A 288,358-nucleotide genomic window follows, 5' to 3' on the forward strand; every position below is an offset into this window, starting at 1 on the left:
ATGCCTGGATCATTCATGGTACTATCTGACTCTTAGATAGCATATGTGTATCTAGAGAGAGTAGATGGTCACTGGATGAACTAAGTGTTACTTTGAAGAGCATGTAACACCGCACCCGCACGTCCGTTCCAGTGTAGGAAAGGCAAGGAAAAGAAGTTGTAACGTTGTCCAAATACTACCATGAATAGTAGCAGTAGTTTGTATTGCAACTGCAAGCACAGCATATATCCGGTTATTACGGTGGACACTCCCTACCTCCCTTAATAACTTTAGTTTAGTAGTAGTACGTCATTCATGTGTGGGGGTATCACTGTTCACTCAATAATAAGCAAAGCACCTAAAGTCATCCCATATGTCATCAAATACATCCCATGTGAAGTGATAGATAATCAGATAATTTAGCTTCTTCATTTTCCTTTTCTAATACTCATTTGCACTGTAGGGTGAAAGCTAAATTAATTAAGCAGTAGCCCTTTTAACAGAGTATTCTCAGTGCCACCCGTAATAGAAAAGTAAGAGCTTCACCACCTGCATGTACTGGACCGGTACAGTAACGCAAGTCTGTCTCACTCACCATGGTGTGCGTCTGTTTTTCTCGGGTGCAAGTTCACTGCGCTGGCATTATGCCGGCTTGCATAAGATAACGTACCAATTTTCCTAAACAAGAGAGAAGAAGAAGAATAAGAGTGGTGTACTGTCATAGTCGACTGTAATGGAAGTCCATAGTGCTCGTAGAATTTGTTCCTGAAACTCCCACTAATGTTAGAGCAAGGATGAAGAAGTCGGAGGTTACATAGATACTGTCCTCAATAGTTATGTACTGTGCTTTCAATTTGCTACTTGTACTGTGACAACTTTCTGCTCAATCATTTTGTGTTAATCTTAAGGAGCATTGGTTACAGACTATGTCTTTCTTTTTTCATGTAGTTGCTCCTTCCAAATCCAAGACACCATCAAGGAGGAAGGAGCTGGCTCGAATGGCCCGGCAACGGAGGCTGGATGCCACTGTCGCTGAATATCGGCGGCTGGTGGCCCTGGAGGAGGAGGAGACGCAGTCTGGTACAACAACAACGTCCACTGGGACAGCTGCATCCTCCTCCGTGCGGGCTGCCAGGCAGCGCAGTGCTCCAGCGGTACGGAGCCGGGCTACCAAAGCCAAACGCCACCGCCCAGCAGCAAAGAAAGCAGCTGCCCCTCACAGGATTTGCAAGGCACACCGGCGCCGCTTATCCCTCAGACTGTCCTACCTGGAGCAGGAGGTCCATAACTATAAGAACGTGGTGGAGGGCCTCCGCTTCAAACTTGCCACCCTCCGCAAGGAGCATGATGCCCTGGCTGCTAATTCCAACAGCACCCTGCCATAGTGTCCCTTGCCTCTTTTTTAGAGACTTTTGGGGGGGTGGGAATTGGGAGTTGGGATTTTTGGGGACTTTTGAAGGACAATCGTTGGGGTTAGGGAGGGTCTTGCGGGAGATTCTTTTGTTAGGGCTATAAAAATATACTTTTTGAAACTTTATCTGACCATACCTGTTTTTTACTGCTTTTGAGTCTGGTGGGTGGGGGTTTAACAGTAAGTTTGTTTTCCTGAATAGTCCTAGGACTTTAGTAGTACTACCGTCAATCCAATCTCTCGTCTCTCCTAATACTCCATTATACTACCTCCAACCAAACGCCTATATTACCTGTAATTTCTGGTTGCAAGTAGGGCTAGGCCCAGGGCTGGCTCCACGGGAAACAGCAAATAAGGTTGGCAATCCTGGGCGGATAAAATTTCCTCATAGCGGTGGTACTAGTGGTGTGACACAGTGGCAGTTGCATGCCTATGAAAAAAAAGAAAATGAAATCTGGTTTGTCCTCCTGAGCAATACAACGGTACAATAGAGAATATAGCAGGTGACAGAAGTACACTAGAACAGTGCCACATTGTAGCCTAACAAATGTTAAAGTATAACTAATTCGGTTGAAGTTTTTTGACATTAGCCATGGGTCTTTGTCAAGCAGAGTAAGAATATATCCTCGGATTTCTTCACCAGCCTGTTGCTATCACCTTATCCTCCCCAGCAAGTGTGTGGATTTATTGCTGTAATTTAGTCACACATCAATCAAAACCACACAGCCCGGGGGAAGAGGGTTAGGGTTTGAGAAATGGATGGGTACGGGGGTTTTTGGGAAAGGTTTTGGGAGACAAGAAAAAATAGCACAGCATGGACAAACAATTGAACATAAACAAATCTTTGGGTACAAACCTATCCATCAATCTTTGAAAGTGCATGCACTACTGCATGCATGTCAGTGAAAAGTAAGTAGTACTTTCGACAACTGTGGAAGAAAGAATGCGACAGTACAGGGAGTGTGTGGAAATATTGATAACTATATTCAACATAAGGTCTCTGTAGCCAGATACCTGAGAGCCTTGCTGGTCACTATAAATCCATTCACAACACTCAATGGGGTTGGTCTGGAAGGTATAGTAGATAGAAAAGGAGAAATTGCTTTTTTTTTAGGTGTCCCCTCACTCACCAGGGTTGCCCCTTGGTGACATGCTTCATCATTGGGGCCATCCCAGTCCTCTACGGGCTGGGGCGTGCTGCGACTTGCGAATTACGTAGGAGCACTTACAAATGACTATGTGTGGTGCAGATGTGATAGTGGAGTGGACTAAGTGATGTGTTAAGGGATCAATTTAGAAGCAGAGAGAGATCCAAGAAATGCAGTCACAGTCAGAGAAAAACACTAAGGATACTGTATCTGTATGTTGTTGTAGTTGTCCTGTTGAATTTGGTAAGTAAGTTGCATTCAGAAAAAAATTCCTCTCATTAGCGGCACTCCTCCATTGCAGCTGACGCTTCGTCCATCAATGTTGGTGACCAGAAGACACCCTGTCCACTGCCTGCCTGATGCTGAATTGTGGGTCGCTAATGTGAAGCCTGACTCCATCCTTTTTTCCCCATTGCAGAGACTGAAACCCGGCCTGTAATTATTCAACAAAAAACAGGAAGTGATATAATATTACAACACCACTGATAAATAAATATAAGGTATGTAGGCTGTGGAGTGCAAAAAGTCACACTTTGATTTTCCTAGTAGACAGTACAATATTTTTGAAAGTGCGTACTCTGTCTGAGTCACCTTTTGAAGGATAAATAAGTAGGGGCAAATTAATGTAGCGGATCTTTCCCCTCAAGCTAGGTGTACTGTAAACTGTGTTTTAGAACAAAATTAGATCTTCCCAGCAGTGCTCCCACGGTCCCAGACCCTTACTAAAGCCAGTCGCAAAAATGTAGAAGACCCCCAATCAAATCTCAAAAAACGAGGCCTAGCAGAAAACTGGTGACAAAACGTACTTTGAAAGTAAAAGTAGGCCCAAGTACCCCCTTACCCACCGTGGATTGCATTCCAACCACTTGCAAGCAACCAAGCAAAAGTATCCATAGCCAGCATCGCTCCAAGACTCGAAAACCCCCCCACCCAAACACATGCAATAGAAATACTGCTAACCCTAACGAACCCTAAGTTAAGAATAGTGGCAAAGGCTTCCTTTAACTATGCCAAATCCCCCCTTTCCCACCATGGATTTTCTTCAAATGACTTGCAACCAAAATTACACATTCTCACGAGTGCTCTAAGACCCCAGAACTCAGTTGCAAAAATCTAGAACACCCCGAAACACATGCAATCCTGCTGCTAGGGATAACCCTAACGAACCCTAAGTTACAAAAAGTGCCAAAAGGCTTTTCCGCGAGGATTTTGTCCCAACCACTTCTACCCGGTATTAGACATTCCCAGGAATGCCCCAAGACCCGCCGCCAACCCACCCGCCAAGAAGCATAACACCCCCAAACAGGCCAAAAGCAAAATCTCATACTTGCAATATTTCTCGGCCTTCGGTCCAAACGCGCTGCGTAGCTAGGCCATAAGTCGGGGTTGCCACCACGGATTTCCTGAAAAGCAAATGCAATCAAGATTAGAGTGTCCCCAGCAGTGCTCCCAGACCACGAAACTCACCCACAAACAGACGGAACCCCCCCTAAAAGCACCTCAAAGGCAAGCAAGTCATCAAAAACACAAAAAAAATTCTGCCTGGGATTTGGTCCAAACCACTTTTATCCGGTATTACAGCTTCCCAGCCATGGCCCCAGAGCCGTCAACCCAGGAGAAAACGAGTAGAAGACCCCCAAACAGCCAAAGAGCAAAAGTACAAAAATGGGGACTTTGTCAGTTTTTCCCAAATTTCCCAAATCACTCCGCGCGCGCTCTGCAGCTAGGCCCTAACTCTCCTCTGCCACCATGGATTTGCTTCAAACCTCTTGCAAAGTAAAGTATATATACCCAGCAGTGCGCCCAGACCCCGAAACCCACCCACAAACACCAGGAAGCCCCCCAAACAGCCGCCGAAAACGCTACATTGAGCAAAATGTCAGAAATAGCCCAAACAAAAATCGGCCTGGATTTTGTCCCAACCACTTCTACCCGGTATTAGACCTTCCCAGGAATGCCCCAAGACCCGCCAACCCACCCGCCAAGAAGCATAACACCCCCAAACAGGCCAAAAGCAAAATCTCATACTTGCAATATTTCTCGGCCTTCGGTCCAAACGCGCTGCGTAGCTAGGCCATAAGTCGGGGTTGCCACCACGGATTTCCTGAAAAGCAAATGCAATCAAGATTAGAGTGTCCCAGAAGTGCTCCCAGACCCCGAAACCCACCCACAAACACCAGGAAGCCCCCCAAACAGGCCCCCGAAAACGCTACATTGAGCAAAATGTCAGAAATAGCCCCAAAAAAATCGGCCTGGATTTTGTCCCAACCACTTCTACCCGGTATTAGACCTTCCCAGGAATGCCCCAAGACCCGCCAACCCACCCGCCAAGAAGCATAACACCCCCAAACAGGCCAAAAGCAAAATCTCATACTTGCAATATTTCTCGGCCTTCGGTCCAAACGCGCTGCGTAGCTAGGCCATAAGTCGGGGTTGCCACCACGGATTTCCTGAAAAGCAAATGCAATCAAGATTAGAGTGTCCCAGCAGTGCTCCCAGACCCCGAAACCCACCCACAAACACCAGGAAGCCCCCCAAACAGGCCCCCGAAAACGCTACATTGAGCAAAATGTCAGAAATAGCCCCAAAAAAATCGGCCTGGATTTTGTCCCAACCACTTCTACCCGGTATTAGACCTTCCCAGGAATGCCCCAAGACCCGCCAACCCACCCGCCAAGAAGCATAACACCCCCAAACAGGCCAAAAGCAAAATCTCATACTTGCAATATTTCTCGGCCTTCGGTCCAAACGCGCTGCGTAGCTAGGCCATAAGTCGGGGTTGCCACCACGGATTTCCTGAAAAGCAAATGCAATCAAGTTTAGAGTGTCCCAGCAGTGCTCCCAGACCCCGAAACCCACCCACAAACACCAGGAAGCCCCCCAAACAGGCCCCCGAAAACGCTACATTGAGCAAAATGTCAGAAATAGCCCCAAAAAAATCGGCCTGGATTTTGTCCCAACCACTTCTACCCGGTATTAGACCTTCCCAGGAATGCCCCAAGACCCGCCAACCCACCCGCCAAGAAGCATAACACCCCCAAACAGGCCAAAAGCAAAATCTCATACTTGCAATATTTCTCGGCCTTCGGTCCAAACGCGCTGCGTAGCTAGGCCATAAGTCGGGGTTGCCACCACGGATTTCCTGAAAAGCAAATGCAATCAAGATTAGAGTGTCCCAGCAGTGCTCCCAGACCCCGAAACCCACCCACAAACACCAGGAAGCCCCCCAAACAGGCCCCCGAAAACGCTACATTGAGCAAAATGTCAGAAATAGCCCCAAAAAAATCGGCCTGGATTTTGAGCCAACCACTTCTACCCGGTATTAGACCTTCCCAGGAATGCCCCAAGACCCGCCAACCCACCCGCCAAGAATCATAACACCCCCAAACAGGCCAAAAGCAAAATCTCATACTTGCAATATTTCTCGGCCTTCGGTCCAAACGCGCTGCGTAGCTAGGCCATAAGTCGGGGTTGCCACAACGGATTTCCTGAAAAGCAAATGCAATCAAGATTAGAGTGTCCCAGCAGTGCTCCCAGACCCCGAAACCCACCCACAAACACCAGGAAGCCCCCCAAACAGGCCCCCGAAAACGCTACATTGAGCAAAATGTCAGAAATAGCCCCAAAATAATCGGCCTGGATTTTGTCCCAACCACTTCTACCCGGTAGTAGACCTTCCCAGGAATGCCCCAAGACCCGCCAACCCACCCGCCAAGAAGCATAACACCCCCAAACAGGCCAAAAGCAAAATCTCATACTTGCAATATTTCTCGGCCTTCTGTCCAAACGCGCTGCGTAGCTAGGCCATAAGTTGGGGTTGCCACCACGGATTTCCTGAAAAGCAAATGCAATCAAGATTAGAGTGTCCCAGCAGTGCTCCCAGACCCCGAAACCCACCCACAAACACCAGGAAGCCCCCCAAACAGGCCCCCGAAAACGCTACATTGAGCAAAATGTCAGAAATAGCCCCAAAAAAATCGGCCTGGATTTTGTCCCAACCACTTCTACCCGGTATTAGACCTTCCCAGGAATGCCCCAAGACCCGCCAACCCACCCGCCAAGAAGCATAACACCCCCAAACAGGCCAAAAGCAAAATCTCATACTTGCAATATTTCTCGGCCTTCGGTCCAAACGCGCTGCGTAGCTAGGCCATAAGTCGGGGTTGCCACCACGGATTTCCTGAAAAGCAAATGCAATCAAGATTAGAGTGTCCCAGCAGTGCTCCCAGACCCCGAAACCCACCCACAAACACCAGGAAGCCCCCCAAACAGGCCCCCGAAAACACTACATTGAGCAAAATGTCAGAAATAGCCCCAAAAAAATCGGCCTGGATTTTGTCCCAACCACTTCTACCCGGTAGTAGACCTTCCCAGGAATGCCCCAAGACCCGCCAACCCACCCGCCAAGAAGCATAACACCCCCAAACAGGCCAAAAGCAAAATCTCATACTTGCAATATTTCTCGGCCTTCTGTCCAAACGCGCTGCGTAGCTAGGCCATAAGTCGGGGTTGCCACCACGGATTTCCTGAAAAGCAAATGCAATCAAGATTAGAGTGTCCCAGCAGTGCTCCCAGACCCTGAAACCCACCCACAAACACCAGGAAGCCCCCCAAACAGGCCCCCGAAAACGCTACATTGAGCAAAATGTCAGAAATAGCCCCAAAAAAATCGGCCTGGATTTTGTCCCAACCACTTCTACCCAGTATTAGACCTTCCCAGGAATGCCCCAAGACCCGCCAACCCACCCGCCAAGAAGCATAACACCCCCAAACAGGCCAAAAGCAAAATCTCATACTTGCAATATTTCTCGGCCTTCTGTCCAAACGCGCTGCGTAGCTAGGCCATAAGTCGGGGTTGCCACCACGGATTTCCTGAAAAGCAAATGCAATCAAGATTAGAGTGTCCCAGCAGTGCTCCCAGACCCCGAAACCCACCCACAAACACCAGGAAGCCCCCCAAACAGGCCCCCGAAAACGCTACATTGAGCAAAATGTCAGAAATAGCCCCAAAAAAATCGGCCTGGATTTTGTCCCAACCACTTCTACCCGGTATTAGACCTTCCCAGGAATGCCCCAAGACCCGCCAACCCACCCGCCAAGAAGCATAACACCCCCAAACAGGCCAAAAGCAAAATCTCATACTTGCAATATTTCTCGGCCTTCGGTCCAAACGCGCTGCGTAGCTAGGCCATAAGTCGGGGTTGCCACCACGGATTTCCTGAAAAGCAAATGCAATCAAGATTAGAGTGTCCCAGCAGTGCTCCCAGACCCCGAAACCCACCCACAAACACCAGGAAGCCCCCCAAACAGGCCCCCGAAAACACTACATTGAGCAAAATGTCAGAAATAGCCCCAAAAAAATCGGCCTGGATTTTGTCCCAACCACTTCTACCCGGTAGTAGACCTTCCCAGGAATGCCCCAAGACCCGCCAACCCACCCGCCAAGAAGCATAACACCTCCAAACAGGCCAAAAGCAAAATCTCATACTTGCAATATTTCTCGGCCTTCTGTCCAAACGCGCTGCGTAGCTAGGCCATAAGTCGGGGTTGCCACCATGGATTTCCTGAAAAGCAAATGCAATCAAGATTAGAGTGTCCCAGCAGTGCTCCCAGACCCTGAAACCCACCCACAAACACCAGGAAGCCCCCCAAACAGGCCCCCGAAAACGCTACATTGAGCAAAATGTCAGAAATAGCCCCAAAAAAATCGGCCTGGATTTTGTCCCAACCACTTCTACCCAGTATTAGACCTTCCCAGGAATGCCCCAAGACCCGCCAACCCACCCGCCAAGAAGCATAACACCCCCAAACAGGCCAAAAGCAAAATCTCATACTTGCAATATTTCTCGGCCTTCGGTCCAAACGCGCTGCGTGGCTAGGCCATAAGTCGGGGTTGCCACCACGGATTTCCTGAAAAGCAAATGCAATCAAGATTAGAGTGTCCCAGCAGTGCTCCCAGACCACGAAACTCACCCACAAACAGACGGAACCCCCCCTAAGAGCACCTCAAAGGCAAGCAAGTCATCAAAAACACACAAAAATTTCCGCCTGGGATTTGGTCCAAACCACTTTTATCCGGTATTACAGCTTCCCAACAATGGTCCCAGAGCCGTCAACTCACCTGCAAAGAGGTACAACAACACCCCCACAAGTGCTGAGTCTTTCTTCATTGGGCATAAACCAGCCCTCTGGTTTGATGGAAATAGGAGTCTGGAGGAGGAGGATAGAGGAGCATGTTCTTCTGAACTTGTGAACCTGAGGAATGCAGACTGCGGCAACTTCAAATGAATTAGCAAACCAGTGAAGACAGTTCTGCTGATGGGCTTGTTTTTGTGATTATCTGATTAAAGTTTGAAATATATTAACTGAGCACAACAAAGAAAGACAGACACACAGGAATAAAAGTGAATAAGGGCGAAAAAGAAAGTTATTGATTCGTTGTCTCATTTTCAGGGCTCGGTATCACGGTCCAGGAATGAGAATAAGGCTTCGTCATCATACTCTGCGAATTCAGGCAGGGTGAGCTCAGTGTCACCTGACAGAGTAGAAATTCCCTCATCTATGTTGCTGGCCACCTCCTCTTCATCCGGCACGCTTTCTCGTACTCTGATATCTGGTGGTTTGAGGTGCTGATTCATCTTGCTCATTGTTAACCTCTCCACATTTTTGGGCGAGAGGCGGCTCGGTTTGGGAGTTACAATGCCACCAGCAGCACTGAAAACCCGTTCAGAAGACACGCTTGCGAGTGGGCAAGACAAGTAGTTTAAAGCCAGGTTGGTGAGCTGTGGCCACAATTCTTTTTTCCCATGCCAATACGCCAATGGGTCAGAATTAACATAGATCTCTGTTGAGTCATTCAGATAGTCCTTCAACATCGAATCAAGGTCCTCATCCAAGGTTCCTCCGCTTTGCTTAGCTCTTGCTGTGCCTCTGACCTTTTGAGAACCAAACCCACGCAGAGCTAGCCAATCCTCTTCAGCCTCCAATGTTTCTGTTGTGTCTGGTGCAGATGATCCGGTTGCCGGTGTCTTTAACGGCTGAGAGGTCACTTATGCCACAGCCACAGGTGCAGAAGTGGATTGTTTTGACTGGGGATGGCCTGCTGATGTACTGCCATTTCCTTCAATTTCCAGCCGTTCTCTTTCAAACCTCTTGGCTGACAAGGCTAGCCAATGTTTGTACTTTGGAACATGTTCATCATCAAAAGGAAAGAATGCTTGGCCTGCCAGCGCCTTTTTGTAGCGTGGAACCAGAATAGTAGCACAAATGTAATGCTCTTCTGAGTGGATCTTTTTAAGACGTTCATCACCTTGTAGGAGCTCTAATAATTTCTCAGCCAGAAGAAAAGAGTCTTGGTTTTTTACATCTTTTTCAAACACAGAACACACCTCCTTCAGTTGGTCCTCCAGCATGTACAACAATGGGATAGCTTTTCCCAAATTACAGTCCTCCTTGCTGACTGCACGCGTGAAGAACTCAAAAGGACGAAGCATGCGTGTCAGGCTTTGAACTATGTTCCATTGTGCCGCACCCATCCTCAGCTCCTCTGTACCCTCTGTAAGGAAATATTGATCGAGTTCCGTATACTGCTCATACAGACGCTCAAGCATGTAGAAGGTTGAGTTCCAACGTGTTACCCCCTCCTGGATGAGTGCTTTCACTGGCATTTTACGTTGATATAGCAGGCTCCTCAGCTGCTTCCGGGCCTTAAAAGAATGGCTGAAATGCTTGCACATTTTTCGGCAGGTGTCCAATACGCTGTACGCTGCACTGCCTTTATTACCCAAGAATTTTTGGACAACCAGGTTTATACAGTGCGCCAAACATGGCACTCTGAAATAGTTACCGTCCCTCATGGCCTTAACTATATTGGCGCCATTGTCCGTGGAAACATAACCAACCTGGCGTTTTAGTGGGGACAGCCAGTTAAGGACCTTTGTGTTAAAGACATCCAAAATGTTTTCTGCTGTGTGACGTTTCTCCAAACCAAACATGGCTAGTGTTGCATGTTTCCGAGCAGCTTTAAAAACAATGTCCGTGTCAACACCTGTGTTTAGCTTTGCTTTAGCCCCTGAAAAAGAGACCCAGTGTGCAGTGATGCACATGTAATCAGCGCCTGCGCCACTGGTCCACATGTCTGTTGTCATATGTATAGTGTGAACAGCACTCTTCTGCAAAGCTGCCCCAATCACCTTCAGAACATCTTCATGTAGTGCTGGAACCGCAACTTGGGCAAAATAGAACCGGCTAGGAACCTTCCATTTAGGGCAGAGCGCTGCCACTAATTCTAGAAAACCAACCCCTTCTACAAAAGAAAAAGGGAGAAGGTCCAGAGCTAGCATTTTAGCCAGCTTAGTGTTATACAGACGCGTCAGTGGGTGGTTGCGTTCATATTGCGCTTCTGTAAACAACATCTTTTTAATGTTGCCCTGGACCAAGGATTTACGGGATGATGATGATATCTTCGACCCAGTTACGCTCGCTGATGAACTTTTCCGCATTGATGTCTCACTCTCTCCCACACTCTTAGTGTGCCTCACATGGGGTGTGCTGCTGACAGGGGTACTGGGTGTAAGTGAAGTGTTTGAATCGTCTTCTTCCTCCTCGTCATCATCAGATGAAAAATCAACGTTTTCATTACGTGCAATTCCGGCTTCCTTGACCGCCTCTAGGTGTGGAAACCATTGGACAGGGTGCGCTCTCCTAAGATGACCTCTCTGGCCTCCGGTACCATAGTTAGAACCAAGCTTACCACGACTAACTCGAAGCTTACAAATGCTACAAATGGCTACGTTTTCCATTTTTGGGCAAACACTAAAGAAGTCCCAAACTGGAGACTTGAAATGTCTTTGGGGGCCGGAGGAGGCGGCGATACTGGTGGTGGTGGTCCTGCTGCTAATGCCAGATGAAGTGGAGGATGTGGATTGCCGAACTTCAGTACGTTTTGCACTTTCACCACCACGAATTGAGGTCGAGGTGGGTACCTTCTTGCGAGGAAGAAACATGGAAGCGGTAGGTGTTGGTGTACTAGTTAACTCCAAATCTAATGATTGTTGTGTTTCCATTTCCATTACCTCCTCGTCGACCTCATCATCACGCTCAGCAGCTTCTCGGGTAGGGTCAAAATGTCTCTTTGCTGCATGCCCGCTGGGGCTGCAGTGACCTTTGTGATGACTGGCTCGTCGTCATCGTGAGAGGCTTCATCACCAGCAGTATCTGTCACTTCTTGTTGAGCCTCATCACACTCCACAGCTATGAGTTTTTCGACGACCTTCCTTTTACGCTTAGGTACCTTTGTCAGATCATGGTGTGCCTCACTCTCAGACCGCAGTGGTGGTTCCCAAGCTTGATCCGTATCATCAGAAGGAGGTGGGCTTGAAGAAGATGTAGACACCCCCCTTGATCTTTTCCTTGCTAGGGATGTGGAAGACAATGAATGATCATCAGGAGGAGTGGCTTCCAATGATACCTCGGCTTCATTGTCTATTTCCTGATGTGCCCCTACTTCGGGAGGAACAACTATTGTGGGCACTTGTGACCCTCCATGCACCTCTGCTTGTGCATCTCCTTTTGCTGCCTCTCCTTCCACATGTACTTGGGCGTGTACTTGCACATGGTGTTGTTGTTGCGGCTGTGGTTGTTCAACACTTGTCAGATGAGTTACAACAACCTGTGTTGATTCAGGGACATTGCTGCTACTTTCTTGCGATGAGCCAACATCACTGGTCGATGGTGATTGGAGAAGTACACTGACTGCCTCTGAAGCACTCAAGGGCTTTGACTTAAGTTGGCGTGGTGGTGGAGGCACTGAACCCAATGGAGCAGGGGTGCTGCTCCCAGCTTGGTCCCCAGCAGATCCTGCTGCTGCTGCAGGCGTACTTTTTTTTTTGCTCCCAAAAAACGTGGCGGTTGGCACACCAGCCTCCTTGGTAACTTGCTTCTTCTGCTCCTTACTAGCAACTTTCTTGCTAGAGGAGCTACGGAGAACTTTTTTTAGGGCCATCTTCTTCAGAGCAGGTCAGACAGCAGGCCGCAGTTGCACGAATTGTAGAGTTGTCTGAGGCCAGACGTGACGTCGCTTGACGTTATGCTGCACACACACACCGCTGCAGGACTTCTTCCTGGCACTGGTGGTTCTCTTGAGTCTTGTGCACCTAAAAACAATCGAAGACAGAGGAACATCAGTTCAGTTATACACCACAAAAAAATCGGAAAAAAAACAGAAAAATCAGCACAATCCCATTCCATCCATGCCCTCCATGATGTTTAAGTTCAAGACACCCCACAGAAAGACTAGGCCCATGCTAGACTCAAATACCCCTGGTGAAAAGGCCACAAGTACAGCCCCAAAAAACGAAAATCACTGAAAAATCAGCACGCTCCCAATCCATCCATGCCCTCCATGATGTTTAAATTCAAGACAACCTACAGAAAGACTAGGCCCATGCTAGACTCAAATACCCCTGGTGAAAAGGCCACAAGTACAGCCCCAAAAAACGAAAATCACTGAAAAATCAGCACAATCCCAATCCATCCATGCCCTCCATGATGTTTAAATTCAAGACAACCCACAGAAAGACTAGGCCCATGCTAGACTCAAATACCTCTGGTGAAAAGGCCACAAGTACAGCCCCAAAAAACGAAAATCACTGAAAAATCAGCACAATCCCAATCCATCCATGCCCTCCATGATGTTTAAATTCAAGACAACCCACAGAAAGACTAGGCCCATGCAAGACTCACTACCCCTAGGCATAAAGGTTGAAAAGTAGGCAAAATGGTTGCAGGCCTAACAACAAAGCCTGCATTCAAAATGGCCACTTGCCTCCCAGCACATGGCCAGTGCCTGTAGCAGCACTCAAAATGGCCACCAGCCACATGGCCTGTCCCTCCCCATGAACACCCCCAAAAATCGAAAAACACTGCAAAATCAGCACAATCCCATTCCATCCATGCCCTCCATGATGTTTAAGTTCAAGACAGCCCACAGAAAGACTAGGCCCATGCTAGACTCAAATACCCCTGGTGAAAAGGCCACAAGTACAGCCCCAAAAAACGAAAATCACTGAAAAATCAGCACAATCCCATTCCATCCATGCCCTCCATGATGTTTAAGTTCAAGACAGCCCACAGAAAGACTAGGCCCATGCTAGACTCAAATACCCCTGGTGAAAAGGCCACAAGTACAGCCCCAAAAAACGAAAATCACTGAAAAATCAGCACAATCCCAATCCATCAATGCCCTCCATGATGTTTAAATTCAAGACAACCCACAGAAAGACTAGGCCCATGCAAGACTCACTACCCCTGGGCATAAAGGTTGAAAAGTAGGCAAAATGGTTGCAGGCCTAACAACAAAGCCTGCATTCAAAATGGCCACTTGCCTCCCAGCACATGGCCAGTGCCTGTAGCAGCACTCAAAATGGCCACCAGCCACATGGCCTGTCCCTCCCCATGAACACCCCCAAAAATCGAAAAACACTGCAAAATCAGCACAATCCCATTCCATCCATGCCCTCCATGATGTTTAAGTTCAAGACAGCCCACAGAAAGACTAGGCCCATGCTAGACTCAAATACCCCTGGTGAAAAGGCCACAAGTACAGCCCCAAAAAACGAAAATCACTGAAAAATCAGCACAATCCCATTCCATCCATGCCCTCCATGATGTTTAAGTTCAAGACAGCCCACAGAAAGACTAGGCCCATGCTAGACTCAAATACCCCTGGTGAAAAGGCCACAAGTACAGCCCCAAAAAACGAAAACCACTGAAAAATCAGCACAATCCCATTCCATCCATGCCCTCCATGATGTTTAAGTTCAAGACAGCCCACAGAAAGACTAGGCCCATGCTAGACTCAAATACCCCTGGTGAAAAGGCCACAAGTACAGCCCCAAAAAACGATAATCACTGAAAAATCAGCACAATCCCAATCCATCCATGCCCTCCATGATGTTTAAGTTCAAGACAACCCACAGAAAGACTCAGTCCACCCACCACTGAGTACCCCTGGGCAAAAGGCCCCAAAACAGCCCAAAAATCGAAAATTCCAAACTTTTAGTTGCAGCAACTGTAATGCCCCAAACAAACTTACTTGTAAAATTTCTAATCCAACAGTGATCCAAAGAAAGTCAAAAAGGCCTCAAATCCAAATATCCAGCAGCATCCACAAAAAGTAATCCTTCCAGCTCCAGATCCAAATGAAAAGTGACCAGGAGATGGACAAAGCACTGGGAGGAGCCTGCTGGACAAGAACAGGAAGTTGAAGACTGTGGGGCACTTCCTTCCTCCCACCCCCTCCCCCCCTCCCCAAAATGGACTCCTCGCTAAAAAAGTGCAGGCAAATGTCAACCTAAGGAGTTATTCAGATAAAAATCATCATTTCAAGAAGGTTTATGCTGCTTGCTGGTGGATTTCTTGTGCAGAATTGCAAATTTTATATTTTCGCTTGTGCGAGATTGTTGCTGCTCGCCGCATCTCAAATCTCGCAATTGCGAAGTACCGCGAGACGTGATCTCGCCGTACTCGCGTTGACAAACTCTCGCTGTGCAAGTTGGCAAGCCGCAATGACGTAATCGCGCTCGCCAAATTCCCGCGGGATCACACAGCAAGATCCAAAATGGCGCAGCACTCGCAAAATATCGAGAAAAACAACTCGGCAAACGATAATAAACGCCGCGCGCCGCAAAAATTGTATCACCAACGACGCGAGCCGCAAAAAAAATCCGCTGCGTGCGAATTTGCGGATTTTGCGGGAAATTCGCAAATCTCGCGGATTGCGAATTTCCCAAAAATCCACAAAATCTGCGAGCGTAACGGATTTTCCGCCCATGCTTAACATTTAGAACAACATTACATTTGTGCCACTATTCTGGATCCACTGTACAAAAAGGCACTGGCCAGCAATACATTCATTCCTTTTTCTGAAGTGGATGTTTCCAAGTACAAACATTGGCTAGCTCTGTCAGCCACTCGGTTTGAAAAAGAGCGGCAGGAAATTGAAGGAACCACCACAAGTACTACTGAAGCAGCAGGCCATCCGGCGTCAAGGTCCTCTTTTGTGGCCGAAGGCAGTCACTTTCCCTCAGAGCCGTTACCGACACCAGCAACCGTATCATCACCTGCACCAGGCCCAGCCATAATATTGTCGGAAGCAGATTGGATAACTCATCAAAGGTTTGCTCGTTCCAGTGTTGATGCAAGGCAACAGATTGTACGCAAAGTGGAGTACCCCTGGAGGACCTTGAGTGGATGGTGCAGGCCTATCAGGATGACCCAACAGAGGTCTTCTTCGATCAGAACCCATTGGTGTATTGGTATGGGAAAAGGCCTCAATGGCCACTGATCACCAAGCTGGCTATAAATTATTTGGCTTGCCCACTCGCAAGTGTGTCTTCTGAACGTGTTTTCAGTGCTGCTGGTGCCATTGTAACTTCAAAAAGGACCCGCCTCTCGCCCAAAAATGTGGAGAGGTTAACAATGATCAAGATGAATCAGCACTTCATAGCACCAGATTACAAAATACGTGAATCCACGAAGGAAGAAGAGGACACCGACTCAGGTGACGGAAGTTCTTCTCTGTTAGCTGACCTACTGCCGGTTCAATTCACAGAGTTTGAGGACGAGCTCTACTTCCCTGACACCTAGGCTGGAAATACTTACTTTTCTTTCCCGTCCTTATTCACTTTTATTTCTGTGTGTCTTTCTTTGTTTTGCAACTTTTAGCACAACAAAACTTTAATCACAACAAATCCATCAGTTGCACTGTCTTCGTCCTATTTCCATATTGAAGGTGCCGCTGTCTGCATTCCTGAAGTTCATAAGTTCACAACTCAGTCATGCTCTTCTATCCTCCTCCTCCAGACTCCCCCTATCCATTTCCCTCAAGGCATATGGCCGGATTATGCAGAATCAAGAAACTGTTGCTTCATAGACGAGTCCCCTCAAAAGAAGTGGGACTGGAATTACTGTTTATGCTGACTGTTACTTCTGAAATTGACATGAGAGGCTGCCCTGTGGTCCTTAACTTAAGTATAAGATACTGACAAAAAGTGGAACAGGTAATGAATGATGAGATGGCATGCAGTGGACAACACTGGCTGTCTGGCTCTGATGAAAGCAATTGCTGTCTGTTTGTTGTGCATGAAATGAAACCTATGTGTTATTATTTAATCTTTTACACACTAAATGTAACTCAAGTCTACACTGTTTACCTTGTTTAATACAAATTGTACTTCTACTGTAGGGGCCACTAGGTTGCATTTTTTAATTTGGGAAATGTCCTTGGACTCACTGTGTGTAGACTGTTACTGCATGAACAACATTGAGTTTGCCAACACCATGATGATGATGAGTCATAATGACCAGAGTTACATAATATCTTTACAGTCACTCACTGGGATGGATGGATTATCATCGTCGATGTACGGAAGAACTATGGCCATTTCATGAGTGGCAAACAGGTAAACAAGTCAACAACAACCACAGCAGAACTACATGTCTGTCTAGTCGTGGTATGGAGTGGTCCACCCAGTGTAGTGTTATGTCAGAGTCCAGACAGCGGTTCATGTAAAATTGCGGCTATGTGGCTAGCTGTATAAAATTAGATCTGCTTTGTCTGTCTGTGTCAAAGAGGTATGCTACATGGAAGTTGGTTCACTCAGTAGTGCCTGCCTTGACCGTTTGCATGGCCCTGGCGTGCTGTGTGCTAATTATATTCTGGAAACAGAGGCTCAGAGTAGGCACTTTAGAAATGATGCATGTATGGAATACTGTCGCCTCTGAAAGTGAAAGTGTTATTTTTGCACTACACACCGTACCTTATATTTTTCCTCTGGGGTGTTTTAATATCCCTTTCTGTTTTTCCATCGACAATTTCAGGCCGGCAATTACCCTGTGCGATGGGAAAAACATTAACTCAGGCTTACCATAGCAATCCGAAATTCTGAATCCGCCAGGCAGGCAGTGGACAGTGTGGTCACCCAGATTGATCGACGGAGGGCCCGATGGAATGGAGGAGTACCGCGAATAAGAGGCATGGCTGGATGCATGCAACTTCCCAATTTGACCAGGACAACTACAACATACAGTTACAGTATCCATTTTACTAGTCCTTATCTTTTAAATAATGTTATTGTTGTGAACTTCTATGAATGCGACTCTTTGCGTTTGCTCTCTGCTTCAAATTCATCCCTACAGCTATTTGATAAGTTTCTTTGCTATTTTTAAAACTAATGTAATGTACTACTAAGTGTTTATTCTCTCTGAGGGCAGAAAAAGCAAGTGAAATTACGTAATTACTGCAGCCCTGTACTGTCTAATTGTTTGGTACTAGTTAGTAAGTTGTAGTATAAGTACTACTTTTCAGTAACCTAACCATCCATTTAGCAAACAACTTCATGCATGCACTTCCTTTATGTCCCTTAAAAGATTTATGGATATGTTTGTATCCAAAGATTTGTTTTTCTTCATTTGTTGTTTTTTTTTATCTCTCCCAAAAACTTTCCCAAAAAACCCCATTCCCGTCCATTTTTCAAACCCTAACCCTCTTCCCCCGGGCTGTGTGGTTTTTATTGAGGTGTGACTAAATGACACCAATAATTCCACATGCTTGCTGGGGAGGATAAGGTCAAAAGCAACAGAAAATCAATATCAAGGCAGGTCAAGGAATCCGAGGATAAATTCTTATTCTGCTTGACACACACTCATGAGTATTTGAAAATCAATTCAGAATTTCATGTCCGCCATCGAGTGGATTCATCAACAACAACATCCTCCTACACGTGACGAAAGCTTACGCTGCTGTGTCCTTCAGTACTTGTTTTTGTAGTAGCCATAATCCACACAACTAGTAGTTAACTTTTGATTGAATAATTTAGCATTGCTTAGGCTACAATTTATGGCACTGTTCTTGTGTACTGTACTATCGTACTGTTCTAATGCTCCTCTCAGGCCACTCAATGTCTCATTTCCTTTTTTGTCATATGCTGCTACTGCCAGTGTGTACCACTACTACTACCACCACAACGATGCCATTTCATACGTCCAGGATTCCATAGCCAACCTTAATCGCCATTTGCCATGCAGCCAGCCCTGTGCCTAGCCCTATTCTCAAACACGAATCACAGGTAAGATAAGCATTTTGGGGGAGGAAGAATAATGGAGTAGGAGGAGAGGAGAGACTGACTGTAGTACTAGTAAAGTAGTAGGACAATTGAATTCACTAACTGTCAGTGGCACTTTTGTACTAATTTGGGTGATTACTTAGATAATCTGAATCAACCATCCAGTTAAGTTTCAGGAAAACAAACGTACAGTTAAACCCCCCTGCCTCCCCCACAAAACAGTAAAAACGTGTATGCTATGTTTAATTGGAAAATAAATAATTATTTCGACCCTAAATAAAAATAAACTATCCCACAAGACCAGACCCACCCCCTCCTTAACCCCAACCAATGTCCATGAAATGATGAAATGTCCCCAAAAGTTAAAAAAACCCAATGCCCAATTCCCCCCCCCCAAAAGTCTTTAAAAAAGTGGCAAGAGACAGTCACTCTCTACTTTGGCCGGCGGTGCCTGTGGACAGGTGGTCATGCAGGACTATCTGGAGGGCCTTCAGCAGGACTTTCTGCCTCTCAACCTCCTGCTCAAGGTAGGCCATTGCAGGGTTAGGCGGTGCACACGCGCCTTGCAGGTACTGTGGGGGGCAGCTGTTGGTTTCGTGCTCGGCGGCGGCGGGTGGCTGCCGGACCACGGCGCCATAGCGGTGGAGGAGGATGCAGCTATTGTTGTCGACTGAGAGTCATCCATCTCCTCCTGAGCCACCAGACGTCGATATTCGGAGACAATTGCCTCCAGCTTCCGTCGCCTGGCCCCGATAGCCAACTCCTTCCTTGATAGTTTAGAAGGAGTATCTATATGAAGAAAGAAAAAATACTGTAACCAATACTCTTTAAGATTAACACAAAATAATTCAACAGAAAGTTGTGTCACAGTAGCACTAGCAACTTGCAACCACAGTACACAACATTTGTGACATGTATCTAATTAACCTCCCACTTTGTCGACCTCTGCTCTATCATTAGTGGGCGTTTCAGGAATTCTACTTGCACTATGGACTCACTACATTAGACAGTACACCAGTCTTCTTCTTCTCTCTTGTTTAGCGAAATTAGTATGTAAACTTGTGGAAACCGGCATTATGCCAGCGCAGTCAGCTTGCACCCAAGAAAAACAGACTCAAGCCATGATGACGCAGACTAGTGTTACTGTTACTAGTACATGCAGGTGGGGAAGCTCTTACTTTTCTATTACGGGTGGCACTGGCCATACTCTGTTACAAGGGCTACTGCTCAATTAATTTAACTTTCACCCTGCCCTGCCCCTGACTACTACAAAAGGAAAATGAAGAAGATAATATGATCGTCTATCCCTTCACATGATATTTGCTTACATAAGGGATGACTTTAGGTGCTTTGTTTTTATTGATTGAGTGAACACCGATAGGACAAACATGAATGACAGAGTTGAAAAAAAATGATTAACATAGGTAGTGAGTGGTCCCCGTGATTGCCGGAGGAAGGCACTTGTGACTTGACTTGATAATGTGAACTATACAATATAGATACACAATATATGCTGTGCTTGCAAACTACTGTTAGTCAAGGAAGTATTCTGAAAAATTACAACTTCTACTTTCCTCAGCTTTGCTACTCTGGCACGGACGCGCGGTGTTACATGCTCTTCAAACAAACACTCTTCATCCAGTGACCGTCTACTCTGTCTACTCTGCATACACCTATGCTATCTATGAGAAGATACCATCCAGGCATCCACCCATTCAAAGTAAATGTCAATCATTCTTCTTAATGTCTCAACTGGAAAAAACCTTACTTTTTCTCACCGAAAAACACCCTTTTTATTTTATTTTGTACACCGCCACCCATGCATCCGTGCTTGACTTACTTTTGAATTTGACCCAAAGGATATATTGCACACACATACAGTTTCTGTTTCACCCACCCAGGCAGTCTTCTTTTCTTTTTCCTTCCACCCAGCCTTGCTTCAACCGGGCATGCATCAGATTCCTACCAGCCACCTCTGCCTGCATTCAAAAACATGTATCATTCTTTACCAATCATTAATTTAACTCGCTCGTCCTTCCTTACACCCTTCTTTCCCTTTTCGTTCAACCCATCCATCAAGTTCATCTCTGATCTGACTTGGCTTCTCGATAAAACTTTCACAGCTGAGTTGAAGTCAAATTTAGAGGAGGCCATTGGTTACTCGTCAACTCCCGTCGCTAATGCTATTGCTAATGCAAAGTCAAGGGTGACTGTCTTCTACCTGGTTGAAAAAAACTTAGTTCTAAATTTGTAAGTCTTCTTAACAGTAAAGTGTACTTGTACTGTACAACATATACACTCCTGCAGCGAGCCTACTCTGCAATCTCAACAAGTAAGGAATATAATAGCTTACCACTGCCCGCCACTGTCGAGGCATCCCCCACAGCAGTTCGTGCTGGCACTGGTGGCACCGCATCTGCCCCTAGAATGACCACCTCCGCGCTGGCCCCGGCACTGGTGGTGGGCTCTGCCGATGGTGTTCCTCCTAGAAAATACATTTCATATTTTTAGATGCCATATACACCACTCCCTATTTTGTCTAGGAATGAAAAAATGTTTTACTACATACACAACTTTAATTATTTGTGACTCTCTAGTCTAAACTCAAAATTCCACTTTCGGAAGGGGAGGGAGTTTTTATTTATGCTTAGCCATAACATGCTACACTTTTTGGCACAACTGATGAATGCTTTCTTTTTAACATACACCATTTTTCCCATAACAGACAGAAGCTTCCCTTCTACGAACAAGAGCAATATGTTACTCATCATCATCACCACCAGTACTTTCATTTCCAACCAGGTGAGGGGTCTCCGACAATTAATGTGTAAAATCAGCCACTGTTCAGTTTTCAAGAGTTCATCGTTTCACTTCTATGAAGTGGATTTGAATAAATGTTTTTGTATAATGCACAATTGAAAATTGATATACAGAGTACACTCAGAGCTAGTTGCTTTAATTTTAATAAAGCTTTTAAACTTACATAGACTTTGTGGTTTTTGGTCATGAGTGAGTGAGTGAAAGGGTTTGCAATTTGCAAGCATGATTCCGTGACTCTGTGAGGTCGGGACTCTGACTCCGTAGTCTTATGTTCTGGGTTGTATAATCATTGGGGATCATCGCTGCATTCGGGAGATAAATAATGACTCTGACATACTAGCTAGTCAGTAAGGAGATTGGGGGTTCAACTTCTGTTATGACTGAGGTATGTGGAAAGTCTAACTGCGCCTATTATCACCAATGCCCTATTTCTTGTCCATAGTTCTGTATGTGCAGAATAGTCCCTGCAACAGTAGTAGTATGTCCTCCTATCCAATCAAAAAGTAAACTAGTATCTTATTCTTGGTGGCCATTGACATTTTATTGTTGGGAATTGTCAAAGCATAAACATTAAGAAGACTTCAATAGATATTAAGGACAACCCAGAGGACTGCACTCAGTGCCTAGAGCTATTGCTGAATAGGAGTTTTGTTTAACACCTTTTGCCAACTGTGAAAGCTTAGCTAGCTACACAGACAGACTAATAATAATAAATAGTAGCAGCACAGAGAGTCATAGCAGGATAAGAATTTAGAAACAGTCTGCAAGAAGATCAAAGACGATTTAGGAAAAAAATAGAATTATGACGAACGTTTGGAATAAATAGGTGCTGTAAAAGTTAGGGAAGTATAATTATTAATAGTAACAGGAAAACATACTGGGGGCAGCAGAAGAGCCCTTGGCGGTCCCATCCTGGCCTTCCTGCTCCGCCGGCACCGCCACCGCCACCTCTGTCCTCTTGCCCCTGGGACGTGCTGATGTACATGAAAGAAAGACACAAACAGGGATGATTGTTGTCAACGAAATCAAACATTTCAAAAAAATCAATAACAAATTACTTCAGGGAAATAAACAACAATTGTACTAAATTTATTGACCTATCTGATGTGGTCTACTAGGATATTAGTATTGTTGGTTCTGCGGACTGTCTACTTGGAAAGATATGTAACTCACTAAACCAACTACAAAAAGGTTCTACTAGGACTGGCAGCACTCAGCAGCAAGCGAAGTGACAGACACAGTCCGTCATGATTGCAGACCACTAAAAAATGTCCTACTAAATAACAAGTCATAATATACTCAACCTATCAATCCACCACCACTATCTCTTCTTAGTGGCAGGAGTACAAAGGAAGGACTGGACTTGAGTCTCTAGTCTCTCTAGCATTACACAGTTCTGTAAAGTACACTCATACATAATCACTCAGGCCAAATGAGCACAAAATTGAAAACAAGTAAGCATAGTAGCACCGCCATTGAGCAGGTGAGCACCTGCAATCACAGAAGCTTTTGAAACATAATTTACCTGCAATGTAATCAGCAGCATTCTTGCTCTTCGGAAAAAACATATATTGGCAATATAACACAGAGCAGAAGAAAACAAATTAGTTATTAAATAGCTACTGGTAGTCATCAAGCCCAGGGATCTCGACGCCAAGCAGGTCGAGCAGGTCTTGTTCCTGGTCTAGTATGTCGGACCACCAGTGCATCACCTGGTTGTAGGTGGCCCGGCACACCATACCCCATAGCTGGTGATGCTCCCGGAGGCCGTACCCGGTACCGGGCCTGCCGCCTGCTGCGATGGTCTTGGGGAGGTGGCGCTGCACAAAGAAGACCAGTGCGGCCACCTCCACCGCGCTGAAGATCTCCCTTGGACTTACAGGCGTCCCTCTTAAACGCCCGCAAGGGAGCCGGCTGCGGGATGCGGGACTCTTCCCCTTGGACTTGCCGGCTCCCTTTGCCATGGTCCTGGGTTATAGAAAGGAAAAATAGGAAAGAATAGGGGAAAAAAGTAAAGAAAAGAAAAGAGAGAGCTAAAAAAAATAGTTATTAAAGTAACAAAAAGTGGAAAAAAACACAAAAAATAGAGAGATAGATAATGAGTAAAAAAGATTTTAAAAAAGTTCAAACAAACAAAGGATTACAAAGATTGCAACAGGATAGAAAAGGCATGCCCAGAACCATAGCAATGAATGAAAAACAAGATGGCCGCGCCCATTGCAACCACGTGGGTACATATGCGCCACATGGGTAACTTTGCGGTAGCCACAGTGAAAAAAAAATCCTGCGAACTCCCAAAAATAAAAAAATCTGCAATCTCACGAAAGTTCACGGATTTTGCGGACCGCGAGTACGCTTTCGCGCGAAATTGCGTACCGCGAATTCGCAAACCTCGCCCATAGGCTAACTGTGGCTCAAAATTCGAAGCTGGCTTCATTAGAAGAAACTGAGTTGTTAGTGTACCAATAGCAGAATTATGGGACACACTATTTTGGATGTACGCCCAAAAGGTGGATTTTAATATTTTTTGAGAAGCCAGTGTCAGTTGAGCGGGTTCGTCCCAAAAGTGCTTCAGCCCTAGTTTACAAAATGAACAGAAAACATGCTTGAGCCACTGGAGACTCGTACTTTGATCAAACCTTAGAATTTCTTCTAGGCTACCTTTATAGTGGGAAAGTTCTGTTGTGAGCCACAGTCGCACCTAAAACAATAATGGTCTTAGTATGGCTTAGTGATCTATACGTTTAACCCCTTCGATGCGTCGGACGCGCTGGAGCCATCCGACGCATCAGTGCTCATGTGAGTGGGACGGCTCTCGTGCGTCCGACACCATGGCACTGGGAATCCCTCTGGTGCGGGCACCAGAGGGATTTCCTTTACCCCCAAGAGCCTCGGTAGCTGGGTCTCCGAAAGCCCCCCCTCCTGATTTCCCGCGCTGACGTCATTTCTGTGAAACCGAAACTGAAATGAGCCAAGAGGCTCATTTCAGTTTGCCTTTCTACTTGCTCAGGGGGCTATCTCAGTCACCTGATCATGTAGAAAGTCAGGAGAGGTATAAGTGGAAAGGGGAGAATCGCTAGTGATCCCTGCTTGCAGAAAGCCCACTAGGCACTGACTTTTTTTCGGAATGTGTCTACCGGTGGATTTTGGGTCCTGGCGCAGTTGGCACCTAGGGAAACATAGCAAACCTATAGATTTTTGAAAACTAGACACTGAGGGGAATCCAGGATGGGGTGACTCGTGTGGCTCCCACTCGGTTCTGTTACCCAGAATCCCATGCAAACCTAAAAATTTGTCAACAAAAAAACTTTTTCCTCACATTTCTGTGGTGGAAAGTTCTGGAATTTGTGTGGATCCACAAAATTCCACTCACCCCTCATTTTCCAAAAGTCCTCCGAGAAAAATGGTACCTCACTTGTGTGGGTAGGCCTAGTGCCCATGACAGGATACTGCACACAAAGCAACATGGACATATCACATTTTACAGTGAAAGCTGACACTATTTTTCAAAGTGCCTAGCTGTAGATTTTGAACCCTAACTCTGCTGGCACCTAGGAAAACTTAGCAAACCTATACATTTTTAATAACTAGACACCCAGGAGTTTGCAGGGGATTCTGGATAGGGAAACGAAGGGGGATCCACACAAGCCATACCTCATTGGACTCCTCAGGGTGTCTAGTTTTTAGAAATGTGTGATTTAGGTAGGTTTATCTAGATGGCGGCGAGATCGGGCCAAAGAACCAGGTGCCCCCCCCCCAAAACCAGGTAGTTTTGTTATAGGTAATTTTGAAGTATCCACAGTATGATTTGGGATATTTTCTGTCACACAAGTGAGGTACCATTTTTATCGGGAGACCTGGGAGAACGGTGGGTCGTAGGAAATTGGTGTCAACCTGGTGATCCTTCAACTTTCCCATACAGGAATGTGGGAATTTTTTTTTTTATTTCAACAAAATTTGAGGTTTACAGGGGATTCTGGGTAGGGAAATGATGTGGGATCCACACAAGCCATACCTTGCTGGACTCCCCTGTTTTCAGACAGAAATGTGTGGGTATGGTAGGTCACCATTGCATGATTCTCGGATTGGTGCACCCGCAGCTACTGAATTTAAAAGAGTAATGTAAGGGCCCCAAACAGCTTTGCATGCCTCAGTAAGTCTCCTGGTATCTTATCTGGGCTGGTGCTTTCCCTGGTTTTACTGCATCAATTACTGCCAGAGTATCTTCCAAACTAAAGTACAGGGGGGCTATGCTAGGGATGATTACATGATCTTGCAGGTTGTGTGTTATTTCAGTTGTGGATATGGAATAAAGGCGGGAAAAGTGATTGACCCAGGTGCTGGCATCTAAAAAGAGGTCTTTACTATATCTTTCCGTTTTATTGCCTTTGGCTATCACCGGCATGATCTTTAATTTTTGTTGCACTAATCAATTTTGTCCAGATATTATCATCCTTTTTTTCTTAGTTTGTACAAGTAATCTTTTATAATTAATCCTTTTCTTCCTTAAGGCCACAACATTTTGATTTTTGTTGCCAATACAAGTTATTTTTTTGCCTCGCAACACTCCTTGTGGTACCAACTAAATTGCTGGTATCAGTTTTCCCCCCTCTGCGTTCTTAAGGGATCCTACTCAAAATGGGTTTTAATGCATCTACCAAAGCATGATGTATAGTCAGTATTGTGAACTCTGCAGCAGGTAGATCAATGTATGGAGAAAGACATCTGCAAAGGTGTCATAAATCTGCGTCATAGTTTTATTATTTCCCACTATAGATGGCCATTTTAAGGCTCTATGGTTGTAACTTACTAAGAGTTCATCCACGATAGGGTTAGAGTCTCCATTGCTCCAAGAAGTCGGTTGAAAAGGGTGAGCTGCTAATGTCAAATGTAGGGGGTAATGATCACTATCTGTTCTGGCACCAACTACCAAGTCATGTACATTTGGCCAAAAGCCCATGGATGGCAATATGTAGTCAATGCTCCTCTTACAATTATCTCTTTTAAATGCAGCAGCATTTGGACTATCAGAAGGTAATCGACCGTTGCAAGCTCTGAGTCCATGCCCTGACACCAATCTTGTAAGTTGGGCAACTGCAACTGAGCAGGGTACTGCCGGACTACTTTCAGGAAAAGGGATGTTATTTGCCATATCTTCCTCTTCAAAAATGTTTTCAAGTCCAACAACTGGTTCGAATTTTAGATTAAAGTCATCAACCCACAATTACCATTGCCCTCGGGTCAATGGAACCTAAAAACTGATCTAACTGGGCAATCACCAAAGATTTCTTGCTTTTTGGGCTAGGTCTACTGTAGATATTTATTAAGTATATTTCAGTTTTGTCCCATGTACAAATCTTAACACCATCTATATCCTGTGATGTAAAATCCAGTTGGGTTATATCAATACAAAGGGTGATTTTTACCCATATAACCAGGCAATCCGAGGGGGTAGCATTTACACTATATGTTTTGAAACTGACCTTGTGGGGAGTTTCTAAAGCCCAAGTTTCTTGTATAAGACATATATCGCTTTGTTCAATGTATTCCTGCTATTCAGCATCACTTAGCTTCCTTTTCAACCCTGCTATGTTCCATGATGTAAGTCGTATTTCTAGTTGCCAATTTTCCCTTGTTCCCTGATTAAGTACAGTTTCCATCCCAGTCCGAGTTCCCTGACTACATAGTGTTTATTGACAGAATCGGGGGGCACATTGTGTTATTATATAATGACAGGTATAACTCAAATGCAACCACTTGTTCACAGGGTCCGGTCACCAATGGTTCATCTAAGATCTCTTGGGGCATTGCTGTGTCCTGTTCATTTATTAGACATAGCCGATCCGGATCACCAATCTTCAGCTGGAGACCTGCTACACTCCAGCTCGAGATACTTACATCTATGCCAGGCTTGGTTTTAATTATGGCTAACTGATCATCTAGCATATCAATGGAGGGGGTATACAGGAGGGGGTACAGGAACCTGAAAATTATCAAGGGAATATAATTCATGTTCTGGTAAGGATGGTTGTCAATCCTTGGTGTCTAAGTCTGATAAGACCTGAAACCTGTTGGATAGAGGGGTAGGGGTACAATTGTTTCCATTAAATCTAGATGGTGGTTTGTAAATGTACCCCAGAGGAAGGACACAGCTACTGGAGCTTTGGATAAATGCTTGCTCACAGAGTCTTAATAGGCAACGAACCATCTGTGACCTATGAAAATTAAACACTACGCAGTCGCCATCAATGCTCTTTGGGGATTGACCAACCCACCCAACTCTACGGACCATGAGGATCTCTTTCATATCAGATGGGTGGAATCTTTTGTTTTTTATTAACTAGGCCTGGGCCGCAAAATACGTTCCGTTCCCGGAATTTGCGGAATTTGGGTAATTTTGTGTTCCACGGAGAACGCGAAATTGCCCAAAATTCTGCATTCCGCAACTTTGTGAAATTTTTTGCTTGTTTGTGTTCTCAAAATGCGTGTTTGCTAGATATTTCCCACCAAGCACACTAACAGGAATTGTGAACAGTAAAAAAGGGTCGCGAACAAGAAATTCTGCGTGTTTGCGGAATTTATGCGTGTTCGCAGAAATTTTTTACCATTTTGCGAAGATTTGCGTAACGCGATTACGCAAATTATGCCCACCCCAATTATTAACCAATCCACAATCTTATTACTAACCCTGGGCGTAGTTTGCATAGTAGCACTACACGTAGTTTCAAGTAGTATACTTTAAACTTTGCATAGTACAGAACTTTGCGTAATACTCAAATTGCATAGTGAGTAGCTGATGGCACTGTGTACTTGTCTGCACTGTACAATAATTGCAAATGGCATCTTGCGCAATTCAAGTTATGATGAATTAAGTATCTCTATTTTTATATACTAAAGAGCATATAGCACTTTCACAAAAGTGAAACTGAAAATTTAGCAAGCAGTAAGAAAGGTGATGATTTTGGCATCCTCCCAAACCTAGGGAGGGATCCAAGCAGATGCCTTGAAACCAATAAGCACATCTTATTGAACGATTCGGTGGTGGTCCCATCCTCTTAGGACCAACACAAGCACAGTTATTGGCAAAAAAAGTTAACAATTCCAACCAAAGGCCCTGCAAAGCATAATGGGACAAGATTAGCAGTGGGCAGTGAATATTATAGTATCCAATATCAAAATAATTCTACAATGAGCTGCAGTTCAACTAGTCATTACTAGATGTCCTTCACAAGTCAAATGCAAATGCATTAAAAATATTCTTACATGAAGGTGCAGTTCCACTAGTCGTTACTAGATGTCCCTCACGAGTCAAATGCAAAGCTTCATGAAAGGGTCTTTCAATGCTTTTGTATTTGACTCGTGAGGGACATCATCACCTAATATATTTATTCAAAAAGTTCACTTTTGTGAATTAGTTATATGCTTTTTAGCATGTAAAATTGCTTTTTCAAAGCATCTGTGGATGTTGTTCATTTAGCTGCTACGCTACGGGAACTACGTATGCTACATTAGCGTAGGGTAGTACTATGCCCAGGGTTACTTATTACATAGGTCAGTACAAGACTCCTTCTGATCCCCTTTAAAGGCAGGGACACCATTCAAACAATTGTTCCTTGAGCCATCTATGGTGCTCCTATTCGGCTTTCCTGATGTAGTGCCTGAGAGTGGGCATTCGGGATACATGCTATGTGAATCCATGCGCTTTGTATTAAGACCCCAGGACACTTCCTGTGTATTTCCCTCCCCTATGCTAGGTTTCAGTATAGGGTGTTCTTTTGCCTGACATCTTGTACTACAAGAATTAACAATTAAATTAGCATCTTTTGATGTTGATGGACCTCCCCCAATGGCATCAGAGTGTAAAATTACATTACTGCTACTTAAATTGTCCATGACAATGTTCACCCTTTCTAACTTTTCCCAAAGAACGGTAAAGTTCTTATCGATTAGTTCTTTGATGTGGGCTAGCTCAGTTCCCAAATTAGTCTCCACAACGGCAGCAAAGACAGCTTCCCCGATACTCTCATGTCTAGGTTAAGAAGAAAGCAGACCCATGTCAGTCTGTGTGCTAACAGTGTTGGTCGATGGTGCTGCAGGATAAGTTACATGATCGGCGAGTTGAGATCCTTTCGTGCTCTTGGTTTTTTGAGTGCCAACACCCCGCTTTCATTTAACCAGTGGATCTTTCATTTTATTCTTATCCGGTGGTTTGGAGAACCGTGTTCTAGTAGCTATGCCTGACACATTTGGAACAGTTTTTGGAGGTAGGTCCAAAGTTGGCAAGGGGGAGGTCAGGGGCACCTTTTGGGGCATAGTGGGCAGGCACGTTTGTGGGGAGTCCCCCGGGTTGGAGATACCTAATGATGAGCGTCTCTGTAGTATTGATGGATCTAAGAGAAGTCGCTGCTCTGTCATTTTGATCTCATGGGTCAACAACGATTCTGCCCTAACAATAAATGCATCTAAGGTGCCCGCTACTCCTTTGTGCTTGCTCATGTTGGAACTGCGAGTCTTGTATAGTTCAGTAGCTTCCACACAATATTACGATGCCACACAAGTACTAATATCAGGAATAAAAGTGTGTGCAACAGTACCTGTAGCCTGGAAAATGCAGTCAAGAACCGATGACCAATTATCAGGAGGGTGGCCCAGCCCAGCCCAGCCTCTTCCAGGCACTGACGGGTGCAAACAGCCTGGCACAGGAGTTCCTGGTGCCTTTTGTTGGTGTTTCCTGGAGTTTAGGGGTGTGGTAGCATTGGCGGTAGAGTCGCAGTGCCACAGGGGAGGCTGGGAGGTGTAGTCTCTCTTCCTTCCGGCACCCAAACCAGCAGACTCCAGACCCGGCAAGTTGACTCCAAACTGTGGTGACCAGCGGCAGGGCGCTTCGAGCTTTCGCTGGAGCTCTTGGTCAAGATGACTCAATTTAGCTAATTTTTAGAAACAATACTCCCCACTTTCCAGGGGGACAAGGCATATCAGGCTAGAGGCCTGGTGGTGACAGGACTCTCACGTTTCCTCTCCCTTTTCAATGAGAAGCTTCTCTTTTGCAGTTGCAGTTTTTCTTTAAGCAGATAATAACAGCGGCAGCAGCGTAACTCTCGGCTTACCGCTGACTGCATTCAGCTGTCATGTTTCAGTAGCAAAAACCCGCTGTGTTCATGCCAGCTATCCGGCAGCCAAGCTCCCAGCTCACTGCGTTTGACTTTCCCCTTCTGCGGCGTTTCCTTGAAGTGGGGAGAGAGTTGTGACCGCACTCCGTCCCCTGCCTCTCCTGACTGTCAGCGCTGTGGGGTTGCGAGTTGTGACCCGGCCTCTCCTCTGGCCGAAACGCCACTCTGAGTTTCTGGTTCATCAGGCAGCCCACCCCAGTAGCATATGGAACACTGCTCTTTCCCTGAGGCCTCCCACACTCCGTCCTCTGCCTCCCCGACTCCTGTCAGCAGCATGCGAAACCACGACACGAAAACCTTCCGTCCTCTCCTCTCCTGCAGTAACAGGTGTCACCAGGGACAGGGGAATGGCGGCCGGACCAAGCTGTGCGTGCGCTTTCCCAGGCGGCCCAGACTCACTGGCCCCCACTCCACCGCAATTCAGTCTCTCCCCAACACACAAAAACACTTACAGCTGAGATCACAGCAAGCCTTCGAAACCTGACGACTTCCTATCAGATTGTGTTTTTTAATGTCCCCTTTGATAGGTGTGTAAGCTCAAAAGCAGTAGAAAGACACAAGAAAATGTAATCCCAGAAACAGAAACGTTCCTAAAAATATTTCTTAATGTACATGACTTTTGTGAACCAAAACATGTCAGTCCTTAAGTTTGTATTTACCCTTTCTAGAAATTAGGAAAATGAAATACAAAACTGACTGTATGCCGAGCAACAGCCTGCCACTACAAAAATTATGCTACATTCTAGTACAGTGCCACAAAGTTCTACAAAGCCCCCCTCTAACACATCATGTGTGCACCATTCTGTTAGGACTAACGCTCTATGATTTTGCATTTGTGGACTGGAGGAAAAGACTAGATCTAACAAGGGCAAAGGAAAAATTGCAGTTCCCTGCAGTTCTCAGAATGTAAAGTCAGGGGAATTGTAAGAACAGTACTCACCGTGAGGGTCTCAAGGCGCTTGGGGGTGGTATGCAGCTCCGCTCAATCGAATAGCCAGGTCTTGAGTGTCTTCCTGAAGATGTTTAGGGAGGGGGCACGTCTAATGTTGATTGGGAACTCGTTCTAGGTCTTGGCCGTGATGTAGGAGAAGGCTCTTCCACCTGTTCTGGCTCTGCGGATGTGTGGGGTTTCGGTGAGGGTGTGGTCGGTGGTTTGGAGGTTTCTCTTTGGTACGTGGAAGGAGATTCTCTTGTGGAGGTATTGGGGTCCGGTTTTCTGGTGGCATTTGTAGGTGTGGGTGAGTATCTTGAAAGTGACTCTCTTCTCGACGGGAGCCAGTGGAGGTTAAGCAGGTGTTGGGTGATGTGTTCGTACAGAGGGATGCCTAGGATGAGTCTGGCTGCGGTGTTCTGTATGGTCTGGAGTTTGTGGAGCAGGGACTCCTTGATCCCGGTGCAGAGGGCATTTCCGAAGTCCAGCCTGCTCGTTATGAGTGCTTGGGTGACGGTCTTCCTTGATTCGGGGGGATCCATTTGAAGGTCTATCGGAGGATGCAGAGAGTGTTGAAGCAGCTGGAGGCGATGGCGTTGACCTGCCGTGTCATGGAGAGGGAGGAGTTGAGTATGATGGCAAGGTTTCAGGCTTGCTTCGTGGGCGTGGGAGTACTGCCCAGGGCAGTGGGCAACCAGGTGTTGTCCCATGCAGAGGGAGAGGGTCCAAGGACGAGGACCTCAGTATTCTCCTAGTTGAGCTTCAGGCAGCTGCTGCTTATCCAGAATGCACCGTCTTTCATTCCTTACTGGAAGTAGAGTCTGGTGGTAATGGGCTCCTTGGTGAGAGAAAGGATGAGCTGGGTGTCATCGGCGTAGGATACTATGCTGGGTCCGTGCTGTCTGACGATGGTGGTGAGGGGGGACATGTAGATGTTGAAGAGAGGGGGGCTGAGCGATGATCTTTGGGGTACTCTGCAGTTGTTTTCTGTGGCTTCAGAGAGGAAGGGTGGCAGTCAGATCCTTTGGGTTCAGCCGGCAAGGAAGGAGTGGATCCAAACAGGGGCCGTTTCCTGTATGCCGGCGTCGTGGAGTCTGGCAGTGAGTGTACAGTGGGAGACGATGTTGAACGCTGCAGAGAGGTCAAGTAGGATCAGGGCTGCAGTGTGTCATTGGTTGAGGAGGGTGCGGATGTCATCTATGGCGGCGAGTAGAGTGGTCTCGGTGCTGTGGTTGTTGTTTCGAAATCCGGATAGGGAGGGGTTGAGGATGGAGTTTTCTTCAATGAGTTTTGTTAGCTGGGCATTGACGATCTTATCGGCGACTTTGGCCGTGAAAGGAAAGACGGAGCTGGGTCAGTAATTCTTGAGGTCTGTGGGGTCGGCTGAGGGCTTCTTGAGCAGAGGTCTGACTTCTATGATTTTACAGTAATTGGAAAAGGGTCTTGAAGGAGACAATGGGCATTGAAATGGTTGAAGAGGCCCTTGATTTGCGAAAGCATTGAAATTATTACATTAAGCTGCAGTTCACTAGTCGTTACTAGATGTCCTTCACAAGTCAAATGCAAAAGCATTGAAACCCTGAGCTGAGATCTAATACTATAAATTCTACAAAGAGCTGAACAGCAGCTTCATGAAAGGGTTTCAATGCTTTTGTATTTGACTCATGAGGGACATCTAGTAACGACTAGTGGAACTGCAGCTTGATTCAATGCTTTTGCATTTGACTCGGGAGGTACACCTTTTAACGACGAGTTGAACTGCAGCTCTTTGTAGAATTATTTTGATATTGGATACTATAAGTTTACACTGCCCACTGCTAATCTCATCCCATAATGCTTTGCAGGGCCTTTGGTTGGGATTGTATTTTTGCCCATAATAACTGTGCTTGGGGTGGTCCTTAGAGAATGGGACCACCACTGAATGCGTTCAGCATGATATGCTCTTTGTGTTCAAGGCATCTGCTTGGTCCTCCCCCTAGGTTAGAAGGGACCCCAAAATCATCACCTCTCTCATTGCCTGATATTTTTCAATTTCAAAGTTCACTTTTGTGAATTGTTTATATGATTTTTAGCCTGTAAAGTTGTTTTATCAAAGTATTTGTGGGTGCAGTTTAGGATTTTTGAGAGTTCTTTGCCAGGATTACAAAACATATATAGATCAAATGGCCACCTATTCTCCATAGCCAAAGTTGTGATAGCCAAAGTTCTCATAAACCAGCATTTATCCCCTGCTTAAGCAATTACTAGGGGCACCAGACAATGGTGCCCTTCATCACCCCTTCTCTTCCAGACCTCTGGCATCCAAACTGAGACAACATCACCAAGACAAGGCACTGTAATATTCACCAGATTCTAGTGTCTCTCTATGTGGACGATATTACCTTATATATTAGGGACCCACAGCAAAATCTGAATCCGGTCCTCAGGGAGTTTATAGTGTTCGGGAGGCTGTCTGGAGTCTATGGGCCTGATTCACAGACCTAATTTAAGACAAAATCCTAAACTTACTACTTTTGGTATTCACAGAAGTAAGGATTTTGTCTTAAGTTTGTCTTAAGACAAACTTAAGACAGACTTAAGACAGACTTAAGTTAGGATTTTGTCTTAAGCCTGTCTTAAGTCTGTCTTAAGTCTGTCTCAAGTCTGTCTTAAGTTTGTCTTAAGACAAAATCCTAACTTCTGTTAATACCAAAAGTAGTAAGTTTAGGATTTTGTCTTAAGCTAATTCTGTGAATCGGGCCCTATATTAATTGGGGGAAATCTCATATATTCCCTTTGGCATTCGCATTGCAAGTGATAGGGGGGAGCTGATGTGCCCTAACTATGGCACCGCGCTAGATCGCATCAATGGCTGTGTAACACGTTGGATATCCTTGCCACTCTCGCTGGCAGGCAGAGCACCTTTAATTAAGATGGTAATACTTCCTCAACTGTTGTATCTTTTTATGAATATTCCGTATCACCTGGGAGGATACTTTTTCAAAATTCTCTGGTCCGAATTGATCCGTTTGGTGTGGGGGGCAAACAGCTGAGCTTACAGTGGAGAATACGTACTATACCGTACTCCCAAGGAGGATTCGACATCCCCAATTTCGAGCTATATTTTATGAGTGCACAAGCTCATTATGCCTACTATTGGATCCACCCCGCGGTATATGCCACAGGTAATGGCAGAACACTGGCTAGCCAAACCTATACCTATTGATGGTAGGATTTGCGCTGTACCTATTCCCAGGGATAGAAATCCAACCACTGTTACATGTACCATAAACATCTGGAATCACATATGCAACTTGCTGCAAAGTCCTATGCTCAATTCACCGCTGCACCCACTTACTTATCATCCCAGCATGCCCCTACTACAGGAAGGAAAATGCTACTTACCTGTATTCATCTATTCTTGGCATGTAGAGCTGCAGAGTTCCACACTGTGCATAGATCGCCACCTAGTGTTGGGCCCGGATGTTTGCAGTTTGTTTTTGTCCTGAAAAGTTCTTTTGAAGTCACGAGATAGGTGACTCCTCCTTAGGACCACATTGCGCATGGGCAACGGCTCCATCCCCAGATTGTTTTTCGCCATTAGGGAAATGATGGAGCTTTGTAAGAAAAAATAGGATGTCCATGTTAGCTGAGTCTAATTAAGATAATACTGGAACAGACAAGGGTAGCAGGGGAGGCGGGTGGGCGTGTGTAACTCTGCAGCTCTACATGCCAAGAACAGATGCATACTGGTAAGTAGCATTTTCTGTTTAAAGCATATGAGCTGCAGATTACACACTGTGCATAGATTATATAGCAGTACCCACTCTTAGCGGAGACCACCCCTATCTGTTGCAGTAGTTTGAAATAATGTTTTGAGAACAGCCTGGCCCACAATAGCTTGTTGTTTGGTTTGCACATCTACACAATAGTGTTTTGTGAATGTGTGTGGTGTAGACCATGTAGCTGCTCTGCAGATGTCATCTTAGGGAATGTTCCCTAAAAATGCCATTGAAGCCCCTATCTTTCTTGTAGAATGGGCTTTAGAAGGAACAGATAACGTACGTTTAGCTTTGTGGTAGCAAATCTGTATGCATTTGACAATACATCTAGCTAACCCAGATTTGGAAATGGGGTTGCCTTTGTGTGGTGGTGAGAAAGACACAAAGAGTTGTTTGGTCTTACGAAAAGGTTGTGTTCTTTCAATGTAGTATAGCAATGCTCTTTTGACATCTAAGATATGAAGAGCTCTTTCTGCTACTGTTTGTGGCTGCGAGAAGAAAACTGGCAGTTCCACAGATTGATTGAGATGGAAGGGAGATATGACTTTGGGAAGGAATTTTGGATTGGTACAAAGAACAACCTTATTGTGGTGCATTTCCAAAAAGGGTTCTTGAATGGTTAGGGCTTGTAATTCACTAACTCTTTGAAATGAAGTAATAGCCACTAGAAACGCAACCTTCCATGTTAAGAACTGTAGTTCACATTTATGTAATGGTTCGAAGGGAGGTCCCATTAGTCGCGTAAGAACAATGTTTAAATTCCACACTGGTGAGGGTGGTACCCTAGGAGGAATTATTCTTTTTAAGCCTTCCATGAAAGCTTTAATGGCAGGCACTCTGAACAGAGATAGATGCTGCCTGTTTTGAAGATATGCTGCTATGGCAGCAAGATGCAGTCTAATAGAAGTGTAGGCTAAGTTACATCTTTGGAGGTGTAGTAAGTATCCTATGATGTTTTGAATTGACACGTCTAGAGGATTAATATTGTTATTGCGACAATATATTACAAAACGTTTCCACTTAGCTGCATAGCATGCTCTAGTGGTTGGGCGTCTAGCTTCTTTTATAAAATTCATGCAGTCTGGAGGAAGGTTAAGATATCTGAACTCTAGGACTTCAGGAGTCCGATCGCAAGGTTGAGTTGAGCTGGATCCGGGTTCCTGATCTCTCCACTGTTCTGTGTTAAAAGGTGTGTCGATAGGTATAGTTTTTGGTGTGGTACTAATGACAGTTGTAGCAGTGTGGTGTACCACGGTTTTCTGGCCCACGTTGGAGCAACTAGGAAGAGGGTTAAAGAATGCTGCTGTAGTTTGCCTACTACTAGTGGCATGAGTGGTAGAGGTGGAAAAGCGTACGCAAATATTGCGGACCAGTTCATCCATATCGCATTGCCTTTGGGCAGTGGTTGTGGATATCTGGCGGCGAAGCTTGGGCATTTGGTATTTTCGTGGGTGGCAAAGAGGTCTATCTGAGGTTGTCCCCACATCTGAAAGAATGGTTGAAGAATTCGTGGATTAAGTTCCCACTTGTGGATCTGTTGTGTCCGACGACTTAACAGATCTGCTATGGTATTTTGTACTCCTGGAACATGCTGGGCTAGTAGGAATATGTTTTGAGGTATAGCCCACCGCCATATGTTCTGTGCTAGTTGAGAGAGTTGCAGGTAGTGTGTTCCGCCCTATTTTGTATGTAATACATGGCTGTCATGTTATCCGTGTGGACTAACACAACTTTGTTTGAAATTTGCTTTTGAAAAGCTCTTAGTGCTGGGAATATGGCTAGTAACTCAAGGTGATTGATATGGAGTAACTTTTGTTGTGGCGTCCACCTGCCCTGCATGATGTGTTGCAGTAGGTGGACTCCCCAGCTGGAGAGCGATGCATCCGCTGTCAAGACTATCTGAGGAACTGGCTCTAGGAACGGTTGCCCTTTGGAAAGGTTTTTGGTGTTCCACCACTGTAGAGAGCGATGAGTCTGACCGTCTACCTACACTAGGTCTGTTAATTGGCCTTGAGCCTGGTTCCATTGACGTGATAAGCACTCTTGGAGAGGACGCATTTGTAGTCTTGCATGGGGCACTATAAAGATGCAAGTGGCCATCATCCCTATGAGCTGCATGAACACTCGTGCTGGCAGGAAGTGTTGTGGCTGAAACTTTGTGATAAGAGCTTGCATGCTGGTTATCCTTACTGAAGTGGGATAAGCTAGTGCGTTGGAGGTATTTATTGTGGCACCGAGGTACTGTTGTACTTTGGATGGTTGCAGATGGGACTTGGTGTGGTTTATTTTGAACCCCAAGTTGTGAAGCAGTTGGATAGTGGCGTGCGTGTCCTCCACACACTGATTGTATGAGCTGGCTTTTATGAGCCAGTGGTCGAGGTACGGGAAAACGTGGATGTGCTGTCTTCGTAAGTGTGTTGCCACTACTGCTAGGCACTTGGGGAATACTCTTGGTGCTGTTGTGACTCCGAATGGGAGTACTTTGAATTGATAGTGATGCCCGTGTATCACAAATCTGAGATACTTCCTTTGAGCTTTGTGAATGGGAATGTGGAAGTATGCGTCTTTGAGTTCTAGCCAGGAAGTCGTCTTGTAACAAGAGAGGAAGGACTTGCTGGAGTGTGACCATGTGAAAATGGTCTGACTGTATGTATATGTTTAGAGGTATGAGGTCGAGAATGGGCCTTAGAGAACCATCTTTTTTGGGATAAGAAAGTACAGGGAGCAGACCTCCTTTTTTTGTTGGTGCAGAGGAATTGGTTCTATTGCACTTTTTTCTAGCATATACATCACTTCTTGCTTTAGCAGTGATAGATGCTCTTGTGATATTGGATGCTGTTTGGGTGGTATGCTTGGGGGGGTAGATGTTAGTTCTAGACAGTAACCTGATTGAATAATTTGTCGCACCCACCTGTCTGATGTGATGTTGACCCAGGCAGGAAGGAATTGTTGTAGTCTTCCTCCCACAGGAGTGGAATGGTGGGGGGGGGAGTGGAGGAAAGTCATTGGTCAGGGGTGGAGGCAGAGCGGGAGTTGTTGGTTTTGCCTCTGCCTTTGTTATTGTTACCCCTATAACCCCCTCTTTGGTAGCCCGTAGTGAAAGTAGATTGGCTAGGTGCTTTATAGGACGTGAAGGAACTGTCGGAGGAGTAGCCTCTTGCGTTCCCTCTATATGATGAGCGACAAAAAGAACGTCTGGGAGCCTGTGATTGCAGCGCTACCATAGATTTAGCTGTGTCGGTATCTTTCTTAATTTTTTCTAAAGATATATCTACATTAGGACCAAATAGGTGTTGCTCATCAAATGGCTGATTGAGGATGGAATTTTGCACTTCGGGTTTAAACCCTGAAATACGTGGCCAGGCTTGCCTATGGAGAAGGACGCTGGTGTTAATTGCCCTTGAGGCAGTCTCTGCAGCATCTAGGGCACAACGAATGGAAGTGTTGGTGAGGTTTTTACCTTCCTGTATGAGTTCATTGGCCCTGTTTTTGTATTTATCAGGGAAATGCTGCATGATGGATTCTGGCTCATCATAGTGCGCCCTGTCATATCTCGCCAATAGTGCTTGAGTATTGGCAATGCGCCACATGTTAGCTGCTTGTGAAGCTGTACACTTACCAGAGGCGTCAAGGAGTTTACATCCCTTATCTGGTGGTGGTGCTTCACCTGATGTTTGTGAATTAGCACGTTTACGTGCATTATATACTACTAAGGAATCTAGTGGTGCTGAGCCTCTAATGTAAACTGGATCAGGAGGGCAGCTTTGTATTTCTTCTCAATGCGAGGGTTGAGGACTCGAGCCCTGACAGGATCTTTAAACACCTCTGTTGCGTGCTTAATGATTCCTTTAAGCATTGGTAAAAAGGCGGTGGACCTTTGTGTATTATCAAAAGTGTCCAACAAGAAATCTTCCTCCACAGCATCTGTGTGCAAATCAACCCCATGGCATTGTGCTGCTCTCCGGACTAATAGGTTAAAACCTATAGTGTCTTCTGGTGGGTAGGGCCAGGAGGGATACACATCGTATTGCGTAAGGAACATCAGGGGTGTTATAATCGTCCCATGGGTAAGGTGACTGGGGGGGACTATCTGTCCCTGCTGGGTTGTGAGCACCCCCACCCGTGTGATCAGAGTCTGTATCTGCTATATCATCTGGGTCAGTGGATGGTGCAGGTGAATGATGTAGTGGAGGAGTTTTAGGAAGTGGTATTTTCTGTGGAGGAGGTGGAGAAGGGACTCTTAATGGAGAAGTTGCAATGTCTCTCTTCTTCTTAGGAGGAGGAGGAGGAGGAGGAGTGGCAGGCTTCTCCCATGGTCTCTTCTTAGAGCTTAGTTAGTTGGCCAGTCTTAGGATCCCTTACAAGAGTCTTTTGAGTGGAATCTGGTGTAAAAAGTTCTTCTGAGGGAGATAGATCTCTCGGTGTCGAAGGTTTCGGTTCCGAGGGCTTTTTCGGCTCCGACTCAGCAGCTGATTTAGGGTCTTTCAGCTTGGAGCCGTGACCTTTTGGAATGTCTTTAACTGGAACGTGTTTTACCGGTTACAGTTGTTTTTTCGGTTCTGAAGGATGTGGGTCAGAACCTTTAGGCAGTTTTTTGCACAGCTCCGAGTGTGGTTTCGACGTCTATGAGCCGGTGCAGTCTTTGGCGTCGGGTGCTTGGGTGTGGGAGCAGCCGGCGTGGATGAGAAAGATGGCTCCTTTATCGGTGTCGGTATAGGATGGACGTCGGGAATAGGCTGACTCGAGCCCGAGCCGTCTTGAGGCTTAATAGGCTTCTTTGCCGAGCCCGAAGGCAGGGCATGTGAAGCAGTCTCTCGGTGTGCAACCGGTGACCAAAGCCTTTTTTGAGGGTGTCGAGGAAGGGTTGGGGTCGACGTTCTTACTTACGACCCTTTGCGCTGGAGTGATGTCTTCGACGTCTGAGTCTTCGGCATCAGAGGAGCTGGCACCTTCTTCGGCCTGCTGGCCGGCATGTCAACTCCCTCTTCGAAGATGTCGTCCGGGATTGGAGCTGACGAGCTAGCCATTGTTCTTTGAGCTCGTCAGTTCCAAATCGTCTTCTTGGAGCGAAAAGAGGCACAAGCGGAACAGTCTCTGGCCTCGTGCTCCGGTGAGAGGCAAAGATTGCACTCCTCATATAGATTGGTGTGGGGGAAACTTAGATCCACATTGAGGACACTTCTTGAATGACGTCCTTTCCATGAGCAAGAGAGGGAGGCCTTTGTCGACGACTGGAATCGAAGACTTCGAGGTGGTGAAGGATCGCGCCGTTGGGGAACGCCATCGAAACAATACCGTCGAAATGGTGAGGATTGCGTGCCGAAAGAAACCGATTCCAGACTGGAGTGCAGGAAACACATCCGAGCCCAGTGGCAGAAAAAAACAATCTGGGGATGGAGCCTATGCCCATGTGCAATTTGGTCCAAAGGAGGAGTCACCTATCTCGTGACTTCCAAAGAACTTTTCAGGACAAAAACAAACTGCAAACATCCTGGCCCAACACTAGGTGGCGATCCATGCACAGTGTGTAATCTGCAGCTCATATGCCTCAAACACAGTGTTCCACAAGTTTAAGGAATGGACCAACATCACCACATGGGGGGATCTTTATAATAATGGACGCTTTTGAACGTCTGAACAGACATTTCAGGGACTCCAGCCATCTCCCTTAAATATTTTCTTATATATAAGACTTAGACGGGGTATCCGCTCGGTCACTCCAGAGTTCCCCCAGGAACCCCCTGCTCTCGCTCCCTTACAGTTGATGTTAAAGGCTACTTCCCCAGAGCACCTAGCTTCCACCACGTACCAAACAATACACACACAAACAGTGATGCCTCCGAGCCTGTCACACGCATATTAGAAGTTGGAACTTGGCTATGAATTGTCGGATGATCATTGGGAATACTGCTGCTCCCAAACTGAGCAAATTTCTGCCAGCAGCAGACTTCACATAATACATTTTAAATTTCTTCACTGGCTGTATTATACCCCAGTTAAGATGCATAAATACAAACTGAAGGACTCTGATGGTTGTGATAGGTGCAAAGCCCCAGGGGCTGATATTCTCCACCTAGCGTGGGACTGCCCGGAGGTACATGAATACTGGGATCATGTATTTGAAGCCATAGCATTGATGACAACACCAAATATTGAGCGCACCCCACTCTTAGCCCTATTGGGTTATACCAAGCTAATCCCTGCAGTGCACCGCAGATATATTGCTATTGCACTCCTGATGGCTAAGAGACGCGTTGCCTGCCGCTGGGGTAGAGGTCGTGTACCTAAGTTCAAGGACTGGCTTACTGGTCTGGTTTTATGTCAAGAGCAATTATCTGTTTATGCTGAGCTACTCCCATGCACTTCACAGCCCAGAGACATTTGGGGACCCCCTACAAGCTACCTCATCACACACCCCCGAGATGTCCCGGTCGGTACCCCTGTGGCGAGTACGCCTTAAAGCTGTCCCACTCCAGTAGGGTAGCTGAGCTTCAGAGGTGAGAGTCTAGTACTGCCTGGGACATAACAGGTGTATTTGTAAACAGGTGTATTTGTAAAGCGCACGATTACCCGAAGGTGTCCTGGTGCTGAATAACAGATGTTTATTGTTACCCTACTCAATAGAGACCCATCCCACTTTGTACTACATCCTCTACACAGCAATATTCCCTCATAGTACCCTCATCCCAAGATATGCACAGGGGGACGTGATATAGTAAATACATGATTAGTGGTACGAAAAGAGCCACTGGCAGTGAGCCAACATTGGTATAGGAGATAAACTATTGAATTATTAGATGTACAAAGAGTTGCCAGCTGGAGCTAAAGTGGATGTATAACTTTTTCATGTTGTGTCATAACAACCGAAAATTAGAAATGTGGCTTTTTTGGATGTGTACTATGCCTAATATCAAATACCTTTATTATTGATGTACTGTTCTACTAAAAATCAATAAAATACATTTTTTAAAAAAGAAAAAAGGAATCTAAACTAGAGAAGGGAACACTATTACCTTTTTCAAGTTTGTCTTCTCCGGTGTCAGCACGACACGCTTCCAGACTAGAAACCGTCCTTAGGAAGAAAGGAGACTACAACTCCCATGAGCCCCTAATGTGATCAGACATTCGATGTAGGGGCGAAGTCAGATATTTAATGAACAATCCCCCTCTACCACAATGTTGGAAATTTGTAATCCTGCTTAGGTTCTCGATAGACCTCTTCGCTTCGTTCCTGGTTGGGTAAGGGTGCCTGCACACCACTCGCTATTCCAGGATTTCTGTTTGTAGTGTATGGTTTTGTTTGGCACTTGTTCTCTCCATTGGCGAGCTTCTTTCGTGACAGCTCATGAGGAGAGAAAGTTGTGATACCTCTGCGGTTTTGACAGACTATCCCCAGAGTAATTTGAGCTTCTCCTCTGTTGGGGGGTTCATCCCTTGTGAGCACATGCAGAGAGAGAAAACCTTCAGGCACATGCATCAAGGTAGGATTTTGCGAGTCCTTAATTGCGATAGTTAAGGAATCGCAATTAAGGACTAACAAAAGGCTATGCATGTAGGAATCGCTCTAAAAATAGCGATTCCTACACATTCCTTATTTGCGACTCGCAAATTGCGAGTCGTAAATAAGGAATGGCTTCCCATTTATTCCTAGGGGCCCACAGGCCCATAGGAATAAATGGGAAATTGCATGAGCAATTTGCGAGTACCAATAGGTCATCGCAAATTGCGCATGCAATTTCAGGGTGCAAGGGTGTCAAAAAGACACCCTGTTGCACCCCTGAAATTGATTTGTGCACATATGTTTTAGTAACAATTGTGGCAGAAATTTGAAGCAGTTTTGGAAGATTTTGGGTCCATAGAATAGACATGGAACACCCACCTTGAGTTCCCCAAAGATTGGATATGATTTATTTATATTTGTTTTGTTGGAAGTACAGACTCCTCATTCATACAACTTGTATGTGCTTATTTTGGTTGTTCCTGGCTCACCAGTTCTATTTCTATTATCCTTAACAAGGGGTGAATGGACACTGTTTGTTGGAATTCTCTAATTCTTCCCCCTGTGATGCTTTATGGATAAAAACAAGGGTAGGTTGCGATATGTGGAAAAGTAATACAAATGAAACACACTGTTGTATGGGGAAGTATTAATACATGTATGTATTTTTTGTTTGTTTTCAATACAGATGGGTGATCAGGATTATTCAAGATAATAGTTCCACGGAATACATGTGGAACATAAATTACCTTTCAAATTTTTTTTTACAGGTATGAATGGTTAGAGTTGTGTGGTAAAATGTATTTCATTTGAAAGATACCAATTGATGAACAAGAATGGTATATTAACACGTTGTTACCAGTGTCTTTGCAGATCTCTCTCCTTGCAGTTCCCTTCCTATCCTTCTCTCACTTGATCATCCCACTGATCTGTGCTACTACAGTTATTGAGACTTGGGCTATCAAAAGGTGGACCCTTCTGAGCATCAAACCAATTCTGAGGATGGACCAACTTGACACCTTTCGACCTCCGGTTTTGCTGTACAGAAAGAAAATGCATTTTTGATGTAGTTATTTTAAAAAATGAATACAAAGGGGAAATTTGTATCTTACTAAATAGCTACACTGAAACCTTTTGTAAAATATGTCTATATACTTGTTTTACACTTTAATAAAAATACACTATGTATTTGCAGTCTGTCCTTGGCAATGGCAGTCATAGAATCATACAGGCACTACCTGCGCAATCATAAAGGACGTACTTTCTCCATCACTCGGTAAACGCACCTCCTGGCATAGTACTAGTTGAGGGATGAAGTCTCCTTGGCTATTGAGGGTATTTGGCAGCCAAGTATCCCTCTTGTTACCTCCAGCAAGTTCCACACAGTCAGTTTGTTAAGAGGTCTTCAGAGGCCACACACCCTTTCTGCAACACTCTGCAAACATGTCTCCTGGCATACTTCTGTTTGGTGAATAAAATTGTCTTGGATGCTAAAGGACTTTGGGGACCAAGATGCCCTCCTGGTACTTTCTATAAGTCCCAATCAGCGGGTTTTCTGACCGCTGGACATGGACAGTGGCCCTGCTCCCTTTCCACACCTTTCTGCAAAGACCAGTATATAAACAAACATGGAAATTCACAGAAAAAAATGAAAGGTTACAGGTAAGTAATTGTTAGGCTGATATTTTACTCATACGAAACCAGAGAAATTCAAGTTATAGTTATTTGAACTAACTATAACTCACAACCCCCCCCCTCAACGCACTGCTTATGACTTCACATAATACATCGCTCATGATATGGTCAGTGACATCACTCATGACATCACTGATGATATCTTGTATGACATCATTGATGACATCACTGATGACATGATCCACAAAATTTCTGGCACAGCCACTCGCACCCCATGTAACTATTTATATAACCACTCCAACTTTCACACTACTATTCTCGAAATCAGTGACACACCCATACCAGTACTTACATACTCATAGTTCTACACACACATCCACTCACTCACCCATTCAGCCACTCATATACCCACTCACTCACCTATACAGCCACTGACAAATCCACATATACACCCATACAGCCACTCACACACTGTCAGACACTCATAGAGCTAATCACATACCTACTCACCCCCTATAGACTGAATCACACTGCCACATACTCACCTACCCAGTTATGCATATACCAACTCAATTATTCATGGAGATATCAACACATACTTACTCTCCTATGCAGTCAATGACACAAGTACAGACTCACATGTACAGCCACTCTCACAATCACTCACTCACACATACAGTCACTTATATACTCCAACACTCACATATACCGCCTTTCACATATGCAGTTACTCACCCAAATACCACTGAGACATCCATTCACTCACTGACACAGCCATGCGCACACTCACTCACCCATACAGCCCCTCTCAGAAACACTCAAGAACCAATACAGCCAGTGAGTTGCCCACTCATTCATCCATGCAGTGAGTCACACACCCCCTCACTCACTCACACAGACACTCAGGCCCCATTCAGGTACTCAGACAACCAATCCATAACCCATATAGGCATGTACCTACTCACCAACCCATGTACCCACTTATAAATCAACTGACAGACTGATACAGACATTCACACAGATTATTCACTCACCCAAACATTCAATGAGACAAGTATAATCACTCACTTCTACAGTCAGTCAAGCACCCACTAAATCATCCATACAGATACTAATACACACATTCATTCATCAATACACCTTGGCGTATATATATTTAACACTCATAAACCTTTTGGAAACACTCACAGTCACCGGATGAAGTAATCAGTGATGTCATGAGTGATGCCATTTGAAATGTCATCAGTGATGTCACTGACCATGTCATGAGTGATGTAATATGTGAGGTAATAAACAGTGCATTGTAGGGGTGTGAGTTATAGTTAGCTCAGCTAACTAATACCTTCTAAATTTCTCTGGTGTTGTAAAAGTCCTAACTATAACATCCCTGTAACCTTTGTTTTTTTCTGTGAATTTCTAAGGTTTTTTAAATGCTAATTCCTAACTATAACGTCCCGGAAACGTGTTTTTTTCAGTGAATTCATATATATATCTACATACAAATATAAATCTATATATTATATATATATATAATATTTATTAGCTCCTATTGACATAACATTTTACAAACTATACACAAATGTCACACATTCATGCTGCATGTTCTTATAATGCTAGTGGAAATGATGCAATATTTATAATGTCTAATGTACCCGAGCTGTCCGTCATAAGGATTTTGCAAGTCACAGGGGAGTTTCATGACGAAACAGAGGAGCGCGGTCAAAGTACTAATGCCTTTTTAAGGACATGAAATTATTTGCTAAATCATTCTAATCTACCAATTTGAAGGAGCATGATTTATAAGATTATTTCGTCCTGGAGATGGCTGGCCCTCCAAGACTTTTAACTGCTCTGCTAGTTTCTGCATATGGCCTCTCCTCGCTCTGTAAAACTTGTCTCACTATCCTCTTGGCGTGTGTGCATTGCCTCTCATTGTTGCACTGACCCTCTGTGTGCTGCCTTTCCTTGATTGATTTGATAGATTTGATTTTATGACCCCCAGGTTTCTGACCTTAGAGACTGGTACAGGGCAATCGCCTAGGTCGACCGGCCACCACTTTGGGGACCAGAAAGGGGTATTATTGCCCAGTATAAGAACCTCAGTCTTATAACTGTTCAATTTGAGGCAACTCTTCCGAATCCACGAGTTAATCTGCAACATACAGATATTGAAATGCTCAGCAGTCTCCTCAAAATTTTCTTATACCGAGATCACCAGCTGTGTATCATCGGCATATGATATAACCGAGATGCCGCATTGTCTGATAATTTCTGCCAGCGGGGTCACATAAATGTTAAAAAGAGTGGGACTCAGAGATGAGCCCTGAGGCACCCAGCATGGCAGCTCAAAAGATTTGGAGATTCTGCCATCCATTTCTATCGAAAATGTTCTATTGGTTAGAAATGATGTCAGTAATTTAATCGCACAGTCTTGAAAACCCAGTTCCACAAGTCTGTCGATCAAAATTTGGTGATTGACCGTGTCGAAGGCCGCCGATAGATCTAATAGGATCAAGACAGCCTTCTTTCCCTCATCCAGAGATTTCCTTAGTTCTTCTACTGCCATCACCAAGGCCGTCTCAGTTCCATGGCCTTCCCTGAACCCATACTGGGAATCATCCTGTAGTTCGCCATCTGTGATAAAGGACATCATCTGCCTGTTAATCAACTTTTCCAACACCTTGGCGCAGAAAGCAATCCTAGATATTGGCCTGTAGCTTTTAGGTTCTGTTGGATCCATGTTGGCCTTCTTTAATAGTGGCTGAACCAAAGCCTTTTCCCATGAGTCTGGGAAAACACCTGACTGAATTATTTCTTGGAAAACTGGTCTAAGTTGTTCACTAATTAGTTCTGGACATAAATGAAAAATTCTTGGAGGGCATGGATCCGATGGAGCCCCTGCCTTTGTTGTCTTAACTACTTGGACAATATGTTCATCTGTTGTTGGGAGAAAAGAGAAAGTTGGAACATTTGCTGAGGAGTGGAAGCCCGGCGTTTTTATTTCCACCGGTTTATTTATGCTATCCCTGAAGGTTTTATACACTTCCTCCACTTTTTTGGTAAAAAAGACTCCAAGTATATTGCAGAATTCAGGGTTTTCTATTTTTTGCAGGTTCTCTGGAAGTTTGGCAAATTTTTTCACTGTTTTAAAAAGCTCCTTCCTGGAGTTTTTAGATTCTAGGATTTTTTGGGTAAAATAGTTACTTTTCTCCTTAACAATCATTTTTTTATAATCAGATAAACTAGTAGCATAATCTCTTTTCCTTGCCTCTGTGTAGTCAGTTCTCCAAAGTCTTTCAAATCTTCTGCATACTTTTTTCTGTTCTCTGAGTTTATCCGTGAACCATGGCTCGGATGGCTTTTTCCTTTTTGATCGTAGCCTCTTTTTAGGGACAGTTAGGTCAACCGCTGCTTTGATCCAGGAATTTACCTTATTGACCATATTGTTAACACCTAGGTCTCGCTTTGGTTTAGTGGTTTCTAGCCGAGTCTGAAAGTTCGTGGAATTAATTTTGCTCCAATCCTGATAAGTGACTATGCCATGAGCAATTTGCGGTGTTATTAGTTGCTGGGTGTCCTGTATAATAAATAAAATGGCTTTGTGATCTGACCAAGTCACTGGGGTGATTCCCAGCACTTCTATCCTATTGTTAGATGTAAATATTCCATCTAATATATGTCCTGCCTTGTGAGTTCCTTGTTTAACCAACTGTCTCAAGGAAAAGCTGGCCATTCCATCGATAAGTGTGGAAATGTTGTTATCATCTATCTTTTCCAGATGGTAATTAAAATCACCTAAGACTGTATATTCTGAACTGTTTACACTATCCTCTAAAAACGGACTGATATTTTCCAACAACGGGACTTGGGCTTTTGGCGGGCGATATAAAAGAAGCCCTTTAAAAGTATAATTTTTGTTAAATTTTATCTGGTAAGGTAGAGTTTCACAGTCCGGTGAACTGTTGCTCATACCTCCCGTTATTCTCAATCCTTCTCTTGCGATAATAGCAAGTCCCCCTCCCTTCTTGTTCTTTCTGTCAACTCTAATCATTCTATAGTGGGTGGGGAGTGCAAGATGGAGGTCCGGGTCAGAGGCTGAGTCCACCCAGGTCTCCGTTATAAAGGCAATATCTACTTGATAAGTCTCTATCAACTCTGCTAACTTAACGCCATGCTTCACCAAAGAACGAGTGTTAATTAGTACTGCTTTAACCCCGGCGTCCGCCTTCCTATGCAACTTAATCTTTTTATTATGGGTATTTTGGTTGCTCGGTAGCTCATAGCTAAACCGTATGTTGCATTTAACACAGGTTTTGGGTTTATTCGGTAAATCTAGGGCTGTATGGCAACAAATTTCTGACCTTTCTTTTACCAATAGTAGTTCCTCTCGAGTATAGATTCTCGCGTTCAGAGCCGTTGTTGAAAAATGGCCAGGGGTTTGGGCGCTAGACGGGGAACCGGCATGGACGGGCTTGCCTTAAGCGCGCCTTTGGCACGGTCGTGGCGCGTCTGCTGCGCATTCGCGCTATTGCCATTTTTATCCCCCTGTCTGAAAGACTAGCCCGCTCACCTGACTCCACCCAATATGGCAGTGCCGTGACTCCGAGCGGCCCCTGGGACTAGAGAAGCCCTTCAAGGCGTCGCCTCCACTTTCCTCCCAGTAAGTGCAATTTGGCAATTTGTTACAAGTTTAAAAACATTCTAAAATGTAAACGACTTGAAAGTAAAATTCGTTAGTACCTGTATTTACAAAAACGGTCTCTCCGGGCTTCCGCCTCAGGAGGACTATACGGCTCTAACCTGCCTCCTTATCTAGAGCCACTTTGTGCAGCCTCGCTTCTGACTACAGGCTAGTTTGCTTTTATGAAAGGTTCTACCCTCTGATAGTTAAAGCACCAAGGGGGAAAAGGAGGGAGTGTAACACAAGCAGTTAATGCACGGTGATGCCACTACTCAATTTTAATGAGTTTACACAAGACAGTATTTTCTTATAGATTAAGTTATTGATTTATTTTTTCATATGTTTTGTTAACAGAAATTATTCGCTTTATATGGAGCAGTCTGGAATATGATGTGTTCTTTCAGGGGTCCTGACTGAACGCATGCTTAATGTTGTAGTTTTTTTTAACATCAGTTTTAGGTAAAGAAAAATGTGCAATTTAGCACTTAGATCATATTGAACATGAACATCTATAAAAGTAATGGCCCGATTTAGTGTTTGGCAGAGAGGGTACTTCATAGCAAAGACAACAGACTACTCTCTTCATCAGACTGAAGCTCTGCCCAACTGATTTACAGATGGGAGGAACTTCAGTATTTAGACGGAGGAGAGTCCTCTGTTCTCATCACCAGCAGAGGAATTCAATTTAGAGTTTGCGGACATAAGTTCAGATTTGATTTTTACAAATCACCTCCCGAAATGTGCGGTTTGCGAAATTTAATCTTTTCAGTCAGTCAGTCAAGAGGTCTTTATTCGATTTGCATCATAAAAGACAAAATACATAAAAAACAGTTCATACGATTTACATATAAGATAATAAATACATTACATTTTAAAACCATGTTAAAAAAGTATTACATTTAGACAATGATGTACAAAGGACCCCTGACTACATAAGGGTAATCTTTTCAATGACCACCAATCCATGGGAGAAAATTTCATTTGTGAAACAGTCATAGTTTTTTTTATTTGCAACATCAAAATTCCACTTTGGGATTTAGTTTTTGAAGACAAAAAAAAAATGAAAGTCTGCAGTGTGGTGTTGTCGTGTTGAGGGAGCTACACAGCACAGTGTCAAAGCATTTACAGGACCAACTGTGAGGGCGGCTCCTGTAAATGCAGGCAATGGATAGAAGGAGGAAGGTTGAGAATTGATGACTGGATGGAAATATTTTAGAGGGAATGAGTAAATGAGGGATTGATTGAATGTTGCATACTATGTTACTGTTAGGAAATTCTTGGCTGAAAAGTGGTTATTATAGTAAGAAGGGATGTTGTGATCTTCTTCAGCACAGAGAGCACACTCCTTATTATGGGTCCCAGAGGTAGCATGCAGATACACCCTTGGATCTGAGGAGTTGATTTTGGCTGAAGGTGAGAGGTGTGGTACAATCCAGGAGGTCTTGTTATGTTTCAAAATAATCTTGGCTGCATTTGTAGGTGAAAGAAGGAGTATAGAAGGAAACACCAAATTCAAATGGGGTCAAGTAGACTGCTCTTGCAGTGTGGCAGGGGTTCACTCCCAGTCACAAGCCTGCCTGCAGCCCTCAGGCATAATGCATGTAGGAGATCTAGGGCCAGATGTATCACAGGATTGTGCTGCCCTTCCGTTACACAGGGTGTCGCAAAGGCAACTCAGTTCTTAAGTCAGATTTACCAAGTCACACAAGGCCACCTTCTTAGGGGTGGGCGTCACTCGCAGAGTTTTACTTGGTGGAATTTCGCAGAGTTACATAAAAACTCTGCAAGACCACCCCTAAACATAGAAAAATACCACTTTAATCATACATTATTTAGTGCTGTACCATCAGATTACCAGTTGATGGCACTGCAGGTCTGCATTAGACTATGATGCATTAAACAGTTGGCAGAAGTCCCAACCCATTGATGTCCAGGCCTGTTTGTAAGAACAAGACTGGTGAAAAAAGTGAACAATATGCATATACCTGCAACATTTTTATATGCATCAACACTTCAGTTCCTATCCCGATCATTCCAAAACGTCAGGTTTAAGTTATAAAACAGAGAGACGCTGAACAAAGAAGCCCACCACACGCTGTTCTAGGAGAAGAGCTACCTTCAATGTGAACTCTGGCAGAAAGCAAACGGTATCTGCTCCCTCTGATGCCGGAGTGCACAGTGAAAGGGCTGCTTGGCAGTCAAAACCAGGCATCAATCCAAGTGCTCAATCCATTGCATTAAAACGAAACTATTGTTGCCGCAATCCCACCCAGACTGGACCTAAAAATACCTGGAAGATGACATGCTGTATATACACAGAAAGATAGCCACTGGTTTACCTACCACGAGCAGGGCCAAATGTCGCAAGGGTAAAAGGTGCTTTGACGGTACCTGTTCAAGGGCCCATAGAAAATGATTGTTGGCACTCAAACAAGTCCCAAGGGATGAGACTGAGGTCAGGATTTGTAGGAGGGCCTACAGGTCCGCTGCCCAATAGAGGAAGAAGCTGATTAGGGGACAGGCCTGGGAGGCTCGTGGACAAGCACGCATACTGTCAGATAGTACAAGATTTTGGGCTGTGGTTAATAGCCCCTTTTTTTCTGATACAGCTAATTTTAGTACAGACTGTGCCATAGCTGCAGAGCAGTGGGTTCAGCATTTTGAAGGAATGTTCAGTGGTGATGACTTAGAAGGGGCTGAGATACAATGGGATTCCGGCTCAGCTAGCACACCACTTCACTTCAGTACAACCGAGGTTCACAAAGCTATCCAGGCAACATCTGGGGGGAAAGCCCCAGGCTCAGATGGGGTCCCTTCGGACCTGTATAAGGCCGTCTCTGTGGTCCAGGCGAGGATATTGGCACAGGTTTTTAATGCAGCTCGTACGTGTGGTTTTTGTCCTTCCTGGACCAAGACTATTATTATTCCTGTTTTGAAAAAGGGCTCAATCTATCGACCTATTTCGCTTTCAGACTCCGCTGCTAAAACTCATGGGGAAAGGGATTTTTGATCAACTATCATTGTGGCTTGATAATTTTAATGTTATTTCTGACCTAGAGTATGGTTTTAGGCAAAGCAAAGGGACACGCGATCAATGCATTAACCTGCACCTGGTGGTCAGGAAATACACAACTGCCAAGAAGGGTACATTGCATATGGCTATTATGGACCTAACTTCGGCATTCGACTGTGTCAATAGATCCAAACTGTAGCTTACTCTCTGGGATTAGTGTCTGTACACAGATCTCGTGGCCTTCTTACACGCCATCCTTAATAACACTTCTGCGGCGGTGAGATTTAACAAGGATGGTGGCGTGACGGACTCTTGGGAGGTCAGGAGAGGGGTGCATTTTGGCTGCCCGACTATTCATGCTTTACATCAATAAGCTAGGGGACCACTTCCTATCTAGCTGTAAAGACATTCCGAGATCTGGTTCTAAAATGATCCCTGCACTCCTGTACGCAGACGATGCAGTGTTGTTCACCCGAACTGCTGTAGACCTCCATATGTTTTTATAGATTTTATGGGCTCACTCGATCTAGCCACTAACTTTTCGGAATACCACACCACTATGATAGGTACCAGAAGGCTGGTAGGTGCAAGTTCTTTTGCAGGGGGGCGGAACTAACAAAGGTGTCAACCTTCCCTTATCTGGGGGTGTTGTTCGACGACCGAGGGACCTGGGCTGTGCTTGGCAAGAGCAGCAGGGGCTACTATGGACTTTGCAAAAAGGCTGGGGTCAAAGCCCATTCCTGCCCTGCTCAAGTTGTATAGAGAAAAATCTACCCCTATGTCCACGTACGTGTGTGATGTATGGGGATACAAAGATGTGAGGGACATTCAGGGGGCAGAAAACAAATACATGCGTAGACTTCTTGCCGTACCCCCCCCACCAACCCCCACCACTCCAGCTTTTATTTTCGATGAGGAGCTTGGATTGGGGTACATTTCTGACCTTATTGCTGTAGCCCCCCTGCTGCGTTGGTTGAGAATTTGGTCCAGTCCCACTACTACCATAAACCAACTTGTCGCAGCGGACTGTATTGAACACGAGGGGGCCCTGTGTATCCCCTGTTTAAAGTATATTATTGAGCAAATTAAATGGCTAGGCTGCCAACGACCTGTACTCCAATCCCAGACCTTTAGGCTCAGCAGATATCAGGGATATGAAACATCAGTTTTTGGCCAAGTGGCAGGGGCTGAGGGAGGGTAAGGAATCAGCCAAACCTACTGTGGGAAGGTCTGCAACACTGAGCCAGACACCACTGGTACAGCATCACTTGTCACTGATTATTAATGTGCACCATCGCTTTTTGCTAACCAGATTCCGATTGAATCTGGTACCTTAGTTATTAGCCTTTCCTAAAGGCTACACGAAACTTGGTGCATTAAAGCCATGTCCTTGTGACAACTTCTCTGAACAGGATACCCCACAAATTTATCATTTTCTGCGATGATTTTATGACCCCCTGCGCAAATACTTCATACTTCGGCTGCTCAGATTTGGCCAATTTGTTCAAGTAAGGCCCGCATTACTATACTTACAAATACTTTCCTCTTCCATGGTCTGTTTTAGGTTTGTGAGCTTTTAACAGGGACCTTACGACTTAGAAAGAGGTTGTCTATGCAGTAGCTAGGGTGCATCGGTCCAATGTGTTTTGGGTATCCTATGTCCCATTCCGTGCCCATCACTGTAATTATCCAGCCCGTTTACCAAGCTAAGGTTGCAATTTTGCACTTCACCTGTTGAATTTAACTTTTATCATGGCACTCGGTGTTGGTTCTTTATAATGAGTTCATATTTTCTTTTGTATGTATAACTAGTCCTACCTATATTCACCTGTGAGATTTGGATTTTTAAATGCACATGCATAATCTTTTTAAGCTACTGTAATTTTCTTAAATGCTTTAAATGTCTGCTTTTGTGGGTTTTAGTGGCTGAATAAAGTATCTTTTACCTGACCTGACCTACTGTATATAGTTTAGGGCAGCCGTCCTCCTTCTTCAGGCGTTGTGTGCAACCAATTATAAACCTTCCGATTATAAAAGGGCATGGGACATTTCTTTGCAAACTATGTGATCTTAAAGCATAATGTGGGTTTTAGTAATGACTGGGCTGTGCGCCTGCCCATATCCCTGCATGTCCACCACGGTCCACTGTAGTGGTTTCATTGGGTGCACACCCATACACAGTGAAACCAGGCCTGATGTCTCAGGTCAGAGTTTGCAGACAAAGGATTCAGACATGGTAGTTCCACACCTGGGAACACTGGGCTATTCAGAATTGCAAGTGGTGGAATTCCATCTGCACTTGCATGAGGGTCCCAGTTTGTTATTTTCTTGCTCACGCAAAGTGAAAAACTTCAGCCACAAAAAGCTGTCAATAGCTGTAGATTTTGACATGACTTCTGTGTCAAGTGATCGATTGCTTTCCAAGGCGTTTTTCGTAGGTGCCTTCTTCGCCTGCATCTACGGGGACATCACTTGAATATCAATCATATGCTAACTGAAGCAATGCATTATTGACATTGAGGGCTGTGTAGTTGTTGGAACCACTTGTTACTGCCTTACAGCCACTAGAGGGCAGCCAAGTATAATGTACATTTTGTACTATGGCTTGTCACTTCAGCAATGATTCAAGGCCAGATGTAGGAGCCCTAATACCGGTCGGTAACGGCCGAATTCGGCCGTTACCGACCGGTATTAGGGTTTTCTAATGTAGGGGGCCCATTTTTTACCGATTCGGTATTTTTACCGAATCGGTAAATTTACTGATTCGGTAAAATACAGAATCGGTATATTTACCGATTCGGTGAATCCAGATGTAGCTAGCACTTCAAAGAGTGCCACAGGCCCTTTAGGAGTCGGCATTTACCACCCAATCCTATTGGGTGGTAAAATACCGAATTCCAGAGTACATGCACATCTGTGCATGTACACCTATGCCATGTGACACACAGACATGCCCTTAGGGCATGTATGTGTGCCACATGGCACACAAGCCTGCAATTGGGGTGCTACAGGGTGTCAAAGTGACACCCTGTCCCCCTTGCAGGATTCGGTATTTACCGATTCAGTAAATACCGAAACGGTATTTCCCATTGATTCCTATGGGCTTCAAGCCCCATAGGAATCAAGGGGAAATACTGATTCGGTATTTACCGAATCTGTAAATACAGAATCTCACAGAATCGGTAATTGTAAAAGAAAAATTACCTACATCTGCCTACTTCCAATTTACCTACTCTTAAATACCGAATCTGTATGATTCGGTATTTAAGAGTAGGTAAATCGGAATTACCTACATCGGGCCCCTAGTGAGCACCCGTAAACTTAGCGGAGCTTTTGCTGAACTCCACGCTCCAAATTGAGTGGCGAAGTGGCAAAACTCTGCAAACTCTACTGGTGGAGGGGAGTTTTCCGCCGACCCCTGCACCTCACACGAGCCTCCATTGTTTGGAAAAGCCGGAGTAAAGCAAGGCAGGACAAGCTGCTGCCTTGCATTATTCTGCCCTGGGAAGGCATATCTTGGGTGGAGTGTGCGTGTTCCCACATATCCACCCTTGTATTTTGGTGCAGTCCCAGGTTTACTACGACTGAAAAACTTGGAAATGTGTCAAATTCGTAATGTTTCCCTGATAGAGGCACAACGAGGAGAATGTTTTTATTTCTCCTTGTTCTTTCTTCTATCTGAGGAAAATGCCTTTAAGGATTGTTTTTGTGCAGGAAGGTTTGCCTCCAGGCTCTGGATCTTCAGCTGGCAGGCTGCGCTCTCAAGGATGTCAGTGAAAGTGATGGGACGGCTGCAAGCGGAACAACAGTCGTATTTTGGAGCATCAGAGTCTAAGGAAGGCTCTGGTCATCCATGCCTCAATCAAGGCCAGGAGGCTACTAGAGCTTGAGGTTGGCTGTGTGTGCTGATGACATGGAGTTAGAGCAGTGGGGAGTTGAGGTAGGAGTGTAAGAGGTTTCTAGTTGCTTGAACACATTTGGCATCCAACACTGAAGGTTACACCCACCTCTATGTGCTCTGTCCAGCCTGTTTGTTGACCAATGCCTTTCTAGAATAGACCTCTCAGTATTGTGATTTATCCTTGGGACAAAATAAAGAGCCTGTGTTTGTTTTTACATTGATATCCAGCTCATTCTTCTGTTTTGCATGTGAGGCCAGTATGTGATCTAAGACGCAGTTTTGAACTCCACTTGCTGAATGAGTTCAACAGGCTGACCTTACTTTGGCAACAGATGGACTACTGTCTTCTGGGAAACATCCTTTACAACGTGGTGTTTACACCGCGCGACCTTTACGACACAGCCATTACAACGCAAGTCATTACTACGACTTGCACTGGATGGTGCTCTTGCTTAAGGAATAGTTTGATTTTCTATGCCAACACCTTCCCTACTGTTACGTGGGCTGGAGTTGGAATAGAAAATTTAATTAATCCTCAATCCAGCGCCCTCCAACGCAAGTCGTTGTAACGACTTGCGTTGTGAAAATCGCGTGGTAAAGTACCACGATCAAAATGATTGCGTTGTACTGACGTACATCCGTGTCTTTCCCACACTGTCACTGGTGGTTCAACTTGGACAGGATAGCTAGTGGAAGTGTCTGTAAGGAAACCTCAAATAGAAGCAGAGGAACTCATACGTTTCACTTTTCATCATCCCACTCTCCATTTCTGGCTCCCTGAACCCCCAAATACACCTAGAAGACAAAGTCATGGCTCTTCCTAGTCCGGCTGAACCCAGTGAAAGGGGGATGCCAGATGCTATTAAGAAGAAAGCATTCCTAACTTGCCCCGGGGGGCAGTGTAATGGCACCTTCTTTTTTTTAGCTTTTCTTTGAACATCTCATAGTAGAGCCTGAAAACTTTGCCAATAAAAAGAGGCTCATGGTTAGAAGAACAAAGATCAGAAGTGCATTGATCCAGAAGGGCATTGGTTCACATGGATCTTCTTTCTGGACATCCTGCCAGATGTCAATCAGTTGTTTTGGACTGATGCCATGGACGACCAGTGCCTCCTTGAAGGCACATCTGCTGTACCACCAGCGTTGCATGCCTTGGACGCAGAAGCGGAAGTCATGCCGGTACGTCACACCGGCTGCCAAGCCCAAGAAGCCAAAGTAGACGTCATCCAACGGAAAGACGGGCATCCAAGTGGAGGCGCGATGTAAGGCAGGGATGAAGGTCCTTGGTATGATGTACCCACCACCAGATGGGAACATTGGGTATTTGCCACTGGGGTACATAGCCTCCTTGATTTTGTACTTTCCGGATCGTTCAGTGTCGGATCCCTTGTGGATGTAGCCGTGGACTGCTGCGGAGACATTCACTGTCTCCTTCAAGAATTTCACCAAGGCGGGGGGGTTCACATACTCATCGTCATCACCTGCCAAGAAGAAGAGAAAAGTGAGGCTGTTGTATGATGAAAGTTACGTTTTTTTATTCTACATTTGCACCTGAACTGTTGATCTCCTGTGACCAACTGTTGTAGAGGACTCTGAACCAGGACTCAGAATTCCCATGAGAAATCTTCGAGGCAATACTTCCATTAATGTATTTATTTACACGTTGTATGAACAGTATTAAAATACAGCTTCACCTATTAATAAGTATTCCGGAAAAAAAATAATGTAAATATGTACCAGAAGATACTCTTACTTATGGATTTTCCTTTTGTCTTGCATTGTTTATTCATAATGCAGAAATAAAGGGTTCTTTCAAACATCGTATCCTGGTCCTTATAACATCATCCTTCACTTTTTATACTAAAGGTAAGTCTAGTCAAGCAAACCCTAATATCGTCTAAAATCTTAAATTAAATAAAATTTATGATGGCTTTGAAGTAGCTAGAACATAGTACTACAGAGAAGCCCTATAATTAGCATTATAAAAATAGGTTATTAAGGAAGTGACATTCATAGAAAATTAACAGCCCGAGATTTTAATTAGATATAATAACAACACCAGTAACCTACTGACCACCCCTTTTTTTCTTCTCATTCTTGTTTCTGCTTCAAACTCATAAAAACCTTTTTCTCATGCACAAATAAATTGTAAGTTAGAATGTATAGGTCTATTATCAGACTCTGTAGAACTGTTTGGTTCATCATTTAACAGATACGATGTCAAATTATAGCGGTGCATCATGTTAAACTATTAGACATCTGGCAAGAGTTTGGAATACAATTATGATGTATTAAACCAACTGTACTATGTAAATATAAGGATAGCATGTCTAAACATTATCTGTTCAATTTTAGAAAAATGCTGACATTGTCCTGATGAAGACACGTTGTACATGTCGAAACGCGTAGACGAAAATCAGCTTCTTCTTCAAATTCTGGGAAGAAACAATGTTCCAAGATTCCCTGAATTCTGTATATCAATTTGAATGAAAAATTCCCTTTTTTAATACTTTTTATCACAAGAAAAATGTACTAATGCATTTCTTAGCAATTAAAATTAAATCATTTTTGATATCATAGTTCGTTGTGTTTCCTATCTGTATTATTCTTTGCCAGATATTATATCTTGCCTGGGTTTTTACTCTTGCTTTAAATTGCTTTACCCTGACCCAGGAAGTCCATCCTTTTCAGGGGGTCCTTGTTTGTTTCCACAAAGTAGAGGACTCTGAACCAGGACTCAGAATTCCCATGAGAAATCTTCCAGGCAATACTTCCATTAATGTATTTATTTACACATAAGAGCTTTAACAGAGGGTGGAGACATTAACCATGGTGGTGCGGTGAAGAGGAGATTGACAATCGACAACATTTAAGTATTTTGCAAAAGAACGTATTTAAACTAAAACACTGAAACAGATTATTGTGTCATCTTCCCACACATTTTCAGGGTGACAACCAGCAGGCAACCTTCCAATTGGTTATTGTACCAATTCACTATCCGTTCAACCCAGCATCATGTCCTCAATACATATGTACTGTCTTAGTTAGAGTCCTGAATTAATGGACAACACCATGTCATTCCCATGGACATAGGATGCTGAGACTGTACCACCCTACTCCATGGAAGATACCACTAGTAAAAGGTTTCTGGTGCATAAAATGTTATAAAACATTCAAATACAGCAATGGCATTTACAGATGGGGCTCTATACAATTGGCTTGGCTGGGAACATATGGCCAGGGTTAATACTGCACCTCCCACTGGTGACAACATTATTACAGAACTGGGTTCACCTCAGTAGTAAGTCTGGGTGGTGAACTCAGCTCCGCTCACGGAGTTTGCAGAGGTTTTTTCCTCACTTGCATTCGTCAATGTCAATTTGGCAAACGCAAGCGAGGAAAATCCACCTCCTGCCGAGATTTTTCCTCATTAGCGATCATCATCATCAAGCTGGCGAGCGGGAACATGGAAAATCAACCTCCAATTAAGATTTCTCAAAGCGGGCTGGTCAGATTTCTCATTGCGAGAGGTTGCGTATACTAGCTACCGCTCAAGTTGAGAAACTGTCGGTTCCCGTTGAGAAAGCCAGGCTCGAGTAAAAATCCTCTTGAGAGGCAGCATGACCCTAATGCTCTGCTCAATAAAATATTTATTAAATCTTTTTTTTTTAAAAGAGAGGCAGAAAGAAAGCAACTCCCACTTGCACTGTGCGTGGTGCCATTTCCGATGATTGCACAGTGCGGACAAACACCTAGCACTGAAAATCACAGCGAACGACATTTATCTAATGCACTCCGCCACTTGCGGAGCTCTGCATAGCGCGTCATTGTTTTTTTGCACTTCGCAGTGTTTCGCGTAGCGTAACTCCGTGAACTCCGCACAGCCTTACTCACTAGCTCAGGGCAGTTAAATTGAGTTTCCAGGAAGAATTCCCCAATTCTGCTAAGAAGTATTCCTTTTTCCCTGCCAGGGAATAGACCCTCCTGCAAGCTCACTGAATAGCTGAATACCATAGTTCAAGGCCCTGAATGTCAGCAGGTAGGGAGGTCTGTCAATCAAGCGTTAATGTAGAAATTCAAATACTACAAACACATTATTAAGACACGAATAAGATTGTCATTGTAATGATATGTGAGTGCCATGACTTTAAAAAGAAATACAAAGATTGTTCACTAAAAGGTCCAACACCTTCTACCCACATTGGGCCTATCCAGGTGCTGCTATGCTTTGCAGCACAATCTAAGCATGCATATCAAACAAGGGTATATGGAGAACTTGGGTTTTGTCATTGTTTTTTTTATTTGTTTTATTTATTAATTTTACATCGTTAATCAACAAAAATGCAATACAATCTCCACATCCACACTGAACGTTATAGGAATACAGGGAGGAGACAGAAACAACCCTGGATGGGGGGCAGGAAACAGGGGTCCCAAGAATATGTGTGCAACGATTGCGCAGGTGAATCATACCTCAGGTGTGCCCTGTCGGAACATTTAGGTGCCCCTGGTAGTCTCCTGGATGGTAGCAGGGTCGCTACTCTGGATTTCCAGTCCAGGAGTGCAAGTGAAGCCCAACCTGAGGACAAGGGAGGACTGGTCTAGAGACAGAGTCCAGGATAGAACCCAGAATTCTAGACTGCACTAGTGACCCTTGAAGCATAGAGTTCAGTGTATAGCTATTTCTCTTGTTACACATAGAAACAATAACATTGTAAACCATCAAAGACAACATCAAAGGAAAATGGCGAAGGCAGTCACCCACCTTCCAGGTATTTCAGTCCAAAGTAGTCAGCCATGGAGGAGCCTGGCCGCGGAGGCTCCTCCCACTCCCACTGGCCACTCTCAACTCGGGGCATAAGCCCTACGCAATCCGCACCGTCCCCACAGACGCGGTGGGCATCCTGATCGAGAGGTCCAGTTCTCATGGCAAGTTCTCTGTAGGCAAAGGAAAGAGGGGTGATAGTTGTTGATGGGCGGCGAGGAGAGGGGAGTATGAGCAGGGAAACAAGACAGCAAGAAGGAAAATGCCATGCCACGGAGTCGCAAGGGATCCATGACCATCCCTGTGGCGAGGACGTCAGTGGCAGTAACCCACTTTACAGTAGGTAGGTACTCCATCTCTTGAGCTGAAATAGGAAACTCTCTCCACACTCGCTCATAAACGTCTAGCTTGCCGTTAAGTTTATCGGTGAACCGTTCATGAAGAGCCACTTTGTCGAGTTCTAGGCGCCATTGGGAATGGGTGGGACAGGAGGGCTTGCGCCAATGATACAGGATACCAAGTTTGGCCACCGTCAAAGCAGTGGCTAGCCACCGGTGGTTGCGAATATTCGCATCAGTGGCATCTGTAATATCATGGGGAAGGGTCAAGTGAGCAGAAGAGTGCACGATATGTGGGTGTAATCTCTGTGGGTGCGCCCATGTACCACTGTCCAGAATGTTAGGATAGATCAACAGCGCCGCAGGTACCCTCAAGAAGCATCCCTCTCACAGTCCAGTGCGGGGGAGGGCATCAAAAGACAGTGATGGCCCTGCTGGATGTCTAAACGGGCCTCCGTGTCTCAGGGCAGTCCATGTGTAGGCGGACCCACATCAGTCTTTCCCAGCACTGGGGCCGTCTTTCGCCGAGCACCTCGGGTCAGTTCAGGTGCCACTGGACCCAGGGCCGGCGCTAGGCATGGGCAGTGTGGGCAGCTCCAGGGTCTCGCGCTCAGCTGAAAAAAAAAGGTTGCCCGCTTCACTGTGAAAGAACACACTTTCACAGTTAGCCCAAGCATGGTGGCATTCCTGGGGGTGGGAGGGGAGGAGAAAATAAAATGGGGCTGGCACAGCAGTCGGGCCAGCAATTATGTTGGCTCAGTGTCAGGGACGAGGCAGAGCCTCTATTAAGTACTGCCATTCAAGGCGCCCTTTCTGCATTTTGTTGCTAGGTGACAGAAGGCCCCTATGTTTCCAGGACCAGCCAGACACAGGTAAGGAGAGGTGGGTGAGGGGAGGAGGGAGCAACCAGATCAACTGGCTTTTGCAATCTTTGTATCACACATAGCAAAGATTGCTTTGATGTGAATGCGCATTTAAAATGTATGTAGAACTGCCAGTTCTAGAGCAGTGTTGTGCAAAATGCCTCATACTGCTTCAAGGCCCGGGGGGCCTTTCCTGGGCCTCGAAGCGCTGGAGCCAGCTGTAACGTCTAGGTGTGGGGGCCCCCTTCCCTGGGCCTAGTAGCCATTACTCCTTCTTTCCTCTCCTTTGATTTATTTGTTCCTCAGTGAAATTGACCAAAAAAGAAAAACACTTTGCTGGAAATGTCTTTTTGGGACATTTTTCCATTACAAAATGCAGCCTTGGAACGGAGAGAAATAAAAGTTTCAAAATGTGAAAAATAATGAAATAAAGCAAGACAGAGTGGGTCGCAAAGTGGTCTGATTGATTTTATTCACACCCAAAACACATTAGCGCTACTTTACAGAGTTTGCCAGTAAAGCGCTACTTTTATTTTCTCTCCTTTCTTTGAACAACATTGTTTTCCCAGGGTGGGGTACTGGACCATTCCTGGAGGTACTGCAATACCTGGTTGATTCGCACACCGCGGCTCTGTGTTCACAGATGTGGTCTTTTTAAACCATACTGCTTATGTTTTGTAAGGATATAAGTAATGGACATTGAAATGCGTTGCTTCTGAGCCCTGTAGTCATGTCCCTAACTTTTCAGGCAAAAGCACTCACTGATTTCTGAATAATAAGTGCAAAAACTAACGCTACATTTCACCTGTTACTTAATCTTGCATTCCCTATGAGTGCTTGCGTTTTCTGGGATGTTGTTACTTTTTTTTTAGGCCGCATATTACTCTTAATTAATCGTAATTTTGAATCGTGTCTCATCTAGGTGTTTATAGCGAGGAACAATTGGGTTGTAGTTGAAGGCAGTGCAAGTTTCTCTCAGTGGGGCAATATGGTATTCATGGGGGAGAGGATGTGGCACTATCGTCAGCGCTGACGAATACGGGACTGGGGAACCAGGTTCAGCTGTCGTGACCAGTCCACCATACCACTCTCCAGAGGAAGCACATTCCTGTGCTCGACCTTAGAAGGCCCTGCTAGACCATAGAAGCCCTGGTCTTTTAGCACCAGCAGGTGGACCATAGCGGAGGCAAGTGTGGGTTAACCTTGAAGGCCTGTCCACCACAATCCATACTGAAGTTCACCTCCAGTCTTGCGGGCAGGCCTAAGAAACAGCACACCCTAGAGCAGCAGTGAACCTGCCACTGAGGTCACAGGACCCTTGAGAAGGGCTGACTCTACGGCAGTGCGACCGGTGGAATCGCACCGGCCGCTGACTTTGGGTGGGGGAGTGATGTTTGCAAGTATATTATGTTTTTTAAAGCACTTGCTGCCTCCTTCCTGGCCTCCAGCAATTTTTGGCAACAATGAAAGTGTCATGGTAACTCCATTGTATAATGTTCTTCTTAGAGAGTGATGGAGTTTTGTCAAGTGGAAGCTTTGACTCCTGAAAAGTAAGGGCAAAGAGTTAATGTGCTTGCTGCAAAGAACATGTACCGCTAGGACCTGCCTGACCTGACCGCACGCTGCACTTTGTTTCTGGGGCTCTGTCTCCCACCAGGCACGCCGCACAAGGCTTCACGCCAGGAGGCGCCATCGGGAAGCAGACGCGCCCGGAGGCGCATAAAAACAGCCCAGGACTCCTGCAGCGCGCAACACGTGCGGCTGTGCTCGGGCCGCACCCAGGTGTTGTCCGGGCCAAGGGCGGGCCGGTCTACGCCCGGAGGAAGCAGGACTGGGCTCCCTCTCTAACATCTAATTAGTGGGACAGCGGATTGAGGCTTCACAGACAGCAGGTACTGTGGTGTTTATGGTTCTAAGCCCCTATTGATTATTGTAATTCCTGTTGTGTAGGATCTTTAGCACTCGAAATTTTTACTTCATTATGAGCGCACGTAAGGGAGTAGTGGGGACTTTGGATGGCTTTATTATCAGGGCAGAATCAATGCTCAGTCATGAGATTGAGTTGACGGAACGACGACTGTCATTAGACCCTCTTACCTTGCAGAGACGCTTATCACCAGGTACCTCTACCTTGGATGGTGCATTACAAACCTGCCTGACCACCTGCCTGGCCAGGAACCCACAGTTTGTCACAAAGTTCGTGTCAGCACCCTTATATACCTAATTTGGATATACCCATTGTGGCTACTTTAGACAGACCAAGTACAGCCACAAGGGCCAGGTCTTCTAAACCCCATAGTGAAGAAAAGAAGAGAGCGACACTGGAAAAGAGAAAGAGGGGTGTGGGTACTCAGAAATAAATATTTTAAAAAGGGTCCCAAGCGGTGCAGCCGGAGGCAGTACAAACGACCGAGACTGGTATCGCGCCCCCATTACTAACACTGAGTCTCCCCGGAGATGCTACTCCCAATATCGCTGCAGATGCTGCCCTGGACTCTGTTTTCGCACGGTTTAAGGATTTGTTAGATAGGAACTTCACCTCCCTCTGGGATCGTTTAGATCATTTGGAAACTGTGATGAATAATACAAGTGGTCAGAGGGAGTGCTCTCAGAATGTTGATATTGAAGTGGGGTGCTGCCTATTGGCCCAGATGTTGGCTCAGGATCCGATTCTTTGATCCCATTACCAGCTCCGCCTATAGGTGTTCCATCTGGCAATTCATGTGTAACATGCTTAACTTGTAGCAAAGTTAAGGATCTTTTTGTACTTAAGCCTAATGAAGCACCGGGAAATCAGCACCACACTACTAACAAATGGAATATATCCGGGGCCCCTCAGAATTCGCCCTCTACTAGTTTGCCTGACCCAGCTATTAGCTTATCTAGAGAGAACTCTAAATCAGGTAACGGCACTTCAAATTTTATGAGAAAGGGTCACCATGATTCTAATGTGGAGGTCTTGGGATTACCGCTAGAGGCTTGTTGAAAGAACAGAGGGAAACTTGGCTTCAACTATGAAATAAATGTGTGGATTGGCTGTCTAAATATTGGAGGTTTAAGGTATCAGACATGTATAACATCATTATGGTTAGATGAGTTGGGTGGGTGGGGATGTCACCAAAGAATATCGAGGGGGACTGCATATGTATGTATGTATGTATGTGTGTTCTTATATAGCGCTCGACTTACCCTAGGGCATCTCGGCGCTTGCCTTGGGAACCCATCCTGGCTTTTCCCTGTGAGATAACCCGTAATGATTAACTTTCGCAGTCCACCCATGGTCAGATCACTTTTGAGGGCCCAGGAACATTTTATTTTAATTCCACACTTTTTTGCACATTGGCGTTGGTCTATTTTTATAAGGAAGTTCCTCGGGTCCCTGACAAATAATGCTCCCTACCCAACCCTGCATAACAGGTTCTCACCTTTGTCTGACTTAGATAGACAGGACTGACTAACGCCACAGGAGTAGATCCCCCAATGAACGCAAATGTGTACCCCCTGAGCTAATGCGCCATGCTCTGCTTCATAAAGTTGATCTACAGATTAATACAGATGTGTGCTCTTTGGAACCTATAGATCATGCACTGTCTGATGAAGCTAGTCCCCTTATGGATATAGAGGTGAATTGATCTGTGTTACCTAACAAGCTAATTAATGATTGTAACCTGAAATTACTAAATTGGTATGTTGCAGGTTTAGAGTCTAAAGTACTTTTACCAGAGTGACTAGATTTAGTACAGGAGCAGGATATCCTTATGTTTCAGGAGACATGGGCCACGAAAGACCTATATATGGATTGGTTTGACTGTCACAATACACTTGCCCTTACTTCAAAGTTTGGCCACCCATCTGGTGGCCTTTCATTCTGGGTGAATACTGTGGCTGGAGGTACTATAAAGGTGTAAGATATCAAAGATGATAAATTTGAAGGGGTAATATATAAAAGGGGTATATACATATGTTTAATTAATTTTTATAGCAATGATTTTTATTCTGTACTTAACATAAATTTTATCAATTTGTTTAATTTTATTGCATCCGTACAGCTTGGTAACACTGTGGGTATTTGTCTGGGGGGTGATTTTAATTCTAAAATACCCAGTGATCTTAGGCTACCCATAAGGACTAGTAATAAGGTACATCGATGTAATAGGGGTTCTGAACTCCGTGGCCACTTGTACAAACATAACCTGTTAAATGTGATGGAAATTGCTGAAGTAAATTACAATGGTGACTACCCGTAACCAACATTTAGTGGAAGGGGTAGCGCCACCACTATTGAATATATTTTTATTTTTCCGACTCTCGAGGACTTTTTAATTAAAGCTATGGTTGTCCCTGCCATTCATGGCGACCACAATCCAATTATGATAGAACTAAGAATCGCCCCAAAACCAAACTATAATAATGAATGTGGTGCAAGGAAATTGACACTCTCTACCGATAACTTAAGATTTAATTGGCAAGGAGGTAATTATACGGATCTTTTCTCCAAGATGATTAGGGACTATCCAAGTCTCATCGATTCATGTCTGTCGTTACAGGATCCTAATCTGGTGGTAGTTGGAGATTTTGCAAAATTATGTGAGGGGATTAAATCCATATTATCGAAACCAATGTCGAGAGTGGAATTCAGGTCAAGGTGGTTTATTGGTGAATGCCCACCAATTAATAGACAGCTGCGCGTGGCATTATCAAAACCCCCAAGAGACTTTTCCTTGGCTAAATCCTTAAGGAAAAAGTATGAGGAAGCCATCTCACGGAGAAAAGAAGAGCTTATGAAGGAGCGTTGGGATGCCCTAGCAGAGGCCGCCCTTTTAAATAATGGGAAAACTTTCTGGGCCGCAGCTAAAAATATGAGATTTGTCTCTCAACCAGTATCTTATATAAGCTGCAATGTAACAAGCGAGGAGTGGGAAGCCCACTTCCCGATGATGTACTCACTGCCATCACAGAGCGAAGCATTTTTAGAGCTTGAAGATCTCCTGCGATTGCAATATCTTTGCAGGAAGTTGAAGATGCTGTTAACCAAAGTTTGAGTAATAAACCTCCAGGTCTCGATGGGATCCCTATTTATCTGATTAAATATAAACCTGAGTTCTGGGCCCCCTTTTATTAAATGATTTTATTAACCTAATTATTACCCCTCTCCCAAGTACCTGGTCGACAACCATTATTGTGCCAGTTTTTAAACAGGGTGATCGATCTCAACCTAACTGTTATAGGCCAATCTCCCTAATAGACAACAAAATGAAAATTCTAGGGAGGATTTTGTATAACAGAATAAGGACATGGGCCGAGGATGACTGTATTTTACAATTATTCCAACTGGGATTTCGAAGTAAAGTGGGGACTATCGAACAATGTTTGACTCCCAATTTAATCATCGAGAAATATACTGTAGTCCAGCAAACCCCTGTATATTTGGCTTTTATGGATCTTACCTCGCCCTTTGATTTTGTTAATAGGTCCCGTTTATGGTCCATCCTTTTATAATACGGCTTAGATGAGGTTTTAGTCCATTTTTTAGCATACTTGAATAGGGACCTGCGAGCTCGTGTAAGAATCAATAAAAGTGGGGAAGTTTCAGGGGACATTAGAATTGACAGAGGTGTAAGGCAGAGGTGTGTTTTGGCCCCCCTGCTCTTTACTTTATATATTAACAACATGCATAAATCTCTTATCATACTTTCTAGGGATGTCCCCAAAATTAACGGCAAATTAGTACCCACCTTATTGTATGCTGATGATGCTGTTTTAATGGGATGAACACCGAATGCTCTATGAATTTTAGTATGGGTATTTTGTGGATTTTATAGGTAGTCTAGATCTGTGTACACATTTTTTTAAAATCATTTATTATGTCTTGTGGGCTAAAAAAGCATCTTTTAAACTCTATTACTATACATGATCAAAACCTTTATTGCACCAGCACTTCTCCCTACCTTGGGCTTGTTTTCTCCGCCAATGGTTCATGGCTACACCATGTGGCACAAATGCAGGAACAAGTTTCCGAAAGTTATTAATTCAATTAGTAGTTTACCACAGCCTAAAAAGACAGGGATAATACGAGCACTCTTGAATATTTATAAAACACAGTGCATTTCACTTTCAACTGCGACATATGGCGCGAAAATATGGAGACACACAAAGTGCAATAGTATTAAACTTGAAGAAAATAGATTTTGTAAGAAAGAACTGGGAGCCCCGATTTCCACCTCTCAGTATATTTGCCACGCTGAACTAAAATTACACTATGTTAACACCTTGACTGCTATAGTAATTCCCGCTCGGTGCTGAAGTCTTCAGATCCCCATTGTTCATGACGAGCTGAGCTCGTCATGAGCGTCGAAGGAGTTAAAGACTACATAAAGGCACGACCTGTTCTTTTTTGGCTTGCGATCTGGAAGAACCCTGCAACGTCACTGACCAGAGAGATTATTAGAGACTGCCTGATGTGTGATGAGGGAAAAGAAATACCATGGCTTGCTGTAGTAAGGGATAGCTTGAGCAGTATCAACCATGCACAGATTTTTACAAACCTGGAAGAATCTGTTGGCATGAATAAAAAAGTGATTCGGGTTTATATGATCACCCCAGAAAATTAAGATTCATAAGGGAGCTTCAGAAAAAGTCCATAGAAAGTTATCTGCCCATTGTGGACGAATCAAATACCACATCTAGTTAGCTCTTAAAGCCAATTGGACGTTGGAAGAGAGGATTATTGTTTAAGGGCTGGCACAGTTACATTTTTACTGTGTTTTCTTTTGGGGTACATTGCTAATCTGGATCAATTACCTTGCCCATGTGATGATAGGAGTGGGCAGACAACACTCCACTTTTTATTTGTTTGCAAATTTTATAGCCCATATACTAATCAATTTTTGATTCGATTTTTTAAGAGTCCTCGAACTCTACACCTAGAGGAAGCTTACTTAACAATTCGTAAGTTAGAAGATGATGAGCTAACTGCTCATGTAGGCACCTTTTTAAAATTGTCGGTGCATACTTGAAATTCAATGTGCACCCTATGATGTTCTGTTTTTTCTGTATTACTAGTAGATGTTGTGGTTAGGCTCAATATGAATTTGATGGAATCTGCTTTTATATAGTTAATTGGCTCATAATATTTAATTGATTTATGAGATCTTTTATAAATATTTGTTTCTTTGCTAAACTAATTGTCATGTATGATTTTGTTTTTATTGGGTCTATGTTAATGGATTGTTACATTCCACTTTTATTATGATATGATCTGTGCTTTTATGGATATTTTTTATCCGAAAAAAGATTTGAACTGAATTGAGAACATGTACCATGCAGATAACAAAGTGCACATAATGTAACTAGGTCAGTGGGTTACTGCTTTTGTCAGTGAGATCCTTTTGTTACTTGCAGTTTATAGGTCAAAAATCTTAACAACAAAGAACAGTGAGCTATTAACTGTCATCTTAGAGCTGCATGCAAACTGCAAGGTATACATTAAAGCATTATGGTTATTTCCCCAGTCTTTGATTATCCTAATGTTGCAAAAAAGGGATAATTTTGATAGAAACCAATTCTGGTTATTAAAGAGAACCCCAACCATGATTCCCGGACCGGACCTCACCGGACCGGTCACCACCTCCTCTGATACTGAACAGTATCCCCTCTCTAGGCTACACTCCACCAATCTCTTCTAGGCCTCGTTAGTGGCCGTCCCCAGATGGGCGGGCCCTCACCAGGAAAAGGAAGATCCAAGAAAGAAGGCCTAACTGGGACATGGCAGCCCGCTCCATCCGCAGCCCAGAAGGGGTGAGGAAGGGCACTGGAGTGCCCACCAACAGTATCTGAGGGGTCTCAGAATCACCCCCGATCCGGACCGCAGCCGCCTGGTCTCAGCATGCAATGTTCGGGCCCCAGATCCAAGCGGCGCTGGTGATCTCTAGCAGGATGTAGGCATCTTGCTCGTCACGTAGCTCCACCTCCCCGTTTCGTGTCATTGTTAATGTTCCTACATATATGGGTCAGGATTGCAGGATCTGTTCCTTATGTGCATCACTGTCAGTCTTAAAAATCCAGTGCCTGTGGCTCCTGAATGAATCTACAGGTTATCCACAGTTGGAAGCACACGGTTGAGCTCCAGATGCATAGCTGAGGTATTAGCAGCAAACAGCGTACTAAGCAGGGCCGGACTGGCCGTAGCGGGCACCGGGCAATCCCCCGGTGCGCTGCACGGGTGGGGGCCGTTTTTGGGTCCCTGGGGGCCGTTTTTGTTACAGGGCCATTTTTTCAGCATAGCTGCATAATCGTCCCTGTAACAAAATCGGCCAAAAGCCGGCCTCGGCAAAGAGCTTGGCCGCACCCCCATCCCCCGGGGGTGGGGGTGCGGGGCCGGCCGAGCACTTTGTCAGGGCCGGTTTTGGTTCCCAGTCCGGCCCTGGTGCTAAGTTCAGAGGTCATTGGCCTCAGGGAATGTCAATGGCACTCTCTGGAGATGGGGCAGTCTGGGCACAACACTAAAGGTAATCAGTTCATAAGGCAGGCATGAGGGAGTGATGCAACCTTTGCTCTTGGGCAGAATGTTTCAAGGTTCCCTCACTTCCTTGGTCCACCTCTGTTACTCTTTCGGACACAGAGTGATGGTCTGCTGGAGCTGCCACTTGAGGGGTCTCCTCACATGCAGTGTCCAGGTGGGACATCAATTCACCAAAAGGCCTGTGGTAGTGGAACACGACACTTGACTTTTATTTTAATTCAAACACACATGCTAGTACATACACACACTGGGGCAGAATTACAAGCCCCTTATGCCACTTTTGCTTCACTTTTAACATGGGAAAAGTGACGCAAAAGTGGCGCAAGGGGCTTGTAAATCTGCCCCTCTGTCTCTTACATAAAGACACTCTCACCAATAAGCACGCACATAACATATATTTAAAAGCATGTTTTCCTTACCTCCGGTGCTATAGATAATCATATCCCAGCGAATTGTATTCTATATATTCAATTGTACTAATTGTGAATAATATAGTATTATTCACTATTAGTGTGATACAAAAAATTGATAGAAACCAAACTGAAGTCCATAAGCACAAGCTTCCCAGCTCTGATTTTTCCACATCTGAGGCCAAGTGTGGCAAAAGCAGTGCCAGAGATCGCAAGGGACAAGCCAGGGGTTGCAACTGTGACCCCTGGCAACTCCGAAATTACATCCATGGTGTCCAGGGTTAATGTCAAGGCTCCCACCCTTCCTTGATTCACCTCTGTTACTCTGTCGGACACAGAGTGAGGGTCTGCAGGCGCTGGCAGTCGAGGGTCCCCCTCACATGCACTGTCCAGGGTAAATATTATTGCGGGAGGTAACAAGGCTTTCACGCTTCCTTGGTTCACCACAGAACTAACTTAAGACAAAATCCTAAACTTACTTCTTTTGGTATTCACAGAAGTTCGGATTTTGTCATAAGACAGACTTAAGACGGTTATAAGTTAGGATTCCGTCGTAAGTCTGTCTTAAATCTGTCTTAAGACAAAATCCTACCTTCTGTGAATACCAAAAGTAGTAAGTTTAGGAATTTGTCTGAAGTTAGTTCTGTGAATCGCGCCCTGGTAGTCTGCCAGAGCTGGTACTCCAGGGATCACCCTGCTCGCAGTGTCCCAATGTAATGGTAATAGTTATTTTGTAGAGTTTCTTGGCACTATATACTGCTTAGATAAGAAGAACAGTGCCTGTCATGGTGAAAATTAGGTGCTGTATTAAGCATTTAAAAGAAAGGTCTTGAATTTTTAAAGAAAACAGATAATGATGGCTGGTCTCTTAAGTACAAGGTCAGAGCGTTCCAGAATTTACCAGGGACAACGGAAAAGGTCTGTCTGGCTGTGGGACCTTGTAAGAGAATTTGTGTTCCTGGGGGAGAAGCCTAAAAGACCTATACAGAATGAGTTATTTTACAAGAAGTACTGTCCTTATTTGTGAAAATAGCTTTGTGTACAATACAATTTATAGCATTTTCAATGAGGTGTGCTGTTTCCAGTGGGGGAAGTTCCTTTAGTGTAGCGTCATAGGCCAGTTTCACAAAGGTAAACTTACACTTTTGTGTACTTTGCAACTTTTTGGTATTTACAAACTGCGATGTGAAGTTTTACCACCCGCATTCCCTAAACATATGTGCAGAGTTATCCGCACCATGAGAGTCCGTAGTGGGTGTGGAGAACTCCACACACATAAGTATAGGGAGTGTGGCATTGTAAAACTCTGAAAGCGCTGTCCTCACGACGTGAGGGGCATCTACAACTTGCACTTGAGAAGAATAAGTAATTAAATGAATCATTTCTTGGTAAAATGTTCTCCATAAACTTTATTGAGCTTATTAATTGTTCTTTGGTGATATCATTCGTTATTCATTCATAACGGTAATTCTCATTGTGGTTAAATTTCACATATGCCCAATGCATTTCGGGCAATGTGCCCTTCGTCAGGGTACATTTCAACACTGCGTAAACATGCTGTTCAGCGATGTACTAAATACAGTGGAGATAGCCGTGCTGAAAATAGAAGTAGCTTGGACGGCCATTCCCCGTAAATGAGAATTACCGTTATGAATGAATAACGAATGATATCACCAAAGAACAATTAGTAAACTCAATAAAGTTAATTGAGAAAAGTTTACCAAGAAGTGATTAATTTATTTACTTATTCTTCTAAAGTGCAACTTGGAGACGCCCCTCATGACGTAAGGACAGAGCTTTTGAACTTTATCTTATCCTCATACTCAGGAGGATTAACCAATTTGTACCACCTACCTTCTTTAGATTGATATACTACTTACACCCAGGAGTGCATTTATCTAGCCAACTGTTGATTGTAAAACTCTGCACATAGTTTGTGAATATCGAAATATAGTAAATTTACACAAAAAGGTGTACGTTTACCTTTGTGAATCAGGCACATAGTGTCTCACACAGATCCAGTGACGGTGGACCATCGTTCTGTGGTGCAGTAGAATTTTTAAGCTATATGATGACAGAGAAACGTTATTCAGACAAAATCTAAGGGTACTACAATCTAGAAGAAAAATATGCTTTATTGGGTACCTTACTTTTACAATATTATTCTTTTGGTAAGGTAAAGTATGCCAGCTTGGGGGCGATTAAGTGCTTTGTCACTCTGACGGATGGGAGTCCATCCACCTGAGTCTAAATCAAGTCAGAAATTACAAATCTTGTCCATGTGAAGGCCTGAAAAGTATTCAACTGACAAGAGGACTTCAATGGGTGGAAAATTACAATTTCCCGCTTGGAGTTTTTCCCACCAGAACCAACATGTTATCCGACTACAAGAGGACTTCATCAGGCACAGTCTGCAGCCTTGTCCGGCTGAAGGATTTTTCCTTACATTTCAGTGGAAAAGTCAGAGGGGAAAGTCTTTGACAAGGATGACCTGCTTAATGTATCTGACCTCTGCATCATCACAGTTAGCCTGAAATTTGCGCCTAGTTCCAGGTCAGCCATGAACAATGTCATCTAATTGGTGTTTTTTCTTAGCACTTTGTGACATAAATGTTTATAAACTAATTTCCCGGTTGCCCTTTTTGGAATTTTTATATTTTTGTGCCATTTTTATAATTATATTCTTCTCTATTTTTTAAATTGGTTGTGTTGTTCATTGTGCTATTGTTTTTTTTAACAATGGTGGTACTTCATTATCATTTACACACTTTTAATTAAGTTAAGCCTTTCTCCTCTGTGCCAAGGCTGCAAGGGATGAGGAATGAGCCCAGATTAATTTCTTGAATTTGCGTGTTGGACCTGACAAGAGTTTGGATGTATTACTTGGACGGAATTACGTTCTACTCAACTAATACTCAATGTTCTTACACATTGTAACAACAGAGCTGCATTTAGTTAGGGCTCACGGTAGGTGTAATGGCAACACCAATTATAGCTTACAACTCTGCATCCCTTAACATGAGCATGATGGTGAAACATTGCTATCTTCTAGTGGTTGCTTTTGTGCAAAGTGAAGTGTGAGACTTTGTATTTCAAGTGCCTGCTTCCCATAATAGCAGAATAGGCACCACAAGCCATTACCAAATCACACAGATCTATTCCATGCATTCCATTCCCAACATTTTGTGATAAATAACAAAAGATGTAACCAGAACGCCCATATTTACGGTTTTCAGATCAGATCAGACAAAGTTTTATTTGGCCAAAAGGCCATAAAAGTCAATAAAAACATATATAATTTAAAATTCTTAAATTGGTATACATTTAATATAATTTGCAATTAGCTAAAAATTCACTATCAAATGCGAACTGAGTCCCATACTAAACCATAAAATGAATTGGCTAATGTTGTCTAAAACAAAGTCATTAAAACACTAAAATACTACATCAACAGAGAAACACCAGCATCAGATGTTTTGGGTAATATGTACAATCATAGTGAAATCAATTCATATTAGTTCTTAGTTCTAGAGTCTTCCTAATAAAATTCACTATGGCATAGCAAATTTTAGAGGTACAAAGTTTCTGCAGGAAGATAAAGCCTTCTTTATGAGTTCTCAGTTTAGACTTCTTTAAAAAAATACTGCCTAAAAAGAATATATAGAGGGCAAAACAATATAAAGTGGCGTGTGCTTTTGCGGATACTTGATCGCAACTACACGGAGGTAAAACATGTGTCTGGAAAACACTGTAGAGGGGAAGCAACCTTAAAATATATCATGCACAGCCTGAAGAGAGTAAGGTAACTTAGGTGGATGGGATTCACCACCCAGACACAATAGGGTTCCAAGTGATCTGTGGTCTAGATCTCAAAATATCTTTCAGAGAAACCAAAGAGTGCGCTTTCCATAATCTTATGTCCGAACAGTAGTTAAGAAACTGTGTTTTAACACATCCTTACTTTTAGTGGTAATTTGAAGAGGATTATCAAACATCTCTTTCATTCCAATGGCATCAAATGTTTGTTTCAAATATGTAACCCATGGAATACTTGCAACCCGTCTAGAGAAAGACAATCCAGGATACAGGATCTAACCAAATGAGCCTCTGGATTAATCCATAATAAAAGCGGGGCAAGGCCCAACTTTATCTTTTAGGTCCCCAAGATCTACTTCTTCATGGCAAACTGAAGTGGCAACCCCCAGAGGGGTCATCAGTAATCTACAAAGAAAACTATTTTCTGCCGTTGGTAAATAGTCGAGTATGTATAAATCCCATTGGCATGCCCCATATGACCCAGCTGAAATGCATTTGGGGCCTGAATACGACTTTGGGGGATGCGGCGCCGGGTCCGCCACACCTCCGCACCGTCACAGCTGTGGTTAGTGTGCCCATCAGACTAGAAGTTTCCTTCTGTCTGACAGGCTTTGCTTGTAATGTTCCCATGGCGTGTGCCCTGAAAATTAGCATTGCAATGGAAATGCCAGAAACAACTCCTGCATGACATGGACCATAAAATCCATGCGTTCCTGGCACGCAGGAGCTGGTGTGCATGCACACGGGGGCACATGTTGTCCCCCTCTGTGTGCATCCACAGGGTGTGAGGCAACAGGAGACCATGTAGGGCCCCCTTTGATTCCTCTCCGCCACAGTTTTCATGGCGGTGGAACAGTCATGAAAACCGTGATAAAGAGGAAGCTTGTAATATGCTTGGCGGGACCACGGTGGTCCCGCCAAACATATTACTGCATCCTGACCACTGCAACATCGCCAGGCAACGGCAGTTCCCTGGCAGCTGTGGTGGGTCTGTGGCGATCAGACCCCCCTATATCATAATAAGGTGGTCTAGAGACCGCCATCGCCGTGCCCGCATGAGTCTGGCGGTCCACGGACTGTCAGACTTATAATCAAGATCTTGGTCTCATACAAGGTTAAACATTTTTTAATGGTCTTCTGACCTACCCTGTGCAAAAATAAAAAAAGTGGCTCAATGCTTTTCTTGAATTGTTGCACCCTGTTGATCAGAATGGATTTCCATTTGAAAGAGGAGATAAATTGGATCCCTAGATAGCTAAACTCTTTCATTTTCTCCAGTGTTGAATTCGCCATTAAAAAAGTTTTGGATTTTGTTTTACGGGGCTCACAAGTCATATTAAAAGATTTGAAATGATCAACCTTAAGGTCCAAATTTTCCATATACGAAAAAAAAATCCAATAATGTTTGAGACCATTTGCTGTCCACGTTATTAGCACTGCATCGTCCGCATAAAGTAGGAGGGGATTGGTTGTTTATCTATTTGAGGGATGTCCTTCCCAACTTCTCCTAGGTATTTAAACATTCCATTTATGTATAATAGAAACAGAAAAGGGGCAAGGTTCCATTCCTGACAAACTTTACGTGTAGATTTAATGTGAGAAGTTGTCAACCCTTGATGTAGGCATTTAATGGGAGAATGCAATTCTGATTCCACCCCCATCTTCTACATGAGTGACCAGAGCTTTGAACGATTCACCATATCAAAGGTGCAGAATAAATCAATAAATGCCTAGTGAAGAGACCCTTCCTTTGTCATTACATATTTTTCTGCTAACAAATAAATGTTTAGGCACTGGTCAATAGTTGCCAGACCTGCTCTGAAACTATATTGTACATTGGCCAACATTTTGTTCTCCTTAGCCCAAGATTCCAAACGTTCCAAGAGTACTCGACCCAAAATGTTCACACTAGAGTCTATCTGTAATATCGGTCTTTAGCACGTCGGTGCGCGCCAATTCCCCTTTTTTAAAATGGAATGATTATAGCTTTTCTCCATGACTTGGGTAATTGGCCTGTAACTACACTCCTAAATACATTTGTTAGAAGAGGTGCCCAGAATTTTGGTTTAGATTTAAAAATATCTACTGGTACACTGTCTGGCCCAGTGCCTTCCCCTTGCACATTTTCCAATTGCTACTAAAACCTCATTCCTCTTTATAAGTAAAGGAAAAACCTGAGTGGGATCAACCTGCCGGGGGAGTTCTGATGCCTGAGTTAAATATGATGGTACACTAGGATTTGGTTGAAACATATCTTCAAAGTGGGCCAACCATACGTTGCTGGACCTAGAGATTCAGTTGTTGTGGCTTCTTGATCTTAGAAGAAAGGGCGATTCATAATCTCGCAACATAGCAAATTATCTTTCAGATTAGCTGACATAAGAGGATCCTCCCAAGGTTTAGCCTCGATTTCCTTTCTTCCTTTCCGCTATCGTAGTTTTATAATAATGCCTCGCTGCTTTGATATCGGTAGGTTGTCTGGGCCGCTTTTTTAAAGAGCACTTCAGCTGTTTGTGGGTCTGGCTACATGCTGAGTTAAACCATCTACATGAGGGCTTATCATTTTTAGATTTATCAGAAATAATTTTATTTCTGAAATGGCTCTACATAAGGTACTAAAGGCTTCCAAAATCAAATAATCATTTACATTATCTCTAGGGCATTAGTTTTATGATGTCTCCATCTGTACTTATCCACATTTATTTTTCTTCATCTTATTTATTTACTGCTTTATGAAAACAATCAGCTGTAAATAATATTGGGAAAGTTTTAGAATTTTCTTTAGTGTAACTGTGATGGCCACCACCTTTTTCCTCCGGATAACAAGCAGTGCTGCTTCTGACGTGTAAAGCCTCACTTTCATGTATGGCATTAGAAATTTATAAAATCTCAAGCAGCCTGCTCAGCTATGAAAGTTTATATTTTTGTATAATTTTGAAGGTTGAATGTGTACTTTCCCAAGCTTGCATCTGCACCAGCACAAGCTCTCCTTATTTCAGTTTTGCCACATGAACCCTGTGTATGAAACATATGAATTTATCCCGTGCACTTGTGCGTGTTAGCATTTACACTCACTGGGTTCCAGAGGGTTGCCCATTTCTTGGATTCATTGATTGTTTTCCTTTTCTTAATAAACATTTTCAGACTTTGTGTAGGTCTGTTAGCAGATTTCACTGACAAAGTATTTCCAAACATTTTGACAGAAATATATATTCACTTTGATGACCCCCTAGAACAGCACTACAGGTGTCCATAAATAATGCTACACCCATGCAAAAGCATGAGTACTGTTGTACAAACATGCTCACTCCCACTATGAAAGCTTCCTTGGAAAATATTACCCAATGCTCTAATGCCTTGTGCTTCAGAGTCACTAGAAAGAAACCTAGGCTTTTTCCAATTCTTCAAATAAATACAGATAGGGAAAAATACTATTGTTCACCTGCATTTTAGTGTAAAAATGGAAAACTCTGAGCCTTAGATATAACACATCTCCTCAAACTTTACAAAGCAAATTAAACTAATTTAATTGTAAATTATAAATTTCAGACACACATACAAATAACCTCATACTTATAATACACAAGAATCAATACAAAATCTTGAACCTTTTCCCACAAATTCTTCAATACTTCACCGCACCTCACTGTCCATCAAATAAAACTAATCCCACACTTTTGGAAATTCTTCACTTTGCTAGTAACAGTCTTTCTGATCATTCAACATGATTTCTTAAAACACATGTCCACTCTCTACGTACCGATTACTCCTGTCTCCTTCTTGACATTCATCATTTCATTCCCTAGCTTCAAATACATATATTTATCAAACAAAAAATCATTCCTTGGCCCCTCTCTCTCCCCTCCAGTACCTTCCATCTTACCTGTGATAGCTTTCAATCTTACATCTAATGTTACAGCCATCACCCGTGCCAGGCACACTATGGCAAAGAGTAAGTTAGGCAACTGTCCTTAAGCTGTAGTGTGACTAAAGGGCCAATCGCTGTGTGTTGACCTCTCTCCTTGCCCAATAGTTAGGGTGGTGCCTGGCATCTACCATCTTCGCTAAGTGTGGAAGGTAATCAATCAATCAATCAATAAAAACTTTATTTCGGTTTAGTTTGCAAACCATAAAAGTACAATATGCAGCAATCCAAGTTCATTTAAAAAAAAATTCGAAAAAGAGAAAAAAGCCATTGTCAGTTTACAATTGTACAGAAAATACAGTAAAATGTAAAAATACTGAAGAAAGGTTCATTACAAATCCAAGCATTTTCTATACTTTATAATTGATTTCAGAAATTCCAGTACAAAAAGAATACTATCGCTAGGTGATAATTGTAAATACATCATAGCAGGTCTGATCTGATAAAAGTTGAGTTTCTTTAAAAGAGGTACCAGATAGCGCTTACGGGGAAATTCCTAAAATGTATATAAAAACGTAAAATGCAGAAAGTCCTACGGAGACTTTCCGTTGCAGCCGCAGGGAGCTGCTTCTTTGTTAAAACTAATTCTTTGTGGTCTAACAAGCAAATAGTAAAATTGATTCATGCAAAATCTAGTTAATAAAAATTTCTCGTAGGAGGTCAGTGAGCCCATTAAATAAGGTTCAGTGAGTGGGGTTGTTTTTAACATAACATACGTTCTGACACTCGATTTCTGAACCTCTGTGGCTTCCCTTGTTGTTCTCCTTTCCATGAGGAATGCTGTTTTAATTGTCTCCACATCCTTCTTGGAAATACAATCAGGGGTTTCAAATAGCTCGACCCACCCTGGGCTTAGAAAACTCATCTTTAAATATTTCAGCCAGGGTATAGCCAATGAATTATCCATGGAGAGACAATATTTTAAAATCATATGCGCCAAGGGAATATCAGGATTTAACCATAATTTCAGCCAACAGGACAGTGGGCGCAGTGAGAAAATATCACTGACATACTGGACCCCTAGTTCTTCATGAACAGCTAGATTGGACGCACCTTGTGGGAGACACAGTAGACGTTTTAAAAACTTATTCTCCACTATCTGGAGTTGCTCTCCCCTAATATACCCCCAAATTTCGCTACCAAATGTTGCTATAGCCACAGATTTAGCATTATATAATTGCAACATTGCACCAGTAGGCTTATTCCCCAATTTAGATGCGAAATTAAAAATTGAAGTGTTCACCCATGCAACATCCCCTTTCTTTTTTTAGAACATGCTGGCCCCAGTTTAATTTGTTATCAAAAAGGACTCTGAGATAGGAGAATGTGCTGGATATGGGAATTATTGCACCGCCCACATTAAATTGGAAGTTCTGTCTTGGCGGTTTGCCTACTTGCATGATATAAGATTTTGAGTTATTTATTGTTAAGTCGCTATCTGTCATAAAGGACTCAAAAGCAGTTAAAAGAGCTTGTAGGCCTTTTTCGGTCCTTGATACGAGGACCTCATCGTCCGCGTATAATAGGACCGGAATACCCCGACGTCCAACTCTGGGGCAGTCAGCCCCCACCTCCTGTAAAATGCTATCTAGATCATTGATATACAAATTTAACAAAAAGGGAGCCAAAATGAATCCTTGACAGACTCCCCTTTTAATATTAAAATCCTTAGTCACACTCAGATCCTGAGAAAATCTTACATTTGCTCTGGTGTATCTATGTACGTCTTCTAGGAAGTTCACAATGCCAGCATCAACCCCCTTTGCCCTCATGGACCGCCACAGCTTCTGCCTGTTTACACAGTCAAAAGCTGAGGACAGGTCCATGAAGGCAAGATGATTGGTCCCCTTACATGCCCCGGTATATTTTCTTAATATTAAGAAAAGGTTCAGGCATTGAGTAGTCGTAGAGCGTCCCCTACAGAAACCGTACTGGGAAACAGACATGATGTTATTGTCTTCAACCCAAGTAATGAGTCTCTGCAGGAGAACCCTTCCCATAACTTTCACCATAGAGTCTAAGAGTGATATGGGTCTATAGCAGTACCGACTGCTTTTATCCCCTTTTTTAAAAGCAGGTACAATAGTGGAGACCCCCCAGGACTGTGGGCATCCACTATTAACCACTGCATTAAAAACAGATTCAAGAATAGGAGCCCAGAAGGCGGGATCAGACTTATATAAGTCTGGAGGGATTCCATCTGGTCCTGGAGCTTTACCCGCTGTTAGACCAAGAATACCTTCAATTACCTCCCCTTTGCCAATTTAAATTTTATTGCCGTTTGGGACAGATCTCAAACTATCATCCTCTTCCAGGGGGCAGTCATACATATGCTCAAAATGAGCCTCCCAACCCTCCTTAGCTATATGACATTCAAGACCATCACCTGACTCCTGGACAAGGAATGTTTTTTTTTTAATATACCCCAGAACTTGGAGCTATTCTTGAGGGTTTCAGGATCTAATAACTCATTCCATGCCTCATTACTTAGGGTCTGCTTACGTTTAGCTAATGCTTGTTTGTAATCCCTACGGCAAACTATTACATCTGCTTGCACTCTGGGGTTAGAGGCGAAGGCTACCCTTAGACTACGTGCAGTTTTTGAGCAGTGCTCATCGAACCATTTAGGGCCCACGTTAGACTGTTTCTTAACTGGTGCGGATAACAATTCTGTGACCCTATCGGAAATAATCTGGAAAGCTGCTAACACCTTAGAGTGTTGTTGCACCTCCTGTAGGCAGATGCTAATTTCTGCTGCACACACAGATTTAATATCATTGTAAAACAACTCCGGGGTGACTTGAGTCCATCTGAGTCTGCGCTTCCCATCTGTTGTACTTATTAGTCCCTGGTTAATGTTTAGTCCTCTCTTTGTGACCCAGGGACCTGTTAAATGCAGTGAAAGGGGATTATGATCACTGAATTCGTTCTCCTCAATTAAAAAGGAGTCCACAAACGGCTGCATGGGAGACGAAATCAGCATGAAATCAATAAATGTCCCCTTCCCGTGACCATTAAAAGTGGTTCGCTCAAATATAGTGTAAGGGTCCGTCAGAGCCATAGTGGGTGTCAAATCAAAATCGTTAATTAGATAATTAAGTAACTCCCCCTCGATCGAGTGCTCAAAATGAAATCCATGGATTCTAGAGCAGCTCAAGTCAGAGAGACATGCGGATAGGAGATTGCCACAAGGATGTATATTAAAATCACCCATAACCATGAGATTGTGTAGGCTATGACTCATAGACTTATTTATAAAAACATTCAGAGCAACTAAATAACTATGATCAGATCCAGAAGTAACTGAATTATAAAAATTTACCAGACCTGCCGTACAGTTAAAGCAAGGATACCCGGGTTAGACGTATTAACTCTACGTACTTTACATGCCAGGGCTACAGAAATATAAATAACCAAACTCCCCTTAGCTCTTCCCCTGGTAGAAACGGCTGCTGGAACAAAATGTGCAGTATATCCTTCCAAATGTAGATTGCATTCAGCCAACCAGGTTTCTTGCAGACAGATTATCAGAAATCGCTTAATATAAGCAATCCAGTTAGGGTTCTCTAACTTCACAGCTAAACCTGCAATGTTCCAGGAGATAAGATTGTTTAAACTTCCCCTAACTGTTTCAGCCATTACAGCACCTGTGACGTCCACCCTCCTGCTACCCAAGTCATCGGACTCTTCATGTCAATCGCAGAATTCCAGGCCAGACAGGATTTCAAACCTGTTATGAACCGGAAGTCTGTGTCCGCTAGTGATTGAGTTGCTATGTGTATTTTGAAATAACTGAGGGGGAGCATAATCGGGGAAGGCTCTCACCCTGGTCCAGTCTCCTATCCACCAGTTTTCCTCCCGATTAGATCTTCCCGGGTTCCTCCATGGTAAAGGCCTATAGAAGAACCCTAACGGTAGTAATTTAATGTCAGTGCTCCACAACAACTGTGGACAGGGGCCTCTTGATAATAAACGGCCCGCATTATGTGGGTTGTCAAAGTTGATAATAATGCAGTCCCCACTCCCTGTCTTCTTAGAGCTACCAATCCAATTAACCCTGCGTACCATTATTATGTTGTTATTAATGTTCACTCCCTCAGGGGTATTTTGGTCAAGCCAGAACACCGTCTTATTAAGTAGTTGCTCATAACTTTCAGTTTCACCTGATGGAAGGGCAGGGACATGGTTCAAAATAACCACATATGGGGTGGCCTCTGGCGGGAGATCGATAACCACGGGTCTTCGAGTCACACTGGAACCCTCAACTGACCTCTGAGCTAAGTCTGGTAAAGGAGAATTCCTCCTGGTGGCTACAGGTCCCACAAGGGCGGTTTGTCTCTAGGAATTTCTGACGGTTTACTAGCATCCCTTGTGACAGCTGGCCCTATACTAATTGGTGCTGGATCAGCCACTTTGGCATTAAGGCCAATTGTTCTATCCGGCATAGTTAAAGATCGTGAGTTGGTGTTCTGCACGTCTGTTGTACCAGCAGGGTTCAAGAAATTAACCAGTGAAGACTCCAATGACTGTAACCTGGATTCTACCCCACACAATTTTGATACAATTGGTTCCAGCAAGATTTTTACCATGCCCTCCAGTTTCCCCCAGAAATCTCCCTCACCAAGCCCAGTATTCATTGTATCTCCAATACCCTGGACAATATTAAATGGGTCTCTGCGGTCCCCATTTCCCACATCATATATGTCCACTGTTACTGTCCCTTTGTTTCCTAGACCTGTGTGTCCCTGTTTGGGTGCCTTGCTTTTTTTTGGGATAACACTGGGTTTCTTAGGGTGAGTAGAAGCCAACTTTTGCTTCTATGTTCTCCCCCGTGATCTTATACTTACCCGGACTAGGTATTGATTCTGAAGTCCCAGAAAGCGTACTATCGTTCAGTTGGGGCATGACAATCACTATCTGGGGGGCCTATCTTGACCCGGGGGAGGGGTAGTTTGGTTCTGGGTATGTGGGAGGGTTGGAGTGGCAGATAACCTGCTGTAAGTGGGGTCCAGGGATATCCTCCGTTCAGTCAATATGATCTCTTTATTAATGGCAGATTCTGCCCTGGTCAGATATGCATCTATTGTCCCAACCATCCCAGGGGCGCCACCAGCTTTCCGTCTTGCCATTTAGAAACCACTATAGGTTACAGCTAAAGCCCAGTACTCACTGGTTAATAATAATATACACAACTAATCACAAGAAGAGTAAAAATCATCTATTCAGAACTTCACATCAATACATATTGGAATTAACTATACCAAAATTGTACCTTGATATAAATGGATGCAAAACTAACAGTAAAAGAAACAAGAAGTGTAGCCCTTATTGAGATGACTATATGATCTTTACCAGTATAGTGTTAACTTGCACTTCATACAATAAGTCATCAAGGATTGTTCAGTGCTATATGGAAGAGCCACGGATGCCAAGTTCCAAGTGCGACTGTGTAGGAAGCCCCTTTGTGATGTACAATGTTCGCAGTACATATAGTTACTCACATATAGGCAGGTTCCTGGCCACAATACTGGGATTTAGGGAAATGGCCCGCCCGGCCTCCTCTGACCCCTGATGGCCACAGATGGCCCGCCCTTTGCCCAGGCTTCTCCCGGGATGCTCCCGCGCCGCGGAAGTTATGGTGGTTTAAATAGCTTCTAGGCGGTGGGCGGAACACAATCCCGCATGCAGGTGTGGGGGGCCAGGGACTCCTGGGACCGGGAGTCCTTCTGTTGGTTAACGTCGTCGCTCAGCAGCCCCCAGTGACCTTCGCTTTCGAAAATCGCCACACAGCCCCTAGTCTCCTCCGCGGTGATTTCCAGCACAAACTGCCACAAGACGCTGCGGCAACCGCGGAGTGGGTGCGACAAGGTGATTTATGGCATCTAAGCGGTGGGCGGAACACAATCCCGCGTGTAGGTGTGGGCAGCCAGGGACTCCTGGGACTGGGAGTCCGTCTGTTGGTTAACGTCGTCGCTCAGCAGCCCCCAGTGACCTTCGCTTTCAAAAATCGCCACAGAGCCCCTAGTCTCCTCCGCGGTGATGTCCAGCACAAACTGCCACAAGACGCTGCGGCAACCGCAGAGCGGGTGCGGTGAGGTGATTTATGGCGTCTAGGCAGTGGGCAGAACACAATCCCGCGTGCAGGTGTGGGCGTCCAGGGACTCCTGGGACTGGGAGTCCTTCTGTTGGTTAACGTCGTCGCTCGACAGCCCCCAGTGACCTTCGCTTTCAAAAATCGCCACACAGCCCCTAGTCTCCTCCACGGTGATGTCCAGCACAAACTGCCACAAGACGCTGCGGCACGAAGGTATATTTATCATCAAAATCTCTGACCTCCTGATCAGGGTAACTGCTCTCCCCGCAGCAGCTCTATCATTGCTCTGCTACTCCCAGGAACTCTCTAGTTCCAGGTAGGCGTTCGAGGCCCTCCTCCACCCACAGGCTCCTGCCCGTGCCTCATTCCTGGTGGTCCAGTGGAAAAACCTTGCTCTTCTGTATGTCAACTCTGCCAGCCTTCTGGAGTTTTTTGCCTTTGTCTATCTTTGCATCGTTTGTGCCTTTCTTCTGCTTTTTTCTCTTTGTGCCTTTTTCGTGTCTCTCTGTTTCTTTGTGCCTTTTTTGTGCCTCGCTGTCCCTTTGTGCCTTTATTGTGCCTTTTTGTCTCATCTTGTACCTCTTTCTCACTGTTTGCCGTCTACCGTTTCGCTCCCTACCCCGCTGCTGCTGCTCCTGTGGCCCCTCTCCCTCCATGTTCCTACTCCTGCCTCCCAGCTGTTCTCCCTCCCCGACCCCTACTTAATGGCGGCCGCACGCATGGGGCATGCCAAAGGCATGCCAAAGGCAAGCCCGTCCGCGACCTGAACGCGACCAGCACCAGGGACCCTGGAGCTCCAAACTCCCTCCACTACCGCTCAGCAGCCCTCCATGCACTCAACCCCGGAAGAAACAACATCTGCCAGCTGCCGATGCCGAACATCACTGCTGCTGCACCTTCACCCACCTCCCCGCCCCTCAGCTACCCCCAACCCTCCGGACATTGATGTGCCCAAACCCCTGAGATGCATCCTCCCCAACTTATGCTCCCTACACAGACACAAAGTAGAAATCTGAGACCTTCTCAACACCTTCACGCCCAACACCGCCTTTTTCACAGAGACCTGGACCAACGCCAGCTCCGCATCTGACATCGCAACCGCCATCAGCGATGGATACAAGATCCAAAGGAAAGACCGTCCCAACCTGCCTGGAGGATGGCCTCGCCATAGTACACAAAACTCTCTCTAACTCACAACTGCCAACTCAAACGACTCCTTGCCCCCCATGGAACACCTCCACTTCCAGATCCAGATCAACTCCAGAACGACTCTAGGCAGAACTCTTGCCTACAGACCTCCCCGGACCCCACACCCAATCCACTAAAACCATAGCAGACGACATTACACCCCACGCCCTTGCCTCCATGGACTATGCACTACTCAGAGACCTGAACTTCCACCATGACAACCTCAGCAACCCCAACTCCACCGCCCTCCTGGACAACCTCACCAAAATCTGACTGAAGCAGCTCATTACCACCCCCACCAACAAGGTTGGACATGCCCTCCACCCCTTCTTCGCAGGAGGAAACAACTTTCACTTCAGTCACACCATGCAGCCCCTCAGGACAGACCACCACTGCATCCACTTCTCTTTCTCAAAACCCACTGCACACAAGTATACACCTCGCCCCGTGCAGAAACTGGAGCAAATCACCGAAGAGCACTTCAACTCTGCCCTCATTTGCACTCCTCCACCTTCACGACCTGCGCCAACTCTACAGTCAACAAACTCAACAGATGGATCACCAACAACGCTAACACACTCGCCCCCCTCCAGAACTCTGACAGACAACGCACCACAAAAGTGACCTGGTTCACCACGGACCTCAGAGAATCCAAGCACACATGCCAACACCTCTAGAAATCATGGAGGAACAGCAAAACCTCGGAAGCACGCACAGCCTACAGGACCACCGTGACAGAACACCACCAACTCATCAAATCGACAAAGAGGAATTTAATCCAGGACAGAATCCTCTCCAACTCCTGACAACTCCAAGGACCACTTCAGCATCATACAAGAATTCACCACACCCCCCAGCGAAACCTCTGACGTCCCTCCCTCCCAGGACCTCTGCAACAAACTTGGTTCCTTCTTCCATCACAAGATCAGGACTCTCTACAACAACTTTTACTAACAGAACCAAGGCACCAACACAACACCGGCCTCCAGCAACGCAGCCCAGATGACCATCACCGCTTGGATCCCTGTCACCACAGAAGCCACCGCAAAGACCATGAGGAGCATACACACCGGAACTCCTACTGACCTCTGCCTGCCTCACATCTTCCACAGGGTGCCTCCGCCATAGCACCAGAACTACGACGTACAATCAACCGCACCCTCGAAACAGGCACATTCCCCGATGACTGGAAACACGCAGAAGTTAAACCCCTCCAAGAGAAGCCCTCCGCAGACCTGACGGACCTCAAGAACTACAGACCCATCTCTCTCCTCCCCTTCGCTGCCAAAGTCACTGAGAAGATTGTCAACATCTAGCTCACAAACTTCATAGAATCCAACTCGATCCTTGACACCACTCAATCCGGATTCCGCAGCAACCACAGCATCGAGACCACCCTCCTAGCCGCCACCGATGACATCGCACTCTCCCCGACCAAGGCCACATAGCAGCCCTCATTCTACTAGACCTCTCAGCAGAATTCAACACTGTCTCCCTCCGCACTCTAGCTGCCAGACTCTATGACGTCGGTATACAGGGAACTGCCCTAGACTGGATCCGCTCCTTCCTCGCCTGCCGAACTCAAAGAGTCAGACTCCCGCCTTTCCTCTCTAAACCCACAGAGATCAGATGCGGAGTACCCCAAGGAATCTCCCTCAGCCCCACGCTCCTCAGTATCTACATGGCCCAACTCGCAACCATCATCAGAAAACATGGACACAGCATAGTATCCTACACCAATGACAATCAGCTCATCCTCTCCCTCACCAAGGAACCCAACATCAACAGACACAGTTTCCAGGAAGGACTAAAGGACGTCACACTCTGAATGAGCAGCAGCTGCCTGAAGCTCAACTTGTAGAAAATGGAAGTCCTCATCCTCTGATCCACCCCCTCCGCGTGGGATGACAACTGGTGGCCCCTGCCCTCTGCAACCCTCCCACACCCACGAACCTCAACATCATACTCGGCTCCTCCCTCACCAGGAACCGACAGATCAACACCATAGCGTCCATGGGCTTCAACACCGTTCGCATACTAAGCAAGACCTTCAAATGGATCCCCCCGAGTCCAGAAAGACCATCACCCAAGCACTCAATATCAGTAGACTTGACTACGGGAATGCCCTCTATGCTGGAATCAACACATTTCTACTCCACAAACTCCAGACCGTCCAGAACACCGCAGCCAGACTCGTCCTCAGCATCCCACAAGACCACATCACCCAGCACCTCCTAGGTCTTCACTGGTCCCCGTCGAAAAGAGAGTCACTTTCAAGTGGCTCACACACGCCTACAAAGCCCTCTACAACACCGGAATCTAATACCTCAACTAAAGAATCTCCTTATATGCCCCCAAGAGGAACCTCAGCTCCGCCGACCTCACCCTGGCTGTAATTCCACACATCTGCTGAGCCAGAACAGGACGAAGATCCTTCTCCTACATTGCGGCCAAGACCTGGAACAAACTCCCTCTCAGCATCAGACAAACCCCCACATTGCAAGCATTCAGGAAGCGCCTCAAGACCTGGCTCTTCGGATGAGCAGAAGCTGCCCGGAATTCATCCCCAGGGCCTTAAGACCCTCATAGTTGAGTAGTACACTTCACAAATCCCTGATTGATTAGTTGATTGAACACAGCTCAACCTAAAGGTGAAGGTGGGTGTCTCTGTTTGCACTTGCAACAGATATGTTGGAGCCACATGTACGTAGCTTTTATAAGCTCACAATATAAATTGGAGGTAACCCATTCACAAACAGGAAGGGGACCCCTGGGGGCCACTTCCCCTTTGCGAATGCATACGAAAATGTTTTTAAGGCCATGCAGTGGTCCCATGGACCACTGTCCACTCTCAAAAAGTGAAAGTGATGAAATGATTCATTTTTCTTTCTGAAAAACATCCCATTTTCCTTTAAGGAAAATGGGCTGCATTAAAAAAAAATATTGATTATCTAAAAGCAAACACAGACATAGTGGTCTTCTGTCACCAGCGGACCATCATCCCGGTGTTTTTTATCAATTCCCAAAAGACCTTCCTCATTAATATTAATGAGATAGGTCAATTGTTACCCCACTGGGAATCGCTAACAGTATGAAAGACACTGTTGTACATAGCTGTGTGTGATTTCCTAACAGCAAATCACAAACATTCGCTATTAGGAACTCACAAACAGAAATGTATGTACACGTGGCCCCTAGTGAACACTGTCATGCTGGACAAGAGTGGGTTTGTGTTTATTTACCCCCGCCTTGACCAAATTCAGGGGATTATGCAAGTAATTTTTTCATGCTCAAGTGCAAGCACGCCATACCCAATCCACCTTGGTCAAAAGAGGGGGCACTTTGTCGTCCCCCTGCATTTGAGTAGGGAAGCAGTAGAATTTCTCCTGTGCCTAATGTTCCTAAAGATGGAGAAAATCTTGGGGTTTGGTTCCATTTAAACACACCTGCCTAAGGAGTGTATGCTCCCTATGGCTTATCTAAGGGTGAAGGTAAGTTATTTTTTACTTTGCTTGCTTTACCCAAGGGCAAGGGGTACCTAGTGCCCTTCACTTCACCCTTGCCAAAGAATGAAGGAGATCTTTGGTCAATGGTGGTGGGTGTATTTGTTTTCCACCCCACCTTGCCTAAAAGTAGGTGCACTTTGTCCCTTCACACACCTGTCTGTGCCAAGTATGTGGCTGCCATTTCTATTTCACTTGCACCCACCCCCACCCTGCCCAAGGGGTAGATGGTTTTGTTTTTTGGCCTACAGACAATATTCACAAACTCCCTGGCCTTGAGTTTTTAATTTAGGTACTGCCTCCTCAAGTCAAACTCTAATTCTCCCACCCACATGCACCAGATTTATACTTTCACCACTTTGAAAGTCTATGATTAGGAGTTTCTGTCTTTGAAAAGATTTTTTTGCAGTCTATGTTTTGAACTGCTACCATAATAGGTGGGGGAGATACTAGGGTTTCACGAGTCCTAGTGTAGAAATCCTGCCTTTTTCCCTATCTCCAAGCTGTGAGGCACATGTTGGGATCAGCCAGCCATTCTTGCCACTCATATCTAACACTGGCAGTCAGGGGCACCAATTTAGAGACAGTGGGGTGATCCCACATAGGCACAAGGCACCCTCTCTCCCCTTCCCATGGGCCCATTAGTAATCCACGACTGTGACGTCTAACGGGAAACTTGAAGAATGCAAACCGGAGGGCATCATTTGCAGTATGGCAGCCACAACTGTAGTCTTAAATATTGATTAGTGAACAATGAGTTACCAGAATATTGTAGCCAAAATATCAAGATTCAAAGTATTGAGAAGTTCAGAATATATAGTAAAGAATACATTTACTAGGTTTAATTCCACACCTACATACCTTGACAATATGTATATCATCAAGAAACTTACCCCCACATGCATCAACCTATTTAGGAAGTGCAAATGGTGCGAATCGGTAAATTCGGCCGTTTGCGCTTCCTAAATACGTTTTTGGGATGCATGAAACAATTTTTCAAAATTCGTTTTTTTTTGCATTTCCTAAAAATGCGAATGCATTTAAGGAATCGCATTTGTGCGATTCCTTAAATGCAATGCATCAATTAAAAAAAAAAAGCGAATTTTGAAATAGGAAGTGCAAATTAACATGAGGTTGACCCTCGTGTTAATTTGCGAAATTGTTTAAAAAAGCACAAAAATGCATTTTGAAAAGTGTCATGTTACAGACACACATGTCCTTAGGACATGTGTGTGTGAAACCTGCACTTTAAAATACATTTCAGGGGTGCAGGGGGGGTCCTTTGGACCCCCCTCTGCACCCTTGCAATGCATCAACAAATTGCGATTTCCTAACAAAAAAAATGCCAATTTTGAAATAAGAAGTGCAAATTAAGTAATTAACACGAGGTTGACCCTCGTGTTAATTTGCGAAATTGTTTAAAAAAGCACAAAAATGCATTTTGAAAAGTGTCATGTTACAGACACACATGTCCTTAGGACATGTGTGTGTGAAACATGCACTTTAAAATACATTTCAGGGGTGCAGGGGGGGTCCTTTGGACCCCCCTCTGCACCCTTGCAATGCATCAACAAATTGCGATTTCCTAACAAAAAAAATGCCAATTTTGAAATAAGAAGTGCAAATTAAGTAATTAACACGAGGTTGACCCTCGTGTTAATTTGCGAAATTGTTTAAAAAAGCACAAAAATGCATTTTGAAAAGTGTCATGTTACAGACACACATGTCCTTAGGACATGTGTGCGTGAAACATGCACTTTAAAATACATTTCAGCAGGGGGGGGTCCTTTGGACCACCTCTGCACCCTTGCAATGCATCAATAAATTGGGATTTCCTAACAAAAAAAATGCAAAACGGCATTGATTCCTATGGGCCTCTAGGCCCATAGGAATCAATGTAATGCCATTCCTTAATTGCGATTCGCAATTAAGAAATCGCAAATTCCGAAATTTAAGAAATCCTAAAAAAAATTAGGATTTCTTGATGCATAGGATCTTGCAATTCCTAAATAGCGATTCCTTAATGTTCGCTATTTAGGAAATGCAAAATCCTAGATTGATGCATGTGGCCGGAAGAGCCTGATTATGATCTTGGCGGACAAGATCACTCCGTCACAAACATGACGGATATCTCTTCCCCAGTAATAAAATTCCATTATATCCTAAGGAACTTGCAATCAGGCCCATAGATCTGAAGTTGGATATGGCTGAGTAAGTCTAGTACACCTCTGCTTACTTAGACATAGTGACTTTACTACTATCTTCTTATAGCTCATTATTCTGTACCTCCACTGCTGCAATTTAGGCTAAGAGTGAATATCTGGTCTTGAGGCTAATACTGAAACAGTGGCACATGGGCTTCTGTACTTATCTAAGGAGTGAGTGTAGACAGTTAGTACAGGTCATTCATTTGCTGATGACCATCAGTGAGCCAAGAGAGGTCCTGGGAACTCTCTTCCAATGTAACAACCTCACTAATACTCCACGTCCAATTCACAAACATCATCAGACGTACCTTTGAAGATAAAATCCGCCTCCTTGCAGTTGTAGTGCAGCCACTCTATGAAGCATCGCTCCTTCAGCGACAAGTTGTGATGGCTTTCGGCAAAGTCCCACAGAAGGATGTCCATATGTGCTGCATTCTCCTCGGTCACCTGCTGCATCTGTGTCCGATCCGGGGACTGTGCCATAAGAAAGACATGCTTGACCACAAAGTCAGAGAGCTGCTCATCTTTGGCCCAAGTTTGGCGCAGAGCAACTCGCCTTGGGAACGCTTCTGGGTGGGATTTGGTGGCCAGCAGGAGGAGAGACTTATTCTCTGCCACCCGGCAAAAGTTCAGCCTTTCCTGCTTCAGTCGGCACTGGTGATGCTGCATGTAAGGGAATTCTGATTGGTGCTCATGCAGGTTGAGATGGTAGACAAACATCCCATCAGACATTTCCAGGGTGGAATGACTGGTAAGATCTTGAGACTCAGGTACGATGAAAAAATCTGTTTTCCCTGTGGACCAGGCTCTGCCTTCCTGCATAGTGTACAGCAGAGCACAGAGCAGTAGAGAGATGCACACCATCAGGAAAATATTGCATCCTTTCAGGGTCCCCCTCAGCAGCCTCATATCCCTTCCTTATTCTCCTGGGAAGAAGGAAATGAAGATGATGACATATATACATATGGACATATTGGCGACAGATCTTTATTAAAGGCCATTTCCTTTCCTGCTACATAAGAATGCACATTCTGTTTGCAATTTATATCTTGCACTAGGGTTAAACTGCCCCCTTCACCAGGCCAGGGGTTTTATCCTGGACTGTGTGCAACCATTTTCAGAAATTGCTTCCAACATTCCTGCTGGAACCAGATTCAGTGCAATCGCAGTGCTCTCATTAAAGGACACCACATTGCAACCATTGTGTATTATTTAGTGCACTATGAGTGTGAGTGCGCATAGCTGTTACTTCACCTACGTTATGGTACAAACTTGTGAAAAGCAAAACTCATCCGGTCCCAATACAGACCAGATTTCCAGGCACAAGGGGGCAAATTTACAATAACTGGCGCATCCCTGCCTATCAGCAGGGATGCTCCACTTATTTTGCGTGACGGTTGAAACCCCTTGCGCCACCATGGATCCGTGACGTATCTGACGTTGTAAAGGTGACGCAGTGCTGGAGTTGTGTCGCAAGCACGACTCAACTCCAGCATGGCTAAGGGGTGCCCTATATTTGCTGTGCTGTGACGCCATCGCCATTCCCCAAGGATACAAGATCTCCAGAAAGGACCGCCCCACCTGCCCCGGAGGAGGTATCGCCATCGTCCACAAATCCACCCTCCACCTGAGCACACTCCCCGACGAGCCCACAGACCTGATGGAACACCTTATATATACACTGACTACCTTTACATGTATATATATGTCATGACTAAGCAATACAGATGTTAGTGATCAAGGCGGGAGCAAGCCGCCGAAACGCGTCTGAGCAGAAACTGAACTTGAAATAAATCGTTTGAACTGAGATTCACGGAGTCAGCGCCTTCTTTGACTGGAAGTTTGGTGTGGTAAAGAATATATATATATATATATATATATATATATTTAAATATATATATATATATATATATATATATATATATATATATATATATATATATATATATATATATATATATATATATATATATATATATATATATATATATATATATATACTCATGTGATCAAATCCCCCGTCCCCATGAGGGACGAAACGCGTAATGGCTGTTGCTGTGCTGATTCTGGAACCTTAATAAAAGTTCAGCTGACGAAGCCATGGAGGTCTGTGCTCTTTTCTTGCCATATATATATGTATATATATCCAAGTACCCAACGTACAAGGAGCACTTGAGCGCCAATAAATGTGTAAATGTAAATGTGTTGTATTTGTATAGCGCAAACAGTAACCCGTAAGCATCCCGGCGCTTGTACTCCTACCACAAGGGAACCCCTCCTGGCTTTTCCTTGTGAGGTGTCCACTCCTGGGCATCCCATGGTGAAACCAGGCATCCCTTGTGTATCGCAGGCAGTTGTGGAGACTAAGCAAGCTATTGCCCAGAGTTGCAGCGTGGGGCCCATGCTTAGATTCGGCACTGAGGCGAGAATATCCGGTCAGAGGAATTTAAGCCCGATCCCGCCGAGGCGGGAATCGAACCCTGGTCCCTGGCCAGCACTTCGCATCAAGGTCTGCCGCTCATTGAGCCACACTCCAGTTGGTTACTAGCTATGTGAAAGTCTATATTAGTTATTGATTAGTTAACTGAGTATTTGTATGGGAGAGTGAATGTGTGTGTGGTTCGGTGGGGGTGGTGTGACTGCCCAAAGATGTGTGAATAGTTGATTCACTAGATATATGAAGTTAAAACTACATGTTCTAACAGTTGTTTGGGTGAGTGAATTTCTTTATGGGTGTGGTGATGAGCAAATATATTTCTCAATGGTACATGTCCAATAAACTAGAAAAATAAAAGGCAGTGTATGTGTCAGTTGTTGTATATAAATAAGTATACATAAGACTCAATGATTGTGTGAGTGTCTGTATGGATAACTTTATACTTGTAATAATGATTTTATAATTCACTAAGTATGACTTACTATCTAAATGAATAGATGAAGTTGTGTTAGTATAAGTGTGTAGCTAAGTAAATATGTAAGTATGATCCATTGTTTGCATAAGTGAGTAGGATGACTTCATATGTGAATAGGATGTGTGCTGGTGTGTAATGTCGATTTAGGTGTATAAGTATTTTTGATAGTGTTCTATTGTTCATTGTCAGCATGTATGAGTGAATCTACAGGTAAGTGATTAGATGTGTGTATACATCTATGAATCACTGAGTGGGTTTTTAGTTACTTGTATTGCTGTGACAATGGATTCAAATATGATACTCTGTATTTTACAAAGAGTGATGAAAGATTTTACTAGTGTATGAAAAGGTGTATGTGATTGTCACGTGGATGATGTCATCAGTGATGTTATCAGTGATGTCATTTGAGATGTCATCAGTGATGTCACTGACCATGCCATGAATGATGTAATATGTGACATCATCAGCAGTGGATTGCGGGTGCGCGAAATATAGTTAGTACAACTAACTATATAGGAGCAATTTCAATGGTTTTGTATGAGTGAAATGTCCAGCTAACTATAACACCCCTAAAACTTATAGTTTTTTTAGTGAATTTTAAAGGTTTTTTAAATGCTAATTCCTAACTATATAAGGCCTGAAACCTATGTTTTTTTTCAGTGAATTTCAAAGGTTTTTTAAATGCTAATTCCTAACTATATAAGGCCTGAAACCTATGGTTTTTTCAGTGAATTTGCAAGGTTTTTTAAATACTAATTCCTAACTATATAAGACCTGAAACCTATGTTTTGTTCAGTGAATTTCAAAGGTTTTTTTTAATGCTAATTTCTAACTATATAAGACCTGAAAGCCCACCAGGAATCTCCAGTATGCTCCAGGGGACTGCATTGCAGAGAGGTGTAATGAAGCCACGCCCCTTTTTACACCTCTCTGCAACGCAGCCCCCGTGCATGTTTAAAGAGGGGGGACTAATTCCCCCTGCATACTGGGGGCCCCTGGGGGCCAACTAGCCCACCTGGAACCTCCAGTATGCGCCAGAGGTATGCATTTCAGAGGTGTAATGAGGCTATGCCCCTTGTTACACCTCTCTGCAGCGCAGCCCCCTGCTGCGTTTGCAGAGGGGGAATTAATTCCCCTTACATACTGGGGTCCCAGGGGGCCAACTAGCCCACCAGGAGCCTCCAGTATGCGCCAGGGGGCTGCATTGCAGAGAGGTGTAATGAGGCCACACCCTTTTTTACACCTCTGTGCAACGCAGCCCCCGTGCATGTTTGAAGAGGGGGAACTAATTCCCCTTGCATACTAGGGGTCCCTGGGGGACAACTAGCCCACCTGGAACCTCCAGTATGCGCCAGGGGGCTGCATTGCACAGAGGTGTAATGAGGCTATGCCCCTTTTTACACCTCTCTGGAACGCAGGCCACTGGCACGTTTGCAGAGGGGGGACTAATTCCCCTTGCATACTGGGGGTCCCTGGGTCATATCTGCCCAAACGCCGATATTCCGAACGATTGAAAATGACTTTTCTTGAGAAACATTTGGATTTGGATTATCATGTCCTATTCTTTGGAAGTTTTGAAAGACTGACTTTGAGGATGCTATAAATTACTCGTCTGCCCGAATTGTGTGGGTAAAATAGATACCTAGTCACTTTGAATAAGAATGTACTTACGTCTCATCTAACATTTGGAAGAAATATCTAGTTATATGACAACAGGATACCAACATAACTTGAAGGAAATAAGAACGCCCTGAAGAAGTTCTGTTGTACAGAATGAAACGTGTCGGCTGGTTGTGGTACATAAGCTTAAGGAAAATAAAAGCATTTGAATATACTCCAAGATTCAGCGCTTCAATAAGGACTCTAAGTGATATGATTTGATTGGACTTATTGTGCAAGTGGTGCTGTGCCAAACTTTGGAATATTCTCCACTATTCTCTACTACTTACTCTCTACCACTCCACTACTCTCTAATACTCACTCTCTACTACTCATTCTCTACTACTCACTCCCTACTACTCACTATCTACTACTCCCTACTACTCACTCTCTACTACTCTCTACTCTCTACTACTCACTCTCTACTACTCTCTCTCTACTACTCACTCTTTACTATTCACTCTTTACTACTCACTCTCTACTACTCTCTACTACTCACTCTCTACTTCTTACTCTCTACTACTCTACTACTCACTCTCTACTACTCACTCTACTACTCACTCTCTACTACTCTCTACTACTCACTCTCTACTACTCTCTCTCTACTACTCACTATACTACTCACTCTCTACTACTCTCTACTATTCTCTCTCCCTGCTACTCACTCTCTACTACTCACTCTCTACTACTCACTCTCTATTACTCACTCTCTACTACTCTCTACTACTCACTCTTTACTACTCTCTACTACTCACTCTCTACTGCTCTCTACTACTCACTCTACTACTTACTCTCTACTACTCTCTACCACTCACTCTCTACTATTCACTCTACTACTCTCTACTACTCACTCTCTGCTACTCTCTCTACTGTTCTGTACTACTCTCTACTACTCACTCTCTACTCTCTATTACTCACTCTCTACTCTCTTCCTCTCTACCTCTCTCTACTTCTCTCTCTACTAGTTTCTACCTCGCTACCTCTACCTCTCTACCTCTACCTCTCTACCTCTACACCTCCACCTCTCTCTACACGCACACATATACACATATATACACATATATATGCATATGCATATATATATATATATGTATGTGTATATATATATATACATACATATACAAACATATATAATCTGCATATCTATATAAATACAAATATAAATGGATGCATACATATACATATATGCATACATATGCATGTTATTTACATGAAAGTTTTAAAAACACTAATAAAAGCAAAGCAAAAAAGCCACCTCATTACAAACAGAATGGCTTTAACTTAAAAGAGGACGAGATCTATTGCATTTTCAATGCTTGTTTACTTTGGTTCCATCAAGAAGGCATTCAGACGTGTCACACATTTGCCATAAATTCTGAATGTTAGCACTCTAGTTGATCATTAGATCACTGTAGTAAAGCTACTGCTCACCAGGGAAGTCTGCTGCTGGTATTCAAAGTGCATGTTTCAGTCTGCATGTCAGAATTTTTTTAATGAAATAGAAGAGGATTTGAGAAGTCACTCAAAATGTGCCCTAATTTTTCTTTTTGAAGCACTAATCATACTTTCTATGGCAAAATGAACCCCCTTCATTTTGTTCCTTTTTAAATTAAATGTTTTCAGACTTACCACTTCATTCCAAACAAGATGGCTTCTGGTGTGCCATACTTTTGTCATAAATAAGACTGTTAGAGCTCTAGTTGTTCTTTAGAACACTCTGGGAAATTCTGTCATTGGGCTACACTTGGGCTACATCTGGGTGATATTTGGGCTACATTTGGGCTCTTTTGTCTCTGGTGGCCATCTTGGGAGACTGCATGTCAGAATGTTTTAATGAAATTGAAGAGGATTTGAGAAGTCACTCAAAATGTGCCCTAATTTTTCTTTCTGCAGCACTAATCATACTTTCTATGGCAAAATATACCCCCTCATTTTGTTCCTTTTTAAATTAAATGTTTTAAGAGTTACCACTTTATTCCATTCAAGATGGCTTGCCATACCTTTGTAATAAGTAGGACTGTTAGCGCTCTAGTTGTTCTTTCAAACACTCTGGGACATTCTGTCATTGGGCTATACTTGGGCTACATCTTGGTGATATTTATGCTACATTTGGGCTCTTTTGTCTCTGGTGGCCATCTTGGGAGACTGCATGTTAGAATTTTTTTATGAAATAGAAGAGGATTTGAGAAGTCACTCAAAATGTGCCCTCATTTTTCTTTCTGCTGCACTAATCATACTTTCTATGGCAAAAAGGACCCCCTCATTTTGTTCCTTTTTAAATTAAATGTTTTAAGAGTTACCACTTTATTCCAATCAAGATGGCTTCAGGTGTGCCATACCTTTGTAATAAGTAGGACTGTTAGCACTCTAGTTGTTCTTTAGAACACTCTGGGACATTCTGTCATTGGGCTATACTTGGGCTACATCTGGTGATATTTGGGCTACATTTGGGCTCTTTTGTCTCTGGTGGCCATCTTGGGAGACTGCATGTCAGAATTTTTTTATGAAATTGAAGAGGATTTGAGAAGTCACTCAAAATGTGCCCTAATTTTTCTTTCTGCAGCACTAATCATACTTTCTATGGCAAAATATACCCCCTCATTTTGTTCCTTTTTAAATTAAATGTTTTAAGAGTTACCACTTTATTCCAATCAAGATGGCTTCAGGTGTGCCATACCTTTGTAATAAGTAGGACTGTTAGTGCTCTAGTTGTTCTTTAGAACACTCTAGGAGGCTGCAGTAGAACACAAAGGAATCAACTGACAGTCTTTGTCCTTGTTGGATGTACATGTTTTACTGAGAATGTCAGACTTCATTCTCACATGACTGAGAAAGATAATGTGAATTTACAGAACATATGCTTTCAGTTTAGCTTTTAGATCCCCTTCCTAACCACTGTGGGAAAAGCATGAGATAATAGTTTTCTTTCAAACATGATTCATGATATCCCAGAAGAAGGCTTTTTCACATGGTAAAATCACCTTAGAACACACCACAATTCCTAAAATGAGTATGGTACCATCAACAAATGATTTATAATGTAACTAAAGTCCTCAAACCCTCTATTAACTACAATGTTTTTTAATGAGGTGCTATCATGTATATTGGTCCCAAGATGGCTGCCAACACTTCTTGGATGAAGTGCTGACAGCCAATCAGATTTCACCATGAAATGTGTGGTTAGGCTCCGCCCAGATATATATGTGTTTTTGAAGTTAATTTTCATAAAAACTACTGGAACAATTTTCACCAAATATAGCAAAGGCACTTCTGCGTACCAGTCCCTACAATTTTGCCAAGTTTGGTGTAATTCCGTTCAGCAGTTCAGGCTGTAGACTTGTCAGAACGTCCTATGGAAATTAACATGGGGAAAACATGTTTTGGGGCCCCCCTTTTTTCTCAGCCCCCACTTCACGAATCCCCCCGAAACTTTCAGGGAAGGAGCGCAGCAGAGATGGCCAAAATTTTGGAAAATTACACACAAATTCCTCAACCGGCGCTAAAGTTATTCCCAATAGAATGTTGCAGATTTCCTATGGTAGCCAAATCGAACTATATATACCTACTGGCCATCGCCAGTAGGTAATATATATATATATATATATATATATATATATATATATATATATATATATATATATATATATATATATATATATATATATATATATATATATATATATATATATATATATATATATATATATATATATATATATATATATATATATATATATTGCAATAATGTATGTAAAATATTACACTAAAAGATTATAATTTAATTAGAAATAGTTTTAATAAGTAATGTAAATTAAATATATATATGTGTTCTTTAAGACATCTAAAAATAATAATTACACAACTTTTGCAAAACATTAAATTAAATATATTATTAACTTAAAAGTAAAAATTAACAAACATATATATATATATATATAACCAAAAATAAACGCAACCATATATATATATATATATATATATATATATATATATATATATATATATATATATATATATATATATATATATATATATATATATATATATATATATATATATAGGCAGATACATAAATCCATATATATTAGACCAGTGGAGGCAGAGAGGGGCCCCTCCATCTTAACATCAAATCAGTGATTCTCCATAAGAATACAGCCCGCACTCCAGGTTGTCACCAATGAGATTTAGTCATGATGTGTTTCAGAGCAACTCTCGTCTTTATCAAATAATAATATTAAGCTTACACGTAGAAATATATAAAGGACTTCTGCAATAATAATAACAAAAAGACTTGCATGTCCACATACCTAGTCTGTTTTTCACAGAATTCATTTGCTCCTCATAAACATAAAAGGCGAACTGTTAATATTTCAAGCTTGTTGGAGAAATATGAAGGACATCACCACATAAATAATTAACCCTCAATAAAAAAAGGTTTTTCAAATCCAAGTAAACATAATCCAATTCATCACTTGGCACACATCAACTGAAGATCAATTAAGGAAATCTAAAATAAACTCAAAAGGAATACCAACAATCATATCCCAACAGGGTTATATGTTAATTTTATACACATGAATTGGCCATATAGGGCCTTATTACACCTTATTACGCCAAGGAAGAGCTCAGCTGGAGACCGCCAACGCCGTGGACACTCCACCTGCCAGATTCAGAGTAGAATCCTTGGTGGGCGGGTAGTGCTGTGGTAGTAGTGGCAAATGAAAGCCCGTGGAACACCAGACTTGTAAACGGCCCGTAAGTAAAGTGTTGGGACATTTATATACTCCAACTCTCACATATACTGCATTTTACATATGTAGTTACTTGGACATATTCCACTGAGACATCCATTCACTCGCCAACACACCCATACACACACTCACCCACCCATACAGCTGTTTCCACATGCACTCTTGAACCCATACACCCAATGAATCAACCACTCACACATCTATGCACAGAGTCACATACCTCTTACCTACACACACACACTCAGTCTCCCATACAAATACTCAAGCAACCAATCAATAACCCATATAGACACTCATGTAGCTACTGACCAACCCATGCAGCAGCTTACACAACAACATACAGACTGATACAGACATTCACATAGTTTAGTCACTAATCCATGTATTCAGTAAGTCACATTTAATCACTTATGCACGCACATACTAAATCCTCCATCCAGACACGTATACACCCACTCATTCTTCAATACACCTTGGCATATATATAAAAGATATTTAAACTTTACAGAAACACACAGTCACTGGATGATGTCATCAGTGATGTCATTTGAGATGTCATCAGTGATGTCATCAGTGATGTCACTGACTATGTCATGAATGATATATTATGTGACATCATCAACAGTGCATTGTTGGGGCACGAGTTATAGTTAGCTGAACTAACTATAACGGCCGAATTTCCACGGTTTTGTACAAGTGAAATGTCCAACTTACTATAACGTCCCCAAAACTTATGTTTTTTCAGTGAATATATATATATATATATATATATATATATATATATATATATATATGTGCGCAGATCACTGTGAAACGCTGAGGAAGAGGAGGACGGCAGCCCAGGGACGCCGCAGACAAGGTAAGTGTTTATTATTTTACATTTAATGTATATTTATTTAATTCTTACTGGGGGGGGTGGAGGAGGGGCTGGTCAACTCTGCTCCACCGTGGAGTCTGCAGAGATTTTCCTACTCCACGTTCGAGGAGTAGGCAAATCTCTGAGTACTCCGCGGGCAGGGCGGAGTTCCCCAACCACAGTTATTACTCACACAGCTACTCACTCACTCATACAGTCAATCACATAGCCATTTACTCATACAGTTACACACACACTTACATATTCATACAGATACTAACATACTCACTCACCTATACAGTCACTGACACAAGCATACACTTAACCATACAGCCACTCTGACATTCAGTCACTCAACTAGTCACTCACATACCCCATCACTCACCTATACTACCTTACATATTCCCAGTTACTCACCCATATACCACTGACACATCCATTCACTCAACGATATAGCCATACAAATACTCACTCTCCCATACAGCTCCACACATACACATTCATTAAGCCATACAGCCACTGATTCGCCCACGTGCTCATCCATACAGGCAGTCATACACCCTCTCACCCACCACACAAACACTAATAAACCCATATAGGGACTCAGACGAGCAATCATTCACCCATACAGCCACTTACATACCCACTCACCAACCCATAAACACACTTAGACACCAACTGACAGACAGATATACTTGTTTACACAACCAGTCACTCACCTACACATTCACTGAGATACCTAATCACTCACTTATACAGTCAGACATGCACCCACTAATTCACCAATACACCTTAGTATATATATTTAACACTCATAAACTTTTTTAAACCAGTCACTGGATGATGTCATCACTTGTGTCATCAGTGATGTCATTTGGATGTCATCAGTGATGTCACTGACCATGTCATGAGTGATGTAATATGTGAGGTCATAAGCAGTGCATTGCTGGGGCGTGAGTTGTAGTTAACTCAGGTAATTATAACAGCTGAATTTCTCTGGTTTTGTATGAGTAAAATCTGACCCTAACTATAAGGTTCCAGTAACCTTTGTTTTTTAGTGAATTTCTAAGGTTTTTGCAATTCTTTTTGCTAACTATAACGTCCTTGTAACCTTTGTTGTATTCAGTGAATTTCTATGTTTTTTTACTGCTAATTCCTAACTATAAAGTTACCTGTAACCTCTCTACCACTCAGCAAATGCTGGTGCACTACTGTTTGGGGGATGACGTCCCCTCGGCTCTTGAGGGTCCTTGGGGGCCAACTATTCCTCCTGTTACCTCCAGTAAGGCCCACACAACTGGATTGCTGAGTGTTAATGGTAATGCATGATAACGGCTGCGTTGTAATGACAATGTGTGGTAATGGTTGCATTGTAATGGCTGTTTCCTAGTAATGTTAGGTACAGAACTGGGTTAAGCCAGGTCTCAGTGAGGAAGGGGACGTCGGGTGTGAGGGTTGAGATGAGGTCCCAAATCTTGGCAGTGTCTTTGCATAATGAGCCTATGGTAAAGAGGGGGCATGTGTGTTGGTGTTTTTGTTCAGATGGTGTGAATATTTTTTTCAGGGTGGGGCTGATGTGTGTGCTGTGGCAGGTGAAGTGGCAGTGGGTGCAGATGATAAGGTCCTACCATGGCGTGTTGGTTGGAGTGGTGGCAGTGTTTGTTGCAGTGACCAGGGTCAAGGATGTAGAGCTCAGGGTGAGAGGGCCAAGAGACGTGTCGCTGGGAAAGGTCTTGGTGCAGACGGGTGCAGACGTACTTGATTTTAGTGCCCCAACGCACGTGTCCAATGTGTGTTTGCACAGTGGCCTGCATTAAGTAGTTCCAGGGATGGACCGGGCTTCTGTTGGCGGGAGGAACGGTGAGTGGGTAAAAAACAGGTGGGAAAATCCGGGTGGGAAAACCCGGGCAGTGGTGGTGCCACTGGTTCAGGCTGAAACAAGGAGAAACTAGAGGCTATGGGCAGGTGGCAGGCTGGGTGTCCCAGGGCCTACTCATGCAGTCACGCTGTGGCCTGCATTAAGTAGGTTGTGGTGTAGGTGGGGCTTTTTTGGCGGGAAGAACGATGAGGGTGAGATATACTAAACAAATTCATACATATACGATATTTTGTTTAATACACAGGCAAAATATACACGAAAAATATGTTTTTTATTTTAATGGGAAAGCAGGAGTGCTTATTTTGAAGTCATCAGTTGTCCATACTACTGGTTTTTGCACTACAGATTCTCCCATTAATCTAGCTAAGGATATCAAATTCATTTTTAATTTCCAATTTCTTTTTAAAAAAAGAATTTCTCTTTTTTTATTTATATGTAGTTTATATAATCTGCTAATGTTATTTAATTTAGTAAACAGTCCTGTAGTCCCTGAGTAGGTGTCTCGCACCCCCCGGGGTACACGAACCCTTGGGTAAGAACCACTGTTCTAAACTGAGAAAGCTGGTCTGGCTGAAAGTGATTTGGGTGTTATGCAGCCAATTGGGAGCTCCTGGCGACTACAATTTTCATTGAAATTTGCATTATTTAGACATTTACAAAAGCTCTTTCCTTGCACGTGGTGCACGTGAAAAGTAAACCTATGAAAATTGTAGATTGCTGTGTATATGCCTAATCCTAAACTGACAGATTTTCTGTGTCAGAAAGTCTGCAGGTTTGGGATCAAGGTTAAAGTGCAAATTATTTTAACTTTTTATGTCATTTTTGTTTCTTTTCTGTATATAAAAGGCAATGTCTGTAGCAGAGCTATCAAGTTTCTCAGACCTCTATGCCTAAGTAGAAATTAAATAACCTGAGTAGTTATTCTAATCCAGTTTTTAGGTCTACTCCGATACAGCGCATGAACCATTTCTTGCAAAATCTTTCAGTAATATTTGTTCATTACAAAAAAAGGCAATAAAAGGGTGTAGAACCCACCCATTACTTACATTTGTTTGGCTTCACCATCATTCTCATTTCTTTGCTTCTCACGTGTCTCTGTTTCATTTTTTCTTTAGGCCCGATTCACAGAATGAACTTAAGACTAAATCCTAAATTTACTACTATTTTGGTATTCAAAGAATGCACTTACTACTTTCGGCATCCACAGAATGAATTTACTACTTTTGGTATTCACAGAAGTTAGGATTTTGTCTTGACAGACTTAAGACAGACTTAAGACAGACTTAAGACAAACTTAAGACAGATTTAAGACAGATTTAAGACAAAATCCTAACAAGTCTGTCTTAAGTCTGTCTTAAGTTTGTCTTCAGTCTGTCTTAAGTTTGTCTTTAGTCTGTCTTAAGGTTGTCTTAAGACAAATTTAAGACAAAATCCTAACTTCTGTGAATACCAAAAGTAGTAAGTTCATTCTGTGAATGCCAAAAGTAGTAAGTGAATTCTGTGAATACCAAAATAGTAGTAAGTTTAGGATTGAGTCTTAAATTCATCCTGTGAATCGGGCCCTTTGTGGGTTTTTTTTTCTTTCCGTGGACCATGGACCAAGTACCTCTTCTGTGTTAAGTGTTCTTCCACTCTCGCTTTTGGAAGAACATTTTTTTTACTTTAGGTATCGCACTCCATATGGCTGAGATACCCGCCACCCCCTCTCAACACAAATTCCCAAGGATGGGAAACCGGAAACAATTCTGAAGTTTTTGGAAGTCGGGAGGGAGTGACCCTCCCGGCCGTATTTATTAAAATATGAAACAAAATTAAAACAAAATTAACAGTTTCATATTATGTACAATTTCATAACCACCTTGCGATGTTTGGCTAACCTTAACATATTCTCTAATACAAAGGTCCTCCTAGCCGAACTAACATCCTACAAAACATTTACTTGAAATTTTGAAATTGTACATCCTAACGTTTAAGGGCCAACGGCAAGGTCGTAACCGGTGTCAAGATCCCTAACCCAGAAATATCCCCCTCACTTGTGAGGGGCGGCACAGAGGCGTACCTCAAGTGCAACTTACCAATTTCCCTTGACTTGACGGGGGCCCCAATAAAAATCGACGCCACTTAAAGGTCGTACGAGGACTCGTGTGAGGTATCTAGAAGGTAGCGTAGACCCCCCCCCAAACCCCACACAACTTACCACATCTGCCGTCGCAGACGTCCTGGCCCCGGGAAATTCACCAGGAGGGGGCTGTAACCCCTCCTACCCAGGAAGGGGTCTTGACCGCCTTTCCTTTCCTTTCGGCGACCCATCCTTAGAAGGGACCGCCTCCCCGTTGAGGGGCCAATGGCCACCTCCCCCGCGCGCTCCCATCCGTAATGGGTGACGCCCACTCATAGGGATCTTCCAATTAGTGCTCACCGATCATGACCTTACCGCCCGACCAAAATAAATACGACAATGCTAACTAAATTACAAATGACTAATTCTAAAAGACAGTAGCAACAACAACTTTATTAAATGCATGCTTACTCAGGGACACTAAAGCAGAATTACTTCATTTGCAAAAAAAATAATACCAATCGACCATTCTTTATTGCATACTCAAAGTCATCACGATAATACGACAACCTGTAAACGAAAAATTCCGAATTAACATCAAACTTTATCCAAAACCAATCGTTGTCTTCAGGGGCTGGTGGGTGGGTCAAAATTGGCTCTTCGTTCCGTCTCGAGCTCACGTGCAGCGAGGAGGTGCAGCTTCAGAGCACAGGAACAAGAGGATGCCTTCTGGTCTTACTTCTCCTTTTATCCGTCTTCAGGGCGGGCGTAAACCCGCCCCTGCCTGCCCAAGGGCGTGGCCAGCCGCGTTCGTGTCTAGGCCAACCCACTCTAGGGCGGGAAAAAGGCGCGCCCCGGCTACGCCGCTTCGGGCATACCAGCCGAGACTCGCCTCCCGCCCAAGATGGCTTCCCGGGGGGATCGTGGTACTCTGCCATACGTTCGGGGGGACCGAATGGTCGCCCCTTTCCATATGGCTGAGATACCCGCCACCCCCTCTCAACACAAATCCCCAAGGATGGGAAACCGGAAACAATTCTGAAGTTTTTGGAAGTCGGGAGGGAGTGACCCTCCCGGCCGTATTTATTAAAATATGAAACAAAATTAAAACAAAATTAACAGTTTCATATTATGTACAATTTCATAACCACCTTGCGATGTTTGGCTAACCTTAACATATTCTCTAATACAAAGGTCCTCCTAGCCGAACTAACATCCTACAAAACATTTACTTGAAATTTTGAAATTGTACATCCTAACGTTAAAGGGCCAACGGCAAGGTCGTAACCGGTGTCAAGATCCCTAACCCAGAAATATCCCCCTCACTTGTGAGGGGCGGCACAGAGGCGTACCTCAAGTGCAACTTACCAATTTCCCTTGACTTGACGGGGGCCCCAATAAAAATCGACGCCACTTAAAGGTCGTACGAGGACTCGTGTGAGGTATCTAGAAGGTAGCGTAGACCCCCCCCCAAACCCCACACAACTTACCACATCTGCCGTCGCAGACGTCCTGGCCCCGGGAAATTCACCAGGAGGGGGCTGTAACCCCTCCTACCCAGGAAGGGGTCTTGACCGCCTTTCCTTTCCTTTCGGCGACCCATCCTTAGAAGGGACCGCCTCCCCGTTGAGGGGCCAATGGCCACCTCCCCCGCGCGCTCCCATCCGTAATGGGTGACGCCCACTCATAGGGATCTTCCAATTAGTGCTCACCGATCATGACCTTACCGCCACAGGACCGGATAGTTGACCGGCTATCCGGACCCCCCACAACACTCCTACCTAAAGGTCATGCTTTAACGTTTTTAACCAAGCTATGAAGTCTCCTATGAGTAACTCATTCCCCACCCGAGACAGATGCACACCATCACTCAAATACATACTGTCCCCATTAATACAATCATGCGAAATAGAATGCAGTGTACTGGAACGGAACAACCTACTCACTTTGTTATTAATTTTCCTTACAGAATGATTCAAAGCTGAAACAGAAAACGCCCCCCGCCACACTTTCCGTGGGATCATATGGGACCACGCAATCGTGCAACCTGGAACCCTCCTTGCTAACCAACTCACAGTGGAAAGCATTGCCTCAAGGAGAAGTCGTCTACCAGTGGTGACCAAATCATTGCCCCCAAGATGTACTATGACTACAGACGGCGGTGACCTCATCCGCCCTAGCAAACCCTCGAAAAACGATTGAAACTGGTCAATACAGAGACCGCCCCTTCCGTAGAAGGACACACTGTACCCGTATTCCCCAGCCACGTGAATCATGTCACCTGTCTTGAATACGTCCGCGGCACGCCTCACGTATGAGTGGCCCACGACCCACACCTCCCTTTTCACAGCCGGTGATGTCTGACCGCTGGCCCGGTGTTGGGTCGACTGCATAGTCCGCCCCGCCTCGTAGGCTTGCGTAACTGAAAACCAAACAAACAAGAAGCATGAGTACATCATTACAGCTTCACAACATGTGCAAACGCACATACCTCTTATAACAATTGGAGGACCAACGCCCCACCCGTTTAACTTGTTCCACATTCAGACCCCTGGCTGTAGCCTCTGTAGCAGCCCCTATCCGAAAGGAATGGGTCCCAAACTCGCCCGGGTTCAAGCCCGCAGCTGTAATCGACATTGCAAGCACCCGCTGAAACTGAAACCTTGTCAGTGGGGTGGCGTCAGCGTGTCTCAACAAGGTCCCCCCCCCATGATGCCACCCTTCGTGTTAAATAATCCTCTAAACACTTTACCGGGCACATGGAGGACCCGGGAATCCTGCGTATGATTATGCAGTCACCCATCCCACTCTGATCGGTCTTGGACCTCACAAACGAGACAGTCATTGTCTCCCCTCTGATCTGTACGTGTTCTGCGCACAGCCCTCCCGTCACATCCTGCTTGTTCCTCGCCACTAATTCGCTTACCCGCATAGCCCCATGAAATGCCAGCGTAAAAGCGGCCCGGAATAACACTGTCTCAAACTGAGATGAACAAGTTGCAGGGAGTCTGGATAATAACTGGGCCAACCTATCCAAACCTATCGGGCGCCTTTCGTCTACTCTGCGACCCTCAAGGCGTTGCCACCCACGTAGCGCTTTTTGTACAACGAAAGACGCTGTCGGGTCCTGGATCCCATGAGCCCTAGCAACAAAGGAAATGGCCGCCCGATGCCTCTGGGCCGTGGCCACCGATTTCCCAGCCAGATGTAAAGACATCAGAAAGTTCACTACCCATTCCTCCTGACCCCAAAGCTCCTCTCTAGCAGTCCCCAAGAAGGCAAAATAGGACCGGAACGCCCCTTCATATGCCTTCCTCGTCCTGGGTGCTAAACTCTCTCCCACGAGGTTACGAAGTTCGGGGCACCGAGAGACCAGAGAGCTTCGGGAAAGGGTGCCGGCTCCGGGTCCGCTGTGGGAAGAAAACCCCAGAAGGCCTGCATACGAAAACGAGAAAGGGCATCAGCCGCCTGGTTCATTACCCCAGGGACATGTCTTGCTTTGAATAGCACATTCAATTGCATACACAGTAATACGATTTCCTTGAGCAGCCTCAAAATCCATTTGCATCGTGCTGCCTGACTATTGATACACTCAACCACGGTCATATTGTCAGACCAGAATACCACAGAGTGATCTCTGAACCCTTCAGGCCATGTTCTCAGGGCCACCAAAATGGGGAAAAGTTCCAGGAATGCAATGTTACTTGTCAATCCACTGTCATGCCACCATGCCGGCCACCTTTGTGCAGACCAACGAGTGCCAAAAATGGCACCAAAACCTATGCTCCCAGCCGAATCTGTCCACAGCCCCAGCTCTTCAGAGGACACGGCCGGTTTGCTCCAGACGACTCGACCATTGAAATCCGCCAGAAATGCCAACCAAATGCGCATGTCCTGGCGGACCTCTGCCGAGAGCCTTGTGCGATGATGGCCCTCTTTCAGGCCGACCATGGCTTGAGCGATCGAGCGGGAAAAGGGGCGGGCCATTGGTATAACTCTCAGGGCAAAATTCAACTGTCCCACTAACTGCTGTAATTGATGCAGCTTAACCTTAGATTCACTTATACACATTTGCAGGGATGACCTGAACCTTAACACTTTGTCCCCTGGTAAACGGAAACAACCTTCTCCGGAGTCCAACTCGATCCCCAGAAACTCGAGGCAAGTCGAAGGACTGACAGTCTTACCTGGTGCCAATGGCACACCAAACTGATTCATTAAGACACAAAATGCAGACAAAGCCTGCCCACATTCCGGATCCCCGGCTGCCCCCAAGAACAAAAAATCATCGAGATAATGCATCACATGTTGGAAACCCGTCTTCTTTGTGAAGACCCATTGTAGGAAACTACTGAATTTCTCGAAATAGGCACAAGATATAGAGCACCCCATCGGCATACACCTATCCATGTAATAAAGACCCTGAAACATGAAACCTAGGAGACGCTGATCGTCTAGGTGTACCGGGAGCAACCGGAACGCTGACTCGATATCAGATTTTGCCATCAGCGCACCGGGCCCCAGGCGATTCAAAATGGCTACGGCCTCATCGAAGGATGCGTACCGCACCGAACACACTTCCGGGTCTATCGCTTCGTTTACGGAAGCACCACGTGGGGCTGATAAATTATGTATCAGCCGAAACTCCCCCGGGTCCTTCTTGGGGACCACCCCTAAAGGAGAACAAACAAAGTTAGCCACCGGGGGTACACTAAACGGACCGGCGACTCGACCTCGAGTAACCTCCTTCCGGATCTTTTCCTGTACCACGGTCGTATGCTGCAAGACCGATATCTGATTTTTACATTTCTCCATTCCTTGAAAGTCCCCCACTGGGATGCGGAAACCATATGCAAAACCGTTTCGTAACACCCCAGCGGAAGTACGATCCGGGTATTCACTGAGCCAGGGAATCATTGCCAAGGTATCAATCGGGGTAGGTAAAGGCGCCCCTCGGACTATGTTAGACCTGTTTGGCGCTTCCTCTACCCCCGTTATCACCCGTTTTGGCTCTGCACGTGGACTCAGGATGGGATGATTGCCCACACCCACTACATTCGTGTTTAAATTTGCACGACCCCTGGGGCCTAGTACATTTACCTCTGTTAAAGTTCCAACAGACCCCCCTTTTACCTGTATTGCCGGTAGGCCTCGAGTGACTGTCGGTACCCGTACCTGATCGAAAGGGCGTCCCCGCATATTGGCGGGAGGGTTCGCCCACGCTACTCCCTACCAATGGCAATTTCAACATACCAGTATCCTCCATTTTGGACCAGGACACAGAATCATAACAATCCCAAGTTAAATTCTTATTGTGTTCTTTTGCCTTTCTGAACAGATTATCATAGCAGAACCAATGATTACCCTCGTGTGATACAGAGTACCCCATGATCCGTGACTGATAAATCGGCAATTCGGGTAGCAATTCGGGCCTTCGTTCCCCCAAGATCGATGTAAATATCCCCCACGCTTTGCCCCAATTGCCAATGTTTTCATTTACCTTAAAGGCGGCCATCTTTGCGCGCCAAACACTCGGATGCATGAGGTCTTTCTGGCCCTTAACATGCTCCATCTCATAATGATCAGTAAGCAACGAGAAGATGTTTACATACTCCCCTGCCCATATCTTTTCCTTAATAGCTACAGGGACATGCTGACCCAACTTTTCCCTTCGAGAGGGTGCTGACTCATCCCTCGCAATCGGCAATGGCCGCTTACCTGAACCGGACACTGTCTCTGCGACCGAACCAGTCCCCTGTGACTTCTCTACTGCCGCAGCCGGCGTGGATACCTTCGCTGCTTCCCGAGTTTCACGCAGTTGCTTCATCAAGACCTGCGCGTCGGCAGCCGTGGCGCCCTCGCTACCTTTACCCAACCACGCTGCTAATTGTGCTGCCAGTTCGGGCGGCATATCTTCCCCGGACACCGGAGTGACCACTACGGGAATCGGGTTCCCTTCTTCCGGCATGGGGGTGGGTGCTTCGAGCGGGGTACTGGGACCCACAATGTCTCCCCCAGTTGCTCCCCTCCTGGGCCTCTTGCCTTTTCCTCCCGGGGCTGCTCCCGCCAAAGGACGTTTCGGCCCCCCTTCCTCGTTTTTATCCATTCGCCTCTTTAGGTCGGTCATCTCTTTCATGAGAACGCGCAGCATCTGGTCGGTAGTCATTCGCTTTCCCGCCTTCTTCGGCATTCTCCGACAGAGTATCTGAAAAACAAACAAGAACGATTACAACGCTCAAAATTGGCTCTTCGTTCCGTCTCGAGCTCACGTGCAGCGAGGAGGTGCAGCTTCAGAGCACAGGAACAAGAGGATGCCTTCTGGTCTTACTTCTCCTTTTATCCGTCTTCAGGGCGGGCGTAAACCCGCCCCTGCCTGCCCAAGGGCGTGGCCAGCCGCGTTCGTGTCTAGGCCAACCCACTCTAGGGCGGGAAAAAGGCGCGCCCCGGCTACGCCGCTTCGGGCATACCAGCCGAGACTCGCCTCCCGCCCAAGATGGCTTCCCGGGGGGATCGTGGTACTCTGCCATACGTTCGGGGGGACCGAATGGTCGCCCCTTTCCATAAGAGTGCATGTGTTTGCAATTTGTCACAACTTGTCGCTGCATGGCCTGTCCCTCTGCTCCCTCCTTTCTTTTTTTTTTTGCCAGTGCCTGTTTTCTTTGCATTCTTGACTTGTAGGCTTGACTTTCTAGTATGATAAACAGGACTACATTGGGAATGATAAACGCAAGAGCTCTGCTTTACGCCTGCTGAAATGTGGGGGTAACTGGGGGACTTTCGAAGTAAAGTTGAGCCCTTATTCCAAGAAATGGAAAGCCATTTGGAATGTTTGTGGTCACCCAACAAGGCAGCGTGGGATTGGTAACGGGGGCATTCGGGCAATGCCCGAGGGGCCGGGATCCGAGTTCCAGCTGAGGGCTGCTTTTGAGCAGCCTGGGGGCCGATTCGGACGGTGTCTCTGTTGTTCGACTATACCTCCAGCGGTGTCTAAGTAGCCTTTCTGGAGGGAGATTGGCACTCATTGCCTCCCGTATAGCAGCAACAGGTAGAGGTGTCACCCCTTTTCTCTCGCTGGGCCTCCCATTAATGTAGGCATATTGAGCGGGGCAGGGGCCTGAGCAGAAGTGGCCTCACTTATTTTCAGGTGTGTTTCACTAGTGTAAACTGATGCGTGTATATATTTTTTTAAACCCCCCTCCGCGCTCCCCCCTCTCCCTTTTATATAAAATTACGCTGAAGCAGTGATCTGAAGGAAGGCATTATGAAAATGTGGGACGATTTTTAATCCCAATCCAACCCTGCAACAAGGTAATACTGGGAGCGTTCGCTGCATATCTAAACACACACCCCATGCAAACATGTTCCCCGCCCTCCCAAATACAGCGAGGAAAAAATCCACCGCACTCATTGGTTTTACGCAATCAGAAGGGTGATTAAGGGTCTAAAAAAGTATCGAATCTTGAATTAGGAAGGTTGTGCGTTTGTATAATTTCCCTTCTCCAAGTGTTTGATTTTATTGTAAAGAAAAACTTTAAAAACATTTTTTTGCACGTCTGCATGAACACGAAGGAAAGTAGCAGAATATTATTTGGCACGTTATTCTGAGGTGTGTGTGTCCGTAAGTTATTTGTATGTTGCTTCCAAAAACGATACCTAATATTACTACCAATTTTTGATCTTTTAGAGCACTTAAATAACAAGGCTTTCTATATAAACACAGACGGACTAGTTCTGCGGACTTCGGAAGAATGAAAGACTGAATCGGCCCCAGAGAGTATTTAAACACTCCCTTGGAGTTCAACACACAGCCCTCCTCGCAGCCGCTTTAACCCTCCGAGCTGTCTTCCGTTCTTCGATCGGTTACAAATCCTACCCATGTGTGTCATCAGCCCCCTAAACGTAGCCTCCTCTGAGACGGACATTCTTTGCCGATTAAAAGGTGCGCGCCTTTAAATCACGAAACTGCGGACATCTTCAGAGATACATGAATACAGACAAGACAGGTTATGCTGTGATTTTAGTCTACGTTTTATGTTAGAATAAATTGTATTTTAAGTTATGAAGTATCAGGGGTATTTGCATGTAGAGTTCAGGAGGGTCTACTCACAGCTCGCGCCTCTGCCGGATCCGGGGTTCAGGAGCCGAGAAGCCGGAAGTGAGAAAGGAGAGACCGAGCCAGCACTGGGCACCCTCAGATACCATCTTAGAGTTTATGAGGCTTACAAGGACCAAGGAACAGGACGGTGTGTTAGAGGAGTCGCCATGGCAACAGCCCTGATCTGATGCTCAAAGCCAAATAACCCCTATCAGCTGACCCTGAAATTAGCAGGTGCGGGAACCGAGTGACAGTCAAGGTGAGGGCTTGTGTAGCGCTCGGGTTTCCAAGCACCGTCTCAGCGGGGGAGGAGGCGTGCCACGAACGGACACACTGGCGTTATGATGAGAGAGGACAAACTGCTGAGAAATGCAGATATTGTTTATGAACGGGAGACGCCCGTCAGGGGGAAAGAAGCAGCGTCCATTCAATTTATTTATTTTATTTTATTTCATGCATTTTTATAAAGCGCGGACATTACCCGAAGGTGTCAGAGCACTGTACAATAGAACCAGTTACGTTACAAGAGAGAAATGTTACAAAAAGGGAACATACAAAAATAGCAGGCCACAGAATCAAAACACCGCAGGCAAAAGGAACACAATATCAGACACAGCAAGCAAAGAATGTACAGACAAAAATATAAATTAAATATAACAAATATACAATGAATAAAGAACTTCCTGGTGGGGTCTGAGAAGGAGGGAATTAGTTCTGAAAGTGTCTTTGGAATAGAAGAGATTTGAGGTCCGCTTTGAAGATCTAGATGGAGGTGGTGGCACGGAGCGAAGGAGGAAGCGAGTTCAAGATTCTCACCGCATTACCGCAAATCTGTTTCAGAAGGAAATAAACCACCCCTTACCCAAAAGAGCATTCTTACCTGCTTTACTACTCCTGACAAAGAAAATTTGTTCAGCATTATCAATAGTATCCACTCAGGATCCCCTAAGGATGTGTGCCCTTTAGCTAAATGTAAAGACATCATGAACAATGTCCTTATTGATCAAATTAGACACTTGATCACCCTGTCCTCCCAAGAATGCCATGTTCCTGAGGCTTGGAAGACAGCACAAGTTATCCCTCTCAAAAAAAAAAAAAACCTAATATTCCGGTGACCCAATATCAAAATCTTAGACCCATCTCCCTCTTGCCGCAATGCGCTAAAATTATAGAAAAAATTGTCAACAAACAACTAATGGCTTTTTTAGAAGAAGGAAACATACTTCATTCCACACAATCAGGTTTCAGACGTGGATACTCCACGGAGTCTGCGGTTCTTTACTCCACAGAGTGTATTCGCAAGATGGTAGATGAGGGGGAGACAGCTGCACTTGTCATGCTAGACTTAAGTGCAGCTTTCGATACTGTGCTACATGACACTCTGCTGGCCCGACTCTCGGACATTGGAGTGAGGGATCATGCTCTTGCCTGGTTTAAATCTTTCCTCTCCAAAAGATAATTCCAGATATATTGCCCACCCTTCCAGTCATCCTCTCGCGACGTCAGCTATGGGGTTCCACAGGGCTCGAGCTTGAGCCCTACCTTGTTCAACATCTATATGGAACCCCTGGCTCGAGTCGTAGAGAACTTTGGGGTGGGCATTGTCAGCTATGCTGACGACACCCAGCTCATGTTCAAGCTCACTCCAGATAGCGAGAAATTTGCCATCAATTTCTCTAGCTGCATGGCTGCGGTCGCCACCTGGATGGATAATAACTGCCTCCGTTTAAATGGTGACAAAACGGAGGTACTAGTGGTAGGGAACAAAACCTCAATATGGTCCCAGGCTTGGTGGCCTACTACAATGGGTGAGTGCCCCCACCCAGTCGAAAAAGTCAAAAACCTAGGGGTCATGATTGACTCGGATTTGTCGGGAAAATCACAAGTCAATAAAACAATAGGCAAATGTATGGGCACGTTAAAAATCCTGAGAAAAACTATCGATCTTATTCCCATTGAAGCAAGGAAAACTCTGGTGCACGCACTAATAACACCTCACCTGGATTACGGAAACGTTCTCCTATTAGGTGTGAACCAAAAACTACTACACCAGCTTCAATGCATTCAAAATGCTGCCGCCCGCATGGTACTGGGTTTACCAAAAAGAACATCTTCCATAGCGGCCTTGTCTAAGCTGCATTGGCTCCCAGTGAGAGAAAGAATCAGATTCAAGAGTCTTTGCTATGCCCATAAAATTGCACACAACAAAGGTCCTACCTATTTAAGAAATCTTCTCACTATCCATCGTCCTACCAGAAACCTCAGATCCTCGGGTATGTCACAATTTAAACTTCCCTGGATCTATAGAGCAAAACTGGGTGGCCGCTCCTTTCGATTCCTTGGAGCAAAACACTGGAATGCCCTCCCAGTTCATCTGAGAATGGAGCCGTCAGAAACCCTTTTTAGAGCTAAACTAAAAACCCATCTCTTCCCCCATTAATACTTTTCTGTACTCTGTTCCGGTAGGCCGTAGGGTGTTTTGTCAGCAATTAGCGCGGGGATACACAGTTGTGCAGCCATGCGCTTTATAAAACGCTTTATTATTATTGTTATTATTATTATTATTACCTGAGAACGATTGAGCCATCAATTTTTCCCTTTTTGAAGGAGGGGGTTCAAGCAGGAACTTTTCGGCATTCCGAGAAGGTCGCATTCCGAGAATGTCTTGAGCCTCCAGACAATTTCAGTTTGTTTGCCAGATAGCGAGGGGAGGAAGAGTGCAAAGCTTTGTGGGTGATGCACGCCGTTTTGTAAATAGCTCCAGCCTCGATGGGAAGCCATCGGAGAGAAGACAGGATAGGAGTGATGTGGTCACTCGTTTGGACCCTGAAATGAAGCCCTGGAGGGGACCACACCCGATATTCCTTATGTGGGGGGGTCTGCAGTTCCCGTACTCCTCTATGCGGACGATGCAGTGCTTCTAGCCCGCACAGGGGTGGGGTTACAGAGGCTCCTCAATGCATTTGGTCACTTTATGTCCTCGCTAGACCTGCTGGTCAATAACAAAAAATCTCATATTATGCTGGCAGGGAAGCGTCCAAGGCCAAAAAAGTTGAAATCTTTTAGTTGTTGTGGAGAGGGGATCTCGAGAGTACAAGTGTTCACTTACCTGGGAGTGATATTTGAAGAGAAGGGTTCATGGTCCCCACAGGTGGATGCGAAATCCCTAGCTGTTACCAGATCCACCTCTGCACTTTTGAGTTTCGCCAAGCGTCTTGGGTCTCGACCGATGGAGGCATTATTGAAGGTCTACAAAACCAAATGCCTATCTATAGCCTCCTACGGAGCCCCATTGTGGGGCCACGCAAACTGTGGCAAACTACAAACAGCAGAAAATCATTTCCTCAGGTCCTTGTTGGGTGTTCCACAATCCACACCTGTCCTTTCAATACATACCGAACTAGGGCTGGGTTATCTTACTGACTCGCTCCAACTAGCGCCCCTCATGTGTTGGACCAAAACGTGGCTGAACAAGGACATTGCTCTGAATCACAAAATCCTCGGGGATTGCATGACCTTGGACAACGCCTCAAAAATTCCATGGTTAGAATACATAAAGGGGGAGATGGGCAGACTCGGCAGACCAAACCTATACAGCCACCCTAACACTATACTCAAGGGAGATTTGAAATGGATCAAAGAAAACTTCATGAGGAGGGCAGTTCAAACACGGGAGGAGAAAGAACTAACAAAACCAAGAGTCAGAGCTAACTTCCTACTCCTGACTTCGCCCCAAATTGAACCTTATTTAAAAATCGTGAGCAGACCTTACCATCGTCACCTGCTTATCAGATTTAGGTTCAATTTAATCCAATATTCCCTGGGCGATCTTCCCGTGTGGGGTGTTCCTGATGAATCTACCCCGTGAAGCTGTGATAATTTCTCTGACCAAACCCTCATGCATTTCATCATGTTTTGTAGTCACTACAGAGCGAGTAGGTTGAGGTTCTTGGCACCCATTTTAAGAGATGCAGGTTTTGTCCAGGTACGGCCTGCTCTACTTTACCTTCAGTTATTAGGCAGCACCAGGACAATTCTCGGGGTTGCTAGCTTCCTGGTCGCCGCTATGCGTACTAGCCAGTCAGAATTACAGCGGTGACGCAGAGCTGGAGTGGTACCGGGCCACTGAAGTGCAGCGCCTCTCATTTGAAGTGCCAGAATTAGGAGGAGTTTTCCTGGGGTGTACGCTTTAGGTAACTTGTTTTCTGTCTTCTGGTGTCAGACCCAGTGCTTTAAATGGGCCGGTACTCACTGGTACTAAGTGTCGGCACTTCTACATTTTCTGCCCTTGAGTACCGTAACTTCTCAGGGTCCAAAGAGAGTACCGGTACTCATGGAGTAGCAAGCCAAGCTCAGTGGAATTTGTCTTGTACAAAAAGAAGCCGGACAGACCTGATGAGTCAGTGTTTCCGTGAAGTACTCTAATAATCGAGTGCTAATCTGCCCTCATGTGCTAGCTGCGGGGGGCCCCTATGCACTTATTCAAAGCTGGCAGGCAGTTTGGGAGGGCCCGAGTCACACTCATGCTCTGTGCAGTCAAGCACTGTTGGTGCGGGAGCAGGGCCTGCTAATAGGCATCTTGTCACTGTGGGAAATCTAAGAGAATGCTTCCTGCTGGCATAGCTTAGTGCAGCTGCACTTGTCTGAAGTCAGATTGAGGAGGAAGGTGGTGGAAGTAAAACTGTAGCACAGCTGGTGGGAGTAAAGGTTAGTAATATGGGCAGAAGCCAGGGATGGAGTGGCAAAGCAGAAATTCGGCCGATGGGCCATGTCTGAGTGTCACCTGTGGGCTGGTTTCATGGAGGACAACCACCCACAATATCCTATGGGCCACCCAGCCCCCACTATGGAATGTGTAGGCGGGCTGCAGCACAACACGTTGTGCTTAGAGGTGGGGACGAGTGAGAGGCCAGTTTTGTGGCTGTAGTTTTGGGCCATCCGGGTTCCGGCGGCAGGGTAGTTCACAAAACAAGTGTTCACTGAACTTGGGACAAACATTGGTGTCCACACGACCACCGGACTCCGTTGCAATCTTCCATAGACAGCAACTTTGGGTACCTACCTGAATATATGGTATGTAGATTTTCCACTTATCATGATGTGTAGATAGTTGTTTTGGTCCTGATGAAGTGCCTTGATCCTCCTGACGTATAGAGCACGAAACATGTTGATCGATAGAGAGTAGAGCATACACAGCTAGAAACCTGTGCTAAAAAAGAGACGGGTTTTAGTGGGCAGGAAGCATTGGAGCTCAAGCACTATTGACGTTACTATCAGTGATACATATACAGTATTAGGAATGGTGTTGACAGGGAGGGAAGACCCTCAAACCCCTCAATCCGTGTGGAGCAAGCCACACAATCACAAATAAACTACAGTCCTGCGCACTCAAAACAGAAAAACACAATGTGTAAGTAAAATGTTCTGGAGATGAAGAAACCATCCAACGTCGGAGTATATTCTGTAGTATTTGTTCTCCCTTTTAATAGGTCATCAAGTATAGGTCGACACGTATTTCATTGTAGAAAAAGGCAATGTTCTACAACTCCTCAGGGCTTAGTGGCTGAATCCAAAGTAAGGTAGGCCCAATTCCGGTGATAATTCCAACCTGGAAGGGTAACCGAATTCTTGGTGATCAAAGGTAGGTAGAGGTCAAGTAAAAGCCTGTTGGCAATATCATCTAAAGTATAAAGATGCCAGTTCCAAAAAGAGTCCTCTGTAAATGTAAAAGCATATCTTGTCCTGCACCTATGATGTAGTGTAGCAAGGTGTCAGGAATGGAAAACCGGCTTGGTCCCGGTGAAGCACGAGTACGTGCGTCTAAAGGCTAGAATCGTAGTTCCGCTCTCTCTATCTGGCGTCCTAACCCGGAACGATCCTCCTGATGTATAGAGCACGAAACATGTTGACCGATAGAGAGTAGAGCATACACAGCTAGAAACCTGACATCAAGTTCACTGCCACTCTTCCTGTTTTTACTCAGGCAGTTTACCTTCTCGAATAAATTACTGTTAGGACTAACTGACCTGTTTTAATCCACTTACCCCACATCTACACACACTAGGCCCTTTACCCCTAGTGCACCCAATGGCAGGAACAAAAGATCCCCGCCAAAGATCCCCGCCTGTACAGGGTGCCCGTCAAGTATTGCAGTGCCGACCTATCGAGAGGCAGGCTCATATGAAGAACCATGACACCTAGCTTGCTAGGTGTGTGAGAGCCCTAGTTCCGACAAGGGAAATCCCCCCCTGTTTCTAATTCAGGTGGGACGACCATTCATTGGTGTGTCTCCCACCTACAGCTCCATGTTCATTCACTCGGCCTCTGAAGAACTTCATTCCCTTTTTGTTCACTGTAGCTTTGGGCCACCTTCACAATAGCCCAGACCTCACTAGCAGTCCTATTCTGCATTCCATTCCGTCAGGCCAGGTTTTTCTCTACCTTTTGGGCTGTTCCCACGTCAGCCCTAAGGGGCTAGCCCAGTGCAGAAGCAATTTGTTTCGGCTGACCTCTCTGCCAGGCCATCGTATTCAGGCCATGGTGGGTGTGAGAGGGTGCAAAGGCTCAAAGTCCTCGCTGGGAGGCCAGGTGAGGTGGTGTCGCCATTGGGACATTTTAAGCTTGATCCCAATTTCAATTATTAGGTTACCTGCACATGTTTCGACTTTCAAACTCCAATGAAAGTACTTGTCGAAAAAATCTGGGCTTTATCTGATAACATTTTTGACTCATCATAAGTTAGCACAGAGGGTTCATGTGCTTGCGGCAAAACCCATGTAAAATGTTGATCACAGATTTGTATTTTTTGTACATAGGCAAGTGGGTTACTAGTTTTGCACACCAATCAAAGATCAATCAAATTAAATGTGTGCCTCTGTCCGGATTCCCTAGCACTGCTCGTAGCCCCGCCCCCATAGTCCCCCTCTGCCCAAGCCCCACCCACTAGTCCACATCTCAATATGGTGAGTACCTGCACTTTTCCCATTTAAAGCACTGGTCGGACTGATAACAAGGAGATGCTCTGGACTTGCTTTTCTGGAGGTGATTTGATTGATACGGTTGTTTCCTTGTTGATTATACACGCGGACTGATCATGGCTAACAATTTTGGCTCAAAATAATGTATATGTCATCAGTGGTTTCCCCGTCCTCAATAGCTGCATGAATCTTGTTGTTTTTTCCCTTGATTTGATGCCACACTTGTTTTCAATTTTGAACGCACTTAAAACGCTGGACAGTTAAGAGTTGACTTGAATACTTCTTAACTATCATGGGTGTCTTTGAACCCTGATTTGTGTTTTTCTTTGTTTTTTTGTTTTATCTTTTGCTACTACAAGCGACTGTATTTCTTCTACTAAGGTCTCATTCATGAGCCTTTCCTTTCTTGCTTGGCCAGGTGAGCTGCCAACATTTATACATCTAATTGAGATTTCATTTTTGAGCTACTTTCTCTTTAATCCTATCTAAACAATTCTGACTCTCTTTCAGGTTGCTACATCTGTCCTGAGGAAGACCATGCCATATCTTTCTTTTAGAGTAGAAAACGTCAACTTATCTATCTCATTCACATTTTCATTGATGAAAGGACTTTTTTCTTATAGGAAACTATGATTTGATGGAATGTGCTATTTCCGCATACTGTAATCCTGTCTTGTTGATTGAGAATAATTTGTTTTAGCGCCCTGAATATATTTATGCACCTTTTTTCACCTTATTTAATCTGCACTGCGCTGTCACATGTAGCACCTTTTCCCTTCTTTGAATTGTCAAATGACGAATATGATTAATCCATTCATTAAAATTAAATTATTTATAATTTCTTGATGGCAGGTATTCTTTTTAATACTTGCCTATTTATTTAGTTTTCTTGAATGATTGCCTTTGGAACATCTGTTGTATTAATGACTTTCATACCCTAGCTTTATTGGATTACCGAGTTTCCCCCATTGTGGTTTTTGACCCCCAAGACCTTAGGTAGTGCACCATCGCTCAGAAGTAAATTTCCTTTCACGGGCTGGGCTATCATGGACCAAGCAGGAGGGGTAATATCCACTGTCGTCTCTTCTGAGGTTTCTAATGGTTCATCTGATTCCACCCCAATTTTGTCGACCGTCCTCATTGGGTTGTATGTCGTTACAACGCATTCCGTTGCAACGCATGCCTTTATCAGGCATGCGTTACAACGGAATGCTTTTTCCACGCATAACCTTTACCACGAATATTCCTTTACCACACATAGATTTACAACGATTTTCGTTGTCAATTTATGCATGGTAAGGGCATACTCTTGGTAAAGGTTATACCCCTCCCCTATACCTTTACATTACCCCTCAGCCCCCACTCCTTATAATTACCCCTGCCCTTAACCCTTATTCTTTTTTTTCCCTCTTACCTTTTCATGTCGTCCCCTCTCCATCTTCCTTGGTGACGTCACTGACGTCGTACGTCGTAAAGAGGAAGCGGACGTTTCTTTCCGTTTCCTCTTAAACTACGCTGATTGCCTCAGTTTCTTAACATCAGGTGCGTTTTTTGGGGAGGAGACCCTCCCCAGCTCCCCTTTTCAATCCCACACTTTTTTTTGTCTTGGGGGGAGACCCCCAAGCCCCCTTTTTCTTTTTTTAGCATTTACCACACATGCTTTTACTACGTATCTCGTAGTAAAGGTATGCGTGGTAAAGTCTGTCGTTGTAACCTCGCATGTGTTGTAATGCATGTGTGGTAAGTGTTTTCGTGGAAACGGCCACGTTGTAGAGGCCGTCTCCCCCTCATCGTTACTACCTTGATATTATCATTATAAGCATTGGCATTGCCATTACCCAACTTATCGATACCCACTTCCTCAGTCATCTCAATTCTTGGGTTTCTTACTTTAAAGTGCTTCATAACAAAGTCCCACAGGGGTGAAGGCAACCCTACTGTCAAACTGACCAAATTCTGCTTCCGTTTCTGATTCTTTCCTCTTGACCACTAGAGGCTAGGTAGTAGGGGTTGCTTCATTTACCCACATGGCTGCTGGCAGTTTTCCCGTCCTGTGCTGGAAATTGCCATTTTAGTGGCACCATGACGAGCTCAGCTCGTCATCAGCACACGACACCCGTGGGTGATGACGAGCTGAGCTCGTCATCAGCATCGAAAGGGTTAATGAGTTTGCTAAGAGCTTCAGTTAAAGCTCCTGAACATTTTGGGTAGATCAAGGAGTAGATCTGGGAGTGGGAGAAGCAGTCAACTCCCCCTTCGTGGACAACCCATAGACCACACAGGGTCGAGCCGCATGTAGTGTCGGGCATGCAGGAAGTACCCAGAAGATCCAAAGTCACCATTTCAGCAGGAGTTAAAAGGTCCTCTGTGCCATCCTCGGGGACTGCAGGGGCATTAAAACTAACAACAGCCTCAGCCATTTCTCTGTGAAAGCCCAGACTTATTGGGTCCCCCGATGTCGAGAGCCTCTGATGGACCTGGAATGACGTCCTCGGGTGAATCCAGGAAGGAGTGCTGGGGAAGTACTGAGTGAGGTTAAATAAAAGCTCCTACTACAACTGAATCTTTAGGTGCATATATCTCAGCACTGAGTCCTTTAACATTATCAACCCCAACCACCCCACCTTTCAATCCTGATAAACGTTCGGACACGGTAATGTTTGGTATCATGCTCAGTTGTGAAAGTCGAGCTAGTGACTAAAACAGCAGAAGAACTGAGGAATTCGAAGTAGTTGGAATAATTGCGATGCTGCATGGTGCCGAGCTGCAGATGGTAACAACCAATTACAATTGTGCTCAGTCATTTGCGGTGCTGTGCAAGAAAAGGCCCTGCCAAAGCTCAAAACCAAAGAGTTCACTGGGTCACCGAGCCACACGTTATACTCTCCACACTCAGACCTCCACCGTGGACCACTCTCGGGTGCAATTAGAGTGCTATAGAAGTGCCATCAAGCGCTTCTGTGCCTCTCCTCCCCTCCTGGTGGTGCTGAAGATGGGAAATGCCCATGACAGTTGAATTTTTGGCTTATTGATTTGTTTCAGGCAAAATCAGACGGGAAGAGAGCAGGGGACCACTCAAGCACAAGCCATACTAGCCTCTAGGTAGGCCGCTTCCATGCACCGAGAAGCCTCACTCTGCATGTGCCTAGTGAGCCCCCCACTTTCAGCCCGCTCTCTCAGACTCCGGTGGCTCTATTACTTAGGTGCTCAGGAGCTCAAGACCCCCCTACACGCAGGATGAAACTTACCAACTGGAAGATCTGCCGAAGTACACACTCACTGTGCCTCTGCCAACCCAACTGCCTCCTGCACCCCGGTATCAATCGAGGAGTTTGGGAGTCAGATGCCTTCAATAAGCGGACAGTAACAGCCAGCAAGTGGAGGTAGCGGTGTTGGTGGGCGGTAAGTGGAGGGTGCTTTTTTTTCCTTCCCCTGCAGTGCTTTACCAGCATGGCCCACTGGGCTTACTAGAAGAGTCTCGGAAGGGGACTAAAATACTGTGACTGTTCACACTCTGAAGACTCCTTAACACCGGTGCATGAACAGCATTTGACTGCCAGGGGCCAAATTATGGATGCAGCACATTTTCCTGGATTGCGCTGGGCGCATCTTTCAAAAGGTGCGCCCAGCGCAATCCAAGAAAATGCACAGTATTATGGTGAATGCACTGCCCTGGGGGCAGTCGCGAACTTGCGCTGCCCGGGGGCAGCGCATTCATGTGAAAAATTGAGCCGCTGCTTTAAAGCCGCTCTGTGTTTTCACAGTGCAGGTGGCAACCTGCCTACACTTTAAAACGGGATTACAGATCGCCTTGCAGGTGGGTGCAGTCAACAACGGCACCCACCTGCAAGGGGATGTCTAGGGGGTCCTTGGGACCCCCTTTCCCCCTGCCAGAGGTCTGCAATCAGGGGGCACACTGACAATGCACCACCTTTTAGGTTCTGCACAGTCAGTGTGCATCCTGAGAGCTTCTTTGCCTCTGTGTCCACGTCTGTAATACAGCCCAGGTGCAGAGGCAAAGGGATTCCCTCATTTGCACGGTGCCGCGCACCCATGCCTATGATGGAATGCTCTCTGGCCATATTATAGAAGTACCCCTGAGGTGCTACGGGCATTTGCGCCCACTTTGTGCGCCCCCAGGGCATTTTGGTATTGCAGAAGGGGCCGCAGATACTTGTGCGTCCCAATCTTTAATACAGATAGCGCTGGTGCACATATAGCGCTAGCACTTCCTCAAGAGGGTGTTACCTCATTTCCACATGGCCCCATGCAAATGAGGAGATCCCTCTGCCTCTGCACCGCAGCAGAAGGATGTGTCCTATGGGTTCCATGATGGTAGAAGACAAGTAGAGGTGAATTTCGGCCTTATATACCTCCCTTTCTGTTGTCTCAAATGTGGTGGTAGGACTTCCATGGTCATGCTGGCTGTAAAGCAACTCGAAATTGAGCGAGCGGTTTCACTGGCGGTCCAAGACTCCCTCCGCCTCAAAAGCCGATTCCGCAGCCACTGCGGTCGGAGTTGGCTGACGGTGTCGGAGTTTCAGCAACGGTCTTAACAAAGCCAATCTGCCCAACTCAAAATACGGCCGTAAGACCGCCAAGCTAGCTGCGGTTGGGCGGCCAGTATGGCAGACCAGGGACCACTAAATTTATAATAAGGCCCTAAAACAATGTTGTACAAAACCTTTAAACACCCTAAATTCCTCTACCCTCAAAACTCATTAAAAATATTTAAAAAATAAGTTAGTCATTCTGGTGAACAGCAGCACCTAACTGCGACTTGGTTCCTGGATATATGACCCAAAATAACACAAATAGACTACAAAATAGAAGGTTAGCAGTAAAAAAAGATGGCTGTCAAATGAAACTAATAAAAAGACTATCTCTGCTTAGAAATGACAGGGAAATGTGATAAGAATGTTTAATGTTAAAAAAGTAATACATTTTATAAAATGTTAAACTTGTCAAACAATGTTGTAAAAATGTATAACAATTGTAAAATATAAATTAAATAATACTATAAAATGTATACAAATATTTAATATTTACTAGTAAAGAAATGTGAAAATAATGTGAAAACAATTAACAAGTTAATAAATGTATAACAAAATTAATACATTTTTTAAAATGTTAAACTTGTTATAAAATGTAAAATAGCAATAAATTATTGTAAACTATAAATTAAATAATAGTATAAATATTTACAATTATTTAATATATAATGAGAAATTGTAATAAATGTATAAAAATTGTAAGCAATAAAAAATAACAATTGTAAATGTACATTATACAACTATGTTAAATATGATATACTTCTGTTTTTTACAGTAAAAAACTTAACAAATATTTTTTACTTCATTTTATAATTACATTTATATTTTCTTTAAAAATGTATTTGTTAAAATGTAAAAGTGTATAACACATTGAAATCAAAAAAAAATTACATTTAAATATGCGTGACATCTTCTTATTACACTTAATTAAAAAAAATAATAATATAAACTACAAGGGTAGCATTTACTATTCCCACTCACACGTAAACCAACTTGGGGAAAGTGTTGGATACTAAAGGGGTGACATTTACTATTTCCACTCCAATCTAAACCAACTTGGGGAAAGTGTTGTACTCTAAGGGGCCGATTTCAATCTGGCTCGGGAATCACTCCGACCGAGCCGGATCCGGGGTGTTTTCCGACCGACCCATATCAGCAGTATGATTGAGCGAGTACGATGCGACCGTATGCTGTCGTACTCGTTTCGGTCGGACTCCCATTGAAGTCAATGGGAGCCGGTCGTACAACACGAACATGGGCTCCCATTGACTGAATGGGTACGTTCCGTACAAGTACACCCTCTACAGTGGGTACGCGTCAGTGCCATCCGCACTGTACATGCCTGTGTTGGGGAGACCCATTGGTCTCCTCCTGTGTCTGAGCCGTAAGGCTGCGGGTAACAGGGGGTCCGATTTGGACCCCTAAAGTCCAGCTCCCGGAGCTATTGCGAGCCGGAAGCTCCAACTCTATCCGGCTGTCCCAATCGAGCATCGTACTGGCTCGGTCGGAATTCACCTCCATTGCGCGCCACGGTTAGCTTACGGCCAGGTCATACGGAGCAGTTCGGACCCGGAAACGGTTCAGATGGAGATTTTGCGCTTGTTCGCATCGTACTTCGTCATCCGGACCCCTGTACGAACCGCACGGAAATTCAGCCTCCGAATCCGACCCGCTAATCCCGAACCCAATTCGGAGCCCTTCCGACCGAGATCGGAATCGGCCTCCAAAAGGGTAACATTACTATTCCCACTCCAATGTCTTGCAACTGCCACATTACAACCCTGATGGATGTGCGCCCTGGGACCACTGACTCTGCCAAGGAACCGCCGTTCCCTGGTGGTGGCACGGCGGTCCAGAGGTATCTATATGCTTGGCAGGACCTTGGCGGTCCTGCCAAGCATATAACAACTTTCATCACCACCACTGATTTCATAGAGGTCTTTCCTCCATGAAAACAGTGGAGGTGAGGAAAGAAAGGGGAGTACCTGCAGGGCCACCTGGTGCCTCACACCTTCTGGATGCACACAGAGGGGCACAACATGTGCCCCCCTGTGTGCATCTACAGAAGTTCCAGCATGGCAATGACTTTTAAGTCCATGCCGTGCTGGAACTTCCTTTAATGTTCCCATTGTGGTGCCTATTTTACAGGCACTGCCAAAGGAATGGCATAGGAAATGCGCGCCAACAACTAAAAAAGTAATTATAAGGCAGGCGGTCCTCACGCGTCTTTGGCGCAGCTGCGCTGGCGGAAAGCTGGTGCAACTGCTCTAATGTTGTAATTGGCCCTAAAGGGGTGACATTTACTTTTCCCACACCAATCTCAACCAACTTGAGGAAAGTATTGAACACTAAAGGGGAGACATTTACTATTCCCACTTCAAACTAAACCAACTTGGCAAAAGCGTTGGATACTTCAGGGGTGACATTTATTATTCTCACTCCAATCTAAACCAACTTGAAGAAGGTATTGGACACTAAAGGGGTGAAATTTACTGCTCCAATTCTAATCTAAACCAACTTGGAGAAAGTGTTGCACACTAAAGAGGGGACACTTGCTACTGCCACTCCAATCTAAACCAACTTGGGGAAAATGTTAGACCCTAAAGGGGTGACATTTACTATTCCCACTCCAATCTAAATTAATCAGAAGAAAGTGGTGGACACTAAAGGGGTGATATTTACTTTTCCCAATCCAAACTATACAGACTTGGGAAAAGTGTTGGACAATAAAGGGGTAACATTTACTATTCCCACTCCAATCTATACTAATTTGAGAAAAGACACTGGACACTAAAATGTTCAAATATTATAAATTCAAGTCACATTACCACTTATGCACCTAAAATATTATTAATTAAAATTAAAAAATATCAAATTTCTTGTAGACATTCTAAAATTACAGTAAATAAAATATATCTATCTATATAAATATATATATATTTATAAATAAATAATTTATATATATATATATATATATATATATATATATATATATATATAAATATATATATATATATATAAATATAAATAAATAATAATATAAATATTTTGTAAAAAGAAAATATGCTGAAAAAAATGTTTTTCAAATGATTTATTAATAAATTCTATTAAAATATATAACATTTGATATAACATTTTTATATTTTATTATATAATTATTATAATGAATATATTTTAATATTCAAACAAATACATTTACAAATCTTTAAAATTACTAAATTTAGAATTTTAATTTCATGACATTTTTTTAAACTCCCCACCCTTATCTCCTAATAACCCAAAATCCTGTTGCTAAAAAAATTCAATAATCATTTAAAAATGAATACATTTAAAAATAAATACTTTTAAACAGTTAAACACATAACAAAAATATAAACACATATAATAAAAGATATTAAACACATTACATACTAATTAACACAAAAAACAATATTTTAAACAATGATATTTCCTACATTGATATTTTTCACAACAATATTAAAAGCAATACTAAAAGCAATATTTTTACCTTTGATTTTCCTGTCCACGATATATTTGAAATTCTGAAATTCTTGACTCAAAAATCATGTATCTCGAATATTTTTTTATGATGATACTTTGTCCAAACACCATGGAAGGAATATGACTCAAGCATGTGCAGAAATACGGAATTTTGTACATGCTCATTGCAACATATTTTCTCTTGACAGTGAAGTGGAGTGGAATGGGAGATAAAGTGCTGCATGGAGATTTAGAGCCAAATGATGGGTTCGGCGCTCTCACTGCTGTACCGCTGCCGTCCCAAGAGGACCACCGAGACGGCAGTCTCCCACCTGCCATATTACAAAGCATTCAGCTTGAACCACCAACTGTGTTGTCAGGGAGGTTCCCATCTGTGGTGCGGTGAACTGCAATGCAGTGGCGGCTCCTCCGCTAAAGTGGAGTAGAGTCCCCCCACTGCCAGAAAGCAGCAAAAGAAAGGAAAACAATTAAATGATAATAATGGAATGTTGTTATCATTTTATTTTGTCCTCCTGCTGTGGCAGTGCGTGAGGAGGCAGGGCGGAGCTGCAGGGGAGGAGTGATAGAACACTCCTGTGCGCAATGACTGTTTGGCCGACCCTCTCTGCAGCCCAAAACAGTCATGCGCACTTTCCCCCTTCTCCGTGCAGGCTGCACTATGATCCTTTGTTACTCTACTGCAGCACAACAAGACAGAGATCAAACGTTTTTGTTGAGATAAGGCACTCCTATTTTGCCCATTCCTTTTAGCACTCGCCAATCACTTTTCTTGCACATTTTTCCCACATTCCTTTGTGTCTTTTTTATATTGTCACTCACTTATATTTAGAGTTATGTCACATAAAAAAAATCCACGTGCCTGAGTTGTCAGTCATGGAGGATGCTATCATGAGAGTAGAGCCATAATTCTTTGGAGCCCAGCTCCAACATGGTACTCTCCGTAGAAAAAGGGAAAAAGGGCCAAGGATAGTTGACAGAGTGAATGCTGTAGGTACCACCCTGCCACACAGGAGGAAATTAGGAAGAGGTGGGATGACCTGAGGGGGAAGGTGCGTTCCCTGGCCTCAAAGCAGCACCTGGATGCCCTGTAGACTGGTGGTCCTCCCAGCACACCAGTACATATTTTTTCCTGGGAGGAGATGGTCTTGGCCATTCTACATCCTGAAGGCTCGACATGAATATCTTGGGGGTGGCACCTGGTAAGTAAAACCTCACTAACTGTCACAATACCACAATGTCCTGCTGGCTCTCAATTCAGATGTGGCCATTGTGTTGTGCACCTAGTTGTCTAATATGCAATCCTCAAAGTATCAGAGATGTTGGTTTTCCTGTGTCAATGTGTTTTGTTGCATATACGATCTCATGTATCAATCTACCTTACATGACATATGTTGGAAGGTGTTTGTAAGAGTATTACTATAAAAATATCATCCCAGGACCCATGATATGTATCAATATGTACATGTATGGCCCAGCCCAACTGCATTTTGGCAACAGATATGTAAGACTATCCATTTTGCAAGTGTTGTGGAATAGTGATTGAAATGGCTACAACTTCCATAGTGCCTTGTTTCTGTAGCAGAGAACTAGGTCTGGGCATGAAAATCGGCTCTGCTCACGGACTTTGCAGGGTTTCAACTGATGTCCATTACTCATGGAGTTAACCATTGGTCAAGGGATGTGAAGCAGAGATTGAAATGACTAACACTACCATGGGGCCCTGTTTCTGAAACAGAAAATAAGATGCTAAAGTGATTTTACCCATTCTCACTAGTCTGACATATTACAACTGATGTTCATTCCTCTTGGACTGAGCAATCTACATACAATGCTCTACTCAGAAACATTTCTGCCTACTTAGCTGTATGTTGTCCTGGTCTCCGCAACTGAAACTATGGATGGCGTGAATGACAACATACCAAGTACGTAGCTCAAATATTTGTAAGGCATGAAGGTAATTCAGCTGATTAGAAGTGGCAGGTGACCTATTGTCTCTGCACTGCTCACATGATGACTAATACGAAGTAAACAACAACGTTTTATAATCTCCTTTTTGGACACAACTAGGACTTGGAATGGCCAAATGGACATGTTACCTCTCCACTGTGTTGGCTTAAATGGGCAATTTCATGTTCATTCCCCAATCCAAAATGCTACATCTCAGGACATCTAATGAGCTGCATAATTCAATTACATGTATTGAATGTCTTCAAATGTCTTGTTAACAAGTTCAATAACACGGAAATGTACACACAATACTAATCTCTACCAATTTTTTTTCCCTAGGACTCTACTAACTGTGTCATGAAACATTTGGATGTAGATGTGCTCGATTTGAAAACAGGTCCATCTGGCACAGCACCTGGGTAGAGCTGGGACAGTGAAGATACTACTAATCCATCCCCGGATGAATTCCTCTTTGATGACAACTTTCCTGGAGATTTGGACGTGGATGACTGTGCTGGTCTATCTGGTCCACCTGGGCAGATGGCAAGTCAGTCTCACTGTGCCTACACCAACACCTCCCACCCCAGCTGCAACACCTTAGCCAAACTCTGTCCCCCAACCTGTGTACCTAGCAGTTGCTACCATCATGTGCCCCCCAGCCCTTCATCGGAGGTTACAATCACCAGCCCAGGAATAGAGGCTTCATGACCTGTAGGACAGTGGTTCCCAAACTTTTTCCAACTACGGCTCCCTTGACCTATTGGCTATTGACCGCGGCTCCCCATTATGTTACTTTTTTTGGTGGGTGGGGGAATGTAAGCCCTGCCTCTGCAGTACTTTCATTTTATTCCCAGAAAATCATTAGCATGAAGCTGATGAAGGTGTTATAATCATAGATGTAACAAAATAAAAGTATAACAGTCGTTTAATAAAAATAAACTTGGTGTGTTTAACTCAGAAAGAATACTCTTCAGCACTGTGGTTTGTATGTGGAATATTTTTTTAAATCTTTGTTTTTAAAAATGTAGCACTAGCATTCGGTGCTCTCCTACAAATCATTTTAGTAAGGGGCCACTTTTGATATATATACGAATGCTGCTCCTCGAACCTTATTAGCCGTGTGTCCACATTAGTAAAGTTTTGGTGTTCTACATACATTTATCATTTCTCTCATGTCACTTCTTGTGTCAAGTATGTTCATTAGTTCTCACTTTTAATGCGTCTTACAATTTGAGAACTCTGCAACTGTTGATTTGGTATTGCAAAATGTGACGGATTGGATCTATAAACCCCCCCAAGGGTTAAAGTAGACAGAGTGACAAGGAGCGGTGTGTTTAGTGAAAGAACTAAGGCTACAGTTATGCAGTTTACATAAGCAGCAGCTCTTGAGATTGTGAATATACACAGGAAGCACAGGACTGCTGTTAAACTAAAACCTTAACTACAGACTTCAGAGGTTGGGGAGAAACACGATTGATTTCAAAGTTTTTCGGAGAACAATCAAAAAGCATTCACTTCTGCCAACTTCCAGGTTTCAAGAATGGAGGTTGCGGTTGCTGGAGAATGACAAGTGGAAGTACAGAGGCATCTGTACAGTGCTTAAGTCCCAATCTTTGTACGAGTTGGTGATGGTAAAACAAATCATACAAGCAACATAAAAAAAATATAACGAAGCAAGACAGTTTTCCCAAAACAGCGCTACTTTAATAGTTTTAAACTCACCTGTGAGCATGTGGTGGCTGCAAGCTTGAAGACAGTCTTTTCGACCAGGTCAGCAGCAGGTAGAGGCTGATCAGGAATTACATCAGAACCCAAGCAAGATAGCTTACAAGCTACAACTAGAGACTTAAAAGGATCTGCAACCTGTTTAGCTTCACCGTAAGTACAGCTTGGGAGGCAGGTACCACTGCAACTCCCTCCTTGAATCTCCACTGGAGTGCCTCAGTCCATGTCTATTTAATTCTAGGTACGAGCCAGGTAGTTGAGAATTGTTACTGAGTGATCTCCATACAGGAGATAAGTGGGACTAGTAAGAAGACCCACTATATATGACCTTGGCTGCTCGTTAAAGTGTGCGTTAGTATATGCAAGAACAATTAGAAATGTGCGTGTCCTTAAAGTGAAGAAATGTCAGGAACTCTGACAAAGCAAAGAGCAAATAATTTCTAGTTGCTGCAATTTTTGAAGGTTTTCAGGAAGCACTTGGAGGCCAAGTTTCGAGTGAACTCCTGCTGAGGATATTGTCACGCTTGAATCACTTTTAACCACAGACCAGGATGCAATCCAACCTGTAAATTAATTCGCAAAGCAGCAGAGTTTCCAAATGCACACGTAGCTTTCTTTTAGCTAATGATGTCATGAGTCATTCATGAAGAGGAGACAACTAAAAATAATAAGATATTTCCCCATCAATTTCATAAGTTTGTAACTTCAATAAACACCCTTAATTGTCAGTTACATGTTATATGATTTAAACAGCCTTCACTTTGGGCGTGTGTTTATATTTCCTCATCGCTCGTAGTTTGTGTAAAAACTGCATCAAAATCTGACATACAGGAGCAGTTAATGTGTTATTTTGCATGTCGCACTGCCATCTAGCGGTACAAGAGGGAGTTTCATCTACCTTTAACAAAACATTTTACAAAGCGAGCTTACAAAATGCAAATACGTGCACAAGCCGGGATATTGACGTATTGTGTCCCGGCGCCCCTGGCTATTTTTAGGAATGCACCAGGGCACAGTGACGGACAGATCATAGCTGCCAAGGTTACAGATTGCCATGTGTGACATTTTCATAACTTCAGTAAAATTATGAGTGACATTTCAACAACTATGAGTGACACTTTCTCATGAGCTAAAATCATCCAATGAAGATGAGGGAAACTTCTAAATATCAGAAATTACAGCCATTTGAGCAGCCAGAAACTCCAAGAAGTTCTTGAAACTGCTGCAGAGCACCAGAAATGGAAGGGCGCTAACTCTAGTGCTCCCTCCTGTTACATGACTGTACTGTAAGGAATTGGTAAGGCCTCTGGCTCCCCCTTCCTAATGATGCAGCAGTTGGAGCATGGTCATGCATCATCACTTCAGGGCCTCTCTCTCATGTGGTGGGAGTTGACCCACCAGCTTAAACAGGATGAGAGAGGCCAGGAAGGCTGAACCGAAAGCGAACCTGCCTGGCTGGCCATCTGCGTTGTGCTGGTGGGGGCCGTTAGGGCCTTTCCTCCTCCCTTTACATGATCATGCGGCCAGGCTATTGCTTAGAAACTTGACCCCAAGGCCTCTCTTATGTGGTGTCTGAGACCGTCCATGCCCCAGGATGTGTGAGCAGAGGAGCCTGAATAAAGTCAAAACAGGTGTCAGTCAGTGTGTTGCTGGGTGAGCTGGCGGAAAAACAACACTGACTAGTACACACGTTTGCCCGGCCGGCTTGCCTCTGCCTGAAAAATCTGTAGAGAACATGATGAGAGGACTGAGGTGCCTCTGATAATGACGCGCGAGTCGTGACGAACCCCGCCCCCACAGGATGAGAGAGAGCAGAGAGCCCTGGCCTGGCAAAACATGCATCACCACCCGAAAGTCACTGAAGAGCTGATCGTAAACCCTCTCATTTTATATACATGATTACTTACGCCATTTTATAAATTGAGTACAATGTAAAATATTGTTGTGACCACGTAACGACGAACTCTCAAGTAAACATTCAATTAGTTAGATTTACCTGATAGTGATTTAGCAACAGACTCACTGACAATGTCGCATTGAATTATAATGTTGTCCATAACAGCTTAAGTAAATTAATTTACATAACAGACTAGTGGGTCATCGTCATTGCTTCTAAGTGAGACGGTGCCCAATGAAAACCTCAAGTAACCGGATGACGAGACAGAGGAGCCCTGCCTGCGGATTACTGTCTGAAATGAAAGAAGATTTTACAGAAACCTTAGAAGGATGACGAGTAAGAGCAGCCCTGCCTGCAGGTTTTACTGTGAAATAAAATAATGAAGCATCGGATGATCTTGCAGTGCGAGTGCGTGCTGTGTGACAGTCTCAAGGTAACAACACTACTAAAGTCAGTGACAGGCTGCCTGACTAGAAAGTAGTACTTACTGTGAATTTCTGTAGTCTTTGCCCAGTCTGGCACGCACTGTCTTTCTGAGCGCCGGGTCCGACGGATGCAGCTGAGACTGGGCCGCACGGGGTCGTGGCCGCACTGCATACAGTCTACCCGCAGGCAGCACCTGATGCCGCGCGGCCGGGCCATGATCTTTGATGCTGAGAGAGTGTGAGTCAAGTCATTAGATCGATGCTGTGCCGTCCCGCCGTGGCCCGGGTAATACGCAGGTAGCTGAGCACATTCTCTCAGTTGAGAGGGACCACCAGCAAAACACCAGTTGAATTCTTTGCCATGATGCAGCAGTCTCCTCGCAGCGCCCGATCGATGCCTCTGATGCCGGCCAGCCATGATGATGAGACAGACAGTGCTGCAGGTCGATGCTGCACTCCCCATCCCGCCGTGGTGGTCCGGCAGCGCCGGCCGGGTCATATACCATGCACTCTGCACAGCGTGGAATCTCACAAGTTAACTAAAGTCCGCGTGGAGTCCCCGGCTGCTGCTTCTAAAGACAGGTTTTCCTTCCGTCAAGGACGTGAGGTCATTGATTCCCCTCACTGAGCTGGCGCCACAGTTAACGGAACGACTGAGAGGGCAGGCCCGCTCGGGAATTTTGTTTCAATTATGCAGATAGAGTGAAACATTGTAGCACTGTCAGTGAGCGTCGCGATTGCATCTTCGCGATTGTCTTCTGCTGGCAAGTCTGCGGAGAGCTGAGCAGCAGGCACACAGGTGTCAGAGGCAACAGCGCGCCCACTAGCACCCTGGCATTACGTTGCCAGTTTCAGGCGGCGCTGTCAGCAGAGGAGTCCAGTCAGTGGAAATGCGTGACAATGCATTTCAGTGCGGTGATGCGGAACACCACACTGAAATGCGTTAGTGTCACGTCATTTGCGTGATACTTGGCAGAACTGACAGATTGGAAACCACTGCTGTAGGAGAAGGCACCCTGGGTCAAGGGCATAGGCTTTTGGGGGTAGTGGTCGTGGGAGGGATACTATGGGCCTGCTGAGTGAGCCCAATGGGGCCACTCATACCCAGGCCACCAATGACCTAGTCTTGGGAGTCTATCATGACTATCACCAACATTAATATACAGACACATGGCTGTTAATCATTTTCTGATCACAGGATCATTCCAATCCAGTGTTGCTGCAACTGGTGGAATATCACAAACAAATGACAGAGATGTGCTACAAGCACTTTGGCCTACAATGAGGAGACGCATCAACAACTACATACAGTTCATACACAATGAGAATGTAGCCAATGTGAAGGGAGACAAGCATGATTAGGCCCCACAACAATATGTTGTTGGAGCACAGGAATGCACACATTTTGCATTAGGACCACCACATGACAAAGAATAAGTCCAATGGATTCCTTATTACTTCCATCCTGTCGAGGTGCAAGCTACTTTGCTCTATCGAACTCCCAATCAATAAAACAGAAACCTCATATACTTTTGGTAACATAACAAGTATCTGTGGGCCATATGTATCAAGCAAAATTACATTTGCAAATGCCGAAATTCGCAGAATTTCGGCGTTTGCGAATGCAATTTTGAAGTTGGTGGAAATTTGCGATTTCTTTGAAAAATGCACTTTTTTGCATTTTTCAAAGTGCAATGAGAAGCACATACATGCCCTTTTGACACCCCTGCACCCTTGAAATTGCATTCTCAAATTGCGATTAGCTTGAGAATGTCTTCCCGAGTGGGGAGGCATTCCTTAATTGTGAATCATAATTTGCAATTCGCAATTAAGGAATATGTTGAATTCGCAAACTTTATTGCAAATCCTACATACATAGCATTTTGAGTTTCTCAAATAGCGATTCACAAAATATTACTATTTGAGAATCGCAAAATGACTTTTTGATACATATGGCCCTCTGTCTTTACATGCTAAAATGCATATAGTCATTTCACAAAAGTGAAAATGAAAATTTAGCAAGCAGTGAGAGAGGTGATGATTTTGGGATCCTCCCTAATCTAGGGAGAGAACCAAGCAGATGCCTTGAAAACAACAAGCACATCTTGCTTAACAATTCAGTGGTGGTCCCATCCTCTCAGGACCACCCCAAGCACAGTTATGGGCAAAAATACAATCCCAACCAAAGGCCCTGCAAAGCATTATGGGACGAGATTAGCAGCGGGCAGTGAATATTATAGTATCCAATATCAAAATAATTCTACAAAGAGCTGCACTTCAACTAGTCATTACTAGGTGTCCCTCACGAGTCAAATGCAAAAGCATTGAAATGTTTACTTCAAGCTGCAGTTCCACTAGTCGTTACTAGGTGTCCCTCATGAGTCAAATGCAAAAGCATAGCCTGACATCGTAATAGGGCTCTGTGTCTCACGTGATGGTAGTCCTAAGATATGTGGCATGGCACACAGTGCACCTTTTAGGCAGTGACTGGACAACACTTCCCATTGGTAAATTGGAATGCTACAGTAACATGAGTGTGTAAACATCACAGGTGCCATCAGCATTAGGGCCTATGGGTTGCCCAGCATACCTTTCCCTGTTTGTATTTCATTGACAACACAAATGCAAGATGCATCACTGACTGGTAACATGCATCAGGGAGTGGGATGTAGACATGTAGAGACCATGTGTGAGTGTCTACACTCAGTCTTACAAGGCAGTTTCTGTTTGCTATATCAATGGTGCTGTGATGTGCCATAACATTAGGACTATAGTGGTCCCACCTCTTCATGTCATATATATTCATTAACACACAACAACCTTCAAATGTGTATTGGCTTGTGAGAATGCAGGCTGAGAGTGATGTTGTCACTCATGCCATGTGCATTTAGAGTATCCATCTCCCAAAACTTTGGTCCTCAATGTCTCCAGTATACTTTTCTATGCTACATGTGATATGTAGCTACACTACTTCAGTACAGCTTTTTAGACTTTTCTGGAAGTGGACATATGATGATGTTTCAAGTCAAAAGTGGCATCAGTGTGGAATGAGTATTTCCATCTTACATGATTTCTGCTACAGCACATATTGCTGCTACATTGCACTTTAATTTGACATTCATGTTTCATGATGTTTAAGGTAAATTAACATTTGGTGAATTCTGGGCCTTGTGTGAACTGGGTTTAGATGTATATTTAGTAGCCATCCTAGTGCATGACATCAATTTACTATGGTAAACCACAAGGGCCAAAGTATACAAGGTGATCAGCTATCCTAGTATGAACATTAGGCTGTAGTGTAGACAAGTACATTAATGGCATTGGAGCTGTCTAGGGTTATGCTATCACTGTGACCAACTGTTTCAATGTAATGTGGCATGCATACATGTGATTTCATGCTAATGTTAAAGCCTATGTAGTAAACCATGCAGCTGGTGTCATCTATGCACTTTAGAAATGTTTTGTGTTGATCTCTGATAGTCAGGTGTGGTAGCACAGTTGCAATAAACCAATTTTGTGCAATGTCTGGTCTACAGAGATCTTTTCGGGCTCCGTCCTCCTCCTTCAGCAAAGTCTCCCATCCCCCAACCTTGTGTTTCTCCCTCCACCCCTTACCACTATAAATACCCTACTCCCAAACCTATCCAAATCACACACAAACATTTGCACACATTCAGAACCAAGAGGGCACATCCACACATAATCAAAAACCTCAAAAACACAAGCATGCATCCAAACAGACAGATACCACACCACAATCCAGGCACCCCTACCCCAACACAGTCACAGTCAACACTGACAACACCACACCCGCATACTCATGCCACTCCCCCATCACATCTCTACACAGCACAGGAGACACCCCACATGCATGCACACACCACCCCATCACCACTACCACACCAAGCACAGATACCCTCATACCCACATGCACCCTCACAATCCCATCACATCCATACAGACGCCACAGACATCCACACCAACATTCACCACCACATCAGCAGTATCACTACACACCCAGCACTTCCACTGCACCAACATCCACAGACACACCACTCACACTATACACACCTAAGAAACTCAGACAGAAAAAATGATGTGCTAAACATACACCAGAGAATCAAGACACACCCCTACTTGCAGCACATACACCTGAAACACATACAACTGCACCCACAACAGTCCCAACCACATCATACACTGACTCTCCCTATACCTTCAAGACCCCACTCTCTGACAATGCCTCTCCCAAATTCCCCACTAAGCATCCAACCTGTCATCTGGCCCTCTGTCCTCCCAAACCACCTAACACCCTTTCCATCAAGGTGCCAACCCTTGGAACACCCAAGACCACCCCTTCCACCTCGAAATCCATCCCATGTCTACACCCATCAATCCCTTTCACTTCCCAGGGTCCATCCTCAAAGCGTTGGCCTTTCGACTCCCAACCCCCTCCTAAAGATCAGTCCAACCCTTCCAAACTCCCACCTTCCAAACCCAAAGTCCCCACTTCCAAAACCAAACGCCCCCCTCCCAAGTAACATCTTCAAGGTGACTACAAGGCCCAAAGGATTCCCCTCTGTGAGGAGGTTCCCTGGCAGTGTCATGAAGGGCAAGTTTAGGTTTACTCCATTTGGTTATACTTGAGATACAACACATTGTTGATTGGTTCGCAAACACATTCGACCTGCTGTAACTTTTCGAACTATTTGATGTTTTGGTTACTTTGGGATGTGTGACTACATTCGTGTTGGTTTTACCCTGATGATACTTTTGAAGTGGTTAGTATGATCTGACCATGAACCAGTGCTGGAGTTACACAGAAAAGGGGGAAATGTTCAATGGATGGACATGAGGCATGAATTCCAATTGGGGCAGATATTGCATTGAGAGATATTTATTATGGTAAGTATTTCAGCCTGGCTTGCCCAATATCTATATCATTTAGCCTGCACGTCTCTCAATCATGTAGGTTGGATATGTGTTTGATGTGTGCAAGTCAGTTATTTGTTTGTCCACACATGGAGGGTGTTAAATTGTCATACCTTTTTAGAAATGTTTATGGACATGTGTCCATTTTCTTGTGTGTACCTTACACCTACCTTATCTAAATATGATACAAATGCTGTTACTGCTGTGTTTGCTTTCATGACTTGCACTTGCACATTTCCCACATATGCATGGCACTTTGGTATGCTATTGATTGTCCCTGGTATACTTCAATCCACAGGTCCTGTGAACATAGAGGTTTTGAGTCATGCGCATAGTGGACTGTGGCCCAGGGCCCCAGCCTTTCAGAGGTCCCCCTGCTATAGGCAAATCTATTCTGCAGAGTCTTACATTGTGACCTTTGAACACTTCTCAAACTGATCATTTGGAATACCATTTACCTGACATTACCTTTAATGTGGGTGATGCGTGAGAGTCCATTACAGAGATTTAGCAGAGAAGGTTTTTTTCAGTTTCAGGACACATCTATAAAGATGTATCTTTGATAACACAACAGGACCTAGCATGTGAGTGATTTAAGGGTGTCACATAGATTATTAGCTGTGATATTTATGAGGAGGTGCTATTGTGTTACGCAAAGTAATGCACACATCAGTATCTCTGAATATTAGATGTAAACACATGTCAAATTTAGTAGCGTGTGCCTGTGCAGTGTCAATGACCTAACCAAAGAGGGCATCATAGAGCTGTAATTGGAGCATACATTCAGAACTATTCCGAATAGGGGCCCTCAAAATATGTTTGTCGCAGGGCTCCCAAACCCTTTGACATGTCCATAGCAGGGCATCGATTTGCTGAAGAGTCAATGGAAATGGGTAAGAGTGTAGCTTACCATCAGTTGCATCCACTATGATGTCATCAATGCATATGTAGGACCACCTCCATGGCGGCACAGGATGTGTGAAGCTGAGTACAGGTAAGTTTCAGCCTAATATCTGTCCCTTTCCGCCAGCTCAGGTTTGGAAGTTGGACCACCACAGTCACGTTGGTGGAAAGGCTCATTGTGATTGGGCTGGAGGTTACACTGGCGGTCTGCCCTCTGACAGATGCATTGGCCTATACTACCGTGATCAAGATTTCCAGGCAGTGGCGGTACGGCAGCGGTCTTTTGTCTGTGAAACTGCATGCATCGTAATATGGCGGGTGGTGCAACAACTGGTCAGAGGAGAATTCAACACCGTTAATATGGTGCTACCTTGACCGCCAAACCCGTAATCAGGTCCTAAGTTAGGTCGGCATAGTGGAAATTGCTCTGAGATTCCTGCTGCATCATTGTTTTTTTGTGATCTTGGTTTTTGTCATAGAGCAGAATGGGGAAAGCGTTCGAAGAAAAGAAAGCGTGTTGTGTCTTATTCATCGTCAGACTCCTCTTCATCTTCCCCTGTGAAGAGAAGGAGTTCCAGAAAAGGAGATGATAACAGGTTAAGAAACTCATAATAGAAACCTTTTGGGGAAATTAGGCTAGTCAAGAATCTGATGCCTGATAAACCTTCTGCTGGTTGCTCTGATGTTTCTTCTGATTCTTAGGTTGAGGCAAATATGTCAGAGGAACAGAGGGGCATATATAATACTAAGGACATATTGTTGGACATTTTGACAAATGTTAAACTTAATATGGGGTTTCAGCAGGAGGAGTTGGCACATTCATCTCCTAGTAATGTCCTTCAGCTGTTTTTCAGCTCTTCCCAGATTGACCTTCATATTCATCCGGATATTATGGAAGTGTTAAAGACGGAGTGGAAAGACCCAGATAAAATAATACTCCCACTTTTTTTGGCTAAGCTATATCCGCTTACTCACATGCAAGAACCATTGTGGATAATATCTATATAGTCTTTTGTGGTACGTTTGGTAAGCAGAACATCTGTAATAGAGGATTTATTAGAACATTGGAATGTTGGGAGCTCCATTGAAAACAATGGAGTGCTCTGGGCTTATAATGGCTGGTATAAGCCTGGAGCTCCAACATTCCAATGTTTCTTTGTTCACAGCTCTGGCTGTGAACAGAGGCTTCAGGGAGCCTGAGGGGATTCCAATCCCCTCGCGCTCCCTGAAGGCTTTGTTTTTTTTTTTTAGAACATTCTGTTCTCTAGTGACAGAATGTTCTAATAGCCTTATAGCCCTTCGTACATGGGCTATACCGCTATTAAAGTCCCTCTCCATTGTTAAAGGACCTTGCCTTCGGCTCGGGGCCTTTAACGCTGACAGGGCCTTTAATAACCGGTATAGCCGTCTACGGCGAGCTATAAGGCTATAATCATTAACTATCAGTCAGATAAAAGTGTGATTTTGATTCGAAGAACGTTTATTCTAGTACCCATTTGTCATTGTGTGCTGGCATTTATTTACAGCCTCTCATTTCTGATTTCAAAGACTTAAAAAAGGATATGGAGGATTATGTGTTGTAGTAGAGGGCATAGAGAAACACATTGAGTTCATGTCTGTCATTGTTTTTTATTCTGTCAGAGCATCTGCTTTGGCTGGGGATGCGGCCAAATGGCATTTGGTTTTAAAAGATTAGCTCACTGGTTTGGCTCAGATGTCTTCTGCATTAGGAATGCCCATTGAAGGTTCCGGTCTTTTTGGTGTTGATTTTAAGGACAAATTGCATAAACTGTTTAAGAAAAAAAGCATACCTCTTCTTTCAAATATGTGTCCGCAACCTTTTCCTCTCAAAAGTAGTTTTCCTTTGGGAGCCCTCTTTCTGGCAGAATCATCAGAACAAGGAAAGTTCAAATCTAAGAGTGGAAGTGACAAAAGACCTAAGCCACGGAGCAAGCAAAAGTCCTGACAATCTGGGAGATTGTTGGGAGTTTGTAGTTGGAGAAAAAATTCACCACATTCTGCTGGCCTGGGAGGCTTCTACTTCAGACTTGTGTTTTTTTTTCAGATTGTGAAAGAGGGCTATAAAAAAGAGTTTCTACCCCCCACCCCAAAAGGACTCAGGGGTACAGCCTACTCTATGGCCATCAAGCAACCAAAGATAGGCACTGAGTTAACCCACTCTTACTCACTCTCTGTCATGCTAATCTGATTGATCCCTATGCTCATGTCACCATGAATAAAGAAACAGACTACGGGGATCGAGGTGGGTAAGTGGTGGCAAAATCAGTAGCCTCAGTGCAAGAGATACAGGTACTTTTTTATTTTTTTTAAAACAAATAAAAGGCAGACACCACTTGCTGTGCCCATCAGATCAGCTGTGAAGACTCAATGGATCATTCAATGAATATATTGCCTTCAATTACATTTTCCCATCCCATCGTGCTGGAGTCCAAGAATCCCTGTTAACCGCTTTGAATAGCATCCTCTGTATGCAAGCATTTCTGATCAAAGTACTGAAGTCTGACAGTATCTCTGTCCTTCTTTGAGAACTCAACTCATTCATTATACTAGCCATCATAATTTTTATATTGGTTAATTATATATTTTAAGTACTGTTGTTTAAAAAAAAAACAGTAATTCATAAAATCCAATATTTTAATACAATTCATTTTAGGATTGTATTTACTATTTCATGTATTGTTTTAAAACATTTATTGTAGTTTTTATTTATGTTTTGTTTTAATATTCTGTGGCATATATGTTAATGTTTTTGTTTTTATGTGTTTTTGCAAGGTTGGTAATTATTGGGAACAATTTTTCTAAATTTATTTTTGACTTTTCCAGATATGTTTTGTAAAATTAATTTGTGTTTTAAATGTTGTACCATTTAGTTTTTATGTTTTCAGTTAAAGTGTTATGTTTTCATTTGGTTATAGATTGTGATTTATTTATTGTAATATTTTAAACAATAGGTTTTGTATTTGATAAAAATTATTTAATGTATATTTCATAAAGTTTATGTACTGCGACAAATATGGCTCAGATCAGAGTTGGAATAGTAAATCTACCCTGCTCAAAGTCCAACCCTTTCCCCCATGTGGCTTATATTGGAGTGTGAATACTCAGGGACGTATAATGAGTATGGCGGTCCTTAGGACTGCCATACTCAAGGTGGCAGTCTGACCACAGCCATCACTGCAGGTCCACCTGAAGTATTCTGAGTATACTGGTCTGACCAACAGAAGACCGCTGTCTCCTCAGGGATCAAGGATCCCATAGCGCTGGCAGTCTGCAACTGACCTCAATTTGCTGGTGGTGCCAATGAAGGCACTGCAAGCATATTACGAGTTGGGATTCTACTGTCCATTTCATGGTGGTAAGTCTGTCATGAAAACAGTGGCATAGAGGCCCTAACAGTGCCCCCTGCCACTTCTAGGCCTGGAGGTACATGTGGGGGGTCCACATGTTGTGCCCCCATGGAATTGCACCCGGGTTCTAAAATGTATTTTAATTTGGAGTCAGAATATTTAATTTACCCATGTAAACTATTGTTAGGACCGAAGGTTTTTTTAAGCATTATTTGTGTAGATTGGTTGTTTGTAGTGTTTTTAGGTGAAAGTAGCTTTTATATACAAATGTAATATGTGCAATGATTTACTTTTCTTTAAGTTTTAGGCTCTCAAGTGAAAATTCAAGATAGGCACTCAATTATTTTAGGGTAACGTTTATTTATTATTGCACTCATATGAGCAACATAACAAGTTGGATGTTTCTTATTTTTTTAGACATATTATATTTTTTGTATTTTAACATGAATTGCTATACATATTTTAAACATAATAGCTGTGCATATAGATTTTTTATTGACAGACATTTTTATACATATTTTTTATATTTTTATTACATTATTTAAACACATATATGGAACATTTTATATTACCTACACATTTTTACATACATATATTTTTTAACATGTGGTTCAAAAAGATAGTAAATGGTTTCTTTATACATAAAATTTATTGTAAACATTGTATATTCAGAAACATTTTTATATGTCAAAAAGTATTATGAAGAATTGTATTTTTTTATGTATTGTTCCTTTCAATTTAAGTTTACATTTGGTAACATATTTTTCTAATGTTTAAAGTGTTTTTCTTGAATAAAATAAACTATTAAGAAAATATATTTTACATTGTGCTTTCTTCTCAGTTGGGTTAGAGGGTGTTTTATATTTATTTATCAACCTTTTTTCCACTTATTCATTTTGTAGTCTATCCTTGTTACTTTGGGCTGTTCCGCGTTCCATTGTGGTTCTTTGTTCCTGTTTTCTGGCTAAGCTAAGATGAATTTGTATTGCCCTTTGGAGGTTTAGTGCGTGGCGGTATATGTTTTGAGTTAGTTTATTTAGTGTAGCTCAGCCTTTGTTACTGTCAAAAATGTGTTATTGCTGTGGTAGTCAAGTGCAGTAGGTCTCAGTATATTGTAGTTATAGGTGGATTGTCTTTGTAAGTTATGCATTGATTGTGAGTGTTTTTTAAAACTGTATTTTGATGTTTATGGGAGGTATGTGTTGTGTGAGTGGGTGTTCTGTGCTTCTTTTACAGATTTCTTGTTTGGGTTGTTGTAGATATTGATTTCGTTGTATGCTTTTTTCCAGTGAAATACTTTTGGTTATATTTCAACACATATTTGATTTGGATTCCTTGATTTTTCAGGTTTCTTGGAGCATTTTTTTCAAATCTTACTATTTTGGATCTTGGATAGTCTCCATGGATTTGTATTACTCCTTTGTAATTTTATTTTTGTCTTGATATTTATGTCATTGTATGGAGAGATTTTTTATTTTTATTCACCAATTATTTTTGCCCTTTTGATAATTATTGAGTTTCATCATTTCAGAAACAAAACGTATTAATATTTTTTATAGGGTGGTATATCTTATGGCAGTTTTTGAAATGTATGTAAGTTATTATTAATTATTCTTTTATGGTCTGTATATTTTAAATTGAATTTGGTATTATGTGTTCTGCTGCTTAAAGTTGATATTTGTGATATTTAATATCCCTTTATCCATTTTTATTTGTCTTTTTTTAACGATTCAACCGTATTAAACTGTTTGACTGTTTATTTATTTATTTGAATTAAATAGTAAAATATAATATTAGGTAAATAATTTGTGTAGTTGTTCATAGGTTTGCTTAAGTTTGCTTTTGGTGCAGTGTTTTAGTGGGTTCTTTAGTTTAGAGTAAGGTTCTGGCAAAAGAAGCCTAGGTACCAGAGGCCTTGATTGTTCACAACTAGTTAGACTTTGCCTTAGTAATGTGCCTTTGTTTGGTTTGCTTTGAGACTTTAGGTTTTATTTGGGTTAGGGACTTTTCCATTCTTAGTCTCGGATAGCTTTGTTCCTTTATTTAAATGTCTGAAAATTGTTATAGTGCGGGGTTGCTTCCTCCTATAGTTTCTTGGAAATAATTGTGCCATCCTTCCAGTGCACTGTTGGCTTTTGCCTGTTGTGCCATGGTACTGTCACAGATGTTTCAGCATGCCAACCCAAGTATTTTCAAAGTAGCCCATAAGGGGATTTACTTTTGGTTCATGTATTTGATAGTATGGCGATTCTGTTAATAGATTTTAATGTTTTTCTACTTCAGTTACAGGTAGGTATGCTAAGGCACTGAGCTTCTTATTTTAATGACTTCATTTGGCATACAATTCAGAATCACTCAGCGGTAAGGGATTAGCACGAAGTCGCACAAGTTAATTATTCTAAACACTTTGTAAAGTTTCAACTTGAGAACAGGCATTACAACCCTGGTGCTCCACCGCCCTCGGGCCACCTTGCAATGAAATAAACAATTAAACTCAAGAGGAACGCTCAACAATCTCTGAAAACCAATTTTGCCAATATTTGGAATCTTTTCAATAACCAGTCCATAGGCAGAACATTGTTATTCCAAAATAAAATGTTCTTCTTTTATTCAACAAAATCACAGATCTTTTCAACATTCTTGTTCAACAAGTCATTTTCTTCTTTTACTTTAAAGGTCACAGTTCATTTCCACATATATATTTTAGACCAGCACATTCACAAATTCAAATCAGCTGACACGTTTCGTCCTATGCGGACATCATCAGGGCTCCAAGATTTGATATCTAATACTGTGTTCTTAATCCACTGTAGCATTACTTTCAGTATTCTTATGATGCCAATAGGTTCATTCTAAGTTGGGTGTACAGACATCGGTAGACCTAATATTTATTAAACTTAGTCCCAGTCCATGCTCTACTTTTCACTTCTGAGGTCGCTTTTTATCTCCATTCCTATACATATTATTATTATAGTACTTCCTCCTCCTCCGGCCTGGCCCGATAATTCCTTCCATGGTCCAAAGGACTTGAGCAAGAACTTGTTGAAAAGAACTGTGATTTTGTTGAATAAAAGAAGAAGAACATTTATTTTGGAATAACAATTTTCTGCCTATGTACTGGTTATTGAAAATATTCCAAATATTGGCAACATTTGTTTTCAGAGATTGTTGGGCGTTCCTCTTGAGTGTAATTGTTGACTTAATTTGGCATTTGTGGAGAATTCTAAACTTAATCCTGAATTTTGCTGGTGTCTCTAGATACTTTGATTAAACTATTAGTAACAAGTGGAGAAGTGTGGCTCACTGGTTAGAGTAGGCAGACCTGGAAGCAGAGGTCAGCCCGGGACCAGGGTTCAATTCCTGGCTCGGCGGGGTCTTGAGTCCTAAAATGTCCATGTACTTGACAATTCTCGCTCCGGTGCCTAATCGATTCACGGGTTCACACTCTGCGACTCTGGGCAATAGCTTGCTTAATCTCCACAACGGCCCCTCGCGGCGGGTTGCCTGGCTTTCACCTTGCGGATACCCTGCTGGGGTTATCTCACAGGGGAATACCAGGACGGGTTCCCTAAGCAAGCGCTTAGAAACCGCTCGGTGATTTGCGCTATATAAATTCCTGTACATTTACATTTTACATTTACAACCTTGAATGGCTGTTTCTGTGTATATTTTGAAAATGGTGGAACTCATTGTTTGCTCAAAGTCAATAAGCATTTTTGGTGGATTGTTATTGTTGGTTTGGAATTTTATTTTATTTAATAGTTCATAGTATATTGCACTTGGTTTATAAGGTAAAAGTGCATAGACTAAGGGGATATTGGTGTTTTGGTATTCTTCTTGGATTGTGTAGATGTACATGAATGTTGAAAAGGGAAATACGGGCATGTACATATATCGGTTGTTTTAACAGTCTTTCTCTACTTCAACTATTTGCATTGCTGTCACAAATTTTATTTGAGTTGCGATGTCTATGAGAAAACGCTATGTGTCACCCTTTTACAAAAATCAATTAAAGGGATGAAATAGTATGGGTGACACTAGAGACGCATATTTTGGAGTACTAGAGGTTTTGTCTCAAACTTGCTCGAATCCCATACTGTTTATTTGCATTGATTGATTTTATTCATGCCTCTGTAACCATGATATGAAAATTCATTTTAGCAATATGTATTTGTAAACTTTTATGGTTTTCTTGAAACAGAATAAAGATATTTTGACTTGACTTGGCATGAATGGTGAAAGGGCTGAATTTGAAAGTACAGTCCAACATCTACGTGCTGCTCTGAGTTCGTTTTAGTAGGTTATTGTTAGTATCATGCATAATTATTCTCCTCTCGCTGTTAAACAATTATCATTTGCGTAGGTGTAGGTTATGTTTTCGGGAATATCTATGTCCTCAAATCTTTTTGGAGCTGCAGGTGTTTCTTTGTGTAAGTATAGACAAATTCTTTGAAAGATGACATACCAACAGGTGACTCTATGTCATGTAGACCTGCCTCCAAAACACCTGTCTTCGCAGCTCAAACACAATATCTATGATATCAGATAGACCACAGATAACTGATGGAACACAGTGAGAAAAGTGGTAACGGAGCCTTGAACACAAGAAGTCAGAAACAATGAAGGTGCAACAGCCATTCTTAGGTCAGAAGTGGTGGGAGAAGCAGAAGTACTAATAATCCCACAGTTATTCCAAATCAGTGTGGACTGCATGTAGCATCAGAGACAGCTCCAGCTGTCATTTTGATTCTTTGCCACCTAAGTCCCAACTCCCGTAGGCCTTACCTTCTGAAACACGGAATGGCATAAGTGGTGGTGGGGGGCCAAACTCACTCGCTGGTATTGTGACTCATGTGGAAGATTTACAATATAAAAACATATATAGCCTTTCAGGGCCTTATCTTTGCCACAGTTGAATTAGGTCTTCACTGTCCAAATTGTGAAATATAAGAGTTAGATCCTGAGTCTGATCCTGAAGTTTTGTGAGTGATAGCTTTTATATGGAAGTCTAAGAAATTCATGTAACATGTTACTTTCCCACTCTACGCCTTCTAAGTAGATACATTACATACAGTTGAGAATCTGCTTGGAAGGGCAGGGTGGAAAAACAGAATAAAGTGTAGAAAGGTGCTAAAAACAGCATCAATAGCAGTAGGTGCTGGCTTGATTTGCACACTTGAGAGTAATGAAATATTTCATATATGTTCCTCTCTGTAACTAATGTATGTAAGTACAGTGCTGCTAAATCTACCATTTGGACCTTTTTGTTTCTAAATTATGACATGGAAACCAAGGACCTGTTTCACAAACTGAATGTTGTGGTACGTACATTTGTACGCCAGTAGTACTACTTACATGCTGCAAAGTTTCAAACATACAGATTGAAACCTCTCTTATCTTTTCTGTATGAAGATCTGTGCTCTAGAGGTGGAGTTTCTCACACAAACAAGTATAGCATTTTGTACTAAATGTGAGAGGGCCAGGGTGAGGGGTTATAAAATGGGGAATAATTGCTTCACAATGGGTGTGGCTACGTGAAAATTAAAGAGGGAGTTAGGAAGGACTAATACAAAACAAACTCTCACAAAAGTGTAAGACCATTGCAGTTCATATAGAAAACTTGTAAATTTACTACAGAGATAATAGTATCAAAACAGTCTTAAATGCACTCTACGCCAAACGTGGAGTAAGTCAAGAACTACACATGGCTAGCCACTGGTACTGCAACACCCTTGCATAGAAAACAAAACAATAAAAAATTAACTAATATTCATGAATTCAGTTCATATATTTAGATTATTTTATTAGATAGTATTCATTTAATTCAAGGAGCTAATGTGCCGTAATGTTTTATATGAATTAATTTATATATATATATATATATTTTACAATAAAATATGTTTGAAATAAATCACCTTTACTGAATTTCCCAACACTTTCCAATAAGATTATCTCCACCCCAGTGGTGGAGATCTGCACCAACGTGTTATAACTTTACATTCATAAATTCATTCATAGGAGACATGTAAGTTTAGAGCTAAATCTGTACTAAAGAAATGATGAGTGGCAAAAAAAGTGGAGTTACCCTCAGGTGAAGGAAAATAGCTACACATGAGTAGATGTACAAATGTAAATTTACCTTTGCGGATCATGTCCTACATATCTGGAATTGCCAAAATTGTGTATTTCCTCAGGCATAGTAGGACCCTCACAGGAATGACCTGTAGGTCTTTGTTCTGTGGGAAAACCCAGCAGGCACTAACTGCTCTGTTGGTATTTTTGCCTTGAAGGATTAGCTGCAATTTAAGAGCCATCCCCAAAACTACAAAAAGTAGCCACAGAAATAAAATTCCCCCATTTATCCTGAATTGTATATAGTGAGCAAGTCAAGCGGGCATACCTAACCTTTCCCATAGGAAATTGGAGTATTCTCATTATTGGGAGAACTATGAAAAAGATGGAGCAAAATGGTATATTTTACAACACAAAAGTCAAATAATTCAGCAAAAGAGTTACAGTTTGCAAGGTTTTTTGAATGAACACATGACGTAATCAAGAACTGATGTGCTGCCTACTACGGCTGACCTTCCCGAAAGTGTAGGCAGACAGTGCATTGGGAGGGCCCTTCGGGACAAAAGAAGACACAATTATGAATTTACCTAAAAATTGTTTAAAAGCAAATATTTTTAAAGACATTTTGAGTGATCTAGGTATGCAATTTGGCGTTTTCAAGGTGTATGTACCATCTTCTTTCAAATCAACGTTCCACCGCTTTCAATTTCTCATTTTACTCTTTCTATCTTGACTTTTTGTCAAAAACCATGACTCAAAATAAACTTGGAGGATGAAATGTGGCAAAACAATAATGCTGTACATAAATGTGATATAGATTAAGAAATGTCTCCATGTAAATAATGAGTTAGCAATCATAGCAGGAAGAGTCCTATACTGGCAAAGAAATAGCATCAGCAAATAATGCCCTAAACCAAACATGATTTATCACCTCAATATCGGTAACTGGACATAATATCGACTACATAATATCGAATGGACAAAATATCGAAGGAAAAATATCGACATTAACTAAATATCGACTATAGGAATATCGTTGGACAAAATATCGACTGAAAAAATGACAAAAAAATATCGTTTACAAAAATATTGACTCAAAAATATCGACCAGACAAAATATCGATAAATAGTCAAAGTAAAAAATATCGAGAATATGTAGAAAAAATGTTAATTTTTATTTTTATTTTATAAAAATATAAATAGTAGTTAATGTTTAGGAGCGGGTTGTGGGTTTATAGGGGAATAGGGTGGGAAGTAATTTAATAATAATTAATTAATTAATATTATTAAGCATTTAGCATATTATTTTAATAAATTAATTGGTAATTAATTAATAATAATTAGTTAATTATTTTATTATTTTTTTGCATATTTTTTAAATTAATTAATTGGTAATTAATTAATTTAATTTAGTTAATTACATTAATTGGATTAATTTAATTATAATCTATAAATTTATGTTAATTTTAATTAATTAATTGGAAATAAACAATATTAATTAATCAATTCTATTAATTATAGCTAATGTGCTAATATATTTACTTTTTGTTATTGTTATTTATTATTTAATTGTTAATTAAATATTAATCTTTAATGTTGTGTAAATTAGTATTTATAGTGTTCAGGGTCAGTTTTAAAATCTTTGTTAAAGGGCTATTTTTTTGGGTTCTGGGTCAGTTTTCAGTTTGTGGGTAAAGGGGTATTTAGAGGGTTCAGGGTCAGATTTCAGTTCTTGGGTGAAGGGGTATTTTTTGGGTTGAGGGTCAGTTTTCAGTTTGTGGGTTAAGGGTTTTTTTAAAGGTTCAGGGTCAGTTTTCAGTTCTTGGGTAAAGGTCTATTTTTTGGAATCAGGGTCAGTTTTCAGTTTGTGGGTAAAGGGGTATTTAGAGGGTTCAGGGTCAGTTTGCAGTTCTTGGGTGAAGGGGTATTGTTTGGGTTGAGGGTCAGTTTTCAGTTTGTGGGTTAAGGGGTGTTTTTAAAGGTTCAGGGTCAGTTTTCAGTTTGTGGGTTAAGGGGTTTGTTAAAGATTCAGGGTCAGTTTTCAGTTCTTGGGTGAAGGGGTATTGTTTGGGTTAAGGGTCAGTTTTCAGTTTGTGGGTTAAGGGGTGTTTTTAAAGGTTCAGGGTCAGTTTTCAGTTTGTGGGTTAAGGGTTTTTTTTTAAGATTCAGGGTCAGTTTTCAGTTCTTGGGTGAAGGGGTATTGTTTGGGTTGAGGGTCAGTTTTCAGTTTGTGGGTTAAGGGGTGTTTTTAAAGGTTCAGGGTCAGTTTTCAGTTTGTGGGTTAAGTAGTTTTTTAAAGATTCAGGGTCAGTTTTCAGTTCTGGGGTAAAGGTGTATTTTTTGGGGTCAGGGTCAGTTTTCAGTTTGTGGGTAAAGGGGTATTTATAGGGTTCAGGGTCAGTTTTCAGTTTGTGGGTAAAGGGGTATTTATAGGGTTCAGGGTCAATTTTCAGTTCTTGGGTAAAGGTGTATTTTTGGGATCAGGGTCAGTTTTCAGTTTGTGGGTAAAGGGGTATTTTTGGGGTTCAGGGTCAGTTTTCAGTTCTTGGGTAAAGGGGTATTTTTTGGGTTGAGGGTCAGTTTTCAGTTTGTGGGTAAAGGGGTATTTGTAGGGTTCAGGGTCAGTTTTCAGTTTGTGGATAAAGGGGTATTTGTAGGGTTCTGGGTCAGTTTTGGGTTTTTGGGTGAAGGGGTATTTTTAGTGTTCAGGGACAGTTTTGGGTTTTTGGCGTACAGGTGTACAGGGTAAAATAAAAAACTTATACATTAAAGCTATTACAGGAAAATACAAAAAAATATAACATTACATTATTAAGTTTTACATTTATCTAAAAAATATATGTATTAGCACCTTCCCAGAAAGTAGCTAGAGTGGAGTTGGAATAGTAATTATTAATTGGTTAGTGTCCTGCACCATCACTGATATTAGCTACACTGGAGTTGGATTAGTAAATAATCATTGGTCAGTGTCCACCACATTTCCTGATATTAGCTTGACTGGAGTAGGAATAGTAAATAATTATTGGTCAGTGTCCTGCACCTTCTATGATATTAGCTTGACTGGAGTAGCAATAGGACATATTAAATTGGTCAGTGTGCAGCACATTTGCATAAATTTTTTCATTACTGTCTTATAATATTAAAAAATAATGCTACATGGATGTTTTCAAAAAACTTTATTAACCATTTTTGAAATTTTTATTGTGTACTACAATACAATCACAAACAAAAATAACATAACATTATTTTGACTTTTAGTATTCGCAGAATAACACATTAACATTTATATACATGTTGTCAATAATAAAAAATAATTTGTTTACAACAATATTTCAGTAAATATAAAATATTCCCATCATTCACTTAGAGTTACAAGTATTTATATTGAAATAAATAAAAAAAAATGTTTATAAATTTCTTCCATTAATATTTAATAATGTTAATATTAAATATTAATATTATTAAATATATATAAAACATTTATAATTTTAACAAGTAACATGACTATTATTACATTTGTTAGAAGAAATTGAAATACAAAATAAAATATTTGTTGATATATATTTCAGACAATGTTGTTTTTAAATTAAACATAGAAATCTATTATGTTGTAAACTTTATAACTGTATAGGGAAACAATATGTTTAATTATAGTATCTGGTATTGCCAAAATATTATTTAAGCTATTATATACTTTTGTTATAGTTAGAAATTATTACAAATCATTTTGTAATAATTAATAAAAATAATAACAAATGTATTTATTATTATTAATATTAATTATTTAACATAATCATTCTTTTATTATTTTCAGAAAAACATACATTCACAGATAAAAAATATACATTTTTTCTGGGCATTGTTTATATATTAAATGGTTATAATTTTGATATTAATAACAATAAATAAGTTGTATTATTTATTATTATTAATTATTACCATAAACATTTATAATGTTTACTTAAAAATAAACACAAACTTATTCATATAAATGTACACAATAACAAAATATTTACGTCTTTTATTCAAAGTCTTACATATTTTTTTTTATATTATTAATATATAATAATTATTATATATTAATTTATATTAAATATATTTATTTTTCTTAAATAAGTTAAATTATAATGAGTATAGTGTATTAATTTGTAAAATTATAAATGTGTATGTATTATATTTTTTACTATAACATTGTATTGTCTATGATACTTTTACACAAATGGTTTAAGGGGACTACTTTTTAACTGCGTAAGGTTATTGCGCTCCATTCTGGACTGGAGAAGCTCGCGGTTGGGAGTTGCTTCGCGTGGAGAGAGGTAAGGTTATTTTTACATACAAATTATAAGTAAGTGGTCATGTTTGAGGGTATAATTGAACTTTGTAGTGTTTTTTGGTGTATGTATTAATTGTTTAAGTAGCGTTTTGGTGAAATGTCTTCGTTATAGATGCGTCGGGAATGTTTTAGTTCTAGTGTTATTTTAAGTGTTCGGAAATGTCTTCTTACATCGTTAATGTTAATTGTGAGTGTATTTACAAATGTTATGGGCTATTTGTGGGTGGGTTTCGTTATGTCTGTTATTTTACAGGTTCCGGTTCCTCGCATGAAAACTACATGGAAGGAAGCGTGTTTTTTTCCCGAGAAACTAATGTTTGACTTATTATGGTTATATTTTGACATTTATCTCCTATTTTTCGTGCTTGCCAGGAGCGGTTTTTACACTTTTTCAACCTTTTTCGGGTTTTTGGAGGGTTTCGAATTGGATTGATACATTGATATGCGTGACCGTTTTTTAAAAGTTGTGTGTATATCACTTTAAATACTAAAGTGTCCACACTACTGTTTTCGGGATTTCCTGGAGCGTTTCTTTAAGTTTTTAACTTTATTTTCGGGTTTTTGAGGGTTTTCCATATTGGAATTGTCCTATATTGGATTGGATTGTATGGATTGCATTTTGCTTGATTGCGTCTTTCTCATCTACAAAAATTGTAGGTATTTAATTTACAATTTTTATTGGGTGGGAAATGTCGATTTTTAATGTCATGTGTATGTGTGATGAAATTATAAACATTGCATATTTGTTACGAAATATTTTTCCTAATTTTGATAAGTTTGTCAAACAAATATGTATTATTTATAATTGATGACAAATGTTTATGAAATGTAATTTTACCATTATTGTAAGAAGACATTAGTATATTTAGTTGACATTTTTATAGTAGACTTTTAGCTATTATTGACAGGTATTCTAATCCTCTAGTTGTAGGGTATAGTGTGACTTGACTTTGAAGTAGTTGGAACATTTGTTTAGTTTGTTTAGTGAGTTTTGGACCTATTTGGGACACTGATTGTTCCATTCTTAGTTCCTGATAGCTTTGTTCTTTTTTCAAAGCTTCTAGAAGGTTATGGAATGTGGGTTTGCCTCTGCTTGTAGTTGCTTGGAAAGCATTATGCCACCCTTCTACACTGTTGTTTGTTTTAGCCTCTTGGTTTAAAGTACTAAGATAAACATTCCACCAAGGGATTTGGAATTTGGGTTGGCGTCGATGTCCAGATCTGTGCAACCTTCCCACCCAAGTATCTTCGAAATAGTCCAGTAATGGGGTTAGTTTATTTTCATTCCTCTTGTAATATGTGCTGTCAATTAATAAATTGTAGTGTTCCGCTACATCTGTAACAGGGACGTAGGCCAGGGCTATCAATTTTTTTACTTGATAGGCAAAGGTGCTATATGTAGAGTATAGTATACTTAAAGTAGATTTTTGGAGATGCCTCCATATGCTCTGATTAAAATGATAATAGCAACCCTGGATTGCTGTGTGGGGAAATGTTCTCAAAATGCTATTAATCATAGCTAATTCGAAATCAATAATAATTTTTTCAGGAAAATAATTATTGATTTCCGTTTTGAGAACATTTAATATTTCTGTATAAGTGTTTTGCTGTTTGTTGGGTAGCAAACAGTAAATGAAAGGTATGTTAGAGTTATGGTATAAACCGTGGATGGAATACAGTTGATAAAAAGGTTATGGGCATAGTTTAAATGTTCCATCCATCATCCATTGGGGACACTGTTGGATTTTTCTTAAATTACTTGCAGTTGCAAACATAATGATTCTGTTTGTACTGCTTTCATTGTCAAAAAGGATACATTTGTCTTTATTGTGTGTGATGGCCATTTCTGGTGAAATAATAATTTCCTCAAAAGTAGTTGGGTTGGGTTGGGTTGTGCTAGTGAGTCTTTTAGTGCGTGCAATTGTGCGTTTCAGGGAGTCAATAGAGGGTAGTTGACCTGAAGCATGGGCTGGGACTTTTACCAGTTCTTCTTTAAGGATTTGTGTTGTTGGTTTATCACTTTGTGTGCTAGCACTTTTAATACTTTCTAAAGCATCTCTTATTTCAATTTCTGTGACATTTGGGGGATGATTGTGTTCCCTGGTAAATAGCACATTAGTTTCCTCAGTAGTAGCCCTCCCATAACATTTGTTGGAGTAATATTTGGTACACTTCCCAAAAACTTTTCTACCACTTTGTCTTTCCTGATTATACACATAACCCATGTAACATAATAGTAATTTATTTTTCTGTGACATGACAAATTCTGCACCTTCAGTCATGTTTGATTTACTTGTTCTAGGAAAGAGTAGAAAGAAACAAAATCAAAACACATATTTTTCCTTTTGTGGTGCTAACATCATTAATGATGTATTTATACTTACAGTTAATCAAAGTAGTAGTCACAAATGCAGAAATGTATTTTGAAGGATGTTCTTGTATGTATGTCTTTATTTACTGTTGGTATGAAAATATAGAAATGCCACGTTAATGTTTACACATAACAAATGTTTTTCCTACAAAAAAAGCAGTTGTCATTTTTGCTTACTTGTACATTTGATGTAAACATTACATATACTTACTTGTTTAAATAGTAGACTTGTAGTAATTGGTGGAGTACATCAAGGTAGTACAGTTCAGATCTGTAGAGAAGATAGAAGAAATAAATGAAAATTATTATAATTAATATTTTGAACCATTGGGAAATGGGAAATATTTAAAAGTATACTAACTTCTAAATAAGTCGTTTTCTTTGCTGTAGGCAGAATAGCTGTATGATGTATTCAGAATATCTGTAGAGGAAATATAAAATATATAACATGTTGTTAAGAACATAGTTTGTGTTATTTTCGGCAGTTTTAGACAAATGACAAGTATACTTACATTTTTTACAAGGGTAGTCTTGTCTTTTGGTATAGTTTGTGTTGGATGTTTTTATAGGATCTGTAGAATAGATGTATGATGTATTCAGAATATCTGTAGAGGAAATTCAAAATATATAACATGGTGTTAAGAATATAGTTAGCGTTTTTTTGGGCAGTTTTAGACACATTACAAGTATACTTACATTTTTTACAAGGGTACTCTTGTCTTTTGGTATAGTTGATGTTGGATGTTTTATATGATCTATAGGGAAGATGTAAAATGCAAGATATGTTGCTTAGAAATTTGCAATTATAAAATTGGGTGTTTAATAACAAAAACATCTATACTTACATGTTTAATTAGTGTAGTTTTATCCTTTTTGTGTAGAAATAGGAACATCTCAGTATATCTGTAAATATAATGTTTAAAATAAATAAATACTCTTGTAAATTAGTGTTTAAAAACAGCAGTTGGTGTATAACAGAGCATTAATATATACTTACAATCTGATTTTCCACGTGAAGAAATATGACCATGTAATAGGAATTGTTTTGGAGTAGTTTCTATCAGAAATGTAGGAAGAGATTAAAATAAAATAAGTGTAAGAGTTAGGAGATGTAAGGAAAATAGTACACTTCTAATTTAGATTTCTAAATAATGCAGTGTTACTTACTTGAATAATTAGCTAGTGAGCTGGATCTTTAAAGATGTTTATTCAGGAACAAAATCTTCAGAGTGTTGGCATCTACTTTCCATAAAGTTAGCAGCAACAAATGGTAGAATGCATGTATCCCTTTTATAGTATATGTATTTTGTGTGCTTTGATTTGATTGGTTGTAGGATGTAAGGAAGCATTGTATAGGCTAGTTTGAATTTTTTTTAGTTAATTGGTGTGTTTGTTGATGTGAGAATGGTGGTATGTGGTGATTGCCGCATTAAAGCAGGTTAGTTGTTAAATGAAATAGATTTTTAAGTGAAAATAAGTAATGAATAAGTTTGTTAAATGCAAAGAATATTTAGAAAATGATATAATGCATGTAATAGAATGTATAGCAAATGTTGATTAATAGGAATTTTATATAAGTAACAGGTATTATATGTAAAATGTATTTTGTATAGAGCAATGACTTTTATTGATGATTAATATGGTATTTTAGACATGAAAGTGTACAAAAATGAACTCGATATTTTTTTTTAACGATATTTTGGTAGTCTATATTTTTTTAGTCGATATTTTTGTAGTGTTAGGGCTAATTTCATGTACAACGATATATTTGGAGTCGATATTTATGGAAGCGATATTTATGTACTCGATATAGTAAATACTCGATATTTTTGACTCGATATTTTTGTAATTTGTGTAATAAGTATAGAAAGTCGATATTTTTGTCGTCGATAATTTGTCAACAATATTTTAGTAAGTCGATAATGTGACCGTCGATAATATTTCAGTGATCCCTCAATATCATCATTTGGGGGCTGATTATGATGCGGTGTGTAAAGGCTCTGACATACAGTGGGAGTCTTTACAGCCTCATCGTAATGGGCAGTTCGGTTTCCTTCCCAACTGCCTCATTACGATGGAGGCGGTAGGAAAGGAGACCGGCCAGTCATTCCGACTGGCTTCCGATGGGCTCGGAGAGCCCGCCCGCCAGTCGGAATGTGGCCTGTAATCTGAAGGGAGGCTCTTTCCGCCCTTGAAATTTCGATGCATGCTTTCTGACATGGTTTCTAGCCAGTCTGTTTGCGAAGGAAACCATGTCGGAAAGCGTGTTAGGGTGACCCAGCAGGGCCCCCTTTGGTGCATGGCCTAAAGTTGGAGGCCAACCCTGCACCTTGTGGCAGGCACCTTGAGGTGCCTGCCATGGGGTGCAGGGATGAACAACACCTCCCATTTTACTATAGAGCATACATGACGGCCGGTTTAGAGCCGGAATGCATGCTGCGATAGTAAAATATAGGAATGTGACCAAACAGAGTTCAGTCGCATCCTAATGGGGCGGTCAGGACCAAAGAACCGGATGTCGGTGTCGGGCGAAAGTGATTTCGCCCAACATCATAATGATCCCCTAAATGTACTGTGGAAATGCAATTATTTTGTCGCAAAAGATCCTTGATACACTCCCTTAAAAACACACACAGTTTATTCCAAAAGACACTTATTTTCATTTCTGTAAATAAACTTAATTCCCTCAGACAAAATCTTCTATATTTTAAATAATGTTCCATCACTCAAATACCACCTTTACATTGTCATCAAGTGGTCATACATACTACTGCCCCTCATGAACAGAATCTTCTTTACATGTACTGCAAACTCATGCCAAGGTATGCATAACATGCTGAAAGTAGTCACTAATGGCCTCATTCATTCTGCCCCCTCAAATCTAATGATACTGGGGTTTCCAATAGCTTTGGGCGTGGCATTAATATTTACTACAGAACTCTGAGTTTACCGGTGCATTGGCCATCAGGATGTGAGCAGTCTAGGGCTTTCGAAGAGTGTGACCCAGGTCTGTGAGCTTGTGGCCTCGACTGTTGAAGACTAAGGGTGGGAGAAACTGGCAGAATTTGACTTCGTAGAATTCCACGGTGTTGCATGAAAATTCAAAAATATTCAGAAGAGGTTTGTCAATGGTTGAAAATATGCAGCATGTGCTACTTAGTGATGGTAGCGTGAGCAGCCCTAAAAATCAGCGCCAAACCTCGATCACCAGCTCGCATTTTCTGGAGCCTCACAGGAGAAAAATGTTGCCATGCACCGATTGCCAAAATTCAGCCATAATTTCACATTAAAGAAAAACCTGGTGTGACCAAAATTCCACCAATCCTGAGGGCAGAACAAAACATTCCTCCCACCCCTATCAAGGACCAGGTAGCCTGAAGCTGTCAGGGGGTGGTCAGACTGTGGTTGACCAAGACACACGCAGTATAGGTAATTAGTTGCATAGCGGATGGGGGAACTGGCCTTCCAGTCACCCTCACCTTTATTTATACACTAGCAGCCCGTCCCGACGTTGTCCGGGTATGAATTGCTGCCGGCCAGTAGTATATTGTTTCATAGGATTTCGTTTTGATAGCATTTCTTATCTGTGACAGGCCTGTGAAACGCTCCGATTCACAGTGCACTGCTGATGCACTTAAGAGTGCGCGTTCAGTAGTGTGCGAACTCGAGTTTCCCTACTTGATTTTTCCTTGCAATATTATATAGCGCGAACTCGACAACGTGGCATGAGCACAATTTACATTACAGAAGAACACATTCATTTGTGGTAGGCACGGGGAGACAACCTGGAATCACAGGATGTTGAGCTGTTGCCGAGATTCGAACGTAGCTCCCCAGCTCTAAAGCTCGCAATTCTAGAACTTGTGGTGGGAGGTGTGTCTAAAAGTGTATTTTGGTGCTTGCTATCAATGAGAGAGACCTGTGCATTTTTCAAATGGATGGTGAAAAAATATGAGTATGTTGCTGGAGAATTGGGCTGCCGTGACACCAATTTACTTACCGGTGGGGTAAACACCCATTATTCCGCAACTTTCTTTCTGCATACCATCACTCCGCATACTTTCATTACAAAAGTACCATGACTCCGCAATGCCATTATAACGCATGGCATTACATTTTATATGCTTTTACCATGCATACATTTACAAAAAAATGTGTTGTAAATGCATGAATGGTAAAAGCATGTTTTTTTTTAATGTTTGGATACGGTAAGTATGGGTATAGGGGTATATGTTTTGGGGTACTGAGGTATATGTTTTGGGCTGTTTGGGTATTTTAAGGGTTCAGATATCGTTTTGGGTTATGGGGTACAAGGGTAGTTTTAGGATTTAGGGATAGGTATGTGTTTTCGGTACAGGGGTATTTTTAGGGTTCAGGGCTAGGTTTGGGTTTTGGGGTATAGGGGTATTTTTAGGGGTCAGGGGTAGGTTTGCGTTTTGGGGTACAGGTGTATTTTAAGGGTTCAGGGCTAGGTTTGGGTTTTGGGGTGCAGGGGTATTTTTAGGGTTCAGGGCTAGGTTTGGGTTTTGGGGTACAGGGGTTTTTTAGGGTTCAGGGGTAGGTTTTTGGTTTTGGGGTACAGGGTTATTTTTAGGGTTCAGGGCTAGTTTTGGGTTTTGGGGTACAGGGGTATTTTTAGGGTTCAGGGGTAGGTTTGGGTTTTGGGGTACAGGGGTATTTTAAGGGTTATGGGCTAGGTATGGGGTTTGGGGTACAGGGGTATTTTAGGGTTCAGGGGTAGGTTTTGGTTTTGGGGTACAGTGGTATTTTTAGGGTTGAGGGCTAGATTTGGGGTACAGGGGTATTTTTAGGGTTCAGGGGTAGGTTTGGGTTTTGAAGTACAGGGGTATTTATAGGGTTCAGGGCTAGGTTTGGGTTTTGGGGTACAGGGGTTTCTTAGCATTTAGGTATAGGTTTGCGTTTTGGGGTACAGTGTATATTTATAGGGTTAAGATGGGTTAGTGTCTAAGGGTGTTGGGGTATTTTAAGGAGTAAGGGTGGGTTATGATTATGGGGTGCAGGGGTATTCTAAGGTAGCAGGGTGGACACCCGGAGCTGGAATGTACAGAACCTGGGAAGAAAAAACAATGAAATATTGGGCACAACGCTCGCTTTTTTTTCCGCAATCCCGCGCCCCGCACACGCCCCAGCACACACCCACAGTACACGATATGAAACATGGCATGAAGGGCGGAACGTACCACATGCCCCCAGCGTTTGTCACGCCCCCAGCACATCCCCACAGCACAACGCAGACACGCCCACAAGGTACTACTTTGCTGGCACGGTTTTTTTACCTTTTAAATGTATATGGTGGGCGTCTGCATAGCATATGTCCTTCTGCTGCAACTGCCCTTTCCAACGCGGTATTGGGTGTTGTGATTGGTGCTGTGGTTCCTGAGATTACCCGCCTCAAAAGTTTGGGCTCTCTCTTTATTATATTAGTATGGATAGATACAATTGATTTCACAAGCACAGCGCAAGCGTTATGCAGGAATAAACTAAAATGTGCAGACAATTTATAGCGCCACAGTCTCATAAACTTGGGCTTCTGGTCACAGTGGTGTCTGCAACTCTCGCCAGGGGGTGTGTAAAAACACCTGTTGCAATCTCACTGTAATGCTGACAAACCTTAACATGTGCAGACAATTTATAATGTCACAATTCCCGTAAACTGGGGCCTCTGGTCGCAGTGATGCTGGTGTCTTCACGCACTGATTAAACGCCTCATTGATCACTGTAAAGCAGCGCTTTGGCAGAGACCTAATAAAACCTCAGCACCCAAATTGTTTGCGATGTAGAATTCAATTTTTTATAAATGTGATGTTATAACAGGAGAGACATTTACTGTGAGTGGTGTTAAAGTGGAAACAGCAACAAATATGAAATGACTTGACCCGATGAATATCACGAACCACTGATTCTCTCTCCCTCCCACCCTCCCTCCCCCGCCTGCCACGTCCATGTTCTGTTATCAGGTGTTTTTATCAAATATCTCTGCCTCTTGTGAGTCTCCGTAGCTCCGGGGGGAGGAGGGTTAATCCGGGACTCAGTCCCTGTATTCCTGCACACTTTTACCGATTCCCAGTAACCACAGGCCTGTTTTATTTATTTTTCTGAGTTGTCGAGGGGCCTTCTTTTTGCCTGTTTATTCATTTATTTGTAGCCCGTCCCGACGTTGTCCGGGAGCAAAAGGCTGCTTCTGGGCCCCCGGCCACCCCGACGTAAAGGCTGCTTCAGGGCCCCCTGCAATACTGACACCCGTCACAAATTGTCTGCTCCTTTCCGCTCTCCAGGAAGTCCCTTACCTCTCTTTGGTGCTCCTCCCGCCGAACGCCGTCTTTACTTTTCCTCCCCACGGCTGTACTCCTCGCGCTCCTGATGATGTCAGCACGTTTGTGCACACGGCCGGCGCTACTTCCAAGGGACTATTTTTTTAGTAAGGTATATTTTTTAAAGAACGTATATTTTTGGGGGTTATATAGCCTATGTCACTCTGCAGACCCTGCCAATTCCAATGATGTATTGGGTGTTTGGATTGGCGCTGTGGTTCCCGAGTTTACCCGCCTCAAAGGTTCCCAGTTCTTACTTTATAATAGTAGTATAGATTTCAGTATACATCAAAAGAGAGCTACACCCTCCTGTCAATCAATGTCAAATAGCCCCATTGATATAATAGTAGATTAAGACCCAGTGCTGAACTGAAAGCAGTCCATGCCAGGATAGAAATGGTGTCACAGCAAACAAATGATGGACGGAAGGCTGACAATGCAAACATTCTCCCCCAGTCAAAAGATCTGGGTAAAATCCATTGTTCTTTTGCCCACTGCGCCACCTCCATTTGGACCCAGCCAAACAATGCAAATCAGTCTTGACCCTGTGCCTCATGGGAACAGTCCAGACCGAACTGCCAGGCCAGGTCCTCCCTGGACCGGAAACAATCATCCTGGGACCGGTTTCAGGGTATGTCACCCTTCTTCAGCCAGGCTAGCTTGAATCCAGTAGCAGAGCGAGCAAGGGACCCACATCTGGGCATACCCATCCCACTTAGGGCAAAAAGTGTTACAGCAAACAAATGATGGACGGAATGCTGACAATGCAAAAATTCTCCCCCAGTCAAAAGATCTGGGTAGAATCCATTGTTCTTTTGCCCACTCTGCCACCCCAGTTTGGACCCAGTCATATGCAAATCAGTCTTGACCCTGTGCCTCATGGGAACAGTCCAGCCCGAACTGCCAGGCAAGGTCCTCCATGGACTGGAAACAAGCATCCTGGAACTAGTTTCAGGATATATCACCCTTCTTCCGTCCATTGTCAGCATTCCGTCCATCATTTGTTTGCTGTAACAGGATAGAAATGGTGGCTCAGAGTCAATGGTGAAATAGAACTAGTTCAATGGGCATGACAGCTTTGCTCTGCTCACAATAAAGTGTCATTCTAAGTGTCACGCATATGGCATTGAGATGTCACACATCATCACACCAAAGACAGAGGAAATATCACTTAGAAACACAATAAACCTGGCAGATATGAGGGAACCGGAACTAAGACAAAGACTTACAAACAGTTAAGGTTAAAATAGATGGAATCAGAAGCATAAACAGCGAGGAACATGTTTTTTCCTGGGAGGGGGGTGGTCGGGGTTGCCCCTGTTGACACAACTTCCTTCTCACCTGCATTTGTGTCACAAGTTTCACCTGCCAGACCTTGGTTCCTCCAGTACCTGTCATATCGCCTGCTCTCTGCCAGTTACTTGCTTGTATTTGGCAGTGAGTTCCCAGAGTGCTTTGCTTGTTTCGTCAGTGAAGTAAATACTGATGGTCAATGGGTTGTAGAACTCTTTGCCCAAATTATATGAATCAATGAATGCTCCGCTCACTTAACTCAACCCTGAGGCAAAATCCTTCTAGGCGCTTTCTTTGTGGGACAATTTCAGGAAACCCAGTGCCTAACCTGTCATTTTTTGATTTTGTAAAATTCAAATTAATACGTTTTACTACCACCCAGCACAGGATTGCTCAGCTTATCCACCTCGGCAGGCTGAAAGTCAGCGCCTACCCTGCCAAGATATGATATAACTGGTAGGCTGCACACGGTGTTTAGGAGTAACCACTATACTAACTAACCCAGTACAAGCTGCCATTGGCAAGATAGCTCTAGTGGCTCGGTGCATGTTGCAGACCTCTATTTTTCACTTGCAGGTCACAGCATTGAATCCAGCTAGTCCGTCCTTGCTTTTCATTATTCCAAGATTAGTAATTTAGGGCCAGATGTAGGTGGCCAAATACCGAGCGCTAACACTGAAATTCGCAGAATTTCAGCATTTGCGATCGGTAGTTGGCTGCGAGCAATGTAGGTGAGTTTAAACCTACTAGCAAAATAAAGAATCGCAAAATTGCAATACCTTATTTTGCTCCTGCATTTAAGGAATCGGTAATTGTGATTCCTTAAATGCAATGTAAGTAGCACAAAAGAAAGTGCACTTTAGCCTTAAGGAATCGCTTATTACCACCAACTTCAAGTTGGTGGTAATTACCGATTTCCTTTAAAAAAGCACTTTTTTGCTTTTTTTAAAGTGCCATGTGGCACACATTCATGCCCTTATGTGTAATCAAAGACTGGGGAAAACCATATTGCTCTAATTTATACCTTGCAGTTTGCAAATATGCATGCAGCTCTTAGAGGATAGTAAATTGCTCACTGTTCTATATTAGGATTTTGACTTATAAACTGCAAGTAACAAAAGGATCTCACTGACCAAGGCAGTAACCCACTGACCTATTTATAGTATGTGCACTTTGTGACCTGCATGGTACATGTTCTTTGCAGCAGGCACATTAACCCCCTGCACTACCTTTCAACCAGTAAAACTTCCACTTGACAAAATTCCATCTCTCTCTAGGAAGAACATTAATCACTGGCAATATTGTGACATTTTTATTGTTGCCAAATATTGCTGGAGGGCAGGAAGAAGCCAGCAAGTGCTTTTAGAAACATAATATACTTGCAAACATGACGCCTCCACCGCACCGCCCTAGAGCAGCCCTGCTCAAGGGTCCTGTGACCTCAGTAACAGAGTTGCTCTCGCTCTAGGTTGCTTCATAGGCCTGCCCGCAAGACAGGAGGTGAACTTCAGCATGGATTGTTGTGGACAGGCCTTCAAGGTTAACCCACACTTGCCACTGCTAGGGTCCACCTTCTGGTGCTAAGACGCCTGGGCTTCTATGGTCTTATGGGGCCTTTTAAGGTCTAACACTAGAATGTGCTCTCTCAGGAGAGTAGTCTGGTGGACTGGTCAAGAAAGCTGAACCTGGTTCCCCAGTTCCAAATTTGGCAGCTCTGACCGTAGTGCCACATCCTCTCCCCCACTGAACACCATACTGCCCCACTGAGAGAAACTCGTACTGCCTTCAGCTACAACCCAATTGAGCTCGTTATAAACACCTGGATGCAACTCAAGTCAAATTATGCACTAGACAAGAGTTCTATGCAGCGTAAAAAAAAATGTTTTTAAAAGCTAACAACACTTAACCTGTTAACCGCGGCGGTAATTCCGCGGTGGTGGAGGCGTTTCCATGCGCGGGTGTGGCCTGGGGAGGTAGTGCTGCCGTCGGCCAATGGCCGATGGCAGCAATTAAAGGGTTAAGGAAATGCAAGATTAAGTAAAGCAGGTGAAATGTAACATGAGTTACCTTAACGCTTTTACACTCATTCAGAAATCAGTGAGTGCTTTTGCATGAAAAGTTAAGGACATGACTACATGGCCTAGAAGGGACCTGTTAAATGTCCATTGCTTATATCCTTACAAAACATATAAAGTATGGTTTAAAAAGACCACAACCCTGAACACAGAGCCACGGTGCACAATTTGTTTTCCCATCCACCTATCACGCATGTAATGCACAGTACCTCCAGGAGTGGTGCACTTCCCCACCCAGGGAAAGACGAGAAAACAAAATAGGCGCTTTACTGGCAAACTCTGTAAAAGGGCGCTAATGTGTTTGGGTCTAAATAAAAATCAATCTTGCCACCTTGCGACCGCTCTATATTTCTTTCCTTTTGGAATATAAAAATGTACGAAAAAAACGACATTTCCAGATAAAGTGTTTTTCGTTTTTGGATACATTTCACGGTGGAACAAACAAACGAAAGGAGAGGAAAGAGGGAGTAATGATCATTTCTTGAAGCTATGGTTTTCAGTACCTGAGGAGGAGCGAGATAGAAAGGGAGGAAGAGTAAGAAAGAGGTGGTGGGGGCAGCTGCCAGTGGCAAAGCAGAAGTGGACTCTGTCCTTGTCTTCTCTGGGCAAGAAGGAAAAGACAGCGTCATTTTTCTTCTCTGCCCACCCTGCCCGTCCCGGAACGGCCACAAACGCAGAGCCTTATCTCTAGGCCTTGCATATTTCTGCCGTCCTGAGACACGTTTACAATTTTAACACCTTGGCTGCGGCTGGACATTCCGATCGCGGGCGTGGTCATGACGGCTCCCAGCCGTCATCAGCACTCGCCAACCGCGACTCATGACGGCTTCGAGCCGGCATGAGCACCGAAGGGGTTAAAAAGTAGCGGAACGGAATCAATGAAATTCAAGAAGTAGGGGCACGCCGTGCCCTGCCGATCCCGCACACTTCTTCCACTGTGTGTAGTGCGAATGCAGCATGTGGCAGGTCAGGCAAACTTTGCCCGTGAGTGAGACTGGGCTAAATGTATGTTATGTGTAGTGGATAAGTAGAGCACAGGGGTCTACCACCGGAGAGGCCTCTAGGCGCTGTAGGACCGTTAACTATCCGCCGGGGAGGGCTACTGGCGGACAGAAAGCTCTTAGGAGCGGGCCTGGGGGCAGGCCTTGTTCTGATGCTGTGAGTGGGATTGATAGAGCCTTGCACGGTTTTGCTGCCTGTTCAGGGAATGCACGACTTTTTGATAGCTCCTCTTGTGTGGCATGGAGCCTGGAACACCAGTCTGTAAGCAGGTGGGAGCTCGCTAAGGGGGAGAGGATGTGGCCTAACGGCTAGAGCGGTCTACCTCGAAGCTGAGGAGCCTGGTACTAGTCTCGGCAGGGACGCTCACCATCCTGTGACTCTGGGGACATCGGTTAATCTCTCCGTGCCTAACAAAGTTACGCAATCGCCTGTAACGCAGCTGGTGCTCATGCAAAGCGCTCTGATCCCTTTGGGTCGAGTTTGCGCTATATAAAACTCCCCCTCAAAAAACTGCGGGGCAGATTTACAAGCCCCCTGCGCCTCTTTAACGCCGCTGTTGTGTCACTTTTGTGACGCAGCGGCGGCGCAAAGCCAGCACCATGCTGTGGGGTATTTACAACGTGACGCATCTGGGAGCTCCGTCACGTTGTAAAGCCCTGCGCCACATGTTTGCGTTCCAGCGCGGGGGGGGGGGCGTTCCGGCGCAGGAACGCCTCCTAAAAGTGGCTCAGTGAAATCTACAAGATTTTACTCAGTCATTTTTAAGGCCATGCTGCGTCAAAACCCTGCGCCTGCTTGAAGCAGGCGTAAGGATTGACGCAGCATGTTAGGGATAGGGCACCCGAGCCTTGCTGGAGCTGCATCGCGCTTGCGACGCAACTCCAGCAATACGCCGCCTTTTTGACGGGGGATGCGACACGCATCTGCCCATCGGTGCGCCACGGTGCGCCACATTGTAAATGCGGCGCATCAGTGATGGCGCACGGGAGAGCAGATGCGTCGCAACTCTTCTGGCGCATACCGGCTGATGAGCAGAGATGCGCCAGAAGTCGTAAATCTGCCCCTGCGATTTTAGTGATCAGACATTGCAGAAGGCTAGACAAGTTGTACACAAAGCTCTCTCAGCTTTGCTGGTTGTCTGAAGGTCAACAATAGCTTCCCAGGGTGCACCCACTCCTTTTAGGACCCCGGATCTAAAAAAAAGACCCTTCCGTGGCACGATGCACTTCAGGCGGCCAGATCAGGACTGGTAACTCTCCAAACTCAGTCGAACGCCTCTTCCTTGTTGCATTCGCCATGGATATGAAAATGATTCCTTTGCATATATTACTTCCCTTCTGGCTCCATCACGTGGCCTGGTTACTGTTCCTGCTTCATGTGGAGAGCCCGTTCTCGTGGTCAGCTCCATCTTCCGGTCTTCAGCCCCGGGGGTCCCCTTCCTTCCACTCGCTGGCTGCTTCTTCTGCCCGGGTGAATCTCCTGGTGGTTCCCCCCCCCCCCCCCCCCTTCCCTTCGCTCGTTCAGGGGTCGCGCCACTGCCTGTTACTTGTCACTCCTTGTGAATTCACTTCCCAGGTACCTGCACCTTTTCTTACTCCCCACTTGTACGTTTTTTTATTTTTGGGTTTTCTCCTATGTTTCCTTGGTTAATATAAGTGTGTTACTATTAACCCCATGTACCATATATTTGTTTAGCTGTTGTCCTACTTTTCTGCTGGAACGCTTGTTCCTCTGTTGCAAATCACTCTAACGCCCTCGGGCCACATCCGTGCCACATAAAACCAGAGGAGGATACTGCAATACAAAAAAAATAAAAAAAGAGAGTAGGAAGAAGGCAGGTGACTTGGAGCCCTACCTTTCAGGTGTGGGATGGTGGACGTCCGTGGGCTGCTCGTCCGCGGCTCCTTCCTCAGACATGGCTCCCATAGACCGCAATGACCTGTATTATTATCACCTGAGAGCTCAGCCCCACACACGAGTGATAAAATCACGAGTCTACATGACATCGAATGTGGAGCGTTGCTGCCCTCTACCGGCCACTGCGATGAAGCTCCATTGGGGTACTAATAGCCGACACCAAAGTCACCTCACCTTATGCCTAAAAAGAAGAGTGTCAAGACCGGCAGACAGCACTAATGTTCCCACGTGAGGCGGCTGCACCTCACAGGTTTCTCCTGATCCAACTCAGAATACTCCACCGATCATATATTACTGGGATCATTTTAGCCAAAATAGGGTCCAAACCTGATGACGGATATGTAAAAGGCTGTGGTCAACACACTGCCATACTCTATGGAATGCATACTACCATACTCTATGGAATGCATACTACCATACTCTATGGAATACACACTACCATACTCTATGGAATGCACACTACCATACTCTATGGAATGCACACTTGCACACTACCATACTCTATGGAATGCACACTACCATACTCTATGGAATGCACACTACCATACTCTATGGAATGCATACTACCATACTCTATGGAATACATACTACCATACTCTATGGAATACACACTACCATACTCTATGGAATGCATACTACCATACTCTATGGAATGCATACTACCATACTCTATGGAATGCATACTACCATACTCTATGGAATGCATACTACCATACTCTATGGAATGCATACTACCATACTCTATGGAATGCATACTACCATACTCTATGGAATGCACACTACCATACTCTATGGAATGCATACTACCATACTCTATGGAATACATACTACCATACTCTATGGAATACATACTACCATACTCTATGGAATTGCCCCAAGATATGCCCACTTTGGGAGGGAGCCTAAATTCACATGTTTAATGCCCTGGGAAAAGAAATAACACTAAGTCCACGACTCGGGCTACTGAACATTTGGGAGGCCACTGACTTAACGGAGATCGAACAACAGTTCACAACACTGGGGTACACGCTGGTGGAGAGGGAAGTGGCTAGGGGATGGGGGGATAGGAACCCACCTCGTGTTACTCTATGGGTCAGGGAAATGGACAGATGCATGTTGGCAGAGACAGAGGTCTATAAGGCGAGGGGCTGCCCAAAGAAATGGGACAGGAAATGGTCACATTGGAACAAATACAGAGGAGACCTGTGTATATCACCCACAGTTGAAATGGAGATGCATAGGCAAGATAGACTGATAGGAGATGCTCCCTGAATAACCTTGAATGATGTTGAACTGGAATTTCTAATGGTAACATGCAATATTTTGTTCAATCATGTAAGGTACTTCTGATTTTCAATCAATAAACAAAGTTAAAAAAAAAGATGAGTGTCTGTCAGGCCGAGCAAAGGTCAGCCTGACAGACACTCTTTATTTTCAGGTCACGCAGCCAGGAGGTAGACAGGCGCTAAATATGCAGGCTCCTGGCTGCGTGAGCTGGATTTTTACAGGTTGAAGATGTCACATCTCCTCAGTCTCTTCAGACTAGAAAAGCACCTGGGTGCCCTCTCCCTCATGATGAGGGGGGCAAGGGGGAGGGGGAGCACTCATTGCCAGGGACATGGGCGCTTCAGTTCTAAGCCATGCAGTGCCATGGGCCAAGTGCCAATCACTGGAGAGGTGTGGTGCAGCGGCCAGGGCAACTGACTTCGGAGCTCAGCTATCACCATGTCACTCTGGGCAATAGCTCACTTAATTTCCATGATGACCCCCAGTGCCTTGAGAGGGTGAGTAGTTTGTGCTTTATAAATACAGGTTTACACCTAGTCACAGAGTGGGGTGAGGTCAGCAACTCTCACAAAGCCCATGCCACTCGGTGACGAGTAGCGACTGCTGCCTCCCATAATTGGCTGACCTGTCAGCCAATGAGGGAAGGCTGCAGTTCCACCCCCCCTGGGACCTCTGAGGCAGAGCTGCGCAGGTAAGTATGATTTTTTTTAATGTTTGGTGCGTGTGTGTATGAATAGTTGGGCGTGATTGCTGTGAATGGATGTGTGTGTGTGCCCATGGGTGAATGTATGGGTGCGAGCCAGTGTTTACGTTTGCGTTTGTGTCCCGTCTGCCCCCCCACTTGCTAAAATTGCCGTCTGCCACTGCCCATGCTGCAGCATCCTTTCAAAATGGCAGAGCTCTCTTCAGTGGACAGGGGAATGTGGAATATGACGCCCCAGCAGTGGAGATGAAGGGGAAATGAACAGATTTTCAGAGGATCATTTTTTGAGCAAGGTGAGGAAGAGATATATGTAAAATATAGAATAAGCAAACCTGCCTTATTTAATCTGATTAATGGACTAGATCCATGATTGAAAAGAAAAGCTCAGCGTGGTCAATCTTGTGCAGGTTCTGTGCTCGCGAATCTAGCTAGCGTCGGACAGGTACCATGGCATAGTACCTGTGCTGGTGGGTTATCCCAAAGGGCACTCTTTAAGGCCTTTCCTAGATACATGAGCATAGATCATTCCAGAAACCCAGGTGGAGCTACAAGAACCCATAGTGGCATTTTATCCGGTAGCACAACCACTGCAAGTAATACCCTATATTGATCAAGCGTGCATAACAATATGCTAGCAAGAGCTACATATCACCTGACCGGGAACCGAAGAAATCAGCATTCGTTAACCCCTTCGATGCTGATGACGGAACGGTTCCGTCATCAGCGTCGGTTGAGCTGTGCTGATGACGGAACCGTTCTGTCATGACTCCGCCCGCGCAAGGCGGAGTCAGCATGGGCGGGGAATTCGCGCCGCACGGATGCGGTTAAACCTGGATGTGGTATGTGCCTCTGAGTGCAGAATGAGTGACTTGTAGCAAGCTACCCTGGCAGGACCTTGGAAATGGGTAGCTCTTAGGTAAATACCAAGGGGCTTATTTACAAGGCACTTGCGCCACTTTTGCGTCATATTTAACATGGGAAAAGTGATGTATGTGTGGCGTAAGGGGCTTGTAAATATGCTCCCAAGTTTATGCACCTTCACATTACCACGTGTGTGACCTTCACAAAGATGCTCGTAATTATATCATCAGTTGTAGGTGACAGTGCGTATGCAATCCATCCCTGGAACTTGGCAGAATGCCTGCTGCGGCAGTCAGCAAAGGGCAGAAGGTACCACATGGCAGGCAGAAAGGCCCTATGTTTGGTAAGAGTACACCAATCTGTGTACTCCACACGATGCGCACTACTAATGGACCCTATAGGTTCCTACAAATACAGCCTTAAGATTTTCAAAGGTTGGAACCAATAAAGCACCTTTTTATCTTCCTGTTTTTTATTTTATTTAAACCTAAATTAAAGTGTTTACATAACTTTGCTTTGACATTATCTTTGCACACGTGTATGTATAATCAATGTTACATCACATTGTACATATAAACAGTGTTATGTGTTGAATGCAACTAAGCTTTGGGCTATTCTCCCTTCTTCAGGGGAGCTGTGAATATTAATACAGCAATCATGTTATTTTATATACCATTATATTTAACCCGTTAAGCACGCGCAAACATTCCGCCCCAGTGCGGACGTTCGATTGCGCTAACGGGATTCGGACGTCCAACGGTCGTGCGCAGCACTAGCGAGGTAGTGCAAGCGACGACCGTTGGACGTTCGAAGCACTGAACGGGTTAAACAGCACTCATTTAAGGAACAACAAGCAATACTGCCATGATTCTGTGTCTTAAAAATAACAGCAAAGGACATTTAGAGTCATACATATGTGACACTGCCAACTGCTGCACCACACAGTACCGGAAGACCCCCAGCATTCATCCCACATGCTGAGATGCATTTATTTTCCCTTCATGTGCTGTGACTTCCCATGATTTTTATTTATTTGGATTTAAACAAAAATAAATAGTAAACGTTAGCAAATCCTGTCGGTCTGGCTTTTTATTAGGGGTTGTGCTTGGAAAGAAGCCACCACACTCACATGAAGACAAGCTCATAAGCAAGCATCACCTTGGGCTAGAGTAACTAGGGTGACCGACTGGCATGGGTGCAAATTCAGGACGGTAAGTGTAAAACTTCAGGACGAAAGATCAGTTTTACAGACACATCAGAGGAAGTTGTGCAATAGTATAAAAGTAAGTAAATAGACAGCCACTTAAGTACAAGTCAAAACACGTTTATATTAGGTTGAGACAATCGTGCACTTCATGGTTTTTTGGTATGCGCGCAGCTTTGAGCAACTGTGCAGGTTTTTTTTTGTTGTAATTCATATGATAATGATCTATTTATATTTTATTTACTGCACTGGGTTGTCCAGTCCGATATTTTGTTTACAACTCATGGGCCTGAGCAGGCATGTTTGGTGAGAGAAGTGGTCAGGGAGATCTGCTCGGATAGTCTTTGTTACTAGCATCTCATATCGGAGTGCCATTGTGAGATGTAAAGCGGCACGCATAGCCGAACTAAAGGGTGGAATGCTGTGATGAATCCACTACAGGGGACGCTTTATGGGTGTTTCAGCAAGTGGAACTTAAAATATGGAATCTGACTTTGCTTATGGGGGCTTCGGAGAGAGTTGCACTAGCTGACAAAGTCACAAATGTGCTTTTCCCTGCAGCTTTCTTAAAGAAGGCGCTGTCGATACACTATTACATCGTTTATTTTTGACGCCTTGCCTTCTGCTACAAACAGAATATACTTCTCAAGCACAGCTCATGGCACTATGAGGCTCTCCCTAAAACCTTACACCTAAAAAAAAAACATACAAACATTTATAATTATTAGTGTAGCATTCAAGTAGCAGTTGGGTGTCACTCAAAATGTCATATGCATGATGTATAGATCCCACACATAAGTACACAGCAAATACAGAATAGCAACACATAGGCAAGGGAGTAGCCAGAAAATGTAAATACCTCCCACTTTGAACTAAAGCTCTTTTGGCACCAAGAAATGAAAGTAAGTCAACACAACCCTCCACAGAGGAGCTCTCTTGTTGAAGGATCTATCCATCCATTGTTCCATCAAACTCCTGATATCCACCATTTAAAATGTACATTCTGTCATCTATTACTTCTTTCATCCATCATTCAGTCTTTCACCATTCATTCTGTCCTTCCATCTGTGTGCCCATCCATTTCGAAACCTTTTCAACCATTTGCAAACCTATCCATCATCTATCATTCCATCCATCATTTCACTCATCCATCCCTCCATCTACCCTTTCACTCATCCATCCATAATCCATCCAATCCATCCTTTCACTCATCCATCTACTTTTCCACCCATCCATCCATTCACTCATCCATCCAGCCATTTTCCCTTTCACCCAAGCCATCCTTTCACTCGTCAATCCACTCTTCCATCCATCCACTCACTCATCCATCCAACCATTTACCCTTTCACCCATCCAGCCATCCTTTCACTTACTCATCATCACCCAGTCACCATCATCGTCATCTATCCACCCATTCAACTTCTCACTCATCCATCCATCCTTTCTTCCATCTCTCCACCCTCCCTTTCACCCATCAGGGGGCTGAGACTTCTCGCAGGGAGCTTTGCTGCTCCCTGCAATAGCCATAATTAGGGACAAAAGGCGTCCGTAAAAGGGACTCTCATGGACAATGGACGTGAGGTCCAAATTACGGACGGTCCGTGAAATTTACAGATGGTTGGTCACGGTAAGAGTACCCCGCAAGCTGGAAGTGGGGAACCTTTGCTGGAGGGCAGCATTGGCAGAGGTGAGCTGCACCCTCACAGAAGAGTTTTATGAAAAGGAGTCAAAATATGAAGCATGTGTTGTAAGTGCAGACCTGCCAACTCACAGAGTGCTACCGTGTGGCAGACGATATCAGCTCCCATCACACAATCTCCCGGTGAGGAGTCATAATCACACGGTGGCACAGTAAATAGTGGTTTTCCAGCTCGTTTTCTGAGGTTTTGAACTGCCGATGTCCATTAAGGGTTGTGAAAACACCCCAGGAAATCGGCACCAGCTTCGGAAAGCATTTTTCTTTTGGGGGGGATTGTTGGGGTTCGGTGGGGTTCAAAAGGTAGGTACTTCTCGCATGAGTTCCTGCCCCCTTCAACGCCTCCTCCTTCAGTGAGTTTGTTCTTTAACCCCTTGAACGCTCATGGCGAGCTCAGCTCGTCATGAGCTACAGTACTCCGGTGCTCATGACGAGCACAGCTCGTCATGACCGTTGGAACGCTCGCATGCTGGGCTGATTCCCCTGCTGTGCCAACGTTCTACACAAACGGTTGTGGTCATGACGAGCTCAGCTCGTCATGAGCACACGGCCACCATGGCTCATTACGAGCTGAACTCGTCATGAGCACCGGGGAGCTGTGCGCCCGCCCTCCCCCCAGCACAGCGGGGGAATGAGCCCCGCATGCAAGGGGTTAAGTTCTCAGGTATGTAAGTGGTGAATCTGAATGGCAGACAATCCACATACTACACATAAATACTTGTGACAAAGGAACAGCCTTTTCATTGCATCTTTAAGCATGAAAACAAAGTATATTTACAAATAAGTTATCAATAATCAAAGTTAACAAACAAAAACGTGCAAGGATCATCGCACTGTGAGCGTACGACAGCCAATAGCATCAAGGACCTCCCTAACAAGAACATAAATATAAAATTAAAAATGTCATAATGGCAGCAAAGTAAATACATCAAAGACCATGCACAGGCTCTCGTGTTTTAGCTGCACCATAGCAAAAGCACTAATTTAACCCTATCAGTGAAACATAACGCGGTCACAGAGGGCTCAGGCCAGCCTCAGATGCCCTAGGACACCAGGTAATATTTAACTAAGCCACACTGTGGGAGGCTCAATCCTCACCGCATACAGGGCACAGCTATGACACAAGAGATGCACTCATAAACTTTCCTCGTTGTTTGCTTAATGTTAATGAATAAAGAGTTGGCACAAGCTGCGTGCTGGCCGGGGTGGTCCCTTCCCTGTGCTTAGGGAAGTATTGCTCTCCAATAAAACTGATATATTTAGAAACAGTAAGGTGGGGCTTTCATCAGGACAGAGTTCACTCGCAGGTATGTCTGGAGGTGCATTCACCCCCTCATTGGCCACAGACATGGAAGACTAGGGTGGGAGGGCATTATAGAAGGGACTTACTAGAGCAATGATCTGAGTTTGGATGAGTTTCTATCCCTGGCAAGGGGGTAGAGGTGCTGGCCAGTACAGATGGTTCCACCAGGATTGCTGCTGTTTGCTGCACCCCTGCCTTGTTTCCCTATCATGTTCAGAGATAGGGGTGTGGGGGTGTTCTGAGCATTTCAGGCACATCACATGTACCTGGCAAAGTCTGCCAGCATTTCCAAGGCTGTCTTACATACAGATAATTCTATCAAACATGGAGGCCGGCAATTCGCCCTAGATGGGGGCGGGAGGGGGATGTGGTAGGGGCTGCCCTGACCCTAAGGTCAGGAAAGATAGGTGGGCACAGGCAGCCTTCATTTCCCAGTAGGAGGCAGGAAACAGTGGAGTAGACAGAGGACTTGGGAATGAGAGGAAGGAAACAGTGGAGCAAACAGAGGACTTTGGAATGAGAGGCAGGAAACAGTGGATTAGACAGAGGACTTGGGAATGAGAGGAAGGAAACAGTGGAGTAGACAGAGGACTTGGGAATGAGAGGAAGGAAACAGTGGAGCAAACAGAGGACTTGGGAATGAGAGGAAGGAAACAGTGGAGTAGACAGAGGACTTGGGAATGAGAGGAAGGAAACAGTGGAGTAGACAGAGGACTTGGGAATGAGAGGCAGGAAACAGTGGAGTAGACAGAGGACTTGGGAATGAGAGGCAGGAAACAGTGGAGCAAACAGAGGACTTGGGAATGAGAGGAAGGAAACAGTGGAGCAAACAGAGGACTTGGGAATGAGAGGCTGGAAACAGTGGAGCAGACAGAGGACTTGGGAATGAGAGGAAGGAAACAGTGGAGCAAACAGAGGACTTGGGAATGAGAGGAAGGAAACAGTGGAGCAGACAGAGGACTTGGGAATGAGAGGAAGGAAACAGTGGAGTAGACAGAGGACTTGGGAATGAGAGGAAGGAAACAGTGGAGTAGACAGAGGACTTGGGAATGAGAGGAAGGAAACAGTGGAGTAGACAGAGGACTTGGGAATGAGAGGAAGGAAACAGTGGAGTAGACAGAAGACTTGGGAATGAGAGGCAGGAAACAGTGGATTAGACAGAGGACTTGGGAATGAGAGGAAGGAAACAGTGGATTAGACAGAGGACTTGGGAATGAGAGGAAGGAAACAGTGGAGTAGACAGAGGACTTGGGAATGAGAGGAAGGAAACAGTGGAGCAAACAGAGGACTTTGGAATGAGAGGCAGGAAACAGTGGAGCAAACAGAGGACTTGGGAATGAGAGGCAGGAAACAGTGGAGCAAACAGAGGACTTGGGAATGAGAGGCAGGAAACAGTGGTGGAAACAGAGGACTTGGGAATGAGAGGCAGGAAACAGTGGAGCAAACAGAGGACTTGGGAATGAGAGGCAGGAAACAGTGGTGCAAACAGAGAACTTCGGAGTGGGAGGTAGGAAACAGTGGTGGAAACAGAGGACTTGGAAGCGGGAGGCAGGAAACAGTAGTGCAAACAGAGAACTTCGGAGTGGGAGGCAGGAAACAGTGGTGGAAACAGAGAACTTTGGAGTGGTAGGCAGGAAACAGTGGTGGAAACAGAGGACTTGGAAGCGGGAGGCAGGAAACAGTAGTGCAAACAGAGAACTTTGGAGTGGGAGGCAGGAAACAGTGGTGGAAACAGAGGACTTGGAAGCGGGAGGCAGGAAACAGTAGTGCAAACAGAGAACTTCGGAGTGGGAGGCAGGAAACAGTGGTGGAAACAGAGTACTTGGAAGCGGGAGGCAGGAAACAGTGGAGCAAACAGAGGACTTGGAAGCGGGAGGCAGGAAACAGTGGTGCAAACAGAGAACTTGGGAGTGGGAAGCAGGAAACAGTGGAACAGCCCGGGGACCTGGGAGTGGGAGATAGGAAACAGTGGTGCAAACAGAGTACATGGGATTGGAGGCAGGAAACAGTGGTGCAGGCAGAGGACTTGGGAGTGGGAGGCAGGAAACAGTGGTGCAAACAGAAGACTCGGGAGTGGAGGCAGGAAACAGTGGTGCAGGCAGAGGACTTGGGAGTGGGAGTCAGGAAACTATGGTGCAAACAGAGGACATGGGATTGGAGGTAGGAAACAGTGGTGAAAACAGAGCACATGGGATTGGAGGCAGGAAACAGTGGAACAGACAGAGGAGTGGGAGTCAGGAATCAGTGGTGCAAACAGATGACTTGGGAGTGAAGGCAGGAAACAGTGGAACAGACAGAGGACTCGGGAGTGGGAGGCAGAAACAGTTGTGCAAACAGAGTACATGGGATTGGAGGCAGGAAACAGTGGTGCAGGCAGAGGAGTGGGAGGTAGGAAACAGTGGTGCAGACAAAGAACTTGGGAGTGTGAGGCAAGAAACAGTAGATCAGACAAAGGACTTGGGAGTGGGAGGCAGGAAATAGTTGTGCAAACAGAATACATGGGATTGGAGGCAGGAAACAGTGGAACAGACAGAGGAGTGGGAGTCAGGAATCAGTGGTGCAAACAGAAGACTTGGGAGTGCAGGCAGGAAACAGTGGAACATACAGAGGACTTGGGAGTGCAGGCAGGAAACAGTGGAACAGACAAAGGACTCGGGAGTGGGAGGCATGAAACAGTGGTGCAGACAAAGGACTTGGGAGTGGGAGGCAGGAAACAGTGGTGCAAGCAGAGTACATGGGATTGGAGGCGGGAAACAGTGGAACAGACAGAGGAGTAGGAGTCAGGAATCAGTGGTGCAAACAGAGGACTTGGGAGTGGGAGGCAGGAAACAGTGAAACAGACAGAGGATTTGCCAGTCGTTGGCAGGAAACTGTGGTGCAAACAGAGGACTTGGAAGTGCAGGCAGGGAACAGTGTAACAGACAGAGGACTTGGGAGTGGAAGGCAGAAAGTGTGGTGCAAACAGAGTACATGGGATTGGTGGTAGGAAACAGTGGTGCAGGCAGAGGAGTGGGAGGCAGGAAAAACAGTGGTGCAAACAGAGGACTTGGGAGTGGAAGGCAAGAAACAGTGGATCAGACAGAGGACTTGGGAGTAGGAGTCAGGAATCAGTGGTGCAAACAGAGGACCTGGGAGTGCAGGCAGGAAACAGTGGTGCAAACAGAGAACATTGGAAGTGGTTGGCGAGAAACAGTGGATCAGACAGAGATCTTGGGAGTGGGAGGCAGGAAACAGTGGTGCAAACAGAGGGTTTCGGAGTGGAGGCAGGAGACAGTGGAACAGACAGAGGAGTTGGAGGCAGGAAACAGTGGTGCAAACAGAGGACTTGGGAGTGGGAGGCAAGAAACAGTGGTGCAAACAGAGGACTTGGGAGTAGGAGGTATGAAACAGTGATGCAAACAGAGGACTTGGGAGTGCAGGCAGGAAACAGTGGAACATACAGAGGACTTGGGAGTGCAGGCAGGAAACAGTGGAACAGACAAAGGACTCGGGAGTGGGAGGCAGAAACAGTTGTGCAAACAGAGTACATGGGATTGGAGGCAGGAAACAGTGGTGCAGGCATGGGAGTGGGAGGTAGGAAACAGTGGTGCAGACAAAGGACTTGGGAGTGGGAGGCATGAAACAGTGGTGCAGACAAAGGACTTGGGAGTGGGAGGCAGGAAACAGTGGTGCAAGCAGAGTACATGGGATTGGAGGCGGGAAACAGTGGAACAGACAGAGGAGTAGGAGTCAGGAATCAGTGGTGCAAACAGAAGACTTGGGAGTGCAGGCAGGAAACAGTGGAACATACAGAGGACTTGGGAGTGCAGGCAGGAAACAGTGGAACAGACAAAGGACTCGGGAGTGGGAGGCAGAAACAGTTGTGCAAACAGAGTACATGGGATTGGAGGCAGGAAACAGTGGTGCAGGCATGGGAGTGGGAGGTAGGAAACAGTGGTGCAGACAAAGGACTTGGGAGTGGGAGGCATGAAACAGTGGTGCAGACAAAGGACTTGGGAGTGGGAGGCAGGAAACAGTGGTGCAAGCAGAGTACATGGGATTGGAGGCGGGAAACAGTGGAACAGACAGAGGAGTGGGAGTCAGGAATCAGTGGTGCAAACAGAAGACTTGGGAGTGCAGGCAGGAAACAGTGGAACATACAGAGGACTTGGGAGTGCAGGCAGGAAACAGTGGAACAGACAAAGGACTCGGGAGTGGGAGGCAGAAACAGTTGTGCAAACAGAGTACATGGGATTGGAGGCAGGAAACAGTGGTGCAGGCATGGGAGTGGGAGGTAGGAAACAGTGGTGCAGACAAAGGACTTGGGAGTGGGAGGCATGAAACAGTGGTGCAGACAAAGGACTTGGGAGTGGGAGGCAGGAAACAGTGGTGCAAGCAGAGTACATGGGATTGGAGGCGGGAAACAGTGGAACAGACAGAGGAGTGGGAGTCAGGAATCAGTGGTGCAAACAGAAGACTTGGGAGTGCAGGCAGGAAACAGTGGAACATACAGAGGACTTGGGAGTGCAGGCAGGAAACAGTGGAACAGACAAAGGACTCGGGAGTGGGAGGCAGAAACAGTTGTGCAAACAGAGTACATGGGATTGGAGGCAGGAAACAGTGGTGCAGGCATGGGAGTGGGAGGTAGGAAACAGTGGTGCAGACAAAGGACTTGGGAGTGGGAGGCATGAAACAGTGGTGCAGACAAAGGACTTGGGAGTGGGAGGCAGGAAACAGTGGTGCAAGCAGAGTACATGGGATTGGAGGCGGGAAACAGTGGAACAGACAGAGGAGTAGGAGTCAGGAATCAGTGGTGCAAACAGAGGACTTGGGAGTGGGAGGCAGGAAACAGTGAAACAGACAGAGGATTTGCCAGTCGTTGGCAGGAAACTGTGGTGCAAACAGAGGACTTGGAAGTGCAGGCAGGGAACAGTGTAACAGACAGAGGACTTGGGAGTGGAAGGCAGAAAGTGTGGTGCAAACAGAGTACATGGGATTGGTGGTAGGAAACAGTGGTGCAGGCAGAGGAGTGGGAGGCAGGAAAAACAGTGGTGCAAACAGAGGACTTGGGAGTGGAAGGCAAGAAACAGTGGATCAGACAGAGGACTTGGGAGTAGGAGTCAGGAATCAGTGGTGCAAACAGAGGACCTGGGAGTGCAGGCAGGAAACAGTGGTGCAAACAGAGAACATTGGAAGTGGTTGGCGAGAAACAGTGGATCAGACAGAGATCTTGGGAGTGGGAGGCAGGAAACAGTGGTGCAAACAGAGGGTTTCGGAGTGGAGGCAGGAGACAGTGGAACAGACAGAGGAGTTGGAGGCAGGAAACAGTGGTGCAAACAGAGGACTTGGGAGTGGGAGGCAAGAAACAGTGGTGCAAACAGAGGACTTGGGAGTAGGAGGTATGAAACAGTGATGCAAACAGAGGACTTGGGAGTGGAGGCAGGAAACAGTGGAACAGACAGAAGAGTGGAAGGCAGGAAACAGAGGAACAGACAGAGGAGTGGGAGGAAGGAAACAGTGGTGCAAATAGACGACTAGGGAGTGGGAGGCAGGAAACAGTGGTGCAAACAGAAGACTTGGGAGTAGGAGGTATGAAACAGTGATGCAAACAGAGGACTTGGGAGTGGAGGCAGGAAACAGTGGAACAGACAGAGGAGTGGCAGGCAGGAAACAGTGGTGCAATCAGGACATGGGACTGGAGGCAGGAAACAGTGGAACAGACAGAGGAGTGGCAGGCAGGAAACAGTTGTTCAAACAGAGGACATGGGACTGGAGGCAAGAAACAGCGGAACAGACAGAAGAGTGGCAGGCAGGAAACAGTGGTGCAAACAGAGGACATGGGATTGGAGACAGGAAACAGTGGTGCAAACAGAGTACATGGGATTGGAGGCAGGAAACAGTGGTGCAAACAGGACATGGTACTGGAGGCAGGAAACAGTGGAACAGACAGAGGAGTGGCAGGCAGGAAACAGTGGTGCAAACAGGACATGGGACTGGAGGCAGGAAACAGTGGAACAGACAAAGGAGTGGCAGGCAGGAAACAGTGGTGCAAACAGAGGACATGGGATTGGAGACAGGAAACAGTGGTGCAAACAGAGTACATGGCATTGGAGGCAGGAAACAGTAGTGCAAACAGAGGTCTTGGGAGTGGACGCAGGAAACAGTGGAACAGACAGAGGAGTGGGAGGCAGGAAACAGTGGATCAGACAGAGGACTTGGGCGTCGGGGGCAGGACTTCCCTCATTGAATTAGGAAGGAAGAATACGTGTAATGAAGTAATCAAGACCTCTAATGAAGTAATCTACGCATTGCAGAGAGTCACAGGATCTTTTAGCTGGGACAAAGAATAAAGGAAGCACCAAATCATGTTGTTTGTTTCTGTTCTTTTTATCGTAAGATTTCCTCTGTTTAATAGTTCACTACCAGAGGTGATTTGTATGCTACAGTCCATGTTTGGAAATGTCAGTGCAATTTCTTAATTGTGCTATAATGGCTTAGTAAATTGATTACAAAGGTAATAAAGGTGTGTTAAAAAGATCATTTACTGATATGAACTGGTACACTGAGTTGTATTTTCATTATACACAAGGAACACCACTGATAGGCATAGGAGTTGTGTGAAATCCATAGACATATCAAATACACACTTTGCTTCAATGAGTGCAACAAAAAGGACTGGTACATACATCCCAGTGCAGGGGTCAGGAGGAGGCCACAGCACCTGCCCAGGTCCACCCACAGCTCCTCCCACCCACAACCTAGGCTTAGAATCCTGGAGCAGGGAAATAGTCCCTAGTGCTGAGTTGCAAGATACACAACCTTTTGGGGAAGAGGCACTGAAATTAGTTTTGTAATTGTGATCTCTTGTACAGTGCTCTGTTGCTACGTTTGTGCTATACAATTCACATACAAATGTATCATCTTTATGGACATGCTATATGAAAAGACAATGCTGTACTCACAGTTACTGCCCTAATACACCTCAGGATTTGCAGTGCTGCGTGCAGCTGCTCGAAGATGCCAATTTTGGAGGTAAGTAGGTAGAGATCAGTACATAGGCATGGCACACCGGTCTCCAAAAAGCAATCCAAAAGGAGGGTTGAGAACAATGATTCTTCAGGAGATTGGAAGTCGAAAGTAAAAAGTCATTGTGTGCCTTGTAAACCCAACTGTATAGTGAGCCGACATCAGGATGTTTGCTCTGTGGGTGTGTCCCAATAGACTCACAGCCGGTTGGAACCGGTTCAAGCCGTGGCCACCACATGAGGTTTATGGCACCTTGGACCAGTGTACAAAGAACGATCACAATTGGAAACACTCCAATTCAGAGTTTGTGACTGCAAAAATGTTTTTAAAAATCTGCTAATCCCATTTTATCAGTCGGTAACCATTCACCGAGTCCTAAAATGGGATTGTAGATTCCATACCAATTTGGAGCATGTTGTAGGAATCTTTTCCAAATTCTGAATCGTTATGACATGCATCAATGATTTGCAACCGGAATCCGGTCTCATAACATTGCAACTTTACTGACTCCTGAGTTGAGATAGTAAGCATTAGCAACAGGGAAGGGGTCACCTTGTGTTCTGACCGCCTTTTTCGGCCCTTCCTTGAAGGAAGGTGATTGGAGGTGACTTAAGTCTACTATCGTCCTAATGGAGGGATTAGAACCGTAAATAGAGCCTATTCACAAGGCGTGTTGATATAATTCTGTACCCTTTTCCTTAGATCAGGGCTTATAAACTTATGTTAGGGGATAGATTCATTAGTATTAGTGATAATCCGTCCTTTTGTAAGAGTGTTAGTATATCTTCCATGGAGTTATGCTTATTTCGGGCCTTGTAGGCCCCAAACGGGAGAGACTCCATCTTTCTTTCTGCCCCGGCAGCTTGAGATGCTTCTAGGTCAAGTGTAATGTTTTAGTTACAAAGTGTTGTTCGCTTGGAGAGAACCGGCTCAGGCTGGCCCTTATCGAAAGACTGTATTTTTCTCCATTCCGAAGACATAACATCAGGCCGGCCGGCTGAGAACGTGTCCTTGGTACGGGGAGGTACAAGAATTTGGTGGGCGGCACGTTACTGGCCGTAACTTTCCATGAAGGGACAAGCTTCCATATTAGCGAAGGCATGAGGTAGTGAATCAGTCAGTCTGCAGGCGGCAGCTAGTCGTTAGCATCAATGCCATTAATTATTCCAGTTCAAAGACAATGGTCTCAGACAATTATTTCTAATCAACCAATGATTACCTTCACTTAGTCATGGGGCATGTCCAATAACTCAGCCCAAGTACATTCAATGATAATACCATCAAATCAGAAAGAGCAACAGCACTAATTATAAATAAAGGGCAATTTTAATTCATTGCAATCGTGGCTATCTCCGTGTACAGCAGGAGAAATTTGGTTGCCCAAACTAGATTATGTGCAAGAAACAGAATATAGTGTGTTAAGATAGAAAAGTATAAAAAGAGCATAGACTAAAGAAAATTTTAAATTTAAATACACGAACAATAAATTTACACAGTGAACAATTTACAAATGGCCTGGCGTGTGATATTTTCAAAATAATTTCTTATGGAGACAATGCTTCCAACTTTAAATTGCGCACAAAAGAGTCTAACAACATCCAGGACAATGATTCTATGGCGTCGACGTTTCGACTCGTCTTTGAGGCCTTATGGAGAGTTAAACCTTGGCCAGCGAGTCTTCATCAGGACTAATAGTGTGGGCAGCCAGAGGAGTAGCAAGGCCCTAATCAGTGTAGGTGGCAGGGAGGAGTTGTATATTTCAATCTCACACCCAAGAGTAGGGGGTTACTGCCTTATTCACAAGGTGAGTCTAGGTAGTAAATTAGGTCCAATCCTGCAGGCAATTAATTCTCTGCTTCCTCAATATTCATAGGGAATTCATCAGGTCCCATTCCAACTTCCAAAGGCCCCTTCAATCGGCCAACATGAGGATAAAAATGGGAAATGGGAATATTGTGCAAGCGTCCGTCGGTACACGCTGCTGGTCGAATATCAGTTGAGTAGTCTGTCCCAGCTCGGCGTTTAGTTCCGAGTGAGCCTGTCGTCCGTCATGACTTGACGGACGCCAGGCTCACTCGGAACTAAACGCCGAGCTGGGACAGACTACTCAACTGATATTCGACCAGCAGCGTGTACCGACGGACGCTTGCACAATATTCCCATTTCCCATTTTTATCCTCATGTTGGCCGATTGAAGGGGCCTTTGGAAGTTGGAATGGGACCTGATGAATTCCCTATGAATATTGAGGAAGCAGAGAATTAATTGCCTGCAGGATTGGACCTAATTTACTACCTAGACTCACCTTGTGAATAAGGCAGTAACCCCCTACTCTTGGGTGTGAGATTGAAATATACAACTCCTCCCTGCCACCTACACTGATTAGGGCCTTGCTACTCCTCTGGCTGCCCACACTATTAGTCCTGATGAAGACTCGCTGGCCAAGGTTTAACTCTCCATAAGGCCTCAAAGACGAGTCGAAACGTCGACGCCATAGAATCATTGTCCTGGATGTTGTTAGACTCTTTTGTGCGCAATTTAAAGTTGGAAGCATTGTCTCCATAAGAAATTATTTTGAAAATATCACACGCCAGGCCATTTGTAAATTGTTCACTGTGTAAATTTATTGTTCGTGTATTTAAATTTAAAATTTTCTTTAGTCTATGCTCTTTTTATACTTTTCTATCTTAACACACTATATTCTGTTTCTTGCACATAATCTAGTTTGGGCAACCAAATTTCTCCTGCTGTACACGGAGATAGCCACGATTGCAATGAATTAAAATTGCCCTTTATTTATAATTAGTGCTGTTGCTCTTTCTGATTTGATGGTATTATCATTGAATGTACTTGGGCTGAGTTATTGGACATGCCCCATGACTAAGTGAAGGTAATCATTGGTTGATTAGAAATAATTGTCTGAGACCATTGTCTTTGAACTGCATTTACTACCCGGGTCTCTTTGACACTCTGGGTTACCCCATTGTATTAATGATTAATTATTCCAGGGCAGACAGTCGCCATTTTGAAGTCCGAGAAAGACCGGGAAGCTGATACTCTCTTAGAAAGATTGAAGTTATTTTAGTTGGAGCAGCTGGCGAACTCTGACATTAAGATCAGAGCATACAAAGTGAAGCAGTTGGTTGAGGGAACGAATACCAGAGTGGCAGAAACTGAGTTATAAGATCGAAGCCGAGAAGTGAAGATGGTCTGTGATTGAGAGGAGAGAGGAGTAGTGCAGAACAGCCAGAGAGAAAGCAGCTGATGAGAGAAAGGTTCCAGTGACTTGGAGGGAAGCGGAGGAGACAGAGCATAGCGGTGCAGACGTGTATCCGTGACTGCAGAGGTGTGACCCTAAGACGAGCCAAGGCACAAACGAGAAGGGAACCCAGATGACTGCTGAGTCCAGACTTCATATTAATAAGGTGACGTCGACCCTTTCTTATTAGCGTGCACACATTCTAACCTTTCATTTTCCTTTGCATGCTATATGTTATAGTATAGTGTTATATTGTTATATTGTTATTGTGATAAATAAAGTACCCCAGTTCTTAGTGAACCGGCATGTGCCTCTTGTTCTTGTATAATAAAGGTAACCTGTTCTTCTAGTCAGGTGCTGTCTCCCGAACGGACGCAACCCCCGATCAGGTAAATGGTAACTGAATAATGAGGGAGAGAGGAGCCCTTGAAATGGAGAATAAGTCGTACATCATATAATTTGGCCATCATTGTGTGATCTATAATATTGTAGTATTGTACCTCTAGTAAATAGCGAGAGATTCCCCGACATGAGGAGCTAACGGTATTCATAGGAAAGTGATCGTCGTTGTGAGGCGGCGTTAATGAGAGCATCAGGGGGGACACTGATGTGTATACCCACAAGATTGTGGCTTGTACGGAGATAAAAGAGAGTACCAGGGGGGATACTGGTATTTATACCCACAAGATTGTGGCTTGAGCGAGCACTGGTTGTGACCAGTGTGTAATGGTACATAATCAGAACTGCCTTAGGGTAGAATAGTCTGGGCCTGAGTTGCCGTGAGACTATATGGTAAGAGTGTGGTATTGTAGAAAACTTAGGCATGTATATTGCTAATTCCCCATCCTTGGGTAGGAGACATAGATACCTGTTGTTAATAGGTCCTAAGGAGGGAGGTGATTACGTTCCGGCTGGGTTGGTGGTGCTCTGGTGAGCTGATTCTATCTGGTCCGAGAATCCGGTCGTTACACCTTGGGACCCTTTTTCCTTTGCAAATGTTAAATAAAAAATAGGTGGGGAGTACGCAGATAAGCAGGGGACCACTGCCAACTCTCAAAGAAACTTTTAAAAAGGAAAGCTTTAAAAAAATACAGTTATTTCCTTATTGAAAAACTAGGCTGCATTAAAAAAAAGTGTATTTTAATAAAAGGCAATCACAGACGTGGTGGTCTACTGATGCTAGGCGGTCACCATCCCTGTGATGGCCACCAATAAGAGCGAGTCACAATTCATCATTAGCCTCACTACTTGATGTAGTGGGTCGGATTGTGACATACTTTGAATGGTAATTGTATGAACTGTCCTATTCCTACATAGGTCGGTTCAAAAGATTCTTGACTGGCCACAAAAATATTGGTCGCAGATTACAACCAGATTTTTGCAACCTGTAAAATCTGGCATTGAGTTCCAGGAATAATATTTGTTAATAACTATCAGCCTGATTCATGTACATGCCGTTTTGCGTGTCCCTATTAGCGAATAATAGCGACTCGCAATTGAGGAAACGCAAAACGGCATTCATGTACTTTTCGGGGAAAAAATAGCGACTCGCACGCGGGCGCTAAACCCGTTAGCGACCTACAAAAATCGCAGAATAATCGCAATTTCCGGCCACCAGCGATTGGGATTGCGACACGCAATCCCGATCGCACGGGATTGCGACTCGCAATCCCGTGCGATCGGGATTGCGAGTCGCATTCGCGCGGGATCCGGAAATACGGGAAGACGCATTCCGAGCACCGTGATGACATCACAACCAGGAAGCAGCCAAATCCCACCCCCAAACACCACAGTGACGCTACCATACGAGTGAAGACGACGGAAAGCTGACGCTAAACCTCCGTAATCGACTCTCGACCCGGGGCAAATAGCGACCGCCATGTCGGACGAACCTGAACCTCAGCCTGGCCCCAGCAACAGCGCTGGCCGCAAGCGCAAACTCAAGTTCTCCGAGCAGGAGCTGGAGAACCTGATAGAGGGGGTGGTGGCCAAACACGACCAGCTCTTTGGTGCCAACTCCAAGAGGGTCCCAGAACAGGAGAAGCGGAGGATCTGGGTGGGGATTGCCTCCAGCGTAAACTCTGTGGGCGTTGCGGACAGGTCGTTGGCGGAGCTTAAAAAGCGCTGGTACGACCTCCGAGGGCGTGCAAAGGAGAAGTTGGCGGCGCGGCTCGGTGAGACATCAGGCACTGGAGGTGGTGGACCGACTGTCCCACCCAACACCCCACTGGAGGACCAGGTAGAGGACACCTTGGAGAGGGAGGCGTGTGTTGGCGTGACCACTCTGGACTCCTCCCGCCCCACACAAGACACCCAAGGTAAGTGGCATGCGACTGCGACCCTGTCCCCTATGACCGTCCCTGACCAAATAGGCTCACTCATTGGCCCTTAATCATGCCTATGTCGTGCATCAGGAAATGCCCTGAGGCATTGTGGAAGACGTAGTATGTCCACAATGTAGTAGTACCACAATGCGGCCAGAAAGGCTCCTAAGTGCGCACATCCACAGCCATCCAGGGAATGTCACCCAGCATGCATGTAACATCTGCACGTCTGACAGTCACATGCACCTAATGAGTATCCACTTACCCTCACAGGTGCGGATGACAGCAGTGACAGCGAGAGGCTGGTGATCAACGAGGAGGCCCAGGAGGAGGAATCCCTACCCGCTACTCAGCCACCAGCCCCTGCCGCAGCGCCAACAGCAGCAGCCAGGCCCCCCACCTTACCTGCTGCCAAATCTGCTGGACCACCGGCTGCCAAGGCCAGGCGCCCCACCAATGTGCCACCAGTGCCTGCCGCACCTGCTACACCAGCTGCAACAACACCTGCAGCTGGTCCTACATGATCTGGGCCAGCCACATCCGCCACACAGCGGCGGCACAGCAGGAGGGGCAATGGGCATCGCTATGCCTGCATGAGCGTGGAGCGGCGAATGCCCCGTCTACACCACCGCCAGTCGCAGCAGCAAGGAGCCATCCACCTCCAGCTGCAGAAGATCGGCCGCAATGTGGCGGGAGTCGGCGAGCGGGTGGACCGCATGACGGCGGCCATGGACCGCATGACGGCGGCAATGGAGGCCAATACTGCAGCGCTGGGGAAGCAGCGCAGTGTTGCACGCAGGCGCCACCACCAGCTGGTGAGCCAGCTGTCGACCTATAGTCGATCAAATTATGTGGCAGCAAATGCCACCACCCAGCTGTCGCGACGCTCAATGACCCAGCAGCACCAACTGGTCCAGTGCTGCGAGGAGATCACCCGGGTGCTGGAGCACTTGACCACCGCCGTGATCCCACTGCTTGCACCTGTCCTACCGGCCATCGTAGGGGGAGATGATGCGAGTGAGGCTGCCTCCAGCGTGAGCAGCAACTCTGCCACGCAGGCCCCCCCACCTAGGCGCAGCACCAGGGCTACGCCTGGTCCAGCTGCCCAGGATGAGGAAGAGCCTCAGAGGCGCCTGGGAAATGTGCGCCGCAAGCACCAATGACATTGTGTCAGGGACACAGGCCCAGGCTGATGGTAAGCCTGCCATGTACCTTTCAAAGCAGTATGCTGGAATACTGGATTTTGTAAATAGTTTGTACCATGAGCCTTTTTTCTTGTGATTGAAACAAATACATTTATTTTGCAGCAGACATTTGCCTTGTGTAATCATTACATTCTGCATGCTATTGTGATATGTGGGGTGGGGGAAGGGGGTGGGCTAGAAACTGTTCACTGTGATGTGGTTGCGACGTCTGTGGCCTTCAGCTGGGTTCTCGCCGCGTGCATGGTGCGCATGTGCTGGTGGCCGGTCGTCCCCCTCAGATTCACTGCCTGAGATGTCAACTGGTATCCGGCGCTTGGTTGCGATGTTATGGAGCATTGCACAGACAGCCACAATGCGGCAGCACACTGCAGGACTGTAATACATGGCCCCACCTGTCTTGTGCAGTATACGGAACCTGCTCTTGAGCAGGCCAAATGTCCTTTCAATACAGTTCCTTGTCCGGATGTGCGCAACATTGTATCGCCGTTGCTGAGGTGTGGCAGGGTTGAGGTAAGGGGTCAGGAGGTATTCCCGTAGGGCGTAGCCACTGTCACCTGAATGAGAGGAGCAGATGTTGATTGCCTGTGCAGCGCAGTTACTTCATAGCAATGTGGCATTGTCGACAAAGTGTACTTACCAAGTAGGTGTCCTTCCCCAAACTCTCCCCTGATCAGTCGTGTGTGGAGTCCGCTGTGCCTGAAGATGAAGGAGTCATGGGTACTCCCTGGGTACTGGGCCGCAATGTCAGTGATGATGGTCTTGGCATTGCAGACCATCTGTATGTTGAGGGAGTGGTAGCACTTCCTGTTGCGGTACATATACTCCGTGCCAGCTGGTGGGCAGATGGCGACGTGGGTACAGTCTATGCAGCCGAGGACATGGGGAAAATGGGCAACATTATAAAATTGTAGTTTGGTGAGGTCCAATTCCTGTTGGCTCGTGGGGAATGTGATGTGCCGGTGGAGCTGGCTGAGCATGGCGTCAACAAAAGTGTGGAGGCAGCGTGACATGGTGGGCTGGGATATCCCCCCAGCAGCGGCTGCTATGCCCTGGAAACTGCCGGAGGCCAGGAGGTGCAGGCTGCACAATACCTGCACATGTGTGGGCACAGAATTGTTTCGCCTTGTTGGGTGCTGCATGATGGGGTGGAGTTCTTGTATCAGCCAGGTGATCATTTCCCCATTCAGCCTGTATTTTGCATAAATCTGTTCTCTGGTTTGGCCCAGCAAGGTGACCCGCTGCCGGTAAATCCTTGCCTGCCTCATCCGTCTCCTCCGTGCTGCTCGCTGTAGCCTTCGCCGCCTCACCACCATGTACATCCCAGGCATTGTGGAACGCCTAATGCTGCTGCTGAATGTCCTTATGTGTGATTGGTCATGCCTGGACCTGTTGGTGATTGGCTAACAGTTTTTCAAATTTGGCTTCATCATGGCTTTTATGGTTACCACCTGCTTTGAGTTGTCCTTAAATTGCGCCGCGCAAAAGTGCGATTTTGCGCTTTTTCGCAAATGTATTTCTTTCATGAATGCCGATTGCGACAATATTGCGGTTCGCTAATCATTTCGCAGATTCCGTGGTTGGTCGCTATTTCCGTGTCGCTAATGCTCGCCTTCCCGGAGTCTGCGACTATTACTGCGTAATCGCTATTCCAATCGCTATTATTTTTTAGCGATTTCGCTATTTCGTACTGGAATGCCGATTCCGTGTTTTGCTACCGCAATAGCGTTTTCGCAGCCATTGCGGGCGCTATTTCGCTCCATGAATCGGGCGGTATGTGCTTTATTTCATGTGGTTAAACTGTACCATTAGTAACCTACTATAGATTAGGATTCCTTTTTGTTTCTCTTCCAGTCTCATGAACATTTCACTGCATTTGATGCATTTGATGGTACAAAGGAGCAGGAGGGTGCAAAAGGAGAATGGTACGACCTGTGATTGGTGGCTACCGCTCAGGGAAAGTCACTGATTGGCAGTTAAAGAGTAGGTTCAGGATTATCCAAGTGCACTCTTCAAGGATTGGTGGTGAGCTGCAGAGGAACCACTCCTGCCTGCGAAGCACAGTAGGGTAGATTGAGGGTGGGTTGCAGGTATTGAGGGTTCTGGCAGTCCTTGATGGTTTCGTGAGGATGTGCCTCTCTTACAGGGAGATTCTGATGGGGCATGCTCTCCCTGTCACAAACAGGACACTGCTGGAGTGCTACCTTCCATTCTCACTCATGAGGGACACGCTAAGCTACCACAGGTCTGAAGGCCGCTTTCTCCCCTGGTCTGAGTTTTATATGCTGAAGGACCACCAAACAATCTGCTCCTGTCTCTGACTCCGCTGCTAGACGGAGTCTCAACGGGGTGGTGGAGAGCATGCAACATGTTGCATGGCAATAATATTGCTGCACAATGACCTACCTCTACATCGACCGGTAAATATATAGTTACTATTTATAATTCTACTTCAGTGATGTCATTTGAGAGGCCATCAGTGATGTCACTGACCATGTCATGAGTGATATCATACGTGAGGTCGGAAGCAGTGAATTGCAGGAGCGTAAGTTATAGTTAGCTTAGGTAACTATAACTGCTACATTTCTATGGTTATGTGTGTAAACTCTGTACCTAACTATAATGTCCCTGCAAACTTTGTTTTTTTCTGTGGATTCCTAGGGTTTTTGAATTCTATTTCTTAGCTAAACATCCCTGTAACCTTTCTTTTTTAGTAAATTTCACTGTTTTTTTTAAATATAAATTGTGCTACAATTTCACCTATAAGTTCAATTTAGTAATATAAATTTTTATAAGTTTATAAACACATTTTATTAACACATTTATTATTATATAATTCAATACAAATCAATATACCATAACTTATTACACTTTTTACAAATGAAAAAAACAAAGCAGCCGAATACAATACGGCCCGCAATAGGCCAGTCGGTTTCCTTTCCAACCGCCTCATTACGATGGAGGTGCTCGGAAAGTAAACCGACCCGTCATTATGGCTGGCTTCTGAAGGGCTATGAGAGCGCGTCCGCCAGTCAGAAGCCTGCCTGTAATCTCAAGCGTGGGTCTTTCCGCCCTTGAGATTACGATCATGGTTTTTGACATGGTTGCCATACAGGTCTGTCCAACGTGGAAACCATGTTGGAAGGCATGTTAGGGGGCACCCAGCAGGGCCCCCTTTGGTATACGACTTCCGGTTGGAGGCAGAGTGCCTGCCACAGGGCGCAGGGATGAACTGCTTCCCATTTCACTATGGGAGCACACATTACAGCCGGTTTACGGCTGTAATGTATACTCCCATAGTGACATATAGGAATACGACTGTTGGGCGGTCGGTAACCACCAACCGGGTGTCAGTCGGTCACATGACCGATTCGATGTCGGGCAGAAGAGATTCGACCCGCCATTGTAATGAGCCCCAAAGTCTTTCTCTGTTTTCCATTCATTTTATTCATCTGCAGATCTGCTGCAATGCCACCACAATCCGACCACCCATCGGCATTAAAAACCATACCCTTAATGAGTTATTTCAGTTTCACATCTCTCTGCAGACAGTTTCTGTAGCACAGCTCCATCATATTTTTGTCTTTCCTTCAAAAGAAAAGAGTTTTAAAGTTAATATCTCTCCTGCTGTAGAAAGAAGAGCGCGAAAAGAGCAGGACGAAGAAGTAAAAGACTTACCACCTCCAAAAAATGTCTCTGACGTTAAGAAATATTTCTCCATCCCTTCCGGAGAAAAGAAAGTTCTCACAAAAATTGTCCAAAGCAAACTATGCAGCAATAAGCTGTCAAGAGCTACTCTGAAGAAGCGTTCACTGTACACTTTGTCTGTTTCAAAACTCCTGAAAACCATACATACACGGTCATATCAGAGGATGATAAGATAGAGTGAAGGTGGTGCATCATCATCAGAAGTTGGACCATCTGTGAAACCCTTACTACCTGACCAGTTGCTTACCATCACTGCTGTTTCACCAAAACTGCAAGACATGGTCACTCATTGTGCCGCGCACCATATGCCAGTTGAACTAAATATATAATCTGTTGTCCAATTTATGGATTCTGTCAAGAAGCTTAATTCTCAGTATTTGTTTTCGCTCCATCCTTCCATTTTCCATTACTCTTTAAACACAAGTAAGGATCTAAAAAGCACATATATAAATCGTTTAACTTCAAATTTCTTACTATTAGGTTACATACTATAAGCAAGTGAGTAGCTAAATACGTTTATGTCAATGTGTATGAGGCTGTGCAAGTGTCAGAGTATGGGTGTATAAATGGGTATATGAGCGGCTGACAGGTGGGTGACAGGGTGTGTGCGTGGTTTAGTTTATATGTAACTGAGTGTATTAATGCCTCTGAGGGTGTGTCTCTGGATGTGTAAGTAGCTGTGTTGGTTTGTGACTGGGTGTGTTAGTGAATGTATGGGTGTGTAAATGGGTATGTAAGTGACTGTATGGATTGGTAACTAGCTGTGTTGGTGAGTGGTTGGGTGTGTAGTGCAAGAGGCTGTATTAGTGGTGGATGCATCAGGGCTGTGTGGATGTATGTGTAGGTGCCTCTGTCACTGTCTGACCGGGTGTGTGAGTGGCTGTATTGTTATATAAATAGGTATGTGAGTGGCTGTATTCTGACTTAGGAGCTGGGGATCCAGGTTCGAGACTTGGCGTTGGCTCAACATCCTGTGATTTTGGGCAAATCGCTTGATTTCCCTGTGCCTACGAACAGTGGCTATAGACTCTCACAGGTGATTAGCCGAGCTACACAAATCTGAGTATTATTATTATTATTGGGGAGTGACTATCTGTATAACTGGATATATGGGTTTGTAAGTGCATGTGTAACTGGCAGTCTGAGTGCTTGGTACATGAGTGGGTGTATAGGTGTGTGAGTGGGTATGACAGTGCCTGTATGGGGGGTTGTAAATGACTATGTAAGTGGATGTACAGTTGGGTATGTGAACGGTTCTATCAGGGCGTGATTGTTATTATCAGTCACTGTCTGGCTATATGAGTGGCGGGTACATAAGTGCTTTTGTGGGAGTGTAACTGGGTGTGTAAGTGCCGGCCTGACTGTATGCAAAATGTTTCCTTCAAATCACATACTACAAGCATTATTAACAGATTAATTCATACTGGCTTAATAAAATATCGATATTTTCAGTATTGCAATTCTTATTCCTCCTTTACTGCTCACTATATTTTTAGTTAATATTCTTATTTAGGCTCCCTTCTATTTGGCTTCTATTGTAGTGTCTAGAAGCGACCCATTTTCTTTCAGTTTATATACACTCACACTTTTTTAAAATATACTTTTTAATACTACACCCTAATTAACATACCTGTAAAATCTCTTTACTGTTGTCCGAATTTGAGTGCAATATCTGTTAAAATCTGTTTTCCACTGCAAATCTCAAGCCAGAACTACGGCAATCCTTCACGCTCAGAAAAAAAGGAGCTACAATGGCTATCCTTCTCCATGTGCTCTTACTCATCCTCTGGTACTTAGTAAATAACAGACTTCTTTTCATCTTTTATTTCTAAATGGTTAATTTATTGAATTTATTTCTAAATGGTTAATTTATTTCTTTTATTTCTGCTAAATGGTCACTTAATTTTAAGCCTTTCTATGTTTCCTGAAAAGAAGTTTGATTTTGTAGCTTTTTTGGCAGATCTGCGGATTCACCGCAGCGCTCAGCAAGCCCCCCATGTAAATCCGCAGGGGATCAGTGGATCCACAAAGAAGCCCCCAAAATCATTCAACAATCTGATATTAATGCTTTTCCTTTATGTTTCATTTTGTAAAATATTGTTAATTACAAGACATACAGTCCCCACTGAGCAATTTATATACATCAGTCTGCTTTTCAAATTCAAACTGCAGCCTCTTTTGTTCCCTTCCCCCACAATCTTTTACCACCATTTCCAAAGTAACCATGTTTCCAGTAGTCTCTGTCTCTAAACAGCATACAAGCTTCACGTGATTTGTAGCAGGTGTGGTTAACGTGGCTACGATGGTTAAGATGGCAGACGTGTGAGTAGCCAGTTCCGCAATGGCTCAGTAATCATCCTGTTACAGGCAGCTTGCTGGTGTGGCTATAACTGGACCTGGAGGGCCCAACTACTGAGCTTGAGCTCCGCGGCCGGTGTTGGTGAGGAGAGGGCTGCAGGGACGAATTCAACATGAGTGCATGTGGGACCCCTCAGACGCCACTCCGCTGCTCCTGTTGCTGCCTGGGCTCTCCTGGAGGGAGGGTGGGACTCGCTGGGGATCAGGGGCTGTAGTGGACACACAGATGGCCCCGATAATGACATTGGACGAAGATTCCTCCACTCCCCTGTGGCCATCGGTGTATAATTCTACATGGACCGGGGCGACGGAGGCCGGGTGGGGACTGCAGAGATCACCAGAGATCACCACAAATGACAGGGGCCTGCAGCAGCTTCCACGGAGATCGAGTACCAGAGGTGGGCCCAAGAGCCAGAGCAGTGAGTGAAACGGGACTGTTGATCCGGAGACACTGCGACTCATACAGTCCTGAAGTGTGAGTGCTGCGGCAGTGTAGGAGGTCAGGGCCAACATCGAGACCTGGTGTAGGGGCCAGTTGTGACACCGGAGGGACATGTGCTCAGAATGCCCGGTATCAGTTCTGCGGGCCCTGCCTCCTTGTTGGCTGAAGATGGCGTGAAGGGCTGAGGGCCTAAGCAGAGGCCTAGAGAGCTGCCGGACTATGCATTGGGAGGTGGTCATATGCAAGAAATGCACAAGGCCCCCTGGGACGCCGTTTGGCCTAAACGATGAGGTGCGACTGGCATCTGGCCTATGCACATGGTGATACCCTCCTCCTGCATATGATAGAAATACCTGGGCAGCAGGGGCCCGAGAGGGGGCCCTGGTAATACTTTCCAGCCCAAGCAAGTGGCTTGGGCTTCATATACGGAGGAACAGTAGGGAGTCGTGGCCAGGTTGGACAGGCCTTGGGCCCAGAGAGGTGTAGCTGAGGCCTACTGAATGCAAGGCCTGATTGAGTGGAAGGCATCAGGGGAAGAGGTCACTCCTTTGCAGAGAGGAAGCACTTGAGAGGGGAGGCCCCTGTTGATGGACCTGATTCATCTCTAGAACACGGAGGCCTTTTGCTCAGGCTTCGGTTGACTCCCCTACTGGAACTGGTTTTGGGGAAAATCCTGAGAGCTAACAGGCACACCAGAAGGACTGTGGCTCGGGAGCCCCTCTCGGTGGTGAAGCTCACTTGCCTGGCCCTGAGTTCTGGAGGGGCCGGGAAATGCAGCTGGGTAGGCGAGACTGCAACGCCTGAGAGAGGGCCAATAAAGCTATTGGCACTTGGAGCAGAAAGACATTTGACTGCCTGATTGGAATCCTCTCAGGCCTGCTGGCCCAGAAGGGAGAACAGCAGGGAGGTCGAGGCCTGGAGAGGGGCCTGGGGTGTTGAGCTTTCTGACAACCTGTAGGTGTCTCTTGACAAGCTGCCAGTGTGCACCGGGTCTCCCTCTGCCTGCGCAGAGGGCCTAGGAGTGACAAAGAATGCCATTTCTGAATCAGTAACAGGACTGCTCCTGGAGTCGCTTGGGTTCCGCCACTTTTATACACATTCGGACTACCTGATATTTGACCCCTATAGAGGGACTGTCAAGAGACGAGGGATCCTTCACCAGCCCCCTCGGGGTCCAAAGAGGAAGAGAGTGGTACCGTAGACATCTCAATCCACACCCACTTAGACAAAGTGTTGGCTGCCATAGCGGACATGAAGGCCATGCTTCAGCAAAATATGGGCGCAGTGTCCATTGGCCTGGGATTATTGCAAGCAGAACACCGCAAACTCATGGATCGAGTGAAAGTTATGCAACATCGATGGCGAACTCAAACCAGACCAACAGGCAATATCCCACAAAATTGATGAATTTGCAGCTAGGGTGACTTCCCTGGAATGGCAAGCCAAAGATGTAGAAGGCCTCTACTGCCACAATAATATCAGGGTGGTTGGAATATCTGAGGGGGCAGAAGGAACGGACATGGTAACATTCCTGGAGGGTCTAGCTCCACGTCAAGGTTGACCCGGGCCAGATCACACAGTTCTTAGCCATAAAGAGAGCACATCAGATGCCAGCATGCCCTTTGGCACTGGGGTGGCCCCTGCGCTCAGGGATGGCCCGACTCCTCCATTATAGGGACCAGGACATTATCCTCCAAAAAGTCTGCATCAATGGTCCATTTTTGATGGAATACAGTGAAGTATTAGTGTTCTGTGATTTTTCTGCTAAGGTACAGGCACAACGAGCAACATTCCTGGAAGCAAAAAAGACCATCTGTGAAGAAGGTATTCAGTACTCATTAATGTTCCCTGCTAAGCTCCAAATTATCCTTGATGGCAGCACCCACCTCTGCTACACTCCAAATGCTATGTGGTTCTGGCTGGAAGCTTATAAAGTGGGGACACCGCTCCCACAATCCAAAGCTGGGCCCGGTAATACAAGCCTGTCTTCTAGGAAGCGATTCAGACAGTCGATTAGGAAGGCATCCATGAAGAAAGCTTCATCTTCCCAGGTGGAACGAGAATGGAAGGCAGCATTAAAAGCTGTGGCAGAGATTATATAGGCTCGGACATATTTTGAGATTATAAATCAGTAGTCTCTGTCACAAGTAACATGATACTACCATTTGTAAACCAAAGATTGGTGGATGAGTTGATCTTTTGAATTGTCAGGGTGCCTGGGCCAACCCTGATGTGCGCAAAAGTCTCTGAACTCTACTCGATCTCTCTGCTGGGCGATCTGCCTACGCCTTTGAAGTTCTAGTTAATAACAGTCTGTGGGGACAACGTAACAGGCAATCATGAACCTGGAACATATAGTTAGACTGGGAACTCCGATCTACACCACCTGGCAATAACACTGGGAGCTAGGCTGGTGTGGCATATGAAAACTTAGCCCTACTTTGTCCCCATTGAACTGATCTTCCCTACTAGGTAAATAGAGGAGGATTTCTTTTCACGATGTTTCCTTGTTACAGATTTGGGTGGTTAGCTGTTAAGACACTGCCTTTGGGAGGGGAAGTTTGTAGTTGGGGGGTTTATATGTTCGTCCGGAGGGCCACGTATAGCTCTCTTACTCATAAGGGACAGTCAGAGTGGATATGGGAGTACTGGGAGGCGGTGCACATGACTTGCTTAAATGTCAAATGCGAGAAAACTACATAGTGAGGTAAAGTTATTGCCCTGGAATGTGAGGGAGATAGGATCCTCAGCCAAGCGACATAATATTCACCGATACTTTTGCCGTAGGTGAGCCCACATAGTGATGTTGCGGGAGACCCATAATACAGCAAAGGAGGGAATCCACTTGCGACATAGATGGCGAGGCCGATTATATGCAACCTCTTATTCTACTTTTTTCCAAGGGAGCATTGTTGTGGATTCGAACGGGAACCAGTTTTAAGGCCACTTATTCTATCATTGGCCAGGAAGGCCATCATGTTTTGGTGAAGGGCAGGTAGCTAGGCAGGGCGGTCACACTGGGAAGTATTTGTGCCCCAAACCAAGATCAGGTTCTGTTCCTTCGGACACTGTCCACACCCTTATCTAATGTTATAGCAGAGCATCTACTTTTGGGGGGTGATTTTAACTGTGTGACAGATGTAAGATTAGATAGATCCACACCTTGATTGCATGGAACACTGGTATCCAAGACCTCACAGGGTTTTAGGGATTAGATTCAACATTGGGGACTCACAGATATTTAGAGAGTGCTACATGTGCTAACAAGGGACTATTCTAATTACTCCCACCTCTATGGCCTACACACAAGTTTAGACATGTTTGTTTGCTCGGCCTGCCTGAGTCCAACTGTGACCCATACAGAATATCTGGGGCACACATTATCAATCATAGCCCACTGCTTTGACATTCTGTCCCATAGCCGAACCCACAGTGACCCCTACTTGGCGTCTTAACCCTGCCTTCCTAGAAGATATGTGGTTTAGGGACTCTCTAAAGATAACCATCTCTGAATATTTCCAATTCAATAAGGGCATGGCTGGCACCCCACTGGTCGAGTGAGGCACCTTTAAAGTGGTGGTGAGGGGCCATTGTATGGGGCAGTCTGTCAGGGTGAGAAGAGAACTAAACGGAACTCTCCATACTAGAGAACAGACTACACAATCTGGGTAATAGGCTGGGTTCTGTGACTCCCACTCAGCCCTAGTTTACAGAAGCAAGAGATAAATACAATGATGCTCTGGAACATCTAAAGTGCCTAGACCTACAAGACTATCAGGCGAGAGTACATGAGGAGGGAGGCAGAATTGGGCAGACTCCTGATGTGGCTGGTGCATTCAGAGACTAAAGGTATGCCCATCACTCAGAGCTTAACAGAAGACAGGACTATATTGCATTTGCCCAAGGTTATCAATACAACCTTCTCTACATACACTATGAAACACTTTATGAGAGCCAGGAGGTGCAATCACCAGAGTGCCTGGAGGCATTGCTGACACCTCTGCTGCTGTGGACTCTTGACCCGTGTCATGCAGGAAGGGTTGGGTGAGCTGTGACAGTACAGGAAATCTGATTGGCCATCAAGGAGATGGCAACTGGAAAGACCCCAGGCCTGGACGGATTACCCACAGAGTTTTATTCTGCTTCACATAAACCCTGGCCCATAGGTTATCTGTGCTATATGCGGAATTACTGCATATAGGATCACTGCCGGACTCATCTAAGGACACAATTGCAGTCCCTCTTCAAAAATCTCAGGCAGCACATCCATCTGACTTTCTGTCCCTCTCTATGTTGAAAATGGATTTTAAGATTCTCTGTAACATACAAGCTATGAGATTGCTTCCGTTTATGCAGAGCCTCATACACGATGACCAGAAAGGATTCATAATGACTAGGTCCACCTCTGCTAACCTCCACCAACTTTATCATATTCTCCATCATTGTATTGTATTGTATTGTATTTATTATTTGTAACGCGCAACTGTCACCCTACGGGTATCCTGGCGCCCAAACAGGAAGTTGTCAGATGGTACAACAATACACTAGCTGTCTTGACATATACAACACCCGCCGGAGCTATTAAATAGAATCAAGGGGATTAGACTTTGGCGAACAGCCATGTTTTCAGTCTCTTTCTGAAACCCAGTAGGGTGTCGATTTGTCCAATGTTCTGGGGAAGCTCGTTCCACAGCCTGGAAGCGGAGATGCAGAAAGCTCTGCCTCCCATCCTCGATCTCTGATCCTGGTAATAGCTGCCAGACCCTGGCTAGAAGAGCGCAGGGATCTGGAAGGACTATACCAGGAGAGCCTTTCCTGTAGAGGGATAGGTCCCGTGTTGTGCAGGGCTCTGTACACAATACATGGGGACTTAAAAGCAACTCTACTCCCGATTGGCACCAATGTAGATCTCTTAGCGCCAACGTAGTGGAGGAACTGCGAGGTCTTTTAAGTGCCAGCTTGGCCGCTCTAGACTGGACCCTCTGGAGCCCATGTAGGATGTATAAGGGGGCGCCTAGATATAGAGAGTTACAGTAGTCCAGTCTGGCCAGGATCACACTCCTAACTACTAGCGGTCTAGACTCATCAGGCAGAAGGGGCAGAATCTGTCTGAGCGCTTTCAACAGTCCAAAGCAGACACTGATGGTTTTATTGGTCTGAGAGGTCATTTGGAGATCCGCATCAAACAGTACCCCTAGATTGCGCCCGGTCTTAACTGGGATACAAGGCTCAGCTCCCAGCGCAAGCCTGATCTCATGGGAAGGTTGTTGACTCAGTTTAGCTGACGAACAGTAGACAACCTCTGTCTTCCCCTCATTAAATTGAAGGGAGTTTATTGTCAGCCACCTGGAGACCCTGCTCATGCATTTCTGAAAGGTCTCCATGGTCACTGCCTGTCTTCCTTCTAAGGAGAACACCAGTTGTGTATCATCGGCGTAGTTTATCACATCTATACCGAAGGATTTAATCATGAGTATCAGGGGCTGCAGATAAAGATTAAAAAGAATAGGGCTGATCGAGGAGCCCTGAGGTACTCCGTGACTGACCAGGGACTTGGGAGATGAAAAGGGTGCTAGGGTCACCACCTGTTGTCTACCTGTCAGGTAGAATTGTATCCACCTCAGGGCCTTGCATCATCATCATCATCATCATCATCATCATCATCATCATCATCATCATCATCATATTGGCCTCCACCCAGATGCTTTAGTAATGTCAGTTGATCTGAAGACGGCATTTGGTTCTCTGTGATGGAACTTTCTGCATGCTGTCATGAAGCAGATGGGCATGGGTGAGGGATGTCTTCAATGGGTACATCTGTTATACACCCGCCCCACGGCACGGGTCCAAACGGGTGGTGTAATTTCGGCCTCTTATGGCATTCACCGGGGCACTAGGCTGGGATTCTCACTATCCCCGCTTTTATTTGCTTAGGCCATGGAGCCATTGGCAGAAGTCTTTCGGGCAGAAGGGTGCAGGTCACTGTTTGCTTCCAGAGGGAAAAGAATATATTATATCTTTATATGCAGATGACTTATTGTATTTATGTGATGGATACCTGGTGGTGGCTAACGCTCTGACACTCCTGGAGGAGTTCTCGGTATTAGAGGGCCTCAGAATAAACAAATCAAAGACTCATATTTTCCCTGCGATACCTGGGTGGCATTAACCAGCTAATTTACCAACTGGGCTCGCCTGGTCTCCCCAGTCCTTCAAATGTTTGGATATACAGGTATTTCATTACCTTTGATGATCTTCAGGATCGCAACTTGGAACCAGTGTTGAGATCTCTCAAGGCTAGCCTACAATTCTGGCACTCCCTAAAGTTTACAGTAATGGCTCACATCGCCTTGTCCAAGATGATTATGCTCCCCAGACTCTTGTATTTCTCGGTGAATCTCCCCGTTGTGATGCCCCGCACTTGGCTCAGGGGCTTGAACACCCTACTCCAAGAATTAATTTGGGATGGGGGAGTCTCTCCGGTGGTGTTTCAGAGGGCCCCGGAATATGTGGGATTGGGAGCCCCCAATTTAGAGTTATACTATCTGGCCAGTCAGCTCCACTGGTTAGCACAATGGTTGGATGGTAGTAGTCTTGAGACTTATCGGCTTAATGAACAATCATGGGATGTTGTCGGTGAAGCTCCTCCGTCCAAAGGGGATTCCTGTAGCAGGTAGCGCTGATATGTTGTTGGAGGTGCCTCAGGCGTATGTCCAGAACCCCTCTCTATGCACCGAACCGACTCTTGGTAGGGCTCCCACATGGTGAAACCTTCTCCTTGTTCATGAGAGGTCAATTGTCCGAGTGGACAACAGCAGGCATCATCATGGTGTGTGACTGTTTTCAACAAGGAGCGCTCATCCTGGTGAATTATTTCCTATCTCAGTATGATCTGCCCCCTGGTCAGTTATTGAATTATCATGCACAGGTGAGAACGCTTGGGGATTTATGGCCTGGAGGCAGACAAGAGCCAGAGACTCATGGCGTTCTCTAGGCACTGGTGACCCTAGGGGTGGCCCGCCACCTTGGGAAATGGCTTTACAGAGTGCAACTAGAGATGATTATGAAGCCTTTAGATCAGACTTGAGAATGGTGGGGAGCACTTTTGAGTACGGAATTAATGGATATGGAACGGAGTAGATTATTGGGGAGCCCAAAGCGTGTCTCTAGGAACACCAAATTCAAACTCCTCCAACTCAATGATTTACACTTGTCTCGTCTGACCCCAAACAGACTGCAAGTTATGTACAGGGATGATGAAAGGTATTGTCCTAGATGTGGGGAACTGGACGCAGCGTTTGCACATATGGCATGGGGATGCCTGAGGCTCCAAGTCTTTTGGACTACGGAGGTAACCATGATTAACATAGTATTGGCTTGCACGCTCCATTGTACGGCAGAGGTTTGCCGCTTGGGTCTGTTTCCAGACCCAAGGCTAATAAAGTAGGTTCCAGGTTTATGGACCTTGCCTTAGTCCTGGCACAGCAACGTGTAGGGTTGAAATGGATGGCTGAGATGAGCCCTGCAGTGGAGGCTTGGGAACAAGATGTTGAAGTATGGTCCAGAGCAGAAGAGAGGGCATTGATGAGAGATGGCGCTCGAGGGGTATGCCTTCACCTGTTGGCAGGGCTATGGCCAGAGGTGTGACAAGCCTGGGATAGTAGGGAAGATGGCGATACTAGTGAAAGCAGTAATGGGACACAACGAGATGAGCAGGCTGTGGTATCCCCTGAGACACACCACTAACTTAATGAGCCGCATATTATAGGAGAATATAGCTAAATACAGAGCCCCTAATTCCCCCCCACGCTACTTAAAGTGCATACATTTGGAAGTTATGGAATCACCCCCTCTAGAAAATTAGGGATACAAATAATGTCCCTTAAATCTAGACCCTCTGGACGACTGTTGTTTCCTTATAGTAGTTGTTTGCTTTGCGTAGCTTGTTCCATGCTTAACTAATATGTCTGTAGTAAGGCTGCCACTATAACTCCCCGAGGGTCCTTATCAGTGTAGATCTGTAGGGAATGTTATTGTATGATGGTGGCATATGGCAAATTGGACAGTGTCAAACAATGTTATCACATACCACTGTAAATCTAGTGAATACTGAGTTGAGACATACATGGGCAACCTTTGAGATTTGTTTTGGTGCTCAGATCATATGTACCCAATGTATATTTGACTCTACTCTCCTTTCATTTGTCTTGGCGTTGGAAATGTATTGGGAATCTACTGACAAGAGGCCTGATGACTGTGTGTTACACTTCCTATTGCTCTCGTAAACATGCTTATGTATGTGTACAGAAATGCCAATAAAGACATATTTTTAAAAAACCTGTACAGGGTGTGGTTGACTTTTAGCAATTTCAAGCATATCCTAAACAATATAACTTTTTTTATTTTTCCAAAGCCAATCACAGAGGTAGGTACTTTTTTTGTTAAAGTTACTACCTACATTTTATTATCTGCACATCTCCACTATCCAATGAAATATGCTCTTTTATATTGTACTTGCTGTTCTCCATTTTGACTGCCTTTCATCTTCACAACTGCCTCATTCTGCTCTAGCCGTTTCCTGTGTACTACTCCTGTTTGTCTCCAAAATGGTCAGAGTTTGGATTGTGGGTCATAATTTTATGTTTTGGGCCAGAGATACTGCTAGAAAGAGTGGCATTGACAGGGACCTAGGTTTACCTAATGTAGACATTATATGGGTTGGTCAGAGAGGATTAAAATGGTATCAAATGCTGCCTTTGGTGGAAAGCAATGCGGATTGCCAACATCCAGACCTCATGATTGTGCACTGTGGTGGCAATGATCTAGGCACAATTACTGAGGTCAGACTGGATAGCCTAATGAAGGATACCTTCATTAGGAAGAAGGAGAAGTGGCAAAAGTCAACAACATTTTGTTCTCAGTTAAAGAACTCCAGGAAGCATGTTATTAAAGTTGTTTCTGCCTTTCACCAAGACCATAATATGGGCTCTATATACAATAGCAGCTTACGATTCGGCAAGGATGGAATATATAAAAAAGATGAGTCCATTTACCAGACAAAGGCAACAGAGTGTTCCTCAGCAACCTTAAATGCTTAATCCTGTTCTATGTGTAGTTATCTACACACCATAACCACAAAGGCTCTTTTTAGAGCCAACCTTCTTCCCAAACACTGTTTCTTTTTGTTTACAAATCTTTTTTGTAATTTCTCACTCTGAGCCAAATAAGGAGTCTGCCGGCTATTTTGCGGGCATATCCAAAAATTATTGGTGGATCCGTCCCCAACCAAAAGCACACTTCAATACATAATAATAACAATACAGTGGGTATGTGAGTGGCCCTATGGGGATGTAACTGGTTTTGAGTGGCTATGGGGGCGGTAAGTTGGTGTGTGAGAGGGTATGTGAGTGCCTGTGTGAGTCTGTTGTGGGTGTGTGAGTGGTTCTCTAAGTAGATGTATCAATGACTCTATGGGTATGGCTACATGGATGTGTGCATGGGTGTGTGAGTTGTTTTCAGGGTCTCTGAGTAGGTGTGTGAGTGACTGCCTGGGTCTTTGACTGGTTCTCTAGCTCTGTGAGTGAATGTTTGAGTGAATGTATGGGTGTGTGAGATGGTGTGTGAGTGACTGGGTACGTGAGTGGGTGTATGGATGTGAGTAGGTGTGTGAGTGGTTGTGTGGAGGAGTGAGAGAGTGTTGATGGGTGTATTTTTTTATTGCATCTGGATCCATGGATCCCTCATGGATTCACACGGGGGTGCACTGAACGTTGCAGTGCATCCATGGATCCTTGCATGCCCTAAAGCAAATTGTTATTGGGCAATTTCCTGCCCATTAGGTGTCCCTCACACAACCCTTTATCAGTCCCATGGGTTAGAGTACCTCTACCCTGATCCCTTCTATCAATTGTAATGTTTATTTCTTCCTCCGGAACCGAGTGCTGATACACTAAATGGCAGTCACAACTTTCCTTTCAGGTTGCAGCCTGCCAATCACAGCATTGCTGGTGACGCGTGCATCCGCAGATCCACAGAGGTGGATCTGCGTCTCTAGGTATACATAAATATTTTTTCTTTATTAACTCCAAAACTACTAAACATATTTACATCAATATGTAATAAACAGTCTTTTCTGGGCCAAAATCGGGCTTTCTACCAAATTTGGTGTAATTCCGTTCAAGGTTTCAGGCTGTATTCATGTCTTAAATCTCCATGGGAAATTGCAAGGGGAAAACTCGTTTTGGGACCTTCCCTTTTTCATGCCCCCCCCTGCTTAATCCCAAAACTTTTCAGACCACAGCTGAAGTGAATGGCAAACTAGTTTCCAAATTTCATGAAGATTCGTCAAACGGTGCAAAAGTTATTAGAAAAACCTAAAATAATCAGTCTATGAAAACTAACTCCTAACTGTAACTCCCCACTGGTGATATATATATAGCCACCCAGACATCAACTGACAAACTGATAGAGACATTCACACAATCAAGTCACTCACCCATGCATTCACTGAGACACCTAATCACTCACTTAAAAAGTTAGTCACACACCCACTGAATCATCCATACAGGCACTCATACACTAACTGATTCATTAATCCACCTTGATGTATATATTAAACAATCATAAATGTTTGAAAGACACTCATAGTCACTGGATGATATTATCAGTGATGTCACTGATCATGTAATCAGTGATGTAATATGTGAGGTCATAAGCAGTGCATTGCAAGGGCGTGAGTCAAAGTTAGCTCAGCTAACTATAACTACTGCATTTCTCTGGTTTTGTACAAGTGAAACGTAAGACTAACTATAAGGTTTTTGTAACCTTTGATTTTTTCAGTGAATTTCCACATTATTTAAAATACCATTTCCCAACTTTAACTTCCCTTTAACCTTTGTTTTTTTTTTCATTCAATTTTTAAGGTTTTTAAATGCTAATTCCTAACCATAATAATGTCCCTGTAAGCCTTGATATGTTCAGTGAATTTCTATGGTTTTTTAACTAGTAGTCATGTTTGCAGAGTGGTGGAGAAAGGAGGCTGGGCCTCTGGGCAGCTCCCAGCAATCCCACTGTGTAGATCTTACAGGTGGTACCAGGAGGGCTTCTTACTTCCCTCAGGAGTAAAGTAGACTTCATCCCGCAACCAGTAGTGCTCCATGAGCCACGTTTGCATAGTGCATAGCAATCCCTCTGTGTGAGACTTTCTAGAGGTAACAGGAGGGGTAGTGAAATGATCAAACCGCACAGGTACAGTGAACAGGAACAGCTTTCATCATAATTGTGGGTCTCCAGCAACCACATGTCCCAACAAAGGCAGGCAGGAACAGCAACTGCCTTTACAAATACAAAACGGAACAAAAGTTGGTTCCTGAGAGCGTGCCTTAGTATGAGGTGAAATAGAATCCATCTCGCGCCAAGAGACGGAAGGAACACTACACACCTCCTCCCCCCAATGAACCAAAAATAACAGCAAAAGTAGTACTCCTTTGAGAAATAGGAAAACAAAGAGAAAACAAAGAGAAACAAAATTATGCAGAAAATAATAAAGCAGTCTAGCCACACAACTTTAAAACATAACAAAATCATTACATTTTTGTAAGACGTTCAGGGATAGAAACATTCTTCAAAGGGACCATCTCTTTTGTTTGCTGCTCCACAACATTGGAATCCCCAACAGAACTTTCTAAATTCAAAGAAATAACATCATCCACAAAAGAATCAACAGTCTCAGTGATTACTTGTTTTCCAGGTATGATATCTTGCTTAGCAAGAACCTCATTTGTGGATGAGGGAAAATTGGCCAAATCATCTGAAAAAGAGAAAAATTGTGAGGAACACCCAAGATGCAAGTTCGGAGGATTAACTTTATCCAAAAAAATTTACTGAACCATAGCCAACCTATTAAGACTCCATTGTTAAGTTTGGTAGAGGCTTTACCTTTCACAACAACTCTAAACATCTTCTGAGAAAATTTGTATTATCTTTTTTGACATAAAAAGGTAATTTGATTTTGGCATAATCACCAACCAACAAATTCCTGGTATTTCCCTCAGATAAACATTTTGAAACTTGACAACTTGAATCACACAAGACCGTGTGATCAACAGATACTTTCTCATTTCTTTTAGAAGTCTGATGGTCAAGGACATTCTGCTGAGCCTTAAGATAAACCTCTTTCAAATCAACCATGGGAGCCCTCTCCTTCATCCAAGAGGGTATAAAGCTCAAACCGGGAACTCTACCTTTAACCCCTTGGACGCTCATGACGAGCTCAGCTCGTCATGATGTAAACCTCCACACACTCATGACGAGCTGAGCTCGTCATGAACAATGGGATTTCCAATTATTCAGCACCGCAGGAGAATACCATGAGCATCGATGGTGTTAAGCATTATAAAAGGAGAGAACCCGGTAATTGAATGAGGAGATGTATGATATGTTTCTCTGCAACACATTTTTTTACATCAACTCTGTTGGCACGAGCGGATTGAATAGAATCAACGATGACTCTATTAAATCTTTCCACTTGACCATTCATGTGTGATGAGTATAAGGCAGTTTTAAGATGTTTAATATTTCTGACATGCAAGAAACCTCCAAAGTCATCAGAGGTAAATTACACTCCATTGTCAGAAACAATGCAATCAGGAAATCCTTCTCTCTGAAAACACTCCCCTAAAAATCCTGCAACAACTTTAGAGGTAGGTTGGGAAATTCATTTATACTCCACCCACTTTTTAAAAACTAATCAATAAGTACAACCACATACAACTTGTAAGAAGAGATGTTATCATATGGTCCAAGGAGGTCTAGAGCTAATTTTAACCAAGAGCTTTCAGGAAAGTTAGAGTATTTAATATCAGTCTCGGAGGTGATAAGGTATTTGTTAGAATTGGCACACAACGGACATGATTTAACAAAAGGAGAAACTTGATAATCTAAGTAAGGCCTCCAAAAATGCTCTCTAACTCTTCTTTCAGTGCATGTTTCTCCCAGATGACCTTCATGAGACAGTTTTGAGATTGACTCTCTGAGACTGATGGAGCAAGGATTCGCACGTAAAGCGCCTTGCTCGTATGCAAAACCCTTGTCTAAACTGCATAATAATATTAACCTCATTATTCGTCATTTATAAAGTGTTTTCCCAACACGCGGGTGTCCCCAGGATGCTTGCTTGTTTGTTTTTTCCGTACTAAAACGAAGCTTGCACTTAAAATGGCTGCTTCGCTGAGATTCAGTCTGCGCATGCGTCGGTCATACCCATGTGATGTGACGCACTCGCATTCTGGAGGGATTCTGTGCTCATGCGCACTGATGCAAAATATGGCCGCTTGTCTCTCACCACGCTCTCTGCTTGCTACTGCTGCTTTAGCCTATCTGTCTTTTCGCACTAATCCATAATGCTATAGTCATTATAAAATAAGGGTTGGTTAGATTTTATCATGGTATACAGTGCGATCATTTTTATGTATGATTTTAATTTGTTTTCGCTTACTTTTCATGTACCGCGTCGTTGTGGGCTGGGGCATACATGAGCGACGCCATGCTGAGGCTCCTCTGAACCCTGTCAGCTGACCAGGGAAAGTCCTAACTGCGCAGAAGCTAAAACTAGCCAGCTGGCTCCTGGAGCCCGATGCGCCTGGGAACCCATCCCGAAGATGCAAGATTACACCTTGAATTGTCATACACTGTTGCTAAATGCTGGACTCTTGCATTGTCTTCTGTATTCCTATGCCTGGGAACGTGAACCAGGGGGGCGGGTGTGCAAAATTGAATAATTATGATGGGAACGTTGAATTCTAGGAGGTGGTAATGACCGCGCCACCTCTCCTGACCAATCACAATGTGAGAAACTGTCACTTGCAACATTGGTGGGTGGTCTAAGGGTCCCCAAAACAGTATAATTGCCCTAGTTTAGCTTAGGGAAATTGTCCGACTTGTCCGAGTAGCAGACCTGTCACTGACCCTACGATCTCAAGAGGTGCTCATTCTGAAAGTGCTGCGGAGCACTTTGTCCATACTTTCCACAAATCTCCTAAGGGGTGGAAAATCCTAAGTGCTGGCGAAGCACTTTGCTGGAGAATTCGAAAATCCAATCGGGGTTTCTGGCGGATTACTTGCAGGAGGGGGTAACGCAGGCGTTGCTGTCCGAAGCTGTGGGTGTTGGTCGTACCCTGGGAGGCCCAGTCCTTGACCTGAACCTGAGGGGTATCCTGTCCTTACTGTCCGTGAGCTGTACCTGCTCGCATTCTGGCATTCCTTTTCTGAGGGTCCCTGTCCCCGTCTTCCCAACTGACCCGTGGCCAGGGTTGGTCTTCAATCTGAACTAGGTAATTATTGATTGTGGGTTTGCGTATCTCTATCTCTCTCTCTCTCTCACCTTTTGTCCGATCTGTTATAGCATTCTTACCTGTGATATTGCTCTATTGCCGTTGAAATATCAAATATATGTGTCTGAATTCTTAGTTGGTTCCTTCTCTCCCCCTCTCCTTTAGAAATTCATTGATTTTATAAAGTAATAGCATGTTCCCGTTCTTCCCTTTCCTTTAGTGGATTGCAGTGAACTTAGCAAGAATAGCTTAAACACTTAGGTTAAGTACATGTTCTAGGTCTCATCCCCATTCCTATGTTCTAGTATAAAATTGCAGTGACTAGTTTTGTTCTAAAAACTTCTACCTTTAGTCTTCCCATATATCCTAATGGTCATATTTTTGATGCAAAGTTACCTATTGGTGTTGATTTTAATGTTTGATATATTATTCTGTGTATCGCTTATTATCTTGGCATCTTCTCTTTGAATTCTTATATAAAGTTTTAAACTTCATCAGGTGTCTGTGGTCATTTTACAGAATTGTGGAAAGTATTTTTTTCTGATTATAAAGAGTACTTGATGTTAGACCTGTCTACTATTTTCCCTGATAGCTCTAGGTCCGTCGTAAGAGTTGTGCCTGTGGTAAGTCGGGTACATGGTAAGCAGAGGTAAATCCAAACTTGATTACTCTTAGCAGCGTGCAGGAGGAGAAATCCTCACCCGGTTCACCCAAATAAAATTAGTGTGAGAATAAAAGGTTTTTGCACGCCAAGGGCCCAGTGCGTGTAAAGGAATTGGTAACTCGGGTGACCCGGGGGAACTGCGCGCTCTAGCAGTAATTTTCTGGCAGCCAGAGGATGGTTTGGACTAGTTAGATTAGGTAGACAGGGTAGGTCATAAACAAACCGTGAAGATTAAGTGTGCTGCTGATTTTCTACTGTATTGATTCAAAATTTTGAAATGTTTTAAGGATTTATATGTAAATGTATATGATTTTTGCATTGCTGCTATAAATGTTATATTAACCAGTGTTTGTGAAAGTTCAGTGTAGTCCAAATCCCCGGGGAAGTATTTTAGCTAACGGTGAGTAGAATCCGGTTAGCCATTGAAGTCACTAGGGTTTGAATCATTAGTGCAGGGTTAAAGGAGTAACTGGAAGCACTAATTAGGTCCTTTTGTTTTAGAGTGAATGATAGCTACGAGTCCTTTATAAAACTTTCATTGCGATATCACCTAGTAAGGGTCGCATACGGAAGGAGTAGTAGGGTCTCCGAGGCTTGTCTGGTAAGTAAAATAGTTCGCTGGTGAAATCCTGGCTCAGTACATATCCCCGACTAAGGTGGATGAGTCAGAAGAATAACGGGTTCTATGTTACTGGTGTGAAGGGACAGGCAACGAAGTCTATCCAGAGTGAATGAAAAGTAGACAGAAGTGGTTTACTAGTAGCGAAAGAAAAGTCTTTTCTCTCTTTAGAACACTCAGACATAGTGGCAAACGTTGTGTGTTGTTAACTAAAACGTGCACTCGCACTTTAGAGAGAGTAAAAAGTTTCCGTTACCTTGTGAAGGAGGGAGTCAGTCGGAGAGCTGCTCTGACGTCACTCCGTGCCGCGCTGGTATTGGTCAAAACAGCGGGTGGGTAGTGGAGCTGAATTTGTAAAGGAGGGGTGAGTGCCAAAGCGTGAGACTCTGTCTTGCGAAAAGGCCGCGCACCCATTGGTTAACAGTATTTGTATTCTCTGACCTGATTGGGTGGTGCGAAATAAAAGTCGCGCTAGCATTGGAAGCACAAAGGTAAACAAAATTAATCCAGCCGAGCTAGAAGCGAGTCTGGAGAGTTGTATGTGGTATCCAGACTTCATACCAAATCCCAAATACCTAGGATTTCATAAGGAGCAGATTGTACGAGGTAGACCACACATGATGTATGGAATAAAGAGAAAATTGTCATTCTCTGATAAAGTAAAGAATTTTTTCAAAACTGACAAGCCCATTAGAACGAGGGAAGGCGTACTCATTCCCCCGCCAAATACCCCTGCTTCTTTCATGTTGTTTGAAAAAGGGTATCACACTTGTGTCTGGCTAGAAAATTGGGCAAAGTATACTGTAGATGACGGAGTCCTAGCATTCCCTGTTGAAGGTACATTCAATGGTCGGATCCTGTTTAACTTAAGGACCCGCATGAATGAATTGCACCCTAGACCTAGGTTGACCCAGTACGAAGCTTTGGAGGAATGGGAGATTGAGGCTGCAGAGCGAGATAAACCCCGGATGGATAAGGGAGTGAGTAAATGGTATCCCAGGCTTCCAACGCCAACCAAAGAGCAGAAAATGAAACAGTGGAGGCAATCTATGTTAACTGAAGGGCTGTTCCCTATGATGGGGGTATTAGAAGAGAAGAGAGGAAAGTGTAAAGAAAAGACCCATCACCTAGCACCTATGGGGGACATAGAAGATGAACACCTGGAAGATTTGTTAATGAAGAATCCACCTCCCTATGTTGCAGAATTAGAACCGGTGCATTCTCAAAATCCCTTTACAAATTACCCCCGAAGTAGGAGGGAAAGTGATACAGACGGAACAGCTACAGGCAGTAAAACTAGTGAAAGGGATGGGTTTTGCAGACCTAAGCCCACAGTCCCGAATTATCAGCCATTCGGAGAAAGTCCCCCTCGATTGGTTGCTCCGACTGCCCCGAGTATTTACCCGTCCTTAGTACCTCAGGTATTGCATGGCAATTCTGCTGAAAGGGGGTTGCAGGAAAAGGAGAAAGAAGCCCTGACTAAACAAAGGGAGGAATTAGTTAGAACCATTGCCCAGATGCATCCCCATCCTGATTCCTTGACTATTCCGGTAACTATTGGTCCTGCTATTCCACTGTATAGAAATGACCTGACTAGTCCCCATCCTCCTGTTATCACCCCAATACTGCCTACTCCTAGCATCCAGACCCCGAGGAAGGAAGTATTCATAGATGAGGATCAGGAAAGTGAGTGTGATTCTGTGGTTCTGATGGATCTGCCCATTAGGGAGTCGAGGGCTAGTATAGCAGGGACAAGAAGCCAGCCCAGACAAAAGGAGGTGGTGATTGAAAGTGCAACTGGGGTTAGGAGTGCCACTTTAGTTTCCCCTGAAGAATTGGACAGATGGACAAAGGAGCTAGAGAAGGAGACCACTCCCCAACCTAAAGCATTGGAAATATATAAATTAAGAATAGAAATAGAAGAAATGATGGCTGGGAACGTAGGAGTTGAGCGCCTAAGCTCGTATAATGAAGAAGAGTTACTATTCATCAGTAAAAGTCTTACCCGGAGTGCTAGGGTGCTCCATGAAAAGATAATGGATACCGCCACAGAAATGGGAGTTGATGTTAGTCGCTCCAAAATTCTTCAGAAACCCTACAGAGTGGACTTCTCAGACAAAGATTTAGAAAGCCTGAATGTGATGGGAAAACAGATCCAAGTAAGAGAATTGTTGAAAATCTTGCAGAAATGGGGCGAAGTGGGGAAATGGAGAACCAGGTGGGCAAAGAAAAAGGAAGGTAGCAGGGCTGGGTCAGTAACTTCAGAATTCGTATTAAAGGAAGTAACCCCAACAGAAAAATTGTGCCCCATGAGAGAGGTCCCGGGAGGAAAATATGTCCATGTCCCTTGGTCCAGACAAGACATTGTGTCATTTACAAACGACTTCCCGAAATTACGTGAGAAACCAGTTGACTGGTACAAACAGGTAGAACGTTTCATAAAAGTTCAGAAATGTCTGCTGAAAGACCTGGATGGGTTTTTCGACATTGTGGTCCCTGTAGATTTGTGGACCGACTGTAAAATTGAAATTGATTGGCCCAGTGAGGAATTCCCCAGAGATGAGAAAACAGGAGCTCCCGCACCTGAAGTAATGAGGAAATATGAGCAAGTCATACAATACCTCAAGAAAAAGGTACCAGCAAAGGAAACAGATTGGACCCGAATAGATAGAACCACCCAGGAACGTGATGAAACGGTGCATTCATTTTATGAAAGGTTACTACAGGTATTCAAAACTTACAGTGGTATCGATAATGTAGACATGAAAGACATGACCCATTTCAGTTATAGGTTTGTGCTAGGATTAAGGCCTGAAATCTCACAATGGATTCGAGATAACAAAATCAGTTGGCAGGGAAAGCCCATAGATGATGTCCTGAAATATGCAAAATACTGCGAAGATGAAATCGAAAATAAAAAGAAGGCCCTCAAGGAGAAAGTCATGTGGGCACAGGTGAAATTAGCTGAACAGCAAGAAAAACAGTTAAGTAAAATGACTTCTGATAATAATGTTCAGAATACCAATACTGGGGGGGGAGGAAAACCCAGACCTAAAATGAGTCGTGAAGAGGCCATGAAAAAGTTTCCGTGCCATGGGTGCGGCCAGATGGGGCATTGGCGAGACGAGTGTCCACACCTACAGGCCGGTAATGCCCCTGTAAATGGTTTAAATCCGCAGGTGCCGAAAGAGGGGACAAGAAAAACCCAGCAACAGGTAAAATTACCTCCAGTACCCCGCGCTCCTAGACAGAATTTTAAGAGTCAGGGTCAGCAGAATGAGAGGGCGGAAGTATGGGAGGTTGAGAGTGAAAGAAACGCAGTCATTCCACAGTACTTGCTAAATGATACCTTCCTTTGTGAGGATCAAGATTGACGGGGCCTGAGAGGGGAGGATGAGGAGTGCGTACTTGGCGCCTCCTTACCGGTAGACCAGACTGGACCATACATTGAAGGAAAGGTTGAGGGAAAAGACGTCACCTTTCTGTTGGACACTGGTGCTACCAGATCTACTGTAAGAACAGTGGATGTTCCTAACCTACCCCTCTCGGGAGAAGCAATCCAAGTAGTGGGCGTCTCAAATCAGATAATAAGTACCCCTGTAACTGAACCAATGGAAATTTCTATAGGAAATTTCAAGGAAATGCACAGATTTGTGGTCTGTGATTCCAGTCCTGTAAACCTGCTAGGACGTGATTTGTTGTGCAAGATGCGTTGTACCATTTTCTGCACACCAAATGGCGTAGAAATTCAGACCCCCGATGAAGATGGCCTGTATAAACTGATGTTGGTCAGACAAGATGCTGATATCAAGCCTTTGACAATTGAGGATTTACCTGAAGAACTCCAGTTAAGAGTAGTACCAGAAGTGTGGGATTTCACAGGAAAAGATGTAGGCCTGATGGCAAATGTGGACCCAGTGAAAATAGCCATAAAAACAAATGCTATCTACCCGAAAACCAGACAGTACAAAATGAGTGCAGAAGTAAAGGCAGGAGTAGCGACTGAAATTACGAGGCTGCTCGAAGCAGAAATAATAGAAGAAGTGTTGAGCAGCCCCTGTAATTCGCCTATCATTGGGATCAAAAAGCCTAGTGGAAAGTACCGGGTGGTGCAAGATTTGCGCAAGGTAAACCAAATTGTTGTGCCTTGCTGTCCTATTGTGCCCAACCCTGCAGTAATTCTATATCAGATTCCCTGGAATGCAGAATGGTTCACTGTCATTGACCTATGCCACGCTTTCTTTTCCATCCCATTGCATCCAGAAAGCAAATTCCTTTTCAGTTTTGAATTTGACAGCCATATCTATGTCTGGAATCGCGTCCCCCAGGGGTACACCGAAAGTCCATCGATTTTCAACCAGATACTGAAAAAGTGCCTTGAATCCCTAGTGCTGCCAAAAGAGTCTGTTTTGGTACAGTACATAGATGACCTGTTAGTGGCGTCTAAAACCCAGACTGACTGCGTCACTGACACGATTGCCTTGCTGAATCACTTAGGAAAAGGAGGACATAAAGTGTCACCTGACAAGTTACAATTCTGTAAAAACTCAGTAAAGTATCTGGGGCACCAGATAGAAAAAGGAATCAGGAAAGTCACTACCGAAAGGATCAAAATAATCAAAGCAATGGAACTACCCAGAACACAGAAAGAGGTGAGAATGTTCTTGGGAGTTGTGGGTTACTGCAGACAATGGATTGTAGGATTTGCGGCTCTAGCCCGACCCCTGATAAATATGACAAAGAAAGGAGTAGAAGACCCCGTCCATTGGGACAGTGTAAGCATGAATGCTTGGGTGACTCTAAGAAACTGTCTGTGTACCGCACCTGCATTGGGTATGCCTGAGTACACTAAGCCCTTTGAGCTGTTCTGTGACACGAGAGAGAATTGTGCTCTTTCAGTCCTGACCCAGGAGCACGGATTAGTCAGAAGACCAGTAGCCTACTTTTCGGCCACCCTAGATCCGGTGGCTGCTGGATTGCCGGGATGCTTAAAAGCCGTTGCTGCTACTTGCGTCAGTCTGGAACAGAGTGAGAACATTGTCATGGGACATCCCGTCACTGTCTATGTTCCTCACTCTGTTGTCATCCTACTGACTAGAACTAAGACCCAGTACCTCACACCTAGTCGGCTGACTAAGTATGAGAGAATTTTGATTGGTGCTGAAAATGTAACTATTTCCCGGTGCAATGTCCTAAACCCTGCGACACTGTTACCTATCCCTCTGGATGTAGAATCTGATGAGGACGGGGAACATAATTGCATCGATCTAACTGAATATAGCACAAAACCCCGTCCAGACATCCGTGAAATAGCGCTACTTGACGGGGATAAAACAATGTTCGTGGATGGCTCGTGTTTGAGACATGAGAGTGGAAGTCTGAGTGCTGCCTATGCTGTGGTTACACTGACAGGAACCATCGAAGCATCTTACATGCGCGAGGTGAAATCTGCACAAGTGGCAGAGCTCATCGCGTTAACCAGAGCCTGTAAGAGGGGTAAGAACAAGAGAATAACTGTTTACACAGACAGCCAGTATTGTTTTGGGGTCGTTCATGACTTCGGCCAATTGTGGTTACAAAGAGAATTCATGACTTCCTCAGGCACACCTATCCGAAATGGGAAGGTGGTGCATGACTTACTGGAAGCTATCCAATTACCCAAAGAATTGGCTGTGGTCAAGTGTGCGGCTCACAGATCTGGAAATGATGATGTGACTGCCGGTAATAGGTACGCTGACCAAATTGCACAGTTTTGTGCCCGACACCATATGTCCCTACAAATTGCCCTGTGGGATGGAACCAGCTGCCAACTTATGTTGTTTGAGAATGTGTCAACGTGGGAAGAATTAAAGGAGTTGCAACAAGCCACAGACAGGCAAGAAAAGGGCAGGTGGGCCGCAAATGGATGCGAGTTGAGAGAAGATGGTGTGGTGGTAAATCCGACTGGGGTGCCTGTACTGCCTGATAGTTTGATCGACCCCATGATCAGAATGATACATGAGCCAACACATATGGGAAGAGACGCGATGTGTCGGGTGTTTGAACAGGTGTTCTGTAATTCAAAGTTCAGGAACCAGGCGGAAAGGCTTTGCCAGAGGTGCCTAGTGTGTCAGCAATTCAATGCAGGAAAGAAGACTGTAGTGGAACAGAGCACTATTGGAAAGGCAGTAGGGCCCTTCGTTAGAATGCAGGCAGACTTCATAACCATGCCCAGATGCAAAGGATATAGATATATCTTAGTCATAGTTTGTCTATTTTCCAGGTGGGTGGAAGCATATCCAGCTAAGAAAAATGACGCTATCACCACAGCCAAGTTATTGCTCAGGGAGTTGATACCTAGGTATGGGATCCCAGAGACAATCGAAACGGACCAAGGTGGGCATTTTGCCAACGATGTCCTAGAGGAACTCTGTAAAGCATTCAAAATGAAACAAAGATTGCACTGCGCCTACCATCCAGAGGCTTCTGGGGTAGTGGAACAAATAAATGGCACACTGAAGTCCAGATTGGGAAAAATGTGTGATTCCACAAAAATGAACTGGATAGAGGCTTTACCCCTGGTGCTGATGAGTTTGAGAAGTATCCCGAACCGAAAGACTGGCCTAAGTCCCCATGAAGTGTTGATGGGAAGAGTGATGCGCCAGGCATGGGTACCCGGAAACAAACTGCTAAGCATTTCTGATGATATGGTGCTAGAATACTGCAAGCAGCTGGGTGACCAAGTGCGTTCTCTCTCTCAGCAGATTGGAGAGACAGAAGACGAGTGGCCAAAGACTCCCGCACACAATCTGCAACCAGGAGACTGGGTGGTGTTAAAGAAACACACCCGGAGCAGTTGCCTGAAGCCAAGGTGGGGAAAGCCGCGACAAGTGATCCTCGTCACTACCACTGCTGTGAAGTGTGCTGGTGTACCGAAGTGGATCCACGCCAGCCACACAAAGCGGGTATCTGGAGAAAACGCGACTGGAGCTGAAGGCAGCGCAGCTGAAGAGGCTTCCGAGGAAGAGAGTCCGGAGCTAGCTGACATCGAACTGCCGAGCACAAGTCGAGACGTTGAATGGTATCCCGCCGACGAACCGGTTCATGATCCAATACGAACCCGGAAATATTCTTACTTAGACAGTGAGTGGGATAGTCCAGGTGAGTCAGAAATAGAGGAAGAAGGTCAGGTCAACGAAAGCCACAACACACCTGATCAGGACGTAGGCCAAGTAGGGTCAGATCAGGACATCGAAACTCCTCCTGAAACTCCTGAGAGTGGAGAGGGACAGTTAGAAATCAGAGCTGACGTTCATGCAGAAGAAAACGAAGAGATCGAAGAGCATGAACAGGAACAGATAGAACTAGATCAAAGTGCTCAGACAACGGAAACAACAGTAACCAGAAATAAAAAGAAAGTGCGATTTGAATCTGAGCAGGGTCAGAATAGGGACCAGGCAGAAGAAATAGACGAAAGACCTGGAACTAGTCAGACAGGCAGGAAAACAGAGGTGCCACCACAAAAGGTGAAAAGAGTGCACGAAGAAGGCGAAGTCTCCTCAACCACTGGGAGGCACGGGGGAAGAAGTGCACCCCGATACGTCAAGAGACTAAGGCTCAGACTAAAGACAGTCGAAGAAAACGATAAAGACCGGAAAAGGGCTCAAAGTGAAAGAAATGCAGCCCAAGGCAAATCGCTGAGAAAGAGCGACAGAATAAAGAAACAGAACCGGCTGTATCGGAGCCCTGAGTGGACGTACTTTGTGTTGGAGGAAATTGACGAGCCACACCACAGTGGCAACAGTGACAACGAGTCCATTGCTGATCGGAGTTCGGACGAAGACCCTCCTTGAGAGAGCCCTGAAGTGAGCCTTTGGTGCAAAGAAACGAAGAGGGGTAGCAAAAGCCACCTGTAAGCTAAATATGTCTGATCCGAATGTCTCTGGGAGATCCAGGTGTGGGTGTCTCAAAACCTGTTGTAAAATATGTTTGTGTAGTGTAGCCATGTTAATAGTAATGTGGATAGGACTAACAGTGTTTCTACCTTTTATGATAAGTAAAAATCCTAACTTGTCCCCTACTGAACCCGAAGCAGTAGACGTAGGGGTTGTACAGACTGCAGAAACACCACGAAGCCTAGAAAGACGCGACAAACGAGTAGGACTGACACACACACGACCTAAATTAGAAGCACCAGATGAGGATGGACTCCATTTTCACAAAATGAGAAACAGGACGCATCTAAATGTTTTTGCTAACTTGTTAGTGCATTATGTAGAAGCAATGGAAATAGAGGACTGTTATGTCTGCATGAAGCTACCAACCTCAGTGGCTGAAGGCGTGACATACCACCATCTACCTTTGACCTATGGAATCTCCTGTAGTATATTAGCTAGCTTGTTCTATAGAAGCACCTTGCAGTACTATTATTCAAATGATGACGTAGTATTTTCTGAACTTCCTGTTAGAGGACACTTGAACCGTGTACATACTACAAGTGACGTGACCCACTATATGGGAGAATATTTCCTGACTATAGGTAACATAGATTTAGATCAAGCAAGAGAAGATAATCTGACCTGTTCACTGCAAGAGCAGGAAAAGATGTTTATAAAGATGGCAGACAGAAGGAGAGAAAAGTTTCAGAAGAAGGCAAATGACGAGAAGGATAGAATCCCTAGGTGGGCTGAGCACATGGATAACACCTCGGAAGGCGAAGCCAGTCCTGCCTTGTTGCTGGATTTTGAAAGAAAGGGGAAACTTTGTATCCATAGGGAAAAGACAGAGTACTATAACAATGTATTCATTGGTTCCAGCGAGTGTGAACATAATTACAAGGTAATTGGAGGTTGGGGTTTCAAAAATGGGTCAGAGCCTGTGTTTCCCGGAATATATTATATATGTGGGAACAAGGCTTATTTCAAATTGCCGGATCACTGGTATGGAAGCTGCTACTTTGGCATTGTTTTCCCGAAAATATACCATGTGAATAATGCAGCTGGAAGCGATGAAGAAACTAATGGCTTAGTGCGTAGTAGACGTGAAAGTGTAGGTGAAATTATAGGTGATATTTTTAGTGCACTGATACCTGGAATGGGGGTAGTTCTGAACACCCATAGAATCTGCAAACTGTCTACAGTAGTGGACCGGCTATCAACGGACACTGCTGCTGGTTTTCTGCTGGTCAATACTGAAATGGTTGCGATCAGATCAATGGTTTTACAAAACCGTCTTGCCCTTGACACTCTATTAGCAAAAGAGGGCGGAGTCTGTAGAATGCTGAAAGCGCAACATTGTTGCACTTACATTCCTGATAAAAGTATCGAATTAAAACAGTATGTAAAGAACATAACTAATTTGGAAAAAGAACTCAAACCATTGGAGGTTGACAGTGCCTGGACGAGACTGACTGGAGGTCTCTCCTCTATAGGTAGTTGGTTTACTAACTTAGGTAAAAATCTTTTATGGAAAATACTGATGCCAATAGTTATAATAGGTGTGATTGTGTTGATCATTTTTATCTGCTGCAAATGCCAAAAGTGCAAAAAGAAATATACAGTAAATCAGAGGGGGGTGAAAAGAAACATTGATGAACTAGAACTAGAAGAGTTAAAGAGTGCAATTTACAAAAAGGCGAAAAATCACCACTCTCATAGGGAAGCTGAAAGAAAACTAAACAATAAGTTTATTGAAATTGAAATGGACGATGTGGATGAATGAGAAAAGTTGGCATCTGTTTCCTTCATGTAGTGATGATAGTAAATATCATCAAAGAGGGGATTGATGGAGCAAGGATTCGCACGTAAAGCGCCTTGCTCGTATGCAAAACCCTTGTCTAAACTGCATAATAATATTAACCTCATTATTCGTCATTTATAAAGTGTTTTCCCAACACGCGGGTGTCCCCAGGATGCTTGCTTGTTTGTTTTTTCCGTACTAAAACGAAGCTTGCACTTAAAATGGCTGCTTCGCTGAGATTCAGTCTGCGCATGCGTCGGTCATACCCATGTGATGTGACGCACTCGCATTCTGGAGGGATTCTGTGCTCATGCGCACTGATGCAAAATATGGCCGCTTGTCTCTCACCACGCTCTCTGCTTGCTACTGCTGCTTTAGCCTATCTGTCTTTTCGCACTAATCCATAATGCTATAGTCATTATAAAATAAGGGTTGGTTAGATTTTATCATGGTATACAGTGCGATCATTTTTATGTATGATTTTAATTTGTTTTCGCTTACTTTTCATGTACCGCGTCTTTGTGGGCTGGGGCATACATGAGCGACGCCATGCTGAGGCTCCTCTGAACCCTGTCAGCTGACCAGGGAAAGTCCTAACTGCGCAGAAGCTAAAACTAGCCAGCTGGCTCCTGGAGCCCGATGCGCCTGGGAACCCATCCCGAAGATGCAAGATTACACCTTGAATTGTCATACACTGTTGCTAAATGCTGGACTCTTGCATTGTCTTCTGTATTCCTATGCCTGGGAACGTGAACCAGGGGGGCGGGTGTGCAAAATTGAATAATTATGATGGGAACGTTGAATTCTAGGAGGTGGTAATGACCGCGCCACCTCTCCTGACCAATCACAATGTGAGAAACTGTCACTTGCAACATTGGTGGGTGGTCTAAGGGTCCCCAAAACAGTATAATTGCCCTAGTTTAGCTTAGGGAAATTGTCCGACTTGTCCGAGTAGCAGACCTGTCACTGACCCTACGATCTCAATAGGTGCTCATTCTGAAAGTGCTGCGGAGCACTTTGTCCATACTTTCCACAAATCTCCTAAGGGGTGGAAAATCCTAAGTGCTGGCGAAGCACTTTGCTGGAGAATTCGAAAATCCAATCGGGGTTTCTGGCGGATTACTTGCAGGAGGGGGTAACGCAGGCGTTGCTGTCCGAAGCTGTGGGTGTTGGTCGTACCCTGGGAGGCCCAGTCCTTGACCTGAACCTGAGGGGTATCCTGTCCTTACTGTCCGTGAGCTGTACCTGCTCGCATTCTGGCATTCCTTTTCTGAGGGTCCCTGTCCCCGTCTTCCCAACTGACCCGTGGCCAGGGTTGGTCTTCAATCTGAACTAGGTAATTATTGATTGTGGGTTTGCGTATCTCTATCTCTCTCTCTCTCTCACCTTTTGTCCGATCTGTTATAGCATTCTTACCTGTGATATTGCTCTATTGCCGTTGAAATATCAAATATATGTGTCTGAATTCTTAGTTGGTTCCTTCTCTCCCCCTCTCCTTTAGAAATTCATTGATTTTATAAAGTAATAGCATGTTCCCGTTCTTCCCTTTCCTTTAGTGGATTGCAGTGAACTTAGCAAGAATAGCTTAAACACTTAGGTTAAGTACATGTTCTAGGTCTCATCCCCATTCCTATGTTCTAGTATAAAATTGCAGTGACTAGTTTTGTTCTAAAAACTTCTACCTTTAGTCTTCCCATATATCCTAATGGTCATATTTTTGATGCAAAGTTACCTATTGGTGTTGATTTTAATGTTTGATATATTATTCTGTGTATCGCTTATTATCTTGGCATCTTCTCTTTGAATTCTTATATAAAGTTTTAAACTTCATCAGGTGTCTGTGGTCATTTTACAGAATTGTGGAAAGTATTTTTTTCTGATTATAAAGAGTACTTGATGTTAGACCTGTCTACTATTTTCCCTGATAGCTCTAGGTCCGTCGTAAGAGTTGTGCCTGTGGTAAGTCGGGTACATGGTAAGCAGAGGTAAATCCAAACTTGATTGCTCTTAGCAGCGTGCAGGAGGAGAAATCCTCACCCGGTTCACCCAAATAAAATTAGTGTGAGAATAAAAGGTTTTTGCACGCCAAGGGCCCAGTGCGTGTAAAGGAATTGGTAACTCGGGTGACCCGGGGGAACTGCGCGCTCTAGCAAGACCTCTTGGTAGCACAAGACAACTATCTTTGGCAACAACCCCACCCTCAACGGTAATGGCATCCTTGACCTTCCAGAAAAATTGCAATTCAGCCCAAAGTATTTCGTCCCTAGGCCAGCCTTTATTTACAAACTCCACAACTTGGACCAAATCTTTATCCTCAAGAGTAGCTTCTAACCAAGATGTTTTGGAAAGATTAACAGAAAACTTCCCCAAAACCTCCTCCACAGTAGCTACCACACACTCCTCAACCAACTCAGTATCACTTGAGAGACTGGGTTCAGGCAATCTGGATAAGCAATCAGCAACATTATACACACCCGGAATATAATTGACCTTGAAATTGTATTCATACATTTTAGATACAATTCTCACCAAACGACCCGAGACTTTACCAGTGCCATTACAATTCAATAAGGACAAAAGAGGTTTGTGGTCAGTTTTAATGATAAAACATTTACACCACAGATAAGTTTTGAAATGTTCGATATCCCAGGCACATGTTAAAGCCTCACACTCAATGGTGGAATATCTTCGTTCAGCTACAGAAAGAGGTCTGGAGGCAAACGCCACAGTTTTGACTATATTGTTAGATTTCTGGCTTAACATGGCACCCAAACCCTCTAGACTAGCATTCACACTCACAATACACTGTTCCCTAAAATTAAAGGGAGCTAAGGGAGTAGCATTGACAATGGAGGCCTTGATCCTTTCAAAAGATAACTACTGAGAATCTCCCCAGACAAAGTGCTCACCCTTCTTAAACAACAACCTGAGGGGTGAAGCAATCTGAGAAAACTGATCAACACATCTAGAATAGAACTCACAAAGACCTAAAATGATCTTAATTGGTCTTAGTCCCTTGGAGCGGGCATAGACTCAACTGCCTCTGTCAATTTGCATTTAGGAGAAATACCTTTGGCAGAAATAGAATGACCCAAATACTCAACTTTTTGGGTGAGAAATGTACACTTTTCCAGCTGGAGAGGCATTCCCTTGTCCTGTAACATTTGCAAAACCTTAGACAATCTGCAACGTGAGACTCCTCATTTTCAGAAAAAATCAGGCTGTCATCCTGATATGCAACCACACCTTCCATTATACCAAAAAGAGAAAACGTGGGTTTTTGGAAAACAGAAGCCCAGGATGCAAGTCCAAAAGGTATGCAAATGCCTCCATTAACTCTATCTGATGATAGGCGGATTTAAGATTTAGAGAAGTGAAAAATGTGGCTCTACCAATATGGGCAAGAAACTCCTAAATTTTGGGAAGAGTGTGACAATCAACCACAATCTGTCTGTTGAGGGATCTCAAGTCCACTCACAGGCTCAAGAGGCCTGAGTTTTTTTCTAACAAGGTCAATGGGAGACACCCACTCAGACGCAGTAACTTCCTCAATCACACCCTCAAGGATCAATTACTTGAGTAAAGAAGAAAGTTTCCCCTGCCACTCAATTGAACATCTCTAAGTTTGTGGCGAACAGGAACTAAATTAGGTTTGAGAATAATTTTGTGAGAGAAACTCACAACTTTTCCCAACTCTTTGTGAAAAACATCTTGAAATTGTTCAATAACTTTTTCTACACCTTCATATACAGCCATACAATGCACAGGTAACTCTGCTGAAGGATTCAAAATAAGTCCCAAATTCTCTTGGTGTCTCCAGCCGACAACATATTGTCCATCTTCTGCTACATAGATTTTGCCCATGATGGTGCAATCTTGAAACGGGATGGCTGCAATAAAATATCCAAAAATATCAATATTAGAAATTGCGGATCCAAACGCCTTAATGTCACAGTCTGGCAATTTTTTTTTGTCAGACCAGATCGTGTTAAAGAATTTAAGAGAAATCAAGGAAAAAGGAGAAGCGGAACAACCAACATGTTGGTTTTGACACCATTAATAAAAACTTCACAGGAAGGTGACTTGCAAGGCTCCTTGCTAGACATGGCCACAGGTCCCTTGATCATAAGAATTTTATTGCTGGTCTCAGGTTCACCAGATTGTATCTCCGGACCACATTCCTGGATGGCATTGATACCCTGTTGACATCTGCACAAATTAGAGAAGCGACCTGCGTTGCCATACTTGAAGCAACTGTGGCTGATAGCTGGACACAGCGCTTTGTTAGAATGAGGGAAACTCCCACATTTAAAACATTTTCCTTTGCTAATGGAAGAAAAAACTTTATTTTTAAAAGGTTTACTCTTGTCCTCATTGCGTATAAGAGCCACATCCAATTGACCTTCTTTTTCAACATTTAAAAGTTTGAAAGATCTGGCCGCTCTTTTAATACCTTTAATGACCTCAATAACTTCTCTGAGTGATGGAATTTTATGTCTCAGACGTTGTTCTTGAATTTTTTTATTAAAGCAATGCATAATAATTTGATTACACAAATATTGCTCAAAGAGAGCACCAAAATCACATCTAGCAGCTAAAACTCTGACAGCCACATGCATCAAGCGATTTGGGAGTCGCAAACGGTGCGAATCGCAGAATTCGGCCGTTTGCGATTCCAAAATCACTTTTTGGGGTGAATTAAGCAATTGTGTAGACATCGCAGTTTTTTGCGATTTCTAAAAATGCGATTGCATTTAAGGAATCGCATTTTTGCGATTCCTTAAATGCAATGCATGAACGTTTTAAAAAATGCGAATTCGCAAATAGGGGGAGCAAATTAACACGAGGTTGAACCTCGTGTCAATTTGCGAAATCTTTCAAAAATGCACAAAAATGCATTTTTGAAAGTGTCATGTTACACACACACATGTCCTTTGGACATGTGTGTGTGAAACTTGCACTTACAAAAACATTTCAAGGGTGCAGGGGGGGTGGTCCTTTGGACCCCCCTCAGCACCCTTGAAATACATTAACAAATTGCGATTTGCAAAATGAAAATTGCAAAATGTTAGGCCCACATGCATCAAGCATTTTTGGAGTCGCAAACGGTGCGATTCCTTAAAATCGGCCGTTTGCGATTCCAAAAATGCTTTTTGAGATGCATCAAGCTATTTTAGAAATCGCAACATTTTTGCGATTTCTAAAATTGCGATTGCTTTTAACAAATCGCAAATTTGCGATTTCTTAAAAGCAATGCATGATTAGTTTTAAAATTGCGAATCCGCAATTAGGGTGTCAAATTTACCGAGTGGTTGAACCACTCGGTAAATCTGCAAAAAGTGTTAAAAACGCAGCAAAAGCATTTTTTAAACATTCATGTTACGGACACACATGTCCTTAGGACATGTGTGCGTGCAACATGATGCGAAAACAACATTTCATGGGTGCAGGGGGGGTTCATTTGAACCCCCATCACCACCCTTGAAATGCAATCAGGATTTGCGATTTTCAAAGTGCCAATTTCACAATTCCCATTGATCCCTATGGGCCTTTTGGCCCATAGGAATGAATGGGAATTGCGAGTTCGCAATTTGAAAATCGCATTTTTTATGCGATTCGGTAAAAATAGCGATTTTTACCGAATTGCATAAAAAATGAAAAAATAATCATGCATAGGCTTTTGCGATTTCTAAATTGCGAATCGCTATTTTTCGCAATTTAGAAATCGCAAAAGCCGATATTGATGCATGTGGGCGTTAATGCCTTCCCATTGATTCCTTTGGGCCTTTTGGCCCATAGGAATCAATGGGAAGGTTTTCCTTAATTGCGATTCGCAAAATGTGAATCGCAATTAAGGAAAATTAAGAAATTGCAAAAATATTTGCGAATTATTCATGCATTGCCGTTTGCGATTTCTAAATTGCGATTCCCTAATTTTTGCAATTTAGGAATCGCAAACGAGTGCAATGATGCATGTGGGTGCGAATGCTGCAACATACCCCCAGATGCATCAAGCATCCATTTTGCGATTCCTTATTAGTGAAAAATAAGGAATCGCTACTAAGGAATAGCAAAATTGTATGCAAGAAGAAATCACTTTAAAAAAAGCGATTTCTTAAAATTCTTTAATTGCGATTCGCAAATTGCGAGTCGCAATTAAGGAATACCTCCCCATTCATTCCTATGAGCCTAGAGGCCCATAGGAATGAATGGGAATAATTTTCAATTTGCGAATCGAAATTAGCGAATCGCAAAATGAGATTGCGATTTCAAGGGTGCAGGGCTGTCAAAAGGACACCCTGTTGCCCCCCCTGAAATTGATCTGTGCACATATGTTGCGCACACACATGCCCTTAAGGCATGTGTGCGCGCAACATGAAACTTTGAAAAATCCACTTTAATGCATTTTTCAAAGTTCTTGCAAATTACCATGAAGTTGTACCTCATGGTTATTTGCGAGCCCTATTAGCGTAATCACTATTTTTTAAACTTTAATGCATTGCATTTAAGCAATCCCAATTTGAGTTTCCTTAAATGCAAGTAATCGCAATTTAGCGAATTCTCAATTTGCGATTTTTGCATTTGGGATGATGCATCCCAAATGCAAAAATACCGGTCGCAAAGGGGCGGATTGTGAGAATCTGCCCCTTTGCGAGCGGTTTCTATCTTCATGCATCTGGGCCTAAGTTTTCAATGGGCTCCATAGACATCTGACGCCTGGCATAAAAATTGAAACGTTCCATCACAATGTGGGGTTCTATTGTAAAATGCAATTTTAGTCCGTCCATAGCCTCTGTAAATTTCATCATAGACTTCCACACCGTGAGGCGCAACCAGGCGAGGCAAATGATAAAAAATGCCTTGAGCTTCAGTGCCAATAGAATTGAGAAACAAGCCTTTTTTCTTTGCAACACTAAAAAAATCACCATCAATCGCTACCATAAAATTGTTAAAAAGCCATTTACTCCATTTCATTGGAGTGTCCCCTGGATTTTGTCATAAAGGAGGTGGCAGAGTGCAACACTGCTGCATGAAGAAACAATTGCAGAAAAACAAAGTACAGCACTTGAAGCGTGAAATTAAACAGCAAACACTGCAAAGCCCCAGGAATTTTTTTAGGAAAATCCATATGTCTCATGAAAACTGCAGGTCCAAGTTGTGTAAAAAAGATTGCTATAAATAACAGGGCTGGCACAAACCCTCAGGTGAAGAAAGGTTTGAAAAGTAGAAGGCTTCCACAGAGCTGAAAACAGATGCCGTGCAAATGCCAACAAAACTTTGACCAGTAGATGGCAGCAGGCACTCACAAAAATAGTAGAGTTAGCTGGAAATCTTGCCTTGTAGGAAATATACACGGTAAACCCCGAAAGGGAAGGGGCTTATGTGGCCACAGCAACAGGGCAACAATAGTTCTTGCCTCTCACTTCCCTTTTCCTCCTTGCGGCACGAAATGAGGCGGAGAAGTGTCCAGCACGTTTTGTGTTGATGGATAAAGTCTTTGGGGCAGATTTACAAGCCCCTTGCGCCGCTGGTGCGCAAATTTTAACATGGGAAAAAGAGACGCATCAGCGGCGCAGGGGCAGATTTACAAGCCCCATGTGCCGCTTTTACGCCGCTGTTGCGTCACTTTTGTGACGCAGCGGCTGCGCAAAAGATGCGCCATGGTGCGGGGTATTTACAAGGTGACGCATCTCCCAGATGCGTCACGTTGTAAAGCCCTGCGCCAGAAGAGGCGTACCATCGCAGGGGGAGGCGTTCCGGCGCAGGAACGCCTCCCAAAAGTGGCTGAGTGAAATCCACAGGATTTCACTCAGTCACTTTTGGGCCCATGCTGCGTCAAAACCCTGCGCCTGCTTGAAGCAGGCGTAAGGAGTGACGCAGCATTGTGGAGATAGGGCCCCCCAGAGCATTGCTGGAGCTGCGTCGGTCTTGCGACGTAACTCCAGCAATGCGCCGCTTTTACAGCAAAGATGCGTGATGCATCTGTGCCGTTTTTCCCCCATGGTGCGCCGCATTGTAAATGCAGCGCATCAAGGGTAGCGGAACTGCGGCGCACAATTATTGCCGCATCCCTGCCGATATGCAGGGATGCACCAGTAATTGTAAATCTGCCCCAATGTGTGTGGTGATGGCAGAATCGATGAAAGCAGAACAAGAGATGATCCGTCACAGCTGGGGACCGCAAGAGGATCGTCACCAAAATGAAATGATCAAACCACGCAGGTAAAGTGAACAGAAAACGGATTAATCTTAATTGCGGGTCCCCAGCAACCGCACGTCCCAACAACGGCAGACAGGAGCAGCAACTGCAGTCACAAATACAAAACAGAACACACATTTGTTCCCGAGAGCGTGCCTTAGCACGAGGTGGAAAAGAATCCATCTCGTGCCAACAGACGGAGGGAACACTACAGGTAGTTTATTCACCACTCTGCAAACACATCTCCTGGTGCACTACTAGTAGGGGAATGGAGTTCCCTTGACTATTGAGTAGGGGTGAAGGGAGCTCGTGGAGTTTTATTCTGTGGAATTCCGCAGTTACATAAAAACTCAGCAAAACTCCGTGGAGTTCCATCCTCTAAGTTACAAGGCTTTGCCGTGAGGCCCTTTCTATTGTGCGTGCAGAGATTAGCTTGGTTTGTCTGCAAAGCAGAGTGTAATTTAAACAACAAACATTAAATCTTGGGGCATATTATCAAGAACAGGCGATAAAATTATCGCTGCTTTATCGGCAGGAAGCTGGCGCTAAAGCAGCGATAATGGGCTTGATAATATGTCCTTGTGAATTCCCATAGCAGCCCAGGTTCTGGTGTGACCCTGGGCTTCTATGGGAATTCACAAGGGCATATTATCAAGGCCATTATCGCCGCTTTAGCGGCAGTTTCCTGCTGATGAAGCGGTGATACTTTTATCGCCTGTTCTTGATAATATGCCCCCAAGTGTGGAGCCGTATCAAGGAGGGAATATCTTCTTGTGCTGTTAAGCAGACAGTGGGAGAGATAAAAAATATGGTGTTTTTTCTCCTCTTCTCTAGGGACGTTGGCTGAGAAGTTGGTGCGTGATACACTTCATACAGAGAGCAGCTCAACACGTCTGCCAGGACCGCTGCCTGTTTATTCCCCAAGGTATTTCTCAGTGGGCTGCACTGCAGCTATTAAATGCTGGCACTGACTCACTTCACTCTCTAGCAAAGCTGATGTAAAGTATTCTGCGTGAGCCTTACTGACCCTCTGCACATGTGCGCGAATTCCCCGAGGACTGGATGGTTGGACAGTTTGACAACATGCCTATTTAAATGTCAGGGTATTTCCACGTATGTGCACCGCCAGTTTTCCGGTGTTGGATATGAGCTCTATCTATCTATCTATCTATCTATCTATCTATCTATCTATCTATCTATCTATCTATCTATCTATCTATCTATCTATCTATCTATCTATCTATATGTATATATATATATATATATACACACACACACAAGGATGGCGTGCTTAAGCCACTCCGACGGCGGGCTCACGACGGGGTTCGCCAACCCCTCAATATGCACACACTCCTGGTCTCAGTCCATCCACGGAAAAACCAGAGTCGGAGCCCAATTATAGTACGGTGCTGTCAGTTTTATTCAGCAGAAGAAAACACCCAACGCGTTTCGAGATCAGCCGATCTCTTGCTCACGGGTGGAGCTCACCGGTACCAACATTCTTTTAAAGAGGCATACTGTTTTTAGAAGTGCAACACGTGATCATAGACATAAAGAAAATATACAAGTTAATGCTATGTCCACAAATTGAAGACAATGTTTCATGTAAACATTCGTATCGCTTTCATGTACAGAAACCGAAAACAAACGGGAGCCACATTTCATTGAGCAGTCAGAGTTTGAAAATACGGCAATAAACATAAAAGTTATTGAGCAATGTTCTGTTAACAAAATTGGCTTTGAAACACTTTGCATTCTCATTATATCGGGCCAAGTATCCCCCGGCATCAATTACTTTGTTTGTGTTCAAACCACACAATTACAAATAATTATAGTTCATAATTAGCAGTGCAGCCCAAGTGGGCATCTGTCGTATAGTTCTGTTAAGCTCGTGCAGTGACTTCCAAATTCAGCACAAGTGGGCAAAATCAAAAGAGCGGTTCATGTTCCTGTACGAGAAAGAAAAGACATAGCTATCTGTGACAGTTCTTACTTTACAGATCCGTTTACTATTAAAACCAATTTTAAAATAGATTTCAGTTACCTAAGAAGCAGCATCAAATCTTTACACCAATTGAACTACATATCAAGTCTGGAGGTGAATCGCTAACTCTTCCCCCAAATTGTGTCCTACAGGCTGCATAGTATTATACATTATAATATACTTTGATTCAAGTTTCCTTAGCTCCAGCCACCTGTTACCTCCCCCCTCATTACTCTCAACGCTGTCCAGAACATAAAATTTCATCAAATTGGATTTTTGTTATGTTCATCAGCAAAGTGCCTGGCTACAGGGTATTGCTGATTCACGTTCCTGATTGCTCTCTGATGTTCCAAAGTTCTAAGTTTTGCCTGTTTCGTTGTACACCCTATATAAAATGTATTACAGGGGCATTCAAGTGCATAGATAACATATTCAGTTGTGCAACTGAGATGTTTGGTAATCTTATGAGCACAACGTTCTTTGGACAGTTGTATTGTTTTACAGTTGTTGCTGTATTTACAAGCTTTACATCTGCGACAAAGATAAAAACCTTGAATTGTATTGGTCTTCTGGCTTTCTTTTATCAGTGTAGTGCTCAGTGTATCCTTAAGGGATTTTGCCTTCCTAAATGTCAAAGAGGGGATATCATGAATAGCTTCTTTCACATCTTTATCAAGCTTGAGTGTATCCCAATACTTAGTTAGACATTTACGTAGTTTCCAGGATTGGCTGTTGTAGGTAGTTATAAAACGTACCTTTTCATCGGTACTGTGTTGTTTAGGAATTAGCAACTCGCTCCTGTCCATGATATTGACCTTGGTGAGGGCCTGCTGGATTACTTTTTGGCTATATCCCCTTTCAGAAAACCGCTTGACCATTGTCTGGCTCTTTTTGAGAAAAGCTTTCCGCCGAGCTACAGTTTCTTTTAGCCCTGATTAGCTCGCCTATTGGTATACTACGTATGAGGCTAGGGGGATGACTGCTCCCTGCATGTAGAAGGCTATTTCCCGCTGTAGATTTCCGAAATAGGACTTTTTAAGGTTCCTTCCTTGACTTCTATCCTTATATCCAGGAATTCCAACTGTTCCTTACTGATAACACTGGTAAACTTTAGGTTAAGAGAATTTTCATTCAGGATAGACTCAAATTCATGTATCTGGTCGAGGGTGCCGCTCCAAATACAGAAAATATCGTCGATGTATCTTTTCCAGAGGATGACGTGGGTACTAAAGTGGGAGATCTTATTCACCACTAGCTCCTCCCACCGGCCCAGATACAAACATGCTAGGCTGGGGGCAAAGCAAGTACCCATCGCCACCCCCCTGGTTTGTTTGAACAGTAGTTTGTTGAAGATGAAGTAATTGTTGGTCAAGCAATCCCACATCATGTCAAGAAGCATGTTAGTGTGTGACAAAAGAGAGATCGATCATTTTTGCCTTTTTGGTTGAAGGGGGTGGAGCAAAGCTGGTCAAATCAGGAGGGGCGTGACATTTTGTCAGATATATTTGCCGCCGCCTGACTTACCAAAACACTCGTGGCGTTGAAGAAGGCTGAACAGAAGCCGAAATGCATTCGCCTTGACAGCGGGTGTACAATGCTTCCTTATCTGCTGTGGATTGAATAAAAGCTGTTTCCACCTGTTTCTCCTGGGTTGGCCTCTTCACTCTCAGCGGAGGCTGTTGGTGATGGATCGTATGTTTCAGCACGGAGTCCAGTACCGTGCTAAGGGGCCCCCGTCTCACCAAGTTGGCTCTGACTCTGCTGGTTGCTGCTTCGGTGGCGTTTTTGGAGTTGCCCGAGTTGTCGGGATATGTCGGAGTCCACCTGCTTTTCTGGTGCATATATGGTGGTGTTGGGGTCATTTGGCTCTACGCTGGACTGGGCTTGCATGTCTGCCTTGTCCCCGCTTTTTTGACACCAGGAACAGGCAGGTTGAGGCGGAAGGAGACCGGAGGAGACAGCGTATTCTTCTGCAGCAACGAGGGGAACAATTGCATCAGAACATCGCTTTGTCATCTCCATGCAACGTTTCCCAGTGACTAAGCAAGATGCACTCTGGGAAAGTTAGTCACTACACAAGATGTGACTTGCTAACAGACATTTGCGTTGCCTTTTTGGTTGAAGGGGGTGGAGCAAAGCTGGTCAAATCAGGAGGGGCGTGACATTTTGTCAGATATATTTGCCGCCGCCTGACTTACCAAAACACTCGTGGCGTTGAAGAAGGCTGAACAGAAGCCGAAATGCATTCGCCTTGACAGCGGGTGTACAATGCTTCCTTACCTGCTGTGGATTGAATAAAAGCTGTTTCCACCTGTTTCTCCTGGGTTGGCCTCTTCACTCTCGGCGGAGACTGTTGGTGATGGATCGTATATATATATATATATATATATATATATATATATATATATATATATATATATATATATATATATATGCTTTTTGAATAGAAACAAGGTTTACCTACTGGCTGCTCCGATCGTGCTGAAAATTGTGTTTATTCAGGTCACATTGAGAGTGGGAATATCGCGGCATGATGACAAATAACCTGACTGTTTTCCAAAAGGAGATTCCACACTGTCTTCAGTGCAGGTACTGAGAAAGAATCACGCACACTGGTACCTAACTTGAGAACTTTCAGCCTATTATCTTGAAAAGACAATACAATGCACTGTGGGAATTGAAGTTTTTACTTTCAGTCATGTGACTTTGTCTTTTAAAGCACGCACAAGCGCACTTCTGTGTTTGCCTTTCACCCCTGAGCAAGGCTATTGAGCCAAAACATTGGGAGATGAAAGCTGACGCTGCTGAACACTGAATTAAACAATGTTGCCAGTATTGGGCGTCAGTTTGTTGTTTTACATTGTGGTGTTTGATGGGCTGCTCCGTGCCCATTGTCCCCGCGGCTGCCCTGTAGGCTCGGGGGCTCCAGTACGAGAGAACTGTGTTTGATATATATATATATATATATATATATATATATATATATATATATATATATATATATATATATATATATATATATATATATATATATATATATATATATATATATATATATATATATATATATATACTAGCAGCCCGTCCCGACGTTGCCCGGGAGCAATTATGCTTCAGGGCCCCCTCCCTCCCTGCTTTTGTAACCTGCAGACGTAACTTTTCCCTCCTGTATTTTACTTTGCTTCTGTGGCCCCGCCCGCTCCACTTTTGTAACTGCACATGGCTTCCCAGAGTAAGACTGATCTGAAAGTTCATCCTCCTCACTCTGTTCTCCCAAAGATGAGTGTGTTGTTGTCAGACATCATACATAAGGATACTTGAATTGAGGTAAAACAAATTGTGCAATGGCATGCTGCCTAGTGCTGTCTCAATGATCCTTCCCCCTCCCCCACCACTGCACTGTGGTCAGTTACTGGAAGGCATTTCCCTCCAGCCCCACATTTCCCATTTTTCTTAATGCAGTAGCTGCTGTTTGAGATGCTCCTGTCACAATAAGCAGTGCTGTCCGAAAAGTGCTCTGTTGCTCTCTGGAGGCTTCTTTGCTCTTTGATAATGGCCACTGTTTTCAACGAAATTCCACGTTGGACAGTGGCAGCCCCCCCTCTACAGATCCAGACAGCAAAGACTTCAAAGGCATTTTTCTTGTTTTTCAATTAGTCTAATTGTCATGCGCCATGGTTTTTGCAGGTGCCTGTTTCTGTGTTACGTTTTAAACTTTATTAAGGAGTAATCGTGCACTATACTTCCTTTATTTATGGCAATCCCTATTTGTTCAGGATTATGTTTAAAACCCCTCAAATGTTTCCCGAGTTAATATGCTTTGAGAGCTCATTATGAGTCGCTCATTACGGGAAGGTTATCCTTCTGTAAACAATTCCCTTTCTTGGTTCTGCTCTTCAACTCTTCCGCTCTCCCCGACCCCCGCCTGCCCCTACATGAGCTCACTTACCTCCGCTGGCGCTGCTCCTGACTGTCAGCTCGCACTACCGCTCCTCCCCTGCGCCATGTCCGCCGCTCATCTTCCTTCGCCGGTCCTCTGCTCCTGACCTCACCACTCCTCCTCTGCGCCATGTCCGCAGCTCCTGGGACGCCGCTCCTCCCCTGCTCCTAACGTGACGACGCACGTCGCGGCCGGAGCTACTTTGGGGGGACTACTTTTTTTTTTAAATTAATTTTTTAATTAAGGTTTATTTTTAAAGTTAATATCGCCTATAACCATCTACACGCCCTGCCGATTTCAACGGTGTATCGGGTGTGTAGATTGGCGCAGTGGTTCCCGCGTTTACCCGCCTCAAAGCCTGAAAGTTTCTGCTTTATTATAGTAGTATAGATATATATATATATATATATATATATATATATATATATATATATATATATATATATATATGTGTGTGTGTGTGTGTGTGTATATATATATGTTATATCGCCAGTAGGAAAACCTTGTTTCTATTCAAAAAGCTTTTTTTCTTTTACCAATATCTTTGGCACCGTTTGCCGAAACTTCACAACATTTTCAAAACTAATGGCCCACTCACGTCAGCTGGTGTGTTACAGCTGTCACGGTGATTCATCAAGCGCAGGCTGAGCAGAAGAGGGGGGGGGGGGCAAAATGCATTTTGTCCATGTTCATTTCCATGGGAAACTTTAGACATGGCGACAGCCTGAACTGCTGAACGGAATAACACCAAATTTGGCAAAAAGGTAGCTTTTGGTTCAGAAACACTCTTTTTTTTAATTTGTGTAAATCCATTCAGTAGTTCAAGAAAAAATGTAACATTTCTCAGGTATACAAGTGGGGACGCAGAGGATATGTGAACCCTCCTGATCTCGTGCCAGCAATCTGATTGGCTGCCAACACTTCAAACCAGGAAGTGTTGGCAGTCATCTTGTGACTATTTTGAGCCAAGTCACAAGAAAAAAGGTGAATAAACCTGAAAAAAACAGAAAAGGGGATAGGGTAGAAACACCCTGACCCCACTAGGCCTGCTCAAGGGGTCACATAGGAACCCCCAGGACCACAAAAAGCATTTTTTTATTTTCAGCAGGATTTGCGGTGAATCCGCGATTCTGGCTGAAAAGTTTTAAAAATCAAAGCGCAGACTCCCACGCTTCATATTCTTTAAGCCCTGGGTGGGCCTGGTCCTGGTGACAATCATGAATAGAGATGCGGGGTCCCCCGTGGGCCCCCACATGCCCCGGGGACCACCAACTTCCCTGGGCTTACAGATTGAATGTGGGGGAGTTTACACGGCCCTCGCAGCCCCGGGTAATCCCACCTTCCGGGGCTATATTGTTTAAAAAAATGCATGGAGGTGCACCTGCCCTCAATGCAGCCCTGGGGACTGCCACCTCCCCAGAGCTAATTATCTTAAATGCAGTGCAGCTGAGCCCCCAGAAGCCGAGGGGACTGCCACCTCCCCAGTGCTATATGTAAAAGTAAAGTATGAGGGAGCTCCAGCCCCCACACAGCCCCAGGGATGGCCACTTCCTTGGGGCCCCCTCATGGAAACCTGCCAGTCCCACAGACCTCCTTGGGCAGAGAATTCAGCCAGTCCCACAGATCTCCCCTGGCACAGAAACTTGCTAGCCCCACAGACCTCCCTGGGCACAGACACCTGCCAGTCCCACAGACCTCCCTGGGCATAGAAACCTGCCAGCCCCAGAGACCTCCCCAAGCACAGAAACCTGCCAGTCCCACGGCACTCCATAGGCAAAGAATCTGCAATCCCCACAGAGCTCTTCAGGCAGAGAAACCTGCCAGCCCCATGAGGAAATATAAATTTTATGGTCAAGTAATGTTCCCTAACGTGTACCCCACCGTCTCCATGTACCAGCTTAAAGTGCATGTAACTTCCCTCCTGTGCCAGCTATGAAGACGCAAATACATTTGCGTCCAACGTTAACATGTCCTCTTTCAGACCCACCCTGAATGGGTTGAATATTCCGTTTCTAAGTATGCTATGCCAACGTCTTTTTGTGGTGTACTTTACACGTTTTTCAGCCCAGGCGAAGTAGGCCCCGAATTCTGCCATCGAGCCTTTTCCTGCCTTCTAACTCTGAACGCCTCAGCCTGGGCTGTCTCTGTACCCGTGACCTCTGCCTTACTCCCTGTGCGGCTAACGGCGCTTAGCTCAGCCTGCTGCCTGCCAAGACTGTATTCAACCTTCGAATTATCTGTTCCGCTCCTCAAACTTACATTCCTGCCTACTAGTTTAAGTAAACATCCCCCCAGCTGCAGAGCAAAGGGCCCGGCCTCACTGTCTCCGTGCAAGTAATTCATAGCCTCTGTTACCATGGTAGGGCCATGCCCCCTCGCATCTCATGCAGACACTTAGACGCTTATACACGCACTCACAGTCAGTATAGAATAGCTTCTGCCCCAGAGACCTTTTCCCTCTAGATAATATGGTTCCTAAACATCAGATACCAGATATGATAGAGGTACGAGTTGATCTGACATGCCAGACTTCTGTCTCTTTCCGCCAGTGTAAATGTCAAGTCCCCTGCACCCTCCAGTTTCACGTCAATTACACGTCATGCAGCTGCGCGCGCATCCCGACCTCAGATTTCTGCTGACATTGCCAAATTCTGCTTTGTACCCACCTACTCGTGACACCTACATATGACGTTTCTAGCACACGCCTCTATGTTCACGCCTAGTTCACGCCTTCTAATTACGTATCGCTACCACGTGTGTGCTCTTATCTTGCTTCTCTCAGCTGTTACGCCTACTGTATTGGTTTCTATTATATGATTTAAGTATATAAGCTATGTATTGTCAATAAAATATTGCTCTATCCCTTCCTGCACCCCAGTGGTGGCAGGAACACGATATCCGATCTGGTACCATGACCATTCCTTTTTAAGGAATAAAACCCCTAAGAACTCTAACACCACGGACTCTGCCTCTTTCTTTCCGATTGAGTTATTTTTGTTAAGTACTTACCTGCATAGAAATTAGGACGGTAAATCAAATATTTACCACATTATTTTGGCGCCCGAATAGGGACCCCTCCCCCACCCCACGCGCCGGTAGGTGCGTTGCAAGCTTTGCCCCCTGCCATCAGTCAAGACGGAACTACGCGTACCCGCAGGATTTCCTGTTTCTCCCTCTGGCCCACGGAGGCGACGGAGACTGCGATCAGCACCCAGACGAGGCGGTGAGGAGTGCGGAGGATCCCGACCAGAGCCTAGCCGAAAGAAGCAAGGTCCGAGGTGTCAAGAGGCCCACCAGTTTCCGAAGTATCCACGTGTCGAGTCGAGTCCAGTCCGGTCCAGTCCAGTCGAGTTTTCCGAGGCCTTCCGATTCCGTGCTTCCCGGTGAGTACCATTGCTGGGACGTATCTAGACGGGTGCATTATTATGTATCCGGTAAAGACGGGTTTGGGTACACAAACACGGTCTGCACTGTTTTAGACAGTGTATCTGTACTGTTTAGCAGTATATCAGTTATTCAAGTTCTTGCATTGTCTTCGACAGTGTATCTGTGCTGTTTAGCAGTACATCCAGTATCTAGGGTAGAAATCTATGTTCAAAATGTCTTTTCATGTGATTAATGTCGTGGTATGAGTGATTGTTTAATGTACATTATTGTGTTTTGTGTAATTAGTTGTGTTCAGAGTTAAGTAGCAAGGATTGAGTATACAGTACTAAGTAAACAAGATGCCGTTTTTCAATAAGTTAAAGCAGATAGGAACTAGGAAAGGGATACTAGAGGAAGAAATTCCTATCCCCCCTAGGGACACGCCTGGAAATTTCATGTACCATAAGCATGGCATAGACGCCATATTGTATCTAGATTTATGGGCCGATTATACTAAGCATCTAGACGAGAGACACAGATGGCCTATTACCGGAACATGGGATGCCGAGTGCATCATGAAGGTAGAGGAAGCACTATGGAAAAAGAAAGCAAGACAATCTCAGAAAGACGCCATAGAATTTTGGCGTAAAGAATCACACAAACGTGCTGAAAAAGCGCTCCGTAGAGAAGATAGACATAGAGAAGAGTCAGATAGAGCCAGAGAAAACGAATTAGTTACTGAAGGGATCCGAGTAAAATCAGAACAAGTAGACCGCGCGCGAAACAATCTTGTAAATGGCATGTATCATGTGGCCGAGGGTTCGCCTGAAGCCACTTCAGAAATACCGAAAGATCTGCCGCCACCATTGGTTCCAACTAAAGTAAATCACAGGACTACTAAAGACATATTTCTGAATTCCTATCTAGATGATGTAGCACCCGCTTACACCAATTCACGCGCCCCGCCTACTGACGGTGACGGGGACGGAGATGGCAACCCGCCTCCAGACCATATCCCGCCATTACCGCAACAAGGTTCCCCCGTCCGACAGCCTGTCGTCCCTCCACCCCCACCACTTCCCACACCTAAGGTTAAGATACCAAATCCGTTTCTGCCTGATCCTATTAAGAGACAAGTTCAAGTACACATACAGACTCCACAGAGGGATAATGCCCAAGCCTCCGCCTCAGGAGGTGCAACCGGGGGTTACCAGACCCCGCCAGCAACACACAGATTACACCTTAGGGACATGCAGAAGCACCCTACACTCCAGTCACCCCGTCTCGACATACTCAAAGAACAACTTCCAGTTTGCAGATACGATCCAGTACCCGGCAAAGACGATAGAATGTTGATAGCATCACTACGTTTGCGACAAGCTACAGATTACCTAGTGTTATTCTCAGGAATGACAGATCACCTAGATAGAATATATCATTTTGTCCAGACTGGGGAAGATCCTGAAAGTATTAAGGAGGCCCTGGCACATCAGAAAGTTGACACTCAAGCATATATATTACGTTTTTTCATAAATTGCTTAATAAGAGAACGAGACAGGCCTGAGACAGAGCAGGATGAAATGGAAGCACTAAACAGGTGGGGTCAAAATATAGCCGAAGGAAAACATGATAAAGTGAATTGTATAGCTAGTATGTACAAGAAAATAAGAAAAGCAGTAATAGAAATACACGAAAAAGAAAAAGAAAATGCGTCCTCCGAGGAGGAGGAAGCACCTGAAGAACCAGAAACGACTACAGATACGATAGCGTATGTAGGTAAGGGAACTTACCTTAGGAAAGGCATTCGTCCAGAAAGCAAGAGAGTTTTTCTCTCTGGCATATCAAAACCGAATTCTCCTGAATATCTGTTTCAAGACACTGATAAAATGCTTCGAGAACGAATGGGGTACCATGTATTAAATTCTATGGATGAACAAGAACTAGCCCGGTCCGCAGTACTATGGGCTGACAATCCTAATATATACAATGATGACACAGTAGCGCAGACATTTCTGAACCTATCCCCAGACGAGCAGAAATTAGCAGGTATATATATGATTCAGCACCTCCTCACGTTATACAGAAATAAACATTCTGATCCAGGTCCCTTACACGATACATTAGAAGCACTACTCATGGATAGATGGAGAGGCCTAAGTACCAAGTTAATACAAATAATTCTAGAACAACGTCACAGATACAACACTTTCTTAGGCCCACAATATGTTCCCGCTCCGCCCCCAGAAAGAAAAATGTATCATATGGAGCGTCTTGAAAGGCAGAATCCGTTACGAGAAGTACATCCAGTTATGGGTGCCGATAATACTTTGAAACGTGTGTATGTACACACACCTCTGACCAAGTTAGAACTATTGGAGATGAAGAAACTAGTACCCTGTCACGATAAAGACCCTGCAGGTTTTCACAGAGAACTTAAAGACATGTTACTGATGGGAGATTACACATATGCAGATATCATGAAAATGTTAAAGGTACTGCTGCCCACCGGCATCTACGAGAAACTCAAGGAAAGAGAATGGGAGGTGGGAGACAAAAAGATTATATGGACAGAAATAGAAGACGAGGAAAAACTTCGTACTCCAGGGCTAGGCCTTGGGGAGAAAACTAAAGCATTACCAGGTTTGATAGTACAGGTTCTGCCAAGATTACTGACAACTAAAAAGGAAGACTGGGACGCAATCTCGGCCTGTAAACAGAAACACGATGAAGATACTAGTGACTTCTATTCAAGATTCGAGAAATGTTTCATTATTAATAGTGGCCTTAAACCAGGTAGCGAGTCATACCCGCATCTTTTTGTATCAAAGTTAGTCGAGAATTCCCTGACAGCAGTTAAAAACCGTGTATATAAGGTTGAGAGTACATGGCAAGCAAATACGCCATCCCAGATGTTACAGATGTTACAATACCATCAGAACAGAATTAGAGAAGAACAGGATCATGAACAGAGATGCATGAAAGACACGAAAATGAAAATGTTAGTGGCCCAGTCGGTTCCAGCCGACGGCCAGAGAAAGGGTACGGCCCAGACAGGAAATGCAGCAGTTCCCGTTAAAGGGACATGCAACTATTGCAAGCAGCCAGGTCATTACGTACATGAATGCCCAGTCCTGAAACACAATATAGCAACAGGTAAAACTAAGGAAAGACCGCATCCGCCTAGACAAGACCAGGGTCAGCAACAGACTTCACAGAATGCACAACCTATGCATGCTCCACCACATACAGGACAAAACGTAGCGGTATCACAGTCACAGTCACAGCCACAGCCCATTGCCGCGACGCAGCAAGTTTCACGGCAGATGTGCCAGTATGCCCAATCTGATTATCCCGATTATCAACGATACACATGAAACAGCCTAGAGAGGGAGGTTGGCTTGCCTCTTATTGAGGTTCCTGTAGATCAAGAGGGTCCTCCTTATGTACGCAGTCAAGTATTGGGAAAAGACAGAAAGTTTTTAATTGACACAGGGGCAAGCCGCACAACAATCAGCCAGGATGAAGCCCCAGGGGCACCCCTCTCAGGCTTACAGAATGTTTCCCTTGGTTTTTCAGGACAGCCTATTGTAAATGAAGTATCGAAACCCGTCCCTCTGGCTGTGGGTCCATTATCACGTGTTACAGACTTGTTACTTACGAAATCTTGTCCAGAAAATCTGTTAGGTATCAAAACATTGAAGGCTCTAGGAGCTGTGATATGTTGTTCTCCGGAAGGAGTTAGACTTTTCTTGCGTGACTTTAAGGGTCACTATGTATTACGAGAGTTTGATGTCAGATTGAAAAATGTACCAGAACACCTGTGGGCACAAGGCCCAACCGATGTAGGCTGCATGCACATTACACCATACCGTGTTACACTGAAGCCAGGTGTTGTTTTACCCCGAATCAGACAATACAAGTTACCACCCGATGCTGTAGTGACTTTACTGGAAATCATTGAAGAGCTCATTGCCCAAGGAGTGGTCGTAGAGACCGACTCCAATATCTGTAATTCCCCTATCATTCCGATCCTTAAACATACTGATCCCAATGCACCGCCAGTATATCGGCTGGTGATTGATTTACGAGAACTGAATAAATGTATCATTCCACAGTACCCTGTGGTTCCCGACATCTCTTCCCTATTGACTGCTATTGATTCAGAAGCAACGTTCTTTACTGTAATTGACCTCAAGAACGCCTTCTTCAGTGTGCCCATTGATCCAGAGAGCCAATATCTCTTCGGGTACAGTTTAAATGGACGAAGTTTCAAATTTTCACGCGCACCTCAAGGATTCACAGAAAGCCCCAGCATCTATAGTCAAGCACTGAAAAGACAACTTGATTGTATTCAAATGCCAGTTAACACCGCCTTACTGCAATACGTCGATGATCTGCTGATCACCGCACGAAGTGAGCCCGAATGTGAACAAGCATCACTGACAGTTTTACATTTTCTGGCCGACAAGGGACACAAGGTGTCTCCTTCGAAGCTACAATTCTGTGTTCAGCAAGTTGTGTACTTGGGTCACTTGCTGTCCAAAGTGGGGAGACAGCTCACTCCTGACCGTATCCAGTTAATTGTAAATATGCCACAACCCCAGACACAAAAGGAAGTGCGGGCCTTTATAGGCCTCACCTCGTACTGCAGACAATGGATTCCTCAGTATGCATTTCTAGCTAAACCACTCATTCAGTTGACAACACAGGAGGCAGCGACTTCGACTGCCCTTCCTTGGACTCAGGAACATACACAGGCCTTTGAGGAATTAAAGAAAGCTTTATGCCAAGCACCAGTTTTAGCGACACCGTGTTACAGCAAACCTTTTACACTTTTTGTTACAGAACGTGATGGTACAGCGTTGTCTGTCCTCACTCAAGATCAAGCAGGATCACATAAGCCTTGCGCTTATTTTTCAAGTACATTGGATTCAGTAGCCCAGGCACTCCCTGCGTGCTTAAAGTCAGTAGCAGCAACGGCCCTAGCAATCAGACAGAGCGACTCAATTGTTTTAGGACATCCATTAACAGTACAAGTTCCACACTCTGTAGAGGTTCTTCTAAACCGAACCCAGACTCAACACTTGACTATAGCACGACTGACAGGTTATGAATTAACGCTATTCCAGCCACACATAGAAATCAGACGCTGTAACATTCTGAACCCAGCAACATTGTTACCTTCGATTATGACAAATTCAGCCCCGCATGATTGTATAGAGATCATTAATGCAGTAACAAAGCCCCGACGAGACTTAACAGATGTTCCATTGACAAATCCAGACCTGACACTTTACGTGGATGGTTCATGTATGAGAACAAGTACAGGAGAATTAGTGGCCGCGTATGCAGTGACCACTGAAACTGAAGTTAAAGAAACATATCGTATTGATACACTGTCCGCTCAAGCGGCAGAGCTCATTGCTCTGACCCGAGCCTGTATACTAGCCAAGAACAGAAATGTTAACATATACACTGATTCCCGTTATGCTTTCGGAGCCGTACACGACTTCGGAGTGTTATGGCAAGAACGAGGTTTTTTGACCTCTCACGGTGCCAAGATCCAACACGGTCCCCTCATTCAAGCACTGTTAGAAGCAATACATCTGCCTTCAGGCATATCCATCATGAAGTGTAAAGCACATACTAAAGTTACAGATTCTGTTTCCCAGGGTAACGACCTGGCGAACCAAACAGCAAAACATACAGCATTGACTCACACCCAGACAACTGATGTGACAAAGACAATAGTACCGACACATTGTATGACAGTCAGGGATCCCACACTAGATGTAATCGATATTCAGACACATGCTACTACAGATGAAATAAAGAAATGGACTGAACTAGGAGGGATTCAGACAGATCAAGGTTGGATGACGAAGGGAAAATCTACATGGTTTCTCCCCGACTCTATGGTTCAGGTCATAATAAATACAGCACATAGTCCAGCACATCTAGGAGAAAAAGCTATGTTAGACAGTTTACAGAATCTCTGGTACAACAAACACTTACGAGCAGCAGCAAAACAGAAAGTGCGTACTTGCATGATCTGTTGTCAGTTCAATCCAGGTAAAAGCGTCCCTGTAGAGCAAGGTGGATTCCATCCTCTCGATCACCCTTTTGAAGTCCTCCAGATGGATTATATCCAGATGGACCGTTGTCGAGGATTCAAGTACGTCCTCGTAGTTGTTTGTGCACTTTCCCGTTGGACCGAAGCATATCCAGTCCCAGATTACACTGCTCCGACCACTGCCAGGCAGCTGGTTCGAGAATTCTTCCCACGGTACGGCTTGCCTCGTGTCGTGTACTCAGATAACGGACAGCCATTCTCATCCGAGCTCATGAAACAGGTTTCCCTCCTGCTAGGATATCAGTGGAGATTCCATTGTGTCCGACATCCCGAGGCCGCTGGCCTTGTAGAAAGGCATAACCAGACACTGAAAACACGCCTTGCTAAAATCTGTAAAGAGAAAGGGGTCGACTGGATAGTCGCCCTGCCCGTTGCACTGTTCTATATGAGAATGGTCCCCCATTCGAGATCAGGACTATCACCGTATGAAGTGGTCTTTGGCCGACCACCTAATATGTGGGGGACGCCCATGCCTAAGAAAATAACCGATGTTGATTGTAACATGCTGACAGATTACCTTGCCTCCTTGATGTCTGCACTCCAATCATGTCGTTCACAGGTCGCTGCAGCCTTTCCCGACAACACTGATGTAAAGCCACACGATGTCCGTCCCGGAGATACGGTGTTAATTCGCAATTTCGACAGGAAAAGCCCGCTGGAGCCCCGCTGGAAAGAGCCGAAGATCGTCCTTCTTACCACGAGGACCGCCATCAAAGTGGAAGGCCGAAAGGGGTGGATCCACACGAGTCATATTAAAAAATGTAATGAACTGTTGCAAGAAACTGACTCGTCCACCCCCTCAAAGGACTGCCTCGATACTAAAGACTTCAAAGTTCCAAAAAGAGAGAAAACTCCCCAAGAGGAGTATCGAACAAAACTCCGATCTAGCAAGTCAGACAGTTTAATTGTTTAAGTCCTCCCCTAGGTGAATCGGTTAAATAGTTTCTGACATGTATCCCCTAGATCGAGATAGAGAGAGAGAGAGACAACTCAAGAAACGTACATATTGTAAATCACTCCGCAGTCACTGTATAGTGACATTATTGATTATGTTTTTTCTAAGTCTTCTGATTATTGTTGCCAGTATATTGCTTCCCATATATTACCCTATCTTCAAGCGTGAACAATCTGCTTACAATGTCACTGCCGAACATTCTTTTAGTGAATTACCTCCGCATGAACTATCTTACAGACTTGCGCTGCGCAACAATACATTCATTAGTATGTTACATCACTCCCATCAGACTAACAATGCTACAAACTGTTGGATATGTGGCCGACTCCCTCCCTACCAGAAATACAAGGGAGTTCTGCCCCTCTTTCCGTACCCGTTCACTCACAATGGCTCCTGTGGTGCATGGTTTAGAATAATTAATTCCTTAGATCCTGATATTGCTGTTTTCAAAGGAAACTGGGTTTGGGGAAACTTGAACTTAGTTCTGCTTAACGCCTGTTACCCTGACAAAAAGGGACTTCCCATTAGAATAGGAACTGATCTAGAAAATGAAGTATATGGATTAGGTAATTATACAATTAACCTTATGATTCTTACTGTTGAATCCGAAACTGCACCAGTTCTCCCGGCTATGTCAGTATTACCAGTTACTGGTGATTTATGTGTCAGAAAGAAGGGTTCAGTACACTTAGGTCATAGTAAATGTACTACTGTGGTCGAATTGAGTGATCAAGGCAAGTCTTCCTTTCGAGCTACTCGTCATTCCTACTTTGTTTGTGGCCATACCGCATACATACGCTTACCTCCAGATTGGGATGGTACCTGTTACATTGCATTCCTTCTGCCACCTGTTTTTCTAGCGCCTCCTGACTATCACAGAAATACAAATCTAGTAAAGAATAGACTCAGAAGAGATCTCCCGATTGTCGACTATACTGAAACGGCATGGGAGCAATACACAGATTTCAATAAAGGATTCTTTTTCTTCACAGGCCCCGTCCAAAATAGTAAACTAATACGCAGATTAACTAGAACACTTGAAGCAGTAGTGAATGAAACTGCCTCCGCTCTAGGCAACTTAACAGAGGAGCAGTCCGCCATGCGGGTTGTTGTTCTTCAGAATCGTCTTGTTATTGACGTCATCTTGGCAGATAGAGGCGGAGCTTGTAAGGTCATCGGGTCAAGTTGCTGTGTTTTCATTCCAGAAAACGCGCCAACGGTATACCAAGCTATTACACGTCTTCATAAAATTGCTAGTTTGATACATCAGAATCCAGGCACCTGGACTTGGTCCGGTTGGTTCTGGACAACGTTGACCGCTTGGGGATGGAAGATCCTATCCTTCCTAGGCATTGCCCTTGTCATAGTATTCAGTTGCTGCCTGTGCCTACAGTGTGGGCCAGCGATTTGTGGTCTGTGCGCCACATCGTGCATTGCACATTCTAGTTTACACTCAAAACGCGAAAAGAAGAAAGAAGAGCAAATGATGTTACAAGAACAGACTGATCGATTCATGAGGATCGATATATCATGAAGGGTCCGTAGGGAACAAGGAGGGAATGAGGAAATATAAATTTTATGGTCAAGTAATGTTCCCTAACGTGTACCCCACCGTCTCCATGTACCAGCTTAAAGTGCATGTAACTTCCCTCCTGTGCCAGCTATGAAGACGCAAATACATTTGCGTCCAACGTTAACATGTCCTCTTTCAGACCCACCCTGAATGGGTTGAATATTCCGTTTCTAAGTATGCTATGCCAACGTCTTTTTGTGGTGTACTTTACACGTTTTTCAGCCCAGGCGAAGTAGGCCCCGAATTCTGCCATCGAGCCTTTTCCTGCCTTCTAACTCTGAACGCCTCAGCCTGGGCTGTCTCTGTACCCGTGACCTCTGCCTTACTCCCTGTGCGGCTAACGGCGCTTAGCTCAGCCTGCTGCCTACCAAGACTGTATTCAACCTTCGAATTATCTGTTCCGCTCCTCAAACTTACATTCCTGCCTACTAGTTTAAGTAAACATCCCCCCAGCTGCAGAGCAAAGGGCCCGGCCTCACTGTCTCCGTGCAAGTAATTCATAGCCTCTGTTACCATGGTAGGCCCATGCCCCCTCGCATCTCATGCAGACACTTAGACGCTTATACACGCACTCACAGTCAGTATAGAATAGCTTCTGCCCCAGAGACCTTTTCCCTCTAGATAATATGGTTCCTAAACATCAGATACCAGATATGATAGAGGTACGAGTTGATCTGACATGCCAGACTTCTGTCTCTTTCCGCCAGTGTAAATGTCAAGTCCCCTGCACCCTCCAGTTTCACGTCAATTACACGTCATGCAGCTGCGCGCGCATCCCGACCTCAGATTTCTGCTGACATTGCCAAATTCTGCTTTGTACCCACCTACTCGTGACACCTACATATGACGTTTCTAGCACACGCCTCTATGTTCACGCCTAGTTCACGCCTTCTAATTACGTATCGCTACCACGTGTGTGCTCTTATCTTGCTTCTCTCAGCTGTTACGCCTACTGTATTGGTTTCTATTATATGATTTAAGTATATAAGCTATGTATTGTCAATAAAATATTGCTCTATCCCTTCCTGCACCCCAGTGGTGGCAGGAACACGATATCCGATCTGGTACCATGACCATTCCTTTTTAAGGAATAAAACCCCTAAGAACTCTAACACCACGGACTCTGCCTCTTTCTTTCCGATTGAGTTATTTTTGTTAAGTACTTACCTGCATAGAAATTAGGACGGTAAATCAAATATTTACCACACCCACAGACCTCCCCAATCAAAGAATCCTGCCAGGTCCACAGACCTTCCCAGGCAGAGATACCTGCCAGCACCACAGACCTCCCCAGGCCCAGAAACCTGCCAGTTTCACAGACCTCCCCAAGCACAGAAACCTGCCAGTTCTATTGACCTTCCTGGGCACAGAAACCTGCCAGCCCCACAGACCTCCCCGGGCACAGAAGTCTGCCATCCCTACAGAAATTTCTGGGCATAGATACCTGCCATCCCCACAGACCTCTCCAGGCAGAGAAACCTGCCAGCCCCACAGACCTCTCCGGGAAGAGAAACCTGCCAGCCCCACAGACCTCTCTCGGCACAGATTCCTGCCAGTCTCACAGACCTACACAGGCACAGAAACTTGCCATCACCACAAACCTCTCCAGGCAGAGAAACCTGCCAGTCCTACAGACCTCTCCGGGCACAGAAACCTGCTAGCCTCACAGACCTCCCCAATCAGAGAAACGAGGAAGCCCCACAGACCTCCCCAGGCACAGAAACATGCCAGTCCTACAGACCTCCCTGGGCACAGAAACCTTCCAGCCTCACAGACCTCCCCAAGCAGAGAAACCAGGAAGCCCCACAGACCTCCACAGGCACAGAAACATGCCAGTCCCACAGACCTCTCCGGGCACAGAAACATGCCATCCCCACAGACCTTCCTAGGCACAGAAACCTGCCAGCCCCACAGACCTCCCCAAGCACAGAAAACTGCCAGCCCCACAGACCTCCCCAATCACAGAAATCTTCCAGCCCCACAGAACTCAGGCACAGAAACATGCCAGTCCCACAGACCTCCCCAAGGCAGAGAAACCTGCCAGTCCCACAGACCTCCCCAAAGCAGAGAAATCTGCCAGTCCCACATACCTCTCCAGGCAGAGAATCCTGCCAGTCCCACAGACCTCCCTGGGCACGGAGAAACCTGCCAGCCCCACAGATCTCTCCAGGCACAGAATCTGCCTTCCCCACATACCACTCCTGGCAGAGAAACCTGCCAGTCCCACCGACCTCCCCGGAGACAGAAACCTGCCAGTCCCACAGACCTCCTTGGGCAGGGAATCCAGCCAGTCCCACAGACTTCCCCGGGCACAGAAACCTGCCAGTCCCACAGACCTCCCCGGGCATAGAAACCTGTCAGCCTCACAAACCTCCCCAAGCACAGAAACCTGCCAGTCCCACGGCACTCCATAGGCAAAGAATCTGCCATCCCCACAGACCTCTTCAGGCAGAGAAACCTGCCAGCCCCACAGACCTCCCCAATCAAAGAATCCTGCCAGGCCACAGACCTCCCCAGGCAGAGAAGCCTGCCAGCCCCACAGACCTCCCCAGGCCCAGAAACCTGCCAGTTCAATTGACCTTCCCGGGCACAGAAACCTGCCAGCCCCACAGACCTCCCCGGGCACAGAAGTCTGCCAGCCCTACAGAACTCTCTGGGCATAGAAACATGCTGTGGCCAACATAGAATAAGCTTACTGTGGGCTAGTTATTGTTGCTATGTCAGTGCAAAATAAATTTGGTCTGTTTTTTACCTGTTGTCAAAGTGGATGACTTATGGCACGAAGTTGTAGGTCTGTTGTTTTTCGAATGAGATAGCTCCATAACTGAAATAAGAGGCATTTCTGGCATCTTCACAGTGGCAAAAGATAAGATAAACCCACACAGCCCCCTCGGTGCAGGGTGGGCCCTCAAGCTCCAGGGGACCTCCTCTGCAAAAGTGGTAGGTGGTGGCCCGGGGAGGGGGCCCCCTCTGTGTACTTTGCAGGGGGGCCCCTTCAACTTTCGTTATGCTACTGGTTCCGTCACGAGCATGGCGGCGCCACACTCCCTCGCCTCCCCCCTAGTGCTGCAACGGAATTACCGCCACGGCCAAGGGGTTAAGAACATAATAACACTTGGAAAATGTAAACAAGGCGCCCCCCAGTCCCAGAACACAATATCATTGCAAGAAAGATCACAGACACAACAGCTCAGCATGCCCCCAGAATCAGTCTGTTAGCCATTCCTTTTGTGTGGAAAACCAGGCCTGTAGAAAACTATCAGGTAGAAATCAAAGCAGAGCAGTTGGACTCTTCAATAATTACCTTTCTCCTTTTATTCAATGACTTACTTGCTGAGCAAGCAGCAGATACAAGTCAGGCTGCTGGCCACCTTCCGAGTCCCCACTCCCTGAGGACATCTGCCTAAGTGTTCAGGTAGGGATGTATGACGTTACAACGCATACTTTTACCACGCATGCCTTTACAACTCGGTTTTTACATTGCAAACCTTTACTACGCATAGCGCTTTGGGGTGCTGGATAGTGAAAAGTTTAATTTTCTATTCCAACTCCAGTCCCCGTGGACACTAGGGAAGGTGTTGGATAGAAAATTAAACGTATTCCCTATCCTAGAGCGCCCCCCAGCGCAATGCGTTGTAATGGTTTGCGTTGTAATGCCTGCGTTGTAATGGTAGTGCATTGTAAAAGTTTCGTTGTAAAGGTTATTCACTTTCAAGTAGCAGCAGCAGATTGGAGATCCCTGATGCTCCTCTGAATGGAGACCTCCTGAGCTGAAGACATGTGTGTGTTCAGACTCCACCGGGCTTCCAGGATGATTTCATTGTGGGCTGGGCTGGCAGAGTCCAGCAAAGGTGTGGGTGGTCACGCCCCACTGCCCCTCCACTGCCTCCTTAATTGACTTTCATTTTAGGGGCCTCCGGGGCCTGACCTAAATGCAAAGTTCAGAAACCAGCCTAAATGCAAAGAAGTTCAGAAACCTGGGTGTCACTGCACCAACCCAAGCCCAAATTATAAATATAAATGTGGCTGTTGTGCACATCAACACAAACAGCAAGCATAAATAATCTTTGGGGGGGCACAGAAAAATATAGGCTGACCTGTGGCCCCCTGTAGCTACGGCCCTGGGGCAGATTTACAAGCCCCTTGCAACACCGTTTCGTCACTTTTGTGACGCAGCGACAGTGTAAAAAATGGGGCAAATTTACAACGTGATGCATCTAGGGAGATGCGTCACGTTGTAAAGCCCTGTGTCACATTATACCTTCGCCTGATATAATGTATGCAGGGTGTGAAAAGCTTTGCAAAAGTGACGCAGTGAAATCTACAAGATTTCACTGCGTTATGTCTGGGATGCCACAGCGTCAAAACCTTATGCCTGCTTGAAGCAGGCGTAAGGAGTGACGCAGCACAGCAAGTATAGGGAACCCCTGAGCAGTGCTGGAGTTGCGTCGTGCTTGCGACACGACTCCAGCAATGCAAGACTTTTGCCTCAACAGATGCATCAGAATATGTGACGCATCTGTCAATCCTAACGTCATGGTGTGCCGTATTGTGAATACGGCCCATCCATGGTGGCGCAAGTGTTTCTCAGGGTGGCGCAGGGAAAGTGACGCATTTCTACAGATGTGTCACTTTCTTGTAAATCTGTCCCCGTATTTTTTAGTGTGACAGCAGAGAATATACCTGAAATATATAACTGAAACCTAGAGGCAGGTTTATTAATAGTTTTGGCCGTGAGCCAACTCACGCAAAGTGTCACAAACCAGCAGGAAGTGTTAGAAAGGTATTTACATTCCAGATCAAAAAGCATTTCTCACTGGTAAAGTGCCAATTTCTGAGTAAATTGTGTTTTGTGCTATTGTGCGCCATTTTGTGTCAAGGGAGTGGTACTTAGGTATAACATGGGCAGTTTAACGCAAGCACCTGTACTTTGACACAAAGCCCAGTTTACGGAGATAGTCAGACTGGGCCTTGCTTAAAAAATAACGCCTGAAGCAGGCACTAATGTAAAAAAATGTTTTAATTACTCAAAACATTTTACACATTTCCTCCTGTCTGCTGCTCTGCAAGGAATGTTTAAGAATAGTTTAGACATAGGATTCCGTATAAGCATGGGCGAATTTTGCGAATCTCGCGTTCGCGAATTTTGCGGATTTGCGAACTCGCAATCCGCAAAATCCGCGAATTCTCGCGAATTTGCGGATTTTTTTTTTGTGTGTTTGCGCGGGTTTCTGCCAGTTCGCGAGGGTTTTGTACAATGTCGCAAATTGCGAACTTACCTGTCGGGTCGCAAGTTTCGCGAACTTGTTGTTTCTACGTGTCCAGCCTGTTTGGGACACTCTTCTTCATCACTGCCACTCTCTGTCACCACTGCCACTCTCTGACTACTCATGCCACCCTCTGGCCCACCCATGCCACCCTCTGTTTCATCACAGCACCCTCTGGTTGTCCAGCAGTGTACATTATTGTGGCAACGCAAGCACACCTTCCCTGCCTCAAGTGACCTGAATTAATTTGGGGCTGATTAATGTGTCACAGAATATTTTTTTAGCTGGCACCTGCTTCCTTAGTGCTTCCTGATTAGTGATCTTTTGAACTTGCTAAGTGCTTTCATTGTTGCAAAATTAGTTACAACACCTGCCCTGCCCCAACTGACAATAATGAATTAGGGGCTGATTAATGGATTTGAACCTCCAGCCTGGCTCTTGCTTGTCTCCCTTAGCTGTAATTCAGGACCTTTGTGGCATATGTGTAACTATTCTGAGGTTCAGAGCAGGGTCACATAATAGTTGCAACTGGCAACTGAACTCTGGAGGGGCCCCTCAGGAAGCACTACAGGAAATGGCTACTAATGATGAGCCTGAACTTTTGAAACTGGTAAGTAGTTTCAGTTTTGCTAAGATCGTATTTCTGCAATTTTGCACATATTCGCGGGGCGCGAAGTTGTACTAGGAAGCCGCGAACTCAAGCGAACAGTGCGAGCAGTGCGAGCAAAATCCGCTGCTCGCGAATTTGCGGATTTTGCGGGAGATTCGCGAATCTCGCGGATTGCGAATTTACCGAAAATCCGCAAAATCCGCGAGCGAAACGGATTTTCCGCCCATGCTTAATTCCGTACTGAAAGAGTGCTGCTACTACAAATTCCGCACTAGACCGCACCATGGTGCACAGGTTGTGCAGGGCACTAGACATGCTGTCTGTGCAGCGGCACAAGGCTAGTGGGCAGCCGCAGGCCATTATTAGTGAATAATGCCTGGCAGTGCTTTCTCCTCCTTGTGCAATGCAACACAGCAATTATGCTTGCTGCTTTAAAAAACAAAAATCCCCTTAGTGTGAAAGCCTGGCTTGTCTACTCTTAACTCCTTGCACTCCTGGGCAATTGGTGGAAAATTCATTGAAAATTAATCTTTCTTTGACATTTCTCTCTCCCTATTTCAACTCACCTCTTCCACTTTAACCCTCTCTCTTAACCTCTCTCTCTCTCCTTCTGTATGTACTGTCATCCTCTTTTTTTGTCATCATTTTTCCTCAGCTCTCCTCAGCTCTCTGTACCTAACATTTGCCTCCACGCCTCTCTCTCAGCATACCCAATATACCACACTCAACTTCATCTTACTTTGTATCTCACTGCCCTTTTCCGTCTGACGTCCCTATATCTCTCCTCATCTTCTCAGACATCATCTTGTTGTAAACAATGAGGAAGGCTGTACACCAGTGTCGCTTGGGTTAGGTGCTTTAATAAGAACAGACGTAGAAAACCCAACCAGCAAGACCGGGACCAAACGGGCATCTAACTACCGTTGGACCGAACGCTCAACTCGTTAACAGAATGAGATAGCACGAGCTCAGCGCGAGACACAAGCTGAGGCAGATAAAGGCACAGGGTGAATATAACACATCTCTTTTCCTTAAACAATAAATAAACAGAAAGAAACAAAATCAAGTTAGGCAAGAATTTACATCAATATACTGTAAAGATCAAATGAAGCACGAAAATTACGATACTACACATCTCTATCTTTACCTCCCCTCCCTCTCCCTCCACGGCTATACTACCTTCCATCTCTTTCAGCCCTTTCTCTACCTCACCACTCCCCATCACACTGTCTCTTTTCTCTCTCTGCCTCACACCTCCCTCACTTTCCCCACTGCTCCGTCCCTCCCTACATAAGGTCTCAATTTACCTCACCATTAGCTCTCTACCTCACCTTGCCACCTTGCTTTTTTCTCCTACCTGTTCACTTTACTTCACCTAAAGAATGTACTACTTTCTGGCTACATTTACGTCTCTGCCTCTTCCCCCTTTTCTCTATCATCAACTCCTCTATCTCACTCTCTCTCTCTCGTACTCACATTCACACATGCAATCTCACACATGCACACACGCATATGTCTCTCTCTGCACCTCGACATTTCAACTCCCCCCTCCACCATAACCATCTCTCGTGACCTCATCATAAATTGCTCTACTTTACCATGGGTTGTATTACACAAAAGGCATATTTTCATTGTTTGCACTGGGTGCAGGGCCGGACGGGGAAACAAAAACGGCCCTGGCAAACTGATCGACCAGCCCCACATGGGGGAGAAGGAGGAGTGTGGCCGAGCTATTTTCTAGGGCCGGTTTTGGCTGATTTTGTTACAGGGGGCAGATATTGCCGGCCCCCGGTAACAAAAACGGCACCCCAGGGGTCCAAACCGGCCCCCGCCCTGGCGGCCCACCGGGGAAATGCCCGGTGCCTGCTACGGCCTGTCCGGCCCTGACTGGGTGCACCTATGAAATGGTGCGCCCAGCTCAAACAATGAAAATGTGCCATAATATGATGAATGGGCTGCCCCCGGGGCCGTTGCAAACTCACGCTGGTCTGGGCGCAGCTCATTAAGGTGCAAAATGGAGTGGCTGCTTTAAAACCGCTCTGTGTTTTTACAGTTCAGACGGCAACCCACTTGTACTTTGAAGGGGGATTAGAGATTCCATTGCAGGCGGGTGCAGTGAGTGAAAGCGCCCGCCTGCCAGTGGATGTCAGGGGGATCCATTGGACCTCATTTTCCCCCTCCAGATGGCTGCATCGGGGGCGCACTGACAGTGTGCCACCTTTTAGATGGGTCACTGTCAGAGCGCCTCCTGAGAGCTTCTTTGCCGCTGCGCCCACATCTGGAGAAGTGTGGCTCACTGGTTAGAGCAGGCAGACCCTGAAGCAGAGGTCAGACCCGGGACCAGGGTTCAATTCCCGACGCGGCAGGGTCTTGAGCTCAAATGTCCACGGACTCGATAATTCTCGCTTCGGTGCCTGACCTAATCATGGGTTCACACCCTGCAACTCTAGGCATTAAGCTTGCTTAATCTCCACAACGGCCCTCGCGGCGGGATGCCTGGCTTTCACCTTGGGGATGCCCTGTAGGGGCTATCTCACAGGGAAAAGCCAGGACGGGTTCCCAAGGCAAGCGCTTAGAGACCCGTGGGTGATAAGCGCTATATAAATCCAATATACAATACAATATACACTGAAATGAAATGAATGAAATGAAATGAAATGAAAAAATGAAATGAAAAAAGAATTTCTAAAGCGCATGGCTGCCCTTGAGCGTCCCAGCGCTACGTGTACACACAGACAGACCTCCTCTGAACCGCATCCAGAGATGTTAGTCATTCTGGGGGAAAAGGAACAATACAATCTGTAATAAGGTGCGGACTCGGAGGCATTGGGATTCCCGCATCACTTTTTCTGAGTTTCACAGAGCTTGTGAGTTTAGTACGTCAAGTAGGTACCTAGTTAAGCTAGTCCAGGTTTCCTTACATTATGGCACTGGCAGTCCTAATTTGAAATGTGATTATTATGAAAACATGTAGCAGAATGCAAAGAAAAATCCTGGATTGGATTAGCTATGTGTACACCAACCTTGGAATATTGAGAGTTCTGGGTGCCGCCATTCCAGCTGGTCGTGTCCCTTGACTGTGTCATAGGGATAGCATCGGCTTGGGAGTGTTTGTCCATGTGGTATCCAAGATAGACAGTTACATTGTGGAGATGAGTAGGTGCCTGGACACCTAGCTTGTCACTTGCCTGTGGCCTTCAGTTCCTGCTTGTCTGATCCAGTGACACCGCAGCTGCCAGGGTTTTCCCTCTGGGGTTTTCCTGACTGGGTCTTCCCACTCACCATTCTACACACCAACAGAAGCCCCATCCACTCTAGGACCTACTTAATGCAGGCTGCCGTGCTAACGCTCAGCAGACCCGTGCAACAGGCGTGCCAAAGGCTCGCCTGTCGGTACCCATCTGTGCCTGGGCTGCATCCTGCGCCATGACTCCTGGACGATACACCATCGCCAAGCTCTACACCCTTGACCCCAAACACCAAAACAAACAGTGCCATTGCGCCGACCCATGCACGACAGTAGGATCTTTCACCTGCACCCACTACCACTTCTCCTGCCACGGCACACATAGCCCTAACCCCACCCACCTCAAAGAAACCAGAGACACCACCTGAGCAAAAAAGTCAACTTGATGCGCCCTTGCAAGCACTCCACTGAATGATGGGACCGCATGGCCATCTTCGCACCTGACATTGTCTTCCTCACGGAGACCTGATTCAAACCCACTTCCACCCCTGACATTGCCACAGAAATACGACAAATATAAAATCACTTACCAGGACCACGCTAACAAGCTGTGAGGAGGAACAACCATCATCCACAAAGAGACCATACAGTGTACCAGCACCACTGACAATACCAGCACCCCCATAGAACATCTCAACTTTAAGCTCCACACAGACGAGATGTCAACCAATAGAGACGCCCTCGTAGAGCAGCCCCCAAGTCCATGCTCCAACTTCTGAAACACCATAGCAGACTTCACTGCACCCCTAGCCTTAGACTCCAAGGACTACATCTGCCACAGCGACCTAAATTTCCACATGGATGACCCAACAAAAAAAAACCTGCATTCCTCCTCAACAGTTTGAGCAGTCTCGGATTGACCCACATCATCCATGACCCTACACATACCTGGCTGTTCGAGCAGTAACTTCCCCATCCCCCAGCGCCTTGAGACCCTCCCGGGTGAGTAGTGCGCTATACAAATGACGTGATTGATTGATTGATTGAACACACTCTGGACCCAATTTTCCTCTCCAGCAACAATGGCCCCTCGCGGTGGGATGCCTGGCCTTCACCTTGTGGATACCCTGCTGGGGTATCTCACAGGGGAATACCAGGACGGGTTCCCTAAGCAAGCGCTTAGATACCGGGTCGGTGATTTGCACTATATAAAATACATGTACATGTACAGCATCAAATACAGCCATGTCACAGAGCACATATGGTCCAATCACTCCATCATACACTTCATCATCTCCAGCCCCGCACCGCCACCCTCAAGATGACTAATGTTCCCCACTGGAGGTAGATCTAAATCTCTGAGCCCTGATGGGTGTACACCCTCAACCCTGCAACCGCAGACCAACCGTGAACAAGGAGTGCAAAACTTCAACTCCTGGATCACCAATTGTGCAGACATCATGGTCCCCATCAAAAGCAACAATCAGAGAAAATCCTCAAAAAAAGGCCAGCTGGTACACCCAAGAACTCAGAACAGTGAAATAAGGCAGGAAACAGTTGTAGAGGAGATGGAACACCAGCAAAGACACGCCAGACAGGGTAGCCTTCAAGACCCTCCTCAACCTCTACCACCCCCTTCTGAGGGCAACAAAGACAACCCTTGCCGCACCCTTGCCGCACGCGTCTACAACACCAACTACATTTTTAAACATTGTTAAGGAATTCTCCAACCTTGTCGCCAGCAAAAATAACATCACACCCTCACATGAGCTGTTTGACAGCCTTGCCCACTTCCATGACAAGATCGCAACCATATATAGAAAGATCAAATCCAGACCCACACCTACGGACTTCCTTGACAGATACACCACCACCGTAACCGACACAAACCACACACTGACCACCTGGAAAATCCTCACCACCCACAACACTACCTCCACCATGAAATCCATCCACTCTGGAGCTTCCATAAACTCATGCCCACATCACATCTTCAACCTCAGAAATCAAAGGATCAACCAGGAACTCAGCCCATCTCAACACCTCCTGATGCCTGGAAACACGCCAAAGTCAGACAACTACTCAAAATACCCTCCGCGACCCTAGTAAACTCAAAAACTAACTGCCAATCTCCTTGCTCCCATTCACACCAAAGGTACTGGAAAAGATCATCAGCAATAAACTAATGACACTCCTGGACCAGAACCAGCTACTTGATGTCCCCCAATCAGGCTTCTGCAGAAACCACTCTGATCGCAGCCAGTGATGACATCCGAACCCTCCTCGACCGAGGAGAAAAAGCAGCTTTAATCCTCCTCAACCTCTCGGCAGCCTTCGACACTGTATCACACCACACACTGATCGAAAGATGTAAAGATGAACCAAGCATGTGAATTTCAACAAAGCTTTATTCGTAGTAAAGCGACACACTGGTAGGAAGAGCAGCGCTCCGGTCAAAGGCTCACCATATGGCTCGACAACTCATCAAACTGTCAACAGTGTCAACTGTCACTGGCAGAGCCACTGACGTAACATATGCAAATGTGGAAGGTCGCGCTGCAGGGACGGGTGCATGAAGGGGAAAAAGCGCAATAAGGGAGACTGTCAACGTAACACATCTCCTTCCTATAGAGAGAAGAAAAACATGAACCAAAGTAAAACAAAGAGTCCTTGGTCTTCAGGGACTAGACCGCCACGTGTCATGGCAACATGCGACCTGAATATTCCTTGTCGTAGTCACTCATGTTAGGTCTCTCATTGGATCTCTTGTTCACAGTTCAAAGAATAACAGGTGTAGTTCTTGTAGATTTATTTATTTTTTATTTATTTATTTTTGGCATTTATTGAGCGCGAACAATTGCCCGCAGGCGTCTCGGCGCTGTACTGTTATACCCTCCTGTGGTATATACCGTTATTCAGAGGTTAAATAGCCAAGTTTTCAGCTTCTTCCTGAAGGACAACAGGTTTGGACTTAATCTTATATTTTGTGGAAGCGTGTTCCATAATCTTGGGGCTGCAGCTAAAAAACGTCTGTCTCCCCAGTTGACCAGTCTGGTTCGAGTCCGGGATGACTTCTACAAAGTCCTGACCTTCCTTCAACGTGGTCGATTCTATTTCGCCAACGGTGTCAACAGAGTCCTCAGATTTCTTGTACTCGTGCTTTTCCACTGACTCTGCTTGCATTCGTTTAGTTCCCAAATCCACTTCTGGGCGTGGACGCTGTAGCTGTAGATGTATGTGAGCTTTTTCACTTCCTTTCTGTGACTTTTCATTGTACAACCATTCATAGTAGTCCATCAAGTTGTTGTTCACGAGACTTCTTTTACCAGCACATTCTTCTTCGCAACGGTCTGTGATACACGCTAAGTAATCCTCTTCCTTAGGATACTTCTTGGGACGGGTTGCTATCCAAACATCTACGTCTGTCCTCTTGCTGCACTCAGTACTGGGACCTCCGGTGATGTTACTGTCCATAAGATCCATCTCGTTCATGCGAACTACTTTAAGGACATTTCCTTTCCTCAGCATGGACAATTGAATTGAGCAAGAAGAGTTGCCCGAGTCCTCTGTACCGTTGTACACGTATCCTCTCCTGGACTATTTGTGCGTTATGCTCATCCCGATATCAACCTTAGGGGGTTGGCGTAGCAAGTGTTCTTGTGCCTCTACACTCTCATTCTCGGACTCCTCCAAATACAGCCAGTCATAATAATCCATCTTGTTGTTGCACTCTAGTTCATCTTGACACACAACCTCTTCTTCCCCCATGCAATGTGTTGGTATATTTTGTTCCTTTTCAACCAGTACACTCTCTTCCACTTTTACACCCTTGCCCTTCCTGATCTCACATATTTTGTTTTTGTGTTTTCCTTCGTTATTTTCCATAGTTGCTTCACTTGTTCTTGCAGCCCTACTTTCTGTTTTTTCCCACGCATCATTGTCTTTAACCTGTGAAGTCTTTTTGCTCAACATCCTGGAATGATCGTACTTTTTCCTTTCATTCTTTTCCACCCGACTCACTTTTTGGGAATTGTTGGGATTTAGGGTAATTTCTAATTTTCTTTGCTCTTTCCATCCCAGTACCGAAAGGCCTTTTTTTGAAATGTACAGTGTACTCCTGGTACTTCTTCCTTGGAAACTCAATTCCATTTCTCTGCATCCAACCAGGTCAATGATTTCACCGGTGTATGTTCTTGGGGTTGCGTTTGCTTCCATTAACTCTTCCCCTAGCTCACTTGCCAATTTGCTTTTCCACACCTTCTTGCTGACCATTGTGAAATCTGACCCTGAATCAGCGACCATGTCAATGTCCACCCCGCCTATGGTGATGACACACGCAGGTTTTTTTCCAATCTCTTCATCCTTGTCATTGTTATCTTCATCTGTAATGATGAGTACACATAGATTATATTCAGACTCATCCGAAGATTCTGATTCTTCCTCCTCGCTCACTTCTACATAACTCATTTTCCCCTTAACTCTCCTGCGGCACACCTTCTGAGAATGACCTATCGGTCCACATTGGGTACATTTACTGTTCCTTACAGGACATTCCCAATTATCTGCCAAGTGTTTTTTGCTCCCACATCTGAAGCATCTTAGATCCTTGTACTTCCTAGTTTCGTTTTTTGTATTACTCTCTTCCTCCTTATCGTTTTTCCATAGTAATTGCTTCTTCCTTCTTCCGCTTAATTTAGCTACTATTCCTGTTTCCTCCTTTTTGTTCTCTTCCTCTTTTATAACTGCTTTGGCACAACGACCCGTTAATTCTTTCCTCTTTACAATTTCAATAACTTCCTTGAGTGGTTTCTCTCCTTTTGCCCATAATGTGTCTTGTATGTCGGGATTAAGCATGGGCGAATTTTGCGAATTCACGATCTGTGAATTTGCGGATTTGCGAATTCGCGATCCGCAAAATTCGCGAATTTGTGCGAATTTGCGGATTTTTGGTTTTTTGCGTGTTCGCGGTGTTTTTTGTTTGTTCGCGGGGTTTTTTGCGTGTTCGCTGGGCTTTTTGCATCTTTGCAAGCTGCTTGCATAGCGAAGTTACCCATGCAGTCCTTTATGGGAGAGGGAGAGAGAGATAGATAGATAGGTAGATAGATAGAAAGAGAGAGAAAGAGAGGGAAAGAGAGAGGGAAAGAGAGAACCAGAGAAAGAAAGAGAGGCCGGATCTCTGAAGGGCCAGATTCCTGAGTTGCCCCTACAGAACATACAGCTTTTTATTTTTAGCAAAATGCATATGAAAATTGTGCTGTAAAGGTCTCTTTTAGTTTTATCAAGTCATCATGCATGTTTCGGAATTTGCATGTAAGTGCCAAATTTTTCAAAGTGGATACATAGTCTTCTATACTTTCTTCCATCCCTTGTTTACGCCTATAAAATTTATATCTGTTAACTTCTGCACAAACAGTTGGCTTGTAATAATTGTCCAAGTCTTCCATTGCATTTTTGAACACATCTCCTTCATTTTCACCACAAGTTTTTTTTGTGATGTTGTTGTACACCTTCAGGCCACCTGCCCCTAGACAGTGTAGTAGTATTTTTTTCTTTTGCTCAGCTGGTAGAACCTCATCTGGTTTATCAAAAGTCGTTATGTCATTATTGAAGAATTCTTTCCATTCCTCCCATTTTATTTCAGGTTCCTCTTTTCCTTTTAGGAATGATTGTGGGGGTGGTAGATTGTATATATTGCCCGTTGCCATTCTCATATAAAAAGAGTTTCCCTTGATATAGTCTCCTAATTTCCTATTTCTCACGTATCTTTCTTTTTTTTTCTTTGAACTCTCCCAATAAATGCTAAGTTACTTAATATTCTATATTTTTCTTCAACACTCTTGCGCCAATAATATCTACCACAGAGGTACTTCTTTCTTTTCTTCTGTTTGTTTCCACACAATTGTCTTCTCTTTTTATTTATTTAAGTTAATAAAGAACTGCGCGGTGGTGAAAAATGCTTTCTTAGCGTTGAAATCAAAGTTATAATTTTCCTCACTAATGAAATTGACTAGGAGACTTCCTCACTCAATATGGCCCCCAGACGTCAATTACGTCATCACCTTACTCAGGAATAGGTGCTGGAGAGCTGAGGAGATTTATTTTTCCTCACACGCTACCGCGTCTTCTCAATTTCGGTTTTTTACACAGTTGCAGGGACCCAACTGTATTACCACGCCGATCACTCAATCTCCACCAGCATTCCCGGCTCACCTCAACTAAATTATGTAGCTGTCAACTTGTTGTGCTTCGGGTCTTCCTCCGTTACTTCAAAACACTCCAAAGTTCAATCTTTTACTCAAAATCAGTTGACAGCGCTTAATCTTTACTCATAAATTATTCATTTGCGTCCATACCCTTCATCCGAGCGCCGCCATCCTCTTTAATTAGGTTACTTTTCAAGTTGTGGATTCTTCAGTGTGTCGTATCCCCGTCCTTGTCGCCAAATTTGTAAAGATGAACCAAGCATGTGAATTTCAACAAAGCTTTATTCGTAGTAAAGCGACACACTGGTAGGAAGAGCAGCGCTCCGGTCAAAGGCTCACCATATGGCTCGACAACTCATCAAACTGTCAACAGTGTCAACTGTCACTGGCAGAGCCACTGACGTAACATATGCAAATGTGGAAGGTCGCGCGGCAGGGACCGGGGCATGAAGGGGACAAAGCGCGATAAGGGAGACTGTTAACGTAACAAAAGACTGCACCACATCATCATCCAAGGAGACACGCTCAGATAGATCAACTCCCTAGAACTCAGAGGATTGACCTCCCACCTTTCACCTCTGAACCCAAGGAGATCACCTGGGGTGTCTCTCAGACCTTATCCCTCAGCCCCAAGCTTTTCAACTCATATATGACCCCGCTGGCCAACATCAACAGAACACATGGTCTCAACATAATTTTCTATTCAGAAGACACCCAACTCATCCTCTCACTCACCGACGACCCCACCTTCACCAGAACCAGCTTCCACACATGCATGACAAATGTCGCTGAATGGCTGAAGAACAGCTGCCCGCAGCTGAACACAGACAAAATGGAAGTACTGATCTTTGACACCAGCAGGAACACATAGAACTGCTCCTGGTGGCCATCAGGCCGAGGACCCATGCCCACTCCCTCCAACCATGCCAGAAACCTCAGAATCATCATTGACATCTAGCTCACCATTGAAATCACAGCTCAACACTGTCTCCTCCACCTGCTTCCTCGCTTTGATCATGCTACATAAGATCTTCAAGTGGCTAAACCTGCACATGAGACACACTGTGACACAAGCCCTCATCACCAGCCAACTGGACTATGGCAATACCCTCTATGTAGGAATCGCTGCACACCTTCAACAGAGACTTCAGACCATACAAAATGCCACATTCAGACTCATCCTTGGCCTTTGCCAACAAACCCATATCACACCCCACCTCAGGAGACTCCTCTGTACAGAAGAAATGCCAATTCAAGCTGTTGACCCATGCACAAAAGGCTCTACACAACCAAGGATCCCCCTATATAAACCACCATCTGAACTTCCACCAACCACTGAGAAGACTATGCTCTGCCTCCCTTTCAATTGCCCATACTCCCCACATCTATCAAACCAGAAGTAGAGGACGTTCCTTCTCCCACATCAGAGCAAAGACCTGGAACAGACCCCCACGCACCTCCGGACCATCACCTCACTTCCGGAATTCTGAATGACCCTCGAGACCTGGCTGTTCCAATAAGCCTCTGGGGCATGCAAGTGCCCTGATACCCTACTGGATGATTAGTCTTGCTTTATAAATCATGATTGATTGATTGATGATAGTCATGTTCCCTCTGTCGTGTCACAGGGATAGGCAACGGGTTACAAGTGTTTCCACCATGGACAGTTACACTGTGCAGATGTTCTCACCAGACACAACAGGAAAAGCCTCGGTCTCCAATCACTCAAGCATAATCCCTCCCTTTGAATGCGGCTTTTTTTATTTCGAGTTTAGAAAGACTTCCTTCGAGTTCACAGCTGTGATAGTGCACCGCTGGTGTGATACAACATCAAACAGCGCCTAGAGTTGCAGTATCCACCACTTCTAAGAACCAGCCCTGAATGGGTGTCAAGCAGTCTAAGTGAGGAGCTGGCAGTATAACCACCCACGGATACCTTGGAAGCCCTCATGCCAAGGTCACTGGTGCAAGTGATGGACAGGTGGCCAAAGCCGGCCCTGCGTCCTTGGAGCCGGAGAGACTTCCGGTGACACACGAGTCTGACACAAAGCATTGTATCTGAAAATTGGGAAGGAATGATAACTTTTTTTTTATTATTAATTTAATGCGATTTTATATAGCGCGAACATTACCCGAAGGTGTCAGAGCGTTTTACAAAAGAACCAGTTGCGATACATAAGGACCTAGGATTACACGAGTTACATTCAAGAACCTTCTTGAACCATAGGTAAGACGGGACTGGTTTCCTGATCGACTACAAAGCACTTTAGCACGCGGGGCCAACACTGTTGTTCTAATTTATGTTTAGGCAGTTACATTTGGTTCGCGTGTTTTACGGGATGCCGTAGTTTCACTCTGGCCACGTTTCACTTACGATCTACCCAGAAACGTAGCAACCTAATAACGGCACCATGTCTTTGGATCCCCCGGTTATATCGATCATGGCACTGCTATGCCATTCACTAAATTGTTATCTTCACCTCTACGCGGACCACCGGGACCACTTGGCACGATTCTTGTAAATAGTCCTCAGGCTGCTGACACTCTGGGCCGTTGACCACAGTTTTTTTAATTATTACCTTACGCCGTTCACTGTATATATGCACTTGCACTAAATAGTCCACCTGCTGCTGATACTCTGTAATATAGCATATCACCAGTTTTTAACCATCACTTTACGCTATTCAATGTATATATGCACCGATCCTTTCACTATATATAGGCAATATGATGGTCTACCTAGCATGGCAAAGACTTGCCATCCTTTCGTGGATTTAGGATCTAGGTACGACTGAATGATGAATATCATTATGTAATCCAATCTTTACATTCAGAATTTTCGTGTATTATAGGATTGTATCCATGGGGATGTTAAAATGATGTTGGAAAACCGCACTTAATTACTTTAGCAGCACCGGAGGAAACTTGGAACCCCCAGCTGCATTCTTTTGGATTCGTTGTGGTTAGCCACCTTGGCAACAGGATTAGGTCAGTAATCAGCATACTGACTCTTGCACTGTGACCACACAATTAGCGCCCATGCCTAATATATATCTCCCATCATAGGTTGCCCCCCTTCTTGTCCTGAAGAAGACTCGCCGCTGAGGTTGCAAACTACCCTCGCAGCACAAGTCGAGTCGAAACGCTGACGCCTCTCCACTCTGTAGACCTGTACCGCCTTTCCCAGACTGATCCATGTATATGCATTGTATGCAGGATATGTGAATTTACAGATTACATGTAGATTTAAAAAAGTGTGTATTGGACAGGCCTTGTATGACTGGATGATAGTACCAGTTTGTTAAAATATCCGATTATTATTTTTGTACTTTTTCTTTTGATTTATACCTTTCCAATTCACCACTACTATCCTTCCTCCTTCTTTCCTTCTTGGCAACCGTTTCACATGCTCTTAAAATTGTGTAAATAAACTAAGCATAAGCAGTGACTTAATTGCCCTGGCGTTTTTTCTATTGTGGTCATTTTGAATGCATGTACTCCTTAAATTGTGAATGGAGTACATATGCTCTTAACAACTGTTTAGGATATGAATTAGCAGTATTGTAGTTTACTCACAATACCGAATCTCTCTTCTTGTAATTAATTTATTTCTTTAATTATTGGTTACAGATCATTATTGTATTCCCGTATTGCACCCAGGTCCGGTTGACTTTTGGGTTACCCCGTTACTTGTAACGACATTCAAGATACAAACAGAAAAAAATTACAAATGTACAAATTGTAAAGTCACACAGGGAAGAGATACAAACAGAAAAAAATGCAAATGTGCAAGTTGTAAAGTCACTCAAGGAAGAGATACAAACAGAAAAAATTGCAAATGTGCAAGTTGTAAAGTTACACAAGGAAGAGATACAAACAGAAACAATTGCAAATGTACACGTTGTAAAGTCACTCAAGGAAGTTATACAAACAGAAAAAAATGCAAATGTGCAAGTTGTAAAGTCACTCAAGGAAGAGATACAAATGGATAAACTCACATAGGAATGGCAGAGAGTCCAAAGGTCTACTACATATACTAGGGGTTAGCGTTATCTCTATGTACATATATATACAAATAGTAGATTTTCTCTGGATTACATTTTACTAGCGATTAGGCTGGACAAGTATATATCACATATTTACAGATTTCCAAATGCTTTCCACTGGATTAGGTTAAAGCAGATTTGTTTTGCTCAATGTGCAAGAGAAGGAAAAGAAAACCTTGTGAGTTAAAGAAAAATACCAGGAGACACTATTGGACACCAGTAACTAGTTCCAAGGTGCACCTGAAACCAACTGGAATTTTAATGCTAGCAATTCACAACTTGTCTCAACCCCCATCTGTCAGAAACTGAAACTGCTTAAACCCATGTGCAATTTACCTCAGGGGATTTTAAGGCGTGGTCAGTTGCCCAGGGGCCTCAACGTCTGAAGGGCCTTCTGGTAAATGAAATGGAGAAGTCGAAATCCCTGCCATAACAATGTTGCTTAAAAAAACATAGTATTTAGTAATTTGACAGCCGAGAATGCTTAACAGAAACCTAGAGGTGGGTGTACTAATTGTTTGTGCAAGAGCCATCTCACGCAACGAGACACACTGTAGCAGGAAGTCTGACAAAGGCATTTACATTCCAGCTCAAAAAGCATTTCACTGTGGAAAGGCGCCCCCCCCCCCCCCGCTTCTGAGTGAATAGAGCTTTGTGATGCTTTGTGTCAGGGGAGTGGTACTGGGTGTAACGTGGGCAGATTACCACAAGCGCCTGCACTTTAACACAAAGCCCAGTTTACTGAGATACTCAGACTGGGCCTCGCTTGAAAAATAATGGTTCTTTGAAGCATGCACTAATGTAAAAAAAAATGTGATTTCTTCAAAATGTGCACCCATTGCATGTGCGCTCCACTGTGCAGCTCACACACAATGTGAGGAATGTTTAAGAATAGTCTAGACACAGGATTCTGTACTGAAAGAGTACTGCCACTACAAATCCAGTGGTACACATCACCATAGTACAAAGGTTGTGCAGGACACTAGACATCCAGGGGCAGATTTACAAGCCCCTTGCGCCACTTATGCGTCACTTTTAACATGGGAAATGTGACGGAAAAGTGGCACAAGGGGTTTGTAAATCTGCCCCCCAGTTCGTGCACCAGCGCACGGCCAGTGGGCAGCAGCAGGCCGTTATTATCGAATAAGGCCTGGCAGCGCTTTCTCCTCCTTGAGCGATGCAGCGCAGCCATTTTGATTGCTGCTTTCGAAAATGAATACATCTTTCCCTTAGTGTGAATGCCTGGTTTGCTCACCCTTAACCCCTTGCAATCTTGGGCAGTTGGTGTCAATTTAATGGAAAAATAATCTTTCTATGTCATTTCTCTCTCCATATTTCACCTCACCTCTTCTACTTTAACCCTCTCTCTTAACCTATCTCCCTCCTTCTGTATGTACTGCCATCCTCTTTTTTTTTACATCTTTTTTCTCAGCTCTGTCTAGTTCACCTTTGTCTCCTCGCCTCTCTCTCTCAGCATACCCAATATACCTCACTCAACTTCATCTTCCTCTGTATCTCACTATTCTTTTGCATCTACTTCACTTCTCAAACATCATCTATACCTTTACCTCCCCTCTCCCCGCTCTCTCTCCATTGCTGTCCTTCCTTCCTCCTCTTACAGCCCTTTATCTACCTCACCACTTCCCAATCACTCTGTCTCTTTTCTCTCTCTACCTCACACCTCCCTCTCTATCCTAAACCTCTCTCTACTAAACTGCGCCCCTCTCACTACCTAACATCTCAGTTTACCTCACCATTACCTCTCCTCACCACCTCGCCTTTTTCAACTACCTGTTCCCTTTGCTTAATCCTAATAATGTACTACTTTGTGGCTAAATTTGCTTCTCTACCTCTCCCTACTTTTCTCTATCATCAACTCATCTCTCTCTCTCTCACTCTCACACATTCACACGCATATGTCTCTCTCTGGACCTCATAATTTCAACTCACCACCTCCACCATAACCATCTCTCGTGACCTCATCATAGATCTCTTCGCTTACCATGAGTCGTAATACACAAAACTCGTATTTTTATTAGTTATGCGGGGGAACCTTTTAAAAGGTGTACCCGGTGCAAACAATGAAATGTGCCTTATTATGATGAATGCGCTGCCCCCAGATCCGCAATGTCGAGCTGCTCTGGGGGCAGCGCAATCAGGTGAAAAACAGTGACTTTGATACCAGACGGGGAACCCGGAAGGCTGTGGCCGGATATTGAATATTGGATATTGGATATTACTTTATTATGTTATACGAGCAGGACTATGCTCTGTAAGAATTCAAAATGCACGTTATCATGGCTAAAAGCTTCCAATTGTACAGTTCCTCTCATTGGTATATGAATTAACTGTATGATTATGTACTATTTATGATCCACCGGTGTATATCCCCTCTCATGAATTTTTATGATCATGTACTTTTATGGTCTATGAGACCGATATAAAGTTAATGAATGGAATGGAAAAACGGAGCAGCTGCCTTAAAGCCGCTCCGCGTTTTCATAGTTCAGGAGGCAAATGGCCTGCACTTTGAAGGGGGATTATAGATCCCCTTGTAGGCGGGTGCAGTAAGTCCCTGCACCCACCTGCAAGGGGATGGTTGGGGGGTCCACACCCCTTACTCCCCTCCAGAGGGCTGCCATCATGGGGGACAATGACAGTGCATCACCTTTTAGATGGCTCACTGCCAGTGCACCTCTTGAGAGCTTCTTTGCCTCTGTGCCCGCATCTGTAATACGGCACGGGCTCAGAGGCAAATGGATTCCCTTATTTGAATAGGAAACGCCCCCATGCAAATGAGGGAGTGCTCTCTGAATTTAGCGCTGGTGCTTTATGTGCACCAGCATTATCGGTATTACAGAAGGGGACCCACAAGCAGCTACAGCCCCTTGTGGAAAAACAGGACCAAGAGTGGGCCCGTCTTCACCCATCATTGCCCAACAGTGGCTGGACCATCTCCCTTGGCCCTTTCTTATGGTTAGTAGAAGCCTCAGGGATAGCAGCGCCTGAGAGCGCCAATTCGAGGGAGGAGGAGCCTGTTAACTCCAGCGCTACATAGTGCTTTTTCGACAGCCTCTGTGTTAGGGGGATTCTAAGCCCTGTTCACGCCCCTCTTAGTTCGGAGGAGGCTGAGCCACCCCTCTTTCATTTGAGTTTCGATATCATATCTGTGTCTTGCTGCTGAAGGGTAAGCATAAATAGATTTCAGAAGATCCTGGAGTCCCAGGATCAGCTCCTCCCCAGAAGAACAAGGTTTCAAATGGTGCCACAGTGGGGGCAATTAATGAGGAAATAGGTATGGTGGAGGAAAAATTGGGCATTCGGTCCTCCTTCCCTGGATCCTCCTGATATAATGCCTCCACATTGTCCTGTCGTCAGGTATGCCACCGGCCACCGATATGTGGCTGGGTTAGTCGACCAAACCAGGAGGTACTATTAAAGTGAGCATAGTTACATAAGTCCATCAGCCAGTGACTCAGAGCAAGAACTCTTCTTCCGAAAATGTCCTACGTGCACCTAAGCGTAAGAGAAAGCGTGATGTAGACTCTGCTCAGGCAAGGACTAAATCAAGGGGTCATATAGAAAAACCTCCCGGTGTAAAGGACTGTGGGCCCAAAGCCTCAAAGGACTGTATTCATAGTGGTAATTTTGATGAGATTGCTCCCAAGGTTCAATTAATGATAGAGGCTGCTTTTGGTGAAAGCCTGGCAAAACTGCCGGCCGTTGAATGCAGTTTAAAAAATTTAACTTTGTTTTGTAAGACAAATATCCCTCTGATTGGTCCCATGAGTCCCGCAGTTACAGGTCCTGGAAACTGAAACATGAAGGGAATCTGTTCAGGGACCCCCTATTCTGCCCAAAGGTGGATCGACACTTATTATGCCACTACCATCGAGAAGACTACGCTCCGCCCCTGTTCACTTGCTCATACTCCCCACATCTATCGAAGCAGAAGGGGAGGAGGCTCCTTCTCCCACACCACAGCACTATGCAAGAAATGCAGTGGAAGATGCTAAACCCACATGTCTTGCTAGGGCCAGTAAGGCCCATAGGTCATCAGAAAGGTTCCAGGTATAACATGCCACATAAGCCAATAAAGGTATGAATGGGTGTTGTGAGCTCTAAAGATGATCTTGCATCCTCACAAGTTGTTCTTGGCCTTCCCCCCACCTTGGCCCCACCCTGGCCCCTTATGTGATTATACTGACTGGGGTCTCCATGCTGGAACACAGGGGGGTTAGGAAGGTTATCCCAGTCTGAGACACAAAGTTAGTCACTGATTAACGCAACTAGGCGGGGAAGGAGAATCCTAACAAATAGGATCATCGTGGCCCAGAAGGTGAACTGGGTTGGACCAAATCCAAAAACCTCCCAGGGGGATTATGTCTTTTTAAATGTTACTGTCCCCAGGGCTGTTTAAATGGTTCTGAAATTAGTTTGGTATACCTATAAGACAACAATTCAGCCTCTTCCTCTGGGATATTTTTTCATCCATTGGCTGTCCAATGTTATCCATAGGGAAGTGACTGCAACATGATCACTGGCTATAGGGTCCTGAGGACATTCGACAGCGTAGATTTGTTCATGCCCATTTAAAACCGAAATGAGGTTTTCGGGGCAGGCTCACTAGACTGACTTTATAGTCCTAATTATATGACTACCTGACAGCGAGGGGGCAGGAATTGAGGTAAATGCCGTTGGGGAACCAGCCTAGTTAGCAGATATGGGGGCCTCACAGACTGGAATACTTAACGCCACAGAGAGGAGTAGGATGTCCCCATTTTGCCAGACACCTCTGATGATTATGTGAATACAAGGGCTATTACCACCAGCCAGCTTACAACAGCTTCCTGGAATGGGGCAGGCATAAACAATATCAAAAATAATCCTGACTAGCTATTATATCTGAGATCATTTGCCATAATAAGCTTGTAGGAGATGTGGGAAGCAGAAGGTTCATTTTTCCTGCAAGGGTACCAAGCAAACTCCAACCCTGCTTTGCTTGAATTGCAGAATCAAATAACAGGTAACACGTCCTCCAAACATACAGGCAAGTCTCATTAGCTCCTGTGCAGTTGGTAACATTGTTGTGATTGTTGTTATTGTTAGTTTAGATTTATAGCGCGCCCAATCACCTACAGGTCTCTATCTATAACTCTACCTCAGGTCTCACACATTGAGTCACACTCTCACCATTCTTAGGAATAAAATGTCTCATTTTGAAACCTGTGGCAATACTGCATCCGGTTTTCTTTTAGCTGGGGATTTTATCATGCATCCATGCCCAAGTGGCACACAATCTCTTACTTCATGTAACCATCAGAGCCATTATGATTGTATCCACATAGAATACACCCAAGCTGTCTCCATCTGACAGCGAAGTAAGCGAGGGTCTCTGCTTACCACCAAAACCTTGTGGGGCTTATTATCAAGAAACAGAGTTAAGATTATCGCCGCTTTAGCGGCAGGAAACTGCTGCTAAAGAGGTGATAATGGGCTTGATAATATGCCCTTGTGAATTCCCATAGAAGCCCATGTTCTGGTGTGAACATGGGCTTCTATTGGAATTCTCTACGGCATATTATCAAGCCCATTATCTCCGGCATGCAGGCGTCCAAGGCAAAGGCTCATGCATATCTTTGGTGGTGAGGTAAAGAAGGAGTTTTGTTAGTAAGGAAAAATTCAGGATCCAGTGTAGACAATACAAAGTTATCCTCAGCAACGTGCGTACCTCGTGTTGGGTTTTAGGAAAAGTCATGTTAGTAATAGCAGCTATGCGTTCAGGTGTTAGCTTGTGACCTTCCTTCGACAGTGGGTGACCTAAGTAGGTGACCTGCTGTCGACAATACTGACATTTCAAAAGTGACACCTTGTGTCCATGTTGTGCCAAATGTGGCAACAATTTAACCGTGGCCTCTTTACAGCCTTCTTCAGTGTCTGAGGCCACTAGGAGATCGTCAACATATTGCAGCAACACATTACCAGAGGGAAGTTCCAAATCATCTAATTGAGTTTTCAAAGCCTGACTAAAAATACTAGGTTTTCTGTATAGCCTTGCGGAGCACTATTCAGAAAAAAGTTTAGCTAGGTATATATTTCACAATACTATTCATGTTACAGTGAGATAGACAGAAAAACCAATAAATGTATCACCCTATCAAAAGTCCATAGATATACACAAAATAGTTATCAAAATATAATTTTTTATTTATAAATATTTTCGTTTTATATATATTTACACATTATGACATTGTTACAAATTTATATATCCAAAATACATGAGACAAAAAAGATGATGGTGGCAGTGCGGCAGGTGTCAAACCGAACTACGCGCGTTTCGGCAAAAGTGCCTTCGTCAGGTAGCCGTCTATTGCACATGTGAAAATACAGGCTTGCATACAACAAATTTCCAAAGGGTTCATATAATCTCCTATGCGCAGTTGATGCCGGTTAATTTATTTTGAACATGGATGGCAAGATAGGCAATTATTTTCACAGATTTATGCCATTATTATTTTCCTTCTCTCTCTTGGGGTTGCAGAGATAGCGCTTTAGGTAGGTAATGATTCAGTAAAGTCTGTTATGAACAGATTCCGATAAATGATTGGTAACTTTACTATTACCACACGATAGTAGAATGATTCATGCAGCGAAATTTTAAACAGCTGCAAGGTCGGGGAGAATAGTAATCTCTCTCCTCGTTGAGAAAACGCTTCAGACTGCACCCATGTATGCAGACGATAGCTCTAGTTACCAATCATTTATCGGAATCTGAGAGGTTCTGAGAACCACGGTTGGGATGGTTGCTTTTACCTAAAAGTTGATTTTTTTAAAGGGACTGCTATTTTTATGGCCGCTGTTATCCATTTAGAGATTTGATCTGAGGCCGCGTTACTTTCCAGAGTTAGCATCGGTGAGGTAGAAGCCAGATGTTCTTTTAACACCATCGCTGCTAGGGAGATTTTCCTCCTGTGCTGCAGATCCTATATTCCCATTGTTCATGACGAGCTCAGCTCATCATGAACACACGACCAGTGTACTGCATGACGAGCTGAGCTCGTCATGAGCATCGAAGGGGTTAATTTCTGTATATCTAACCTGGACCAATCCAAATATGCGGTAGGTGTGTCTGCTATAGGAGAGGTCCGTATCGCTTCAGAGTTCTCTAATTGTAGTGTAAAAGTAATGGCTTTATGGTCCGACCAGGGGACGGGGAGACATTCAGTGACGTTAATATTTTTGTTGGAGGTAAAAATACCGTCCAAAGTGTGTCCTGCTTTATGGGTGTCGTTAAGCACTAGTTGTTCCAGGGCCAAATTGGGAAGTGAATCGGCCAATAATGCTTTTCCTGTGCTGTCTTTATTTTCAAGGTGAAGGTTAAAATCCCCCAGGATAGTACAATCCGGGTGTTTCACGCTGGATTCTAAGAAGGAACTTAAGGACAGTATTAGGGGGGTTTTGGCTTTTGGCGGTCTATAGACCAAAAGTTCATTAAAGGTGTAGTTCTGAGTTAGTCTAATATTAAACGACAGAGTCTCACAATCTGGGTTACTGCCTGAGTTGCAACCCTTCATCCTTAGCTCATTCCTAGCAATGATGGCTAAGCCCCCCCGTTTCATTTTTCTGCCTGCTCTAATAATTGCGTAGCCTTCTGGGATTGCTAGTAATAGGTCCGTATCTGATACTTTGTCTGCCCAGGTTTCCGTGATGAAGAGTAAGTCTAGTTTCTGGGCATCTATAAGGTCTGCCGTTTCTGAGTTATGTTTAACTATGGAGCTCATGTTGATAAGACCTGCTCTAAATATTTTTGAATCCGCTGTGGCAAGCAAGTTTCATGATGACATACTAGTGCAGTGTGTAAATTCAAAACAGATGAGTGTTTAGTTTCCAATGTTTGTGCAAGTGGACTGCAGCATGGACTGGGTCTTAGTGAAGTTAGTTCCTCTAGGGAATATCTTATCTCCTTATTTTGGCTTTTTTGGTCATTTTGTGCAGGGGGTATGGCCCTAGGCCCGGTCCCGGCACGGACGGGCGCAGACGGGCTTGCCTTTAGCGCGCCCGCTGCCCGCGTCCGCTGCACGGTCTTGACATGTTCCTCGTATGTACCAGCGAGCGGTATCAGGAGGGGTGTGTATCTCTCAGCCCAGTCTGCACTCCACTCAATCAGCCTCAACTTTTGTGGACTAGGGTCGGAGCGGGAGACGTGAGGCGGGAGAGGTTCAGCGCAAATAATAATGCAGGTAAAACTAGTTTTCAAACGATAGTAACAAGATTAAAAGAAAGTTCCACAGCAAACATGCAATCACAGGGTACAGCCTAGCAAGAGCGGCTCACAACCCTTTTCAATCGCGCGTTGATCAGCTAATGGCCTTATGTGCAAGTTCCTGGTAGGCGGTGTCAGGAGGGGTGTGTCTCTCTCAGCCCGGTCCGCCCTCCACTCAATCAGCCGCAGCTGCGGTGAACCGGGGTCGGAGCGGGAGACGTGAGGCGGGAGAGGTTTGGCACAATAAATAATGCTGGTAAAACTAGTTTTCAAACGAAAGTAACAAGATTAAAAGAAAGTTCCACAGCAAACATGCAATCACAGGGTACAGCCTAGGAAGCGCGACTCACATCGGTTTCAAATCTGCCTGTTGTAAGATGTGTTCTCCGACTGCGTCCCTCCTCGGCCTTTTCCTCCTTGCCCGCTGCACGGTCTTGACATGTTCCTCGTATGTACCAGCGAGCGGTGTCAGGGGGGGTGTGTATCTCTCAGCCCGGTCTGCACTCCACTCAATCAGCATCAGCTTTTGTGGACTAGGGTCGGAGCGGGAGACGTGAGGTGGGAGAGGTTCGGCGCAAATAATAATGCAGGTAAAACTAGTTTTCAAACGATTGTAACAAGATTAAAAGAAAGTTCCACAGCAAACATGCAATCACAGGGTACAGCCTAGCAAGCACGACTCACATCCATTTCAATTGCGAGTTGATCGGCTAATGGCCTTATGTGCAAGTTCCTGGTAGGCGGTGTCAGGGGGTGGTGGGTCTCTCTCTGCCCGGTCCGCCCTCCAATCAATCAGCCTCAGCTGCGGTGGACCGGGGTCGGAGCGGGAAACGTGAGGCGGGAAAGGTTTGGTGCAAATAATAATGCAGGTAAAACTAGTTTTCAAACGATAGTAACAAGATTAAAAGAAAGTTCCACAGCAAACATGCAATCACAGGGTACAGCCTAGGAAGCGCGACTCACATCGGTTTCAAATCTGCCTGTTATAAGATGTGCTCTCTGACTGCGTCCCTCCTCGGCCTTTTCCTCCTTGCCCTCTGCCTTCAAAACCCTGACCTCTCAGAGCCCCACCTTTCTGCAACAACTCTGGACACTCATTCCTCCAACGTCCCTCCTTTTTACGGTATACACATTAGTTGGGTCCCTCAGGAACACCTGAAGCATCACCCCTGTTTGTTTGGGGTCTCCCCGGCTTAGGATGATTAATAGGATGGATTTCCCTCATGGGGTGCTGCGTCCCTAGCATAGGAACCTTCTGGAGTAACTCGCCACGGTAACCCACCAAGGTAGACTCATTACTGAAAACCTCATTCGGTGCCATGTAACATACACTCTGTCCTGTATGTCATAGATGATCTGCAGTGCAGTATCATGGAAACACTGCTCCCACAGGTCTATAAGTGTGGCCGACATGTGTTTCAGGGCATGCTGCTATATAAATGGCCCATAATCTCTCATTACACTCCACACATCCTCCACGCTATAGATCGGGTGCCGGGCCCATTGGGATGCCTGATTTGCGACCATCTGTTTCTCCTAGGTACCCACAGCAGAGTGTACCAACACTTACTCCATACAATCTCGCCCTGCTGCCCAATTGGCCCCAGGAATTTCTTGTGCAGGTATCTCAGTATTTAGCGGTGTTTGTGGCGTCGCACCCATAGGGAAAAGGGCAGATGCTGAAACAGTCACCATCATGTAGGGGGACAGAGTTATAGGTATAAAAGGGAGCGTAGTGGTCGAAGCGGAGCCAAAGGACAGGGCAGGAGAAGGGAGAGTCAAGACAGTGGAAGTGGTGGTGTCCACCCCTGTGACCGGTGGGGATATGAGTGAGGCAAGTGGTGCTGTAGCTGAGTTTGCAGAAGCAAATGGGGCTGGTGCCGAAGCAGCAGTACCAGAAGCATCAGAGGGCACAGCCCGGAGTCCAAGGATGCAAATGTGGGAACCTTTGGATAGAGCTGATGTGGGGCATACGGGGCGAGAATCCAGGAGCTCCTCAACAAGCTCATCTCCTTCCTCCCTAGCAACATAGCTTTTGTCAGTTTGCAGCCAAAATGTCCTATGCGTTTCTCGGTCTTTTCCCTTTCGTAGGTTACTGCCTTCTGTGTAATAGTTTTTGTCTGCTTCCTCCGTTCCTCCTTCTTTTCTTGCATGCGTCGGTGCTTCACTTCTTTCTGCCATACTCTCAAAGAATCAAACATGGACTGCCTACTCCTTTTAGCAAACAATTTGTCCTGCAGGAAATGTATTTTTTGCTAAGCAAACGAGCCAGTAAGTGGCCATTGCAGATCAGCATTGTTCCTCATATATTTATTCTTCAATGTGCTAAACATAATAAGGCCAATACCATGCTTGACATATATGTCAAAATTCGGGGTACCTTCTGGAGATGCGGACTGGCTCTCATCCAACCGAGCATCAGTAGAACAACACCGACATCTGAAACATTTTAGCTTACTTAAACAAAGCATCTTTTTTTTTTTTTTTGCGTAAGACATTTATTAGAGATTGTTAAAGTTACACAGCGTCACGCCAACAACCCGGAGGCTGGCCGCTATTAGATTGAGTTGTTACATAAGCAAAGTGACACACCTTTCAATGTACAATGCAGCATCATTATATATGGCGGTGTTCAGCGTGTAGCAAGCGTATGCAACAGTAGCTAAGCAACTTGTCCCACATTTTTGGGGTCAATAGACATATAGACATGTAGAAAACCGCCAGTGCGGATCAGTCGAGATCTACAGACCCTTTTTCTCCCCCCCCCCAAAAACAACAACAAAACCAACTCAGGTGCAGAGGAGGAGTATCGAACGGGCATAGCGGCACTAGTGTGGAAGGATCTATGCATCCGGGCAAGACGCCACATTGCGGATATGCAGACAGCAGCAGGGAACACAACGGACAGGCAGTACTCAACTGTGTGGGGGAGGAGGGGGGGGGGGAGCAGACTCTCGCAAGGGATCACCTGGCCAGGGGAGGGATACTGCAAAATGTGGAGATATATCGGCATAAAGGCTCAATCAGGGCAACGTCAATTCCAACTTACACCCATGGAGTACAGTCATACTCAGGTCCTACCCCAGCATGAGGTCCTAAGTGCAGTATCAGATATGTCAACCCATATCATCAGAGATCTCTCCTGCAGGCGAGTGCCCAGAGGCGGTGGAATCTGCACGCTCCCGCGACCACTGCATGAATGGTTCCCATATGTCCTTAGGCCGGGAAGCGGTGGGCATCGTCTCCCAGTAGTGCTCAAGCTGCGCGTTTCCATATGTTACATCCCGTACCCACGTAGTAAATGGACCCCAGTGCACCGCCACCTGTCTCTTGGCATAGAGGAGCAATAGCGCATGTAACTTCCTATGCTTGGGTAAAGTGTCCTGAACATATCCTAGCAGTCCCAGAAGCGGGGATGGCTCGTCAGTTCTGTGCAAGATTTGATTAATGGCAGTGAAAGTGCTGGACCAATACTCCTCAAGTTTAGGGCAGCTCCATGACACATGCAAGAAGGATGCATCAGCGCTGCCACACTTCCAGCACGTGGCGTCCTCTCTGATACCCATGCGGTGCAGTAACAGCGGCGTGCGATAGTACCTATGTAGAAATTTGAAGTGCACCAATCTCAATCTGTAATTGGGCGATAGTGCCGTAAGTTGTCTGCAGCAGTACTCCCATTGCTCCTCCGTTAGGGGTGTTTCCAGGTCAGCGCTCCAGGCTTGCATAGAAGAGGGCACAGTGATTGGGAATTGCTCTTGCATGCAGTTGTACAACCGAGACACAAGCTTCTTAGGAGAGGGTCTCGAAAGCAAGTTTTGAAGGGCAAGGAGCTGCGGTGGTTCCTCTGGGAAGTGGGTCCACAACGCCTTACAGGATTCCTTGAGGGAGTGATACAGGAATAAGTCCGAGAATGACTCGGGTTGACCTTCCGCGCGTAAGCCCAGGTCTCTGAAGGTCCCGTTTGGGTACAGGTCCGCAAAGGTGTGCAGGTTTTGCCCTCGAAGTGTGAGGACACCGCCCCTGTCACGCAAGCATGGCATCATTGGGTTACCACGTAGCGGAATGGCTGGTGCGTAGAGCAGGGGAAGCTTCGCCCTATTGCGCAATTCGCGCCATGACCAGCGGAGCATGTATACAGTGTCCACGTCTTTCGACGGGCGTGAAACCTTGCCATACAGTGCTACGCTCAGTGGCGACGGGGCCGCTACAGCCAGCTCCACCGCAACATGCTGCTGGTAGGTGGTGGGAAAGGCCCAGAAGTGCAAGAATTGTGCTTGCGCACACAACGAGTACAATTTCATGTCAGGTGCTCCCAGGCCGCCTTGGCGCAGCGGGAGCGTGAGTAACGCCCAAGACGTCCTCGCCTGGCCACCAGCCCACACAAGCGTCAGCAACAGCGACCACACATGCGCATGGAAGTGCGCTGTCAAGGGCAACGGAATATTTACAAACAGATATAAGAATTTGGGGAGGACCACCATCTTTGCCAGTGCTATTCTCGCGACCAGAGACAGAGGGAGTTTATTCCAGATTTCCACCTTCCCCTCCAGCCAGTCGACTGCTCTGCCAAAATTCAGGGTCCACAGCTCCTGTACGTCACGGCTGATCCACATCCCTAGGTACTTAACTGCATCCGTTTCCCAACGCAGGGGATAGTCAGATGGTGATTCCCTGGTGGTGTCAGTTAATGGAAACGCGACAGATTTGGACCAGTTAATGGACACACCAGCCAAACCTTCAAAGCGGACAAATTCTCGCAGCAGGGGGTTCAAGTTCACAGCAGGGTTGATGACGTATAATGTGACGTCATCTGCATATAGGGAGATCAGCAGACTTCGGGAACTGAAGCCTACCCCTCTTGCAGTATGATGCTGTCGAACTCTGGCCGCAAGGGGCTCCATTGCAATGGCAAAGAGCAGTGGGGATAAGGGACAACCCTGTCTGGTCCCCCGAGATATGGCAAAAGGTTGAGATATGAGCCCATTCACGCTGACTCGTGCTCTGGGTGCGTCGTATAGCAACTTAATAAGGGTTATGAAGTTGCGGCTGAAACCCATCCTGCCTAGAATCCTGAACAAATAGGGCCATTCGAGCGAATCAAACGCTTTAGTGGCGTCTAGGAAAATCACTGCGGCCTGTATAGAGGGGTGTAGGTAATGCAAAATGGAAAAGATCGTCCTGAGGTTATGTGAGGTAGCACGGCCAGGAATAAACCCGGATTGATCAGGTAGTGCCACCATCGGTAACAGGGGCTGAAGTCTATCTGCAATGATCTTGGCATACATTTTTACGTCAACATTTATTAAGGAAAGGGGGCGATATGAGTCGAGGACCTGGCAGTCTTTGTCTGGCTTCAGCAATGTTATGATTAAGGCCTCGCGCATCGAGTCCGGAAGGGACTCCAACTCCAGGGCCTCGGCAAACAGAGTGAAGTTTTGGGACTTGCTCTTCGGCGTACGCCTTATAGAAGGCTGTCGTCAGACCATCTGGGCCCGGGGCTTTATTTGCAGGCATGCTCTTAATCACCTGGGTTATGTCCTGGACAGTGACAGGGACATCCATGTATCGGCGGTGGAGGTCATTGAACCAAACGATAGCAATGGAATCTAAGAAGCTGTCTAGGGAAGCTGGGATCGTGGGCTGTCTAGTGGTGTATAGGGATGTGTAAAACTCGGCAAATGCGTCAAGCACAGCTTCCTGACCAACGACAAGTGTCCCCGCACTATTCTGAATGGCGTGTATGTAATGTGTTCGTGAGCGAGGGGAAATCAGTCGTGCCAGGGTCCTACTCGGCCTGTCCCCCTCTCCATACCTGCGGGCCTCCGCCTGCTTCACCAGGAATTTTACTTCCCGTTGAGCTTCCTCATTAAAGGCAATCAGTTTGGATTTCATCTGGCCTGCTAATTCCAGTGAGGGGTCCCGGAAGAAGGCTAGATCTAGTTTTTTTAACTCTCGTTCAAGCTGGGCTACTGTATGACGGATAGCCCGCAACGCCCCGGCCTGTCTAGCGATACATTGGCCTCGAATCACCGCCTTGAATGCGTCCCATACTATAGCTTCTGATGATGCCGAGCCCTCGTTCTCCTCAAAGTATTTTACAATATCTGTCCTAATTTCTTCAGTGAAGGCAGAGTCTGTGAGTGCATGGGGGGGCAGGCACCAGGAGAACGCCCTCCTAGGAGCATTGGGTACTTGCAGTTCTAGCAGGCAGGGGGCGTGGTCTGAGAGCGATCTGGCCTGTATATCCACCTCCACCGCCCAAGACGCCACATCAGGAGACACAAGCCAGTAGTCCAAGCGGGACCAGGCTGCATGATGGCTCGTTATGCATGTCCCCACCATGTCTTCGGGATGTCTAGATCTCCACACGTCAGACAGCAAGCCCTCATCCATCACATCAAGAATCGCCTGACGCGCTTTAGCATGCGTGGGCCTCCCTACGCCTCTGCGGTCCAACTCATCATGTAGTGCCACATTAAAATCGCCCCCCAAAACAATCTGTGAGCAATCCAGCAACATGATCTGAGCCCAAACATTTCGAAAAAAGTCCGGATCATCTACATTTGGGCCGTAAATGGCTGCTAGCACCAGCGGCCTACCCTGTAATGAGCCATGTACAATGACATACCTCCCCTCCTTATCTAGTATACTGGCATGTTCCCTCCAGTCCAAACCTCTACGGATAAGTATCGCCACACCTCTAGCATAGTTAGAGTAGATAGCAGAGTACACTTGCGACCACCAAGAGTGCTTCAACCTAGGCGAGAGGGTGGTGTTGATGTGCGTCTAGTGTATAAAACAGATATCCACATTATGTCTGGCAAGCATCCCATGCATCAGCCTAGCTTTTTTGTAATCCCCAAGGCCCCGAATGTTCCATGTCCACAATTAAACACCCCCCATTGCGGGCTTCTTGCAAACCTACAAGGCCCAGTCCGGTGCCTGCCACCGCGTCTCCCAGCATTCCAACGCGGAGTAAGCACAGAAATGCCCTGTACATAGCATTTGACATATGGCTTCCTCTATCGCACCATTTCACAACAACTAGCAAACATCCCAACTCACCCCGCCACCCCCCGCCCTCACCAACCCCCCCAATCAGGTTGTGATAAATCCCTCCCAGAGTCACGCATAGTGCTATGGCAAACTAAAAACAGAAACAGTGGGAGATACCCCATGGGGGTGTGGTGCTCCCAGCATACACCCCTGTTTGCACAGGGTGGCTGCACATGAATGGAAACTTCCACAACTCGAAGGGTGTCCCGCCCCAGGGGCGAACACAGGCGTCCCAGCAGAGCATAGAGAAAGTATTATGAACCGGCAGCCTCACATACAAAAGAGTGCCTCCCCTCAGTGCCTACATTCAGTCCAAATCAGGGCAAACAAAACACTTGGAAGGACAGGGGCAGGCAGTTCACGTGAGCGAAATAGGAGAGTTCCGACCAGATGACACCCCAGTGTCCGTAGCCACAGCATGCTCAGTCATTATCACTGAGTTGACCAGAGTCATCCCCCAGTCTCGGCGATTTCCGTCTTGCCCCAGGACCACAAATGTGCTTTGCGAATTTCAGTGCCGATTGCGCATCCGTGAAAAAGTGCGCAGTGTTCTCATGCATTACTTTAAGGTTTGCCGGATATAGGAGCGAGTATTGGACCCCGACTTGCAATAGCGGTTTCTTGGCCGGCATGAATTATTTTCTGGCAGCTTGAACCAGGGGGGTAAAGTCAGGGTAAAAGGAGATATGATTACCTTTGTGGGTGATCTTACCCTACTCTCTGGTGAGTCGCAGGGTGAGGTCCCTGTCCTAGAAATTCAGAAGCTTGGCGAGTATAGGACGAGGAGGTGTGCCCAGCGGCGGTTTCTTTCCAAGTGCTCTATGCGCCCTTTCGACCGTGAAAACTTGGGAAAGGTCCGGATCAAAGAGTTCATGCAGAAGGTCTGCCACAAATACCTCCATTTTGCCAGTGTTCGCCGTTTCCGGAATTCCCGTAATGCGAATGTTCGATCTCCGGGAACGTGCCTCCAAATCATCTGCCTTGGCGCGCAGGCACTCCAGTTCCCTCTCAATGTTGGTGATATGTTGTTTGGTGTGTTGTTGGAACTCACAGCACTCAGTGTTCCTATTCTCCAGGCAGTCCAATCTAGTTTCGTGAGCATCCACCTTGGTTTTAACAGACTCTAGCTGCAAGGACATGGCATCCAATTTGGTGTCTATACTTTTCAGGCTCGATCTGACTTCCATCATCAGTGCCCCAAAATCAATGTCTCTAGCAGGTCCCTGCGAGGAAGGCGCCTCTGTCTCAAGATCCGTCGTGTTTTGCTTAGCTTTTTGCTTTTGCTCAATGTTGAGCCTGGGCTGCCTCGCATCATTCTTCCCACCCATCCTGGGTTTAAATGTGTGCCACACGGCGGGGTGCCCAGTGCAAGGGGCAGCGTGGGTTCTTCTGCAACGCCCAACAGGGCTACCTTTTAATACTAATTGAGCACAGTTCTAACGGTATGAGCCGTGCACACCTTCGCAATTGCGTAGGGCGGCCGAGGGTGGCAGGAAGGACCGTGTTTCAGCAAGAGGGCGGCCCAGCGCCCAGCGTCAGTTCAAAATGGCGGGGCCCGCCAGTGACCAGGCGCACCAGCACCGTCCGAGAGTGGCGCGTGCAGGAGTGTCGCAGAGAGATAGTAGGGCTCCCACCAGATACACCAGGATAGCGCTGCTGATGGAGGCGGTTGCTGCTACCAGCCGCGAAAGTGTAAAGCGTCAGCAGAGGCTACAGCGCTCCAGCATGTGAGGCAATGGCAGGAGGCGGGTCACCTCGGCAGGGTCGGCTCGTAATGGTGGCTCAACAAGCGTAAAATGCAGCCGCAGGTCCCAGTTCGTTAGCCGGGGTTTTATGGCGTCTCCCGCCCAGCTCCTCGGCTCCAAGTAAAAATGGCGGCTCCCCCTGAGGAGTTTCTTCGAACACTGCCCTCGGGAGCCCAGCGCGCGATCACTCACTTGTTCATGGGCAGCCGAGGGCCACGTCTCCTCGCCGGTGCTGCAGCAATTTACCGGCGGGGTCCCTGTGGGCGGCGTGTCTGTAAGGGGGTCGGCACCGCCCCACTCAGTCAGCTTCCGTAGGCCCGTCAATCCCCGGGCTGTAGTTGGTCGCAGCTCCCGGCGAGGGCTTCGCAGCAGTGGGCTTCCGCAAATGCGCGACTCGGCCAAATCTTCCGAGGTCGTATCTCATTCCCCCGACCTCCGGTTCATGTCAGGATTCAGCCGAAGGATCTGCTGGGTGTCTGCAGTCTAATCACCCGTGGAGCAGGTCCTCCCGAAGCTATGGTGCAGGATTATTAAGGATTATTTCATGCAGCCGGCGGAGCTCACTCACAGAGCGGCCATCTCGCTGCCCGGTTGGCCACGCCCCCCCACTTAAACAAAGCATCTTAATATAAGACACATGCACTGTCCACAACGGACAAGCCACACCCACAATGGTAGCGCAGAAGATGAGGTGACAAAGTCGCACAAGAGCCAAACTAACTGTTTGGAAATCACAGTCGCCCCTCACTCAGGCACACATTCTACCAACATTGTCACCAACATTAGTCTGCAGACCACGCAACACCCAGACACATGAGCACATCACAGGTCAGCCCGAAAGCCTGCATCACACTCAAGACAACAAGCCAAGAAACCATACCAAGAACAAGGGGACAGGCTATACCCCAGACCTTTTGAGCATACACCAATTACCAGTTGCCCTTTCAGATTGTCCGCGAACAGCCCCAGACCTTTTCAATACGCAAGCCTTGAACAGGAGAGAAAATAATAACAAAGTACAGTTTTGCTAAGGCAAGCAAAAACAAAAGTAAGGCCTTGTATGAGCACGAAAGTCATATAAAGAAATCCCCTTGGGGACAGAATATATTGGTTATCACACCAACACACTCGGAATCCCTTTCAATCACAATGAACTCACTTCACAAACCACACACTGTGAGCCAGAGAGTCAAATCAGTGCAATTTTTTTTTTTTTTTTAAATAACTTTCAATTTATTACAAATTGCAGTACATGCACAGCATATTCGCAAATTTAAAAACATACAATTCAATGACTGGTATAAAATACCAAAATGCTTTTTAGATTTAAAAATATTTTTAAAAAAAGACAAATAAACAGAAATACAAAAAGAATAAAAGTGGGACAAAAGCAGCAAGAAACAATAATTACAGATCAAGGAAAATCACGGTAATCAGACATATGAATCAATAGGATATATATGCACCCAGTTTAAACGGAAAAAACCCTGTTTGATATTAATACAAGTGTAGCATTTGTCATTTATCCGTAATGAATTCCATAAAAAGAGGCATTGAAGCGTTTCGGTGGGTCCACTGAAAATATCTCCCCACCTTCTTCAGGAAAAACAAATTCTTCCCACTTTGTGTTAAGAAATTCTAATAAAAATAAAAACACAAATATACATACATATTAAAATTTGTTCTGACTTGGTTCAATAGCTCACATGGACTCATAATAACCCCACCATACTGTTAGAAGATTAAACTGCTACACAGTCACTCTTTATACTCATTCCTGCCTACCAGATATCACTACATTCACTCTTAATGTAAACCTAAACTCGTTTGAATAGTTGTATGAGCACGGCCAAAGCAGTCTTCTAGTGTTTACGAAACACAAAATGGAGTCACACAAGCTAACTAAACTTACATGCTGCGAGGATAACTCAGTGGGTTGCATAATGTGAATACACGGTGTGAATACAATAGCGTCTATTTAGCCACTTAATACTAACCTAACATAGCATGTATAAATGCACAAAAATTTCAAATCTAACAACCTCTCAAAGCCAATGTGTCCTGATCCAGGTAAAACAAATCAATGGGGAAACCATCCCTGGTTCTGCCAAGCTGCACTGCCAAACCGCAGTATGAATCCAAAGAATCAAATTCAACCATATTTTTAACTCACTTTACACCATATTTTTATCCAAAAGTTTCTCATCCTTTTTTGCCTGTTCCTTCGATTCGTTTTGTCCACACCATTGTTTCTACAGAGATGTTAAACCAAACTCCAGGGCACAGGTTAGTTCCACATGTCATGATGTTTATTTAAAAACACCCAATGCATTTCGGGATATAAAATCCCTTCGTCAGGGGCATCTAAAACACAATGTAAACAACATTAGTCTAATAATGCGTGGAAAATAAACATTGCAAACAACTATGCATGTTCCCATATCTGGTTATCTGAGAAAACCCAATTAAGCACCCATACACGCTGCTGCGTTTAAACTGTTGCTCAGAGCACTCAATAGGTTATTTTCCAGTTATTATCTTCCCCTCTATTCAATTAGGCAATGTTATTTATTTCTTAGTTTAGCAAAGACCCTCCTCGCATTTGCGCTTACCGTGACATGTGCTTTTGCCTCAGTAAACCTATTTCGAAAATGCTGATTCCATTTGGAAGTAATTCTACATTTGTAGCATATTTTCCCGTCTTCCCCGCCCTTCTTGATTGTAATCAGGTGATGTACTAATGTCTGCCTCAAACTGAACAACGGACTACACCACTGTAACGATATCCTACTCCTTTGTATTTCCTTGACCAACTACATATCCCAGCATGCATTATGCCGCAGTTCAATTACGTAGTTTATCAAATCATGCATTCACGCTGGAGTGCTACATTAGAACCAGTAAACATAAAAACCAAGCTGCACTGCCAAACCGCAGTATGAATCCAAAGAATCAAATTCAACCGTATTTTACGCCGGTAAAGTAGAATCAGTTTAAATTTGGACAACTAAAAGGAAAGAAGGAAGGTGTGCACTGTAGTGATGCTTGTAGTATATTGATTTACTTTAGTGATCTTAAGTTTACTAATGGGCCACTTATGTAATGTTAGAACTGTTATAGGTCATGAGTGGAATGTATGTGTGTCATTAAGCTTGTATTTGGAGTGCTGGTCAGTCCGGAGTTCTTCTTCAAGCTGGCAGCACCTTATTTCCTGTACTACTTAATCTGAGGAATAAAAAGAAGATTTATACGAATTTCTGTGTAATGAATCACTACAAATTTGGCGACGAGGGAAACCGCTAATCTCTTGAAGATTTTTATTATCCTACTTCATTTGTACTTTCAATGATACAACTGCCTTCTTCCTGTTTCGAAGAAAAACTAATTGTTTCCAAGAAAAACTCATTGTGTCTCTTCTAAACAGCTTTGCTACAATTGCGGTGAGATTTTTATTTGTTCTACTTAAAAAAGAAAGCCAGTTTATCAGTGTTTCCTACCAGCGTCCTGCCCGGCATCTTTTAAACATTGCCGTTCGACAAACCGCTGCAGCGTCTGTGCTCCTTCTCCAGCGATTTCAAACGTCGCGGCATTTTTCACAGAACCTTTGTTTGTTG

General features: G+C 44.5%; 1 protein-coding gene across 1 annotated transcript; it reads right to left on the reverse strand.

Annotated features, from left to right (window-relative positions):
* Positions 1–50,138: 50,138 nt before the first annotated feature.
* Positions 50,139–183,716, reverse strand: LOC147678674 (beta-1,3-galactosyltransferase 5-like). The gene is made up of 4 exons (XM_086946131.1): positions 183,532–183,716; positions 92,011–92,628; positions 55,485–57,553; positions 50,139–54,816 (listed from the first exon to the last, which is right to left on the reverse strand). The coding sequence occupies exons 2-3, from the start codon at positions 92,609–92,611 to the stop codon at positions 56,994–56,996; spliced, it is 1,161 nt and encodes a 386-aa protein (XP_086802257.1). The 5' UTR covers positions 92,612–92,628; positions 183,532–183,716; the 3' UTR covers positions 50,139–54,816; positions 55,485–56,993.
* Positions 183,717–288,358: the final 104,642 nt, after the last annotated feature.

Source organism: Lissotriton vulgaris, chromosome 12, assembly GCF_964263255.1.
Source record: "Lissotriton vulgaris chromosome 12, aLisVul1.2, whole genome shotgun sequence".
Lineage (NCBI taxonomy): Eukaryota > Metazoa > Chordata > Amphibia > Caudata > Salamandridae > Lissotriton > Lissotriton vulgaris.

Bases quoted from the DNA above. Each gene is read 5' to 3' on its own strand.
- LOC147678674 (XM_086946131.1), bottom strand. From the start codon at position 92,611: ATGAGGCTGCTGAGGGGGACCCTGAAAGGATGCAATATTTTCCTGATG. The intron at 57,554-92,010 runs GTACGTCTGATG...TCTTCTTGGCAG, and splicing joins GGCGGATTTTATCTTCAAAG to GTGATGACGATGAGTATGTG.